The sequence below is a fragment of the Cuculus canorus genome, chromosome 6 (genome assembly GCF_017976375.1).
Source record: "Cuculus canorus isolate bCucCan1 chromosome 6, bCucCan1.pri, whole genome shotgun sequence".
Classification (NCBI taxonomy): Eukaryota; Metazoa; Chordata; class Aves; order Cuculiformes; family Cuculidae; genus Cuculus; species Cuculus canorus.
In genome coordinates, this window is record NC_071406.1 from 23,554,648 (window position 1) to 23,843,005 (window position 288,358).

Sequence of the window (288,358 nt, forward strand, 5' to 3'; positions counted from 1 at the left end):
AGCACCAGAGCTGCCCCGGGTGCAGGCAACGAAGTCCTGACTGGGTGGGAAGCGACTGCAATGCCTTTATGCTTCGCTCGAGCCCGTGACTCGAGCAGCTTTTGATAACTGGTGCTACTTACCATGGTGCCTTGGTTTAGCCCTAAACATATGGCTGAGAATGTTTATATATCCCATTCACTTTATCCTCCAAAGAACCAGTGGCTGTTTAATAATAATTGGGGTAGGAGGCCAAGTTTGAAAAGCTGTGTTGGGTTACTTCAGTAACAATGAAATGTCGTTATTTTTGGTTAACACTGAAGTGTAACCGGTGTATGGCCTGACAGACACACCTGAAATTTTTACAGCCTCTGGAAAAGAAATCTACAGTCACTTGCAGAGCTGTGTCCAAGCACTGTAACAAGAAGATAGAGATTGTTTTGCAGCATAAAGTGAGAGAAGACTTAATAGAATCAGTCACAGTTTTAGAGGTACCTCTGTTTCAATAACCAATTTGTGTCAATTTATACCCTATTTTCCTAAGTAGATGGTTGAGAACAATATTACTATTTTCCATCTTCCGGGTAAGTGTATTTCTCTTTCCATTTTAGCTGGGATAAGTTATGAAGTCGCTTCTCAAATGTGAGTTTCAGTCCATCATTGAATAATAACTTGAACGATTGCCCCTCTTTTCTTAACTGCTAGTTGGAAACACATTTGCACAGCCTATTTCTGTAAGTTTTAGTCCTAATCATTCATTGTTTCAGAGAAGTACTGGCAAAACTGGGGGTTTGACCACTATCCCTATCAATCTCAATACATATTTCAGCCAAAAAGTTATAAAAACTTTCAAATGTATCCAAGTTGTTTTCACTAACTCAGCAGACTCAAGAATGAAACTTCATGATAAAGGTCTTGATTTTGTTATGCAAAGAGCCAAGAAAAGCCATGTCTTGTTTCCAAAGCAAAATGATAATCAAAATACACAGAAAAGGCTCACAGTATGAAAAAATTGCAGTTAACAATGAAGGAAATAAGTGATTATGACTTTTGCCTCAGTAGCCAAATACTTCAGAACGAAAACAGAAGGTCACACATTCCTTGTTTATTTTACTGGATAAAACCAGAAATCCAGATGACTTCACAGGTAAATCTTAGATAAAATTAACCATTTCCACAGCAATTATCCATTATAATTTTCATGTTGGCTAATCATAGAATCATTAGGTTGGAAAAGACCTCAGAGATCATCAGCTCCAACTGTACCTGTCTACTACTAAATCACATTCCCAAGCACCTCATCTACCCACCTTTTAAACACCTCCAAGGATGGTGACTCAACCAGCTCCCTGGGCAGCCCGTTCCAGTGCTTGATAAACCTTTCTGTGAAGAAATTTTTCCTAATGTCCAACCTAGACTTCCTGTTACGCAGCTTAAGGCCATTCCCTCTTGTTTGGTCATTTATCACTTGGAAGAAGACCCCAACACCCACCTCTCTGCAACCTCCTTTTTTCCCATCAGAAACACAGGCTACTTTTAAAGTCATTCAACAATCAAGAAAGATTTCAAGTCATAGAAATTTCATTCCAATGCAAGTCTCAATGCACTTATCAATTCACAACATTTTCTTGTCGGAAAATAGTGATGATATTCTGCCTATATCTTCTGTGTATTTTTAAATTGTTAGCGTGTGGAAAGACAGGGTATCTCCTATCAGCTCACTTTCAATCTCATGGGTCATCTGTACAAGGGAATTAGCAACAGCAGCAGCAAGATTTACAAACTCATCTGCAAGGCAGGGTAAGAACTTCTCTTGATTCAGGACAAAGGTGATCTCGAGTTTCTCCTGTTATTTTTTCTGTGATTTCTGGGTTCTTTTGTTCACCACTTTGTGCATCACTGGAATTAGATGAGACTGAAATACCATTTACCTCAGGATTCTTTTGAGCCTAAGATTCCCACTTCTCTGGAGAGGTGTAGTGTCAAGCACAAAATATCTAAGAATAGCATTCAGGCAGGAAAGAAATGATGGTCACTAGTGTCAGTATTCATCTCACTGCTGTGATAACATGAGGGGCTAGAGAACCTCCATAGCATTGAAGCCAAAGTTATATCTGCTGTCAGATAGTCAGCTGTGCTAGTCACAAAAATACCTTTTTATTAGTCAAATTTGATAAAGCACTTAGTAAAAAATGCTTGTATAGATCATATACAAATCCCAGCCACCCCCATCCCGGCAGTCTGCACCTGCAAGTAATAAATAACAGAGCAGTCATGACACAGTGTCCACTTCTCAAAGCTAGGAGAGAAAAAAGGCAGTTAAAACCTGAACCGATCTCTTATTTAGCCTTGTTACACTTGCCACTCACCTGAATGCCTTATGCACAGCTGAGAAATATCAAGCTGTATTAGAAACACCCAAGCAAGGGCTTTTGGGAGACAGCCAAAGCTCAAAGGCTCTTTGGCTACCTGAGGGCACAGAAAACAAACTCTAGAAAGTTTCTGTAATGTTTCAGGAAACTGCAAGATGAGTTAAAACCATTAATTGCACAATTACAGGTGATGTTCTCTGCATCAATTTAGTTTCTCAGCCATCTTTCACAGATTCTTTTAGAAATAAGCTAAGGGTCCCAGCAGCCTGTGAATCACAAACATTGTCTAGGAGACACTATGGTTAAGAGTTTATGTGAACAAATGTAATCATCACATTTACAAAATAAATCTTTTCTGGTTTGGGTGGTTTTTTTCCTTACTTCAGAGGTCAATTTCATATCAATGTTATCTAGTACACAACACAGTATTGTATGCTATGCTCTAAGATTGTTTATAAAACAGTGTCAAATGTAGTTTTATTTCTTTTGTTTTCTCTACTTAAAGTCAAATAAATACGTCTGTACTCCGTGTTCAGCCATCACAGGACTCAAAAGTCCCCCAAATTTGTGGGTTTGACTTCAAAATAATAGAACATGCAGCATTCTGAAGAAGGAAGGAAAGGTAAGCCAATGACTTGATTTTTGCTTCTCTAAGGAGAGCTGAAACTGCTCTTTGAAAATTTCGGCCTTCGATAAATTTATAAATATGCCTGGCTGAAGCTACAAGTAGGATGCGGAACCTGCAGGACACTGAAGCCACTCCCATAGCATTTAAGCAAGGGTGTACGTGGAACCCAGAGATTTATAGTAATCCCCTGCTATTAGACACACTTTTCCTGAAAGTGTGAGTTCCCCTATTAGCTGCTCAGCAGGGGACTCCATTTACCCGAAAGCTTCCTGAAGTGGTTTGATGCATGCAAAATGTTTAAAATTGGGTGGAACCACAAGCAGTGATATCTCCAGAGCACTAACCATGACCTGTTTTTTTAATTGCTCACAAAACAAGACACGTCCAAAGTGACATCAATACAAATAACTTAAATGGAGCTTGCCTAGAGCCAGCTCTGTAAATCACACACTGTGAGCAGGATTTGGTTGTGAAGCCTCATCAGCTAGGTCAACAATTCATCAGGTGAAAAATTCCAGTATCCAGACAAGCCTTCTTGGAAAGAAGAAATTATAGCAACAAGGCTGCCTCAGACTTTGATTAGTCTTCCCAAAGCTGACAAAGAGCTCACTAGTGAAAAGCATTTTGCCAGCAATTTCAGTACTGCAGTTTCATACTCCTGTAATTCCCGGAGACAGCAAGAGTTAGGCATTTTCAAAATAAGTAATATCTTAAATCTTTTAAGGTCTTTCTCCCTTTTTCAGCATGTACTTTTGATATTATTGGCTGGAGAAATACCCACCTGATTGATTTTGAAATGTAAAATTGTGATAGACTGTGAACTATAATAGGTATGTGCATCTACAGACCGGGAATTCACCCAGGGAAGCACTGAACAAAAAAAAATCTCCTGATTTAAAAAAAGCTCCAGATACTGTTTCTTGTGGATACTCACTAAAATGTGTTCATGATTAAGAATCTTGAGAGATTCTCTGTTGTTTAGCTGGAATTAAAGATGGTAATCTGAAGTCTCAAAACCTTGTATCACAAAAATTTGTCATATTCCTGCTTATAAAAATGTTCTATTAAAATTTATTAAAATCATTATCTCTGTGATGGGGTGAATGTAAAAAGGAAGCTCTATATTTGATTCTGAAGTTATGTTCCAGTCATTAGATAATTATTTGGTTAGGTATCAAGACATTTTATTAGAAGGCTTTTGTTTATTTCTTACATAGTGTTTTCACAACATCTAGCTTCAGCTCTTCTGAAAGGCATTAAATGGAGTCTTTTTAATTTTTATGCCAGCATCTACAAAATAATCCCTGAGATTTAGTGATACCAGTCCAGGAAAGCTTACAATTAAACAATTTGCAAGTGTAGGGTAGATATGACTAGTACGGCTTGCTGCATGAGGTCTTCTTGCATTTTTAGTAGTCATAGCTGTGTTTATCTGAAGACAGAAACACTTTAGTGTCAACATCCATTTTAGATAGGTGGGCACTGCTGAAAGAATATTCATATTGTAACCACTACCCATTTTCTTGGATCTCCCAACACTAATAGAGAACTGTGGTTGGGAGGATTTTCTTCGAAGTGATGGATCAAATGGGAAACTGCTCACAAATACTGGTTATGAGTCTTTTCCATTGTGCGTATCTCTGTGCCTATGAACTATTTATAGCCACTATAAATGTAAAAAAAAATAAGTAGTTGAAATAAAAAGGAATTACAGGTACCCCTTATCTTCTGACTTACATCTGGACAGTTGCAGCATTGCACTGGCAATTAAAGTTAAATGGCAGCTTGCAGATTCATAATGCTAATGTATTCACAGCAAACAGCGAATTAGTTTGCATTTTGCTTCCATCATAGAAAAATTGATCTTTTAAAAAATTATCAATGCTTTAAAAAAATCAGGAACTAAAGTTACCAGTCTTTTTCTGGTTTGGCATTTAAAAGGCATATAGGGAAATGAAGTATAGGCATGCAACACCAGGGTTGGGTAGATCTTCTCTCCTTTTCATTTAATAAAATAAATATTTGTATGCAAACATTAGATCTCATCCTAGAGCTAATATATACAGCTAATATATAATTACTATGAGATTAGATGTGATCCTAATCTAGTAGCAATCAGGGTATAAATGAGGTGGGATTTTTTTGTGAAACTGTATAGGAATTTAACTACAGTCAAAGGTTCTGAGGCCTTATGACTGATTTCAGCGTGAGCATTGCTCTTCAAGTGAGTTTCCCCAAATTTGCTTAGTATTATGCATATATTACCGTATTAAGAAATTTGGCTAATATCCCCAAACTGTTCTCTGCTGGGAAGTCAGCGTTAACTGAATCCAGGGTTCTGCAGACTCATACATAATGTGGACATTCGAAGAGCACAGCAAGGGTAACCAGAAGTTCCTACATCGATGAAGGAGTGTCCTTTCTAACCACAAAGCCAGAAGAAAGGTTTTGGCACAAGTAGAGACAACAGTTTAATATAGTCCTAAAGAATAGTTTAGTTGGCTTTGTATAACTGTTTCCCTCTTGCTCAGATATTGGTATGCCCCCATTCCCATTACTCCTAACCATGTGGAAAACATGCTCTTCTGCCACATGTTAGATTTCATACTTGATATTATTTAAATACCACAGTGCTATGTGTTATTAATAAAAATCTAAATATTTTGGAGCTGTTTGTTAAACAATTTTCTAGCATCAAAACCTTACAAAATCACAATCCGAGACACTCAGCTGCCTTGAAGCTCTCTGCAGAGAACACTTCAAAGAGGAAGCCTTTTGTAGAGGCTTCTTAACTATATTCAACCCTATAAATGCCATGAAACAATTTTTTGTTTTAAAAGTTAGCAAGAAAAAATGTTACGCAATTGTTTTAGATTGTTGAACTATTTAAAAAGTCATGTTAAAACAGTTAAGTTCCATGATGAGGCTTGTCTTATAACTTTGACAAGCATAAGCTATAAAGCACTCCTATTATTAATTTCAGAAATAATTTTTGGTACCTATACTGAATTAAACTGTCACAGTTGATGTAATTACTAACCAAGATTATAGACCATGCTCAGAAGTTCAAATAGTGCCCATTTCAAAAGTCCCCTTGGTAGTTATAAATCCTAGAGCAACTTACAATGACTGGTCACACCAGGGCAGGGTATGAAAGCTCTTTTTGTTTAAAGATTGTCTTCTTAGTCCTAGTTCCTCAGTGGTATGAATGCAAGAGATTTTATTTGTTAATAAATTTGATACATCTCATTAATATTTTTCACATGCGTATTATGGGACATAAAAAAGGAGCATGTAGTTCTTGTCACTTGATTCCAAAATTGCGGATTTTGCCTGCATGAAATTATTTTGGAGTGAGTAACCTCACTGCAGCAAATAAAACCCGGTGGACAGTCATGTGTATAAACGCTCTTAACATTACCAAATTGCAGGCAGCTGTAGTACCACTTTCACCTTTTTATATGAAATGATGTGTGATCAAGGAGTGTCAGATCAGCCTCCAACATAGCTCTGTTGCTAAACCAAGAAGAGATACTGAAGCAGGCAGTCTAACACCGGACCTGCTCCATTCTTACAAGTGGAAACAGCATTCTTAAAAGTGGAAATACATCAATGTGTGTACACTTTTAAATACCCTGAAATGCAGAAGAAATTAATTTACATACAGAAATAGTTAAGCTACACATTAGGGAAAAAAGCTAAACCATGCAGGAAAAAAATACAGAGCGACAGAATTTGTGATGCTGGTTTCAGCACTGCTATTTTCAGGCTCATTGAAACATCTGATACCTTCACGAGCTAAACAGAAGGTTCAGTCTTATGGCAGTAGCCTTATGGAAGTCTTCTGACCAGACAACTACATACCAATGTAATTTACACTTCTATAAATCTGGAATATCCTCACTGGAATTAATTTAAACTACTCTTGTGATTTCAGATTTAAGGAAAAGGGTATAGAAATTAAGGCACATTGGTCAGCAACACTTTTTACTTTTAAAGACTTAAAAATACTCTTTGTATTTAATACAAAGAGAACTTGGTCACAAATGCATACATAGAGATGTTCACACTTGCATGCTTTCCTTGAAAGTGTAGCGTGCCAGTATTGGCTAGCTAGCTGCTAGTAATTTTGATCAAGGTAATCAACAAAGAATTAAATATAGTTAAATTTTCTCCTTGTCTGAGAAATTTTAGATAACAACATTGAAGGAATCGATGGAATCTTTTCTTATTCTTTGTTAACTGCTTTAAAAAAATGAAACAACTTACACTAAAAGAGGGTTCTAGCTGATTATAAAATTACAGAAAGCTGATTATAAATTAAATCCTCCTAAACTATTTGTACCTCCTTTCTTCCTCTTTCCCCTATTTTCTGTTGTTGTTGTCACATACATGTGTCTAAGGTTTATCTCTTAGTGTTTGATAGACTGTCACTATGTTAAAGGAGAACCTTTACAGTTTGTTCTGAACAGTTCTGGTTTCCCAAGTGTAGTACAAATTCTGGTGACAGGTATTAAGCGCCTTGTCTCCTGGTAAATGATCAGTTTGGAATCCCATCCTCACTGATACTAGCTCTTTAGGGATGGAAAAAAAAACCCCACAACATGTTTTACAAAGCTCAAATTCGCCTTATCAAACAAAACATCTGCTAGATTTGCGAGTGACTTGTGACAGCAATAGACATCAGCACTGGCCTCCCCAGCAGAAGTCACTGCAGTTAATGGAAGCTATTATGGAAGAATTCTGGCAAGATTTTTTTTTTCCAAACAGCTAAAAAACTTTAAAAGAAAAATATGTTATGTTGTTATGGTAACAGCTATTTGAAAAATGCAGTAACAAAAGGCAATTGACTATCAAACAACCAAGCTGCTAGTTTGACTATTTGGTTTTCTTTTTAAGCAGTCTATTTACAGAGATCCCCTCCCTATTCCTCATGGAGCCCCAAATGTAAGTATGCGTGCTTAGGTAAGGCACTATCTGCAAATCGTTTATGCCTGTAGAATTTCAGTCTTGGAGTTGCAAAACTCCAAATACCACAGATTTTTACACACCGTTAGAACATCCAGAGTTATACAGCCTGAGTTCTTCCCTCACATGGCAATAAAACCACATTTTGTAGCATTTGCAGCGTGCATTTTTGGCACATAGAGGTGTTCCTGAACTCCTGTTGGTTCACAGGGCATGAATGGTCTAACTGTGGGTACCACAGCTACTCCCTGGAAAAGTGCTGTATCAAATCTCTCTGGTCTGGCAATCAGAAGCTTCCCAACAGAGTTCCCAAGCAGCCTCAGGCATTAAAGCAGATTACAGCAACATACATGATGCCTGCAGTTGTATTTTGCACTTTACAATTGTTAAGAACATTTTCTCTGGACAAGTTTCTACTCACATCACCTTCAACAGCTCTTTTTGAATAGACAACATAGTCCTCACTCTCGTAAAGCTGCTGTGGAAGTTAATGCATAATGTCTTGGCTAACGACTTCACGTAGTGATGCGTCCACAGTGATAGTATGAGAGAGCCGGAGGACACAGCCACCTCTTCCCCTTAGACTTGTGCTTTCAGCCCTCATGTTTACCAAAAAAAACCAAAAACCAGCACACGTTTTTGTGGAACTTGTCACAGGCTGAACTAACCTGGGAGCTTTGCTAAGTTTCCTCCCTACTGCATAAAGGAGGATCAAGTTACCCTGTAGAAGTACTACAGAGGAATTGTGAACATCCTATTTCTTGATATGGAGATGAGATTTTAGAAACTTGAAACTTGCATTTTGTTTCACTGTTTTCAATCCATCTGAGGTGTGTGATGCTCTGTGCTTACAGAGTCCCATTTTAGTGAGAGTAGCTAACGGGGTTTATCTAACAGGATTATGAAAGGGGTGGGGCAGCGCAATAGAGATGTTGGCTGCTAGTTGCTTTGCTCTAACTGGGAATTTTGCAGTCACGTTGTTTTCTAACTAGACAAATGTTTGTTAGCATTGACACTGAAAATTAGTCCTGTTTGTTTTGCAATACAAGCCATGAGAAATATTAGGTAACAAAAATCCACAGCAGCTAATTTTGCATCACTTTGCAAAAGAGAAAGTGAGATTGTTCTCTGTAACCACCCAAATTCAGAAGAAATGTGCTATATAGCCAAATATATAGCTATATACCCAAAAATCCCTTGAGTATTTCAGACATTCTAGTCAAAGTGATTCTTTAGTGTGGGACCCACTCTCCATGTTTGTTTTACATTAGGAAAGGCTGTATATTTGGAAAAGTCAGTGGAGAGAGATTTCTCTAAGTTTTCTGAAAAAAAGATTGCACCATCACTGTAACCAGGACAGTTATGGACAGACACAAGTAATAGCTGTTTAGAAAATGTTAAAACCATTACTGTGGATAATACATATTATTTTCATAACAATGCTCTTGCCCAATTTTTGTTTCCCATTAGTGTTTTCCACTTAGATTGCTTAAGACAACTGTAGTCTCTCATTTATATTGAGGTAACAGAAAGTTAACTGCTGGATTATCCCAGGCAGAGTTTATCTGTATAGAGGTGTGGAACTGTGAAGGAATACACAAAATGTCAGACATGTCCAGTAACTACTGCTGCTGCAAATTATCACCTCTTCCAGGTCAGAAAGGCCAAAACAATTTCCAGCTCTATTTTTCTGAAATCCATTTTCATTTAATCTGTCCTTTAAAATGGCAAATTTAATGAGAACTTCAGGACTCAAATTCAAACTAAAAGTAAGAAAAAGGACCTTGATATATACATATTCAATTCAAATGTATTTCAGTAGGTAACAACTTGGCTACTATTGAAATAGTTATCAAGTAGTATTGAAATATTAGATATGTTTGCAAAAGAAAACTTGCTTTCTTTTAAAGTGACTGTATGCGTTGTTTCAGCTTCTTCTGGTAACAACACATTGATCACAATAACAAGGCTGGTAATTAAAGGGTGGTGAGACCCAGGTGGACTGTGGGTGCCTGAAGCAGCACGTTAGGAAGCACAGGCTGCAATTGTACATGCAGGTGTACGTGTGTACCTTAAAGCCTGCAGAAAGCACTTCAATTAGGTGGGGTTTGTAGACATACTGTAAGTAGGAGAAGGCCAGAACCTGTCATGAGAATGCTGGCCCAGCAATTCTCCTGGGCAAAGTGACAAATGCAGAGCTCTAGAAAAGGAAACGGACTTTAAAGCACACTGTGACCAAGTGGGCAATCTCTACAAAACTTTAGAAAGAGGCCTCCACATCTTTTATTCTTCTTTCACATCTGCTCTATGAGAAAGAACAAGTTTAAGGTAAGCAGGACACACTGCTGATTCTGTGGGTTAAGCTCTTGATGGTGTAGGCTCTATAGGAAAGAGGGAAGAACTGGATTTAGTATGTGACAGACTCAATAGAAACACTCCTCCACTTGTTGTGGGATCTCCTGTAGGAAAGGGGGAGGACAGCCCTCATTCCTATTACATCTGTGCTATGGTTTAGATGGTAAACATCGTTTCCTTTTATCAAGAAAACAAGCAGCTGATAACTGGAGAAGGAAATGAATAGTCTCAATCCAACACGGACAACTTGGAAAGTCAAGTTCTGAAGTGGCTATATATGTGCTTTGTACAAAAGCATCGTATCTCTTGATAGGACTTGACACCCATCCCTTGTTTCTTTTCTTTGTACCAGTATTGATGCACTCTGTGCTTACCTCCTCACAGAAAATGATGCGATAAAATGGTGACTTTTGACAAGCATTGCAGTGATTTCCAGAGACTAGAATGCAGAGAACAGTAGACTAGATTGTTACTGAAACACAAATCATAATTGAGATCTTAAATTAATACCACCCTCTCTCGCCCGACATCTCAAATTTGCAGCTGAACTAATACTTACAAATACTTTGGGGGGTTGTCCAAGAAACATTGTTACCGGTTACACTAGGCCTGTCAAAGCCCCATTTTAAAGAACGGCTTGGCTGGTTCATACGTGTGGGGTTTTTTCATGTGGTTTAAATTCAGAACATGTCAGAACTGTTTAACGCCAAGCCACAGATTCTTTCCGTCACTTTCCAGCTATAGAGAAGACAGTAATTTTGCAGTGCTAAGTAGCAAGGTGAAAAAGGTTAGCAAAAAGGCAAGGAAAATGCAAGAAACAGAGGCCATCCATTGACTGAACGGCAAAGCATGGTCCCATTCCTTTCAACCTGAATCTCTGTACCCCTAACAAATCATTGACAAGTGTGAAGTCACCAGCCTCTCCCAGCCCCTCACTTTGGGGCTGCCAGGAGCTGGGAGGAATATCCCACATGAAAGAGGTGAGAGGTTCCCTCGGTCTCCTGAAAGGAGACAAATACAAACAGACCCAAGGCCTACAGGGCTGCTGCTGTGGCTTTGATAGCAGCCGATGTTTTGTAATTTCTTCATCATAATATGGTCAGAATCATTATCCATAGGGAAGAAGGCATTGCGTACCGCCTTCCTCCATCACCTGGCACATCCCAGCCTGCTCTCTGCTCCATTAGCTGCCTTGGAACTTCCAGGGCTCATAGTTCTATGTCCCCGATGTCATTAAAAGGCTACAGAAAGCTACCCAAACACTTAGTTAAACACACGTGTAAGCCACTGCTTTCCTCCTCGCGTTTCAAATGCACAGCAGATTAGGGACTTGTTTAGGAAGCAGTCAGGAATCTCTTTGTTTCCTTCTTCCAGGTACAAGGTGAATTAATCCTTTTGGAAACCAGTAAATCCACTCCTCCCCTCCTCCCCCCATACGCCTGAATTCTTCCAGCCTACACCCCTTGACAATAAAGACAGATAAAGCTCGATTACCCTTCTAGATGGAGGAATCGAGACTGTTTCTTCACGTGTAAGTTTTCAAAATAAATCGCTTTTGTTGTTTAAACCGTTATGAATGGAGACACAGGGCCAGGTTGGTCGCTAGAACAGCACAATGGATGTAAGGAGGGTTTTTTTTTTTCTTTGCCACATAAATCATACACATTGTTTAAGGTACATTGATCAATCTAATGGCTTGTAATAGGCTCCTAATTGCCACTAGGAAAGTACTGCAAGCTTGCATTTGAACGTGAAATGGTTCATGATCTGAGCTCAAATTCACCTCAAGACTGAGCTCCAGTAATTATAGAACCAGAAGAGGCACAATGAACGGCTCCCCGTCCTAATCCCAGAACAGGCGGAGAGGGGGAAAGGGGAACACACGAATGGAGGGTCCAGCGTATTTTCCTCTTCCAAACCCGCAATTCATTAGCGGGTGAAATACCTGCAGGAGGATTTCTTGGTCTTTGTGGACCGAGGAGAACTTTGTCACGTCAGTCCCCCTGCCTCTTACGCTCCCCCGTCTCTCCCTCCGCAGACAGACAGCCCTCTTCATCCCAGCCAACCTTGTGAGTCACGCCTGGATAAAAAGGCGATGTGCAAAGCCGGGACGGTGTCGGCAGCGGGGACAGGGCGGCGGCGAGGGGAGGCTGCGGGGATGCTGCGGGGAGGCAGCGGCCGGCAATGCCCCCCGGGACCCGCCGGGGCTGCCGCGGGGTTGCCAAGCGAACGGTCGTGGCCGCTGCTCCCCCGCTGCACACGCAGACCTAATTACCGAGTCATCAGAGCTTCTTTAATAGACTTGTGTGAAAAGGTGGTTTTACGCTCTATAAACGTGGGTCCAAGCGTTTACTAATTAAACTCCTTCTATTTAGAAACACCTTATTTCTGAGAAAGCTTGGTGAACGCTGGCACCGGCTGGATTTCAAACCTGAGCTCGTGTCTCGCCTGTAGCACAGCGGCTCTGGAAAGCAGGAGAACCAGGGGAGAAAACCCTCGCGCCGCGTTCCTCAGACAATGTTCCTCAGACTTTCCTGCCAAGGCAGAAAACAAATCTCTGATGCTGTTGAACAGTCTTCCAATGATTGTAGTAATTAAAATCATCATAGAGTCTGCAGCCACCTTCCTTCCTTTGACACCAGCCTTTCCTTGAACTGTTAACGTGTCTTCGGCTGAGATAAACAGAGCAAGGGAGGTTTAAAATACATGGTCCCAATAAATTTAGCAGAAGAGAATTAGTCCCACAGAGACGTTTTTGACTGCACTCAGTAGACGAGAGGATTTCTGAAACTATCGTGCCGATTTTTTAAAAGCAGAGTAATACGGGTCCCTCTGTTACTCCTAAATAAGTGTCACCTTAAAGATCGAGGGAAAGATGAAAGCCCAGCCTGATGCTCCACCTCGGGGCTCTGTGTGCAGGGGCAGGAGGAGAGGGGAGTGCATTATGCAACAAACATCATATGAAAGCTCCACCAGAAATTGTTGGAGTGCCATAATTTTCACTCAATTTCCATGATCTATTTGATCCCAGTGCTCATTCCCTTTTTATTAACTATAAAAGATTTCATTCTAATCAGAAGCTGCACTTTATCTTTACCCACAAATGAAAAACTCTACAGCAGAGAGAATTCAGTGGACTCAACAGGCACCAGGGGCTGTATTTTGACACCATCTCTATCTATCCTTTCCCCTTTTGATACCTGCTCTTAGGCATAATAGTGAGGAAGCCTTTTCTTAACTGAAGTTATTAATTTATCACCAGGTCCCCCTCTGCATTGCTCTGACAATCAATGGTAGTTTCTAGATCACATAAATTAGAAGTGTAATTGGCGGGGGGGGGGGGGGGGGGGGGGGGGAATAAGGAGGAGGGTCGCAAGGAAGTCCTGTTGCTAAAAAAAAACCACAACAAAACAACAACAACAAAACCCCAACAACAACCAAAACAAAAACCACAAAACAAACCCAAACAATTAAAAATCTGGCAGGACGCAATTATTTATCTCGGCCATGAGCAGTTTGCCTCTTTCCTGCCCACGTCCCTTCTCTTTGGCAGAAAATGAGGCTGCTCCTCTTAAACTTGGAAGGGTTTGCCACTTTCCCTCTCATAACATCCATGTGTAAGACTCCGTGCCCCTCCTAGGATTCAGGGGAAATTGTACAGTAACCTTACATTTAACTGCTATTAAATCGATTTATTTGGAAAATATCTGGCAGCTCTTTCCCAGAGCTCAGTTTGAACAGAAGAGCCATTTCATCTGACGCTCTTGAATATCAACCCAGGAGCCTCCCAATCAGCTTTAATGAACGAATTGTTTCCCAGCTTTACCTCCTAAAGACGGCAACTTTGGTAGTTGCACAGATCAAAAGACACGCGTAAAGGGAAGATGGGAAACAACATTGTTCAAAGGAAGTGAACTGTTGCATTTAATTAGGCTATTCTTCTTTATTAGTATTCATATTGAGATTTTTTTTAAAAAAAAAAAAAGATTTATGTTGATTTAACCGTAATGTATTTATGATGTAAATATATTCCGAGATGAAAACGTCACGGATCAATTGTAAAGGACCCGGATACATAATTTTAAAAAATCAGTTTCAGTTTATATGAGGTTCTCACCCCACTTTCGCTTCTTAGTCAGATTTGTTTATGCAGAATCGACATTTAATAGTGCTAATTGCACTCCAGTTAAATTGCCCTGATTGCAGAAAGGGAAGCAATTTTCGTGCTCTCTGTCTGGGTTTGGAAGAAATTGTTTTATATTCACCTCTTTATAAAGAAGTGGAGATAAGGCACCGAGCCTTTGCACAAATTGCACTTATGGGCTGACTGGCAGCATTCAGGCGCTATAATAGAGCATTATTTGGCCGTTTTGAATAATGTAAAGCATTTGCTGGAAGCTATTCTCCTGAAAATTGCTTTAACTTTTAAAAGGGTGATGATTCACTCCAAACCAGGCCTTTGTTAGATTGTCATTATCCCCCCAAATGTTTTAACAGTCAGCTCAACACTTCAGCATAACACATTGATCTTTGTTTAAAAACTCGATTTTTGGAGTACGAAAAAAATCTGTCAGAAAATACTTGACCCCCTCCAGATTTTAGCAGCGGCGCCTTTTGGCCGCTACGGCGCAGCCCTGCCCCGCCTGCCCCGTCCCTGCGGGTCGGGGTGACTCTGGGGGTACGGAAGGGGCGAGGAGCTGGAGGCGAGGCAGCAGCGCCCGCGGGCTCCGCGCAGACCCCGCTCCGCAGCCGGGCGGCGGATGCCTTTACTCGCTGAGGGAGAGGCAGCGTTTCCAAACGTCACGCTCCTGGTCTGCCTTCCAGCCTGGTTTTGTTTATGACTTTCCCTCCAGGAGAGGAGAAAGACCCTCTCCCTTCGCCCCCCGGGGTTTGGCCAGGAGCGCCTCGCTGCCTCTCGACGACCACCTCGGCGGGCTCCTGGGAAGGAGCAGGTTCCCCCCGGAGGAAGGAAGGAAGGAAGGAGGGAAGGAAGGAAGGAAGGAGTCACCTGTTGGGCGATTGCTCCCGGGTGCCCCTGCCGGACTCCTCGCCTCGCCCGCGGGGGCTGTGTCGCTCCCCCCGCCACCGCCTTTCAATCGCCTCCGAGCGCTACAGCCCCCCTGGGTAAAGCCGCCGCTCGGGATCTGCTCCAGGCAGATCTTCCCGGGAAAAGGGTTTGCAACGCGCCCCCCGGACCCCTGCGCTGGCTGCCAGTCAATGTGGAAAGAATTAAGCGCAGAACAGTATTTCCTCCCGCTGCCCCGGCTCTGCCTAATGCCCGGCGACAAAAAGGCGAGCGCCCTTTGAAAATAGCCTTAGACGTTTAAATAAAAGATAATCTCCAGGGATATCCTTCCCTAGCGTGGCAGGCGTCCTACAGATTGCATAACACAATGCAGAACAAAACGCGATGCCCGTCTTATTTAAGCACGAAAAAAAAAATATATCAAAACAAGTAAAGAAAAGCGAAATGCTGTCAAATTCGCTGTTTCTCCATCTCGCTCCTTAGCGAGGCTTCTTTTGCATCTGCCAGGAGGTTTTACACCGGGTGGCTGAGACGGCACCGAGGAGAAGGAAATATTGACTCTGATGCAGAGCAAGCACCCGGCGTTGCTTGAACGCAGCCGTATTTCTGATTTGGAATTGTAGCCCGTTCCCGGCTGCTCTTGGGGAGAAAAGCAGCAGAGAGAAAAGCTCCCATTTCCAGCCACCGAGACGACCGCAACGATAAAAAGTTGCACGCCTATTGATCTTTCGCAGACATAGTACGGGCAAGTTCTAGGCAATAACTTAAGAAGCCTCCAATAATTACAAATCAAAGGGACTCTCTCGCAAGACATTGAGGAGCAGAGGTTTGGACTTACATTTCGCACATGCAGAGAGCAGGTAAAGTCTCTGTCGCTCCCCGGGCGTGTGGAGTGTGCACAGTGCAGAGGCCACAGGCGAGTGCCGGGGAGGCTCCTTCCAGCAGCGCCCTAGCACTGCCAGGAGGTAGCGAGCCTTCTGCCATTAGCAGCACCGTTTCCACGGGGGTATATGAGGCTTGAAAAACGTGCTGCAGGCTGCGAAATTGACTTTCAAAGTATTTTGCCGGGAATTACTCTGTAAAACAAAATCCTCTCTTATAAGCGACAGAACGCCATACGCCCCTCGTCCCCCTCCCCGCCCCGGTACCAAACCCTGCCTTGGAATGCCTGTCCGTCCCCTGCCTTGGGATTTTTTTTAGCGCTTTATGTAACTAAAAACCCTCCTCACTTCCCTTTGCAAAGAAAGTAAGACGTACGTCGTGCCTGGGATCGCTTCTAGCGTTTAGCAAAGCCAAACCGACAAAAATTAACGTGTTTAAGTAAACCGTCCCCGTTAGGCGCGATTTGTGCCCGGCGGGGGCGGCGGAGGAGCGCGAGCGGGCGGGCAGGGATGGCCGGCGGGGCCGCGGGAGCCCCGGCACCTCCCGGAGCGGCGCCAGGCGCGACCCCGGCGCGGTCCCGACCCCTTCCCCTCGGCGGCTCTGCTCGCCGGTGCCCCGGGAGCGGCTCGGCTCCTGCGGGCTGGAGCCGGCGGGGGCCGTCGTTAATTGCGGCGCGGCCGCCGCAGTCCCGGCCGGAGCGGGGAGTTTTCTCTCCCCGTGCCCCGGCGCCGGCACCTCCGCGCAGCCTGATTGGCTGCCGGGCCGCTCCGGCCCGCTCCCCCGCGCCCTCATTGGGCGAGCGCCGCCGCCAGCGGTACTTCAAAGCGGGCGCTGCCCGCACTTAGGCAGAGTTTAGCCCCGCCGAGCCGGAGTGTCCTCAGCGCCGCCGGGCAGCGCGGGGCGCACACCGAGCGCCGTCCCCTCCGCCCCGCCGCCCAGAGCAGGGACGTGCTATGGCTACGTCTATCCTCGGGGTAAGTCGCCACCGCGCCTTCCCGTGCGGCGTCGCTGCGCTCTTAGGGAAAACCAAACGAACAGAACTGTTGCTGCCGCGGCGTCGCGGCTGCCCCCGGCGCGAAGCGCTCTGCCCGGCGGGCGGGAGGCGCTCCCTGCGGCCTCGGGGGATTTCGCTTCCCATCGGGTCGTTCGCAGAGAGTTTTAACGCCACGACTCCCTCGGCCGGAGAGACGTTGGGCCACGGGGGCTTTTTTTTTTTCCTTTTGTTTTCTTTTATTTAGTTATTTTTCTAACTCGAAGCGTTACGCTAAACCGCCAGAGATCTCCGCCTCGCTCGGCTCCGCGCCCCGCTCCGCCGTCCCGTTTCTCCGCCGCTTCGCTCCCGCGGGGTTCGCGGCGGGAGCCCCGATTGCGCGCGTCCCTCGTCCCCGCCGGGCTCCGCTTCCGAGGTGGATCCGGAGAGCGGCGGGAGCGCGTCGTGCCGAGCGGGGGCAGGGCCGGAGCCTTCCTCCCAAACACATAAGAGTCAACTTTTTTTCTTTCGTTCCGCGCGGTTCCAGCCCCGCGGGAGCCCGGCGGGGCGGCAGGGGCGAGGCTGACGGGCCGGCTTTGTCTCTCCCGCAGGAAGAGCCGAGGTTTGGAACGACTCCCCTGGCCATGCTGGCCGCCACCTGCAACAAGATCGGCAACACCAGCCCCCTGACCACCCTGCCCGAGTCCAGCGCCTTCGCCAAAGGGGGCTTCCACCCCTGGAAACGCTCCACCTCCAGCTGCAACCTGGGCTCCAGCCTCTCGGGCTTCACGGTGGCCACGAGCAGGGGCTCCAGCGGACTGGCCAGCGGCACGGGCACGGCCAACAGCGCCTTCTGCCTGGCCTCCACCTCGCCCACCTCCTCGGCCTTCAGCAGCGACTACGGCGGCCTCTTCTCCAACTCGGCGGCGGCGGGCGTGTCCCCGCAGGAGCCGGGCGGGCAGTCGGCCTTCATCTCCAAAGTGCACAGCTCGGCGGCCGAGAGCCTCTACCCGCGCGTGGGCATGGCGCACCCCTACGAGTCCTGGTACAAGTCCGGCTTCCACTCCACGCTGTCGGCGGGCGAGGTGGCCAACGGGGCGGCCTCCTCCTGGTGGGACGTGCACACCAACCCGGGCTCCTGGCTGGAGGTGCAGAACCCGGCGGGGGGGCTGCAGAGCTCGCTGCACTCGGGCGCCCCCCAGGCCTCGCTGCACTCCCAGCTGGGCACCTACAACCCCGACTTCAGCTCCCTCACCCACTCCGCCTTCAGCTCCACCGGCCTGGGCTCCACGGCCGCCTCGCACCTGCTCTCCACCAGCCAGCACCTGCTCACCCAGGAGGGCTTCAAGCCCGTGCTGCCCTCCTACACGGACTCCAGCGCGGCGGTGGCGGCGGCCAGCGCGATGATCTCGGGCGCCGCCGCCGCGGCCGCCGGGGGCGGCTCCGCCCGCTCCGCCCGGCGCTACTCGGGCCGCGCCACCTGCGACTGCCCCAACTGCCAGGAGGCCGAGCGGCTGGGGCCGGCGGGGGCCAGCCTGCGGCGCAAGGGGCTGCACAGCTGCCACATCCCCGGCTGCGGCAAGGTCTACGGCAAGACCTCGCACCTGAAGGCGCACCTGCGCTGGCACACGGGCGAGCGGCCCTTCGTCTGCAACTGGCTCTTCTGCGGCAAGCGCTTCACCCGCTCCGACGAGCTGCAGCGGCACCTGCGGACTCACACGGGCGAGAAGCGCTTCGCCTGCCCCGTCTGCAACAAGCGCTTCATGCGCAGCGACCACCTGAGCAAACACATCAAAACGCACAACGGGGGCGGTGGGGGCAAAAAGGGCAGCGACAGCGACACGGACGCCAGCAACCTGGAGACGCCGCGCTCCGAGTCCCCCGACCTCATCCTGCACGAGGGGGTGGGCGCCGCCGCCCGGGGACCGGGCAAGGAACCTACCGCGGGGCCCGGCGACTCGTAGGGGCAGCGCCGCCCGGCCCCCGCCCCGCCTTCTGCCGCCCCCCTGTCCTCCCCGCTCGCTGTCGGAAGGAAAGCGCCCTGGGAGAGGCTCCAGGTGAGAAAGCCGACTGCAAGGCCGAGACGGTTCCTCTGTATCCCGTCCGTCTGTATAAATAGGGGTTAAAAAAAGAAAACAACAAAAAAAAGAAAACCAGATCGTGTTCGCTTATTTTTCTTGTAAATGTTGATCCGATGGGGAGGGGTGGGGATTATTTTTTTTTTAATTATTATTATTGGTGAATTCCTGAAATTCAGGGAGGTTTTGGGGGTTTGGTTCTTTTTTTATTATTATTTTAAATTTCTGATGCACTTTGTGGAAGTCAGTATATATGTAAAAGATATTTAAAATGTTGAGTTAACATTTCACTCAAACACACGTAAGTTAAGGTCTCTTAAAAGAAATTAAATGCGTTTATCTGTATGGAAAAAAAAAAATCTTGACATATTTTCATTTTGGTATTATTAAAGGACTCTGAACAACACTCTCACGGGTTTGTCCTTATTGGTGCCCCCTCCTCCCGACCGCCCGGCCCTCGCCGGGGCCGCTGTTTTAGCGGGAGCCCTCGCCCGCTTCCCATCCCTCTCCCGGTGGCTGCGGTCGAAACCCGCGGTGGTCGGGAGGGGCAGGGACCGCTCCCGGGGACCCGCGCTGGGGCTCTCCCATCGCTCTCCTCCAACCGTCTTAGTTTGGGTTTATTTGTCTAAACCAAATGGCAGCGGAGCCCGAGCCCCGCTGCCCCCGCCGGGCCGAGCACAGAGCGCCTTCGGCCGAGCGGGATCCGAAACCGAGGGGAAACCGAGGGGAAACCGAACTGTGCCGAGGAACGATTTATTTAATTTAAAAAGCCTTTAGCGCCACAAGGCTGCCTGAGTCGGGAGGTGATCCCGGGGGAATAAATCGCTAGAGTCAATACTCCGGAAAAGACATTTCATGCCTAAATGAAAATCTTGTTAAATGTTATTAATTTTGACTTAGAGCACACAGCAGCCCCCTGTGCCTTGTATTCCCTTATTAGGGATTCATGTCTTATCAAATATCTAATTAATCTCCTAGACATCATTTGTTCTGGCCAACTTTATCTCAGCTGGTCCACGGGGAAAACTCCGAATATTCTCGGTGACAAAGCTCCCTTGAAGATCCTTTTAATTGTCCAAATTAACTGCGCCAAATTTGCATGTCAAACGGTAAAGGGCAACCTGAGATAAAATGTAAACGTTTTAAAAGCCCCAAACTAAGCACTTGATTTGATAACTAGGCTTTTTAATGTTATGGAAGACAACTGCTCCTTTCCTTTTCAAAGACAGTTGATCTATGCAAATAGTGAATTGGAAATGCTTATGTCCCCATGCAGTCAAATGGTCCTTGCATGTTATTTGAATATCAGTGGCTCTGCTATTGAAAAGGTTCAAGGATGCTCTCTGACTTCTTTGTGATTACTCAGTGCAGCGTCTTATTCTGAAGAAAAAAAACTCAGGAATAATTAAAGGCTGGGCTAAGGCCTGGGAACACATTTGGGACAGGAATCTCATTTAGACAGGCTCTTTCAAAATAAGGCACAGTTAAATTGACCAGAAGGCAATTATTGAAATGAAAATTATTTTCACTCCCTTTGTCTCCTGACCACCAACCTAACAGCCACAGTATTTTTTTAAAGGCAAATTGTTAAATGAGATAATTGCGTTATTAAAAAAAAAAAAAGAAGTGGGGGGAGAGAAAAAAAAAAAAAGTTAATTTAGTCTGCCCGGTACAGATTGGAGGAATACAAATATTTTAATCCTCCGTAAAACAGGGAATGCAAATAACATCGGGAAACGGATTCTGCTGTGGGCCACCAACCGGAATAAAGACGTTGCGTTAAAGAAAATACATCTGCCGTGAATCCCAGTCTCGGCCTCCCGCCTCCCCCGGCACAAAGCGGCCGCGCAGCGCCGGCACCGCCTCTGCCCGGGGCCCCCCGGGACCCGCAGCTCGCCCCGCCGCCGGCAGCACCCTCCTTCTTCCCGGGGAGCCGCTCCCGGTTGGTTTTTTTTCTTTTCCCCCCAGGCCGAAAGCATCCCGCAAGGCGGCTCTGAGCCGCCCCGGGTGCGGGCCGGGCGCGGGGCGGGTGCGCAGGAATGCGCCCGCGCGGGGTGCGGGGCAGAAGGCAGCTTTGTTTTCGATTTATAATAAAACACATCAAAGGAAACCATCCGGGTCCAGTTTCTGCCAGGCCGGGGTTACAATTCTCAGCTCAGTGATCAAGGACCTCTTTGCATCGCCTTTGCCCCCGCGGGTCAGAAAACGTCCATCACCCGCGGGCTCCCCAGGAACGAAGCGGGAGCAGCTCCGGGCCGCGGAGCCGGTTCGTTTAACCGGCAAAATGGGAAGCATGTCCCCCTTTGAAAAATAAATGACACCATTCTTTCGTACATGTTGGCGATAATTATATGGTCTGGGGAACTTCTACACAAAGGAAAACTAAACAACCGGCGGTGGGAGAACCGTAAAATAAAGCCGATTTCACTGATCCCGCGGTTCAGTCAGTGGGAAGAGGCGAAGCCGAGCGCAGGGAGGGAGCGGGGGGTCCCCTCCGGAGAGGGGAGCAGGGGGCTCGCCCGGCCCCGAGCCCGGCTCCCTCCCGCTTCCCATCCCCGCGACTCCTAAAAGCCAGCCAGGGACGGGACCCACGGGGAAAGGCAAAAAGCCGGGAGAAAGGATGCGGTGAGCGCCGTTGGGCGGCCGAGCCCGGCGGGCGGGGAGCGCACCCCCGGCCCGCGCCCCGTGTGACACCGCAAAGGCAGCGCCGGTGGCTGTGGCCTAAGGAGAGAGCGCCCGAACGCCGTCCCCGCGCCCGGGCGGGGTCCTGGCTGCGTCCTTCCCTTCGAACAGAAACTTTATCTGCGGGAGCCGGGATCTCCTCGCAGCCGCTCTCCGGGATCCTCTCCCACCTTCCCAACGGCGGATGGAGGGAACCGAACAGCCAGCCCGCCCCTCCGGGTAATTGCTGCACGGAGTGTTTATTTTAAGTGAGAATAATTTAGCTACAAATTTCCTCCAGGAATAACACTCTTAACGCTTTTTTTTAAAAAGAAAAAAAAAGAAAGCGAACCCGCCTGGAAGCCCGAGTTGCGATCGCGCCGCGCTCGGCGGCTCCGCGGCGCCACCCAGAGGTGAGCGGGAGCGGGCGGCAGCCGCGGGGCGCCGTGGGGCTGCGGCCTCTCCTGCCGCCTCCCGCCCGGCCCGGGGCTCCCGGTTCCCAGCCTGGACTTCCCAGCCCGGGACTCCCGGTTCCCAGCCCGGGGCTCCTAGCGGGGCTCCCGCTTCCCAGCCCGAGGCTCCCGCTTCCCAGCCTGAGCTCCTAGCTGGGCTCTCGTTTCCCAGCCCGGGGCTCCCGGTTCCCAGCCTGGAGTTCCCAGCCCGGAGCTCCCGTTTCCCAGCGCGGAGCTCCCGGTTCCCAGCCTCGAGGTCCCAGCGTTGGGGCTCCCGATTCCCAGCCCGGAGCTCCCGGCGGGGCTCCCGGCCCGGGATTTCCAGTCCCCCGCGGGGCTCCCGGTTCCCATCCCGGTTCCCACCCGGGGCTCCCGGCCCGGCCCCGCCGCAGTGGGAGCGCAGCCCCGCGGCGGTGGCGGCTGCCGCGATGCGCTAATTGCTCCTCGGGTGTCGGGGCGCGCAGTCCCTGTCCGTTCCTCGGTACAAAGTAGGTTGCTAGAAAATTTGAAACTGCCTTTCAGCCTAAAGCTGCCTTACCTGAATGTCATAATTACAGTAATTATGTACATCCAAATTACATGCTAATTAAATTAGAATCAAATCGTTCTAAATCGAAATCAAATGAGGTAGCGAGAATTAATCAATGACAACATAAATAGAGAGCTTCCTTCAGGGATATTTATTGTAACGATCCAAGCAGGGACCTGATCTGGAAGTCACCTGTTTGTTTGCTTTCGGAACGGCAATAATTTGCGGTTCGGCGCTGACTCCCAGCGTTTTGCGGAGTTTCCCTCTCGCCGGCGGCCCCGGGAGGAGCCGAGCCCGCCCCGAGGAGCCCCGGGAGAGGGAGCGGGACCCGCCGCATCCCCGGCGCCGGCCGCCCCGTGCCCGCCCGCGGGAGCCTCCGAGGAGGAGGGTTAACCCCATCCCGGCGCTCTCGCCGCCATCCGTGAACCGACAGCACCTCCTACCGGGGGGCAGCGGGGCGAGGCGGCCCCGGGCAGCGTTGCGGGCGGAGCGCGGGGCCGAGGCTCCCGCACGGGGAGGGACGGGGGCAGCCACAGCGTCATCAGCCTCCGCGTTTCGTTGGTTTTCGCCATGTCCACCCGTCACTATACCCGCTTCCAGCCTTTTCCTGTGGGAAAGGCAAGAGGCGAGCAGCGCAGCTGAACTCCCTGTAAACAAACGGAGGGCAGAGCCCACCCGTCTCTTACGCAGAGCCATAAGGAACTCTTCGCGAGAGGTTTTGTTTAACTGTCTCGAAGGGGCTCTCTCGCAGTCTCCTATTCTTTCTAAACCGGAATTTACACACGTTAATGTCGATCCCGACTCCACTGAACTGTGCACACCCTTCAGCTCCCCAGGAAGAAGGCCAGGAGCAACGGAACGGGAACGCATTCCAAAAGTGAAATCCCTTAACGGCTCACTTTTTCAAACACCTTTACTTATGCTTAAAAAACCGAGCGAGGCCGCTTTCACTGTGTGTTACACTCTGTGTGATACTGAAACACATCTGAGTTTTAAGTAGAAGGGGACGAGTAATAAAAGCAAGTCCCGTTTGTCCTGCGAGTGAGAAGAGGAAGAAGGTTATTTGCCAGAATACTGAGTACGGTGACACCTTTTCACCTGTCCACTAACTAATATACTTCCTTTGCCACCCTGAAATAGCAGGAAAGTATTTCCTCCGCAATAAAACCTCGCGACGTGTTGCCCTGTGCGTTTCTGCTGATTCAGAACTCTGGAGAAGGCGACAATTTTTACAGTTTTTAAAGAATACGGTATTTTATTATGGACGTTCATAACAATATGTACAGAAAATTGCCAACAATCATTAAAAAAAGTTTGTTTAAAGAAAACAAAAGGGTGACTATTTACATGAACTTTCTACTGCAAACAATGAAATACCTGGAGCAGTTGAGGCAGTAAATATTCTTTCCATGTCTTGAGAGATTATTGAACAATAACTTGACATTGTACCGACACATACCAACAGGGGTTCAAGATGTTTAGATAGCCCTGACCAAGCTGTACACTGCAGGAGGCCGAAAAATGTTGGCTACACACTTATGTGAGCTATGTGTCCCTGTTGTTTTAACTCATGAAATTGATCTCTTACAGGGAACTTCAGGAAAAACACTTCAGCATGAAAAAAAAAACCACCCTCAACAATACAATGTTCTGATACCTGAAACAGTGATTTTATTCAGAACTATCTCAAGCATTTATCATTTTACATATCCCAGGACTCTTCCCAACTTACTCTCTGCTTCCCCTCACAGTGGCATCGAAACAGAAATTATCGTTGAAAAAAACAAGAATATCACACACTGTTCTGAAATATTTTAAAACCCCAAAATCGGATCTATGAATTACTGCATGTATACAAGAGGTATTTGACAACAAATATATTTATACAGTAAAAACACCATAACATTTATACCTAATTTACAAATATTCCAACATTATAGAAATGATTGTTTTGGCTTTGTATAGGAAATACTAGTTACAGAGGCTGGAAAATGAACAACAATACGTAACTGAGCCCTTCTTAAAGATATTAATCAAAAAAAGGAGATCATTCTAGTTTGCCCGTCTCCTACACTATCTATTTTTTTTCCTCTCTCTGCTTCTGCTTCTACTGCGTCTGCTCCTTTCTCTGTGTTCCACTTTACTGCACTTGTCCCCATAATGCTCTCTACATTTTTTCTTTTCTCTGTTCACATCTGTGCTGGGGCTTCTGGTTTCATTTTTCCTGTGTCGCTCTTCACCACGGCTTTGACTTGGACTTTCTCGCTTTTGCCTTTGCCTGGAACTGCTGTTACTTTTGCAAGGGCTTCTCCTGCTCCCCTCATCCATGCTTTGGCTTCTACTATCCCTTTCCTTTCTTTCAGTCTCTCTCTTGTTGGTTCTATGGTATCTGCTTTTGGACTTTCTTTCCCCGTCACAGGAGCTCCATTTGTTGTTCTCCACAGAACTATCTTGCTTCAAAAGTCTGTACTTCTCCCTATCTTTGTCCTTGTTACCGTGACTACTGGAGAGATCTTCATAAAGTTTTTCCTTCCTCGTCTTTGCTTTTCCTTCTGAATCGCTGCTGCTGCTGCTGCTGCTAGCCTCTGAAAACTTGTCTTTTTTTCTTTTCTTAGAATACATCTTCTTTTGTGCTGCTTTATCTCTGCTGTCAGTCTCGCTATCACTGCTGCTTACTGAGGACTCACTGGAGGATGAGGAAGAAGATCTTGTCTTATGTTTCTTGTGTTTACTTTTACTTTTTTTCTTTTGCTGCTTTTTCTTCTTTTTGTCTTTCTTTTTCTTTTTCTTCTCCAGGCGATCCAACTTCCTTTTATTTTCAAAACAAGAGCAGTGCAATCAGATTATGAAATTCTAAATTACAAAGACATTGTCTTTTAAAGTTCACTACTTCTGATGACTATTTTCCAGAAAGGCACCTTGCATTCCTCTCCTCATTCAGGAATATTATTTTTAAACTTCTTACCTGATGTTAACCATAGTAAGAATCCTCCTGTAATCCACAGCTGCTCCCTCAAAACAGGAGGAATGTGATTTTTTTAATTTAAAAAAGATAACTAAGAGATGTCAATTTGGTCTGGCAACTAGGAATAAACACATCCAGTAGTGCTTTTTTTTTTCTCTTGCCAGCCTGCTCTGAAGACTTCAGAAAATCATTTCTGCTATTGTTTGTGTATTTTTAGAAGATATTTTGAAAATGAAAAAATGCAATTAGCATTTACTTTCTATTAATGATGGAAATAGAGACTTTAAGCTGACATCTCTGAGTTCTACAGACAAATAAAACTGATCTTTTCAGTAACCTCTTCTGTTACAACTAGAAATTTACATTTTCTAGCCATAAGCACAATATTCCATCATTCCCTGCTATTTGAATGCTTTCGCCTAGTTTTCATTTTGTTTTCTGTGTTCATTCTTCTCAAAAAATTATTAACTGAATAGTGAAATTACTTTCAGGTTTTAAAGAAAAAAATCCCTTAGGACTAGTAAAATCTAAAGGACCCAAATATTTACTTAACTTCAATTTTCAAAATACAAACTATTATACTTTCATTGTGTTGGGTCAGCAGAAGTTCAAATAAAATATCATTTTAAATTACTCAAACTACATACACAGTCCTTACTTAAAAAGGAACATAACATATGCCAACCATTTGCATAGAATGATTTATTACGTATGTCAATACCATATGTACCAACCTACTCGTGTACCTGCTTAAGCCATACACCTTTCCCTCCTTCCACTCCCCGTATGCAGAACATGTTTTAACCTGAAAGGCTGTTTTAACCAGTGATAACCCATATGGGAGCTACCAGGCAGTAGTTAATATTTTTCATTTTAAACATTTTTAAGTAATTTCAAGACAATGCTTGAAATCAACAGAGAGAAAAAAAAAAAAAAAGCCATTCGACACATGAAATCAGTAGGACAGAACCAAAGAAAGAAAATCTCATTAACTTCTGCTTGGAACTACAAAACTCTAGGGAGCTCCCTCTGATGGAGCAGTAAACTATATAACCCCTGATCCGGGAGCAGCAGGGAGCTGGGCTAACCTCAGCCTTGGGGTGCAATGTCAGCTTTGGTTTAGCCGCACAGGAGAAGATAACAAACTTTGCCAAGTTACAAACCAATAAACAAGAACATAGTACTTTTATGCCTGGAAGAAGATACTGTAAATGATGGAGTGTAAAATAATATTTTAAAACAGCAACTGATGGCATCTTCAGTGAGCCAATTATTATTGTTTCAGTATCCCAGTTAAATTGGAAATGAGCCCCACTGCAAAGGCACCACAACTCGATAACTACAGCCAGACTGCAAAAAACCCAACTGGATTAAAAAACATGCTGCATAATGCCATGTGGTCAAGTGTATGTTGAACTATGCTGATTCTCTTCTGTGCTGATGGTGCTAAATTCTTCAATGGCATAGAAGAGTCACGAGGACAAACATGGGGTCAGAACTACTGGTGATCCAGGATCCTCTCTGCTAGGTACTACACTTACCTTAGAAGTTTCTGTTTTTGTTTGGTTGACAGTGATTTTAAAAATTCAACTTCTGGATCATCATCTCCTTCACTTGCAACAAATTCCTAGGAAAAAATGGTAAGACATGAAGTTCTTATATATAAAAATAATCTCTTCATTCAGCTTTCTGTATTAAAAGTGATGCCCCCAGGTACCTTATTTTTGTGCAGGCACAAATACATCTGTATTACGAAGTCAGGTTAAGGCTCTTTGGAAAGAGCAGCAAACTTGCTACAAAGCGAACCCCACCCCCTTCTGTCTCAAAGCTGAGTAGGTGTCAGAATGTGGGGGTTATACAACAGGAGTTATTAGTAACATATGAAAAAATCACTGTGAGGTAAAGAAACATTTCTGAAATAGTTAATAAAAATGAGCCAATTTTAGAGCCCACATGATTCCCCAGGATAAGTCACTCCATTGTTATCATGCTTGGATGAATAGGTGAGATGCTAGTCCTGCCCGAACTCAGAGTAATTTAAGCAAATTACTTTTCTGTCTCGGTTTAGTCATTAGGAAAATGGGTATTAACACATCTACCTCACTGTAGTGTTATTAGTCTTTAAATGTTCATAAAGTGTTCTGGCAATGCAAAATACTGTAATCATATAATCTACATACAATGCAATCAGCAAAGCATAGCTACTTTGAAGACCCTGAACTCTTCAAACTATGTGCATCTGGCACACTACAGCTCTCCACAGTGATGTTTTTAATTTTAGCCACGCTCGGGAGGGGAAAGAAGACATAAAGATTAAAAAGCTCTTCAAAAAAAGCTCCACCATACCTAACATAAACCAAACATACCAATATCACTGTGATCCATTTAACAGTGCCCATATGCTACATAGGTTTCTTTTTAAATGCAAAGGTACATCCATCTGTGGATACACGATGAATTGTTGATTTACTCAAGATTTCAAGACCAACTGAAGGCTGTCTTTACTGGTGGTTTGACTATCCTGCCATACGAACAAAGGTTACTTCATGGTGGCTCTCTCAAGGAGTGGACATGAATTTTTCACTTTACATTTTTCTTAAAGCACCTCAATTAGAAGTGCACCTTGTGCAGTGTGAGTAAAGACAATTAAACATTTGCATTCCCAGGAAGAATAGATGTAACGATAGTCAGTCAATCAAGTAAACAAATCTTCAGCTATAGCGTTCTGGGTAGTAATTATTTGTGCATACTTCCTCAAACTTCATCCGAAGGCCAGCACTGCATCAGAAGTACGTGCCAAAACCCCTAACCATCCTCTTTATGAAAAATTCAATTTCTAGTCACCCAGAGGAGGGATTTAATTTATTATATATGGTTTTAAAAGAAGTAATTTATGATTCCCCATTCTGACTAAAACAATGGTGGAAAACAGTAAGTTTTCGAACATTCTTCTGCTGGTATTCAGCTTTCCTATGGATATGCATATTTGAAAATATTAAGTAGCAATTCACAAGCAATCACATTTAGATTTATAGACATTTTCAGCTTACTGGTAAAAAGATCATTACCTGTGATGGATCATTTGCGGTCAAGTTTCTCCCCAGTACATTTTGTTTCAGTGCAAACCCACTGTTTCTCATCTCCGCTATTAGCTCCGAGGGGTGCATTGATGGCCCTGTTCACAAAAATCACAGTTTGAATGTATCATTTATAGCTCTCTACCTTTTTTGGACTCCACAGTGGGAATTCAGTTGAAGCTTTGTTAAGTAAAATCACAGCTAAATCAACTCAATAATCTTCTGCTGAGCAAATAATCAGATATGATTTTCTAAAACAGCAGTCTGGAGATTCAGAATAGAAAATAATTGCATTTTTCTTTAAGTACAAGGGGATTCTCTTATGTAACTTTGTCATGTTGAAAACAATAAATTTAGGTAAGTCCAGTAATGTATTTTTATTATAGTGAAAAAGCAGAGGAAACCTAAAGAAAGCACATGAAGGAAGCCTTTTAGGTGCCTCCTTTCCCTTAAAACAGTGGGAAAATGCACTGATGTCAGTAATATGGCATTTCTCATAATGACACAAATTTTTGAACTTAAATGTAAAATGTAACTGTTAATAGAAACTCAATATACATATGGAAAATAAATACATGAAAAAAATATCTGTGCCCTTACTCATTCTATGGCCCCCCCAGATATGCTGGGTCTGTAGGCTCTTACCTCCTCAGAGATTTCTGTTTTATCAGCTTAAAAATTACGCTAGATAGTGCATTAAAGTAGGTGTTTTGGATTAGGCACATTATCTTTCTTTGCAAACATCTAACAAGGAGTAAAATACGGGATGTATTTTGGATCATTCAGACTTTACTACATAATTTATAAACCCTGTAATTCACCCTTCTGCTTTAATCGAATACTTGTGATCATCAAACCCTTATGTACTTGTCTGATTAGGTACCTTTTCTTCACCCTAAACACACACACTTTTGTCAGGTCACTCACAGTAGATTTCCTTTACCAGTTCATTCACTGACCTTACTGTCAATGAATTTGCACAACTGTATAAAGTAAATGTAAAACAGAAGAAAAGTAAAATAGAGCACGGAGCACATGATTTCCTTCCATAAACTAACTGTAAATGATACCATTAACTAGTCTTATGAAACAGCTTTGCGGTTTTAAGAGTTTCTTACTTGTGGAGACGGACAAAATAATAAATTTTTAATACAGAGAAGTATGAAAAGTGAAGGGAGACGTTTACTATGGAAAATATATGGAGAGTAAATAGCCCTTTCTCAAAAAAAGTCAACTTCAACTTTTTCTTCGTTTTCCTAAGAATATAACACACTGCTTACAGAAACGGGCCTATGCGTAAAACAGGAAGGAAAAAGAAAACTTTGAAAATGGTTGAAGGAGTTTTTGTACTACTGACTTCCTCTTCACAAATTCCTTATTTCGCCAAGCAAAATAATTTTCTAATGAGATACCCTTTAATCCTTCCTTGAGTTTACATTCAGTTAATGAATGTACACGGGCTCCAATGTCTACATTTTCACTTCTTTCTTTTTTAGATTTTTCATTTAAAACCTTGCTCTGCTTGCCCAAATCTACTCTGGCTGGTACAGAAACCAACGCTTGACAGTAACCTAAGGACAGATTTTGGTACCAGCTGAGGTTCTGATTTGAAAAGGCCACATAAACCAGCCACACACTTCAGTCAAATACCCTGTATGAGGCAGGTGGCTGGAGACAAAGTGTAGCGTCGTCGAAGAAGATTTTGTTGTACTAAAGAAACCAAAACTTGTGACCAGATTGAAGCCTGGAATCCCCATTATTCGTAGGCAGTAGGAACCACTGCCTAAAAAAGTAACCTCACTAACTTGCCAGCTATCCCCACTTCAGTCTCTCAGCACTGTACGCATTTTGATACCTAATTATTCTCATTAGTGTGGTTGGATAAACAGAGGAATACAACTTGTCCAAATTTATAAAGGAGATTTGCAAAAGAACTAAGACAGAAGCCATAACTTCATGGTTCCATATGAGGACTATGGGCAGAATTGAGACCAGAGGCACGAAGGCACGTTGGCCTTCAAAGGCACAGTTCAAAGGCATTCTCTGTGCATAACATTGGAAAGAGCTACACAAAATAATTTCGTTTACATAAAAAGCTTGTAATGAATGCACAACACTATTGACTTTTGTATGTTTGTGCCCAATAGATGTCAATTGTGCTGTAACACAGATCAATACAGGTGAACAAGAGACCTGTCAGAGTGGCTGCTTAAGCTGGGACCAAACACAAACCCACAAATAAACTTTTGAGTTAGCTTCCACATGCTTTTTTGAGGCGATATCAGCACTAGGTTTAAAAAATAAAAACAGAAGTAAGCTTAGAAGAAAAGCAAGGTAGGCTAAAAGTTATCTTATGAATTCTGTTTCCTTATTTATTAATGAAATCAAGGAGATGTTCACAGCTTCATCTACAATTTTTTAGTTGCAGCAGGGCATCACCATCACAAGGACACTTAAATGACTGTTACTCCTTTTTTGTGGATGTATACAAGTTACATCAAATGCACCTACCGAACTTTGAAACTAAAGTCGTTTATGAAATAAATTATTTCTGGGTTTGGTCTCTCTCTAATTGTGAGAGGAAATATCAATTTCGGTTCAGCCCAGCTTGTGAGGAGATTCAAGAATCTCCGTGAAGCTTTATGTCATATGTTATTTTTACTATAATTAAAAGCTTTAGAAAACACTAGCAAATAAGATTCAGAAAAGAAACAAACACCATAAATGAAAGTAGAGTCAAAATACAGCTCTATTTCACAACTGTTCTGTGTGCAGACCTGAGCCAGGCACGACAGAAGCACACTATCAACTATGATTGACTACAAAGGACCCTCTTGCAGCATGTGACCTTGGCAGTTTAAAAAACATTTACATTTTTGAGGACAACACAAGTGAATCTGCTTGCATTTTTTTTCTGAAAAGTTGATGCCACCAAACTTCTCAGAAATTCTGCTGCCCAGTGACAGCAATGTGGTATCACTACCTTTGTTCAAGTAGCAATGCTAGACCACAGCAGGGAGAAAACATTATCTGATCTGTAAAGCCTGAATAGACTGTTTTCTGTCTGGTTAAACATCCAGGATGAGAAGTTCAATTAAGACATGACATCCAACAGTGGCTGCACAGCTTAACAGCAAAGCTCTACTGCTATCTACTTTCTACATTGCTACAAGAAGAATCAAGAACATTTTTATTCTCATAATTAAACTCCTTTGCTTGTAATCAAAGGAATCAAATGCTTGCTTTCTTTTCCAATCCATGCCTCAACAGACTGCTTTTGATTCATACTTTAGTGATTTTGATAAGCAGAGCTGATTTCCTTTTAAATATCAGTCTCCCCTGGACTCCTGGGTACAGCTATTTTATGTGACAGCAATGAGGGCTGTAACACGCTTCTTTTTGGGCTGCTTCTTCACACAGTCTTAAAAGACGTAGATGCCTAAACGCATGTGAGCAAAGAATGGTCTTCCCATTTCCACACTCTAAAATAAAGTAAGGGATTTCTCCTGGCTAATACAAATGAGGGAGACCAGAACTGCAAAAGAAACTCCAAACAGTGAACCTCACTTAACAAAGGTTTGAATAACTCAACTTCTCAGACATGTCCTTGGCTTCCTCATTCACAATTGAAAGCTTAAATCTTAGAAGTCACCAGTACACCGGCTGGTAGAGGGCCTCTTCCTGTGCTTGGTGTGAATTGATTGTGGAGTCCTTCTTGTTGGATACGTTACTATGCCCGCTATGATCAAACTTTGTTTGTCTGGTAAGCCAAAGAGGTCAATAGTTTCAGCCTGTTATTGGCTTACAACTACACTTATGTCATCACCCTTCAAGATCTTCAGTCAAAAAAGAACATGTATCTTCATCCAGTAAAGTTCCAATTAAGTTATGAACTGTTAAACAGATGGTAAGATTGAGCTGAGAGGCTCACAGTTGGCTAAAATCTTGGGAACTAATAATAGCCAAATATCGAACAGCACCCCTTAACTCTCAAAAAAATCACTCCTACATCAGGTATAGAAAAAACTCTTGTGTACTATGAAAACTGATGTCCTCGTACCTGCATTCCTTATGGACTTGTGAGACAGCCTGTGGAGCAGCTACCTGTGTGATGCCATGCAAGTGAAAACATATAGAGATGACATTACGCCACGAGCTGACAGAATGTTAGATATAGGAATCCTATAAAAATAGCTGATTGCTACGACTTCTAACAACTCATCTCACAGCATTCATCCATCAGCAAACTAAAAATAAGTTCAAAGTTACAATGTTTCATCATCTGTTTCTTATTCTTTCTGAAACAAGTCAAATACAGTACCTTGCTATTTTTGAATATGACTGTCAAGCTTATTTTCTGGAATTCACATTTTGATAGGGGAAAAAAAGAAAAAAAACCTTTAAAACTTTTCCAGATGACACTTGTTTTAAACTAACACATTTATCTGCTTTAAAATTAATTCATAGTCTCAGAAAAGCTTTTTATCATATAGTGGAATTAATTGCATGCTGATATCATACTTGTTTTTGTGCATTAAGACAACTGACAACTCATTAAATTTTCTGCAGCTACAGGTACTTAAAACTATATTAAGGGCTTGCACAAAAGAGGCTCCATAGTTAAAGACCCACTAAAGGATTTTTAAAATAATTTTTCATGGCCTTTATAATTCTCAAGAAATAGTGTAGTCAAGCAAATAGACTACAGTTTCTTCCTGCTTCTTTCTTCCCACAGAAGTTCTTGCTCCATTAATTTTCTCCGTTATCATCTGTTTAAGATACCATTTAAAGAAAAAAAATCCAGATAGCTCAGTTGACTCAAAGAGTTGGGGCACGAAATCTGGAAACTTAAACCATTTCACAAAACTTTCATGAAGTACAACCCCAGTGTAATCTTAGCTCGACAGCTGTTGGTGCATCTTTATAATATCAGTACAATTAAATAAACAGAAGAGCTGTAAAGAGAGTTTTTCTGAAGCCTACATGAGCATCAATTATAATGGATTGCAGAAGACTATCATACTAGCATCTCTACAACATATTGTCAATTTGCTTTTTATAACAAAGAGCACTCCAATTTCTTATTATGTATAACTGAGATCAATTTAACAGAATCAATTCTGCTTCTATTAAACAACCAAGGGAGGGAATATAATTCTGGATTTCAACTACTTAAATGCCTAGCTTACAGCAAGCTCTTCCATCCCGCACTACTACCCCCACTTCTGACCTAGAAACAAGTAGAACCTATAGCTGCAACTCATTTTCGATTCTGTCTCATGCTTCCCCTGAAGGTACAAATGCAGAGTGTATGTATTCCTCTGTTGTTGCCATAACGTTTCCTCTACGAGGCACAGGCACAGGACTCCTCTTAGAACAACGGCAGCTGTTAAACACAACACTTAGAAGGCTTCCATTAAAATGTCTAAAGCACTTTTTTCAAATTATCTAATATTAGAGAACAGTATTCTAAAACCTCTTTTCATAACAACTGTGATTAAATATCACTTTTTCAGCAACAGTTTCAGCGGCAGTAAGGACAGACCATAATGTTATGATTGCCAGTATCACCAAAAATAGCAGTTTTACTACTATCTACTCACGATGCATGGGCTTGACAGGATCTGCTCAATTTATTGATAAAAGCTTTCTCTGCTATCATCAGTGCAGATGAGCAAACTGAATGATTCTTTGCAATCAATTAAGTTTTAAATGGATCTTTATCGTGGAATATACATGGAAAGCAAAGCGATAAGAAGCAGTAATAGTAAAACCACTATTCCCACCTGTAGCAGGGTAACAACAGAAACCAGTTGAACTTAAGACAGGCAGCAGTTTTGTATTGTTACAAAATGAAACAGACTATTCAATATAAAAGTTACTGAAAAAGGCAGTAGATTCTTCATGTTGACATTTTAATTGCAACTTTTTAACCTTTGTTTTAAATAATGCTCATTTTGTGTATCATCAAAGCTGATTATTTAGTGTAGGCCTTCCCTAGAGTTAGGGCTTCCTGAGAATGTGTTCTGGTGTGGGGACATCTTTTAGTTTACAGATGTGATCGGTTTGATTTAAAAATGTCACCATTATCATACCATCAGATTCCTCCTGACTTGGTAATAGATAATGTAAATGGATATAAATGTAAACAAAGCCCACTGGCACATCTGCTACCAATTTGCCAGTGCGCATCACACTCAGTATTCTCTACTCCACCATGTTTAAACATTGATTTTCAAATCAAAGACAAAATACTTCCAGGGCTTATCTTTTATTACAACATGAGTTTTGTTAACAAAGTAGGCCTAAAGTATATTGTCTTCATTCTGTCTTATACACACCTTGGACAACATGAGAACAATTCTTCCAAAGCGAAACTGATTTAGCAACAGTAACACTAAAACCCTCCTCTGCTTGGGAAAAATAAAATAAAAAAAAAAAAATACTCGTGGGAGCATGCAAACAGATCGTTCACATTAAGTAGGTCTTAGAAAACCATTCTGCTGGTGGGTTTTAGTTTAGTACACAATCATATGAAGGATGAATATACTCTGTATTCAGAAGGCTGCCTTCTCTGGGCATTAGCAAAGATGTAACATGATACAAGGCTCTTTAGGTTTTGCTTTAAAAGAGAAACTAACTTGAAAAATTAGCATAGACAGTTTTGCAAATACATCCATATACTTTTCTGTGCTTTCCCATAGACATTCATATGGGTTTTGGTTTTTTAGATGCAGCTTAAATGGAAATTGAAAAAAAATGGAAAAAAGTTACAGACTGAGTCTAACCACTGTATCATCTGTGAACTTTCACTGCAGTTGTGACAGAGATAAGAGTAGACACTTACTTATTTAAAGGACAAAAAAGCTATAATCAAAATTACGTGATCGTGATATTGGTCACGAAGAACGTAGCAAATTCATGCTGCCTCCACTAATTCAGAACAGATCATTTTTTAGTGATAATTTTTCCCCCTATTTCAGAGAGGGCTGCGTTCAGACTGTATTTACACTTCAAAGCAGCTGCTACAGTTAGCATTGAGAGAAATAAAACCTCTGGCTTTTAATTAGCTCTTCTTCAGAGGGTCTGCAGCTTAACTGACCTTAACACTTTAGCACAAAATTTCAGTATGATTTTCCATGCTTTTGTCATAAGGTATTTCAGAGAAACCCGAGTTGCCTTTTTACTTTTTCTGAGCAGTAAAAACCATTTAACATTATCAAACTGCCACAGGAATCCATATTTATCGCTTAAATACTAAGCGCAGGACTTCTAATAGAAATCTGTATTTTATGCATTCACACCAAACACAGAGGTTTCTGAAATATAAATGGAGGATTATTCTAAAATGTGACAGTTCTTAAACTACGTGAAGATTTAGTTAAGGTTCCTACTGTTCACAATCAAAGGTCTCAGCTGCAGATCATAAAGGAAGGTTTCATGCACTGTATGTTTCTACTGATGGCCATTTATACAAATATTCACAGTTAACATATTCAAATACCTTTTCCTTTGTTATTATAGATTCAAGAGAACACTTAAACCAATTCCTGCATTCCTGACACAATGCAGATTTTTATCTGTCGGGAAACAAAAGATACTGTATTTGTCACTGAAAAAAATGTGGCGAGATACAGACATAACAGCCATACATTTCCTTTTTTTGCTGTCTCTATATGACTGATAACTTCAATAATTACTATGGAAAGGAATTTCACCAAAAAGCTAAAGATCAGTTGAACAAACTAAGTGACAGACTGATGGAAACCACAACCACAATTAGTTTAGGGGCACTCGGGTGATGAAAAAAGGGCACAAACTCTAGGAACTGATAACCAGTCTTTAGAAGGCTGCATTTGCATAGACATACCTAGAATTTTTTTTCTCTGTAGGCCACAAGATGCCAGATACAAACACATGTTGCTCCATTACATTTTTACTTCTATTTGCCTGAATTTTCCACAACCTGCTCATCACTTCACAGCACTTTCTCTCTTCTCGGTAATTTCAGTGGACGGATGATATACAGAGCCAATTGGCAGTAAAACATTCAAAGTAGTCCACAGCAGAGAAGGACATCCGGCATTCTCCAGGCTTGCCCTTTCACAGGGCAAGAGCATAAGAACCATTTTTAATCTTAGCATCCTACCTCTTCTAACTACACCATTCATAAAACTCTCTCCCCCCATCTGAGACACTAACCTTACTTCATAAGATAGTAACACTTCTCTTGATAAGAGAAGCAGGTTATTAGTTCCTAATACTAGCAGGTTACTAGTTCTAAAAAAAAGTATATGGTAAAAGTTGCAAGCATTTAAGCTTTCATAGCTTTTTAGTGATTCCCTCCTGCCCAACCCTCACTGAACAAGACAGATTGCTTGCAGGGAAGGAAAAAAAAAAAGAAAAAGAGGTATTTTAATTTATCTTAACTTCACCGAACTAAGAAAGCTTTAGGCAATTTTGAAGTGAAATAACAGTACTACTTCAAAACATTTTGCACAGAAAACCTATCAGTCTTTACTTAATAGAGTCAAAGGCTTTTCAGGCTTCACAAAAAAAAAAAAAAAGCACTGAAAAGCACAAAAATCAACAGACGCTGCTGGTTAATGATAAGAGTCTTGTAAAAACAGGCAAACTTTTAGATGCTAGTGACCCTTTTTTTTGCTGGTATGTATTGCATATTTTATACATGCATATATAAAAAGTGGCACACGAAGTCAGAATCATAACTGATATTTTCATCTTGTCTGAACTTTGAAAGTTAGGATTTTATCAGTAAAAAACCCTGTAAATCAGTTTAGCCCAAAGAAGCATTTTGATTGCCTAATTTAGCTTTGTAAAGGAGAAGTAAATCTTATAAGTTGGTCTCTGTAAGCCTCACAGCTGGAAAATTCTAACACTACTTTGCAGTTTCTAGTGATCAAAGTAAGTTACTTTATATCTAAAACTAAGAATATCATAATGGAAATAATGCAACACCAGGGGGTGCAGTTATCATGAAATAATTACACTCCTGGGAGATTACAGACAAGGCTGTACCCCAGGGGTGTGATTATCCCATGATAACCACATCCACTGAAATTGCCTTATTGCAAAAATAATCTCTATTCACCGGTGAGATATTATTCAATAGGCGCTTTTTTAATGGTAAGATTATTATTTTTTTTTGTATGAATTACCAGCTAGATTAGTAAAATGGTCCCAGAAGCAAAATAACCAAGCCACCGTGCCTAAGTTAAGGAACTGACTGTAATTATTTTTGTTTGCTGGAGCGCTGCAGTGTATGTCAGATCTTGAAAGACAGTAGTCTTTTCTCACAGAACACCATTCTGTGCCACAGACGCTTTCATCCTGCAGTGGTTCCACCAGAGTAAACTGAAGCCCATGACTGCTCTTTGCACACACGATATTCAACACTGAATCCAAAACAGCAACTGCCATTCAGTTTATGGGCAACGAGGAAAATTACAATCAAGTCTTCATGTAAGATTCAAAGACATCTAGTCTTCTTCTGAAATAAGAGAATCATAGCTTATGGAATTATGAGAAAGAAAAAGCCTATATCTGTGGTTATTTTATGATATGAAAAAATTGCGTGTAGGCAATCAGTTCTTCTTTTTCCTCACGGAGGAACAGAGCAAGATCTTTAGACAACGCAACTAAATCAGACATAGGATTTCCATTTTCATTCATTTTAACTCAAACATTTCTTCTGAGGTTGAAAATGCAGTCTGAGTCCAAACATGACATTTTGTTCTGCTCCAATTCTGAAGGAGGGAAAAATTAGAACAAAATACAAACTGAACTTGTATCAAGTGCTCTTGAATATCTTTTTGTGTGTTGAGATACATCATTTATATAATAACAAAGGAAATAATGACTATTAAAAGCCAAGTGTGCAGTTCTCAAATATCTAAACAATAAAGCAGGAATTTTTTTTAAAACACCTTCTAACAGCTGACCACTTTGGAAAATTTGTCAACAAAATATCAAGAAATGCTGAAAGGCAACACTTTCGCTTTTTGGTGGAACACAGTATCAAGCACTAATTCACTGTTCTGCTTAAGTGCTGTTTCTTTCCCTTTAGCATGACCTACTTAATTGGATAAAACTGCATCTGCATGACTTAAAACTTTTTTTCATTCAAATAAGCAGTCTCAATCTTACTGAAACTCACCAATTTGGGCACTAAAAAATATTTATATACACATTACCCCTGGGCTTTTATTAATTGAAGTCACCATTCAACTAAGACCTTTGAAAGCCCAGTTTTTGCAGGAAGAAACGGAAAGATGGGGAAAAGCTGTTCTTTCTGGTTTTAAGTCAGTAATTTGGTTATTCTAACACACCATTTTCTTTTAACTCTAATTTTCTGTCAAAAGCTTCCGGAGAAAGATGAAAATATGCCTCCAATTAGATAAACGCCAATCCTTAATACTGTCATAAAGATTGTTAGCAACATAGGTAGGTACCACTGTTTGCACTGGGTTTGGCTGGGATAGAGTATTTTCTTCATAATAGCTCGTATGTGGCTATGTTTTGGGTTTGTGACCAAAGCAGCGTTAACAATCCAGGGATGTTTTAGGTGGTTTTGAGCAGTGCTTGCACAGCACCAAGCCCTTTCCCACTTTTCACACTACCCTGCCAACGAGCAGGCTGACGGTGCATAAGGAGTTGGGTGGGGACACAGCTGGGACAGCAGAACCCAACTGGCCAAAGCGACATTCCACACCATATGACATTGCGCTCAGCAATAAAAGCTGATAGAAAAAGGGGAAGGAGGACGTTTAGCGTTACGGTGCTTGTCTTCCAAAGTAACTATAATTGTCATGGAGCCCTGGTTTCCTGGGGATGGCTGAACAGCTGCTGGGATGCACTGCATGAATTCCTTATTTTGCTTTGTTTGTGTGTGAGGCTTTTGGCCTTAGTTAAACTGCCATTACCTCAACCCACGCATTTTCTCATTTTCACCCCTCTGATTCTCTTCACCACCCCACTAGTGGGGAGGGAGTGAGTGCTGTGTGGGGCTGAGTTGCCAACCTGGGCTAAAAAACCTTGTTTCCCTTTCACGTTAATTAACTTTGTTCAGTAAAGTTACTGAGAGCAGTTACCCTTCTACAGCAGAGACTTTTAAAGACTTCAAAGTTATTACATGATGGAATTCAGTTGAGTCTAACCAATACATAATAAACTTCTCCTGTGGTTCCTCAATCTGTATGCATGAGATCTTTCAGTCTTTCTTTACAGCCTAACATCTGAAGTTTCTACCATTATCGTTCTCTGGACAGAAACACATTTGGGCAAAAATTAAGACAACAGCAAACACAACAGTATTGTCTATATTCTCATGTATTAAGTGTGCTTCTCTAAAGCTAAAGAATAACAAGGTTGAGAAGAATAAAGCCTGTAAAAAGCTTCCTACAAGGAAGCCAGACCATTTCTTAAAAGCTGCTTCTGCAGAAATTAGCGATGTCAATGTCCTTAGAATATCAGTTTTAGAACCACGAGGCTGAGGGTTCCCAAGCACGGATTGCTTAGAGATTCACTACCAGCCAGAATGCTTTGCAGTACACGGACTAGCGTCTTCCAGTACTGGGTTGATGCATGATACGCTCTAACGAGGGAGAGTATTTTCAAAGTTCGAAGAATCCTAGCCTAAATTTAGGAAGTGTAACTACCACACACTGCCTAGAAACAATTATCCAGTTTAGTTTGCAAGAAAAGGATGTAAAATTATCTTTTATTAGGATGAAAAGAGGAAGTGTTTCAAAGTCAGTCACTTAGAAACAACAGAGCTCTTTTCAAAGACTTGATCAAAAAAAATTCCAAAAGATTTGCTGTTTTGTTCTTTTCTAAAAGTAGTTTTGATGATTTATAACCTAAATTTGGTCCTTCTAATGCAACTAATTTCATAAACTAACTGAATTCCTGGTATATTGACTATTGTACTAAAATTTTATTCTGGTTTCACTTGGGTTCCTTATTCTGTCTGTATTTCTCAGATGTACCCTTTTGTTTATGAGACAACATTTACATAAAAATTTCCTCACATAAGCTAGGAATAAGCTTTCCAAGATGAGTTTTGACACAGGGAATTAGTTCCTCACCTTCAAAAGTATTATTTCCTCTAACAATTTAGCCCAACATTTTTCCACTCTTTTGTGAGCACTGGTTGCAAACATTCATTTATATATTTAGCTATTTAAAAAGTCAAATAAATTAAATACACATTCCAGACCTCCTGCACTGTATAAGCAACCACTCTCTATCCTTGAAATCCCTATTCACTGTTTTCTTCAAAGAGGTGTATATCTTCTTCCATGTTTTAGAAACAAACAGACAGCTTCTGAAAATTGCTCTTGGGAGTTCAGACCTTAGAAGCCAGGTGGTTTTATCAGCACCAAAAAATAAAAAAGGACAATCATGATAAAAGAAAACTCTGGACTATTTACACGTTTTTTTACCAGTTTTCCAAGCATGAGAAGACATTTACTTGTGACATGTGGAGGGGAAGGACAGGGGTGGAAAGGAATTGAAATGCTTTTGGAGGTTTTTTTAGGTCTCATCGCCGGTTCACAAAACATAGAAACACTTCACAAAAAGACAATACCATAAGAAGTCTTTGTTCCTTACAAAGCAGTATTTTCCACAGCTCTAGCTAATCTAATCAAAACCAGTGTGGCAACGGACATTTTTGTAATACTATAAAATAATCAGAAGATAATTAGGAATTTAGTCTAGAGACACAAGAACAGCTTAGGAGTGCAAGCAATTACTGATAAAGAGAAGCAGGAAGAAGCAGAACTTGAGGATGAGTTTTTTACAGTGGAAGGTTCTTAGAGGTGGGTACCGATTCAGCATAAGGGCTAGTAACAAAACATTAAGTAGAAGTAAGGAGAGGAAATCAAGAGCAATAAAGAGAAATGGTGAAGATAGATTATATTGTTGGGGGGTCTTGAAAAGGACGTGACAGAAGTTGTCTTTTCGATGTTGCAGTGACTTTTTAGGAAATGTAGACACTGTTTTACTCTTAGTGTAAGTTAATTTTACAGAGGTAACTGCAGAGCTGCAGCATGGTAACAACTGGGTGTAATTCCCAAGCAATGCAAAGATTACTTATTCCCATCCCAGACAAAACAGGATTGGTGTCAGGGTTTAGTTAAAAAAAACCCCATTTTTTAGAAACGTGATATAAGCTTTAACATGCCACGTGGATGAATTATGAGTCATATGGAGAAAATACGGAGAATGAGTGAACTCACTGACTTGCATTCTTACTTAACTCTATTGCTTCATTTAATACATGGAATTTCCAAAAGTTGTCAAAGGAGCGTAATTTAGCTTGTTATTAAATCAGATGAAGTTTTAGAAAAGTTGATGAAAGGATTGTATTCCCGAGGTTAGAAAAATCAGCCAACCTTTTATCTGATGATCTAATTAATGACATTACCGCTTCCTCTAAGCCTTGCACCTGCTATTAAATCAAGAACTTGAAATTGTTTTCAACTTTACCTACAGTGTTTCCACATATAGTTTCCGCAAAAGAAAGAAAGAGAAAGTAGCAGTATCATTACAGCTGACTATTCAAATCGAAGAAGTGTCTTACAAATTATCTATAATAATATATCTGATCTGTCACCCACCCCTACTCCCTGAAATCCTTCCTCAGCCTATAGAAGAGTCTCTGCTCAGCACAGCACTGTCTTCCAAGTTCCAGAGTTGCAAATGAGAAGGCACTGGCACAGTCTGAGGACATCCAAGTCATTTTACAGTGCTTTCCTTCACGCAAAATTCATCATACGTGCTAAATCCCTCTCCTTAGGCTCAGAATGACTGCTTGGAAAGCCACCTGAAGAATCTCTCTCTGACCAGGAAACACCCACAGCAGTCAAACATTGCCTACAACATGGATAGTTAGTTCAGTTCTGTTTGAAGCAAGCAGTTAGTCCTATATTGACACTGCAAAGTGTCTGTATTGCACTCTTACAAATAACAAAGAGTTCATTTTTGCAGTTTGTGCAAGCACATACAAATACTTTCCATTTTCCCAGCTAAGCACTTCTAAAATTTGCCCAATCATTTGAAGTCAGAAAACATTAAAGAAAAAAAAAAAAGTTCTGCAGTACAAAAAGATATCTGACGCCAAAGAGCTGCAAATTATAATGCTCCAATCACAATTTCCTCAAAGAAAGAATTAGGCAAGAAAATCATCAAATGTTATAAACTCCTAAATACAAAGGTTAAGAATGTCAACTACAGGATGGTTAATACAATGATACAACCACAAGACAGTGTCTAAAAGCAGAGGAATGCAAGAGGCACTATTTGCTTTAACTTAAGTCTTCCAGGCCACATCTCAAAGAAATGACATATGCAAGTGATCTTATTTTGAAAAGCAAGGTTGTTGGTAGACCAAGTATGTAATAAAAGTAAGAGCTACTACATAAAAAAGTAGCCTTCGGAAAGACAGAGGAAGACCAGATATTATCAAGTGTGCAATTGTAATTGTATCCCTGCAAACCTGAATACATAACATGGCACATGCTCTCAAAGCGCGGTACAGCAAGGCTGAAACCTCTCTCATGTTACCAGGTCTTTCTTTACAGTACCACGTTTTTAAGAATATAAAAAGCGTTAGAAATTTGGATCAACTTAAAGAAAACAAAGTATTGTAGGCAAAATTATATCATTTGAATGCTTACATCTCCTTCTTTGAACCTCATTTAACACTAAATGCTGTGTGACTCCAAGTAACAAAGAGTTAACAGAAGAAAAAAATTGTAGCTCAGAAAGCAACAAGAAGCCAACTGAAGGGACATCAGGCATTTGGAAATCTAGGTTTCAATTGCTTGTTCACTTATTACATCTATATATATATATATATACACTATAGATACACATATATTACATCTATAAAAAAACCCCAAACCTCTCCTTTTTCCCAAGTAGTTAACAAAGATATACTGATATAGTCCAGCTTTTCCAGGCAGCCTGAATCTGAACCGGGACAATCTTCAACAATCCATTACCATTTTTTTTTTTTGGTGACTTGAACATTGTTATCCAGATAAACAATCTCAGTGCAGCTGCTGATTTTGTCCACAGATAGAATCAAAGCAAAGGTCTTTATGGATTTTTTTAAAAAAATGCGTTTACTAATTAGAAAATTAGACCCCTGCCATTTGAAATCTTTAATCTGAAACTGTGGATCCTACATTTGGAATAAAGAAATGTTTTCCCTATTACATCAGCTCTTTGAAATACAATAAACTTAAACCTTCTAAAACTAAATTTAGTAAGTTATCACAAAATTTCTAACTTTCACCTTGAAAGACATTCACTGCCTACCTGACCCATCACTGGAGACTGAACTTGCATTAATTCCAGAAAGGCCAAATAAGGGACACTCTCGATCAGTGTTCACATGACCCCACTTGTGGCATTTAATACATCTCACATTTCGCACCTAAATGGGGGAAAAAAATATCGACACAAGGCAGTTAACAATACAGCTTAACATTTACAGAAATATCTGTGTTACGAGGCATAAGAGAAGCTTTAAACTCACTGAGAAACAGATGACAAAATTAAGAGAGTCCATGTGTATGTTCGGCAGTTAGATAATATTTGAAATATACCCAAGACATCCACAGAGCGAAATTTATGTAACTTGCCTGGATACCAAAGGGCTGATCTCTGATATTCATATCATCCTTAGCATATCTGTCACACAAATACAAAAAAAAATATTCAATTCACTATTTTTTAAGAAAAACTCATACACAAAACCACCTTTTATTGTTGGCCGTGTGTCCATTTCAGAGATATATTTGCAGAAAACCTTTGTTTTAATGCGTTTTCAAATATGGATATAAAATTTAAACAAAAACTAAGCTGAAGGAAATTGTTGCAGGTTTACAGGTTTTACCAATTAACCGCCAGGACATGACAGGATTACACATATGACCCATGTGAAAAGAAATTGGGAGGCGGGGAGGGAAAAAGCAAAAGATATGAAAGGTAAGCAAGAAGAAATATAATTATTTGGATAAAATCCAGACATCTTACTTTTCTCGAGGGGCGACTTTTTGCCATTCAAATTTGTATTCAGTCTCTCCTTCTTGCTATAAAACAGAAGACGTGGTCAGTTTTATTTTTTTTAAAGTAGATTTTAACTAAGTAGGAAGAAAATAAAGAAACTATGTAATCAAATACCTCTTTAGTTTCCTCTTTGAATGTTCAGAAATCATGGAAGGAAAAAAGAAAAAAACAACATTAGTTATACACGTAAAGTGTAACTACTGTCAAAGCTAGAGACAAAATATTTTATGATTTATACTAATACAATAGTGCACATACTCAGAAAGCATGCTTATTTAAATAGAGCGCAGTTACAAATAATCAGCCTCTAATATTTGAAGTTACAGCTCTTGTAAAACCAGAATAATCTTTAAAAACATATTGATTTGATATATAAATACAAAAAACTTTGAACTTTTTTCAAAAGTAGCAACAATACCTAAATAAAAAAACTTTTAAAAAATACATTTTTTTCAGCAAAAAATCAATAATTTAAAATTGCATTTGCTTTAAACTCAAGGGATTACTTTAAGAGCTTTTAAAGTGAAATAACTGAAAAATTTGCTCTACAAGAATGAGCCCATCCAAGCATTTCCAAGGGGTTCAGTTCAAACAAGAGAGATGCATTTTCAAGGGAATGTGTTAGAGTATGTTTTCTTAGTTCTGCATTTAATTATATCAGTCAATTAATTTTAGCGAAGTCTTAATGTATCCACCAGGTATTTAGTAACTTCTGTTGCATAAAAAAACCAAAATCCAACTATTCTCAGTTTGAAAGAAATTAAAATATTGTGGGATCAAAACAACTGCATACTATGTACTTCTGCGTATTTGCACAGGAAGACCTAAAGATCACACCTTCCAGCATTACCTCACTACAAACACAGTATTTTAAAGTAAAAGATACTACGCTTATTTCTTTGGAGGGTTTTTAGCTTTGCAGTGCTATCTGCTCATGACCAGGAAGCCAGAATACCTTTCTTTGCTCCAGGTGGGGCCTCATACATGAAATTAAGACCATTCTTCACACGCTCATCACCCATAAGCAATCTAAACGTAAAGGACAGAGTTAGGGTTGTTACACATCAAACATTCACTTCAGTGTTACTTACAAAAGAAAAGTGCAGCAAGAAATTATGATAATAACTGGCATACATTTTATTTGTTAATTTGAGTACCAGCAGGTGAACATAAAAAAACCTGAGACCAGTCAACACTTTTGTTTGCTCCACTGTGTGCCAAATCACACATTTCGGTCAAAACCGAAACATAAGTCTGTGTCCACAGAGCTATGGAGGACAGATTTCTGTGTGATCCAAATATGTTGCTGTACAAGGTTATCTGCTGTTCTGCACAAGGTAATGTATTCTGAAATTAATTACAGGACACACACAAGCCATTTAAAAAGTTATTGTGACCTCTGATTAAGACATTAATTTATGAGTCGCTGTCCTCTCCTGTGACCCTGGTCAGTGGGAGACAGCATTTCAAATAACTGATGATGAGATGTCCTTCATTGCCATGAAAACAAGAGATAGCAGGAAAAAGTACATGATCTTATGTCAGTTCTCACCTATTATCATAGGATTCCTGTTCCTTAAGATACTGTTGCATTAATTCTTCTTGTTTCTTCTTATCATAGGATATTTTCTGTTCCGCCATCCATACCTAGTTAAAATGAGTTTCTACTTTAAACAAATACAAGCCTACATAAACCTCATTAACATATAAGTGTTTAACTGGTTTAGTCTATGGAAAATATTTAACAAGGGAAAATACCCATTCTATTCATATCAATTAAATTCATCCAATAAACCTCACACAAACAGCATTTTTGATGGGCTACAACTCCAAACGTCATTTGAGAGCTGAAATGATGTGGCAAAGTTTAGTAAAACAAGGAGCCAAGTAGCTCAGAGAACACCTGCCTGTGCCACTGCCTTCCCTGTGCCCACACATCCTCGCCTGAGATTCACCTGGCCCCACATCCCAGACTCTCTTGGGAGCTCCTGGAATGGTATGGGGCTCTGGGAAAGAAAGATGTGAAAGGAGGTGAGGGCAGATGTGAAATGCTGGGATAACAAAGGCACATGTATGGGGCCAAGCAGACACTATTTGTCTGGAGAACCGGGCGTGGAAAAGCTGGAGACAGGAAAAGGCAGTAGTTACACATACCTGGGAGTGAGAAAACCTGAAATTTCAAGTATTTATTAACTTTCTCCCTACCTGCTGTCCACAGCCCTGGCACCGACACATCACTGTAAAGGCCGGCAGCTCCTCATCCCCAGCTGATACTGAAAATACTGGCAAATAAACCCTCCAAGACTCGTTTTGGAGTTTTAGAAAGCGAGTATCCTTTATCAGGCTTTGGTGACATGATGGAGCGATCTCCATTGGTCATGTGCAGCGAGACAAGGGCTTGGACAGAACAGATTTCCCATTTACATACATGCGTGTAATTTATCCCAGAAATCTTATGCATATTCTGTTGCTTTCCGAGGTCTGATACTAATGTTACGAACTTGGCGGTGGCAGCTCTCTCGCTGATTCGGAGCCGGCTGCAGCCCTGCCTGCCCTCGCCTTTGGGATCCGGGAGCACAGCCCTCAGCTCAGCTCACGCTGCGCTCGGGGCGGTGTCACCTCCGGAGAGCGAACGGCGGCGGCGGAACGCGGCCCGGGAGAAAGCCCGCGGGCACACGGACCGCCTGCCGCGCTCCCAAAGGACAGACTTACTTGGGCCGAACCGAGCTCTGCCGTAGCTTTAAGCAAACACATCCCCCTTTCTGCCACAGTAACCACTCCTGGCACCCCCGGTGCCCGCCGCCCGCTCACCTTTTTGATGTTGGACTTGGAGGCGGGGTGAAAATCCTTCTTGCACATGAAGTTGGCGAACGACTTCCCCATGGCGGCGGGCGGAGGGACTCGGGCGAAGAGACTCTGGCAAGACGACACCGGGCCCCGGGCCCCGCGCCCCGCCGGGCCTTCCGGGGCGCGGGGCGGGCCTTCCTGCAGCCGCTGCGACAGCGGCGCCGCCGACCCCGCCCTGCCCCGCGCAGCCGCCGCTGCTCACGCCCCGTTCCTGTCCCCGCCCCGCTGTCCCTGCCCCGCGCCGCGGGCCCCGCACCCTCCGCAGCCGCTCGGCCCCGCTGACCCACCCCCGCCGCCGCCGGCATGGCCCCCCGGCTGCCGCCGCCCCGTTCCTGCGACACCTTCGTGGCGCTGCCGCCCGCCGCGGCGGGGTCCCGCGTGATCTTCGGGAAGAACTCGGACCGTCCGTCGGACGAGGTGCAGGAGGTCGTGTTCTTCCCGGGCGCGGCGCACCCGCCGGGCGCCGCGCTGCAGGTGAGCCGGGGGGCGGCCCCCTTCTCCCCCTTCCCCCCCGCTCCCCGTCCCGGCGCGGCCGCGGCTGACCGGCCTCTCGCAGTGCACCTACCTGGAGGTGGAGCAGGCGGAGCGGACACACGCCGTGGTGCTGAGCCGCCCCGCCTGGCTCTGGGGCGCGGAGATGGGCGCCAACGAGCACGGCGTGTGCATCGGGAACGAAGCGGTGTGGGGCAGGGAGGAGGTCGGCGACGACGAGGCGCTCCTCGGCATGGACCTCGTGAGGTTCGGAAGGGTAAAGGGGACCGAGCTCGGGACAGTGTGTGAGGCACTGGCACAGGCTGCCCAGGGAAGCTGTGGCTGCCCCATCCCTGGAGGTGTTGGAGGCCAGGCTGGATGGGGCCTTGGGCAGCCTGGTCTGGTGGGGGGTGTCCCTGCCCATGGCAGAGGGGGTGGAACTGGATGATCTTTAGGTCTCTTCTAACGCAAACTATTCTATGATTCTAAAATGTTTCAGTTTGGGCTCTACAGGGAAATACGTGCTTTCGTTTTCAGAAGACGCCTCAGTCCCTTCTGCTGCACCAGCCGTGGTTAAAAATAAGTGTTTCTTGGCATGGGCGTCGGATCTCTGCCAGGACCCTGGGAGAGGTGTCAGGTGCTAGAATGGAATCCATCAAGGAAACCATCAGACTTTTTCTTTCTGTATAAAGCTTATGCTAAATTGAAACAAGACTCTTGTCAAGAGGATGGACGGACTTCAGGAACTGGTGCTCAGGCCCTTTTCTAGGGTCTGTGTTCATTCCGTATTCCCCCGTACTTTTACATTTCAGTCTTAGCCACACATCTCCAAGTAACTAATGGCAGCGTGTGCCTGCCTCGCTGGTGCCAATGTAACACTAGCTAACCCACCACAGGCAGTCATAGCTTGGTACTGTTTTCTCCAGTCCAATACTTGCAGGGGTTTCCTAGCAGCCCTCTCCCTGCCTTTCCGTACTTTCATTTGGTTGTTTTTCCCTGTGTCAAGGACATACAGGACCTACTTCAGACAAGCCCTTTAAACAGCTTGCTCCTTTCTCTTACCAAGATCATACAAGGTACACTGAGAAATAGCATTCCAATTCCATTTGAATACTCAGGCTGAGCAGTTGTAGGTGAAGCTTATAGTTCCAAAAATAATATCTTCCTTTTGTTTTAGGCTTGGACTCGAGAGAGCTGACACAGCTGAAAAGGCTCTTACTGTCATTGTTGACTTGCTAGAAAAATATGGACAGGGAGGAAACTGTATGGAGAGCCACATGGCATTTACATACTATAACAGTTTTCTGATAGCCGACAGAAAGGAAGCATGGGTGCTGGAGACATCAGGAAAATACTGGGCGGCAGAAAAAGTAGAAGGTATGGATGATCATCCTCCCTTTAAACATTTCAAATGCAATGGCAATTAGGAGTCCTTCACTTTGCATTTACTGTTTCGTTAAGGCATCAAACTAGCCTCCAGATACGTACATGTGCCTGTAAACAAACAGGAGTTGCTTCCTAGGGCATCAGTGTGGAGAGACTAGCAGTTTCACAGAGGAGCTGAGTCACAGGGGGCCTTGCCAGTCAGAAATGACCACTCCTGCACTTGGAAAACACAGGACAAGAAGAAGGTCAGCGTCTGAATGACAGCAGATGTATGGTCTTAAGGATGGTGGCAATTGATGACAATTTCATTTGGTCATAGGGTAACGATGACAGAGTCGGTGTGGTGGGCCCTGAAGTGCCAATTCTTCCATGGCTCCAGAAGGACAAGCTATGTCTTTGGAGGTCTAAGAGGGAGAATGTAAAGATGGGCATAATCAGGACAGATGTGAAATATGATGTTGGCAATAAAAGTAAATCAGTCAAAACTGAGTCACAGTGGAATTTGAATCAGAAAGATACGTGTAGTGGGGGAGAAAGAGCCAAAAATAAACAGCAGGACTCGTAGGAAACTCTTCAGTGCATAATTTGCTTTAGTAAGCTAATTGTAAATAAAATAACAAGAAAAAGTATTAGATGTATTAAAATTATTCTTTTCTCACCTTAAAAACAGGAGGTGTACGAAATATTTCCAACCAGCTCTCTATCACAACCAAGATTGACAGAGAACACCCAGAATTGAAGGAATACGCCAAAAGCAAGGGCTGGTGGGATGGGAAAAAGGAATTTGATTTTGCTGCCACTTATTCTTACGTAGATACTGCCAGAATGACCACATCTAGAGGCCGATACTGTGAAGGCTATAAACTTCTGAACAAACACAAAGGTATCATTTTTGATTTTTTTTTTAAGAAATGCAAAGCATTTAGTGAGCCACATTAAACCATAAATCATTAGACATCTCTCGTGGGTAATCATTCACAAGATTTGGTGAACCAGAACTTACTAGAATAATTTTTTGCCTAAAGGAAAAGCGCTGAACTTGAAGTCTTCTATCCATTTTTTGAATTTGTTAATGAGGAAAAATAAAAACAAGGGTCAAATATCAAACATGCACAGCTACAGTAACAACACTGAAAGGTCGCATTAACACTATACTGCTAAATGCTCCATCAGACCTGGCTCTGAAACATTTTGATAGGCTACATATTGTTACTGTACCTCTAAGAAAAAAAAACAACCAAACCTCAAAGGCTGTAACAGACTCCAAATGGTTTGCAGCCACAAACAGAATCTTCCGAACAACTTCAATCTGGTACAATTCATATAGGCCTAAGACAACAGCACAGTGTTCAGATACGTATCTTATATTTGTTTTTAGAGATTTGTTTTTAAATCTTTGTAGTTTCACTAGAACTGCTACTCTAACCTTGTGTAGTCTAATAAAACACACTGAGGGCAGAACAAAATAATTTTGTGTACTCTGAAGCAGGTGCTTCTAATCACTAACAGTTATTTTTCAGAACTCTGTAGAAAGAAGCTATTACTCTCTTGTAACTGCATCCATCTGGCAGGCTTTCACTGCATCTATATTCACTTGCTTATTTGAAGTAATTAATCTGAACCAAAATTACATTGCACCCCTGCATTTTTTTTATTTACTTTGCTGAGGTCTGCCAGACCAGGGTTAGCCTTTAGTTAGTGCATCAGAATGAATTGCTTTTTGCTGTCCTGCTCTAGTGATCATGTAAATCCTGCATTCATTTTGGGAACTGCAGGTTCTGAATACTGAAAGCATTTTTATAATACCACTATTTACTTGTATTATAACAACGTTGAGATTCTGTTCGTGTTTTCATTCTAAATCCCCATTTTCAGGCATTTACCTGAACCATTTTAAAAATCACACTGGGTGTTCAGGTTATCAACCTCATATGGTTTCAGTTTGTTTAGATTTATTTTAAATAGGTGCCCTATCTAAAAGCTATTTGGTTTACAGCATCAGTAAAATCACTGGTTTCTTTATCTACCCTTCCTGTCTTTTTCACTCAGTGCATGACAGGTTTTTTTCTAGGCTTGTGAAAACCATTTTTATATAAACATTATTTATATCCTAAAAAACAGGGAATGCATTTCAGGAATAAAAAAGAAGTCTTTCATGATACATGATACCTTCTTTCCTGCTAGACAAGTTGCCAACTTACGGTTGACAAACTGACTCTTGCTTCTTTTAATTTCTTTGATTCATCTAGCTTGCTAATTTCTTGAATTCTCTGACTTTCCTAGGCAATTGTGGGAATACTTAAGAGCATTTCGTTGCTGAAATGCAGTGCTGTGTGTCTGTGTACAGGCAATTTGAAACATGTAAAAAAAAAACCCCAATATATATATAGGAGACATCTGAATTAGCAGCAGAGTGATTATTTTAAAAGGATACAGCAAGGCAGTTGAAAAAAAACCACGAATCTTTATGCAGGTAGAACTTCAGTGAGGGAAATGCTAAAAGATTAAATAGTAAGTGATGTTTTTCTGCCATGAGTGTACACTCAACGGGTACACCAAATTCGAAAAGAAAACTGCAATTGCTGACTGTTAGAATATTGGATTGCCTAATGATATCATGCCAGTATTTAAGCTTCAGTGTATGCTGCATGAACAGCAATAGCATTTAAACCGCAGATGCAGAGGCCTGTGTGGAAAAGGTTTTGTTTCACCTTCCTGGGAAGAGAGATTGCTTTTCACAGAGACGTTTGGCACTGTACTTCACATAGGTAGTTGATTAAGACTTCTTTACAAATGGATGTACTGTTGTAGTTTCTGTTGGTTCTGAGTAAAGAACACGTTGTTATTCCAGTGCATTCTTCCAATTATCACTTGAAGTGTTTTAGATGATAAGATGATTAAAATAATAAATAAAAAAAAGTGACCATCTTGGCATTTCATTTTCAGTTACACACAAAATCCATGTATAGTTGTTATTTTTACATTTCCAAAGCAACTGAGTGCCATAACTGTATACAAATACTGATAACTATTATAGTGATTTATCCTAACTTCCACACAGTGCTCAGAAAGTTCAGCCTTTAATCAAAGCAACTAACTTTCACGTGAAAAGTTACTGTGTGAAAGACCATTTGCTAGCCATATGTATTTTATCTTTCTGGGACACACTGTATGTCATCATTCTCCCTCTTTTCTAAATTGTAAATGTTACAGCTCATTATCACCTACTCTTTGATGTAAATATTTTGGGGAAAACAGTAATATTTTTAAGTGTGTTGCTTAAGATATGCTGTTAGGGTGTTTGGTTTTTTCTGCCAACACAAACAAACTACAATTGGCGTGCCTATTAAAGGAAAAAGCACCCAGTGCAGACAACATGCCTTTTAGTATTATAAGTAGTATAGTATTTTGTATTGTAAGTAGCGCTGTGTGCAAATAATTGTATCTTAAATAGGATCTATCACTTCTGAAATAATGATGGAAATTCTTCGTGACAAAGAAAGTGGCATTAATATGGAGGGTGGATTTATGACAACTGGAAGCATGGTGTCTGTGTTGCCTCAGAATCCTGATCTGCCCTGTATTCACTTCTTTACTGGAACTCCAGATCCTGCGAGGTGATGTAGCAGCTAGTATTTAGGATAAAAAGCAGAAAATATCTAAATGAAAAGTGTTGCAATTTGTCTAATTATGTTCCCTTTATGCTTTGTTTTGTTTGTTTTCCCCTGAAAAAGCACAATAAAAAAGTAGGAGGAACATAATGTACATTAATGCTATCTACCAACCCACCTAGTGAAACACTGCTATGACACTGACTTAAATATCACTAAGGAGGTTTAAGAAAGAAATCTTGAAAAAAAAATTAGAAGGAATTAGAAGAATGGGGAAAAATACAGCAATCTGACTCAACAACTTTAACAAAAACGTATCAGTAAAAGATCTCTGTTCTATTTTCTCTTTCTAGGTCTGTATTCAAGCCTTTCATTTTTGTGCCCAATATTACTCAGTTATTAAAAACTAGCTCTCCTACATTTGGTCAAGATGATCCAGTTAAGAAACAACCACGTTTTCAGAGTAAGCCAGATCGAAGACATGAGCTCTATAAAAAACATGAAAGTGCTGCCGTAGTTATGGGAACTATCGAGGTACGTTGATTAAATTAGATTTCAATGCAAGCAGGTGGTTTATATAAGCTCCTTGCTCACATTTTGTTAATGTGATACCATTTAATGCCTTTTGATGGATTGTGAAGAACACTGTAGTGCACCAGAAGCCCATCATCTTGGCATCTGGCAGGCATATGTTTGAAACGCTAAAAATTGCAACTAGCACTTTGCTGTGCCCCCAGGCCTAGCCCCAGGCAAATATCTGTACCGCTCATCTTGCAAAGCAGCAGGGCCACACGCACCCCTGTGCTAGTCAGATAATGGAGAAGTGCTGGAGCAGTCACAGGCAGATATACAGGTCCTGAGAAGAGTGCTTAGAACTCTTAAGGACCCTGGTCTCAGGCACTAAGGAGAACATAGCTTTTAGCATTGCTTAGTAGGGACAGGAAAGGAAACAAGATCACAAAGACAGCTGGACCAAAGGTGAAGCAGAGAGGTAGCTGCTTACTTTTAACAGTAACTTCTCCTATTTACATATACATGTTCTAAAATATAAGACATATGCCCACTTAAGTTTTGGTAGCATACTATCTAGAGCAGCTTTAATTTTGTTTATTTTCAAGTGAGCTGCATATTAGGGAAGCTATCTAAGAAAACCTGTCGTGGTGCTAACTTCTACCAACACAACTTGTACCCTAGAAACTATGAAGAGGTTAAAACAAGGACAGTACAACAAAATTCCTTCAGCATGAACACTGCGTACTCTGTAGAGTCTTTAGTGATACACATCTGTTTCTTTTTGCAGGAGAAAGGTAAAAAAAAAAACATGCTGAAAGAGATACAGCAGTTGGAGAAGCAGAAGATAAGCGAAATGGAATCAATCCTGCAAAACGGACGTCTTGACATTAACCAAGTGGTTAACCTTTTTTCACAGTGTGTAGACGAAGAACTCAAAATATATAGCTAAAACTACTATTTAAATGTGGTAATTGTGTTTTTATGATTAGCTTTCTAATGAAGTGACTATAGGGATTACATCTTACTTTCAGTTTACCAGTTAGTATGGACAGTTTTAAAGATATTCAGGCCAAACAGCTTTTGGTTGTATGAAACAATGCTGCAAAGGCTCTTAAGAGGTAGGCAGTGGCTTTGTCTGTATGTGGCATAAAGCTGCCTGCAGAGATTGATTTTGTCAACAAATAGATGCAAGTAGAATGTAATCACGTGACTAAACTGCAGAACAACCCCATCTCTGGATGAAGAACACAAACTCAGATTTAGAGAACTCAGTTCTAGTGTACACACTTCTAGCTTTTATAGTCAAGATAATTGTAGCAGAATTTCACATTGCTTGTATTGAAATGGCCATGTTAAAGGACTTCCTAAAATGTAGAACTTATTACTTGCACTGAATAAAAAAGGAGAGTGAGATGCATGTTGATTGATATTCAACTGTTTGATAAAATCATTCTAAGATATGTTTCGTATATGAACCTTCTACTCCTTCAATGTAAAATGAGGCTAAGGGGTCAAAGTATATTATGTAACCAAATCACAGTTACAATTTTACTAGGATTTGTTGTGAAACCTGATTACATGGAATTCAAGAATGCAAGCATCCTGCAAGTTACCATGCCATTTTCACTTCCCTGTCTTATTTTTCCTACCCGGGTACTGAAAAATAAATTATTTACATACAATATGATTATTGTCAAATTAATTCTGCAACACACTCTCATAACATCATCACTGTTCTTTAATATTAGTTTCTTGGCTTGTTAACGTTTTTAAGTCTGGCAACTAGGAAGGAAAAGGTTGGGATACACAAGTACAAAACATTTAAAAAGACATTCAAATATTTTTTTTCCCCCCCAATTTTTTCATATAAAGCCTTTTAATCATGACCTGTCTTGCCAAAATCACTACACTATGGAATTGATCTAATCAAGGTTTTTGCCCTGCCAGGAACTCTTTTCTCCCTGATCCTGTTTAAAAGTAATGATCAATATGACACTGCTTTCATTATCTGTGGCAAGGGACAAACTGAGCAAACAACAAAGAAAGAATATTTTGACTTTACTACATGATCAAGCAGGATAAAAAGTATGATTTGAAGGGGAAAAAAAAGCCTACCTCGCACTACTGCAAACCTTCAGCAGAGAACATGTAGCATGAAATCGAGCATTAGAGCTGCAGTAGAAGTATGTGACCTGACAGAGCACCTCTCCAGAAAGACAGCAGATCACAGGAAGACCATTCTTTGATGATTTTTCTATAGTTAGTCCATTTCTAGAGTCATCTTAGATGCTAAAGATGGGGCTACACACATGCAGTTTTCTCCTTTTGCAAACCATTCTACCCCTCCACTGGTGAAAAAAAGTAAGCATAGGCAAACAAAGTACAGACACAATGAAGTTTGCAGAATGAGAAAGAAAATCAAGAGTTCATCAGAATTCGTTTTCCCTGACCCTACAATGAAAGTATAAGCTAATTTGGGATACTTGGTCAGATCCACAGCAAAAAACTAGTGGTCAGTAATGGTTCTTGAATTTTCCAGTTCTAGTGATCATTACTTGTACCAAGTGGCCGTAGCAAGTAAGACTGAGTAGCAGGTAAGACTGAAATTAAGCTTGAGTTGACTGTGAACCTTTTGTGCCTGTGCTGCCAACAAAGTTTCTTAGATGTTCAATAGTACAGTGGATGTTCATGAATTGGAAGGTATATTTAATAAAATTTTGCTGTATTTACCTGTTTTCCTCCTGGATGTCTATACCTGACAACTGTGTGTATCTTTATTCTACTTTGGATCACCATCTGTTTCACACTACCTCTTTGATAACGTCAAAGCATCAATAAATGCCAGGTAAAACTGGAAATACCTGGAAACCAAGGTATGAGTCAAGTTTACAGATAGCGTAGCAAAACAAGAGAAAGAGTTTTATGCTACAATGCCAATGCAGTGAAGTTACCAAGGAATGAAAGTAGTGAACATGGTGGGACAGGCTTTTAAATGAACTTCTTGGCCACTTAAACCTAGGGTGGCAATTAACCAGGTTAAGTATATCAGTCTGGTTGTCAAATAGGTAAATACAGTCTGACTGTTCCTCTAGTTTCTGTGCTGGTTTTTATTTACTGTTCTACAGGACACAAAAACAATGTGATGTGTGGAGATGAATCTAGTGATGGCCGAGAGAGTACAGGATATTTTTGTACCTTTTTTATCCTGGGATTTAGTCCTCCTAGAACACACGTAAAAATGGAGACGAGATCAGGATGAATAATAACCCTCCCTCCCACAACAATACGTTTAAAGAAAAAAACAAACAAAAACCGCCTCAAAAAAACATAAAAAAATCAGAATGTCCTCTAGAGGGCAACCTTTGCACATATTTCATCATGGAACGTATCTTGCAGCTCATTTAATTTAAAAGGTCTAGAGCTTTATGAAAGATTATTTTTAAAAAAATGTACTAAAATTGCTACCCAGAAAATCAGAAGTTTGATATCCACCCTTGTCGATTATCACAATTATTTTGAGATTATTAAGAGAAAAAAAGAACCAAAGAGTGTCACTGGAGACTCCTCTGGACTTCACTCATTCAATGGATGTTTTCATTATAACTTCCAAGTTAACTGAGATTTATCCCAAACTAGTCCACCTTCAAAACAGAGGAACTCCTTGTACCGTTGTACACATCTTTAAAGCAAAGCTATTTCTAACCAACAAAATTGAGTAGATCAACTGTTGGCATACATCAAATTGTCAACTATTGTAAAACTGGCCAGTGCTCCTTGGTGTAAGCAAATATTTATCAGATAAAAGTTATTTAACTTTCTAAAGCTATCCAAATTCTATTCGTAGCCTCCAGAAGTACACAGTGATTTAGAAATAGATTATAATATCCTGTATTTCACTCATGGTTCCTTTAGTCTATTTATTAATTATCATAGCCTCTCATTGGATTAATGGGTACGATTAACGACTATTTGGAGGACCATAAATCTGATCTAAGCTCAACTTCTTGAAGATTTGAAGTTGTTTTTTTTTTTTTTAAATTGTATTTAGTAAGTAGATGAAAATGCAAAATGTTCCTAAAGATCTGTCTACGCTCTTAAGACAAAAACTAGTATCATTGTGTGAACACCGAAAACAAGCTCTGCCTGCTCAAAGAGCATCAAGTGTGGACTTAAGAAATACCAAGTTTGAAACTCAAAAGCCACTTTAATAAATCTCTCAGAAAAACACATTTTGCATTAATCTTAACAGGCACACATAACCATCCCACACCTCACATCACATCAAAGCTCAGAACTCCAAAATCAAGTAACAGATTTATTGACACGTTACAGTACTCAGAAGCCAGGCATACTCACGGCTTCTGCTCTTAAGTCACGTACATGTAATTATTCCAAGATATTTGATGCAGCAGTCTTCAGCAGTTGCAATGGAAATAGAACATTTTTTCCTTTCTGGCCACAGCCTGATATAAATGTCAATTATTTTGTTACTGGAAAACATTAAAATATATCAGTTTGTATAGCATACACATTCAGTAGGATGTGGTTATGTTTCTGTGCACACTGCAGACGTGCAATAAGATTGACAATAAGTAAAAGGAATTATTTTTCCAGTATGAGTCTTGCATGGAGTTATAGCTACCGCAAAACAACTGTTTTTTTAACAGTGGCTTATGATGCTAAAATCACTTTTAATTCTCAATACCATGTAGATGCACGAGTAGCTGTAACAAAAATGTGTGTACTAAAAAAAAAAAAAAGGAAAAAGAAGGGAAAGACTTTTTAAAAAAAAGACAAAAAGAGTTATTTGTATACTTGAACAAATAATTTTTTTAATATTTGGGTTCCTTTCCCTCACCATATAATTTTTTTTATACAGACATAAATGCTGTTCTTGCAGATTTAAAAGGGAAGCATAATGGCTATTGGATAATCGTCTTTAACATTTTCAAAATACTACAGCAGACAGTCTCACATTCTGCCTTCAGGGCACAGGAATTGGAATGACACTGGCATAACTACTTAAAAACTGTAAGAGGATACCTGAGACTTATTAGAAGCCTGTGTCAGGCAATTAATACTAAAATTTTAGTATCTTTAGTTTACTCTAAAGCCTAACTTGGATGTTCAGTTAGGTTCTTTATATCATAGATTTAAAAGCCATTGTACTTAATTTAAAAGGTTTGATGATATGATAAAACTTTTCATCTGGATTTGCACAGGTATCCAAGACTTCCATAACATCTTTATTTGAGACTGGCACTTCTGAATTAAACTGGAAAGGCTAATCGTGGAAGGTAAAAAACCTGCTCTTGAGAAAACTGTTACTACTACCATAAGGCAAAACTTCAGAACCTATTGTTTATAGAACCATAAGATGGTTTGGGTTGGAAGCGACCTTAAAGATCATCCACTTCCAAACCCCCTGCCATGGGCAGGGACACCTCCCACCACACCAGGCTGCTCAAGGCTCCACCCAACCTGCCCTAGAACACTTCCAGAGAGAGAACATCCACAACTTCTCTGGGCAACCCTTGCCAGTGCCTCACCGCCCTCATCGTGAATAATTTCTTCCTAATGTCTAATCTAAATCTTCATTCTTCCAATTTAAAGCCATTTCCTCTCATCCTTGTAAAAAGCCTTTCCCCCCTCCCCCAGCCCAGCTTTCTTGTAAGCACCCTTCAGGTACTGGAAGACCGCTATAAGGTCTCCCCAGAGCCTTCTCTTTACCAGGCTGAACATTATACAATTTCCTAATGTGAGGAAGCACTGGGTATTTTTATATGTTTTCAAGATTTGTTAAGTTTGTACAAAACCATTATTTAAGTTTGTACAAAACAATCAATATTTCCTCAGCTTTAACCCTCCAACATAGATATCATCTTGACAACAATTCTATTTTTATAAATGGAGGGTTTTATCTTGAAGGGAGAAACAAACCACCTGATCTGAGGTGTAAACAGCTAGAAAAAGTTCCTGTGTTGGACACGAATAAGTAGTAAAAACTGAAGCATGACAGAAGAAATCCTAATCCTATGAAGTCAGGGAGAAGCCTGACTGTAAAAAGGAATCAGTATTTCATCACACTAAAATATGGCAAACGTACAGCAGCATGAAAAATACCTCTCACTCATGTTTTTTTTTTTCATTGTGGCACCAGTCACTAAAGACGCTGTTACAATGCTTCTATAATACCACAGTGACATGTATTATTTTACTATTTGTTTTTCTCAAAATTGAAAAAATGCTCTAAATTCAGAGCATCTTGGGTTTAGTTGCATTCTGGTTGGAATGCTTACTAAATATCACTTGCTACCACTTCCATCAGAATAGACACAAGTGGAACCACATCTCTTAACTTTACAAGAGAGAATAACACAAACCTACAAGAGCCCTGAGAAAGAAATACTTCCAGTTTCATTAGTGAAGGCAGAGGAGATGGATGATCACATTCACACCTGCCTGCCTGTTCTCTGCCTGCATGCTCAGGTCAAGGGTTCTCAACTGCAACTGATCTCTTGGGAATAAAGCGGTAATACAAATATTCATCCCGAAATTCAAATTCATTTGTAATATGCTGGACGACGCCTCCTTTCATCAGTCTGTCTCCATACATCACAGCTTCACCACGGTCAGAAGCAAGGCCAACTTGCATAAGCCAGTTCACCAGGTCACAGCCAAAGAAGATGCCAGTGGAGATCTTCGCACCACACCTGTATGTCAAAGGAATGATTCACCCACATGTTCTGTAAATCTGGTATCACCACTGCACGATGGGGAAAGGCAAGGAAAAATAGCAGGAAACAAGGAAAGACGTCATAATAGTTAAGACCATGTTAGAAGAGAATCTGCAAGTTTTGTGTATTAGGGACATGCCAATGTTCATTACTTTTTGCTACAGACATTTCAATGAAAAGCAAAATGTACCTACAAGGCTATTTCATCCTTGCCCAAATAAGCTGCAGTGATCACAAGTAGCAATTTCCTAAAAGCACACAATGTAATTCTATTTCTTGGATACTTACTTTCCATGCACTCATTAACATGACCATTTTGGCAACAAAATATATGATTTGAGAGTAGCATGCTAGCAGCAACTGGAACTCACTCTGCATTTTAACTCCATTTTATAATATATATATTTCACTACAGCTTTAAACAGACACGGAGTGCTTACACATATTGTAAACGAAAACCATTTAACTTGCATATATGGTTAAATATTTACCACAGAGGCAACACTAAGAATAAACAAAACCTTTACAGCAAGACTGAACTAATTTTCTTTTACATATTTATAAGACAATGCCACTAACATCTACCTAGATGCAGCCAAAACACCTTTCAGAAATTTACCTGCAGCAATTAATGTTTCTGGTTATCTAAGATCTGCTCTATGCAATTCACATGCAGAGTTTCTGAAGACGATTAACAGCAAACCCCAAACTTCTTTCTCCAATTTTTTTTAAGTTAAAAGCAGCAGTAATTCAGAGCAAGCGCTAACATCTATTAGCAGAGAAGCAAAAATTAAAATAAACAGAAATCCAGGATTACAAGGTCCCACTTGTTTAAATCAAAGAGGACAGGATCAAGTTAGATAAATATTTAAAATGAGAAGACAAATGCTTTCTTTTAACTCAGAAGGAGAAATAAGAGAAAAACTACTTCCATACACACATAATATTAAAACAGAGAAGCAACAAATGTCAGTTTTTGATGTATTCTCAGGTGATGCATGATTAAAAAAAAACACACACACAAAACCCAACCAAATGAATAGCCTAAAGCCCAAGAAACCATAATAGCAGCAGAGGCACAGAAAGCACACCTCTCTCCTATTTCAAAACAAACATTTTCTGATAACATCTTTTCAGTCTGGCACGAAAGAAGCAAGTCCTTGAGTTGCAGTAGTGCAGTAGTTCATTATTCCTAAATGCATAACTTTATCTCTTATGGAACATTACTGATTTCTTAGAAGACTGATACTGTCAAAAAACAGTTCTGGAATGTTGTTTTGGGCTATCTGACCATTAACATATCACCCCATCCTGTCAACCTAGTCCTACTTAAAATCTCACATAATGAGAAAAGTTATAATGTCCTATTAGAACAATTTATCCTGTGTCTATTTCATACAGTAAACACTTAAATAAAGGCAGAACCTTTTTCTTGTTCCCGACGCTTCAGTCTGCATTTCTCTTCTCATCCACCTACAAATACCCGAATACGTAATCCTTTATTTGAGTATCGTAATTCGAATCTGAAAGCTTTGCTGATTTCACAAATTGAGGATTAGGCCTCATGAGGAAAACGAGGAAAAGAAATTATATGAACTCACAAGGCATAAATGTCCTAAAACACAACTATAATCTCACATATTGAGTAGCCTCTGAGTACATATTGATACCAGTTGCAATAGTTTCATCTCTCGTAAAAGCTATTTATTAGTAAATATTCAGTCACATAAATACTGACACCTTCTTAATCTCAAATGAAAACAAATGAACTCTCAAGTTTGACAAAACCCGTAGACGCATGTGCTCTGTTACAGACATTACCATATACATTTCTTCAGAAAGATTTTCTCTTCTGAACTCCAGCTAAATGCAAAAACTGGGGCCTTGCCTTAATGATATACAATTTTTTTATAATTTCTATGAAATCTAGATGCGTAATGTGATAACTTGAACCAATGTTTCAATTTGAGACTAGAAACATTTCCTTGCTACTGCTAAAGTCTTAATCCCCACCTTGAGGTTTGAATAAATATACCAGGACAGGAATTGCCCACAGACAGATTAAACTGCATTTCATTATTTTTAAAATGGTGACCTTTGTAACAAGTTGTATGTGCTGGGAGGAACCTTACCTTCTGCCTTTCACAATGCTTTTGACACAGTGATCTCTATGATAACGAACGAACTGTTGACAGGTCATCCTGATTTCCTCAGGTACAGAGGAATCCGTATGCCCAGCTGCTTCTCTTCCTCCCCAGAGAAATTCAAGTCTTTTAAAAAAAAAGAAAGAAAGAAGTAAAGAAAAAGACAACAGAAAATAAATTAAAAACAGCAAATCAACCAGAGGCATTTTTAAGGAAACTGCAGATAATGGAGCAGATCTCATAGGAAGTTTATCACAACTATTTTACTGGTTTTGTGCCCAATAATTTATATACAACCTTCCTAATAAACTTGTACAGTCTTTGAACAGAGGGGCTTTGTCCTAGGCCCAGGCAGAAGAAAAGACAGAGTTGTTGGGAGCCAGCTTTAGCTGCTGTATTCACACTGCAGCCAGCTAGCTCCAAATTAAAGATGGCTTTGTACAACTGACACCTCCACAGTGAGGTACCAATGGAAGTGTTCATCCACACAAAGCACTTGCATGAGGTTACAAACACAGGACTTTAAAACAGTGATGACAGAATCTGGTTCAGCATTCACATCTAAGTTTTAAATTTATCAGCTGAAATTATTGCTGAAGATCCATCACCTCATGGATCCAATCGCGCACACCACCATTATTTGCCAAAGATTTTGTCCATGGGAATCCCGTGGGATTTTCGTCTTTCAGAGTGCCATTAGGACAGCAGTAAAACCCGTGCACAGTGAACTGCAATTAACTCTCCACAACTGTGAGAGAAAGCAAATTTGGATGACTGAACAGGAAATGGAATGCAATGGCACTGAACACTCAATACCCTTTAAAAATTATTGTCTTTAATAATTAAGTCTATAAGTGTAAGAGTAAAGATTCTATTTACCTTCGCTTGAACGGCAGAATGATTAAATGCTTATCTAAGCCAAAAATACCAAAGGAAATGAAGCCCTGCAGGAAAAAAAATAGAAAAAACAGCATTAAACAAAAACTTCAGTATCTAAAGAACAGAAATAAAATACTAAAAGCTCAACGCCAAAACACATAAGTATCCCTCTTCTCTAGATATCTAGATAGTGACATCAGTGAAGCTTTCTGTATAAATAAGGCTAAAATCCTACTCAGTTTCCATAGGCATTTGGCACTCAGTTGTCATTTTTACCTTAAAAAGTATTCATGCACATAAAGGACATGCATTATGATAAGAAAGCTATCAAAGCAAAAGAAAGATTTTGAGGAAAAAAGGCAAAACATACAGGGGGCTGGTGACTTTAGCATTGTTTGAGGACTTCAGCTCACAGTGCTTGTAACAGCATGTGCTGCAACACCAACTAACAAAGTGATTTTCAGAACAAACATTGATACATACCTGACCAAAATTAAACACAGCACAGAAGAACTGCAGTTCCACATACAGCCTTCCAGGCTCCTGGTTGAATAGCCACCACAAGCAACTGGAAAGGTTCTGTTAGGAAAAAAAAACCAACACACCAAAATCCACAAACCTAACCTGACTGTTAAAAATCAAAATCACTTTCTTACTCTTCACATGCTAACAGCTGCTTGTACAATTTTCACTATCTTTATTTGGCAAATTATTCAGATAAAAGACAAATAAAAGGGAATAAACACCTTAACTATTATTTTAATTAGGCTTAATTGTCGAGACTGGGGCAAGCTTGTTTGTTTTCAAACAAAATAACACAAAACAGCATCGTAGAGGTCCTGTCCCTTTATAGGTTTACATAAGGAACTTGCCTTAAGCATACTTAGGTATTCAACTTAACACAGCCAATATTAGCCCAGACAGATTTGCAGTATTTGTCTTTAGACCTGTTTAGCTGAGATCAGTGCTTTCTACGCATTTTCTACATAGTTAAGATTGTGTTAAGCTGAAGCACATACCACTTCAGCTATTTTAGATGCCTGACAGAAGGACAAAAAACTCCGAAGTTATTAACCTCTTTGGGTGTAGAGGCTATTTCTTTAATGTAACTGGTCTCACTTCATAGTATCTACATAATCATTTGGATACAACTAAAATGGAGGCTAACATTTGGGACACCTCTTAAATATAGAGGATGTAAAAAATACATTATAATGGAATACTAAATATAGGAAATTTGAGCGAAGAAAAATTTCCATTTCGTAATTTCACACGGCCTGAAAAGCAACAGTAGTAACCACTACACTACATAGCTGTGCCATAGTGTCCTGCTTTGTAGGGTTACATATTAGTGCCACAGTATTTTCCACGTTCAATAAAATTACTTCCCCCCTAATTGTCATCCACAAGAAGCTCAACTTTAGGCATTACATTCAAACAGACAGTTAATTTTTCTCTTTGTCACAGTTAAAAAATAAAATTATGCATTACATTTTGGTATTTCACACTTTTTACACAGGAGCAGCCACTTCACAGCTTGGATCTAGTCAGTGATGATGCTTGGCAATACCAACTTAGCTATGTTGCCTCCAAACCACCACTAAAAGGAATAAAACTGGATTTTCTCATTTCAAACAGTTTTACATTATTCTTCATTACTAAAGCACCCCAAATAAATCCAAGTTCCAAATATAAGCATGATTAGACGGAAACTATTTCTGTACAGTCTCCTGCAGAAGTAGAATTCACTTTATATTTTTATTGGTTATTGTCTCAGGAATAAGACTGTCTCTTGAGAAAAATGGGAAGAGGTGTAATAGTGACAAATTAATTAACAAATGATATAATTCCCTTTTTTTTTTTTTCCCTTTAGGGTTCTCAAGTGTGGCTTGCTCACTAAACATCATCAGTCTTAACTTGCCTTTAGTTTATGACGCAGCACTGAAAATTTACTGACATTCCTCTTCCAAGGATTCATTTAATGGACTGTTACATGAGGAACTGGAAGTTTTTCTAGATTGTCTACATAGCTTTCCTAAAAATCATTCCACCTCAATGAGTTAAGCAATACGGGGAGAAAAATTACTTACAGCCAACAGGCCAACAATAAGAAGTAAGCACAGCAGCACATGTCTGGCCAGCTGTTTGTCTCCCGTCTGTAGAAGCTGCTCTTCCTGAGCCAGCACGCAGGTTTGAGCACTGCAATGACTCACGCATTGATCAGCTGAAAAACAAACCAGACGCTTTCATCAAGTTTCTAACTTACAAACTCCACGAGCAAAACTCATTAATATAACTTGCTGGGTTAAATTACCTCGTAAGTATCTATACTGAAGTCACATACACAAAATTTAATATTGGCTCTGACAATAACCTGATCAGACATGTATCCTCAAATGAAACAGTAACTTACAAGTGCTTCTAAAATGAAGAAATTGTTTGCAGCAAAAATCTTCTTTCAAAGGTTTAGCCACAACTTAAGTTGTTGTGTGGCTAACATTTAGAAAATACTACTAGAAATCATGAAAAAATAGTGTTTTCTCAGAACAGTTTTTAAGCTTAGAATAAATGTATAGAATAAACATTCCAAACATCTAATACTATCAGCTCTAATGTTTTCACTCTGTATCTTAGCATTGTTAAGCTCTAGATCAGACAATTAACTGTACTTATTGCAGTTCTGCGACTGTATTTTTAAGACGGTGTATCAGAGCACTGTAATAATTCTATCAATCAAAAGAAGCCAAATACACAGAGAACAGATGCCTCTTTTCCAGCTAGAGATTTAAGGAATTCTGAGTATCTTCCTCTAGATGGCAGTGAAAAACTTCCTGGCAAGGGCATACCTAAGTGCTTGCACTTAAAAGACCTGTCATAGCCATAGCAGAAGGTAATTATTGAGGCCAAAGTTACACAAGTGTATCCATTACTATTTGCTTTTAGTCATTTATAGTTTAGAAGTGCTCCCTCAGTAGATTGATAAAATTTCCTCTCAATCATAAGATGTTTTCTACCTTATTTTTTAGGATAAGAAAATTAAACTGGCCTTCCTCCATCATTGGAAAATATTCTTATGATGCTTGCCTGCATTCCTTTATAGATAAAATAGTTGGCAATAGATGGAAATCTAGCCTTTTATAAAATGAGACATAACTGACTGTCTTGCAGTGTGAAATATTTAGATTTGTAGAAAGTTACGCGGCACCCAAACAAAGCCTAAGAATATAAACTTCCTTGTTAAGGATGCAAAAGAAAATATGAAAAAGGTTGCACTGCAGCCAGCTTTGATTATTGAAAGCAACATATGATGAGAATGGACCGAGCATGCACTTTTCTGTCAGGTGCTGAACAGTAACATTGATCTATTTTTTTTATTTTAGTGGCCCCTAAGGCCATCTCAGTCAATTTTCTCCATCACAGATAATACAGCAGCATGGACATTTGATCTAATCTGTAGTAAGTGCTTGCTCCTCTAGATCCAAAGTTTCGTATTCAAATCCGGTACATAATTACAAAGGCTTCAAAGGCCTTTTTAGAAGACATGAGATTTGAATATGAAAATGTAAAAAAAGTGTGTTTAAGTGGAAAACTTGCGACAAAGTAGGGTTTTGCATTCGAATTCCCAGTGTCCAAACAACGCAATGATGGAGAGGTAAAGTCTAAATGCTCAGAAGGAAGTGTTAAAGTAGCTTAGTGGTAAAAAACTAACCTAAAACAACTATTAATCTTGAGCTCTGAAAGATTATTAGTAACTATCAGGCAGAAGAGAACAAACATCTAATATATTGCCTAATACTTGAATATAATATGAAATATAGGTTATGCAGGCAGGATTGAAAGAAGAAAAGCCAAAACAGTTTATTTGTAAGAACAACACAAATAAACGTTGTGGAAGAGTTTGTAGTATTAAAACAAGGACACGTTACTGCTTTACCTGTCTCAATTGGAGGAACCTTGCTTTCAGCAGTCTTTGACACTGCTTTGCTCTCTCTAGCACAGGATAATTCACCATTTGTTTCTTGACAAGAACAGCAACCTATTAAGTGTATACAGTAACAGGATAGTTAGCTTTCTTCACTATCATCATTTATTTTCCAAGTACAAAGTATACTTTACACAGCTTTAACTATTATGCCCAAAAATAACCCAAAAGGAGAAAGCAGACTTAATTTTTCCAATCTGCTGAAAGGGCAAATGGATTATGCTACTAATATATAAAAATATTTAATGTAGCACTATTGCCATGGAAGCAACACAAGTACTTTTAGCTAGAGGGAAAACATACAGGAAGTGATCAAAAAGGCTACATAAAACCATTGAGTAGCAATGCTGTAAGCTTATAATTTATTCGCAGAGACATGCTTTAGTGGGTAAACAATCTAAGATGCCTAGTGGACTGCATTTATCACATCCTTATCAAGATACCACTACTTACATAAAAACCACAGATATGCTTTTTTTTTTCCTGTCCACATCCCAAACCCTTCTAGTGATAGACATCAAACTTTCCTTAGAAACCTAAATACTGGGGCAGTTATACCTAGATTTTTTTCTGTTCTAGTATAAGAGTGGTAGGAGTAAACAACTATCCTTCCTAGGACAGAATTAAACTTGAAACATTATTTTACTGTATTCTGAGCTATTTATTCTTTTAGAAATCTACTTTCCCTACCTCTTTCAGCTGATGGCTGTGCAACAGATCTCTGAGAAGGCTCTGCAGAAGGTTCTGAAAAAGGCTGAGGCGCAGAGGCTGAAACTCGATTCCCCTCATTCCCTTCCCCTTCAACCACCTCCACTTGGTTTCGTGGTGAATATGGGTTTAATACCTCATACCTTGACTCTTGCCTATTCCTGTTCATGCACGTAAGTGAGATACCCGACATCAATATACTGATGAACAGGATCACTGCTGTGGTAATGATCTGTTAAGAAAGCAAAGAAGATACACTTAAATACAAAATAAAGGAAAATACCTGTCTTTCTAACTTCTGCACTTCTCTAAATATACTAACAAATGTATCTAATTAAGAGAGAATTTTCTGTATTTACTGCTCTTGCACCTTGTGGCATTTAAAGAGCAACCCATACATCCAACTAATTTCCCTTGCCTGAGTAACTTAGCTCTTTTTTACACGGGTACTCCATTTCCCATGCAATCCAGAAACACCCCCTAATCATCACCATCATCATCCCCCTCAGGATCATTACTGCTCCAGTTTAAGTTCTCTTTAGATACCTATTAACTCCAAAGAGGAATGTGTTCTAGTCACTCTCTGGCACAGCTTTGATTTCCATGTTTTCTCCAATGGACAGCATCCCATTAATCAACCTGTTCTTCTAATCATCTGTTACTGATACCTACAGTCCAGCATGAGGCTATTCTAGTACTTGTGAAAGTGCCACATGAATAACCCTGAGAGACTCACAGGCTCTCTACCCAAAATAAAGACAGAGGGAAAACACAACAAATATCTAGGCTAGTACACCTTACATCCTCTGATAAGAAGAACAATTCATTGGTAAAAACTGACATTAAGGCTCGTGGACTTTTTAGTCTGTGATCGTGCGGAGACGCTTCCCATAGCTCAAGCAGTTACTGCTACATATGTAATGAAGATCCTATCTATTACAGACCAAAACCCATTAATTAGCTATTTGATGGTAATAATTTTAGATAATTATCAAGTAAGATTACAAATTAGTCACAGGAAAAGGGCTCTGCAATTCATTACCACTCCTGAGCTTTTTCTTTAGAAAGCCGACTCCCTCTTTTTTTAGTCATAGCTACCTAACCTTGAAGGTTCTTGTTCAGACAAGTTTTCCTAATGGTGCATTACCAAAAAACATTTTTTAATCTATCTATAAGCATTTTACAATGATACTATTATTATGATAGCTTGTATTTTAACTGAAAGCTACTTACATAAGAAGCAAACAGAGAACGTAATTTCTCAATAATATATTTGACACAGCAGAATTCCGAAGCGAAGAGGGCAGAACATGTTCATACCTGATATTTTCCATAGAAAAAGGCAGAGTCAATAATAATGCCATTACGTTCACCAACAATTAGTAAGATTCCTACCAGAAGCGTTGGGATTCTGAAAGAGTAGAACACAAACAAAGTAACATATCTAGCTTGTTCCCACTATTTCTACAGAGAAAGATTTTAATTAACTTACCCCCATCCAGCTATGATAATAAATCCAATAGGAATCTTAACTGTTTCTCGTTTCCTCAACAGAAATAAAGAGAAAGACAAAAAACCTAGAAAAAACACAATGCCTTGTTTAGTATTAAATAAAGAGAACTGATAAATACAGTCTAGAAACTCTATGATGTAACTTGCTCAGTAACAAAGATACTCTTCTCAGACCTTCAAATAGCCCAGAATTGTTTTTCTAGTTGTGTTCTGAGAAAGTAAAAGAGAAACACCTATTATCTTAAAAAAAAATCATATTAATAATGAAGCATTGAAGAAATTCCAGGACATTTTACATTAAACATTCACTTCTAAATGCGTAGAAAGGTTCACAAGCATATAAAAGGTCTCATAAGAACATTTAACACACAACATTTAATACACAAATAACTAATTTCTTGAGGTATCAATAGCAGTTGTTCTAGACTGAGAATCTTAAGTAACCAACAAATAAGGTCGTAATCTGTTATAACATTTCTTTAAAACCTGACCAGTCCTTTATAAAGTCAATGATAAATTTGACCAAAAAAGTTCTACATTTTTACAGGTCTAAATATGTGTGGAATTATCTTCTGGAACTGTCTGTTCTATTCACAACTTAGCAGCTCAGGAACATTCCCCACACTGAAGCAAAGCTAGTACCTAGGTAATCATGAGTTACCTGTTTCAGATAATCATGAGTTACCTGTTTCAGGTAATACAATTTACTCCACAAAACCACCACAGGAATTAAACCCTTAGACTTCAGAACTCAAGAATGGCATAAAAAGTCTTCTGAATACTCAAAGTCTCTTTGTTAATCATACATGTAAGGTTCTGCAAGCTTCTCGATGCACCTTTCAATTCTGCCTACTTCAAGTAATCTCTTCATTAATCATCTAGGCTGGCAGAACACACAGTTTTTAGAAATTACAATTGCCAGGGGAAAGAAATGTTACAGCTACTAGGGTATTTCCTACTCTTTTTTGAGACACAAAGTTTTCCAGTCTACTGAATACAGAATAATTAAACTCTTAGTCTCTTAAACTCTGCATTAATTAAAAATCATCAGCAAGATTTTGACTAGCTGAAAGGCAGCCCACCACATCGTTTCTACTTGTAATTGCTTCTGTGTTGACAGCAGGTTCTTGTCTCCCGTAACAAGCTAGCAAGGCTGCTGTATCTAGCAAAGACAAACAAGACCTACCTAGGTATAAGCTTCCAATAGCAGAACCAGTGCCTGACACTGAGCCCGGTGTTGCTAGTGCTGCAGCTCGTTGCAGCTCAGCACAAGTATGCATATTTGTAGAATTACATATGAGTGAAAGGAACAATTACTCTAAAGGATGTAATAAAATTATTTCAGTACATTGATCTTTAATTATGGTATCTAAGTTCTGCCTAGAAAAATCATACCTGTCCACAGGTAGGTGCTATAAAGTGAGCTGTAGAGGAATATAAATACCAGGATCTGCATGGTGATATCCTTCTCTTTAACAATGAAGTTCCACACCACCATTCCAATGCAAGCAATAAACTGGAAAGAAAGGCAAGATGCCATCATTTAAGCTGGGAAAACAGGATGACAAGAAAAACTCCACACAGTGTAATATAGCTACAACAAGCTTTGAAACTCCATGTCCAGATTCACTAGAATGTGATTTTGTGAATTGGATAATTCTCACAGGAGTAAAACAGGGCAGCAGTGAACTCCGTTATGTCACTGACCATGGTACCCTGTTTTCACGAGGAAGGTTTTTTTACAGCAATTGTATAGCTCAGAAAAATTGGGAGCAAGGCAAATCAGAAAAAATATACAATCTTTATATATCTTATAATAAGTAAAATGTAAAGCTTTTGTTAAGTATAAACCATTTATCTGAAATTACTTGTACGTGAAGCTGAGGTCAACAGATGTTTATTCAGCCAAGAACTATACAATTTTTCACCCAGTGATACTGCATATATGACAGTTTTAGTACTGAAGGAATCTGAAAAGATAGGCTGAAACAGTAATGCAGTACTTAAGACTTTTTTTAAGACAAAAGCTAACTTCTCTGTTACAGACAAGAAGCACCTGCAGCTCTTATACATTACTTTTTTCCAAGTGATCAGACTTCAGAGAGCTTACTACATTTTTTCTTTAAGCTGCAGAACACTTCAAAAAGCACTACTGAACAGACGTGTTATAAGCACAGACTCCTCTCACCAAATTTAAACAGCAGTCATGCAGTTGACTCCAAGGGAAGAAGGAACACGTACTTTATAGTTTTCTCTCAGTTTAAATAACAATTAAAATTAATCCAGAGCTATTTGGCTTTGCCCTTCCCTAGCCACCAGCCATGCATTCCCACACCTCTTCCTTGCATCAGCACTGGCACCTGTCTGATCCCTCAGTGATCCACTTCAGAGAGCCAGACCAATATGGGGACTAGTTTTCTACTTAGCTCCTTGAGCCAGGTCACCACAGAGTCAAACACACGCTGCTGCTGATTCTGGAACTGCTCATCATAAATTGATACAAAAGTGTGCTCAACTGTATTAGGTAGTAACTTAAAATGCTAAAAATATATTTCAGAAGCCACCCTCTGTTCTGATTGCTTACAGTCCTGTTTGAAAATCATACTACCAGTATCAACTACTATTTTCTTCAAGGATGTATTTTAAGGCACAGAAATTGTTTAGGCAAGTCACATATTAGATTCCCCTGCCCTCCACAGACAGTTACAAAGATATCACTGCAGAAACCAAACTTATAAAAATGTTAAAAGTAAGATTGAAAAACCCACAACTCACACAACAGCATTCTTCTCACTACTGACCTGAGCAACAAGTAGATTTGTTGTAATCATATGAGGAAATTGTTTGTATTTCTTACTCAGAAGAACAACACTAAGAGACCAGATCTGTAACGTACAAGAAAAAAATGAATTTTAAAATGATGATGGTGAAATATTTCCAGGAAGCTCCAAGAGCTTGCCTCTAGTACACAGAAGCCTGGTTGTTCCTCAGGACATAAATAACTTGACCACAGAGTTGTGGTCAATCTAAAACTCCCCTCCTGAATCTCCTCAAACTGATCTATGACAGCAACAGGCAGTGTTTGTTTGTGGCTTCCCTTGAGGCACAGTTTCAAGGCAAAAGGACTTCAGCAAGACCACAGCTTAAGAAAATTTTAACTCCCTCGAACATGGATATTTTAATATTTTTTAAAAAAGCGAACAAAACAAACACATTATCTGTAGTGCCTATACAGTCAAAACACAAACACGGGACTTCTGGATTATCGACCTACTTCTTAAGAACTCTGCACCTAGAATTTCAAGGAAATGAATTTGATAAAACTAAATTAAAACTTCCAAGTCAAACATTTTCATTAATATTTCATTAAATAAATATTCACTGATGTTATTGGAGTTTAAGTTTGTACAAAGCCTCCCTTACCATGATATCCAAGCACCTCACACAGCTTGATGCAATTATTCGCCAGTACTATTACTTCCCCACACTCTGTTTTAAAAAAAAACCCACCAAAACCAAAAAAACCCACCAAAACCAAACCCAACTCAACAAAACCAACAAACTCTTAAGCTCTACTTCACTTACCCATCATTTTTGCAGTGCAGCTTTTCAGCGCACCCACTGCTAAATCAAGATTTTTAACTCATCCTTCTACAACAGGATACAATGAGGAAATGCTAATTATCTTATCATGACTTGATTTGCCGTTTAAGTACGAACGCTACCCTGATATGACCGCACGCTTTTGTGTTTTGCTTCATCAACACCTACCAGAGAAATGAGGCTGACAATACTTATATCAAAGCTAACATTTTGGAGTGCAGATGCCAATGGGTTGGGGTCCATAGATGGAATTGTCAACAGCCATGCGGAAACATACATAATAGGTGCAGACACAAAAGTGCTTATCACCATGCCTGAGGTAATCTGCAAAAAGAGTCAAACAGAAACAAAACCACAGTTAATCAGATCTCAAGCTATAGTAAATAACCTGCTTTAGGAATACAACTACTGCAAAACTATACCTTTGAATTAAACATACATTTTAACCTTTGAATTTAACAAATCTCTGAGTTGTTTCTATAAAAATTATTTGGAATTTCAGCCAGAAAGTATACATTTTATACATTTTGTTACACTGAAAATTACTATGAGCTTCTGAAATAGGAGGGATAGAGAGTTCCATACTGCAATTTCTTTCAGAGCTTTTTCCTGGGTGTCAAATATACCAATGACTCTGTGGTCTAGGGGTGAAATTACAATGCGATAATTTACATTTGGATGCAAAGATCCACATCATAAATAAGAAAACATGTAGTTATGCACATACTAATATGCACCAATTCATGAGAAGAAGCCATCTATATTTACATTTAAGTGATTTCTATTTTGGCTTCTCACTGCAAATTCTAGAAAGCAGGATGACAAAGCGATTGAAGTGTGTATTGTTACTCGTACTACAGATTTGTTTTTTACAGATATTTCCTGAGCTTGTTTGGCATAAAATTCTACCTTGTAAGGTCTGCTTTTAGTGTCTTCATTTTTTATTTGAAAAAAACCCAACTAAACAAACCAAAACTAGATAACATTAAAAAGAATGGAAGTCAACACGAAGGTTTTAATGTAACTTCAAATGGAAGAAATGGAACCATTATAAAATTTATATTTTAAGCTGAAAAGATAATTGATACCCTCTCCTACAGAAAAAGTAAAATATATTTCTGTGACAAGATTTAACCGAAGGGCAACACAACAGAATCAGATAAAGCTTAAGTTCTTCTGTAAGTCTTCAGCATTAAGCTAACACTTTTCTTACTGAAGTCAGTAGCAACTTCTATTTCTTCCTACAAAAAAAAGCAGCTCAAAGATAAGGTCTTTGGGAAAAAACAATGAAACACTACAAACCCAAACAAAGAAACCAAAACCAGAAAAACAACAAACCTACAACAAAGATAAAAGTTCATTACATATAAAGTTATCCTCATTCTTCCTGCTAGAGTCACAAATAAGTTCAAACTCTTATTTATGAACATGTATAATCAAGACACTTGAGATAACAGAAAAGAGTTCATTGCTTATTTAAGAAACTGAAATATTATTTATATTTGAGATCTAGGGAGTATGAGTAAATCTAAGGAGTTTATACCACAGAAAAGAAAATTCATCAAGTTCACTTATTTATTTATTTCATCAACAGTTAAGCTCAAAGTTAGTACATGTTTGGGAGAAGCTAACTACATACAATTCCTACTTCCATATTAAATTGACTTGCAAATATTGCGACACCAGGTGCTGCTGGAAAAACTCCATAAAGAAATGCATAGTTTGATAAACTGGTGTGGTTGATTGCGCTGTCACTCTTGTCCAAGAGTTCCACCATTTCTCTACAGAGAAATGGCATTAAAAGTCTGAAAAGAGAGGAGAAAAAGTAATTATAAAATATTACCTAAGCTATAGTAATAGACTCTTCTTTATTCAGAAAATGAATCAAAAGGAAATTTAAGACTTGCCCAAATACTATTTATGAAAAGCAAAATAGTAACAACACTTTGAATGATTACCTTTATTGTTACCATGATATTTATCAGCTGCTTCAGAAGTTTGCATCACAAGTTAAAAACAAAGAATACATTAAAAAAAATGGTTAAAATGACAACAAACTCTGGGATATAAACACACTGTCTGATTGTGCAGACACGTTCTTTGTATAAACCATAGATGCAGAAGGGAGACTATAACCCTCTCCCCCTCATTTTTCAAATGTTAAAGTCAAAATGGTCAGCAGCTTTGGAACTTAGACCATCTTTCAGCAAACTGTCCGAAACATAACAAGGGCTCTAGCTTAAGTATCCCACTCTGCAAGTTTCGACCACAAAAAAAAAAAAAAAATCCCGTCTCAATGTTATTCTGTTTTCCTTTAGCAATATTAGAGATCTCACAGCACTCACTACGTAAGCCTTACACAGGTTAACTGCATCAACACATGAGTAGAGCAAAGTGGTAACATTAAAAACCATTTTTTCTCATGCTCTTTCAAAATTTGTCATTGAGCTGGTTTACAACTAGGTCTTCAAGTTTGCTAGTTACTTGCACTGATATTCAAATGCACCTTCAAGTTTTACTGTATAAATTTAACCACTAAACCATTGTAGCTCCGTAGCAAATTTAGTTCACCAATAACTGAGATATATTCAAGGGAGGATAATGATGGCATAAGTTCTAAATATAAATTATGACTTATTCATGCTTATTTATCCAGTTTAAGAGTGTAAAGCAAACATTTTTAAGCTTTTCCAATATAACAGTTCAAAAGTTTTACAGCCAAAGCAAGGAAAGCCAACTGATTTAGAGATGCATTGTGTAATCCACAGAAAATATAAATACTAACCAAATAATACTTAAAGTCACTCTTGTCCAACTATTTAACTAGTAAGTTATAATTTAAGTAATTCCACAAATACCCAGTTCATGACAGATGGCCTGTGGGCTGTCCACAAAGCATCCCTGAATTTTTTTCTCTGCAGAGAGAAACAACCTGACAACAGGTTTGAAAAAGACATTTTGCACACAAGTTAAAAATTGCATACTATCTGAATTTGGGAAGCACTCAACCAAAATACTGGAAGTGAATCATACTATCAGTATTATTATTTTGAGAGAAAAGCCATTTGACCAGCATATTCGGAGTTTAAAACATCTAGAGAACAAAACTATAAAAGCACATAAATTGAACTTACAGTTTAGCTGTGATGAGTAGGATCAGTGTAACAAACATAGACTTTGTCAGTTTTTTTGTTTGTCCCACCATAGTTAGTCCAAGGTAAAAAAGTGCAGAGCCAGAAAATGAACTGCCCAGTCCATCAAGGAAGCTTTCAAGGTATTCTGGAATTTTCTGGCCAAGAATAAAGTTAGAGGCAATTCCTATGAAGACCATGAATACAATTGGGTTCTGCAAAACTCGAAGGAGTGCTAGGCCTACTACTTTGATTTTGCTGTGTGACACGCTGCGATTATCCCTCCACTTCTGGATTTCACAGAAGATAAATCCAAGAGGGTTTAGCATCATAAGAGATATCGGAGCCACTAGGTAAATGTACTGGAGATACTCTGGGTAAGTGGTTTGATATAAAGCTTCAACTAGAGGAAGGAAACAGAAAGTGATGAATGAAATATTTCAGTACAAAAATACATTCAAATTAAAATTAAGTTTTGTTACCCAAAAACTAGAGACAAATTGTTTCATTATCCTTCAGAGATAACTGCATTTACAATCGATGCAAGATGATGTAGTAATTACCATTAGGGCACAGTCACCGAAAATTAAAGATCAAAGATTAACCACCCAACACTATTTAATGATTCTATGAATATTCAACACTTACAGGAAAGAAAAACCCAAACAAAATATAACAATCTCATACACCCTTTAAGTCATCCCAAATGCTGAAAAAAAACATGTGTTTTTTCTGAATTGCTTGTCCTTCCCAGAAATACGAGCATTGTGGAGAATCATATGCACCTTTGCAGGACACAAGGTGCTTCTCATCTTAGGGGAGTCTCACGTCTCTAACCAGTTTTCAAAGGATAAATCAGGTCTATACTTTTGTATTTCCCATGTATGTATTAAGTGGTGGATTAAATTATCAAAATTGCTGTTTATCTGGTCAACAATAAAGAGTTTATCTGTGTAAGAATGCAACGTTAATTTTCCAAACTTCTTTGGAAGGATAACATTATAAGGCAGGTAAAAGGTAAATGTGACTATTTCTAATAATTTGCAGAAATACAAAGTGACGCTTTCCATTTTAGTTTTTCCTACCCAGGTTGGAGAGAAACACATTCTTCCCCATATCTTAATATGCAGATACCATTCTATTTGTACTACAAAGAATATATATGAGGAAAAAAAGGAAATGCTATTGCATAAATACACCTACTAGACATTTCTATGAGATAACGTAGCTCTCTTAAAGTACTAAAAAATGTTTAAGGCGACTAAGCAGCCAGCTGTTGCAGGTATTTCCATTTCCCTGTATACTAAATCGGCTCTTTTTCTGAAAAAAAAATTGCCTCATGACCATGTTTTTCAAAATCCCAAAGATTTCCACCTGGAATGACAGCATCTACTAAGTGCTAAATCAGCATCTACTATAAACAGCCTTCATTTTAGATTAAACAAACTAACATTTGCAAACGGTTGATTTCCAATATGCAAGATAAAGCACTAAGGGTGCTTTTCCTCTTACAAGCCATGACTGAAGTACATTATACAAGAGCTACCTGTCCTAAAATCCTGAATAAACTGCTGAACAGAACTACAGATTGTGGGTAATAACTGCATTTAACTAGTCAGTTTTAAACACTAAATATATTCTGATAAATAAAACTACTTTAAATATGCTGCATGCTTTTTATGTAAGTCAAAATTTTCTAAAACCCCAAACTGATGTCTGAGTAAAAAATGTAATAAACCATTATTTTTTGGCAAAATGAATCTGTATATTTAATGCAATAGTCTAAGGTCCATACGTAATATAATCGACATTTGAAGTCAATGCATTTTCCTGGTTCACAGAAAGTGGAACCAATGTAGATTGCTAAGTCAGTGGGAAAAAAATAAGAAATCACTCCTAAAGAATCATGAAAACAATGAAAATAATCCACAACTTTTATCTACGATGAAAATTTGTCTTTATATTTAAATCAATGTGCCTGCCTGTTGATCATAACAAAATCCCTTGATATTAAAGCTATCTCAATTTTCCACATCCCAGCTGATCAAACTTCCATATAAATTACACACCAGTTGTTCATGCTTAATACAATTAGCACCATTAAAGTCACGATAACTGAGCCATCATGCACACACTTCTGCTACTCTTATGTTTCAACAATACAGCACCAGAGAGAAGACAAAGCAGTTTTGTCAGTGGCATCATCTCACTTAGTAATAAAACCCAAACAGACAAAGCTTTCTATCATAGTAATTCTATCTGTATTGGGAAGTCTGCTAGAAAATCTCTGTAACAACTGTTTTTCACTCCCAAGCAACAACAGTTTGTAGTGTAGAAATGTCATAACAGTGATTAGAGTGACGGCATTTAAAAATTTAATCCGTATTTTAATTTTCCTATGTGCAAATCTTTCCAACAGCAAAAAATATCGTAGTGGTTATTAAAGAAAAAAAGAAATAGGATAAAAACACAGGTTGTTATTTATCTATTTAAGCATTCAAACTACCTTTTTAAATAGTGTCATTATAATACACAGGTTTGTCGATACTAAATTTTTTTTCTTTACAAATTTCAACCAAAGCTGCCTGTAAAAATATATTTCCACTGAAAGATCAGGTTTTGCTCAAACTACCTATAATCATACACAAAAAGAAATAGGCAAGGCATTCTTTGTTGCCTAGTCCTGCAAACACTTCAGAGAAGCCACTACTATTAAAAAGTTAGCACACCTTACAGCATGGACCAAACACTGCTGAAAATCTGAGGATGGAAGAAGCCAAAGCACAGGAAAGGAAATAAACAGCTCTGAGAAATTAACAATCTTTAAGTGCCTACAGCATTACTGTTGTGTTAAGTATTCCAGTAATGCTCTTAATGAATTAAATGTTCATAGAAGAAATATGAATCATATTTTATAAATCATTAAATACTTAAAGAAAAATGCAGTCTGACAAGTAAGTCGTTCAAAGTAGAAAGAATGTTTTAACTAGCAGGATACAATGGAAATACGTTCAGACAACCTCAAAATATAAGAAAACAGAAACCACAATTGGCATTTTGAGGTGCTGAGGGGCATTGTTTAGGGAGTGTTAGGAATGGATGGACTCGATGACCCAGTGGGTCCCTTCCAACCTAGTGATTCTATGATTCTATGATTTAATCCAGTACTAAGAAACAAAAACATAATCCTCCCAAGCTTATTTGTGATGCACTTCTGATTTCTCCCAAGAGGAACAAATTTCAGGAGACGCAGCTGAGGGAAACAAGGTATTTTCATCCAGGAAAAAAGAAGTATACAAGTGCCTTTGCCTATGTTTTTATAGATATCCAGCACATTTGAAGAGAGTAAGAAAGAGTCCAGATTCCTCTGAGCATCCTGCCCTGGAACAGGGAGGATAAAACTGCCAGCTTCTCAAGTAATCTAAAATACAGAGCTACTTGTTGTTATGTATAATCTGGAACTGCATATTTAAGATTCTCTTTTGTAACTGCATTTCCAGTTTGATAATCAAATATTTTGCTTTCTGCCTTCCTAAAACAAACTTCCTTTCATTTTTTTGTTCTTAACCTCGTCTGGATGGTAAGGGTGATCTCAAGAGAATTTGAGAGGCACAGAGTACTTTCTCCTCAAGGAGCAGCAAACAAATAAAACATAGCCTGGGCATCCTCTCCAAATGCATGCCACTCAAGCTGTTTCTTGAAGATCCTGATACCTGCAGCATGCATTCCCACACCAGCCTGGGGAGACGCAGCAGTGAAAGCTACATTGGTACAAAAGAGCCTCCCCAAAGGCAGGTAAAAAGTCCTGCAATTCAGAGAGCAGTAGGTGGCAGAAGCCTGCTACAACTGCAGAACACTTCTTAAGTATCACAGTATGTAGGGCTAACAGCATATTAACATACCATTAAAAAAAAAAATCTATAAAAAGGAAAAAAATCTTCCTTAACAAAAAGAAAGAAAATAATAGTCTTGCAGATTTGGATAAAATAAAGTTTAATAACTGATAGTGCTTGGAATTCAGAATATACGCTCACAAGAACAAGTGTAGACATCTATACACATTATACTCTGAATGCTTCTTTGGATTCTGCTCGTTTGGTTTTAGCTCGGACTAGTGGTTACTTAGACATTCCAATAATGGCACCACAAACACATAAAATTCTGATTTGAGATACACAAAGGCATGTTACCACAAATCACGCAGCAATCTTGCTTTTAAAAGACAGACTTTTTCTAAGCATGTCCCAAGGCATGTTTACTGGCCACAACAGAATAAAGATTAAGGGATAAAACATGACAGGCTACGTAAATTATGTTTAAGTAGCACAAAAATCATAAGTTTCTTCTGAACAGACTTAAAGTTTGTCACACACACTCCATAACTCGTAGGCACCGACATTATGGCTAGATGTTTTCTTTGAGGTAAAGCAAGAGGTAATGCCAAATTAGTAAAAAATCCACTACAGCTATTTCAGACAGCACGGGTACAGGCTCATACTTCACAAACCAAGAAATTCTGGTATTGAGGGAAACCGGCAAGTTCCCATAGGAATTTTGGGTTCTTTTAAAAATCTGATTTATTTTAACATGACAGGATCACATAGACAACAGCAGTTGGATTGTTTTAAATTCTGTATCATTCATACTAGCTCACAGTTTTTGTGCCTTACATGGTCTGAGGCCAAGAAAACGGACTAGAGAAATGTCTTGCTTAACTCCTCAGTTCAGAAGCTAATTTCAAATGATAGAAAGATAAAAGCAAACATGTCTAGAACACTGAAAAATAGTTTTAAAGAAGAAAGCATAAGGAACTACTTACCTATTGGATATCCCAGTGCAAAGTCATTGCTTTGTGTAGCAAAAATAGGGAACAAACCTGCTTTGCTAAATCTGTTCTCAGGACTGACTACCAACAATGTTAAAACACAGACCAAGAAAAACACAGCAGCTTTGGCAATTAAAATACTGTACAGGAAGGACCAGTTCACACTAGAAAAGTTAAGTACCACCATGTTTTTGAAGAGTAGAGCTGGGAGTGCAAAACGGGATACAAAATTTCCCAGTCCTTTGGCCTGAGTTGTTGTGATAATGTTGGCTCTTCCAGCTATGTATCCACAAAGGATTATTCCAAAGCATTCTAACAGGGCTGGGAAAAGCCTGCTTATTGACATAGAAGGAGTACCATCAGTGGCATTGAGTCCAGTCTGTCCAGGCAAAGAAACAGACATATTAGCTGAAGATGAGAGATTCTTTGTATCGAAGTCTGAATAGTTATCCATTTTCTTTTATCACCTCTTCCAAAAAAAGAGCTTGAAATACTCTCATCTGTAAAAGAAGGAGAAGTATTTTTTTTATTCACTTCCAAAACTGTGCCTGCAAATACTTACGGTATCAGGCTTGCTGCCAGAAGAGTTTGCACTTACAAGTGCATTACAAATAAATAATGAGATAAATGAGTAGCTACAGAGAAACAACTCTGAAAAAGAAGAATGATGAAAAATCATTTCATACACAGATCATCTTCTCACAGGTTCACACAATTCAAGAAGACAATTGATAGAGGCTAAAAATTCCCCCCAGAAATTTGAGGAAAACACTGAACCATTAAAACTAAATGTAGATAGGGCATGCAAAAAAGCCAAAAAAATCCATTGGAAGGAAAGGAGATACAATAAGGATTATTCTTTATTATTCTAGAATCTAAACATCTTTTAGAATAAATTACAGCCCTTCAGCACTTTCCAGTCGTTTCAGAAAACAGTAAATGCTAAATTCCTTGTAGATTCCTTGCTTTCCTGGACTACCACTAGCCTAATGAACTCTCTAACAGGAAAGAACAAGAATCTACACACTCATTAGCAGCTTATAACCATTCTTACCTCATCAATCAATTCCCAAACTGCTAGTTTTCTTTTCCAAGTCCTTTTGTTTGCCCCAGGACATCTTATTTCAGGTCCTCCCTAAACCATGTCCTACTTGTTTCTTTTTCCTCCACAATAAAAATACACTTAAACTTCCCAATGCAAAAATCCTATTCTTGACCTCCCCTTACTGCCGATCACCTCCCCTTCCACAAGGTCAGCTTTATGCATGGTAAAGAGTCCTCCTCCACCTGCAACTTTAATCCAAGTTTTGCCCTTGAAATTGCTCTTACCAAAATCCTGAGAAGCCAAAACTTTCTTAAACTCTCAGAATTGATGTTCCATTCTCATCCTTTGTGAACATCATACACCTTCATCACAATGATTCTCTTCCTGAAATTTTGCCCTTCCCATATATTTTGTAATTACAGCTCCTCCTAATTCTCCTCCCATCTCTACTTGTTCCCGTAACATTTACATGGGAGGATCCCTCTAAATTTCTGTGGGTGCTGATACGGCTCCTCCCTTGTTCCTCTTTTGTTTCCCTACATCCCCTGCCTGTGTATTTCAATAAACACTTATTAAATTATAAATAGATGAACCACAGATCTCTCTAATCCAGACCTATCTTCTTTTGTAAAAACTATCATTTTAGCCTGCCTCAAAGATATTTTTTGTGAATATTCTGCTGTCAGTTCAAGACCAATGTCTCCAAAAACGTTCTCCTCCTATCCTCCCAAAAAGATGCTCCCTCAGTTACTCTGTGTCATGTATCTATTTTGCTAGAGGCAAGTAACAAAGGTTACAAAATTCCCTAATTTGAGGGAAATGCAAACTTACTGAATTCCTATTCATCTATAACTCCGTTGCAAAGAAAATCTTCATAGTCTATCAGTATCAGGGTTTTTTTGAACATCCCTCTATCATCCTCCACAGAACCAAAAAAACCCTTGCTTTCGTATTCTACAGTCTAAGTTTACGTCCTCTTCATCTACCACAGAATAACAAGAGGAGTACTGCTTAAAAGAACACGAGCACCAGGCAAGGAGATAAATTTGACCAAGAATCGTAGCTTCTCCATGCTAGCACAAAAACATTTGGCAAGGCCTTCTCTACCTTCAAGAAAGACCTAGAGATTAAAGCACCCTATCACACTTCAAGCTTGTACCTTGCTTTGTGCTACTTTGACTTCTCTTAATGTTTCAGTATCATGTGATAATGATACACTTTCTTGTTATCAAGGGATCTACCTACAACCTAGTGGCAAATGATTTAATTAATCAGGCTATTGCTTACCCATATTCCTACATACAATTCTTTAGTGAAATTTAAGTATGCATTAAATTAAGTATTTATGTACAACAGATACACCTTGTGACTCCTTATCTTCACTTATTACCAGTATCCCCTTTGAAAGGGCTAATTATAACACAGAAGGTTCAGTATGCCAGGAGACATTTGAAGTCTGCAAACCTAGTGAATAAGAGAGGACATCAAACACCAATAGTGGTCAATAGCAAGGTCTTGGCAGAAACAGATATGGGATTGGTGATTCAACTCTGAAACACGCGCAGTCCAGCAGCTAGTGCTACATAATTATTTCGACGCAACTAAATCCTCAAGTATTCTTGAAAGGAAGTCAAAATAATTCACCCCATTTACTACAGATAGGAACTAAGGCAAAGGCCATAGAAGTTTTGCCGTAAACCACTTACCATATCAGTGGTAAAGCTGAGATTCCCAGTTCCAAGCCAGTGCTTTGTACAGCACAACGGCTAGATCTGTGCAAATTAACAACTGGTTTAAAAGTCTTCCCAGCCTCTTTGTATCCTATCCTCAGGGAACAGAGAGCTTATTAACAGCCAGGTAAATAAGCAAGTACAGTAAGTCAGAACAAAGGTGAGATCTTGTATGCTTTATCACATCCTGGCATCCAGCATACACAAATTCACCTGTAGCATGAACTCTTCAACTCATGGCTTTTATTTATGCCCAAGACTTTTAGTAAGCAACCCCACAATGCAGCTTTAACTTATCTGGACTGAGCAGCTGCATCATCCAAATCTGTCCAATAGCCTTGGCTACCTCTTCTCCCAAGGAAAATGAGTCTCCAAGTACGGTTTATTTTAAAGGTTGTACTTTTCTTCTGTACAGGTGATATATTCACCTAGATGCATTTCAACTAGGAGCTCAAAGAATTACCTCCTACAGAAGGATGGAAAAATTGCCATAAATAAAGCAGACAACGAACCATTTCTCCTATTAGCAAAACTTAAGGAAGTTGTTGGAATTTGCAAAATGTCCAAAAGAGAATTGGAGACAGATTTCCAACACTGAATTCTTGACAGAAGCCAGCCACATTCCACATAAGGTGCAAGGTGAAAAACAGGTTTTTTGTGTAGTCTCACCTCAAATTCTTGAAGGTTGCAGCACTGCATAGAGGTAAGACTCCTGGCAATGCAACATGTTCAACCTACTCTCTGCTCTGTTGAGGTATTTTTTCAGCAATAAGGTAAACATGAAGCTTCTTCAACTAAATGCAACATTTCATCTATAGCAGAAGCAGTGGCTGTCCCTAAATTCGGCCATTCCTTCTCATGCCCTGTGACTTTCTATCCAAGGCTGTATCATTTACCACTGTGTTAATACTAAAGACAAAATGTATTTTACAATATTCTTACTCACAAAAGCCACAGTCTACACATAGTTATATAGAGGGAAGGACTTTTACCACTATAATGTCTCCTCCTCTTTCTCTCCTGAAAAGCGGTTTGAGCTATCCAGGCTTTTTGATTGCACAGATTAAGCCTTCACAGGTGGGTTTACCAACATAACTACACAAAATCATACTTTTAAACCAACAACTGTGCCTGAATTAATTAAACACCTCTCTTCCTTCTGTACTAAAATTATTTCATCTCATGAAATCACTACAAAATATAGACATTACCTTGCCCCCATTTTATAATTCAGGAATTAAATGAATATGCAGAAGGCTGACTTTGTAGTTTTATCAGTAAGCAGCACATGCTAAATCCTATGTCTTCTTCACTAGATCAAAACTGACATGGATATGACATCCTATAATAATCTTCTGTAAAGCGCCGCAAATATTCCTACTGCCTTCCTTTAGGCTACCTTCACCTTAAACTTCATTATAAGGGGCCTTGCAAAGTCAGTCAGGCCCAATTTTTGGTAAACCATGTGAATTTCAAAGAGAGAAATTCATCACAGTAAAGCTGCTGCTGGCACCCTTCAGAGAATCTTGAGTGTGAATCATCTCTTAAGCTCCAAAGATGTGCACATACCAAAACATTCACATTTAACACAGATTATGGCAGAGCTGTATGTATTTTCCAGAAATGCAAGCGCTCACACAGCGTGCTGCTTAACACAGTGAACCCATCTCTCAGCCCCTTCCGTTCTATAGGATACGTGCATTTACATCACAGTTGTGAGATTATGTAATGATTAATCACAGATTTAACATACAGACTTATCACACCTGGGGCTTAATTCAAACTAGCATCTCACATGACTGAAAATGTCTTCAATTCACAGTTCTTAATGAAATCAAAGACACTGATCTGACACTTGACCGAAACCTTAAATACTCTACACAGAAACTAGTCTGTTCTTACAGTAGATGTAACAAATCAGCTAGTCAAATGACGCTAAAATAAGGAAATATAACACAGTCCCAAAGGAAGGCACTCAGCTTTGCCTCCGTATGACATATGATTTGTGGTTATAACTTCAGGGACCAAGATTTGAATCCTTGAAAACTCAGTCATAGCTGCATTGTTGGGATCTGCAGGCCAATGAAGACAAAGCTTTTAAGAATAATCCTGCTTTATCTGCTGTCGACAAGTGTAACTGCTTGCAGCCAGACTGTCAGCTTGCTTTCAAAAGGAAGGACAGTGCATCCGGCACGGGAGGAAGCCTTGTATGAAGACCAACAACAGACAGAGAGTAAGGAGCAAGTGCTGTTTACAATTCCCTTGAAAGAAGCTGGAGCACTGACACTTGCCCACTGCTGTCTTAGGTTGTCAATATTTGTAAAGTGTTAAAATTCACCAGACTAGAAACTCAAATTTCCAGCGGCTATGAGTTAAGCAACATCAGGTCCTTTCTAAGTGGTGAAATAGAGAAGTCTCCTTTTCCAGCAGGGAAATCCCTCTCATGTTCTATTTTAACAAAAGCCAAAGACGATATAAGAGAACAGAAGAGATACCTCAACACATACACCTCCTCTCTGACCTCTCACTCTCAAGCTTTTAGCTGATAATTGCTCTCAGTATAATTCTGGTGACACTGGCAAGGCTGTGCATATGTTCATAAATAATATCCCACAACATGACTTCATTTCCTACCTTAATGCAATATCCCAAGGATGACACATTATTTTATTGAGGAGGCTGAAAGTGGAATCAGGGCAGGAAGAGTTACTGTTCACGGCAGCTCTAGCACCTCATCCTCAGCTCAAATAAGAACGCACCACATGCATGTTTGTGTAAAAGTCTGTAGGGTAAGTCAAAGAGGAAGCTGCTTCAGAGAATTACAATGATAAAAGTGGGAAGAAGTGATTAGTGTAGTTCCTATAGTTGCAAGTTAACCACAAGTTTTACTTTTCTCTCTACTAGGCTGAGAAAGCAGATACAGGATAATATTGTAACAGCAACTAACCCAAGAAGAGGGCCAACACTAGCCTGAAATCCCGAGGATCACAGAACGGTTTGGGTTGAAACAGACCTTAAAGATCATCAGGTTCCAACGCCCCTGCCATGGGCAGAGACACCTTCCACTAGATCAGGCTGACCCAAAGCCTCATCAAGGAGACAAGAAGTATCAGCCCTCAAGTGTCTCTCAGCCACTGTTCTTCAAGATGACGTTTCCCTTTCCGGTTTTTCCTACACTGTCATTGTAAGGGAGCAGCCAGGGTGCTGAGAAGTGTGAGCCGCGTGCCCAGCGACGCCGAGGGCTGCCCTAAGCACGCGACTGGCACAGCTCACAGCAGACACAATTAAACCTACACCAAAAATTTACAGGGCAGGCATTCAGACAAGACCAAACAGAGTTGCCGATAGCATGAAATACCAAGCCAGAAAAATACATGGAAAACATGCCTCCCCCTAATTTTCAATTAGGCTCATCTTCAGATTTGCCAACACCTATTTGAAGCAAAGGGCAGAGCGATGTCGTGACAGGATGAGGGGCAATAGGTATAAACTGGAAAGAGGCAGATTTAGGCTAGACATAAGGAAGAATTTCTTCACCATGAGAGTGGTGAGGCACAGGCTGTCCAGGGAAGCTGTGGCTGCCCCATCCCTGGAGGTGTTGGAGGCCAGGTTGGACGAGGCCTTGGGCAGCCTGGGCTGGTGGCATGTCCCTGCCCATGGCAGCGGGGCTGGAACTGGATGGGCTTTAGGGTCCCTTCTAACCCAAACCATTCTACGCTTCTGAGCACGGGCTGTTCCCCCTCACCCGCGCTCCCGGCGCGTGCAGCATCCTCCGCCCGCAGCGAGGAGCTCGCCCCCCGCCGCTCTCCCTCCCGGGGACCCCCGAAGGACAGCAAGGCATGGCCGCCACGCCAGGGCCGGTCCCGGGGCTCGGGGGGAGCCGCTTACCTGCGCCGGAGCCGCGAGGCGCGCCTGCCCGAGGCCCCGCGGGGGAGGGGCGGGAGGGCTCGGCGGGGCCGCCCCGCCCAGCGCGGGCAGCGCCAGCGGCTGTCGGGGCTCGGCCGCAAGATGGCGGAGGAGCCGCGCGCCTCCATCGCCCCCTGCGCTTATCGGCCCCGGGCAGCGCCGCGCCCCCGCGGATGCGGCTGGTGATGATACGAGAAGCGGTTACTGATAAGAAAGGCGGAATAGGTTTTATTTAAGCTAAAGTAGAGCTCGGTTTCCTCTAGAATCATAGAATCACCAGGTTGGAAAAGACCTCTTGGATCATCGAGTCCAACCATTCACATGGGAGAAGACGCCAGCTCCCTCTTCTCTACAACCTCCTTTCAGGCAGTCGTACAGAGCAATAAGGTCTCCCCTCAGCCTCCTCTTCTCCAGGCTAAACAACCCCAGGTCCCTCAGCCGCTGCTCATAACCCTTGTTCTCCAGCCCCCTCACCAGCTTCATTGCTCTTCTCTGGACACTTTCCAGAGCCTCAACATCCTTCTTGTGGTGAGGGGCCAGAACGTAGCACAGCATTTGAGGTGTGGTCTCACCAGTGCCGAGTACAGGAGCAGAATAACCTCCCTGGACCTGCTGGTCACACCGTTTCTGATACAAGCCAAGATGCCATTGGCCTTCTTGGCCACCTGAGCACACTGCTGGCTCATGTTCAGCCAATGTCAATCAACACCATCACGTTCTTCTCTGTGCAGCTTTCCAGCCACTCTTCCCCCAGTCTGTAGCACTGCATGGGGTTGTTGTGCCCCAAGTGCAGGACCTGACATTTGGCCTTGTCAAACCTCATGGTCAGCCCAATGGTCCAGCCTATTCAGATCCCTTTGAAGAGTCTCCCTACCCTCTAGCAGATTGACACTTCCTCCCAGCTTAGTATCGTCTGTGAACTTGCCGAGTATACATTCAATGCCTTCATCCAGGTCATTGATAAAGGTATTGAATGGGACTGGACCCAGCACTGAGCCCTGAGGGTCACCACTTGTAAATCTGTTCTTTGGAAGTGAGCCAGGCTGTCTCTCAGACCATGTGTTTTCTCCCAAACCATGTTTTCCCAAGACACTATTCGCTCTCCAGACATGACACTGCCTCGTGTGCAGCATGAGCTGAGCTGAGGGCTCTGCTGCCAGCGCTGCAAAGCTGGAGCCAGTGCCAAATTAGCAACAGTTTTGACTGTTGTGAAGTTCATAACGTTGCAATTAGACCTTAGAAAGTAATGGAACATGCATAGAATTTCTGGGAAAATTTGTACACATGCACGTAAGTGAGAAATATGTTTTGTCTCCAGCTCTTGTCTCACTGCACACGATCAATGGAGATCGCTTCCTCACGTCACCAAGGCCTCATAAAGGATACTCGCTTTCTAAAACTCCAAAATGAGTCTGAGAAGGTTTACTTGCTGGCATTTTTGGTATTATTAGCAGTTAGAGTGCTTCAAAACAAAACCTGAACTGAAACACCATGTTTTCCACGTGGCATCAGTTCACCAAGGCTGGTCAGTCAATGTTTTTCCCTAGTAAAAACTAAAAGCTGGTAACAGCCAAAGATTTTCTTGCTGAAAAAAGAGGATCCAGCTTTCTCATGCCTTCCCATTTTTAGTGCAATTGAGGAGGCAGCGGTCTGAGCTGCCCATTTTCTAGGAACGAAGCAAAGCACTGCTGCTGCAAAGAGAGCACATGTAAAATTCTCTCTTTTGTGCACTTTCTTCCATAGTTTATATGACATAAACCAGCAGATACATAGCAATAGGTGTCATAACTGGAGTGAGTGAACTCTGGCAGGCTTGATGCCATCGAGAGTCTGTGTGCTCGGTAGTTACTCCCTCCAAATGGGGAATTTCAAGCAAAAAAAGAATCGTTCCTCTTCTCCTTTCATGTAACATCCTGAGGAGACTGAAACAGCGGGGCAGGGAGAACTGTCTCAACCAAAGAAGATTCATGTGATTGACAGTTTAGGAAGTGCTATCTCAGAACTGTTCTAATAAATTTGCCCAAAGTCAGTTCAGTTTACAAAGTCTACCATCAAAATATTTATACGAACCTTACCAGAAACAAATCAGATACTAGTATTAAGAAAATCGATATCAGTAGTGACAACAAAATCAATACTTAAGGGAATTAAATGAGAGGCCAGGAAAGTGTTAAGAAAATCCTTTAAAGAATGCAGACAGGGATAGAAACTTGTGGGGGAAAAATGACTGTTGGAAACTTTTAGAAGGTACTATATTGTTGATATTATATGCCTACTTTCATTTTTATTTAAACGTACTGATGCTTAATGAATTAATTTTTATGTTGCTGCATTAAAAACGTGTACCCTTAATACAGCCCCCAAGTGACATGTCAATCAGTGCACCTGTGTCGCTGAACAGCAGGACATCCTGTTAGGTAACAGTCGCCTGCTCTAACATTAGGGTGAGACTTCTTTTTTGTTGCAAACACTAATATAGATGACTCTTTTGTTAATTCATTAAATGTTAAAGTTTCTCTGTTTGGCATCTGGCAAAGGCCACCTTGAAATTTGATTTGGATTAGTTTTCAGAAGTATGGTATAATGGGATCTTTAAGATTTTTTGGCTGTCTTGCAGTCTTCCCTACGGAAATGGTATTCCTTAAAGGGACATCCTCTGGGGCATAGCAAGAGAGGCCATCCAGACTCTACTAAGACATCTTGGTAAGAATTTATGCCTTCCCTTGTCTTGAATACATTTCTTCCTCTTAAAAAGATCACTAGTGACTCAGCATTTAATAAAGTATTTTGAAATATGATCATCCTTCAGTGCATTATTTTACAAGAGCATATGTTTACTGGATGGACTGCTCATTGATTGCTGTTGATATCCACCAGCTAACAGCATGATTTTTCAGGGGATGTGCAATTATGGGAAAGAGGATTCTATTTTCATTTCAGTTCTAGCATGTACACACCCCCAGATCAGGAAAGGGCACTTGACCTGGGTCTTGTGTTTTCTTTTGGGGGACGATGAGGAACGGAAATACTCAAAAGTACATAATTGTGGTACCAAAGGCACATGATGAGATTAAAAAAATAGAAAAAAAATGCAATAAAATTCAGTTTAGTATTTAGATCATTTATTTAAAGAAAATTGTCTGAATTATAGCTTCTGTCTAACAAAAAATAATGGAAAAATATATGCAAGGAAATAAATAATTAAGACAATATAGCACATTTCTTCTTGAAGACTTCAATTTTTTTAAACATATTATAAGCAGCCTTGCAAGTAGCTATCATTGACACATGGCCATTTCTGAGATGGAGAGAAGAGGACCAGTGCTCAATCCTACAACCTGTTAAGAAACATGAAATCTTTATTAAGTAGACTGTACCACCAGAACAGTGCTGTGAATAACTATATCACTGGATTTTAGGACCAGTTCTCTACTTGCTTGGGAACTGTTAGGGACACAGTTTATTAGGACGTACTTACACAGTCCATCAGCTCTTGATCACAGCTATCCTCTACCACCAGCAACTCAACTTTGGAAGTTTGTGTGTGATCTACAGTTAACACCATTACTGGTGTTGAAAATCCAAGCTTTCCAATAGGCACTAAATTAACATTAAAGTGAAAGTCGCCTCAAATTTCTTATTTTGATTCTGTTGAGCACTCCCATACTACCCATCACGTAATGATGAACTGCTTTCCACCTTGGTTTCTATTCTGTTTTCACTTGAATTGTATGTTTGCATCCATTTTGTGCTACCAAAGTAATCAAGTGAGTGTGTGGGAGAGACAGTTCCTGCTTTTTGATCTGGGCAACAGCTAAACCACTGGAAAACAGCTAGAGCAACCATTACATGAGTCGTCCTGCTAACCTGTGGCTTTCATCATACTCATTTACCTACTAGTGCACGTACACAGGCTGGCCCCACACAGGAACTGCAGGAGGCTTAATTCTCTCAATAAGAATAGAGTTTGGATAACTTAGCTTTTAAGATCTAGCAGTGACCACGTGCAAACATACTTTTCATTGGCATACAACTGCATAGATTTGCAGGGGATCACAAGGGTATCTTTGTGCTTGATATGAAAGCTACTTTCCACTGCAAGTGCTTGTTGCAAAGCCTGAAATACTGGAATTTTCTGAAGAAAATTCCTCAAGAATTTACTGAAAGCAGGTAAATTTCTCCAGTTTCTTCCTGAAAATACTAAAAGTAACTTCTTTTTCTTTTTTTTTTTTTCTAGAAAGGGTCAGAGAGCTAGCATGGAAGTTGTAGCTAAATTGTTAGGGCATGGTAATAACTAAAAGACAACGCTACCTTACCAGAGGAAGTGTCAGGTGAACTTCAAAGCAGCACTATTGATTAAAAATGTAGCACCAACATCTCTCTAAATAACCTCTCAGTAGGACATTACAAAAAAGTGACTTTTCCAAGAATAGACAGGAATAAGAATGTAGAGGATGAGCAGATAGCAAGAATGTTGGCAGATGCATCAGGATGAAATGAGTCGGGAAATCCACAGGTATGATCCCAGTGCAATTTCCAGACATCTGCGCACCTGGTTTTCAGCAGCATGAAAAAATCTAAATAACTTACCAACACAATAGTTACAACAGTGGGTGGAGAGACTGGCACTTATTAGGTAATCTCCTTGTATTCAATTACAGGAAAAATACTTACTCAATGCTCCTTGCTTATTGACAATAAGCCAAATTTTATATGGAATCTGGAATTATGCCTACAGTCAACATGGCCTTGTAACTCTCATACTGGAAGAAGCACCATTCTCATACTGCTCATTGCTTCCCAGGTAAATGGACAATATAATGCAGAAGGTAGGGACCAGTGCTCAGCTTCTGCTAAATTGTCTTAGCTGACTCCACCTGAGAACGCATGTCTAACTTTGGTTATCTTAAGACATGATTCAGGGTTCAGAAAGTTTATTGTTTTCTGATATCTGTTCTCTTGCAGTTGTGCGTAGGACATTTGGGAAGAACATGAAATGCTTATCTATATCTAGATGTGTCTGATCACTTACACTGACTCACATGGCTACCGGAAAATAAACTATAGCTTACGATATACCTATGTTCAATAAGGCAGTTAAACAACAAAGGAAACCTGAGGAAAATTAATCTGTAGACAGGCAATAGGCCCCTGGATTTCTTCTTTGGAAGGGAGTGTCACAGGAAAAGCGCTTAACAGTCCCATGAAAGAACTTCCCAAACTTGTAAGGCTTAAACACCATAGAAAATGCAGCATCTGTCTCCCTGATAGCAGTCTAACCCAGATGCTGTTACCCATAACCTTGGAACTTGTTAACAGAAATGATGAGGGACGCACTGGATATTTATATTCACTTCACTTACCTTGGAATACTTTTCTAAAACATCTTCCTTCTTGAGAAAGCTATTTATCTGCTCATCCACAATTTCACAGTAGTACCCCTCATTATCTACGTTCGTTATGAGAACTTAATTGGTACTTTTGGTATAGTACCTTTTGTAACACGATGTGTACGTTCAAGCTGTTTTGCAAAGTCCATGTTTACTGTGCTGTGCTCAGTCCTACTTGGTTCTGTGGCTAAGAAAAGGGCATCTGTTATTGGTATGTCACAGAGGTGTAGGTGCAGTTACAGTTTTCAAAATATTGTATGTGCTTAAAGAAAATACACAAGGCTAATACAGTCAGCTTGCAGAGAGTCAAACTGAGACTTCAGCAATAATTATTTATGTTCAGGTCTGATGAAATGGACTGCTCTTGTAAGTAAGAGCAGTTAACTGTCACGCTTGGTTAAATTCACCTCCCTAAAGCAAAAAAAGTAAAGGAAAAAAGTTCAAACTGGATTGCACCAAATTCAGTAAAGTTCAGCATAGTCTCATATGATTTCAGTACTATGAGATTTTTTCTGAAATTGCTTTCAAGCGAGACAAACCAATGTTGCAGAGACCTCCTAAACGTATAAAGTCCATCGCTGGTGCTCTAGGGTATCACCCTGCTACTTGGCTCAGCAAGAAGGTAAGTTTGCTGAAGCCAAACACAAGTATTCCACCATGAGTTAACACATTAAGCAGCCTGACTTTGGGGGAGTGGAGATGGGGGAGTAGCATACCAAAGTCATGCAAAGAAATCACTGTCGTAACATAGTGGTTTAAATGTTTTATCTGGAAATTGATTATTAGTCTTGTCCATTTGCCTCATATTATGATTAGAGCTGTATCTACTCTATGCAGACACTTAAAATATTTTTTAACATTTTCACATAGCCACATGACTAACAGTACATGGTGAAATTATTAAGAGCAAGACGTAAGAGCTACAGCTCTTTCTTGACCTAAGAAGCCCAACTCACTCATAGGCAGTATATTACTTACATGCTCCCAGTACTCTTAACTGCTCAAATTCACTTCTCAAGTGGCAGTGATTAAATAGGCTGTTTCTGATGTGTGATCTGCTGCACCTGTTGCTTATGCAGCAAGCAACTGATCAGTAAAGAACACAAGCAAACAAACAATCCTCCAAACAACAAGCCACAAACCCGATTTTGTCATCACAAATTAAAAGCTTTGGAAATATTTTCATACTATGACCTAAACCTCTGTAAATTCTCACTTCTTACTAAGCTTCTGTTTGTGATCACGCTATATCCCACCATTTTTCAAGCCTGTTTATTACATACACGAGCACAGTTTAAACATAATCCAACAAATTTATTGTCTCCCTTGGCAGAAATCCAGTATTTTTTTTTTTCATCTATTTCTTCTTAATTTCACCACTGCTATAGCATTCAAAACTTTTTGTTACTTTGTCACAGGACAGTATTAATATATGCCCTCTTCTTCCTGAATTGTTGTGTATGAAGCTACTGTACCTACAAGTTTTGCATACTTCTTCCTCTGCAAACATTTTTCCCTGACACCATTTTTTCCTAATACCTTTTCCTTATTAGGTTTGGCATTTCATTTAAATTCATGGCCCATATTTTAATCTTATGTGGATCGCCAAACTGATTGTGTTTTCTATTTATTTGACTCTCAACAAAAAGAAATTTCTTTCTTCTGTTACGTAATTGAGCAAATACTGGGTTTTAGACGGCAGTGTTGTCAGAGTAGCTTTCTTACTGTTACTTCCACTTGACATTTTCAATATAAACCATGTTTTCTTTTTAGTCTCACCTTCCTCTCCAGCTGCAGTTAAACTTTGTTGTTGAAGATTGTATTTGTTCGGGTCTAATACACGCTGCTTTTTGTTGAAGTGAAACAGAGCAGAGTCAGATGTGCTATTCTGTTGCATCATTTTTATGCCCATACTGGAATTTTCCTTGCCGACGTGTTTTGCCACGAGGAATGCGCTGCTGTCCCCACACTCACACAGTGTGTAGTTGTCCTAAAACGTGAACTATACCTTGCCGTGTGCTCAGAACCAAGCCCATGCAATTAAAATTACTGATAGTTAAGTACTAGGACCACAGCTTAGGAGCTGCTCATTATGCAAGCAAGGAAGCAAGCCTTCCGAGCCCGAAGCGAGTGGGAAGGGGAGGAAAAGGGGATGGATGAGTTGGCAAGCAGCTTGTTCGCTGAGCTTGCCTTTGAGCTGCATGAGCGAAGGTGGCTTTGGTCTGCCCCTGCCTCTACCAGCCCATGCTTCACCCATTTGTTCAGCAGGGAAAATAAAAGCTAGTTTATAAAGAAATACTAACAAAACAAGAGAGCTCTAGAAATATGTGTTTAAACTAAAATTTCCTGGTGATGATTGCAGGGAATGTTCTTGCTATTAATTGACTGTCTAAGATGCTCTACCATAATATATTGAGCCTCTGATTGCTTAGAATGCACGGTTAACTTAACAGGGCACAAAGCTTCTCTTGCATCAGAGACAGAGTATTTCTCAGCACAAAGATAAATTCCTAGGCTGGAGGTGCATCATACTATTCTTACCTGCTTAGTTAAACACAAACATACAAGGTTTCTCATCTTATGATGTATGCTTGGACTTGGACTTCCATTAGAAATGTTTGCAGCTAAAAAATGTATTAATAACTTCCCCCGTCATGTGGCCTGTACGCATACGAGAACGAGGAACGAAGGTCCTGGCATAGAGGGTATGTGGTGATCCTCTCAAAGGACACAGCAGGATTTTTGGTTTTAAATCAGCAATAATCTGGAGCCAACACACCACCCCATAGCTGTTAGGTGTTTGGAGGAAGGCCCAGCGGCACAGCTGAGGAGAATAAACTATGTATTTAGAGGAAATAAATGGGAGGATATCTGTATGTTTTCAAACAAAGGTTCCCTGGTTTTGTAAGTAGCCCAAGCTACCGGCCACATAGCAGAAGTGAAAGTTTCCATTTTAAATAATAAGGAAAAAACCTAAAAAACCCCAACAGAAGGATTTCAGCAGCCTGCAGCAAGGGCTGTGTTTAGGCAGCACCGGAAATACTAAAAAGCTCTGCAGTCTCTGATGAACAGTGCGATGGACATTATTTATGAGATACACTAGTTCTAGTATCAACATACATGCAACAGAGGATGGAGTTTAAGCCTTGACTCTCGCCCACAGCCTTTACCTTGCTCTCTCCACAGGTACTCTGAGTGATTCTGCTGCCTTTTGCTCTCACAACTTGGAAGTGCTTGTCCTTCAGCCACGTGGGGCCCCTGTGCCTCTGCTGCTCAACAGAGCATGTGAGGGCTCACCAGTAACTCTGTATTTACTGAAATTTCTTCTAGAATGAAGGACAGGAAAGACTTATTTTTACATGCTCACTTGAAGTCGGGTAGGATGTGAGAAAAAGAAATAGCTAAACACCCATCCTTGCGTGAACCCAAAAACATTTTCAGAAGGGAATTGGTTACGGGCTTTACTGGGTACGGTGTTCGCACAAGCTTGGCACTGACAGTTATGCACACAAGTAAATGCAAAAGGTAGCCAAAGCAGTCCCCTTTGGGAAAGGAACGTTTTGAAAAGGGAGCTGCACAGTGATAAAGCCCTATTCTGGCTGCAGGGATGCATCAGGGGTTTCTGTTTTGGTGAGAGGAAGCATGAATGGCAACAAACGTCCCCTTCGTCCTCGTCCCCTCTGCCTGCCTTTACCTCAGAGGTGCCTAGGGCAGACGTTTCAACTATATTCTGGCCAAAAATAAATAAGAATGGTCCTGTATTCAAAATGAGTAGGTAGTACTGTAGGCTAAATCCCAGTATTCTCAAAGGAATATTTTTTTATTTGAGGAAGAAAACAAGAATGATAAAAACAGAGAGGAAAATTTAGGAAAATGTAAATGTGCTCTGTTGTAGTCAAGTAGAAAGCTTGGCAATACTATACAGACAGTGTTCATGCTAGGTTTCTGTTCTAAAATTGGATGTAGCTTCTGCAGAAGCCATGCATCTTAAGCCGTATGTGTGTTAAGGTTAAAGAAGTGATTATCTGAATTGGTGGTTTTGTTCAATAAACAGATAAATGTTGGATGCAGATAGTGTTAGCAGCAGCCACCCAATTTATTCTGTGTTTTAATCAAAGATTTTTTTGTCATTCATCCTTTCCTCAGGATTATTCATGTACCTGGTCTGCTGCTGAAATGTTTAGATAGGTTAAGAGCCTGATTTCCAATGCAGGAAATAACAAAAGTGTGATGAATCCTTACCGTTTCAAATTACTGTGTCCTAATTCTGCTGAAATAAAGATCCTTAGGTATCAAAAATTTAACATTTCAGTATGTGTTTCCATCAGCTATGAAATAACAGAATAAATGATTAGCTCTCTTTTATTTTTAACAACTGAAAAATCCAGATGGATTTCTCCATCCATTACAGAAGGAATCCATTGAGCAGTCGTTCCCAGAGAGTTTTGACTATAGAAACTGAGTTTAACACAACTGAGACATTTTCTTTTCCATTCAGCTGCCACTTTAAAGCCTTTAAGGTCTGTAAAACAAAAAACAAGCAATTTTTTCTCATTTTGGGAAGTGACAGCAGAGCTGCTGCAGGTCTGATGCACAATAAGAGTGCACTTACATTGCTAGGATGCAAATTTCTGAGCTAAAGAAGCCCGTATTAGATTATTTCCTAGGCACAAGAAAGGCAATGGGAGGGAGTCATCATATGAGCATCTTCTGAGATTTATGGCACCATTAATAAATTTTTAGAGGAATGCTTTCAGGAGTTATAGAAAAGTTATTATTGAGGAAGTCAAGTACATAATCCTACAACGTGAAACAATCATTCTGCCAGAAGTGTCTTTATAAGACCCTGTTTATTAGACAGCGGTTGTCACCTGTGTTCAGAGGCTTTTACTAGCTCACATTAGTAACAGAAATTATTCATATTCCAGCGCTGCTGCAACATCTGTGGTTGGAGACAAAGTGCCAGCCTGTTTACTTTTTGCTTTACCCAGGTTTTTGATTACCAGTCGGTATTGTGTAAACACACATAGATCAGTCAGCATAGATACCCCAAGGGCAAAACAAGCAACAAGATACAGAAAAGGTCACCGAGGCCCTCATGTGCTCTGCAAAATTTTTTTGTGATGTCTTTGAACGGGGAAGTGGAACCTCTTCGGGGTTCCCTGCCACAAACAGGCACAGCTCTGTTTGCAGATATTAACACCATGGGGAGAAACATTTTGCTTATGAAAAGAAACATTTGATTTTAAAGCTGCTACGCTGCTGCACGCACCAGACCCTCACAACTTGGAAGGGCAAGCATCAACTTTTTTAAAAAGGATTAGAGAGTCCCATTCAACGTATGAAAAGGATGAGCTCTTTTAAAAGAGTAAAGCGTGATGTTTCATTAGATATAAAAGAAAATGTATAGGACCTCTGAGACTGTAACAGAAAATGAATCTTGGAATCAAGCTTATACACGTTACATATTTATGTAATTTTCAGAGAACCATGATAGCAGAAACAGCTGTTAAGAATTGCTCATTATACTTGTTAGCCAGAGAAAAACAACTCATGAAGGTTCTTGATCTATTTAGTTAGTTAACATAAATAATACATTAATTGCTGTATACGGCTTTATGGGCCAATATTTAGCCCCCAAACTGACAATTGACTAGGAGCAATTTACTCTTTTTAATGCGAAATGGAGTCAGACCAGGTGAGAGGGCAGAAGGGAGCAGCCTGTGCATACAGGGCAGTAAGGTCATTGGGAATTGTTGAAGCATGATCAAAGGAGTTAGATATTTTTGTGTGTGCTGCGTGCCACACGTGAACCTTCCTGCAACTGCATGGACCAGTCAGAATTGTTGTAGTGGAGTCTGTGGGGTTCTTTTTAAAGCAACAGCATTTTTTGAGATAAATGAAGGAAGGACTATGTTGTGGTTCTGACTAGGTCACAGCGTGCTCAGGCCAGTTTCTCCTCAAGTCAAGCAAGTAATTTAATTTATTGAAAACCAGAAACATCTATGTTTCCTTTTGAGGAACATGAGGTAGACAGTCCTACTATCTACCATTAGATTCATATCTCTGAGTCCTCATTCAAGGCTACTGCTACTGAGATCTGCAAGCAAAGGTCTCAGCCTGCTGAGCCTGATCCTTTACAGCTCACAAACTCCCAGCCTCCACCCTCTGTCATGGCTCACCTGTTTATATACCCAAGACACCAGGACCGATAGGTTTCTAGGCTACATCTGAGCCACGGGTGTCTGTGACCTTTTCGGAAAGCTGAGTTCTCTGTCCTAGTCAGACTGTAAAATGAAAGTAGCAACAACCAGTCCCCATAAGGATCCACTACCTGTGCAAGAAGAAACCTGCTGCTTAAGTCTTTGCAATATAGAAGAATTACAGTGTAGAGCTATTTAGCTCAGGGTTCTAAATGCCCTTTTTAATTTCTCAGAAGCTGTAGGTGCAGCTTGAATTTGAGCTTCATTTTGACTTATCAAAGGGCCTTTCTATGATGAACCTGATCCAAATTATCTGAAAAGCTTAACATCCAAGATCAAGGACAGGGCTCCAAAGCCAAAAAGAGGATTTCAGTTATTTGGCATTCACACTCTCTGGCAGCCTTCGAGGCAAGAGGAACAAAAATCTGTGTTTAACTAGAGTGATTTTCTATGTCATCTCCTCACGGCAAGTGCCCAATCTGCCTTGCCAGAAGCCAATGCCCAGACTTCACACAACAGCCTTCCACAAGTACAGCATCACTGACCAGAGACTTTCAAATATTCTTTATCCTAAACTAAACTCATTGTTTCTCCTTATCTGCAGATGTCTAATCTCCACTGTATGGAGGTCCAAAGTCCTCTGTGTGTTACCACTGTGCTGCTGCACAAAGGCAAGCAGGAGCGGGGGAGGAGAACTCCAGCTCCTGCCAGGCTCACTGTTACACTCCTGCTAAAGCTGATCTGTTTGTGTTAGGGAAGCAACCATGGTTGTTCTCAATGTAACAGTCTGCACCACCGATTAAATAGAAGTAAAATTTATTTGGCATAGGACAGAAAAATAAGAAAATCACATACAAAATAAATGTTAAGCAGAAAAATATTCACAAAACTAGATTAATATTTTATAAAAAGCTCAGACTTTAGGCATCTGATAAAAACACGTTGCTTTCTGCTCAGTGTGTGCTTTATGTTTTTCCTCCTTTCATAAACTTGTCTGACTTTGGAAGTCCAAATTTAGAGGTATGCATTAGTTTACACTAAAGAACATGTATTACAGACAAACTGTATTTTGTATAGCAACATACAGAAGGGTTACTCCCTTTTTTAAGACATGCAGTATCCATTTTTTTTGTCTGCCTACATACCTGCTGCCTACTCACTGAGATCGCACACGTGTACCCTGCTTCTGCTCAGTAACTCCAACACTTCCGTTTCTGCCAGTGCTCCAGGTTTACCTTTGAACTGAATGGTCCACGTGCTTCCACCTTACAGGCTGCAAGACCCCCGTTCTCTCCTAATGTCCATGAACTAGCTACACTTGATGTGTTACCAGATATCTTGGATAAGAGAGTCCCCTTATCTTCTGGTCAATACAGTTTGAAAGACTGCAGTTCATACAATATATTATACAGAGTCAATGTACCGCCATAACAGGTTGCTTGCATCTGACTGTGAGACAATGGTGTTCACACTATTGCCATGTAGTATTATGTGCACGCACATTTGATATCATGATTTCTACTCTAGTATCGACAGCAACATTCAGTCAAGTGGTTTGTATCTCCTTGAGCAATCTTCTCCTTTCCAGGGTCCTGTGGCTGAGAGGCCCTCTCTAGGTCTCTTGACATTTGACATTCTGTTTGAAATAATCCCAGTTTGATCATTCAGCTCCATTCTTTGCTTCCAAAACAAAAAGTACCTTTACTGTTTGCATACTTTTGCATGAAAAATGTTTTTTATAACATATGTGAAGCATGACAACAGTTTAGTTCCCTCACCCTATGCTCCAACAGGACCTACTTCTATAAGGGACATGTAAACAGTTGCTGCTGCAAGGAGAAACTACCCTCCAGCTTTTTAAGTGACAATTTAAGGAACCTCTTTAATAGTTGCCTTGCAGAAAAAACCCCCTGTTCTTATGATTCTTTTAGTGTTGGGAAATGTTAGCTTCTAAACAAGAACTTTATGACCTTATTTAAGCAGTTCATTTATGGAAATGCATACTTCTTGAAACACCATCTGTTTCTTTTAACGATTCCGAATGTTAATCACTGTCACCTCTTCTCCCAATGGCTGTTACAGAAAGTGATAATAGACATAATACGTGCATTTCTTCAAAAAATACTGAGCAGAAATTATCATCACATGGTACAAATGTTATTCCCGTTTTATTTACTGACTTGAATCAAACAAAACCAAACATCTATGGACATTGTCACACAACGCGAGTCTCGGTGATGACATAAAAAAGAAATTTTGAGGTGTGAAGGTTTATAATACAATGCCATTGAAACAAACCCACTAAATCTTATATGCAAGCAGTGAATCAAAATTAGTTTTCTAATAACCTGTGCAACCACACTGAAGTCTGCTGGGCTCTATGGACAACAGCTTGAGACACTGGTTTTAGGAAAAGCTTACAAAAAATTGATTGTAAGGTTAATCAGTGCCCACATACATCTCCCGTGAAGACTGATCCAACGATCTCTCTCCATATGCTAAGCTCAATCTGAAGCTGAGCACATTACAACAGCAGGACTTAGCTAAAACACCATAGTATGCTACTGTCAGCACTGTTTACATTAGGACTTGGAAGAGAAATGCCTATTAATTTTTCTAGTGAGACACAGAAAAGTTGACTAAAAAAGTCATAAGGCACCACTTATCCAACATTTTTTGCATTCTTCTTTTTTAACACTTCATAGTGAAATAAATACTTTAATACTGATCATACTGTAATTAGCTACCAATATATGAAGCAATATATTGAATGATAAAATGCTGCATTGTTCTGGAATACATCTAGGGATGTTTATAGCAAAAGATATAAATAGTAAAGTTGTTGCTAGGTGAAAAAATACATCTTTCTGCATTGTTAAGCTATTTTACATATATACCAAACATCCACTCTGAAGAGATTTCTATAGTACAAAGAAATGCTAAAACCCAAGCAGCTCAGCTTTCTTGGCTTGTTGACTGAAGCTCTTTTACATAGCACATTTTAAAGTGAGATTGAAGCTGGTTTGCCAAGTCTTTGGTAGTGGTCCAGAATTTCTGGTCAGAATACCTTGCTGAAAAGATCAAGTATGATATTCTGAATGATACAGAGAGTATCAGAACAATGTGCAGCATTTTCACTGATATACTCACCTTTGTGCTGGAAGCAGGTAAGTTACAAAAATGGTACAGTTTCTGAAGGTTTGGTTTGGTTTTTTTTTGCTGCATAGCTGTTTGTATATTAATAAGGATTTGGCAGGTCAAGGTACAGAAAATATTGTATTCGTAAATTCAAAATGTTGTTTCTTAGAAAGTTATAAGTGCTTCAGTTTAATAACATGAATACAATAATTTATCCTTTAAGTTATTATCCTAAAAATCTTATTTGGACTTCTATTCACATAATAATATCCCAAAGACACAGGCACTTTGTACAGTGCATATGTTTAAGTGACATCCATAAAATACATACACAAATTCAGTATTTTGATCCCAAGGTGCACCTGTCACATAGAGGTCTCACTAATATCCGTTTAAGAAACTCTTACAGCCACGATCCTGCAATTAGATGTAGATACATCACTGCGCCTGCGCATTTAATTGCAGGTTCAAGACCATAAACAGTAACTTAAAATAGATCATTAGATATAAAAATGTAAAAAAGACACATAATCGAATGCTGTCACAGCTAACAAGATTTCGTAAACAAACACTGAAAAGGCCAAATTACTTTGATCTGGCCCAATCCAACTCTGTCTCATCCCCTTCACTGTGACTGCCCAGGCTGTTAGGTGGAAAGAGGATCTGCCCCTCTACACCAACTGATGGAACACGAAGCCCTACACACAAACACTTCAGTGGGGTCCAGACTCTCTTTGGCTAAATTACCTTGAGTTTCAAGGACTGACCTCATTCTAGCTACAGATCATACTTAGGATCACGTCTCCCATCCTAGAGAAACATTTCCTTAACCTACATGTCCTTATACCTTTTTTTTTTTATGTTGAGCAGCGCCCTGTGAAGCACGGCTGCTGATCCAGGCTTGGTAAGGATCACAAGGAGAATGCTGAAAAAACAGAAACTGTTGAGGAGATGTAGGAGAAATTTTTCAAGGCTAACCTTCAGAATTCCAATTAACAAAGAGCTAACATTCAGCAATATTTCAAATCCAGAATTATATATAACCTTCCTCTAATTTCCAAAGACTTTTTACGTGCCTTTAGATCCATTTGTAAAATGCACTCGTGCCATGAAGTCTTTTCTCATATACAAGACTTTGCAGCTCTCTGTGGAGACTCCTTCTGCAAAGGTTGAAAGGACAGGCTCATGGTAAACTCAGAAGGCCAAATCTTCCCATTTCCCTTGAACCAGTGCAGACAGCAAATTTTGGAGCTGATGCTCCCACTTGAATGCACAAACCCCAGGCCTCCTTCATTATATCAAAGGGCTGTCACACACATTTTTTACATCAGCTGCTCTACTGCAATACAAATCTCTCCTGTGACCTAAGCCCCAGGGAGCTTTTTAAGGCAAAAGGCATCATTTAATTGTACCAAAGAAACAACTGGAAAGCAGTCCGTGGAGCATTGGTGTTAGCGATGCTTTACAGAATGAGACTACGACTACAATAATTACTGCATTTGCACCAAGACTACTTCCTGAGGACTCTTCACATATCTCAGGTAGAGGGCATTACAATAACCCAGCATATGGATAACTGGGGGTGGTCCGCATCAGAGTAGAAAAGACTTAGGTGGCTGAAAGCATAACGCTATTAAAAAAAAAAAGAAAGGAGGATTACAAAAAAAAGATATTTTTATGCTGCTGAATTCTTCACTTATACTTTTCCTTGGAAGATTCTCTGCAGGTAAAAACAAGGCCAGACACACTCCATCCTCCAAGCAGGATGTGCTATCTGTTGTTTAAAATAACATTCGCTTGGCTAAGCAGAAGTGAAAAGGTTTAGGATGAACTCTTGGTCGCCATGTAGTAGGTCTATGGCTTGCAGAAGCAGATGGGCCAAGCTAGGCAAGCACAGAAGGATCCAGGGGACTCTTGGCTACATGTTTTTCCCCAGCAACTGTTATTTAAACAGAAAATAGATTGTACTTTATCATTCAAATAATCCAGCCACTGTACCTAAAGTGAACGAAACAGCTTTGTTCCAGTCTCATTAAATTCAAAGCCAGACCTTCCATGGAGCTCTCATGGGCACAGGGCTGGACATGGTAAGCATGATGCACGTATGTTGGTATGGTCCACAAAATGCCTTTCAAGACAGCCTGTAGTATAAGCACATAAAATTTATAGCTTTGAGCAATCATAGTTCATAAACTGCTTCTATTACTTCTGTAATAGAAACTTAAGTTTGTTCCAGCTGACAAGCCAAAAGTGGAAATAAAGCAACAGACAACTTTCCAATGATGTGGACAGGAGAGCTGACTTGAGAGAAACTTGAAAACAGACGTCGCCCAAAGACGGGCCAGAACCCATTTCACCTTGGTATAGGTGGAAGTGGAGGGGCACCTCTTTCTTTTCGGCCAGAGCCACCTAAAAAAAGAAAGAAAGTTTCTTATATTACTCCTCCTAGTTTTTTTTTAAAGTGGGAGTTTGTATCCAAGCCATTAATTCAATTACTGGTGAAGATCTGCTAATTTTTGCACCTAGCCATTTTACTAAAAAATTGTTGTAGAGTTTCCAGTTAGTTCATTAAACAACATCAGAACTTCCAACATGTAAAAGAAGGTTTTCAACTAATGCTATTGCCCAAATGTCTGGAAATCATATGTATTTTAGTCCTTTGTCCCCTTCTCAAAGCAGACTGATAGTTCTTGTGAGCCTCATTATTTTATGTGAACACATATCTTCTTAGTGCTACTGCAACACAGGCAAATTTCAATGAAAGTGGCAAGCTCTAAACACAGTAACATTTCAAAGCTCTTTGTGTGTTTCCCTACATGAAGATTTTAATTGCAAACTCATGAAAGAAAACATAAAAAAAGTATCCATTACTTTGCCTTTCTTTGTGAAGTAACATGAATAGGATAAAAGCTAACAGGGCAAAGTGAAGGGTTGGAGATTAACTGGAATTTCTGCTCCAAATCAAAAACTCGTCATTTGAAAACGGGAAAAAGAGTGAAACATCTGAGTGTACAAATTATTACAGGATAACTATGAGCTACCAATGTCTCTGGTTGTGAAAGAAGTAAACTGATCCTTAGGTGTATCAGGCAAAATACCACTAACGAAGATAAAAGACATTTATGCTGCTCTGGAAGACATGGTTAAGACCTGAAATGGAACAGCATGTAACACTGATTGGAAAAGGCAAAATCAAACTAAAACGTATATAGAAGCAACCCTGATGATCAGAGAATGTAGGTTTGAAGTAGAATGTAGTATATCCTGATTTAATCAGCCCAGGAAAAAAAAAAAAGGTGAGAGGAGGATATCACTGTTGTCTTAAAAAACATTAGGGGTTTAACACTCCAAGGAGGAGGACTAAATTTAAGGATGATGCTGGCTCAAGAATAAATGAGTTGTGCATTAATTTAGATGGGAAATGAGAAGGAAGTCCTAAGGGATTTTGCTGTTCTGGCTGCCTGTAGCAGAAGAGGGCTAACTACACTGGCAGAAGTGGTTGGCTACAATACCAGAGGTGGTCTCTTAAAATATGCATTCCAATTTAAAAACTAACAAATACCCCTTTCAAACACAAGTTTAAGAAGGCTTGTGCCTGCAAACCTGCATTTAGTTTCTGTGTGGCAGGGAAGTGTGACCACACTGTTAGTCTGAGGAGTTTTGAAACCTAAGCATCCCATCTCTTCCTCACCCACAATTTTTTTAGGATGATATGCGGAAATTCCAACAGCAGAGGTGGAATGAACTTACCTCTACTTTCATTTCTTGCTAGTTTACTGGGATAACTTCTGTTCATGGGTACATATGGCTCTGGAGGTGGCAAATCAGATATAGGATGAAAAGAAAATCTGCCTTCCCATTCATCTGAAAAAAATCCCACACAATTTACTCATTAGTTTTGTGACACAGCTTCAGGAAAGCAAATTGACATTAGCGTCATGCTTAATACATTTTATATTGCAAAATGCTTACATGGCTGCATATTGAACGAGGATTCTATTGGAAGTCAGGGAAGAACATGCTTTAAGTCAGTTTGAGGCTGAAAATTCTTGCTAACTTTAATGATCACTTAGGCAATTTAACACAAAATCACAATTCAGGAAAATGGCTGTAGTTCCACTGAAATAAGAGCTACATTCCCTTCTGTAACAGATGTACTTTTTTATATACGTGCATGCACACATATATATGTTACATGTGTTATATGCATAGTGCCTTCTTCTTCCCGGCAGTATTTTGTTCCAGGATATAGAATTTTCTGATATTCATACTTTGTTGATAGACAGAGCTCAAAAGCATCATTAAAAGCACACTGACTTATAAGCGGTGTCTCTTATTTCTTAATTTTTACACAGGGAAAATAAAATTTGGGACCATTATGATAACATTTATAATGACGGAGAAACTTGTATGTAACTAGTGTGAAAACAGGAAAAATAAGGCAGTTGAAAATGTATCTCTTGAGACTATAGAGGTCCTGTTGATGTACTTACTGAGTGTACAGGACTCCAAAGAATAAGGCAAGCTGATCAGTTTCTTGATTGAAATAACAGGAAATGTTTAGGATCTCTGTTCTGTACTTGGAATTCAGAGGCCCAAAGAAGAAAGCGTGGCCTATCTTGAACTCTTTAATTTCTTCACTTGGTTGCTTCAGGACTTTGCAACCATAACTTTCTTGCAAAATTGTTATATTTTATTGCATAATTTAATGAATAGCTGAGTAAGTTTTGTCCAGCAGTTGTACATGTGGTTATTTGCTGGGATCCAGTTTTTCTATGTTTACTCCCAATGGCTGTAATTAAAAACCAGTGTGTAAGGGAGCTGCAGGTTCTGAACTCTGCAAATGACTTGTGTAGGAAAAAATTCACCTGTGACCCAACTGCTTTATCTGATGTGTGAAGAAGCTTCAGAAGCGTGACTAACAGTTTTATTTTTTACTCGCTTTTTCTAACCTTGTAAAAAGGTCAGTAATATCAGTTTTGGCCTTCTGTAATTAGCTGAAAGATTTATCTGTTGTTTTGGGGTTTTTTTTGCAAATAGGAAACAATTAAAAAGAAAAGCACGATGAGTTTTTAAAACACAGTAATCTTGGACCTCATCTTTTAAATAAACATTAGCAAAAAAAGAGATACTTGACATTTTCAGCAGCGCTCTGACACTCTCTTCCCTTATTCATTTTTCAGCTTTCAGCTTTTGAGTCATCATTTAACTTGCTCTGATTTCTAAAGAGTCTTAGTGTAGCTCGTATTTGAATTTGTACTAGAGTCAGAGCAATCCCCGTACGCCTTATTTCTGTATCGCAGCAAAGCATGGTGAATAGAGTTCTTTTTCTCATGCTACATTTCAAAGTATTATTTTGGAAACTTCATTGACAACACTGCAGTTCTGCTCTATGTATGGCACATTTACTCTGTTCTTACTTGACAGGGTTAATCAAGACCCAAATGACACTTCCATTGGTCAGAAAGACAGGGTCTGCACTAGAAATAAAGCCTCTGTCGCAAATCTTTTTGATGTATTAAGGCCAAAAGCAGTTACACAACCTCTATCAAAGACAAACAGAGAGAATGTCTTACCATCACCTGGATCCTGGAAGCCATTCCTGACAGCCGATGAAGGTGGTGGTGGTGGTGGTGGTGCTGCCAAGCCCGGCCGGTCAGGGGGAAGTGGTGGCCGTGGTCCACCTCTCTGGTTGTCCAGCCCTGCCCGGGAGGGCAGCTGGGGAGTAGCAGGCAAAGCCCTTGAAGTGCTTCCATTCCTGCTTATGGGAGGAGGTGGTGGGAGGGGACCTGGAGCAAGACAAGAGGCAAGCACACAAATGCTGTTGGCACCAGGGGTTATTGTTATGGTGATAAGTCGCTGTCTGCACCCCATGGCCCTACCGCTAACAAAACAGCAAGGGGGCTGGCTTAGGACCCTCAGCCTGGAAGGGGAATCACCATTTAGCATCCACCTCCCTGCTCTCCAGGGCTCTCTAGGGAGTTGCTGCTGATTTGAAGGGCAGAAATCAGGGGATCATGGTATATCTAAGCATAAATAAACCTCAGTACCCATATTCCCATTTCCCTCAGCTACAGAAGGCTCTGTAGAGGTGCTGGTTCTTGAAGCCACTTTTAAACCACTCTAAATTATGTTTGCCATGTTTAGCAAAATTCATCCTGGAATTCAGGGTATTGTGGACATTCCAAGCCATAGACCTTTCAAACCTTTCCATGTGCCTTTGCAAGGCAAGATAATGTGTAGAAGAAGAGCTTTGCTACCTACTGAGGCTTTTTCCATAAGGGTGGTCTCCTCTGGTTGTCACAGCCAGGGTCTGTGGTGGGACAGAAGGAACTCAGCCCAGGAATGGGCTGGCATCAGCTCGCTCATTTATAAACATATGTGCTGTGTGCCAGGTTATTCTATAGCTGGAGCGTATCTACCTCCTACTAAACTGGAAACATACCTCACACATGCACTGGCATTCCCAGTGGCTGTGTCTGAGTAACTGGCATGGTGACATGACAGGTCAAATACAAAGGCACAGCCCATGGTAACATGGGATCAGGGCTTTCTTGAGGGCAGGGGAAGGCTGCTTCTCAGACAGGAGCCAGTAAATAATGGCAAGAAAGCCGCTGCCACCAAGGAGAGGACTATCTGCGGTTAGGATACAAGGAGATGAAGCAGAGGGTGTGGAAGGCTGTGCATGTTCTAAGGTCTCGTTACCTCTGTTTGGCAGAGTTGGGCAACTAACAATTATGTTCAGTTTTATGAAATGCTTTCTTGTTCTGATGAAATCTAGCTACAGATGTGCATTTTGAAAAAGAAAGCAGCATTGAAACATACTTCAAGAAACAGGCTGTACTTTGTGGGGTTGTTTTCCTGTTTTTTTTACACATCACTACAGCTTGCCTTCAGGGAATACTTTCTAAGAATGTGAAGCATTTAGCAACTTTCAGAACAGTTTTGCCTGCTTTTTCTCTAAACCTACCAAAACCCCATCATCTATACTGAACTGCTGCATAATAAGAGTATTTACATTTAAAATTTATTTCTACAACTTCCTTCAACTTGTTAAGCTGGCAGAATGGTAGTGCAGATTTGCCGAAATCTTCTGCCTCAGAAAAACCATAAGCAGGAAAGCATCGGTGGAAGCAGAGACCATCATGGAAGAAGCTCTTGAAGTATCTGAATAACTACAGAGGCTTTCTTCAACTTTGATCCATGCTCCCAGTCAAACGTGACAAGATTTCTCTGATTTATTTACTGCAGACTGCGCTGTCACCATGCGATCCTTTGGTGTAACGGGCTGATAACCAGCTCCACAAAGCACAGTTTCATGGCCAGCATTTTGTGTGGCAGTGTAGCTGCTGCAGGTGCTGTACTATAGGGGATCCAGGCTGGGCCAAGGAGCTGGAAAACAATATGGATGGCAGTCGCCTGTAGGAGCTCTCATGACATTCATCTCTATTGTCCAAAACTGGACAGGTTTCAGATGATTTCCAATTATTATTCCAAAGGATGAAGTGAAAGGCGACTTTATGGGGCTTCCCAGGGCTTCAATGAAATGCCTCTCCCTTCCTGATGTTACAGCTACAGGCTGATTGTTCCTAAAATCTCATAAGGGAAATCATGAGATATTAAGAGAGTTAAGTTACAATGTGCAATTTTTAAAAGTTATGAACAACAGTTGTCACAAAGTATATTATGAAATAATTCAATGGAGACAACTTTATTTTTAGTCTCATTTGAAATCTGCATGCAGTCAGCAACAACGGTTAGTCATGCTGTAACAACTGCCATATATTTAACAACTATTGGATAGGGCTTTTATTAAAATAATTGGTATTTGGCCATAAGTGTTCATGTCTCCCAACACGTAGAAGGTTGGGCTCTGCAAACCTCTGTTCCCAAGGATGTCATCTTTAACTCGCCCATTGACTCAGGGAGTCAAATGCTGTCACCTATCAGAAGCTAGATCAAACACTCCATTGATTGCATCCAAGAACATGATCACAGAATCACAGAATAGTTTGGGTTGGAAGGGACCTTAAACATCATCTAGTTCCAACCCTCCTGCCTGCAACTCTTCTTAATTACAGTAATTTTAACAAAAGCTGCTGAGATGCAGCGTGACTTTCCCTAAGCCTTGTGATGCCCAGGAACCCTCATTTCCAACCGCCACATCCCTTTGTGCCCAACGGCACGGTCTGCAGCCCAGGCCAGGAGGGCAGCGAGGTTGGTGGAGAGGAGGCAGCCCCCGCTGCACCGGGCTCGCACGGCACACGGCGAAAAAGCCATCCTCCGGCTTAAGTGACCTCACCTCGCTCCTCCGGGTTTTGGAGGGCAAAGCGAGCGCACCTCGCTCCTCCTGGGCTCGGGAAATGAAGCGACCTCACCTCACCCCTCCGGGTCCTGGGGGGCGAAGTGACCTCACCTCGCTCCTCCAGGTCTTGAGGGGTGAAGCGATTTCACCTCACTCCTCCGAGTCTCGGGGGGCAGAGGGATTACACCTCGCTCCTCCAAGTCTCGGGGGGTGAAGAGCTCACACCTCACTCCTCCGGGTCTCGGGGGGCGCAGCGCCCGCGGGTCCGAAGCCTGCGGTGACCCTCGCTCAAGGCGCAGCTCTCCCCTCCCGCCCCGCTCGTACCTGCGCGGCCGGGCGGGTCCCTGACGGGCGGCGGGGGCCTCTCTCCGGGCGGGGGCGGCAGGGGGCCGGGCCGGGCGGCGCAGGAGCCCAGCGACGCGTTCCTCTGCGGCAGCCGCGGCGTCTCGTCGTTAGGGGGCGGCCCGGGGCGGCCCGGGGGCAGCGGCGGCGCGGCGGGGCCGGGCCGGGGCGCGGCGGGCACGGGCGGCTTGGCGCTCTGCGGCGGCGGCGGGGGCAGCGCCGCCTCCCGGGCGGGCGGGCGGAGCCCCAGGGGCGGCGGCGGCGGCGGCTTCTCATCGGCCGGGCGGCCCGGGGCGGGCGGCGGCGGGGGCCTCCCCGAGAAGGGGCTGGGCTGCCGGGGCTCCCCGCGCCGCGGCCGCCCGGGAACGGCGGAGGGGCTCTGGCGTGCGGGCCGGGGCGCGGCGGAGGCGCGCGGCTCCGCGGCGGCTCGGGGGCGCGCGGGCTCGGCAGGCGCGGCGGGGAGAAGGGCTTGGCGGGGCCTGCGGACAGAGAGAGGCCGTCACCGGGAGCCGGGGGGGCCTGTGGCGGCTCAGCCGGCAAGGAACAATGTTTGAGACGATCCGCTGCAAAGCAAAAGCGCGTTAGCTTCTAAACAACGCTTAACGACAGTCCAGTAAGAGGCTCTCCTCAGCCCTTTCTAGCAGCTGTTATCTAAGGATGTACTTGTCGGGAAGAAGGCAGCCAAGCCTTGCAGTGGAAGCGCTGTTCTCTGGTGCCAGCAGCTTCCGTATTAACACATCAAGTTCCCCAAATGGCCTGTGACACAGTCACGGCTTGAGGAGACCATTAAGAACACACGTGCTGAAAACTTACATTAGTCTAGAAAATAGATAAGGTTCATAACAGGTAAGGTTCATAAGGTTGACAACCCCTGTCACTCGGTCCTCCTTCAACAAATGTAAAAGCCTACATCCCTAACCTTGCAAAATCCAATGGCCACAGATCTCCTTTGTTTCAAAGGGCAGAAAGCTTTGGGCAGCTCTTTTGCTAGCCAGAAGGATACAGTGCATGCCCCAGGCAAGCCTGAAACTGTAGTGCGTGTACCAGCCAGCTGGGATGCTTCATGCCTTCCCTAAGTGGCAAATCATGCTGTTGTTTAGCTAATGCAGATGTACTTTCCATTTGGAAAGTAGATCCTTTTTCCTAGCGCACAAGGGAAAATTAATATGGAATCCTCTTATGCTCCCCTCTGGTCCTGCACGCCCACAGGTAAGGCAGGATTGAGTCTGCCTGACACTACTTTGCAATTCAACATTGCTGAGGTCTTTAGTTTTCATCAATAGCTAGGATGAGTGTAAAGATAAGTCTCACTTCTCCCTTATAAAACCTAGTATTAAGATAAAAACAAGATTCAAGCTGAAAATTATATTTCCTAAGAGCATAAGATCTTTAAGGACTTTTTCAGTCCCAGCAGGTAATACATTGCTGTGCTGCTAAGGTTTTAAGCAATGTCATTTACTTTTCCACACTGAAACTGCAAGGTCTTTCTTACCGGCATCCCGATTCGCAGCCGATCTGAGCTTTGGCATTCCTGCTTGAAAAAGGCCTCCAAGGCCAGGTGGTCCACCACCACCAAAGCTGCCACCACTGCCACCGCCAAAACCCCCACCACTGCCACCACCACCTCCTCCAAAGCCACCGCTGCCACCTCCACTAGGTCCTTTGGGTTCTGTTGGGAAAAAAATCCCCACGTTAGGCAGAGAAGAGAGACTGATTCTGCAAAGTCATCTCTATCATTAGAGCAACACATATAACTGGGGAAAAATGGATGAGCTTTCAAAATGCAAAAGTTCTTGTTCAGGTTGGATTATACAGTTACCATCACCACCACTGCTGTGCCATGGAAGAGGTTGTGTAATAAGCATAGGCTCTGTCCTTTAGTAAGCTACGTTCCTTTAGTCTGTTCTGGACCAGAAAGCAGAGAACAAGTCACTAGGGAGAAATTGGAATTGAATATGGATGGGGCCTCTGAGAATATCAAGTCTTTGTCAGCATCTCTGTAGCTGTTTCCCCTTTCTTCATACCTTTGCTCTCTTATCCTTTCCCTCCAATTTTCCATAAGCAAACTGAGGGACAGGGCAATCTCATGGGAAATATGGAAAGAAGGAAGGAAGCAAGTCTTTCCCATTGGAGGTGTCTCTGGTGATCACTTCTAGGAATGCACAGACCACTGTCACTATTGATGTTGCAACGCATCTACTTATTTAAACAAAGCCTAGTGGGGAGAGATACTACACTTCCGTTTGCTTTCCTGTGCATCCATAAATGCTGTGACAGGATCTGCTAATTTTTTCAATAGGCAGGAACTATTTTATCAGCGCCCTCACCCCCCATTTCTCTCTAATGTCTGTATTTCTGCTCTGACAACACTGAGATGCTAAAAGGAGAATGAAAGTCTTTCCACAATTACAAATAGAGGGAGGAACCCTATTCAGAGCATCACTGCAAAATGAGCAGGCCTGCAGGGTGGGATATCTGTGGAGATCAGCTCTCAGATGACGGGCTACATGGCTGAGGATCCATTGCTTAATTTCTTGGCCTCTTGATTTCCACAACTTTGGGTGGGTAAAAATTTCACTGACTTTAAAGTAATTAAAACTTGGGGATGAAAAACACTTCTAATAATCCCACCCAGAAAAAAGGAGGAAGGATGTGTTCATGGGAGAGTGTTTCACATCATCCCTCTCTTTTCTCAGGCATGTTAGCTGAGTTCAGCTCTGACTCAAACAGGGTGTGAGCCTCTGGAGAACCCTGCTACTATGTTTCACTCTTTCATCACGATTTGTTAATTCAGGTAAACAAGATAATAGGCCACATAATTTTAATATTACCGTTAACCCCTCCTTTAAGTACCTTAATACTTTACTCCAGCTCATTACAGTAACTAGGATGTGTAACTTTGCTTTCATAGATAATACTCAAGGGAGGACTGTACGTATTTTTTCTAATTATTCTTATTTGGTCACGCTCCTTTGGGCATTTCCTTCTTTCCTCATCATCTTCCAACCACAGTCTAGCCTTTGATTGCATGGCTGGACTGAGCTGTATCACATCTGCTAATCAGTCTGTTGAGGTATCTTCTCTCCCACGGCAATAAATGCAGTTCCTCCCACAGAGCAGGCCCTTGTTCCTCACTCTTCTCCTGCTTCTGTTCTGTCTTCTCAGTACTTTCGCTACACGGGCTTTTCCTGATGAGACGTTGAGTGAGACACCACAGCAGTGCAGCTGGATGAAGACCTTGTCTCCATAGCCAGGTAAGTGAAGCTGCTGCCTTGTGCCAGAGCACAGCTGGGCAGGCTGAACAACAAGGCTTGGCCAAAAAGTTAACACCTCTGAGTCACTCCAGGAGCGGCAAAATGGGATGCAGCAGAGTGACACCCAGGTGGGGCTGTGGCTCCTGGCTCTGATTTTACTTAAGTGGTACTGGGACCATTAACAAGCCTTTATTTTTATGCTGTTTATGCAAAAGTGGAGTCTGAGATTCCATTTTACTCTGTGTGCTTTCCTCAGTCCTGACAGGAAATTTGTTTGCCTGATCTACTGCAGCTCCTCAGAAGAGCTCCTAGTAGGGTTTGCATAGTTTTTGGATTTAAGCAAACAAAAAAGTGAGCTGCTTTATCAGACTAAGCAATGAAATTACCACTTGCATTTCATAAGCAGCACTTGATTTCTCAGATGACTTAATCCATTGTAAAGAGAATTTATATATGCCAACATTTAGCAATTTATTTTACCTACTTCTCTCATGGTAGTTCATCTGGTGATATATAAAATAATTTTATGCATTCAGATATGTAGAACCATTCACATTTACAGGAACTCCAACATGCAAAATCATACTTACTGTCTAAAATTGGAGCACTGCGGTCATTAGTAACAGTCTTTTTTAGCTTTTTTCCTTTGGTAATATCAGATAATAGAGCATTTCGCCCCGCTTGTTCTGACCTGCTTAGACTTGGCTTTTCAGTATTTGCCTGCAAAATAAAATAAAAAATGAGAGGGCAAAATAAACCTTAACTTCTTGCCACAAATTTTTGTTCCAATGCAGATGTTACCCTGGACCTCAATTTTTGTTTTAATGGCACTAGAGTGGGTAGCATGCCATGTTTGTCTTTATGAATGATGTTACAGTTACCTGCACTTGTTACTGACTCAAGGCCTCAAACACTGCTGATATTCTAACCCACCATATTCACTGGAAACGGAACACTTTAATGTGAATTCATATTTTTTTAACTCAGGATTTAGAGTCTCTGATTTTTTAAAGCCAAGCCACATCTCTGGCAAATTGCCATTTTGGAGACCAAACAAGAATGGACTACACACATAATTTGATTATACAAAAAGGTGAACATACTTGAAAGCTGTAGTGAGAATTCCTACCATACAAATTGTGTATAAATCAGAAGAAAGGCAGAGTTTTATTTACTATTTCAGTTTTGACAGAAATACATTAAAATGGCAACCATGGCTTCAACAATATAGACCTGTTCAAACAGACCCAATAAAGCCTTTAGATGCATGAGGTTTGTTTCAGTGATCCTCTTTCTCTTCAGTTATGTTTTGGTAACATGGTTTTTCAAGGAAGAACCAAACAAATATATGTACAGTTATGTGCACACACACACATATATACATGGTTATTTCTTCCAGGAAATGGTAGTTCCTGAAAAGCTTTCCTATTTATCAGATCAGTGTGATGGAAATTTCCTGAAAGATGGTGAGAGTTGCCATGGAGAGACCAAGCATGGAGGCTGTATCTTGCTTGTGGTGGAAAGTGAGGGAAAGACTCTTCAGCAGCACAGCTCAACCCATCAATGTAACTAGCTAAGGCTTTATTGTGAAAATATCTGAGTACTTTACAATAGCATTTTAAGAAGCCTTTTCATTCACGTGAGTGAGGTGACTGATTGTTGGAGGGCAAACAAAACATAAGCTCTATTCCAGCTTAGGCTGATTTAGGTCAGGTCCAGTGTATTCTCAGTCACCACGCTGTGCAAGCAGTGGATCCTGTACTTTGACAGCACAAGCTGGTTGAGGGACCTATGCTGGCTAAGAACTATCCTTACCAAATGTAAAAAAAAGGATCAATTTTTTCCAATTTGCATCATGTAAGTAGTAGATTAGAACAAGGGAGAAGGTGGGAGTATGTGGCTGGAGAAAGACCAGGGGAAAGCAAGACTTCAATTCCCCTGACTTAGACAAGCTGTTGAGGAGCTGTGCCTCTCTGCCGAGGATTCCTACACCAGATCAAATCACCAGTGAGGGAGGAAGAGAAGGACAGAGAGTCAATGTTGCTAGTGACATCCATATGGGCACTAAAAGGGAATGGAAATAATGGTCACTCTTGTCGGATCAATCATAAACCATAACCAAAAAATCAGAGAGCTTCCTCCAAATATTATGCATACCCATAGACACCGAGGTGTAGACAAGGATGTCACTTTCCATATGACAAACAGCAACAGAGGACAGTGGTACGTTTGCCTCCTGTAAAACTTACCAAGGCCAGTGTTGGCGGTGGAGGGGGAGCAGGAGGGGGAGGCACAGGCATGGTGAAAGGCTGAGCTCTGTCTGGTCTTGCTAAGAAACCTGCACAGCAAAACACAGAAATGCATAAAATCTGGAGATTAATAAATCTGTTATCTTTGGGATTACTATTCAGCTAAAATCTATCACTGCAGCTAACAAAATTGAGCTGTGTTTAATCCAACAATCTTGTTCCTGTGGAAGTACTTCAGCATAATCCCATAGCTATACCATCAATCCTTACTTCAGGAAGGCATCATGTCTTTAAGATCATACTGTAAAAGAGATGCTGATCTTTTAAAGCCCTGAAGTTGCTGGAAGATACACACACACACACACACACACACGCATGCACACTGTTATGGGTAGGCTCTGGGAAAAAAACACACTTCCTCCTTTCCTCTTGGTTGCTCTGAAGATACCAAGCTCCATCATCACCTCCGAATGCACCTTCCTCTTTTTCAGGAGCGGCACACACAGTCATGCCCTCTGGAGACCAGGCTCCCAATTTTCTCCACTCACACAGAACTTCGGACCTAAGGCAATCATGGGAGTGTCACACCCGAGATGTAGAACTTCACTGCAAGAAAAGTATTAAAACAACAAAAAAGGAAAAGGATTGAGGAATTTTTTTAAAGCTGCAAGGGCTTTATGTGGCATTTTGGCTCACTGGAACCATGCCTGTTGGAGGCTCTAGGTTTTTTCTGATGGTGCTATGGCATTTCAGCATGTTCTTTGCTCTTGCCCATTTACCTGAGCTAGCTATAGTAATAGCAATTTGCCACAATTTACATCATGTTTGCACAGACAGGTAAACACAGTGGGAATAAGAATAAGGGTTATTCTCCAGACAACTCAAGGCTGACCGCTGAGGTCCCCAGGGTTGTTATTCCCAATACACAGCTTTTACTTTCTGAAAGTCACTTAATTGTTTTTGATAAAACCAAGGAGAACTGTAGGTACAGTACCCTTTAGTGTTTAAATAACCATTAGGAAAATGTTCTGAATGGAACAAAATGGCATTTGCAGTGAGGGTTTGAAGTGAGTCACTACCTAAAATGTCTGTAATGGCTTGGAGATGATCCATGATATGTGAGAAAAAGAAAAGACTAGAAGTACAGATTTATCTTGTTCTGATGCCCATTCTTCAAAAGAATTAGAATACAGCTATAAACCCATTAAAAAATAGTTTCTCTACCTTCCTCAGAAGAAAGCTTTTCTGCAATAAGACTTCAATGGATTATGTCTAACATCCTTAGGGAGAAAAGAAGTTGGAAAGGAGTCAGACACATCACTCTTAGCTCTGGCTGACTATCTAGAAAAAAAAATGGAATTCAAAGTGGCGTGAGGCACTACCACTGTCTGTAGTCTTTGCAAATTTTCTCCTCTATTGCAGAAACTGTTGCTCTTTCTGGTTGCTGCGAAAAAGCAAGTCCAGCTAGAGCAGAGGGGAAGCTGGTGGGTGGATGGACTGACTGACAAAGAGGAAACACTGCGAAGCCAAGCCTACCCAGCACTGTGCAAACACACGCATTCACAAAGTCCTGCAAGTAGCCTGGCGTGCTCTCATCAGTCCTATGGTGTGTTACTGCACATCTTGTGATGTCTCCACAGAAGCACAAGTTTCACATTCAGAGCATCTGCTTTACTATGGTTATATTCCCGTCTTCTGTATTTCTAGCTTTCCGTCACTACATAAAACTCTGCACAAAGTGCTATACTTTCCCGATCTGCTTTTTCTAAATGCAATATTTGAAATCTTAAGCCTATTAAAAGCACCAAGACTAATGCTGCTTTGTTCTTCAGCTTCCTGTTTAAAAAAACAGTCAACAGGAAAATTATTTCTTACAGCAGACCACAACCATCCTGTTTCTTAACGCAGTCTTTTCACAGCTGTGGTTGTCTCTAGTGTAACTGTGCCATTAGGCTATTTCACCAAGCTTTTAACTCCTTCAACTGATTAAAAAGACAAATTCTCCTCTCTGCAGTGCTTTGATACGAGGCCAAAGCAGTCTGAATAATGTACACTGAATCTCCTCGGCACTCCATGTGCCACAGGAAAGTTTCTGGAGCAGGCAGAATAAAGTTTGGTTTGACATCAGTCTTTTAAATTAATTCCTTAAGGCAGCTCAGACCTGAATGCAGCAAGTGAGCCAGCTGGTTTATAAAGTGCTTTCGCTAAAAAGCAGTATTTTTGCAAATTATCTGTCAGTTAAGTGATTGCTTTCTGCATGCTTGTGCTGGTCAGTTCTACTTTTTTTACTTTTAACTGAGTTGCTTTAGATCAGCTTCTTAAGGAACAAGTGGGAACAAAAGGGAAGCGAGGTAGTGCTTGAGGCCTGAATTCTCTAAGGGGAAGCCACTTCCACAGCCTCTCCAAAACCCTCCCTGCATACATTATTTGCAAGTAGATAAGAAGGAGAAAGGCACTGAGTGTCCCCTCTTTCCCTACCCCATCTTCTGGAGGGATGACATCCTCTGATGAATCACCAGCTGCACACTAGCTAGTACCTGGTAATGAAGGGCTTTCTCAACAGGACAGGAATGGAAGTTAGGTACACAGCTGCAGATTACTGAGCTTAGCACTTAGCAAGTGCCGAAAGAGCCCAAAGTAGTTGCCAGGGAGGTCTGGAAAATGGCATTTTGGAAGAACAGGAGAAGTATCTGTAATAGGCCTAGCTCGGGCAGAACTGGCTTCAAGTTTAATGCAAGCATCCTACAGAGTTGTTTACTCATGATGTTCTAGAGCACACACTTCCCTTAGGAGACATCAGAAAAGGCATCATATGGCATGACTCAGAACCTTGTGTGCCCACACACAAAAGTATAACGCATACACTTACAGAGACAGTAAACCACGCCAGTTTGTCAAATTTTAGCTTAAAACACAAGTTAACACCGCGTCACTTTTACTTTTCTTGTTGTCTGAGACTGTTCCTGCTGCTGAGAGAGACTTTCAGTAAATCAAGCTAAAACTTTGCAGCAAGAAATGGCACCCTCTGTCTTCAAAGGTCTAACTCACCCTTGCTGTTTGGTTGTTAGATTTTATACAATTTATTTCTTTGTCTGACTTTTTGTAAGCAAAAAAAAATGCCGCTCTCTGGATTTTTAAATTAGATCACTATAAGCCCATAGGAATAATAATAATAATAATAATAATAATAATAATAATACTACCACCGAGGAGATGCAGCCGTGTGGGGTCTTGCTCACACAGCACAGTGCTGGGGCTGATGCTTGGGATGAGCAGCACCTCTTGGGCTGCAGAAGCAAAGCAGGTGAGTCAGCACAATGCTGAACTTGAATTCTATAGCTGCTTTGTTCATGACTAATTTGCAGGATAGCCAATTCACACAGGGCATAGAGGTATCCTAAGATGTTAAGTGTAACCCTGCAGTTAGAGGAAAGCTTTGGTTACTGTCCTGAACATGGATGCTGTTCATTATTCGCTCTTGGTTAGTGGGAAAGAGCTGGATTTAAGAAATGAACATTATGCTCAGTTGCTAACAGGTGACATGGTAAAATACCTGAATCGTAACTGATCCACCCAATAACAAATTCTGTCCACAAAATCTGTTAACAACCAAGCCGCTTGTAACACTCGGTGGTGGTTTAGGGTGTTGAAAGGATCCAATCCCAAAAGACCAAGGCTGAAGTCGCATCAGTGCTCTGAAACCCAGGACACACATCCTTACATATTTTCTAGGCAGTAGTGTAAATTATCACAGCTTTTAAGAAGCTATGCAGAAATGTTATATCTAGTGAGCATCGTTGGCACAGCAGGAAGGATTACAGTAACTAAACTGCACAAGTACACCACAGCATCAGCTTCTGAACCCCAACCACAAAGGTCTGTATTGTCAGCAAGAGAGAAGGGTTTCCACAGCTGGGAGCGGCAGCAGCTGCTCTCCTGCTGCGAGGCAGGCGCCAGCAGCGCCATGCACACCATGGCTTCCTCTGGAGGTCCGGCCCTGCTCGAGGCTGCCATCGCCACAAGCAGGCACCCCACCGCCATCCTCACACTTGCTCAGCTACAACCCTGGTGCCAAGGCAGCCTACCTGCAGATCTCCTTCTAGAGAGGTGTGTGCATACAGTCTGTATCTGCTGCCTTTTATGAAACCTCCCCCAGCTGTTAGCAAACAACAGGCTCACCTAATCCCAGGTAAATCATATCATCCCATAAGGAAGCTCTGATTTTTGCAAGCTACTAGGCACACCCTGCAGTTGCTGTTGGGAATGGTACTAAAATATTATGATATGCAACACATTGTGCTAAAAACTAATTTCATTCAAAAACCAAAGTACAGGAGATAGCATGTGATGCATTCTGCTTTGCTCCGGCAAAACAATCGGTAAAGAGCAATAAGCAAAAGTGGCACTAAAATCAACATAAATTCTGGGCATTTCAGATTTAATTTGGTGATTCAGAGATCATTTTAGGAGCATTACAAATGCTGAAAAGAAATGTGACATTTAATGTGGGATGGACAACGTGAACAACTGGACTGCAAGGGCACTGTTTGCATCTCATCAGCCATTTGAGCTGCTTTGAGGCGCCCTCTCTGAAACAGATTCAAGAGGCAGACAGACAGCTCACTGCGGTTAATCATTTCCTGCATGATGAATTTCCAGGCAGAAAAAGAGGAAGGAACAAACAACTGTAGAAATTAAATAGAAGCGACAGAACTCAAGGCAAAAAAAACCCCAAAGCTGCCCATTAAAATGCCAATTGGCCCTCAAATGGTGCAAAGGGACCTGACTTCCAAACCAATATTTATATGTTTTGGGTTTTTTTTTTTTCCAAATGCATTAATTCCTGTTAATAAAAGAAAGCAAAAATTTTAAAATCTGATTTTGAGGAAGTTGGGCTAGGTTACCAAGTACTTTAGTAAGGTAGCTCTCAAAACAAAAAGGACAACTAATAATAAATACACTACAAGGCAGTTGGAAAATAATTTAAAATCAGTTTCACGCAGACTACAGTACTTATTCATGAACAATTTCTTTAACGGAGTACAGAACTATTAACCTGTTTTGGCAAAAAAAAATGTTACCACGTTGTCTCCTGAAATTTTTTTGAGTCCCCCTCCTCCCACTCCGCTTGGTGGAGCCGAGTCATTAGTAAGTCTACATGTCCCATATTACACCACCGTGTCCTCCAGAGGCCAGAGGGGATGTCTGCATTAAGACAGTTCGGTGCAGGCACGGGGCAAGGTGAGAATGAGAGCTTTAGAGGATGCTGAAGACATCTCTCCCATGCAACATCGTGCCAGAAAATCCCATCTGAAAACCAGCAGATATTTTTCTTCTTTTCTTTTTATTCAAGTTTCTGAACATATAGAAACCTATAAATAAATACGGTTGTTTTTACCTCTAAAGAATTCAACAAGGACACTAAATCCAAACCAGTGCGGCATGAAGCTACCTGAATACTCTAAAAAGGAATTCCCCGTCAGGACGAAGAAAGAATATTTAGGAGACTCTCTGGTCTCTGTCATTAACATAGAGTAGGGCAAAACCTCCAACAGGTGCTAAAGCAACCCAATACAAGATCTACCTGAGAAACCACAGTACTGCTGTAAAACTGTCCTATATTCAGCATTCCTAACTGGGATAAACCTTCCCAAGTCCAGGTGTCCAGGAGGAGGAAAGGGAAATTTAAAAACGTCATTCTCAGTATTTTGGGGTCCTTTAACATCAGTGACTGGTCCTTTAGAGACGACTTCTGGCTGAAATGATGGGATTACAAGACTGTATGGCCTAAGAAAGGGTGTGAGAATGCAAATTGCCCTAACCTGTCCAGAGGAAGCTGTGGTAGTGAAATGAGGCGCTAACATTTCACCCTTAAAACCACTTACAGAGAACCAGACAGTGAACAGAGAGACCAACAGAGGAGAAGTTACTTTGGATGCATGAGACCCAGGGAAATTCTGGGGAGCTGTTACTGTCAGGGAGAGGAAGCCAAGTATTTGGGACTTTTCACATTTCAAAGAAACTCTCCATAGTACCTGAAATGACTGGTATGAGTATGACTTTCCATCTAGAGTAAAAAATGCCACCCTCTACGCAAAATGCCAGCGCAGAGAAAGTGGCTGGCACCAGTGACGCCAGAGAGCTCTTGCTTGGATCCTAAGTCAGAGCTTCCTTTCTCTTTCCACAAACAGGCGCTGGAGGGGTGATAGATGACAGGCTTCATTCATGAGCACATGTGTAAAGTAGATGAGGTCTTTGAGGCCTTGAAATAAGACTTAGCCCCAACTTGAAGAGGAGCTGGCAATAACAGCTCCTACCATGGGAAATTGCATCTGTACAAACCTAGTAGTGACTGACTTGGGGGATGCAACACTATCCTGCTGTGGTCAGGGGCCAGAAAGGAGAAAAGTAGAAAGCAAGAGCCTGGAGGTTTCTGGCAGGAGTGCACAGGGCAGTTTTTGTAGAAGAAACACAAGCTGAGCCAGTAACAATTGAATATTATCCTATCCTTGTGTAGGCTGCAGAAAGATGATTTTTTGTTTTCTTTTTTTTTAGTCATACCCTTTTCAATACATTGCAGAGTTTTAGTCTTTTACTTCTTAACAACACCGTAACTGAGCTAAGTGAAAGGTGCAGGTGGTCTAGTGATGAGCAGCAAGGTAAATAATTATGCTAACAAACAAAGCACAGGAAAATTAGAAAAAAGTGAGAGGATGCCATAAGGTGCTTTCACCTCTATGCATGTTATCCCCAACACCTATGTCCTGCCAGCCTGCAGCATCTACATCTTCCTCCACGGTTCACACTTACCTTCCTCATCCTCACAGTGACCCTTGCAGGCAGCACTGACAGCATCTCATATTTGACAATTCCCCAAAATCTTAAAACTCCCTAAACACTATCAATCTACTTCTTACCGCCACATTCACAAAGCAGGTTACTGTGGGGTGTCAGTGATAAGTGAACTATCAAACTATTGAGCCAGCACACGACCACAGGGCGCCAAGATCAGTAACAGCCAGATGCACTCATGGTTCATGGCAAGTTGCAACCAGCAAACCTCATCTGTCAAAGGGAATCAGGAGTTATATGGCAAAAACCTGGTGGTGCTGCATCCATGGAAAATCACAGCTACGAAATAGGCCACTATGGTGTCAGAATGTCGTTTTAATCCAAATATTTTTAAAATTTTTTTTCAGTGACATATTTTTCAAGATATGCAGAGGATCATAGGCAATGGCTAGCTTTGGAGAGCTGCCCCCTGTCACCAATAGAGTCACTATTTTGAAGAAACAGAAAAGCTTTTGGTCAGCTTAAGTGTTTGGATGTGGGTTTGAGAAAAGCTGATAATATAAGAGCAAACACGCTATAGCAGAAAGTATCTCTCTGACTCACTGAAAACTGAAATTGCTTCCATCCAATCCCTATAATTTCTTTCAGCCAGTGCTTTCAGAGGTGATACACAGAAACATTCCTTTCTGCTCAGACTCCCAGTTGGCTCACGCTCTCCACCACAGCGACCCTGCCCTGGGAGCAGGACCTCAGCTCCGTACGTGGTGCCTGGAGCAAAGCCCCTGCACCAGTCACTGCAGGAGAGAATCTTGCTGGTGTTTTAGAACAAGCACGTGTGTCATTCCGCAGCAGGAGGTTGGGGTCAAATGTATCAGAGAAATCTACACCGATCAGGCTGTATCCCAGCCCTGGGGACAGGAGGACAAAACTTGAGACACTGAAACCTCCTAAAGCTCCCTCGCTACCCTTGCCTCTCTGCCAATAACCGAAAAGCCCTTTCCCCCAACCCCTTCACAAAGAAAAGCCTTTCTGCAAACAGCTTCACCCTCTCTCCCAGGCAGAGGTAATGGATAAGAACCAAGCCGTTTGTGCCCGAGCTCTTACTTCAGGAGGTTGGGGTCAAATGTATCAGAGAAATCTACACCGATCAGGCTGTATCCCAGCCCTGGGGACAGGAGGACACAACTTGAGACACTGAAACCTCCTAAAGCTCCCTCCCTACCCTTGCCTCTCTGCCAATAACCGAAAAGCCCTTTCCCCCAACCCCTTCACAAAGAAAAGCCTTTCTGCAAACAGCTTCACCCTCTCTCCCAGGCAGAGGTAATGGATAAGAACCAAGCCGTTTGTGCCCGAGCTCTTACTTCATCTATCCAGAGCACAGCTGCCTGCAATATTCAATTACCTAGCATCTAAGACAGCCTTTAGTCAACCCAAATGACTGAAACAATGCACAAGGCTGTGTTACCCTAGGCACACTGCCCAGTGCAGCCAAGGAGGGATTCACCCAGGCTGGAGGTGACCTCAGCACGCAGCCCTAAAGAAATAGACCCTTGTTACAGTCCTCCACATAGGCACAACACACCCAGGAGAACAAGGACCTGATGTCTCTTTCCATCTTACTCCCTCATCTGTTTCTCCTTGTGAACATTTTGTGTTCACAAAATACTGCTTCTAATATGTAGCCCAAGAGATTCTCTTTGTTGGGGCTGCTTTTTCCAGTTTCTCAGTACTGCAGAAGTGATCACTCAGTGTCATGTGGCTATTCAGTAGCATGTGCTTTGCTGCACAGCTTTCTCCCCCAGACTTTAGCCATCTTAAGCTATAGGAGCTGTTGGTAGGGTGGCACAGGCTAGCTCAGAAATTAAGGGTTTCTAAGTATTGGCTCCGGCTTACTCCATCCTAAATCAGAAAAAAAAAAAAAAAGCATTGCATGAAGTTGTAAAAAGTCCTGAAGACTGGGACTCTTCTCAGCAGCTTATCCTCACAATGTGGTGCTGCTCAGCTCTCTGACCAGACCAGGTCATTGATGGCCTGAGGGTGGCAGGCAGCTGGCACAGAGAAGGTGACCCAAGGGCAGAAAAGAATGGGCTGACCCTTTGTGCCCCCAGCTTGTCACCATCAGAAAATAGCTTTTGTTCACATCAGCATCTGCACCTTTTGCCTTTCCACCTATTGCTCTGCAGCTTTTTTTTCTGCTACAGGTCTGACCAGTTGTTTCTTTTCTGTAGCATGAAAGCAATTTGGCCATTTAGATCAGTTTAACAGAAATCTGGAAGATCTTTTTTTTTTCACCTCTCAACTGTTTTATGGTGTAACAGGCCAAAAAGTATCAGAACTTAGTCTAAATGGTTTCTTTGGACACTTGAGTAGTTGCAAGTTTCAGCCAGTGTGTAAAGAAGTCATGGGAACCGAATTTGGTGAGCAAGCTCTGGTACTTCGCTGGATTTCTGCTGACCGTGGGAGCTCAAAGGCATCCCACACCGCATCCCCTCCGTGCCCAGGGCACTAAATTAATAAACATTGTGACCTGCATGACATCATTGCTGAACCTGACTTCATTTACCTCTCTCTTCTGACCAACAGGATGACACGGAGCTGCAGTCAAAAGGATTTCACTGTAATGAATGCACATAGAGAAGGATCAAAGACCTCACACACCATCAGATTATTTTACTTCTCAGTAGGTATTGGTTTAGAATTCAGTTGGCTTCAGCATTCAAATAGCTTTCTTTAGCATAAAGTGTTTTCTTCATAACTAAGTTTTACTAAACCTGCAGTAAACTGTGGCCCTACTAAAACCAGTGTCTATAAATTAATCTTAAAAGAGTGACCATCTCTAAAGGGGAAATATGAGGCACGTAAGAGTCAGACACGTTGAATGAATTTAAAACACTTTTTTCCAACCGCTGTCTCTTGTAAATACTGCAATATTCCTATAAGGATGTTGAAAAACTACAGTGCACAGAGATTAGTTCAGATTTCACATCGAAAGCCCTAACAAAAAGTTAAGTGGCCTGGGCAGTCAGCAAGGGAAAGAACAACTACACAAGCAAGAGTGCATTAGAGTTTTTACAGACCAGATGTCAACGTGAACTAGAGAATAACTTGAATACCTGTCATTAGAGGAGTAATCAATCAAAGGGTGATCTGCCTGGAGTGTGGGAAAAGCAAAAGGAAACCCAACCCCAGACCTGCATAATGTAAGGCAACCTGCTCACCAAAGACAGTTCAGAGAAAGGAATACCACTTCACAGCCAGGTTACTGTCAATAAAAGCCTCAGTTCAGTGTGGCAAGTCCAATAAATCAGTTTAGCAAGAAGCAGGCAAGGAGGTCTAGTAGATATTTCAGTTATTTTAAAAAAAAAGAAAAAGAGTTCTTTTCCATTCGAAAGTTAATTTTAGATGATTTGAGGCTGCGAAGTGCTGAGACTCCAAACCTCCACTAAAATGAGTGGAGACGGAGAGTCTGAGTTTACTCTCATAAGAGTTTATGGAAACACTCTGGCCAGTTTTCCGAGGGGGCTAGGTGAGACCCATTGTTCCTTGCGACTTTGAGAAAGCGTTTGAATTAATTGGCATGATCAGACTTAAAGACTAAGAAAAGTACATACCACTAAGTCTCTTGATGTTCTCTGCTCTGCAGGGATTTACACTGTAGCTCAGGGTTAGTCATTAAACCAGATCATTTGTGAGGCACTGAATCATATTTACACATAAGCAATGAATTTGAGGAATGTCACAGTAAGCAATCAAGGCTGCACACCACCATCTTTTGGATTCAGAAGGCTGGTGGAGCAAGGACAACAGCCACAGTCTGCACAGAGATGCCATCACTTGTGTTCAGCACTGCTGGCATCTTGCTTCATGAATTCATGAAAAGTAACCAGGTAGATATACTGTCATCTGTCTCCACGGACAATGACTTACTGGAAAACTCCCCGAAACTTTCCCCTGTGCCCCTCTCACAGACCACAAACTGACTAGAAACTCACATCAGACCTTACAAACTGACTACATACTAAATGAAGGCTCATTCTGCCTGCAACGTGTATCCTCCGTGTCTGCAAATGTTCTCTGACCTCTGACGCAAAAAGCTATGAAATAGCATTTATTCTGCCACTTAAACATTTATTTCAATAACATGGCCAGGGCAAGTTGTGTTGCTTGTAGGCTCTGCTGGGTTGTCACAAAATTATTACTTCTTTATAATTCACATGCCCAAATGATTTAATACAAGTTTGCAGACAAATCTATGGAAAATTTTGAGCTTACTGAGGTATAAATGAATAAACACAAAATATATCATTACTTTGCATACTTAAGAGTTTTTAGTCTTTACTATAACTGGTCTTTTATCATAGAGATTCCTCTGAGAATAGGTACAAAACTTGCAATTAATTTATGTAATAACTGGCTTACAAGAAATAAAAATTAAAATCACTTTCAAAGCCTGAAACCCCTGAGCTATGTTAAGCTGGGCAATTTACACTGGGTATCTGCACATGCAGGGAGCTAGATGACAAAGTGTCCATTTGCAGAAGCAATCAAAGCAACTCGCAGCATTCGTTTTGCTTGCTTGGAAGAGAGCCTCTGCCCTCTGAGGTTTGGCCTGCTGTGTCGTTCATACTGCGTCCCAGAAAGCTTTCAGATGGGCTGCTATGGTTTCAGTAATTATTTTTAAAGGTTCTTGACAATATAAAAATAAATCTGTGGAAAATATTTTAGAATCAGAATGGAAATAATAAACAGGAGGCAAAAAGTAATCTGAAACAAATAGAGGGTCTGCTTCAGCAAACAAGCCCTCCCCCCTGCAAACACCAAGGCTTCAACCACCCCTTCTTCGTGTTGGAGCCAACCTTAGCTGACCCCAGACTACTCCGAGACTCTGGCCAAAAGGTGATCGTCTTTTCAAAAAGCTCTACCAAACTTGAGAGACTGTGTCCAAAGCAATACAAAAAAAAACCCCCAAAAAACCCAAACACAAGGTCGATTAAGGATAAGAGATTTTTTTTTTTTAACCTTAAATATCCTAGCATTCATATTTTGGTTTGAAATGGATTAATTTAAAAACAACAAAGAAAGGCAACAGGGTTAATGAAAACACATTATTTCACGTGCAAATTTACACATGTATGTAATATCCTGGCAAATGATGTCTTGCTCTAATCCATGTGAAAAACAATGCTAAAATGTTATGTTCCTGTACCACCAGAATATCTGCCTGGTTGGAATCCAGCAAGAAGCTTCTTCCACAACTTACTTCAGAGAAATAGATAGAGGAAGCAATATACTATTGCTATTAAAAACTGTCCAGTAAAACAATTAAAAAAACATAATATATTTAGGTGGCTTGTACAAACCTAACAGATCTGATAACCATTATATAAAGTAGATTGAAAGTTGTGGTTATCTCTATATTGTTTGGTTCTTTGTGCCATATATAAAATCTACTAAGTCAGACCATGTTTTTCTCTGTTTTAAAGAACATAGATTTTATAACAAATCCTTATTAACTGTGTTAATTCACTGCCTTTATTACTACAGCAAGAAAAGCTTAATTTTAAGTCCAATTTTTAATGCAATTAAAAAATTATTAGCTGTTCCTAGCTGATAGGAACTGCTACAGTTTCACCCCAGGTATACAAAGCCCAGAGGAAAATATGGTCCCAGAGTACTAATGCAGATCTGTATGATGAATGATGAGGTCTACCAGCTGAAGAGGTAGGGCTGAAGCAGACTACCAGCAGGGAACACAAGGAATCATGTTTCCGCCCTGCAATACTGAACCACTGAATCCATCACATGCCTTATTCTGAGCTGGCCAAGCACATTCCCACCTTCACAACCAGTTACTGGATGAAACAAACTGCTACCAAATGGAAATTCATATAGAAACCCTACAGAGGATCTCCTGCTCTAGAATCACTTATGGGAAAGAGCAGCTCCAGAGCAAATTGGTGGTTTGTTGACTGCCCTGCAGAAGGTCACCTTTAAGCCAGCTGGAGGGACAGGTGGAGAAGAAAAGGCAGGAGGGTGCTTGAAGACATCCTTATTATTTGGCCAGTATGGAGAGCAGCTCTAGATCAGCCCTGTGAATCAAGACCATGTGAGGGAGGTGCAACTGGTAGACTGGTGTTTAGAGAGATCCTCAGGCAAGTAGCCTGCCATCCTAGTGGCAGTTGTCTGAGGGCCGGAACAGTGGAAGGAACAGACCTTAAGTCATGCTTGAATATTGCTTCATGCATAACAGGAGAGAACTTAGCTTTCAATATCTGAGTTTGCATGTGTGCAAGTCACCCACAGTGCTCATGCACTGTTCCTATCACCTACAATTTCCATTTGGTCCAATCTGGAAAAAATCCTGAGTTACACAGGGATGAATTTTTCTGTTAAGTATTTCCAATGCTGCCTTTTGGCAAGGAAAAAAATGTCAAACGTCACTTAGAAAAGGAAGGTACAGCTAATAGATGTTGAAAGTATTTCGTAAAGAAGCTGCCAAAATGCAAAGAGTAAAATCTGAAAAATACTAAATATTCTTCATATTTATACTATTATAAGGTAAGCAGAGATGAGTATTGACCAATCACAATACATATATTTTATTTCATTTACAAGAGTAGAGCTACAACAAAAACTCAACTCAAAATAACTTCTAAAGACATTTTTATGTTTGATATTTATGAAATATAGATACCCATGAAATATAGATAAAACAACATTGAAACACAAGGTTCAGATTTTACATCTGGCACTTGAAGTGAAGACTCAGTCTTGGCATTGGGATTATTATATTATTTTGTATTATATTATTATTTTAAGCTTGCACAGAGGCAGCCGAGTACACATCTGCGGAGAATGTCAATTTAAACACCTACAGTAAGGGCACACAGTAAAGCTGTCCATACTTAATCTAATGTTTTTATTGTCCAGCCGAAAGCTCTATGCTCAGAGATATTTTCTAAGGATTTCATTTATGAAATATCCCTCCCAGCTTATCTTGTCAATTATCTAATAAATGGCAAGGTAAAATTTCTGTTTTGCATGAGTCTGGTTATTTTAGACTCAAAGCAATTCTAATGCTATATTAAGGATTAAGTCCTCCTAGGACTGTAGATTCCATGTTCTACCTGGAGAGGCACTAAAATTTGTGTGTATTGGTATACAACAGGATTTAATAATGTGAATTTGGGATTTAAAAAAAAAAAAGAGGTAAGTGGGAAGCTAGTTTTACGTATAGTCAGACTTTGAGACATGAAGAGATTTATATTTCAATTAAGATTTTAGAAAATAATTTAAATATAAGAAAATCAAAATTTTACTCTTGCTTTTAGGAGTGAAAATTTCAGCAGAGTCTATATTTGCTTTAGGTATTTTAAATTTCTTTTAAGAGATAGATAGTTTTAGAACTTTCAAGTGTCTGAAATTTAAATTTTGTACTAAAGTCACCTTCAATCTCAGGAAAAAAAAGTTTTTTATAAACTAATGGCTTTAATTAGAAAAGCTTTTCAATAAAAATGTCCTGAAAAACTATAATTGTGATCTTTAACTTTGATATCCAAATAGAAATTTTCCAACTTAGGCATCAAAACCCCATTGATAGAGGCTTAGGTCTTCCTAGCTTCACCACAGGATTTACATGGCACTACTGACCCAGTACAAGGCTCTCCTACTGACTTCTGACTGCCTCGATCATCAACTTGGTGTCACTAGAACCAACACTGGGAAGACAAAGATGTGGACAAGCAAGAGGTCCTGAAAAGGGGATTAGTTTAAAGCATGGTACAAATCAAACCAGAAGCAATCAAGGACAATGAATTGAAAACGCCCTTCTGTTTTTCTCCATGTCTCCGATTACAGAAGTCTTTGCTCCAATTTATTTCTCTTTGGAAACGTTTTACAGCTGCATATGGCAAGTGCTTTGCTAGCAAGTGAAGAAGAGAAGCTGGAAAGAATGACTATTAATAACATCTGCCAAAAAAATAGGCAGGGCAAAGCCTTTCATGGCTTAGCACACGAACCAGTCAATCTTCCTCTGTGCAAGGAGGCGGCGTATCCTGTGTTTCTTCCTGAGCAGAAAGAAATACAGCACAGCTGCATTGCTTTTTGCTGCAACACAGGCTAGATCCTGTGGAAACTTGCAGTATCACCCACTTTCTACTTGAGAAGGTGGTTGAGTCCACACACATTAAAAGAGAGCATTTGCTCAAGTCATGAATTAAAAGAAAAACATTGCATTCAGCTATCTGCATTTTATTTTAACCATTTTCCATGGCCTTTGACAACCCAGAGTTTCCATGCAGCAAGTGTAAGTCAAAGGCAATGTGTTGCCTGCTCTGGCTTACCATGGGGCTCAGGGGACTGTGGTGACATCACTTATGAGGTCATATCTAGCTAACTGCACAGATCATTCAGAAATAGGTGGACATGCTAGGCAAGTGAACGCACTAGAGAGACAAATCCATATCTTGCTAGAATTCAGTGAAAGCTGCAAGACATTGTTCAAGGAGAGACAAGATCCCTCGGCCAGCTGCTCTGGGGCTGACAGTGGCTCCTTCCTGGTTCTTCCCAGATTTTTGGAAGTGATGCCCAGCTAGCATCACGCTTCCATTTAAGCTGGTGCCTCTTGAGACAGCAAGCTTCACAGTCTGCATAGGATCTCATTGGGAGCTCAAGGAGCAGCTGGTTTGGGAGGTTATTTGCTTCCAAGCAGGTCCAGCTGAGCTCCTGCTGGTATTCTGAATGCAGCTTTTTGCATAGAAAGTAGTAGTTTGGTATGTTTCATCTAAAAAAAAATGTATGTATGGCATACCAATGCCATGAAAAACCCTAGCCACAAAAACCAAAAGCAGCCACATACCATAATTCAACACTTGCATTTCCTCTTTAGAACATACATGGGCAAGTCCTCTTACTCTACAGGGCTACTCACACTCATCTTCACTAATACCAATCTACCAGAAGGTCAGAGGAGAAAACAAACAGGTCACTGAAGGCTGGAGTGCTCAGTGCAGGTACCCTAAAACAGCAGGTATTGAAGGTTGACAGCCAATTTCCTCTTTAATTTCTTTGTAATGGTTGTCAGAGTTGTTATATCCTAGCTAAAGTTAGCATCACATCTGCTGAATCCTGTAAATGCAGCTGAAACCTTGATCAAACTGGCTGAACAGCTTGGCTAGCTTGCATGAGCAAAACCAAACTGGGTTTATTTTAAGTAAGTTTGAAGACTAAGTTTAGCATATAGCAGATTTAAATACAACTCCTAATAGCTCTCAAACCCAGAATTAGAAATTAAACAAAGAGTTAAACACTTCAAATCTGCATCCGCAAGCTTCCAGATAAAAAGAAAACTTCTGAATTCAAAACCTATTGCATCTGGATCAAACCTACAGATGAAACAAATATTTGTATTTGTGTTGTCAGGTCATCAGATGTTATTACTCTCATGAAGTCTACTTTATCTCTTAAACTGCAGTCCTGATGACCGACAGTCCTCAACCAAGTGCTATTGTGAGGATCACTGTTTTATTCTGTATTTGTCAAGGCCCTTACGAGCAGGCTGGCTCATGGGGGGCTGGGTTGCAGGTGGTGCTAGTCAAGGCACCACTGTGTAGAGAAAAAAACCCTTCTTCTGCACAGAACGGGTACCAGAGCACCAGGGCTGCTGTATGAACAACGCCTGAACTCCACAGCCAAACGCTGTTTCAAGTGAACCCTAATTGCTCAAAACTAGGTATTAGGAAATAACATTCAATGCAGACCAAACTGGTTTTGCACAGACAGCATGAGTTTGAAGTTTTCCACTAGTACCAAAGTTTTGAGATTAATGATAAAAATGAGCAGTTTTCTGTCTTCCCACAACTATTCACATAGCCTGCCTTTTCAGGTCTCCTTCTTCTGGGAGCAGACCTGGTTGTTACTCTGTCAGCTGCTTGTGATAACAACTGAATACTTTCCCACAGTGTGCAGTATAATGCAGTCATTTTATCTGTTGACTTCCAAATTAGAAGAGCAAAATCTCCTTAGGAAACTCAGGAACATCGTGTCATCTTCCCTCCCTGAAAAGTGTAGTATGGGATATGCTGTATGACACACATGGAAGTGTTTATTGCCTTTAAAATATAACTATTCAGCTTTCATCAATAACCAGCAAAATTCAAAGTCACTGTTAACAAGGAGACAAATACAGAACAACAGATAGCAGGGCTGGAAGAGGGCATCTACCCTTTCCCTGACACACTATCGATTATATAATTTGTCAGGTATTTATCTCTTCTCTCCCTAACTATCCCCCGTGATGGAAATACTGCAATATCCCTCAATCATCTACTTTGTTAGCCTTGCAGCTAATGAAGCTTTCCCCAGTACCTTATCTAAACCTCCTTTGCTGTGATTTCAATTGCTATTTCTCATCATATTTACAACTGATGTGCAGAATAATTTATTCCTTTCCTCTTCATATCTACTTGAAAAACTGCTTACATGCTCTTTGATCTTCTTTTCTTCAGGCTAAGCAATCATATCTCCTCCAGTCATTCCTCAGGGACTCTACTTGGTCCGTCTCTCATCATTACTGCCGTTCCTAGGACATTCCATAATCCTGCATCATATGTGAAATAGATGAGGGTGACTCAATTCACTATCTTTATCTCAGTATTGCATCGGATGTTCTTTTGCAACATTCAATTTACTAATTTGAAATCAAATATAAATGTCAATTTTTAAAAATACTCTTTTTTTTCCTATAGGCACGTGTCCCTCCTGCAAACAGGCCATCCTTTCTAAATCACAGTGTCCAAACAGGTGTATTTGTCTACTAATTGCACATTAGTACTGTCTTTTTTTGGTCCTCTAATATGGAATAACTCTCCAAATACTAGGCTTTGCACCAATCCTCATCCTGGCAGCAGTTCATCATGCTCAGTACGAGTTGTGGAGTCAAGAATGAAGCCAGACATTTGTCTGCTCCTAGGGCTAACTCTTCCCTCTCATGTCTCCCAAGCCTGGCACCCAGATTTCTCCGAAGTGTGGTTTCCAAAGGAAATGCACTGTGAAAACTACACTGAAACATCAACCCACTGGGACCAGCAACAGAACCTTATCAAGCAGCAGCCCAGAATGGTTTTGTGCTTGTGTCTACAGAGAACCAAAATCCCAAACACCGCTGGGACCCTCCCAGCATGAGTTTCTACCCAGCCCACTAATCACAAAGAAGCCAGAGTCAGGGCTTACAGTACAGTCCATTTCAGATAGGAAATAGTATTTGACCTGTTGGACTGCACCAGCTCTAGGCCAGCATGTTGCAGCCTATCTATACCACATGCTTTCTGCTTGAGCCTCTGCTCCAATGAAAAAAAATAGTTAAGAAGTAAACTTACTGTTATTTCTTTCTTTCTGATTCACCATGTATCTCAGCAGACCTTCCCAGATTAGTCCTGTTTATTAGCACCAAACTCTGAACATTGCAGCCTTCACTGAGCAGTTTTCAAGTGTAATGTCATGCTGTAAGTCAGGACAACTACGAATTCACAGGTCAAATCATATCTCAGGTCTCCTGACCTACTTGTGAAGTCTTAAATCTCTCCACTGTTAGTCCTGTGCTACTGGAGCAAAAAAAAAATCAAAACCCGCTGAATGTGTTAAAAGCTTGTGGATTTGGCAGGAAATTTGATGTTACCTCAGGCACCTAAACCTGAAAGGTGTGCCACATCAGAGCATGTCAGTAAACTGGCATTGCCATTAATCCTGCCCTAGAGAAGAATGACTCCTATATCACTGCAAATCAAGACAAGAGATGGCTGTAAGCCTTCTGACTGTTAGAGGCCAGAGATGGCACATGTTGGGGATGTGTTTCTTTGTGCTGCTCACACAGTGACTCCTCCCGTTCCCATCCTCTCCCACTGCAAACCCTGCAGTCTTAGTACCTTGTCACCAGCAGGAGAGATGCTTGCACAGAATAGGAGACCTGGTAAATTCAGTCCAGAATACATCCGATGAAGTTAATTAGATGGCAGCATAATTTCCCAGGCTGCACATTCCTGCAAGGAATAATTAAAAAAAAAAAAAGGAACAATTAATTGCAAAAGCAAAAAATTGAGGACCACATAGCCTGGGTACCTACCTGCTACACATTTCCTTCTGCAAGTAGAGACACTGCATGAGAAACTGGCAGTGTGTAAGGAGGAGCCCTCCTCCATCTAAAGAGGAATCAGAACAGGAAAATTCACTGGCTGTGCTTTCTCTATCAGTTTCTGATGCCAAAGGGTCCAATTTGTTCTCAAACTATTCCCCTGACTTCAGCATGGCATAGTAAAAGCAAATATAAATGGTGGAATGAAAACAGAAAAGCCTAAAACCATGTGTGGATGGATGTTGTGGTAAGACTGAATGGAGTTACCCACTGCTATAGTTGATCCTCTTAAAAGAGCCACGGTCTACTGATCAGCTTTGTAGTAAGTGGGTTTCTATAATTTAGGCTAGAGAAAAATGCATGCAAAAGCTGAAACAAATCAACTAATTAAAAGTAAAACTGACTTCCTTCACTCTGTAAATGCTTTTAGCAGTTAATTACAGAAATGATTTGCAGAACTTGCATTCAGTTGTGGAGGGGGAAGGAAGAGGGAGGGAACAGCCAACAAGATGTGTCTGTGATGTGCTGCAAACGATGTCCCATCAAAAGATACCCTTGTCCACTTTGTGTATTTAATATTGAAACCACAAAATGTCTTCAACAATCCAGTCAATTTAAAGTGAGCAGTAACCATTCAGCATTTTATGGATTTACTTCTATTTGAGATCAAAGTCTCAAGTCCCTCCCTGGTATGAAACTTTTGCAAACACAATGTGGTGAAATGAAACTCGCAAAGCAATCCTGCTATAAACTCTCTGAAGCTGGCCTATTCAGTTCAGGTTCACGTTAACTGGTGCTGCACATCTTAACTCTTATTTTTTCCCTTGCAGAGAGTAGGAAAACCCTCTGCTATGGATCCAAGTGTACAGTGGACACAAAGTGAACTGAGTAATACAGCCGAGTTGCTTTCGGGGACCAAAACCAGTCAGTGATTAAAGTGGCATTCTGAAAATTTTATTCTGTTTGTTTTCAGAAAAAGGGATACTTGAAAATTGCTTTCATTTAACACTTGTAAGTTTTAGAGAGCTATAAAGTTATACTAATACTGCCCAGGGGAAAGAAACCAAAATAAATAATTTTAAAGAAAAAAATCATACTGAAAAATGATTTTTTCTTCCATTGGTGTTATGAATATGTGCAAATACATACACACAGTCTTCCTTCCTTTTGAAATTTAGTAAAAGAGGAGGATTTTTTCATGAACACAGAATTTGTCTCCATCTGGTTCCATTTTTTACTATTTTTTTTTTTTTTGGTTTCCTCCTCTCTCATTCCAATCCATATTTATTTCCTTTTGTTTAGTCTGTACTCTTTATTCCCTTTCCTCTTTTTGCAGAGTCCTTTTTTAATTTGCTAGGGAAAGAAACATTTTTTTTCCCTGGTTTTCATAACGCAAGCTGGTGGAACAGGCCCATTCAGAAATTGCCCCTCTCCTGTACCTCTCCTACTCTTTGCCTTCTCTTTTAGTCCTGGCTGCCTGTGATCACTCCTGGTAGCAGAATACAAGTGTTAGGCTTATTTATCTAGGAAAGTGTATCAGTTTATTTTTAAATTCAGTTCCAAATACCTGGCATAAACTACTGCACAGAGGCTCAAATATATTATTTACAAGTCATTATATTTATCTTAAACCAACTCCTAATCCATTTGAGATGAGCTGCTATAAGGCAGGATTAGGCTGAAATGAAAATGTCTGCAGTGGGGTTTTACTAAATTGCTTTTAAATCACATTCTTAAAAAGAGCTGAGTTTCACAGTGCTCTGGTGAAGGCTAAGAGACCTGAAACACCCTAACAGAGCAGAGAGGAAAAATTGGGGCAGAATTTTGGCTCTCTTTGCCAGTTTTACAGAAGCAGAGGAACCAGCTAAGTCCAGAGTCTGCTGCATGTAAAATTCCAAAGCTGAAAACACAAGAGCAAGCTCTGTAAGGCTGCAGAAAGCAAAAGCCCCAGAGCTCTTAACCATCCAGAAACACGGCTGTGCTACACAAATTCCTGAGACCCACGGCATCCTTCAGATGAGCTAGACTCAACATCTGCCTCCCTGGGCATGAGAAGGTGTGGACTTCCCTGCTTCTGCAGCCTGATTCTTCCTGAGCCTCTACATTCATTTTACGTAGATGTTGTTAAACTCAGATCAGGATTATACCGCTTAGGTGGTATAAGGAGGGTAAAATAGCAGCACAATTAGTCTGGGTTTTTTACAGAACCAAGAAAATGTTTTAAAAAATATTTGGGAAGAATTGTGGACAGTTTTAGGAATACTTGCCTGACACTCAAAGCTCTGATTTTAATCTCTAGTGTACCCTTGGTACAGCATCTATCATTCCAAAGAGCTGCAGTTCATGCTAGATTACAACTGCTTCCACTGTCCAAGCCCCTCTGCCTGGCAAGTTGTAACCTTGCCTAGTGAGCCAGGGAGTCTCTGTGGAGCAAGAACCTTTGCCATTGACTGAAGCTACATTATCTCCTCTTCCCCTCCACACTTTCCCAGCACCATGTGTGCCCTGTGCTGGGATTTAGTTTTAGTTCAGATTCTGTGAAGACTACAATAGCTTACATTTTATCAACTTGAAGTTTATTTTAACTTTCACTCTGACTTTGCATTCAAAAGTTTTAATTAACGTAGTGATATTTGAAAGTAATGAATGTATTTTTGTGCAGGAATACAAAATGTACATCTCGTTAAACAGCATCCCTCTGAGAGCTCACAAGTTCTCCAGCACAAAATTGGTGCAGTTTCATTCCCTGCACAGTGCATTCTCAATCCAAAACCCTTCAGCACAGCAAAGCCAGGAATTGCCAGGAACGAGAGAAAACCTTAACAAGAGGCTATACCAGTAAAATCAAACAGAATGACTATATACTTGGTACAGCCAAAACAAACAAAGTGAAATTCTCACTATAGTCAACAGCTTTAACCTGTGCTTGGCAAAGCACTTTCTGGTATTCATTAACACTGAACACTTCTATCAAAAATCAAGATCTTATACTCTTTACGTGAAACTCTTAACAGGACTGAGAAGATTTCACTCACACTTCTAACGGTGACTCAGGTCCACAGTGCTGTTGTACAGCAAGGCAGGCTTCAAACTCTCACAAACTGAACTAACTCAAAGATGAATTTCCTATTTTTGCCCCATAGCGTTCTGCTCTGAAAGCCCATGTTGCCTGCTATCTGCTCATACAAATGCCATGCAGCCCATTTCCTATGCCTCTCTGCCGAAAACATGCATGCAGAATCCCTGCAGGACTGTTAAAGAGACATTTTAAGAGGACTAACCTGTGCTCTTTGAAGCCCTTGGAGGTCACCCAGTTCTGAACTTCCCCACCAGCTTCAATCTCATTTCCTGCAGAGCTGCATGTGACACCACACTTCCTCACTGCACCTTGCTAGACTTGCTTCGTACTTTTTAAAACCAGATGAAGCAACTAAATGTCCCTTACAGAATGCTGAAGAGCTTTCTGCTCTCATGTTGAACCACTGACATTTCTACATAGCCAAAGAGCCTTCCTCTATCGCCTTCTGAATCACTCCATGATTCAATGGACCTTTTTGTACAATTTCTTTGTATTAATACAAACGCTGAATATCATTTGGTTATAGTAGGCTCAGTTATGTGTTCCTCCCCCCTTCTTTTAAAGGGGAAATAAATGCAATAGTGGAAAATGTAATTATGCTGCAGGCATAAGACATTTCAGCTCAAGGGTATTTGTCAAAATTTCACAGTGGTAATGAATGGATGTGTCAGAATAGATGCAGTTATCAGCAGTTTTCAGAAATATTTTTCATTTGAATATGTTAAACAGCTTTCACAGGAATTGGAGCCCTATGAATGCAGAAGAGTAGAATTTCTCTTCTCAGTTGCAGTAGTGAGCATTCATATATTGTCATCTAGTGATGGGTCAAACAGGCCTGGACATATGTTATAAGAGGAAGGACAGTAAAGTCCTGGGTTAGAAGAATATGTTTACAGGATTTGAGTCAATAGGGGTCCTTTAGCAGAAGTTTTCTTTAAAGACACGTGAATTTTGAAAAGGCAATCTAATCCTAAGTGGTACCAACATCAGAAATGCTGACCAAGCCTGGAGATAAAGTTTTAAGACTACTCTGTCAGAGGAGAGGCAGAACAGCGTTACAAGGGTCAGCAAGGAGATACTGCTCTGCTGGAATATTCTCCTTATGAGCTGGAACAACAACAGCCAGTGCCTGGATCAGCCCGTTAAGGACTGAGTGAAGATGAATGGGCTACATAGCCAGACAGGTTCTCTTTAAGACTGATAACAAACAGCGCTGCTGGGTTTGGATTTGGATTGATTGGATTTAGCTGCACCTGAGTGTGGGTGTGAAGAACTTGAAAGCAGAAGGAAAGCAAACGAACAGACAGTGATGCTACATATTTGGGACCCAAAGCTTTCTGCATCAACACTCATTTTTGGCTGTTCCCTTACTGCTATTCATTTCTCCAACCATACCCCTGGCCTTCTCAGGTGTGTTGGCGCAGTGGCTCCATAGCCTGCGCCATGGACTATACTAAGGAACTGATCTAGTGTTCAAAAGTTGATTAGTTTATTTTTTCATTTTCCTACTCTCATGCAGCAGGGAACAACTGCTGGCAAGGAGCTGGCTGTGCTGCTACCCAGGCTGCAACACAAACCCACAACTTGCAGCGAGAGGCTCAGAGCAAACCAATAGGATCTCCTTCTTTGCCCATTGGTTGATGGGTTCTATATAATTTCTATGTGAATTAAGACATTGCCACTAAAAATGCCATCTTTTAAATTAAACTGCCAGATGAAGACATTAATGCTGTGAGCAGCCTCCTGGTGACCACCAGTCAGGGTTTACCTCCCCATCTGCTGCCTTGGGGCTTCCTACCACCACTCACTAGCTTACTGCTATCAAGCAAGCCAAACTAACTCCAATCATTTTTATCAGCAGGTTAAAGTAACCTGACTGATCCTGCTGGAAATTGAGTGGCAATGGTTTCAAAGATCCCTCTCACCCACAGAGATGCAGGAGTGGTGACCTCTGGCAAAGAGGCAGCAACAAACAACAGGATTTCTCAGAGCAGCACGTGCCTGCTGCTGGGATCTGCCAAGTTCTGTGCTTATGCAAGGATAATCATACCTTCCTTAGAAACTGGCAAACACAGTATAAAAATTGCTGGATAAAGGGACAAGCTTGGGAGAGCAGCAGATATGTTCAGGCTGACAAGATGAGACCAGCATGAACCTTTCCAATTCAAGGAATTTCAGTATCTAAGCACTGAACAAATCACACCCATCTAATACGAGATGTATTTTAAGTGTATGTACAGACAGTGCCCCCACAAAAGGGATCTATACATGACTGAAAAGGAGTAGTCCACAAAATGGATGCTTTTTCATCACTCTCTTTGGATGCACACACGCCTACTTGCGCATGCAGATCTGAGCTTCTGCTGTTGCAGCAGGACTGCATGTACAAACACATGTCCGCAGATGCACCTGCTCTGCCTCCATTCAAAGTTTTAGGCCAAATGGCCAAGGAATTATTTACTCTGGAAGACACTTGAGAGCACTGTGAGACGCATGCAGCTTAAGCATTTTCCCCTCGGTAAGTGTGCAGAGACATGATATGCTGGACCCTGAGCTTCAGAGGCACCGAGGGGAAGTTGAAGAGTTCAGGAAGTGGCCATGTTTGCTCTCAGCACACTGCCTCTTTGTCCTCCTCCAGCTGTTCACCTAGTGTCTTTCAGACAGCCTGTATCCCTCACAAGAGATGGGTTTTTTCTCTACATTTTCAAGAAGGGGCTACATTTACAAAATTACTTTTAATGTGTCATCCACAGTGTGAGGATCTAGTCACATATATTGGACTGTGCCAGAGCTGCGCTTGAAGTCATCGGTAGGGCAAATGTAGTTTTATGTCCTACCAGATACTCCGGGTTGTTCAAGACAGGAGGAATTTTTTTGCCCAGCAGGTAACTCCTAGCAGTCTCCCAGCTACTTTTAAGCTACGCCCAAGGAAAACTGCCTCCCAGGGTGTTGATTTAGCCAGGTTCAGAGTGCAGCGGCACCTCAGTGGGGCGACAGAGAAAGCACTGCAGGCACAGCAAAGGCAGCTGTGTGACCTTGAGGGGACTCAGCATGTCTGCAGAGCCCTCACACAGCAAGGCTTGCTGAGCCACCATAGACACCAGAGGGTCTGTCAGCTTTGACCGCAGACCATTAAAGACAAAGGGAAACATCTGAAGCCTGATAAATTCTGTCCTCTGTAAACAAACTGCTTATTTCTCCATCCTTGTCACAGATGAGGAATCTGTTGACTGGCATCCTACAGAGGACCCAAACCTCAACAGGATTTTCAGCAGTAATCTTAAGTGATAAGACACCAGCTTATAACTAATACTGCCTCTCACCTTATATCTACACAAGACAAAAACATCTCTATCTTCTGAATGGAAAGTTTACCTGATGCTCTTCCTTATGTACACCTGGGTACCTAATGGACACAATGTGTTAGTAACTCTGCAAGTGGCACAAGTCGTTTTTAAGACCATAAATGACTTCAGCTCTCTCGCCACAAGATCAAACAGCATTTGATTTATAGATCAAGGACCACACCGGCAGCAATAACAAGGGGCACGGTGGCCTGACAGATAAGCTACATAGGGATGTTAGACAGAGCTGTAAAGCCATTTACACAAATAATTTGCTGTCTTGTGCTACAGGGATCAAAAAAAAGCAATCCCAGGCTCCGAGATTTTGGGATTAGATTAGAAATGTGCTCTATCCCACATCCACACATTTGCATCTACTGGAAACGATGATCCAAGCTAATGGAGCATGCTGCATGGCAGCATTCAAAACCCACACATACCATCTGCGTTATAAAAGTGGGCCCTATTTATTAATTATGTGGAAATTCACCCCCTTAGCTAATATGGCTAAAACACACACACAGAATAGTGGATATGTCTGGTACCCGACACCAGCAAATATGAGCAATTAACATCTCAGTGATTGGGCAAAACAATCTGTACTGCTCCTGACCTCAAGCAGGCACTAGAGTGCAAGAGTAAGCTGTTGTGTGGAGCTGCTAATATCCAACTACAAAATAAAAAACAAAACCACCAACCCAAATCTGTTTGCCAAACCACCAGAGCTGAGCACTAATACAGAGGTGTTACAACTTCAAAGCAGGAGCACAGTCGGCAAGAGTTTGTTGAAAGAATTACAACCAGGCATGGAAACTGGGGCTTCTCAGTAGCATATAAACCCTGCTGTTTCCATTTCCTCTTGCTCATTATCGGCACAGACGGGGGCTGAAGATTAGCAAACAGTGGGTGTTTGGGGTGAATTAGAGCATGTGTGATGTAGAGCTAGGTAGCCTGGTGGCATCCACATGACTTTGTAGAGAGATGTAAATATTTAATGGTGCCCACTACATCTCCTCAGAACAATGAAATATTAACATGTTCTCTGAGGGTGGGAGAATCCTACCACATAAACCAGACAATCTATCTTGTCCTTCATCCAGGATATTCCTCTTCTGTGGTCACATGTCTGGAAGCTGAAGAGTTTTTACGCTGCTCCAGTCCTGTCTGATACTAGTAAAAAAAAAAAAAAAAACCCTGCAAAACTAACGAACTCTGAGACAAAACCCCTTTACACAGCTATGTGTGCATCCAATGTTACGCTTTCAGCTATCACCCTTGGTTTTAAGCCACAGGTTAGCGTTAGGAGGACAACCATGTAATTCAAAGCCATTACTAAGTAAACATAATATGCTTAGAAACACCTACATATTTCTCAACTTGAGTGTAAACTGCTGAACCAATGAACTTTGCTCTCAAAGTTGCTTGTCCTCGGTGCTCCAGTAGTAGAGATATTAACAGAAGAGAAGTTCTGCACTGCATACGTTTTACTATATATATCGTAATATATATTTCTAAAATGAGAAGTCTCTTTGTGGAAGTCATTTCATATCATTATAGGTATTCCTAATAAACTTAAAAATTTCTCAGGAATGAAATAGCAAATTTTATTAAAAGGAATGATGCTGATCATTGCTTGCTATACTTTGTTTCACATAAAACCCAATTTCTTAGTTTGTAGCTTTTTTACACACTAAGTTTGAGAGGTTCACCTTGACCTGATCAAAAAATATGGGATTACTCAAAAGGTCCACCAACATAAGAAACAATGTATGCTAGCTTTCCAAACAGTATTTTCAACACTTTTTCCTCCAGTAAAAACCTCCTAGCTGTTTTTCTAGAGTGGTGTTTGTTATGCTTTGTCAATGCCATGCCTAGTCTTCAAGTACCTTTTTAAATATACTTGAAATATATATATTTTAATATATTTTACACTATATACCATTGCTATGATAGCAATATGAAAAGATATTTATTATAGCAGGATGCTTTTAGCTATTTGTGCGAGTCTTGACGTTTACAATGTTTCAAATATGAACAATTTAATGAAGATTTTTTATATACTTTGTTCTTTCAGTAGAAAAGATCATATATTTTTAAAAGAAATCTGGATAATATTTTAAATTCAAACTTCCCATCAGCATTTAGGTACATATATATACACACATACATATATGTACATGCAAACAAAGCTAAAATCATGATCTACCAACACATCCACAAAGTTTAAAATCACAAAAACAACACGCATTGACAATAGTAATTTTTTTCATCTGAGATAAGCCATATAGTTTCAAGCTGTTATTTCTGCTTAGTTTATGTCTTCTCTACATTCTAAATCTTCATTCAGGTGTAAGGACTGAAAAAATCAAGATTAGGTAGAAAACAGAAAGGGAGCTAACTACAAGCAGAATAACACAGGAGTATATACTGGCCTAATTTCACTGGAGACAAAAGAGCTGAGCACCATTTTCTAGTAGGGGCATCCTATCCAAAGCTCATGCCCTTTTACTCTTTTTGAAAGGGAAAAGAAGTCTTAGTCAGTGGGAACTTTAGTCCATTTCTTGCATTCTTCCCATGGGTGGTATATTCCACATCAGGAATATCTGGATGCCAAATATAGCTACAGATCAGAGCTTAAGCATACTTGCTGGGCAATTTTAAAATAGAAGCAGCTTCTCTGCTATATAATGGATGAGATCTTTTACTCCTTGCTTAGGTGCAAGTGCCAGCAATCCCATACTGGCTAGAACTATGCCCGAGTAAGGCAAGCAAAATCAGATCCTGCGCAAAACCAGATTATGTGGTTTTTTTCATTAATATTAATTAAAAACAATATTCTCCCAAGAATAAACAGGAGAAAGGCAGGCTCAGTATATGAATATATTATATCCACCACATACCACATTCTCATTTGATTATCTATGCAATTACTGTGAATTAGGAGAGTTTATTACTCTGAATTATGAGAGCAGTAGTTAAAAAAGTAACAGGGAATTGCAGGGTATATGAAAAGCATCCAGATAACAGCCTTGGAGACTAAAGGTCTCTCTTCCCTTAGACAGTGAAAGATTCAACTCGATTAAGAGACTTACTACATCTCACTCGTATGTAAGGAGTAGCTACATGGGACACATCCAAGTGAGACTGCTTGCATCATTATTCCCAAGGTTGGCGCTGGTCCGAACAGATCACTCAGTAGCTATCAGGGAACAGTTTCAATCCTCACTAGCAATGTGACTACTTCATAATGGCTATCAGCATGGAAGTCATTCAATATCATTAAAACCTGATTTCTTCAACTGCTAGAACTGAAGCATCTATCAAAAGACTGCACTCACAAGACATAAAGCAACACCCCTACCCAAAAAGGGTGTGGGGACACTGTGTTGCCACCACAGCTAGACAAATAAAAGGAACTGGGCTTCTGATGTCTTGGCTATGCAATTTCCCACAACACTCTTGGCAGTCGGGGTAAGCACCCAAATTGCAGGTAGAGATTGAGGGTAGTATGTAGTAGAGGCAGTAGTACGATACTCTGGCTCAGAGCAGCTTGGCACCAGGTCTCCCTTAATAGTAGGGGGTCCACACCAGAACATAACTGAACTTCTAATCATCTGTCTGTATCCCACTGCATGTATTTTGTTTCTTTCCTCTCTCGATAGCAAAAGGCCAGGTACTCAGCAGAGAACAGCATAATTAAATTTATAGCTAAGTGTACAGCTTTGGCTCTGCGGGTGTTACCTACACACAACAGAAAACTCTAGCTCTGTTTACTTTGAAGCATGGCTGTCTGAAAAGTTGCTAACAGAGCAGAAATGCCTTACAGTCCAATTTCTAGACTATTCAGTGAAGCTGCCGACTCCCCTGCGAGGCTGCACCACAGTAGTGACCTAAGAGAACAGCACAGAAGAGAGCAGCAGGGGCCTCCTAAAAACCTTCTGCTCGGCCTGAAAAATGAAAGTTGCCCCAGAGTGCAGTGAGCATGACAGCACAGGCCCCTTGGGGGAGATAAGATTAGTCACAGGTATTTTAGTAGAGCCCAATGCTTCCAGTTGGTCTGTGGGCCATGTCCCAGCAGAGCCAGCTCTTCGCAGCATGGTCCCTCACAGAGGATGAGCTGTGAGCTGATACTCCCTAGCTCTCACCGGCAATGCCTTGAAGCATCCCCACACGCTGCGGGAGTCTAAAGGTATTTCTTCACCCACTTCCCTGTCACTACATACTTCCAGCAGGGGCTCAGCTACACCAGCTGTGATACAGGCTGTTTATACCTACTTGAGGTTTCATGATGTTAATAGTTTGGATTTAAGTAAACTTTGTGACTTATTTAACTTTGGGCTTTTTGCTGCTAAATGGAAAGCTGTTTAGAAGCTGTTCTCTCAGCTTCTAAATGGCAAAGCCAGCACCTCATGTTGCCCTGAGGAATTCTGATTTTGAAGACCTTTGATTGTCCATGATGCTATTGCCATAATTATATCCTTAAGAAATATTTAAAAATCTCTTTTTATACTTGGCCTTACATAAGGCAGGATTCCTTAGTGACAGGATCTGAGACCTTTTACTGATGCACATTAGAGAAAATGACAGTTCATATGCTCTGTTGAGAAATGAAGCAAGCAAGACTTGAACAGGTCAGGGTTAAATAGAGAAGCAAAACTGCAATTTGTGACAATTCCACTAGACAAAACTGAGGTTTACTGCATCAAACACCTACAAATGCCTTCCTCCCCCCCATATAGTCACAGCACAGCATCTCCCCAAAACTTGAGAAGAAAGATGCCAAGGGCACTGGAGTTTTAAAATAGAAGAGTGGTCCTGCCTTCATGATGGTGATTTCCAAAAATAACCAGCAGTGCCCACCAGAGAACAGAGGCAGGACCTCAAGAAACCCAATGGAAAACAGATCAGAGGAAAGCCCTGGGTAAGATGTCCCCTGCCTCACTGGTCTCTGCTCCATGCTGACCTCCCACAGCAATTTTGTATCAAAGGCAGGGGTGGCCCCATGGTTGCACCCATCAAGTCTCCTTGCTAGCCCAGAGAGATTTCTTTCACTGTGTCTTTTTCTCTGTTCTCAATTCCTTGGGCATTAAGTCATGCCTAGCTAAGAAATGGCAGTGGGACACTTCCTTATCTCTATTGTAAAGGGAAGAAGGTGAAAATGCACTTTGTTACTTTCCTTTTTCTTGAAGCGTTTTTCCATTCTATTTTCATTTGCTTCTGTCCATACTTCACAGTAGATAGCACAGAGCAAAGGGCTTGGAAGCTGTGAATACTGTGGTATTATATACCACGTGGTATCATTACCGTGGTTTCTTTAATGCCCCATCAGTCCTGCTGATTAGTGAGTGGACAAGTGAACAAACATTTGTGAGAAGAATAAAAGCTCTCAGTCTAAGCAAAAAAAGAGCAGTCATATACCCCTCTTATTGTAAAGAACTAAAAACTCCATCACTCCTCGTAAGCGGAAACTTTCTTGGGGAATTTTTAAAGTAAAACAAATGAGAAGATAATGATATTTCTTTCCCTTGGAAGCACAAAATCCCTCAGTGTTCTCATTTAAGTACTGCACATGATGACATCCAACTGGGTTTTACCCTGCAATTCACTCACATTATCAGGGATGTTCTGCTAAACAACTGGACATTTTAAATGAATAAAGAGGGAACTTGTCCAGTCATCTCAATCTGTTTGTCAGTAACGGAACACTTCATTTTCTAGTTCCGTATAGCAGCTCCAGTTAATTTGTCTTCTTCCTGTCTCCAGTCAGCATACATACTTTGTTTTTTAATGACACAAATTAAAAAAAAAAAAGCTATAATAGAGCTTGGAGACACTGATCCTGTAGAGACCTGCTAGGAAGAGAATAACCAATAAATGAGGAAATAAATATTGCTCTGGTTCCGTTTAAGGAGACAAGCATAACTGTGCAGCAACTCTCCACAGTAAGATGCTTCACTTTGAAAAGCATAAGATAATCTTGTTTAGTTTTAATTTCAAATAAGAACATGAGTTTTACACCCAAGAGACACTAGTCAATTCAATTGAGATTAATATATTAAACCAAGTTGTGCCACGAAATGGATTTTGTCTGTCCCTAAGCCATCTATTCAGATCAAATGCAGAACTTGCATTTGAAATTACAGTATGAAGGTGCAAGGGAGAATTATTTCCTTGTGGTATGTTACTGCCTTGTATTAAAACAAAGTGTTGGGGCTGTCCACTGCCATTTGAGAGTTTTGGGTTCTCAGATGCCACCAGAACTATTGATTGGAAAAGTTGTATGTTTAAGGAATATCTTCTCCTTCGTTTCAAAGCAGTATTAGTCTGGTGTGGCTTGAAAATGCAACAACGATATACCAGTAGGTGTTGCCTTTGTGGCCTCAGATGAACAGATTCTCTCCAATACTCATACTTGCATACCTTCCTTAACACCATATTGCTTTCATTTGATTTTTCAGTTCATCCCATTGGAATGAAAAATAGTAATCCGCTGGGCATTGATCAAATGCGTTTCCTATCTCAGAGGTCCAAAAAATCAAAGACAATATGTATGACTATATGAAACACAATAAGTGTCTGACCAAACATTAGGTAAAGCGGGTCAGACAACGTTGGGTAAATCAGGACATGAAGAAACCAGTGACTGAAATGATGGCCACGGGAGGACTGACGAGTTGCAGTAAATTTTAGAGGACTTAGCACTGCATGGCTGATGCTGTCTCTGTTTGCAAAACAACAATCTAAATTTATTCAGAAGAATGTCAAAGTAGTATCCTTTAATTACTAGCTGAGGAACATTTCCTCAGGTAGGAGAAGATGGGGAAGTTAAACAATCCTTCCTTTCCAACCCAACCCTCAAATATTTTTTCATCATCCATGTCTTTCTATTAAAAAGCTACCTAGGTGACAGTAGTTACAAAACCGGTTATCGTTCTGTTTCGGCCACTCATAAAAAGAAAGTTCCTGATTTGTGGCACTCCTATGGCTCTGCAGTGCTACCTCAGCAGCTGGAGCCTGCACATTGCCTCCAAGTACCTACATCCTGCCTCAGGGACCAGGGTAATTTGAGGGTGGCTATAAGGTCTCAACATTTTCAGAACCTGCTGGTGAGGTGAGCTAATGAGGCACTTTCTGTTGTTCCCAGCAGAAATAGCAGAGACACCACTGATCTAGGGCAGCAGCTCTCAAACTTAACTGTTCACATTACTGATTTAAAAAAGAAAGAAAAGAGAAAGTTGGGGGGGAAAAAAATGGAAGCTCAAACTCCTCTTTCACTTCTTGAAAAAGAGGCCAGGGCACACTGAACACACAGACTGGTCTGAAGGGACACTGTATCTGCTGGGATTCAATTTGCTTTCTTAATCCCAAAGAACAAGTATTTTAAGGATCATATTTTGCACATTTGAAAACACTGCATTCACCCTTTCCCAATCTCTCTTGCCTATGGAGATCTTTAAAGCAGAAAAAGAAAAGAAGACCAAAAAAAGTAATGAAACCAAAACCAGAGTCTGGATCATAAAATTCATTACATATTCTATGACTTTATAGGCAGAACTACAGGAGATTAATGTTTATATGCCCTTAAGGTTCAGTGGGAAGAAACGCATGCTGCCGAACAAATCCTGTAGTGTGCTGAGCCAGTGTTATAAACCTGGGGGTAGAGTATTGTGCTTGCCAGCCTTGGGCTGTCTGTGCCAGCACACTCTCATGCGCTGCAGGTACTTCCCTTGCCAAGGAATCCAGAGTTCTCAGCTATACACATGTCCCACTGTAAAGACATTTTCTAATGCTTAAGACAGTTTGTTGTATTCGGACATATCAGTGAGCATGGCTAATTTGAGACACATTGACACTTGCCTTGCTTCCACTGCAGCCAGGCATAGCAGCCACACCTACCTTCCAACCAGAGCTGCCCAGACAGCTCAGCTTTACATAGGTGGCAGCCTCAGCTGTTACAGGGCATCACTCCAACACACAGCTCTCATCACAGAACAGCAACACATGTGTAATTGGACAACAGGTTGTGGCACCGATAAAATAACACATTATTCTATCTGATTTCTGTGACTTAAAGGATTTCCCAACTTTCCATGCCTGCTGATGCCCCCTCAGTATTTAGATATCCATGGCAAGTGGGTTATTCACCACAATAACAGATTGTTTTTTTAAGTGACACTTAGATCTGCTGAATGATGCAAGGCTCCACTGACTTTTAGTTATGCTTATGTAACTCCATAGTTTCACAGCTGCTAATAATTAGCAGATGACCTCCATAAGTGCTAGACACAAAAAAAAAAACCCCAACCAAGATACAGGAAAGGAGAACTCAGCCTCATCACTTCAAAAACAAGCTACCAAAACAAGAGGAATGATTTTTATTTTTTAATCTGCTGCAATTTTTTTTTTTCTCCTCTCAACAGAATTCAAACAAACACAGCATAATGAATTCAGCATAACTTATAACTGAAGATCTGAATGGTGCCTTGTTTGTAGCATTTGGATTTGAAACACAGATGCAGTTAACCCATAACTTAACTCCTTCCATGGTACTCTTTAAAATGGTGATCTCTGTTCTCAGCTTACAGACTTTAAAGAGTTTCCGTCAAGTTTTTTTTTTTTCTTTTTTTAAAACAGATTCAAACTCTGATTCAGTGCACAGCTCCCTCTGCTCTTTTTCTCTCAAAAATAAGAGATTGTTATGCAGCAAACTGGGAATAACATCATTTTCTAAAAATTTCCTTTGCAGCTCGTCTTTATTTCACCAAATTCTTTTCCAGATCTGAAGTTCTCAGTATTTCCTGAAAAAACTCAATGCAATAAACTGTTCTTTAATACTAAAAGATCCTATGGCTATGACAGAAGAAAAAAAAAAGATCTTTCAGAAGATAAGAGTAGTCTCTGTGGGCAAGTGATCTGAAAGTAGTTCAGTAGGGAAAGGAAGACGGGTTTATGTTTAAAGACAACATCTTTTAGCTGCTAAGACACTAGTCTGCCAGTTAGGAGATTTATGATCCTCTCCCAGTACTATTACTGACCTGTTGCTATGAGACTTTGGGCAAAGTCACGTCCCCACACTATGCTTCTCTCTGCACTGCAATTTTTGAAGGCTTTATTCAGACTTAAAGGCTATTTTTTGATGCCTTGAGACCACTTTTACTTCCAGATGTTATGGGGACAGACAAAAGCAGCCATGCTTATACAGTGATGCAGAAACATAGCATACGGCCAACTGGAAGGAACCACTGGATCTCATCTAGTTCAGATCAGGCTAACCTGGCTTACAACAGATTGCTTGGGCATTGCAAAGTTTTCAGACCGTCTTGGGGCCAAAGACTCCACCATGTACCTGGACAACCAGTTTCAGTGGTTAGCCACCCTTACCACCAAGGTCCTTGCTAGCAGTTTTTGTAGGAAGCAGTACAAGCTCACCTCTGGTCTTGTTAAGTTAGAGTCCAGGAAAATTCAGAGAAGCCTGCTCTGTACAGCAAGAGGATTTCAGCACCCAAGTACAGCATTCACTAAAAATATTAGAGACTGAGGAAGAGGGAATCACCCCACTTCCTTAAGTTATCACAAGAGAAGCATGCACAAGCTATTTTGGACTTGCAGAGGCTGCTAAGAGCATTTATTTTAACCTCTATTACTATTTCCATTAAAGAATATCCTGTAGTTTCTTCAGCAGGAGATATGTACTCAAGTTTAGCTCAAACAAGATGGAGGACAGGAGGGCCTTTCACATGGACCTAGTCCCAGGAAGTGGCAGGAGCCACACACACAGACTGGAGAGATTAAAAGATGAGGTGTCAAACAGCTTAAATCTCAGGAACTTTTGCTTCTGAAACATTAGCAATTTAAGGAGTTACAAAGTTATACATTTCAACCCCAAAGTGTACTTAATGTGTAATTGGAATCAAATGCAGAAGAACACTAACAAGGTTACAGCATAATTAAATGTTACAAAACAGGCTCTTGAAACAATCCTTGCACTTCCCGTTTATCTCCTTCCAGGAATATGGAAAAACTTTCTATTCTGAACTACTTTGATCTCTCAGATTTAGATGAAACTGCTCCCTCACCACTTGCATCTCCAGCCTTAGAGACTGGAGTCTTCACTGATCTTTGTGAACAGAGTTGGAAGAAGCCCAAGGACAGCTGCTGTTTCAGATCTGCATGCCTACAAGGCTGAAGAGCAGCTGCAGTATCTTTCAGTGCCCTGATAGTCAGGGTTATTTCCACTGAAAAAATAATCTTTTCATGATTCAAATATTGCTTACAACTTGGCAGTGGTGGCATAGCACTTGCCGAGAATCCCAGAGTACAAACATAGTAAACAGTTCATTGATTCCCTTCACCTTCCTCCTCTTCAGATATCTAGACATGACTACATGTAGCCGGTGCTACATGAGAGCACTACGCTGCTATCTTACTGGTAACCACGAGCATCCGAACTATTTTAAACAATATCTTCTACTAAAGCACGATTCTAGACATCTTCAGTTTTTAATAATTCCTTTTCTGGGCTATTTGTCCACTAACAGTTCAGTAGTTATTTTCACATACATCTTTGAATTAAGGAGCTAAACAACAAGTAGGTGTTAACAGCACACTCAACAGCTGCAGAATAGACAGCTGCCTTGAAGATTTGTGGCCACTTCAAGTACCCTCTATCCTCATTTTTAGTACTACCAACACCTGTTCTACCAACCCAAAACTTAAGTATCTCCCCATATAAAGTATGCTCTCCCTACTCCTACTTAAATACAGCTAGGCCCATGGATTTTGAACCAAGCTACTTGACAGTCCCTTTTTATCCAACAGGCCAAGTGTTAGAGTGCATCACATGAAGAAAAGAGGAAAGTGTCCACATTAGAGCCAAGAGAAGTCAGCAGAAAGAATGCAAAAGCATTTAATTAGATTTGAATTTTGATAACACCAGATTGTTGTGAAGAAGCCACAAATAAGATATATTTACCATGGCAAAAGAATAAACTTTAAAGAAATCCTCTGCTCTGTTGCATCACTACTTCTCATGGCTTCTGTATTTAAGAGCACTCATCCAGATAGAGATTGAACACGTTAAATTATATTCAATGTATTAAACATCACAGAACATTTCTAAAGGTTGCTGTATAAAGATATCTTGCTAAGTTGTAGAACCAAGAACCATGTATGTGCCTCCAAAGGACACCTATGAATTCCTGTCTTCCAGTCACATTTGTCAGACAACATCAACATACATTCCCTCTCCAAAAAAAGCTTGGTGTTTATACAAGCAAGGCAGAAAACTAATACCTGTTCGAACTTTATGCATTGTAGGTAATGGAGAGCAATACTGCAGTGTGTTTCCTTCACAGAGGGATTAGCACTACTTGTGCTTCTCAGTAGCTTCTCCACTGAACAGAGTCTGGAGGTCATCAGATGCAAAGGTCATACCTGTTGTCACAGGCAAGAAATTGCTCCTTCTATAGCTATACCTTTTTCTAGATGCATACTTTCAATTCTGACTCTACTGCATGACTAAAAGCTCTGAAGCCTGATGCAACTGTGATAACTGTGGGCTTCTCTTAAAAAAGAAAAAGGTCCAGTAATCTTGAGGCAATGCAGCCCCCAAAGATGCTCCTCGCTACCTGATGCCAGAGAGTAATGCAATTCTGTAGAAAGTTAAAAGTGCAATTTCAGTAGAAATACTAACACAGCAGCAGAGGTTAGGACATACCTAGAAAGCTTCAACTGTTTTAATTCTCATTTGCTGGAGTGAGTGATCCCAAAGCAGGAGGCACAGCTGAAGCAGCACAGGGCTGATAAGGGACTTTTGTACAGACAGCAGCTGCTCCTCCTCCTCTCTCTTCTTTTCCAGAGATTTTTAACTCAGATTGCAGGACATTTCAGCAATTCAGTTTACAGCACAACCTCTCAGATAACAGGGAGATGTTGTTTTCCCTGCTCTGTGCTGCAGGTCATTCAAGTAAGGAACAGTAAGAGACAAGAGAGGGTGGGAGGGACAGGAGGGGAGGTAGACATCCCTAAGATGCCAAGGGCAACGTGCAGAGTAACCACAGCCTTCAGGGTGCAGTGCCTGCTGTGAAGAGCTTACACTCCAGTCAAGGCCAACCGCAGGAACCAGTGTGCCCCTCACTTTGTTTCTCAGAAACTTGCCTTAACCAACTATGGAAAAAATCATTTCATACGTAACATGGATAACTACACATTTGACAGGCAGATGCCAAGGGCAACAACCTGCTCAGCTTGAGGTCAGAGGATCCTGAAAAGCCTGGAAGAGCGAGACAGAAAGACACACACACAACACTTGAGGAATTAAAAGCAGCACTTTATGGAGGAACAATAACAGGGACTGAAGAAATACAATCTTATATTTTTAGGATATTTGCTCTTCCCCTAGCTAAAAAGATCTTCAAACAGCATTCATGCACTTATAAAAAGCTTTTCCTCTCCATTTCTAACCTTCCTCCATCCTCCCAGTTCTCTCTCATGCTCTCTTCCTGAATCTCCCTTTCCGCTTCTGCTCTCCCCTCACGTGCTCCCATTGCACAGCGGGCAGAAGTGCTCTGGAACAGCTGTATTTCCTCCTCACATACTCCTTCCCCTCGCCCGCTCTGGCGGAGGGGAAAGTACACGCCAGCTCAGCCTGCCTTGTGCTTCACAGCACTCTGTGTGCTGCCAGAGCTGGTCCCTCCACAGCAGCACTGCCATCCCTCCTGCCTTTATCGAGGGCAGGTCTCCCAAGTGGGGCACACCATGAGTAACATGCAGAGGCCAAACAGACTCGGAAGACAACAACTTTTTCAAATGGCCTCTTTGGCCTTTGCACTGTGCTCCCCAACTGGGCTTAGAGGAGCTAATGGACAGAAGAAAGAGCAACAAAAGTAGAAAGAGAGTGAAAAAGGGCGTGAAAGAAGAGCAAAACGCATTGCCCATCCTCTGGGGGTCAAGACAACTGAGAAGAGCTGCTCAGTTCACCCTTCTTTGAGGAAGCACTTCAAGAAAAAAGGAGCAATGTAAAAGTACCTCACGTGAGTTCCTGAGCAAGCATACCTTAGTGCCACAGACAAGGGCTGTATCACTTCTGTTTTAACTAAGAGGCCCGTGCAGGGCTCGTGGTGGCAGCTGAAGAACATCTACTCCCAGAAAAAGGCCACAGTCCTGCACTGCAAATGTTTATTAGAAGATGAAGCACAGTCGTTAGAGCAGCAGAGGCAAACAGGCAGATAAGCAAAAAGCAAGACTGTTTACTTTGAAGTTCTGAAACTTTACTCCTTCAAAAGGCCCCCATGAGCCAGCTAGAAGGGCAGAGACCTGCTTCCCTTGCCTCCACCACAAAGGTTAACTACAAGCTTCACCTCGACACTGGCCGCGGGTGAAAGCACTTGAGGGAGGAGGGCTACAAAAAACACACCTGCGTGAGCGAGTGCCCATCCCCGTGCCCTCCTCGGGCGCCACACCCGCGGGCAGCAGCGCGTCCCACCGCCCCAGCGGGGCTCTCCGCCACACCGGCGGGGATTTCACAGCCCTGGCCGTCCCCGGAGGACCGGGGAGAGGCACAGCCCGAGCCGCTAAGGGGGACCGGGAGTCACGTCCAAGTGCCAACACCATCCACCACCCCGGGCACAAACCCAACCCCGGGGGAAGGGAGGGGGTAGCGGGGAGAGATGCCAGCCCCAGGGCAGGAGAAGCGCGTCCCGGCCCGAGACAGAGCAGTCTGGAAGGAAAGAGAAAGAGAAAACAGGCACCAAGCGAGGCTGGCCTCCGCCCCGGTGCCCCCAGCCCCCCTTACCGCGCTCCAGGCGGGGACGCGGCTGCCGCGGGCCCGGGACATGCTGGGCCGGGCGGGTGTTTATAGCGGCAGGAAGCGGCGCGGCGGGGCGCGGGCGGGGCCGGGCGGGGCCGGGGGGCCGTGCCTGGGGTCCCACCGCCCCGGGGGCTGCAGCGTTAAAGGCACGCGGCGGGAGCGAGCGAGAGAGAGAAGTTTCCAGGTCCTTAAGCGCGACCGACCTGAGCTGTCAATAGCCGTAGCTCTTCCAGGGGTTGGTCACCCAAACCCTCACGGGCTCGCTGCTTACAAGCTGACAGCTCTGCTTTCACAGAATCATAGAATCACCAGGTTGGAAAAGACCTGAGATCATCAAGTCCAACCATTCCTATCTGCCACTAAACCATGTCCCTGAGCACCTCATCTGCCCGTCTTTTAAACACCTCCAGAGATGGTGACTCCACCACCTCCCTGGGCAGTCTCTGCCGGCGCCCAATAACCCTTTCTATGAAAAATCTTTTCCCGATATCCAGTCTGAACCTCCCCTGGTGCAGCTTGAGGCCGTTCACCTTTGTCCTGTCCCCCGACACTGCAGTCCCTGCACCCCCGGCGGGGAGCGCTGGGTGATGCGCTGCCCTCTGCGCCCCACGGGGGAAGCTGCCAGCCCCGAAGGCTGTAGAGTGGGGTCTTCTCTCCCAAGGCTCGATTGGGTCGCAGAGCTCTCGACATACTTCATTTTCCTTACCTGCCTCCAATGGCCTTGATAGCAGCCAGCAGGGAAGAGGTAGTGGAGCTCGGGGAATGGCAAGGCAGCGGGCAGAGACACACACGGTGAAGTAGAAATATAATTAAACAGTGGGAAAGAGGTACTTGCTTTTTCCTTCTTAAGGTTTGCAGTGTGCCGAGGTGTGGGAAGGTTAATTATCCCTCTCTACATGATGCCCCAAAAAGCATTTGTGCTTCTTACCTCAATTAGCTCACGTGGAGATTGCTTTGGCAGACAAGCAGTAGGTTCTGCTTCTTTTTCCCCTCTCAGCTTGACTAAGTTTTCTATAAACAAAATTTCTCTTAATGTTTTGGGGACCAGCACTAATGTCTTGAATGGAAAAATGCCTCGAGTTTACATAATGGAGTAGCCCAGGCAGATAGGAGCAAGGTTTGAAGGGTGAGAACTGTATCCTGAGTGCCTATTTGAGCTGACACACTCATACCACGTGCTTTTGTTTCTGTAGGATTTCACATTTTGGAGGCATTTGGATGTGTTTACTCCCTGCAGGGTTTACTCCCTGCATGGACATGGTCCAGCCCAAAACCTGTGTAACACTGTTTTATAGGATATATGAATGTTACAGAAGGGTTTCCTGAAGAACTTCAATATGTTCTTGATTTGCTTGTAGAAACACATCCCGGCAAGGTCAAAGACTGAGTAATCTCTGTGCTGAGCTCGCCTGCCACAACTTACTTTCATGTTTCTACCAGGGGATGACCAGTTGTCAAAGACAGACCATCATAATGTCCTAAGAGCAATGGCATTACTGATTTGCCTTCAGTGTAGGGTTTCACACTTTGCCAGGTTTTTATCTAGGTCATTTATCTGTTTCTGTGTCTATGACATGCTTGGAGCACTACAAGATGGATACGAAAACAAGTACAATTTTTTTGTCTACTCTCTTCTGACCCATGCACACAACCTAGATCAGCCTGCAGGCAAGAATTATGGAGCTCACAAATGGAAAAACTGCAGGTACTCTGTGTTTATTGTTTTTACAGACCTGTACCTCCCTAAAGAGGGTCACAAATCCACATGAGGCTCCTAAGCATGGTATACTGCATTTGGGTCATTGGTTAGCTGAAAAGTCACATAGAGGCAAACAGCTTCGTCTTGACTAGGCACTGGAGAAATACCATGTGGTGTGTTTATTCCAGGCTCCATATGGGATAAATAACAAACACTGATACAGATCTGCTCGGCTGTTAGAAGTTGGGAAGACGTGCTGTGGTGGGAGATCCGTGCTGGGATAACAGGAAACAACGTCAGCCTTTGCCAGGAAAGAGTTCACCGCTTATGGGAAATCCACTGAGCGATCCATCATCACCTCATAATGGTAACCTACAAACTGCATTGAACTCTTGCCTGCTGGTCAATCTGGTTTGTTGCATGGTAGCAAGGGAAATTATCCTTATTGTAGATAACCCACCTACCGCCAACAGGACTCAGCAGGACTCCTGGAATGAGCATGGAGGTCGGCTGCTTTCCATGTCTTTGCCAGTGTTTAATTCTTTATCAAGCACCTAAGTTTGCTTGTTTTGGACAATCTTTTGCAAAGCAGTGTGTGATTTTCCTGCCTGTAGTTGGGGGTTGATTTCTAGAAAGGGAGAAAGTACTCCAAAGCTTTGTTAGAAGCGAATGTCTGCACAACGTTTATCTGAGGTGAGCTTGGGAGACCGTACCAACTTACAATTTTTCAGGAAGAAAAAGAGAGAGGGAATTAACACCCAGGAGCATGCCCAGGGGCATAAAGGCTGTGCTTGTGTTTGTCTAGCGTTAGTATGAAAATATATATTAGTATAAATGTATTATTATATGACAATGTGAGATTTTGCAACTGTATCCAAGTACAGCAGCCTTCTGAAGTGTCCAAAGTTACAAGTATTCATAATGTGCTAAACTATTGGTGACTTTAAAAGTGACATCTTTCATGCCACCATACCAGAAAACAAAGGGAGGTAATGTGCTTCCTTTCTCCAGCAGAAGCACAGTGTTTATACACTTTGGCGGTCTTGTGTTACACAGACTCTCTTGCCCTGCTGTCCCTACCCAACTGTGGCTTGCTTCAGCTGTGGAAAGAGGAACTGCTGAGCCAGCATGGTGATGAAACTCACACTGCTTTCACACATCTCAGGAGAGATGGCCACAGCAAGGAGGTTGGCAACAATTTGTATCATAGAGAAAAAAAAGAGGACTAAAATTGTCTTATAGTTGCCTGAAACAAAAATTTAGTTTTTTAAAAACCCTCGAACTAAAGAAAACTTCAGGACCCAAGCATGATTTGGTGGTGAATAGTCACTCCTGGCATATGTGAGCTCATGATCAAACACTTACCACTTAGCAAATGTCATTTTTCTGCTTGTTCTGTTGATCACCTCAACTATGCTTTACAAAGCTGAGATGCAGCTGGATGAATAGACATAATAAAGCCATCAGCTTTAGCTCATTTGCCTTGTGACGATGGAGACCAGCAGCTTGTTCTGATTACAGATTCATGCAGGGGCGAGATTGCTCCCTTGGAGCTGGTACAGAGTAATGGACTTTTCTAAATTCACATAAGCCCCTCAGAAAGGTCAGGTCACCTGAACAGCACAAGTGCCACAGGGGAAAGAGATTTGGGGGCGGCTGCATCTCTGAGAGCAAAATATCCATTCACAGTAGAAAGTAGCTGAAGGACAGCTAAAGGAGCGGGAAAGGGCAAGTTAATTGCCAAATTATTTAGAACTCGAAAAGAGAATCAGACTGAAGAAGTTGGAGATGTTCCAGAGAGCTATTCTATCAAGGCTATAAATAGTGTGTTATCAACAAGCTCAAGTGAGCAAAAGCAGCTTTAATAGCAAGAAGATAGCAGTTAAAAGGGGGACAATTTAACTGCCCAGAATGCCATTGCTGTCAAAGTGACACCTTCTCACCCAGATGCTCCTGGTCTGCCTTCATTTAATTGAAGTCTGCTTACTTCAGCACCTGTTTCATGTTTTGCTTATCATGAGAATTGTCAGTCAAAGCTCAGAGACAAAATTTGCTGGTTGAAGTCCATGAGGCAGAAGGGTGTGAGTTGCAAGAGTATTGTCTAGGACCAGCTCCCTGGGGATGCTGGTGCTACCGATGTAGGTAGAGAGGAGAGTTTCATGATAAAATTGCAGGGAAAGACTACAGTGCTGTAAATGAGAAATCATTAGACAATAGGTACATACACACTGACAGCAAATTTGCTTTGACAGTGACTGAGACAGCATACTTACAACCTCCAAAGCTACTATTTTAGCAGGTATACAGATGTGCTGACATATTAAAAGGACAGTAGCAGATGAGAAGAAAGAGTTTGTGTGTAGGTAAGGGTAATTTATTTCAGCAGATGGATACCGGTAACAGGGGATGTTAGTGGTATATAAGGAAAATATATCACAAACTTGAGCTAGGAAGAGAGAATAAAGAAGACTGGAGCAGTCAGAGTATCGAAAGCGAAGCAAAAAAAAAAAGGTGCAGATGAACTGTCTCCTGAAGTGTGCTTGTTAATATTTGGGGGACAATCTATTTGGGGAGTCCAGTGCCTGGATTCTGCAACCTAAGAAGGGAAGTTGTTAGCATTTTTTTTTGCCTGATGTCACATCTTTTGGGATGTGAGTCTCAAGTCTCATCAAGTCTCAAGAGTGATAGGAAGGCAGATTTGCTGTGCCAGTAAGATAGATCAGACTATCACAAATAAAAAAAAAATAAAAATCAAATAAATATCTTCAAAACTTTTTCTGAGGAAGTGGAAGGAATACGCTGCAACATGGTACCTATTTGTGTATGAGGAGAGCTGGAGCTGGAGTAGCAAGCTGGCAGGCATGCACTTGTCCACACACACAGAGGCACACAGATGGGTGGAATTTGGATGCTGAGACCCAGATCTGCCTTGAGGAAGCTGGGGAAGCTGAACAAAGATACAGTGGGTGCTCACCATGAATCTTGTTACTTCCTGTTTAATTTTAATGCTAAGATTCAACCATATGCTTCTTTAAGAGGATTATTCTGACAGTTTTAGCGCCAATCACAGTCTCCCAAATTAAGTCCCAGGCACTGATATGCTGCAGCTTAGCTCATTGTGAGCTGGAGAACTGTGTGACTCTCTCCAAGGGCTGAGGAGCTGAGAACTTACATTGAAGATAAACAGAGCTGCAGAAAGCCCTCCATGTCTCAGCAGAGATGTCGTGCAGCATATATCATTTATGGGGTTAATGATCATCCAGGGAGGCAAAGATTACCATCATCTAAACTGTTAGAGCTGAGCAAAGTGTTACAAGTGATTGATTGCCCCAGACAATCCGTTTGCTTTGCTTAGGGCTGCAGCTCACCAAAACATTGTCCAGCAGATGCTATGCAATGCAGGAAGTATTGCAAAAGTGCCTGATTTTCTCTATATAGCATTTAAAATGCCTGTCCTCTGCAGACATGACACATTCCTGTAAAGTATTAACATAATACAAATTATTTTATTAAACTCACAGCAAGTTATTTACAGCTGTTTGCAAAGTAGTCCTATTGGCGTGAACCACCAGCTGGGAAAGATGACTTGTACCAGTTGCTCCACCTCTCCTTTTTTATTTTTGAGAAAAACAGACAGCACTCCTAGTATTTCTGCTCTGTTTTACTGAAACACATATAAGCTTGTTGCTCACATTAAATATTTACCAAAACCCAGTTGTCTGTGGCCAAAAGCAGTACTACTTTGTTTTAACCACTAGAGTGAGCTGCTGACCAACATTTGAATGAAGTCTGGGTTGAATTATCTGTGTTGCTCAGAGTGGGATGTGTCCTGTTGTTTTGTCATGTGTAAGCAAAACTGAGATCCATACTTTTCCTGGGAATGGTGTTTGTAATGCTGTGTCTGACTTCAATGCTCATGATCAATTTCAGCAGGGCAGGAGACAGTTTTCAGGGAACAGAGAGAACGATGTTTAAGATGTCATACTGAGCACCTCCAAGTTTGAAGCTTTAGCCAAACTGGATAGTTTAGCCAAAATGGATAGTGGAATCCAGTTTTCCTGGAGCAGAGTAGGCTGAGCACAGAGGTTATCTTATGGATACCATCCTTTCACCTCTGCCCTAAACTTTTCACTTCGAGTGCAATTGCAGAATATCTTGTGGACAACTGAGAATCTTCAGCATTAATACATAGCAAATGTGGGTCTTCTTAATGAGTATTAGCAGGTAAAAATAAGGGGGCAGCAACTGCCATTGGGATATCTGATGGTCACAGAGCATGGTTTGGTGATTAAACAAGGCAAAAAAAAAAAATCCTCCTCTCCCTTTTCCATAGGACTTACTAGCAAAAAATACCTGTGGGACCCAGTTAGCTGAGACCAGATCCTTCCCACAGTAAGGAACATTCCCTCCTCTTCTCTGCATCAAGAATTCCCACAGGTAGTCTCACATATGACAGTCAGTTATTTCATATTTGTGCATAAAATTCAAGTGCTTAAGCATGGAGTTTGAGATATTTCTGCCGTTTACATCTAGTGTTACAAGTGGAGTCATTTGTGACTGCCAATACAAAAACCACAGAGCAGATATTGAAACCATATTGAATGCTAAAGTTGGATACAGATTTACAGCTCAGCTAAAGCTTATTACACTGCTATTGATTTCACTGGAGTTGTAGCTGTGGGTTACAAAGTCAGACAGTCTTATTAATACATTAACATTTGCAATAAATGGTAAATCGGTCAAAACCTGGTTGACAGCCTTTAGTATACCAAGTGTTTCTAACACAAGTGTTTCTTTTTGGCCATGAAATGCCACAAAGCAGCAGCTCAGAAGTGTTAAGTATGGAGCCTTCCATTTTATTATCTCTGCTCTTTCCCAGAAGGAACAGATTCCTGTCTGTGAAACTTTCGGAGGCTGGCCAGGTTTTGATGGTTAAGATGCTTTCAGATGCTGACCAGGGCAGCAAATAGTTTCCAGCTGATGTTCATCCTTGCTGATTTAATTCAATAAGGCGACCAGCAAATACAGCTAGTGTTCCTATAATACAAACTAGCATAAATATGCCAAGAAGAACATGATCAAGCACCATCGCAACAAACTTCCACTCTTCTGCAGCCTGGGAAAGAAATAAAGGAGATGGTAAAATCTCTGCAAAGGCACATTTGTTCTGGGCATTCTTATAATTGACTGTCTTGAACAAGTGAAAGACTCTTTCTTAAGTTCCAATATTATTATGCAAAAAGCAGGTCAGTACTTGAGAAAGCCTAAGCTACCCGGACACGCAAGTTTCAAGACTAAAAAACCCTGGAAATATGGTGAAAAATTTGACTTGAAGTAATGTTGAAAAGATTAATTTTTAGTCAAATGGTTGCTTTTGAAAAAGAGTTTAAAACATGGAAAGCAAAACACTTAGTTTGACCCAGCTGGCTTCTATTTATCTATTGCATTCTCTTTTCTTGGGCTACCTGAGCAATTGGCGTTAATTTAGGGCTAGTTCTTGCTTTCTGTGCTTAGTTATCCTTGAAGGTCTGGGAAAACTTTCTCAGTACCCCCCCTTAGTCCTTTTTCCAGTTATAAGATACCATGAGCCACTTGATCTGTGACCACATTTTCACTGGCTGCTTTTATGGGAATCCAGCACCGTAAGACGGAGCAGAGTGTGAGGTGCTAAGTGCAGCAGGGCCCAGGATTTCTACCCTGTGACTCTGCCTTACAGAGTGACACATACTGGCCTAAGGCACTCTCTACTCCTGCTTTTGTTGCCCCATGAGTGGGAGAGCCTGTTGTAAATTATCTAGAGGACACTACTAATCAATACTGTTTTGAGGTGGTGCATAAGTGAATGCCATAAAGTGGCAACCTTCAGAAGCCACGCCTTCAGATTATTTAGGAAACTTGTCTTCTGACCCCCCCTGGAAGTGATATCAGTGGTGCCCAGATGACACAAGCAGCTGGGCTCCACTTCCGAATGGAACACTTGCTGGTAACCTGAAGAGCCTCCTTGTAAGCCTAGGAGGAAGTGAAGCCCAGAGAGGTTCTGAAGCCATGCCAGCCCCGCTGAAGGTAACACTTTAGCTGCAGAAAGGCATAGGAGTCATGGAGAACATGAGACCACAGCCAGAGCCATTCCACATGCTCCAGGAATTTGGTCACAGGAACAAACACCGTGGTGTAAATCCTGTCCATGGGAAGGAGGCACCTCTTTTGCCGGAGCACGGGCCAAATTATTGTCTCAGAGAACTCTCACCCTATCTTCAGGCTAACCTGCAGCTCAACAGGAAGCCTATGATAATTTAGAAAGGTGAAGTACTGGGACTGAATTATCCATGCAAAAGCTGTGTGGGTTGTGATAACTGAAATAAAGGAGGGGGTTAATTGCATTGAATGTGTTAGAAGGAGGCAGAGCTAGGTTTTCCTGAGGAACACTGCCATGTGTGCCTCTACACGCATTTATCCTTCCTTTGGCTTGCAGTGTGGAAAAAATCAGTAATCAGAGTAGCTCATGACATGCTTCACTTTCAGGGATTACTCGTAGCATTCAGGAATAAACAAAAACCTTATCAAAACTGAAATTATAATTTTGAGTTACATTTAACACTTCTCATATAAAACTATTAGCCTTTTGGAACTTGGCTTGCTTCCTGGCTTTTCGAAAGTTACAGAAGCCTGCTTACTGCAGGGGGAAGACGCCCGAGTGGGAAACAGAAGGAATGTGTTTCGAAACTTGCAGTTCTTGAAACTGCTTTGCTGCTCACAGGCCCTCCATCTCTATGGCTTGACATACCACATTTAGAAAACCTTAGCACTTCCCCCTCTCCCCCGCCCTTTTCTTTTTCTGGGACCAAGATTCAATTCCCATCTGCAACAGCTATCTGTCACTCCTTGTTCACTGCACCAAGGGGAGAAGACTGTCCCCTGCTAAAGCCAAATCAGAGCTTGGAGTATTTTTGTGAGGTGGGGATATTTTGTCAAAAAAACAAGCTGCAGCAATTGGAAAGCAAGAAATGAATCATGCACAAAAAATGCCTTACATGACTGGCTTCTTGGTCTGATTTCATCGTTTCCGCAATGTATTTGATTCCCTCTATAGCATTTTTCACATCTGGATTTTTGGTAAGCGGGGAGTAGAAGTTGACAGGCACAGAATCTGGCTTCCCAGAAATTTCAGAAATATCAATATCTTCTGCAAAAATATTTTTGTCTTGTTTATCCCTGGACGGTCGTTTCATTGTAGAGAAAAACATGATGTTTGGGATTGTGTCAATAAAGATCTGAAAACAAAGAGGGAGAAGATGACAGTTGCTGGTCTGCAGGGCTGTGTTACAGATGCAGCTGTGTTCTGAACAAAGGCAAGCCTCTCCAGCCCCAAACTGCTTCCTGCGCTGGATCAGCTACAGATTCCCTCTTAGAGTATGTCACAGCCCATGTGCCTCAGTCACACTGGGGCTTTTGTCAGCCTTATGCCCTGGGGCAGATTAAGTCACTTGAAGCCCTGTCACAGATCTTCTGGAAACCATTTCCTCCTGCCATGTAGCAAACATCTCTGTATGAAGAGGGGGTACAACATCCTCGATCTAGTGTGTCAGCTAGTGTGAGCTGACAGAGCTCTACCAGTCTTATCTAATTTAGAACACATTGCTTACAAATCTGGCTTGAAGAATGGACTACAAAGGATCTCGTTTGGCTATTTACATCTGACTTTGCTATCACAACTGTTTATAATACATGCATATAAGGTTTACAATAATTTCCTTTGCAGAAACAGGGGATTACCAAAGCAATTTTAAGGATGTGCAGTGTTTTCCTTTTAAAATTTCCCTTCTGCAGAGACTGTTTGTGCTGCAGAGTGAATCTGATTTAACCTGTAGCCTTAAAACTACAACTAGAAATACACAGAACAGTCTCCTACTTATGTCATGGCGTAATATGAACCCAGGGTGGCTTAAAAAAGGCAAAAATAAGTGAACGGGTTCTCTTTGGTACTGTCTCCCTGGCAAAGAACTCGTAATGACAAACATTCAATTTTTTCTACATCTTGTAGTCACCATTTAGACTACTGTGCATGGATCTCCTTGCTTCCCAAGGACTGCAGAGCAACTGTATTTACTGGAAAAGTACAGAGAAGATCATAGCTTTTCCTGAACTGTCTTTTGCCAAGCAGGATGATGTTCACAAGTATCCCCAATGGCCTTTGTGTTCTGCGCTCACACAGGCTGTCAAACTTGGCCACTGGCTGGCAACAGTGCTTTGCAATCAGATGGAGAATTAGACCAGGAAATGTAATTTGAGTCCAGCTGGACATTTTCTTTTCCTTGTACCTTCAGCTGCTTGTGTTTTGCCTCATCTGTTCCCTACAAGACTAAACCAGTGGACAATTTTGTTAGAAAAAGAAGCCCTTTAGCAGTCTTGCTAAGTAGTAAACACAGCTAAGTAGTAAACACTGGCTCTTGTGCCCAAAGAGATTTAGCATGATGCATTTGCTTCCCCAATTCTTGTTGACTTTTATTAGAAAACCTGCTAATAAAATATGGAGTGCTCAGTGGAAACCAGGAAACATGCAAAGCCATAGAGCTCACCTTCCTGACCCAGTGCGGCATGGTGTGAGTGCTTGGGGAGCGGTGGTGGGTGTTGATGACGATGACTGTGATGATGATTGAAGCGATGACAAACACCATCGTAAACAACATATATTTTCCTATCAGAGGCACTGCACTGGAGGTGGAGGGAATCAGCTCCACAATGACCAGAAGGAACACAGTCAAAGACAGCAGGACAGAGATGCTGAGAGTCATTTTCTCACCTGCCGCCCCAAAAAAAAATCCAAAACCCAAATAATTGCTACTCCTATCATTCAGCACAGAGAGTATTTCAGCTAGGATGTGGCTGATTGTTATTCAAACAAGCTCATGTGTATGCATCTGGAGTGCTAACATCTCTCCCAACATCCAAAGCAGTAACTAAACAGGCCAAAGCTGGAGCCTAAAATAGCATCAGTTCCAGATTAAAATGAGAATCACTAAGCTGAGGTATGGGTGATGGGTACGGAAAGCTTACTGGCCAGGAGCACTTCATGGGCTGTGCATTTTGAAAGACAAAGTATATGCACCTCATTAATGCTTGCTGGGGGTTCACTTGCCTTACTCTTTGGTAGGCTCATGCTGGGCTGCGTGTGCAGAAGAAAATCACATCTGACACCAGAGGTCAGTTGCTATTTGAGATCTTCCAGTATGTAGGTTGTCAAAACTGAACCACAAAACATGATTCATGCATCTTTTTTCTATCCAGTTCAATCTATAAAGTTTTCCACTGGGGAAAAAAATACATCAAGTATTACATAGAAGGGGCTTAATGAAATTAAGCAGTATGAAAAGCTGACACAAAGTAAAAGGAATGAAGCAGAGGAAATGGTTGCAGGGGGCAAGAGCTGCTCAGGGACAAAGGAGGCCTGAAGAGACCAGGATTACTCTTTTGGTCTTACAATGTGTGTGAACAAACTCTTTGCCCTAACATGATGCAGAAGACCTCAGTCACACTGACTGTGTGCTCACGTACTGTGTGATGTACTAACACATCGACTACCTACCTATGGCAGAACATAAAACCCAACTAGATAAAACTGTGTTTTGCGGAATTTAACTGGATAGTTAATCAGTGATTTTTGTGGGAAATCACCCCAATTCATTTATGTAAATAGTTTCAGCTTTCAGTGCTTACCCTGTATTTGCAGAATGTTTAGAGCTATTGTCTTGACTTGAAATGTTCAGTTTTAGTAAGCACTGCCCTTCAAGTTCACAGGTAATTTAAAATACTCAGAATTTCAAAGAAACTTGTTAGAAGAGCAAATTCTATAGCAGTAGAATGAATAAATTTATGTACCTGAGTCTGTGGGTAGGTAAAAAACGAACCCAGTTAAAAAGGAGAAGAGCAGGCAGGGAATGATGACATTCATGATGAAGTAGAGAGGCAGACGCTGCATGAGAAAGTGGTAGGTGATATCCAGGTAGGGGGTGTCAGGGCAGCAAGCATAATAAACCCAGTGCTTCCAGCCGCGGTAGTCCTTCATCACCCACTCTCCACTCTCCATGAAGTTACTCATATCTGGGCGGTCACTCTCCTGTCAGCAAAAACCCACAAATTCTTAGTATTAGTTGCTCCGAACAAACCCAAAACTTGGCAGTTGCTCAGAAACAGGATTCCCAATAAGGCACTTCAAGAATTTTTGTGAGCAAACTACTCTTGTCCATGTTATTCTGCCTTAGAATATCATCCTCTACACAGCATTCAACTAAATATTTACAGAAACCGTCAGGGATAGCAGACTAAAGAGATTAAATATTTACAGATGGGAGACATACCTGAGAGGACAGGGAAAGAGTCCTTGGAAATGGAAAGCCGTGAACAGAGTAAAAGCACCCCTCCAAAAAAAAAAAACCAACAAACAAAAGCGGAACAGACAACACCATAAGGAGGAGTGCTGTGAAGCTGTTAGAGGATAAATGCGTAGGAGACTATTAAGGCACAGGAATTATGCGTACACAGAATTTTAGCAGCCAAACTATGAAATTTTGTGCTAGGTTTATGAAGGGGGCTTTTATATTTTACAGGTAGTGCCTGCTTGTTTTTCAGTCAAAACAAGGTTATGTTCCACCCTAAGCTTGAAATTTAGCCAAAAATATATCCAGATCTTCATTGCTTTTCACAATTACAAACTCCTTGCTTACCGGGTTAATAACAACCATTGTGCCATCATACGTCCAAGTTCCTAACTTCATACTGCAATTCTGCTGGTCAAATGGGAAGTATGTAACTATAATTTCGCAGTAACTTTTAAAAATAGCTGGTGGTGTCCAGGTGATCCGGCCTGTGTGCTCCAGAAGGACTTTGGTGTATTTAACGATGGCAAAATCACCATCTGCGCTGCAAAAGGAACAAGGACATTTACAGCAATATGGGCAGCATAATTAACATAGTCATAAAAGGATTCTTCTGGCTGTGGATCATCTGGTCCCCCAATGCCCTTGTGCCTTCTTCTGGAGAAGCTGGCTCTGAGGCATGATACCCACTGGCCCAGATGTCACAGGAAAACAACCCCACCATAGTGGTGCCGTGGGGCAGAGCTACCCCTCCCTCCCCAGGCAGCTGGCACCCCTTACTTGTTGTAAAGAACAAGGTCTGGCCGCCAGATATCATCTGAGGGGATGCGGATTTTTTTCACGCCGCCATAGTCATCTGGATTCCACTTGAGGTTGACATCTGTCCATTGCTAAAGAGGGAGTATTTCAGCCACTGAGATCCTCTTCCAGCACTTCTGGGGTTAGTTTTGGTACATCCTAGAAACATGCATTTCCCTTGCTTTGGGACATGCAGGTAAGCATAAACATATGCTGGTGGGACTCCCAGCTACTTTTTTACAATAGCTTAAATTTTGGTTTAAGAAGCTTATAAAAATATGTAGAAAAGATAAATATACTAAAATCTACTGTTTGAAATACAATGCAAATTCTTTTCTTAAGGCTCTAAGTGTCTAGCACATTCTGTTGAAATCCCATTAAGAAGAAAGGCTCTGCTAGCTGACCTACCTGTCCAAGTTGCCCCTGAAAGTATAACAGAGTAATTCATTCCTGGCTGTATCCAGTGCATTTATTTGAATTAGATGGAATACTTAACAACATTTAGAGTTACCTGTTTCAGGCGTACATTGGTTGTCACAATCTGATTTACTTCATCCTTTAAAAAAAAAAAAAGGAAAGAAAAGAAGGCAGTAGCAGCAAATGTCAGGATTAAAGGAGAAAAAAATGTTTCCTTATCAAAACGACCCTATTTGGCACTATCATGTAAGCCAGAGGTTTAACATGTGCCACACATTCATACCATACCACGCTAATAAGCTGAATGAGCTGCAGTCCAACGGTGACGACAACAGCATCCCGATGGTCCTCCACTGGGCGCACCACCTTGTTGTAGTCCCTGAACAAGTCCTCAACAAGGCGACTCTCATCTTCATAGCACAGGGCCAGCCCAGCTGCAGAACAGCAGGGGTGGCATCAGGGAGATGGGACAGGGAAAAGGCTACAGCACTGTCAGTTCGAGGTGGACGTGAAGGAAATACTGTCAACAGCAAGCAGCCAGTGGTGAGTCCCAGTCCTCTGTGTGACTCCTCATTTCAGGTGCGCATTATGTGCATTGCAAATACCATCAGAAGGGGTAACCACCTATCTGATCTGAAGGTCAGCTTAAGACTAAGGCAACAACAGCCTCCAACTGGGAAATGAACGAAAGCAAACAGCCATGATGGTGGACATTGGTCTGAGTATTAGGAATCTCCCCCAGGCTCTCCCAGCCTGCAGATGTGCTTATGTGCAATACTTGTGGACGGCTAAGTGCAGAAAATACCCATGATAAGGAATTTCTAATATTGTCTTCCCTACCTTCAGCTCTATGGACTTGCATGTAACAATAATGTTAAAGGACAGGGCCAAACAGGCATTGAGGTGAAAGCACCATCCAGACTCCTTGCATCTGGAGCCTAAAGAGAGCAAGAGCTCCTCTCCATGATGGGAGTTGCTCAGGCTGTATTCATGGTGAGAGAGAACAAAACAATTAACAAAGAAATATCATATTTCCCTTTCCTCACAGAAGGTCTCAACCTGGTTTTGGAGAGCTCTGCCCACAGACTACTCAGTGTGTCTCAGCAATGCTGCCCAAAACCCCTTGTAAGGAGAGCATTACATGTCAAAATGGCAGGTTTAGCAGTTCATGTGCATAGATTTGTACTCCTAAGGGACAAAGGGCTCAGATTCCCACCTCACATTAAAACAGATGAACCCCATCTCCAGATAGCCTGTTGCAGAACAAGCAGGCACATCATGTGCTCAGACTGTCTTTCTTCGCTGTTATAAAGAAGTAAAGCAAATAGAAGCGAGGCTTGGGAAACAGAACAGCTCATCCTCACAGCAAGCGTTTTTGGCAGATCCCATCCTTGCCTTCCCTTCTCTTAGTTTGAATCCTGGGCCATTGAAGTCAACAGGAATGTTGCTGCTGACTCCAACCCAAGCCAGGATTTCCTCTTGTTTTCTAACTGACTTTTCATCAGCTCCTTTTATATAGTTGAACAGAGATGCCTTGGATTCTGTCTTGCCCTTGTCCTATCATGACATGATATTTAAATACTTGGATGTCGTTGAGAAAAGCTGTCTGCTGCAGACAAACACTGCTTGCTTTCCTTGCCAGAAGGCTGGGCTGGAGTGGGCAGGAGTCATCTTTCACTTTTTAAGTTATGATCATAGCGTCACATCTAAGTCAAGCTGTTTGCTATGCTTTATTAACCTAATTAAAATCCTTCACCTTGCTGTCTTCTGATGTAGCTTGGTAGGAATTTAGCATACTGTTTGAATTTGGTGAAAAGTTTTTAGGATCACAAAATATTTACTCTTTTAAGGGCCAGTTTAAAAAAGAATCATCCTGATACAACGCACGTGGCTGCAAATCAATTCTGCCTCCTTGCCAATAGTACCACAAATTCATGAAACTTCTCTTAATGAATTTTTACATTTCAGGCCATGTTTACTAGATCCTTTCACATATTTTTGAAGTATATATAGCATCAGAGTGAATAGGAGCATGGCAAAAAGATGACAGAGAGAAAAGCAATTAAACACAAAAATTCCTCACTTCAAAATATCTTGTGTCTGAAATTACAAATATCAGAGCTATTATCAATGCACTCCAAAGCTCTCATTTAAATGATTTGCTGTGTGCATAAAACCTTATCAGCAGGACAAGCAGTTCCCAGAACAGACATTCACTCATATGGATATATATGCAAAGCCTGGTCCTGTACGCTCGGGCAGGAGCCAACCCCCATTCAAGGCAATGGCTGGAACACCTTTACCTGTGCAGATGAGGAGGAGTACATGATGGACCTTCATCATCCTGACTTCTCCTTGCTGCAGTCATACAAATGGAAGCACACACAAAGCACATTTAAGGTGTCTTCAGAGGAGGGCTGTGCTGCCTCCTGCCAGGGCACTGGTGAAATATAACCATCGAGGTATTGATTTACAGCACCTGTTTTTGGGAACGACAGCTGAGGGCCACTGCACCGCCTCGTTAGAAATGGGAGCACAATGTGTTTCACCAGTCAAGTATCTTCTGCAGTTTACAAAAGGTCATTGTTTTCTAATTGGTAATGTGATCAGTGAGTTAGTAAACAGATAAATATGTAAATAAATATAAAAAGGAATTACTTGTAGAGTAACTGAACATCTCAGTGAGATCTCAGAAACTTTCAAGCTGGAGATGCAAAGCTGTGCATCACCTTCTGTAACAAGTGCTACTTGCTGGATTTGAGATTTTGTTTCTCTGAGGGAAAACAGATTGCAGTCATTCATTCCTGATGCACCCCCCTGCCGCATACAGACCGTGCTGGGATGAGGCTGTTCCCTTAGCATCACAGATGGATGAAAAACCTTTGAAGAAGTGAACAAATATGTTCGAGAGAGATACATCTCCTTGAATCTACTGGGATTTTCAGAAGGTATTTGGTAGAACTCCCCCACTCCCTGAAAGCTGTTAACTAACCTAAATAACCTGAAGTAAGAGGGTAAACCCCCTCCCATAGATATCTATAGACTTACCTAATTGTGAAAGGCAAGTGGTAGGAATACAATTGGTTTCTACAGCAAGGCAGATCCAGTGGATTTCTGCAGGGCATGTTAGTGCTTGCTCATTATTGTCATAAATCACCTGGAAAACTGGTAAAAGTGAGGTGTTTGGTAAGAATGCACAGTTATTCAGGCTACTCATATATATATGTGTATATATGTATGATGACTTCCTCTAAACTCAAAAATATCACTCAGGGACAAAATCTTGAGACAAATAGTTCTGTGAAGCGCTCAGCAGCATGAGGAAAGCAAGTCCATCAGTTCCTAGGAAAGGAGATGAAGCAAACAGGAAAGACGCTGCTATAAATCCATGGTGTCCTGAGTGCTCTTTGCAGTTCTAATCTTCTGATTTCAAAAAGTAGACTTGGAAAAGGCCTATGAGAAAGTGACAACAACATCCACAGTACAAACTGGCTTCCATACATGGAACAGATAGATAGTATGAACATTCAGTCTGGAAGAGAAGCCAGAGAAAGAAAGAGTTTTTGTAGGGTCTGTAAAATCCCAAACATTCTGGAGAAGACATATTTGGATTCATTTGCTATCCTAATGCAAAAAATTAGAGGACATCAAGGGACACTTAGAGTTGGCAGGTTTAACCAAGAGACTCCTTCACACGGCACGGCTGAAGTGGAACTTGATGGCACAGGAGGGTAAGGTTGTCAGAACTTTATGCGCATTCAGAAAAACTAGTTTGAAAAATTAATTTCATGATATTAAATAATAAAAAATCTCCAAGAAAATCCGAGAAGTCTGTCACAGAAGTCACAGAGTCACAAGTCACAGGAGGCTGGGTTAGTGTTCTGGGGCAATATTGGCTAATGCTCAAGCTGTTCTTGCACTTTCCCCTAGGCACCTTTTGTTGGGAGACAGGACACTGCACTAGGTGGTTTGCTCTTACACACGGCTCCAAATGTCTTTCTCCAGAAAACATTCCCCACAAAAACCTTTCTTAGCTTTGCCTCTGGGTGACACTAGATATATTTTCTATTTCTTCTGGATACCTCTTGTGCCGCCTGCCAGCTGGTTTGGGGTTTCACGCTAGATGCCTTTACTATAAATGGACTTTTATTTTTTTTTTTAACATCACTTCCTTACCTACCACCTCCACTAACTCAGCCTTCATTCTCTGCATTTACATTTATCTCCCAGTAAAATCTCTCCATCTATATAACTCTGCCTCATCCCTGGCCTGTGCCTTGGCCAGCAGCCCCCATTGTTGCAGCTATCTTATTTCAAACAAACTGCTGGTTGCTTCCAACCTTTATCCCAGGCCGGGCAGCTGTTGTGCTCAGCAGAGATACAATTGCATGCAGGCATTGCGGGAATGCTGACAATGCCCCTCCGGATCCTCTTGGGGTCTCTCAAAGCATTTGTGCCCACCCAAGGCAAGACTGACAGGTTAACTCTGAAACAGATGGAGGAGAGAGTTACCATGCTCTTTGGTAACATGAGTTCCTGTCCTCCCACAAAAAAAAAAGTCTAGTAGCTTGGAACTGGAAGGGTGTAGAATCTGCTGGAGCCTCAGAAATTCTGCAGTCTTCACATGGGTGATTTTCTTGTGGCTGTGCTGGCCTGGGAGCAGCCCCTGACCTGGGAGCCAGCTCCACCTCTCTGACTGGGAGTCAGAGCTCCTGCTGGAAGAGGCAAGGGCGAGTATTTGCAGAAGAGCTTTGGGGAATGACAGCCTGGCAGCAAGGAATGTTCACTGGCAGAAACACAAGACTATTTCTCTCTCAAAAAAAAAAAAAAAAAAAAAAGAAAGCAACCCAAGCTCCTGTGGTTTATTATGGACAGGGAAGTGAATGATACTTCTTGTTCACTGGGGAATGTGACCAGTAGTGACTGAGGTGAAGAAGCAAAAGGAAGGCACGAGCTATAGCAAGTGCCTGAATTTGATCTGCAGCTAAGAAGATGGGGTTTGGCTTTTGTTTTGTTTTGGTTTTTTACCTTCAGAGTATTCAGAGATTTTTTAACAAATGTTCTGTTCTCAGACAGAAAATCTCTTTTCATGCCTATCTCGACTCCAAGGTTGCTGGCCTGGCTTGTGAGGTCCCCTCTAGACCTCAGATGAATCCACTTCCCACGATGATAATGGCAGAACAGGTCTCATTCATATTGATTGTAAAGAAGCAAACCCCATTCCTAGCTGAATTTAGGGCATTGCTCTTTTAATTCACGTACCAGGAACAAGTGCCGAGAGGGCTTCTTCCCTCTAAAGCATGAAGGAAGTCAGCCATGAACGAGTACTACCTCAGATAAGTCTTTTTGGCAGGGTGACACCATACAGTCAGGTTACAAGTAAGCAGAAAACCTAGTGCTTTTGACAGAGAGTGGAATAAAAGATTTGCACTTTGTCCCAGAATTGCATGCAAAAATGCAATGCTCTACTAAAAAGAGTAGATGCAGGAGGCTCCAATGACTGCAGGGCCTGCTGGGGGAAGGGAAGCAAAAGTGAAATTAATAAAAAGAATAGAAAAAAAGGTAGATATTTTGTCAGGGAAATTAAGGGTACAAAAGCTGAAAAAATAATAGCAGTGTTCATTTAGGTATATTTTAGCTTCCAAATGCAGTGTATGCACATTTTCATGCATTTTGATATGAGAAAAATGGCATTGCTGGTGACAGTAGATTATGACAGCACTGTATAAGAGAAGGCATATGGTTAGACAAGTAATTTGTGAATTACCATGTGTTTGTTACCAGATTGCCCCTAGTTATAGACGGTATGTCACGCATTTCCCGCTGGTAACCATCTCACAGGAATCTGGCAGCTCAAGACTATTGCCACCAGATGGCAACAGATGGCTGGAAAAGATGCAGTGGGCACCCGATGGGCATTTGAGCCAGAACGATGGCAAACAATTCACAGCAAGAGCAAAACAGAGGGAGTAAATATTTTCAAGAAGAAATGCATTCAAGGAGTTAACGACAATCTTGAGATGCTAACGGACTGTACTTGCCCTGTTTATTCCACTGCCCATAAAAGCATGCCAAGCATTAATATACACAGCAGTACATACTGATGGAGAGGATTTAATTCCACAAATTAAGAAATTCAAAGTTGCAGTTATCCATACTGAGACACACCTTAGCCATCCTGTAAATATATTTACCCCCATGGATGTTTGTAGCAGATCTGTTTTCAGCACATCTTCCCTTTGTTTTCTCTTACACAGACCAAAGACATAAAAATACCAAATCCTCACTCAAAACTGATGATCTGCATTTCTCTGATCTCTGCAGTTACAGAGCTTACATATCATAGCATAGACATGGTGTATGTTTTTCTAATCAGAAGGATGCTTCTGAAGAAAGGACTTCAGTCTGGAAAGAAAGAGAAGAGAGAGAAGAGGGTCAAGAGTAAAACAGAGAAATCACAATCAGAAAACGTGTAGTTAGATCAGTGACACAAGTGTTAACCTATGGCAGGTGAGGAGAAACACTGCTCCCCTTTAAACAGGCATCCTCCCTCATAGTCACACTGCTCAGACAAAAGTGACACTGGCAACAGAGACTCATTTACCCAGCTTGAGCCAGGCAGGTATGGCAGCAAGAATGGAGACCAGCAATAAATGAAAATGCAGTCAGGTGAGATGACAGGTGACCAGCCACAAAGTGCCAGAGGAACAGGTAAGATAATTGCAGCTTCACATTGCTTTTCTGTTACGGAAACTACAGGAAGCCAGTCCTGAAGCTAGATAAAGTAGTAAATTCAACTCCAGCGATCACCTCTGACAAGGTTGCTTTTAGAGCTCCTGTCCGAGTACTAGCACTTAACTCTGGGACCTATATGAGTCATGCTGGAGAGCTAAAGAAGACAGCAAAATAGGACAAGTCCATTAGATGTAAGGTTTACTCTGCCCTGCTCCTGTGTGCTGCTCTGTCAGCACAGCAGCTTGCATGAGCTGTGCTAGAGTGGTGACAGCAAAGGGACAGCTTTGCTGGTCCATCTCCTCCTGAAGACTTCCCTGCACAGCAGGATTCCTCAGATACTCTGCTTCTGTGGTCAGGAAAATCTCACTCGTTCTTGGATGTAGCTAGGTGACACCTGTGTTTATTAAAAATTCTGCCCTTTCCCAGCAGCACAAGTCACCATCTGGAAAATGCGCTCAGCCTGGTACAGGCCAGTACTGCCACCTGTTCTGAACTTTGCAACCACCAGGCATGAGTTTTCTCTCTGCACATGCAGAAAAAACTCCACAAAACACAAAAGTCTGGCAGCTCATGGTAAAACTGGGCAGAGAATGTGGCCCGGGTGTCAAAGCTGGGATCCGGAAGGGCACTGGTAGCTCTACCACATTCTGACAGTGGAGAGAGCCAAGGCAATGTTTAAACAAGTGTTGGGTAACCGAGTGCTCTCCTGGAAGCGTCTGCCCCTGGAGATGGTGTTATAACATCTGATTAAATTTTAGGTACATTTTCTGATGCTCATTCACTTCTGTAAGTGTGTAGCTGAATTAATCAGTTGAGCCTGACTTCTGGAAATGCACGCATATCATGTCATACCGCTACCCCATTTCATACAGTGGCTTTAATGAGTGGCACCACAAACAGCATTTGGCCTGAAGTATATTTCTGGATGCTCACATTTACATATTTAAATACATACATCTGTTTTTAAATGCAGATGTTTCTCCGTTGGAGTAACTGCAGGGCAGACTGCTTAAGTTTAGCTTTACACAAAAGCAAACTTCTTGTTCTGCTCTTATGAGGTCTAACACATTTTGGTCAGTATTCTATAGTTTGGAGTTGTCCTGAAAGTGTTTTAGGGGTAGCTCCACTACACAGTTGCTGGAGAGAAGAATTGGCAATGTGAGAAGAATGTTTTAATGCTTTAAAGTGCCTGCACTAGTTAGTTACCTCTCTTATCCAGTTCACATGGAGAAAAAAAGGTAAAAAGCACATTTTAGCACTTAACTGACACAGGCTCTTCTCTGACTTCTGGCCTATGAGATTATATTGACTACAAGCCTTTTGCAATGTCATCATTCACAAATATAAAAGCAACTAACTCCTGGAACATAGAACACACATGGAACATTCCCCACACAGCCCCAGCTATGGGATAAGAGCACAACCATCCAGCTGGAGGTCACCTGCACCCTGTGGAGCGCTTGTACCACTGTGAGAAGCAGGAGTGCTGAACTATCCCACTTCACACCTGTATTAAGTGCTACTTGGATAAACTTTTGCCTCCTTGAAAATGCCTATCCGACCCTGCAAGAGCCTCAGGATATCCAGCTTTGTAGTGCTGGTATTAGTTGGATAAACACACAGAAACAAGTTTAGTTTATTTTTAATTCTGTGACTAGAATTAATTCTGCGTGGCAGAGCACTCTCTCCATTCACACACAGTGCTTCCCCTCCCTAAGCCCTTGCTGATCTCAGAAAACACTTTACACAGGTCTCTGCAAAGCATCCCTCTCACCTAGAGCTGCAGTGGTTGCCTTTAAAAAGTGAACATTTACCTCACTGTGCTGTCTGAACCACAACAGTGTTTTAGAGCAGGAAACACTGTCCTCTGTGCATGCCGTCCATTAGCTCCCAGGGACGGGTTTCTGCTCTTGCACACGGATTTGTTGATGTGTGCTTTACCCAGGACTGACCTCATGCCAAAATATGCACTTTTATTGCTTATGTTGGGATCTTTGCCAGCACACACAGGATTTTGTTGGTAATTAATGGAAAAGACTGACTTCTGTGGTTCCTGGTGTGTAGCTCTCACCTGTCACACAAAGTTTATTTTGCCTCCTTGGCAGGCTGCAAGATCTTTGCCACGTTCCTCTTGTGTTGGACAACAGGGGACTTAGAAGCTTGTGTTTATAGCTGGCAAAACAGAAAAACAAAAACATAGCCTCAACCCAAGAAACACCTTTGAAGTGATAACTAAAATATTTTTAAAACCCCACTTTTGGAGTGTGTTTTGAAGTGTGTGGTGGCTCTGGGTTCCTGCAGGAGGGTTGGGGGCTTGCAGTGGTGAGGCACATCTGGGTGGGACTGAAGGCCAGAGGAAAGTCAGGAGGTGGTTCCTGTCCCTCCGATGGCCCATGCTAACTGTAGTTGGGAATGCATACAAAGCTAAATTCCAGATTTCTCTGCTCGCTGATATTCAGAATTTGATAACAGTTCAATCCACCACATTCAAAACAGCTGAGGGAATATCATAGCAGGGGGAGCAATGTAAATCTAACACAAGCAGTGCAGGAGTGAAAGCACTACAAGTAACAACCGTGTAAGAGAAACTGGCACTGAAACAAAGAGTTTCAGCTCACCGATTCTTAATGATGCCTAGTTTTCAGATCAACCTAGTTGTGCAATTCTTCCTCCTAGCAGACGATGGCCACATTTACACTGACTTGTCACACAACCCTTGAGTTTGCTTTTTGTTTTCAAGCAGACAAACTGTGTTCACACGTAGCAGCTTAGAGCATGCTGAAGTGCAGCGTGGCAAGTGGATTTGTAGGCCAGCAGCTTTTTGTGTCCAGATATAAGTGTCATTTTGCACAGTGTCCAGCCAGTCCATACTGCCTTCACTACAGAGGCAGAGAAAACTCCACATGACCATTTTACTTGGTCAGTTTTCCCAACTGCTTTAGGCAATTAATTCTGAAAACTACGTGATATCTTTCCTTTCTTCTCTTTATGTGTCCTCTGCACTTGCAGGTCACTGGTGGTGTAGTGGGATGGGTACTGGGAGGGATGTTATACTGACTACTGGCTCTCTAGAAAGGCTATGGCAGCAAGAGCCTTATTTCTCTGACTGCTTCTGCTGTAGTCCTGTGCCAGCATAATGAGGAAAAAAGGGAAAAAAAAATCAATCAACATGTCACTGTTGGTACACAGGCCGTTGGTGCCATCCAACAGAGACAGGTGGAGAGAAGACAGTGTTTGCATTCCTCAATTCTTCTTAGTATCTCTCAATAAATATAAGCAGACTAAACAGAACCAAAGATATTGAGAGGGAGGTTTGGGCCATTTAAATATTTTTATGATGTGGAGGATACAATTCCCATGCACATTGAAAACTCACCAGCAAACTACTTTCCATCCTGCTAAAAAATCAACACACCTACAAGAAATGGGCAGAGGGAAGTGGGGCGCTGCACTGGCTTCTTTCAGACAACTAAGGGAGACAGCAATGGATGGTGCCAGTGTGCCCCCACTGCTTCTGATACCTGCCTACCAGCAGCAATCTCCACTTGGGAAGCTCTCAGCCTTCACTGTTAGGTGAAGCAAAACCTTCAGTTTGTTACCTTCACCTTCTAAAGTGTATTTGCCTCTTTGTTTGTGATACTAAAAGGAGTCTTCGACTGAAGGTAAGGAAGCTTTAGGAGTGAGGTTTATCTAGGTCAAAGCTCACTGTCGAAGTTACTCATAACAGAAGGAGACTCGGATGTTGGTGCACTGGTACATTAGTTTTCTCTTCTTAATTAACACTACTAGCAAACCAACATGATGGCTTAGGAGTGAGGCTAAATCTGATTCCAGAGCTGCATATGGAAAAGGGAACGTTAGTGGAGTTTTTCCTCCCAGCAGAGCAAGAGACAGAGAATGTCAGATCCCTCTAAATGCTAGGAGAGATTTCCAACCCAAGGATGAGCACAGACCACCATAGAACAAGCTAGCCCACACTTTCCACAGCACTATCTCCAGCTCCTCCTTTGGCCTTCTCCACCACCAATATCCTCACCAGACAACGTCAAGCCACCTTTTTGCAGTAACTTCACTTTAGAGCAACCCTTCTTGATTATACTACGGAGAGAGAACATCAAAGTAAACCATAGGCAGACCATAACTCCTCCTCCAGCAATGGGACATGAAACAGCCATGGAGATTCAGCATAGCACCTTACTTGAAAATAAATGAAGGAAGGGAAAGCATTTGGTTTGCTGCAGGTGGAGTATTTTTATCAGATTGAAAATCAATGTGTCCACTGTATTGTAACGCATTTGGAAATTACGTCTTTTGTCTAAAAAGCAAGAGTATGTGTGGGCTGGGGAACTACTGGCAGAAGTTCACAGCTTTCTGTGAAGTCTGCAAGTCTCCTTGCAACTCACTTAGGGAACAGCTTATGGCACGTGCTACAACTCCCCCCACATATGTTTGATTACTGGTCTGTGCCTACTTTCAATAAAGGTGTTCAGATGGGCTTTGGACCTTGTTTTTTTTTTGTGAAGTATCTTGCGCTGCACTGTGTTGGTGTTGCAAGCACCGTGCAGCAAGTGTGTCTCAGTGTATTAAAATACAGTATCTAGTACCTGCATTTTAATAAATTACTGGAAGATGCCATGTGAGAGTTATTGCATGCTACAAGCAACATATGTCCAGTATCATGATGCTGCAGAACATCAACCAGGCTAAAAGGATAAAAAACAATTAAAGGCATCTGTCCCCTCCCCTTTTTGAGAACAGAGTAGGGCTGGAGACAAGCAGTGAGCAACAGCACCATGCTGTGCTAAGTTCTTCTGGGTTTAGTGAGCGATCTATCAGTAAGATTTAGGATACACCACCATATGAATATTAATCTACTAAATGAGTATTTTTAATAGTTTCAACAATCCTGTTTGCACTACTGACACAGTTGGTAATAAGGCATAGAAGAAAGCGGTGAAGAGAAAAAACTTAGCATTGAAACTCTGGGCTTGACAGCAGGAAACAGAAATTACAGGCAACATAGTGCTTGAAAATGAATCCTAGTTGGCTGCCAAATCTATTTTTCAAAACAATGCCTAATTGCCTCAGGAAATACATTAATCAAAGGGTCCCAGAGGCCTAAGAACCATTTGCTCCAATCCACTGAGGCAGACTAGTGATAAAGACCTGCATAATACAAGGAGATATACATGTCCTTGAGACAAAATACTAATGTGAGAAATAGGAAAAGATACCTAACAAAAAGCTCTTGAACAAATTCCTTGAGCACCTTATTGACACTATCCTTGGGAGAGATTGAATAAGAAAAAAAAAGGTACTCTGACCCAATGAAGCCAGCTATAGGAATGAGAGAAGTTCATGAATTGTGCTGTCCAAATTGATAAACAGAAGGTTGTGTCACGAAGAGTGTCTCTGTGGTGTAGCCCACATCATGTAGAGAGCAAATGAGGCCAGCATGAAGAAATAACCAGTCTGTGCAAGGGCTCTGCATAATAGCATAATCTGAAATGCCCATGATCAAAGACAGAGGAAAAACATGCCAAAGAATTGAGGAAGAGTTGGATCATTTGACGGGTACGTAAGGCTGCGTCCTCTGCGTATCGATCCAGTGTTCTCGATTCTGTTGGTGGCAGAGCTTGCAGTGCTAACCCCGTGCCGCAGAGAGGTGACCCTGGGCACATTTCCGGGGGGTGCAATAACAAAGCCCCACATCCAGCTTCTCACACCCTGCTCTCAGGCATGTGTCTGCTGCCGTTTACTCACACACTTGCTACAGCACGTGAGCAGAGCAGAAGGAACTCTTGCCTTATATGGTTTGCTCAGCAATCACTTTAAACCACAACACACAACCTAACTCTCTTTCTCTTGCATTACATAAGCTTTCTAGAGCTAATGCAGTTGCTAAGCAGTAATTTTGCATGACTAAAAAAGAAATCCATGATTGCTAGGTTCACTAAATGTTTTTTTTTCCCCTTATTGCCATATAATTATAGCTATAATAAAAACATTCATCAGCATGCAAAAATTAGGTCAGGAATAGAGCAAGCATGACATATACATACCTTTTAGAAACCTTTAGTTCTTCCTTTGCCTTTGGAGGGGGAAGGGCGGGAAAAAGTTTGGTATTGCATATAATTATAATAGGTTTCTTCCATCCTGTTGGGTGATCTGGCATAAACAGAAGTTTGCATTCTTGTTTCGGAAGGCAGCGTGCTTTGCCCATCACTGAGCTCTTCTAAAGGTTTGCCACAGGCTCCCGTGTAAGGCCACAGCACACAGCATTTTGCCTTCTCAAATAGGGATGGTGAGCATCCCTCTGGCAGGCAGGTGGAGGCAGCCCCCACCCCGGGAAGGAGCCCTGCACCCAGGCTGCGGGTGTGGGGAGCACACGTTCTGCTCTTCCGAGGGCTGCATCCGTGTGGCAGATGCAATGCGCTGTGCGTGCGCGGGGCTGCCAGGCACCATCGTGGGGCTGCCAGGATGGAGACCTGGACCAGAAGGCGCTGTGCCCAGCCTGCCTTCAGCGGGGACTTCCTTCCCACTGAATTGCAGAGGCCTGGCCGAGCTGATATGAGGGCAAATTAACCTGTGCTAAACCACTGAGCTAATTCACTACTGGGACATTTTCCTGAAATTGACACAAGATTTTTTTTCCCTTTTCATCCTAAAGCTCCTAATTATGCCCCAAGCACAATCCTAAATATTCTCCTATAGTTCTGATATTTAACTTTTACCAGACACACGTTCTTGACAGTTATTCACTATCTCTATAATTTTAATAATTACACCTTCCTTTATCCACATTGATGATTGTGGGATGGCCAATTGCCTTTTGATAAGATGCTGCCAGTGAGGTGGCTCCAGTGTCTGCTCAGCCCCACACTGTGCTGTGCACACGTACCCAGCAGCGCTGGAGACAATAAGGTCAACTCCTGAACTGCAGATAACATGCATTCATCACTGTAATCAATTTTTTTTAGAGAACAAATCAACTTAGTGATAACCTTTACTTTTCAGAGGCCTGACGTTATTTATTGTATTGTTATTTAACTAACACTAATGCTAAAAATACAAGTTTCCTCTATTTAATTAAGAATTTGAATAAATGTAACTTAAATTAATAATTATTTATATACCTGTGCAAAGTATCCTCCTAGTTAGCGAAAAGAAGTATCAAATTTACTACAAAACCAACATTTATTTCTGCACTACCTTCTTTAATGGTTGCCACTCAGGAAAGATCAGTTTCATTAGCACAGTAAGAAAAACAAAAGCAAGAGTAAAATGGAGACTTTGCCTACACACTTAATGGAAAATCACAATTAAATTAAAGAGATTAAAAAAATAGTCACTGGATAGAGATTACAGGGATTTGAAGTCAAGTAAATATTTAATTGACTGTTGGGGTCCTCCATCCGTCATTCCTGTCCCTAACACAACACACGACCTGTGTACTTGGATCCCTCTGCAGGGGAAGTTTTGTCCTTCATTGGGTAAGCAGAGTGATTATCAGACACTGTCAGCCTTAATTATTTTAATGTTGAGATTATTTGGTGCTAAACACATTCTGAAGTTTTATCATCACTTGGCACGCAGTTTCCTTCCACATCTCATCAGAATGTGAGGCTCAGGGAAAATAAACCGTGCTTATTATGGCAGGGACTCAGCTGCTCGACCTCTGAGCTCCCGTGGCTGCCAGCTGTGGCAGCGCCTCATCAGGGAGCTCTCACGGAGTGGGGTGTACAGGCATTAAGGAGAAGGGAAAAGTTACATTTCTTTAGTTGGGTTTTTGGGGGTGTATTTTTTTGAGGGGGGTAGCCAGGGGGTATTTTTATTTGCTTGTTTTTCTTTATTTTGTTTTGTCTTGTTTTTTTTGTTTGGTTTTTGTTTGTTTGGTTTTGGTTTTTTTTTTTAATTGGTCAGCAAACTGACTTCTCTCAGCAGTGGCTCCCCATTAGTTTTTTTCTTTTCCTGCAGGAACTTTCATGATCATAGTCACTCGTTAAACTCTGCTGGAAAAAAGACATCTCCAGCAGGAGACCAGTGCTCAGTAGTTGCTAACAAGCCTTGTTTGCCCTGCATACATGGGAGAGACTGACTATCCCCAGAGCGAATCTAGGCTTGCTATTCTGGATGGTTTTTCTCTGACTCTGATCTAGCTTTGCATCTATCACCGCTGCTTCCGATGGAGGGAAGCGAGGGGAGCAGCCCTTACTGTCAGCAGCACCCACCTACTGGTGCACTGGGACAGAGGAGCAGGACATTTAATGCAAGAAGAAAATGCAATCATCCTAATTATTCTTGTTTACAACATGCTTCCTTCTATACACTTCAGAAGTGGAACTTCAACCAGCTGGTTCAGATTTACTTGCACAGCAATAAGGAACAGCAGATGCCTTTTGCTCAGGTAAGACGAGTTCTCCCTTGGCTCACCAGGGCTGCCGAAGCACACAGGGTGCCACCACTACAGCCAGAGCCTCACCTTTCTCTGGCCGTGCCCTGTATTGGCTACTGACAGGTGCTTGGAGAAAAAGATGCTTTTGCCATGGCTGGCTGTGGTGGCATTAGGTGTCAGGACAAGCATGCAACAAGTAATGCAAACACTGAAGGACAACAAATGCTTCAAATATGTCCATGTAAAACCTTGCTGGCACACTTTAGAAAAAACATCCCGTCTCCTGATGACAGACCTGGTGTTGCAGCAGTGCCACCATGGGAGGGTGCCACACCAGGGAGCTGATTGCAAACACAGCACACTGCGAAGGGCCAGTCCGAGCGACTGCAACGTACCCTGAAAGGGAAGGCAGGAGTGATGGACAGTCTGAGGACTGCGATACACAGGGCCGTTAGACAAAAGAGGAATGAGGAGACAGCGGGAGGAAATGCAGTATGTTTGGGAGTTTGCTTGGAGCAAGGTAGTAATGAACATATGCGGCTGCTGGAGAGTGCAAGGCAGATGTGACTAGAGAGCATGTGGGCCACTGCGTCAGGGCTGGTGGGGGGAAAGACTGTGAGTCAGAGACATACAGTTTTCCAGCTATCAGTTCATTGGGATATATACTGATAACATGCACTAATTAACATAGGAGTTACAGCAGCAAGTCACTTTTAGTACTACCAAATACTTAAAAAAAATAAAAGAAGATAATACTTTACATTCTCTGAAAATCTCCCCCAGCTCCAGCAGCCCTCCCCAGAGCTGTGCTCCCCACATGCTTACCAGTGTGACCCCTGGCTGCACCCTTTTCTTCCTAGGATCCTTCATTCCCTATTTCAGGGGAAAACTGTTGGGAAGAGCTTCCCTTTCCCCTCTTCTCTCCTGTCTGGGCATGCAAGGAAAGGACTGGGGTACACGGAGGCACCTTGTTGCTGACAGGAAAGGAGCACAATTGGCTGCAGCTGCTAGGGGGTTCCTCCTCTCCTCTGGACATTGTGGGCTGCCTGAAAGAAGCGAAAGGGTGAAACCTCCAAACTGCTAAAGCAGCCTCACCTGGCTGCTCTCCTTTGGGGCTGGCATTAGGGAAGGTGCCCAATCAAAGCATCTTCCTATTCCTAGTATCTCATTATGTCCTCCTTGCATGTCCCAAACTCACTCATTTCCTCTTTTTCCCTTCTTTTATTGCTAGCCCTTCATGCCAGGACTTTTGCCAGTCCTTGTCTTGCCAAGGGCAGCTACACCACTTTTCTGGCACCTGCTGTTTCCCTCTCACATCTCTTCCACCCCTGTTTACTCCAGTTCCTCCACTCTGACTTGTGTCACAGGGTTCTGCTTTCCTTGACAGACATTCCCACTGTTCATCAAAAGAGTCTCCAAAGCATTCCTGGAAAGTCTGGAATTGAATCAGTATGCCGTTTGCAATTGATCTTTGATGTTAGTATTTTCTCATGCATGAAGCAATGAAGAATGAGAACCAGGTGGGTGACATGGACTGTTCGGTCACAAGTACTGCCCCTGCCTTGTCTGCTGCTCCTGGCTGCAGCAGCGCTGCCCAAAACCCTGACAGGAGAGGGAATGTTTACAGTTAGGACAATTACAGCACAGAAAATGGTAATGATATTAAACCAAACTATCTGGCATTACCATTTTTTTTTTTGTCAGAAATTGTAGTAACTGAGAAATTAACATTTACAAAACATCCCAGTGTGAAACAATGTGTGCACCCACCTAGGGACAGCTCCTCTACCGGGGGGGATGTTTCTGCCATGCTAGGAAGTGCTCCTGAAGACACACCGTTAATGGATGGAGTGTCTCCATCAGAGGGGCTGCAGCAAGGCTGATAAGAAATGTTTTTTTATAGATCGCTTGATCAGAGCAAACAAATAAATTGTTTATAGTTTTTGGTCATTTTCCCTTCACACAGTGTCATGGTGGAACACCAGCAGGCAGCACAGCTAAGAAACATTTGCAGGGCAGGGCAAAGCGCTTGCACCAGAGCTGAACACTTTTAAGTGTCAAGCAAGTGTTCAGTGATACATCTGCATTGGAAACTCAATGGTGTATCCATCTACTGTGGGCAGCTACAATTGCCTAACGGAAAACTGCAATTCCAGTTCATATCTAGATAATTATAACTATATATATATATAAAATATGAAGTGGCAGATGGCTTAACATTTTTTTTTGACTAGTCTAGAGTTCTGAAGCATTCTTCAGAGGTGTTTTGGACAACTTGGAAAAAATTTCAAATCAAAAAGGAATTTGTGGGAACTTTAGCAAAGTGTCAAGCCCTAAAGTATTTATATCAGAACGGTCTTGTCAAAACTGGTAAACTCTAACTTACTTCTTTTGAGTCAGAGGTTGTTGAGGGTTCAAGTGTCAATGGGAACAATGAAACAGAGTATTTCTGAAACGTGTTAAGTAAAAATAAACAGCTTAATGTTAGATTTCTAAAAGCAAAATTTAATAAATTAATATATGCATGCCAGATAAAAATACAAAATTACAATTGAAATAGCAATAATAATAAAGGAACACTGCTCAGCATTGCAGGTTTCACTGCAACCGCCATAAACATCATGGAGAATTACTTAAAGTAACATGTAAAGTACATATTTTTTTCCTGTTAAAAAGAAATTACTATATGATGAAAAAACCGAAAAAAATCCAAAAAGAAATCCAAGAAGATCAGCCCCCAAAGTGCAGAGAATGATATGAAATGTCAATAAACTGCCGGAGGCTCCATTTCACATAAGTCATCCTTCTTTTTAGTATCAGAAACCAATTACATAAAACATAAAAGCAAATTCACAACAGGTTTACACGGAGAAACATGCTGAATTACAATCACAAACTATCCAGAACAAAGATGCTGCACCAGTTCAGTTGTTTTCTTCATGGAATGAGTCTCACCAGAACAGGGAGAACAGGGAGCAAATCATGCAATAGCTTTAGGCTTTTTGTTTTTTATTTCAACATGATAAACACCCAGAATTAATAGTACTGGAAAGTATGTGTTAACCTTTTTCAACATCAGCTGAATGGCACTACAGAAACGACAAAGAGTTCCTTCATTTTTATCCTGAATACATTGAAAGCTCTAGCAAATATGGAATTCAGCGACAAGAGCCATTAAATTACTTAAAATATTCCTTCATCCATAGAACACTGTTGCTTCCTTTTTTATTACAAAACCCCCAAAATATTCAAAATAAAATGTCTTCATTTTTTATAAGCATCTCCACCACAAGTCTCTGATAACGGATATCATTCAACGCAGCCATCGCATCCAGTTCTGGTGCTCTCATAAGAGTTGGTCCAAAAACTATGCCCAGGTTCTCTGCACTCATCAGATTTTCCTTTTCATGGAGTGTTACTCTGCAAAAAAAAGGACAGTGTTTTTCCCATTCCTCCACTGCCACACTATGCCTGCATATGCTTGAAAACCAGGGAAAATGGATGGAAATGTTTGCCTTTCCCCAAAGCCTAGGAGAAGCTGCCATTTCCAGCAGGATGGATATGCAGGTGTCGGATGAAACACTCAGAAGCTGGTGAGTGCAAATGCTGTGTGGGTTTATGCTCAGTTAGATGTCTCTGTCCTCCTACCGTGCGCACAGATCATGTTTACTGGCAGGAGGGGTCGGCTCTTGGCAGCGAGGGAGGGGGATGAGGGTAGAATTCAGACAAATGGTAAGAATTTTGCTTTTGCTCTTTACCGTGGCACCATTTGGAGGCTGTTCCTACAGGGAGCAGACCATGTTTGTTATTATGTTAGCAGTTTTATAGTCACTAGAGAGGTACCCACCCAGGTGGGATTCTGCCCAGGTTACCCTGGTGGCATGGCTACGTGTAGTCACACTGGTCCTCTCTTGTGCATGCGACGGAAACAGGGGTGAAGAACATCACACATGAATTCCCTGCCTTCATGCGCTACAGGCTAACCATGCTAAGCCGGATGCCTGATTCCTCTTCAAGACAAATCATGCCCTGTGGAATGGACTAAAAAAAAATGAATCATCACTTTGGGGTAGCTATGGAACCACCAGGGTCCCACTGTAACCTCACGCGCACAGCAGTCTGAGCAGGTCATTAAGCCTGTGCTCCACTTCCACCCTTCCCTCTTCTAGGGTCCTTAACAGCTGTCAAACATCTGAGCCCCAACTCAGGGGAGCCTCCAGCCACCTATTTCCCACCTGCAAATGAGAAGGAGACAGTGAGGCCACATTCTGATGCTCTGCAGGAATCTGACCTGTTCGAAGCTGTGGGCTGAGGTGCTTCTGCAGGACAGGTTTTCAGGCCACCTACAGAAATGTGATTTGCCCAAGAATCATACCCACAGGAGGGGCATCCTCTGCTGCGGCTACTGCAGAAACGCATCTGCTCAGCAAATACCGGAACAGCCACTGCTGCCCAGCCAGGAGGGTCTCACGGAGGGTACTTCTTAATGTGGGCTCAGAGGCAGCTCGTGCTCCTCTGCGCAGCTCCGCTCAGCGTGGAGAACGCACGGTGCGGCACAGCACAGGGTGGGAGGAGGACAGTCTGCCAGGGGTATCCTGACACTGAGTGCACCTATCGCTGCTGCCCACTGCAACAGATGCAGCAGCCACAAACGTGCCTCAGAGCCTAAGCTTCTGCCTTGGTTTATCCTAGTGAGTTGCCTTGCTCAAGGAAATAAATATAGATTATGCAAATGTTTTAATACACTCTATGGTTTGAAGAGTCCATAAGGATTCTCAGAAACAAGTAAGAATCCAGTGACAGCAACAGGAAGAGCCTGGCAAAATTATTTTTCTTATCACCACTGTGGCATTTTGCGTTGCATGAACAAACATAATGGCATATAAAAAAAATTCAAGATTTTTCTTCCTTTTTTTTCCCCCTTCTGCCTTAATTTTTATTTTGAAACAAGTCGGACTGATGCTTCAGTGCTGCTGTGTCTTCAGTTTGTACTTATTGCAGATAAAGCTGTGTCTGCTTGCTGCTGTGAATTCAGCAGCAAGACAACAGCCTCTCGAGCATCACAGCTCTTTTTAGCAAATGTATTAAAAGCAACTTTAACAATAAGTGAATTTTGCCACCCTTCTACTTTATCATTCACCTATAAGAGAAATACAATGTGCAAAACCAACTTGCTAACTAGAACAGCAAGTCTTGAACAGGGAAGGGAAAAATTAACTTCACACTTCACAAGCAGTATGGTATTTTTTTGCTTCCGAGACTCTTATTCCTGCATCTGTTCTAAAACATCCATTAGAAATGTCATTGAAATAAATGGACAAATCAGGCAGCAAGTCTGTAGCTGAATTTTGCCTGAGGCACTCAGCAAAATTGACATATTCCTGCTAGTAGAATAACTATAAAAGGAAAATAAAAATAAAAGAGCTTAAAATGAAGTATTTTTCTAAGGAAACAATGATTCTAATATTGACAGTAAGTTCATGTCATTTGAGAAACTAAAGTGGATACCCTAACATGCCACACTGACTTTTTCCCTACTTTCCTGAAAGAAACAGTCTGTGCTGTTTTACTGGATATTCATCTGTCAGTCCCTCTTTTAACATTTTTTCAACCTACTGACCAACTTCAGTCATATATGGGTGTGAAGGAGAAACCTCAGACAGAATTTATGCTTCTATGTTTTTAAGAAGATGGCAGGTGGAACAAAAGCCTCCATGTGATGTGGAATAGATGGCAGACCACACCAGATGTGTGGCTGGTGGGACAATTAACATTCCCTAATCGGCATTAGCTCAAGCCTAGCGAGTGTTGTCTTATTTAGGGATGACCAGGTTAGCCGAGACTTCACAGAAAAAGATACTGATCTAAGTGATATTAGTTCCTTGCCCACAGAGTGACTTATTACTCCTTATAAGTCCTAGGCTTTTTTTTTTCTTTGGCCATAAATCATAGAATCCCTAGGTTGGGAAAGACCATTGAGATCATCGAGCCCAACCGTACCTGTCCACTACTAAATCATATCCCTAAGCACCTCATCTACCCATCTTAAATACTTCCAGGGATGGTGACTCAATCACCTCTCTAGGCAGCCTCTTCCAGTGCTGGATAACCATTTTGGTGAAGAAATTCTTCTGATGTCCAATCTGAACTTCTCCTGGTACAGCTTTAGGCTATTCCCTCTTGTCCTACCACTTATCATTTGGGAGAAGAGACCAACACCCACCTCACTACAACCTCCTTTCAGGTGGTTGTAGACAGTGATAAGGTCTCCTCTCATACTCCTCCACACTAAATATATATTCACCGCAACCTTAAGTGCAGTGCAAATTTGTCAGATAGATGACTTTTGTGCTTCAAAACTGTGGGTTTTTTGACATTTCCTTCTTTGGAAGGAAGTACCTTGTGAGCATTTGGGTATTCACTGTTGTGCAGACTATCATTCCTTGTCATGGTCTGTCTCCAGGATCTGGCGGGCCTTCATCGCCCAGACTTTTCTGGATGTCCTAACATGGTCTTTGCTAAGTTTAGCTTAGACTTCTTTCCAGCTAGTCCACCTACCTCTTCAGATGTGCCATGAGATACCGTAATGTTTCACAGTGTGCAGGCGGCAGCAGTTTCAGTGCCTCGTGGAGAATTTCCAGCTGTTCATCCGGATCGGTGGTTTCTGAAACACAGAAATTCAACTGTCACCCCTATGTACAGCTAGAACTCACGCGCAGAAGAACAAGAATGGTGGCCTGCAGAGGAGATAGGGTCTCACAGCTCTGCTGGATTACTGATTTCCAGAACCTATCCAAGCCTCATTTGCCTGTCTAAAAAACGTGCTCAGAGTACAGCCAAGATGTGACTGATTTTGTACAAAGAAAATTCCCCAAAGCAAACTGCAATCCCCAGAAAGATTCCCTGCATCCTACAAAAAAAAAAAAAAAAAAAAAATCCCCTGGCAATCCTTGCTGACTGCTGTGGTTCTGCACAAATCATCTGCAGGTGCAACCCTGGGACAGCAGAAGGTACTGGGAACCTTGCCATTAGCATCTTTGGCTGTCTGTACTACTTGGAACAAGCCTTCTCCAGAGGAGCAGTAAGCCCAGCATCCAGCCCCTCTTTTCCACCCATGGCTATTTCACATCTTCCCAGGTGTGGCTGGTGTGACTGCTACACTGCAGAGATACTTCAGGCAGCCAGGATGCTTGGGAGAGATATTCCAGCTGGGTTTACTGCCGTGCTTGCAGACTCACTGTATGCAAGGCCAGCGTTGAAGGTGGCCTTAGGATGAATGCTTATCAGCTTATGAAAACACTCAAAATGGATACCTTTAGAAATAAATGACATCTTGTTACTAAACCTTTTCATAAACAATCTTCTTTATGGTAATATAAACCCAACAAAATTTAAATGTCACTGTCAAGTACCAGGGATTCATGCAACACACACAAAGGTACGAAACCCATAATGTGTGGTGAAAAGGAATCATTCTTGGTGACAAAGGCAAAGAAAAATGTAACCATGACCACGCAGCACCATGTGGTCATGTTGTAATGTGCAGTGCCTATTTACTCCTGCAATCCTTCTTAAACAGGGAATGCTGCTGACAGGCTGTTCAGCCTGGAGAAGAGAAGGCTCTGAGGAGACCTTATAGCGACCTTCCAGTATCCGAAGGGGGCTACAAGAAAGCGAGGAGGGACTGTTTACAAAGGCTTGTAGTGATAGGACCAGGGGCAATGGGTATAAACTGGAGAGGGGCAGATTTAGACTAGACATCAGGAAGAATTTCTTCACTATAAGAGCGGTGAGGCACTGGCACAGGCTGCCCAGGGAAGTTGGGCGGGGGGTTGGAACTGGATGATCTGTAAGGTCCCTTCCAACCCAAACTATTCTATGATTCTATGCAGGCTATGAGCTACGGGACAGCTATTAAATCAATAGGCAAGTACTACACAAAAAGGAGAAGAAAATGTTGAGAAGGAAAAGCAGGAGGAAAAGGTGTTATACTTACTTGCAGACTCTATAAACTTTGGGTAGGCATCATACGTGATGAGTGGAATTGGCAAATCCCTGAAGTACAGTTTAAGTGCACCAGTGATAATATTGATATCTTCATACATATTCACAGAAATATCAGCTTTTTCCCCATCTGTGTAGAGAAGGCACTGACATTAAAGGCTTGGAAGTTTTAAACAGCATTCAAAAGAAAAATAATTACTTGCTTAAGCAAACATTATTAAAAAGGACACAATCACAGACTTCAGCTTTTATAAGCAAACCAGAGTTACTGGGCTGTAAGGCTGACGGTGAAAACCACAAGCATTTTATAAAGAAACCTATCCTTTCCTCATTTCAAATAATTACCAAAATGCAGGTTTTTTTCCTGGGGAAAAAAACCTGCCTGCCTGATCTAGCAGTATCTATCTTGTGGAAAAGTGTGGAAGTTTAGCTATTTCTGAACACACTGCTTTGCCAAACAACACATTTGTCAGCACTGAATGAAAAATCCAGGGAGTCTGGGAAAATAAGTAAAAGCTTATTAGTTAGAAAACTAACTTAGTCCACACCCTCCTCATTTTATAGGAAAAACAGGTGTTCACCATTTAGCTACAGCATACTATCTACTCCTGACGGCAGTGGACACAGATCCAGAACTTGGCTTCTCCAGCACATCCCCACCCTGCTAACACTGCAGAGGAGGCAAGTGTTGTCTGAATAGGTCAAGTCCTCCAGAGAAACAGTAGAGAGAGATTTTCTAGCACGGATTTTGGCTGCCTTGACTTCTACCATGATAAGGGGGACTGCAGCTGGAAAGCCTTTAATTTTCCCACTGCCTTTTCTCAGAGAGAAGAGTGTGTTCCCACTGACTTTCTTTTAGACTGTAATAACTCCAGATTTTCTTTGCACTACTGTATTCAACTTATTATTTTGGAGCTTTCATCCAGAATGATGGATTTAAGTTGCACAGCCCTCTTAAGGCATTTTACCACTTGCCCTCTATCCCTCCCCCAACCTCCTGAGTGCAGTTTTACTTGCAGACCAGGGCAGTAGTTCAGAAAGCTTTGTCCTTTCCTATGCTCATCATTACTGAAGCACAGATACTGATGGAAGGAGAAAAGTAGATTTTGGCAATAAGGGCCGAAGTGAAGCTGATATGCTTTTCTGACGGGGAGACTCCTCTTTTGCTAGCACAGCTGCCAGACTCCTTCAGCCCAGTGATGCAGTGGAGCACGGGACAAGCAGAGGCTGTGCAGAAAAAACCCGTGTATATTTAATACATCAGCACACAGGAAAGACTGTACCTCTGTCAAATGCCATTTTGACATCTTCAATAAGATCACTAAATCCTGAGACTCTGTATAGTCCTTCAGAATTAAGACCTGCAACAAACATTTCAACTGATTAAAATCAGTCTTAATTTTACAGTTTCCTTCCACCCAGTTCTTCCTTTGCCAGGTTCTTAATTTAAGGCAGAAAAAGCAGACGTTTTAAAAGCTTTATCAGGCTTTTGTTTCAAAATGAAATCTTATCTTGGCCTTTTAACCTTGACACTTGCATTAGCTACCTTACTATATGAAACTAAATCATGTTTACACAAATGATTTCAGAGCTGAAAAAACATATTAAACCAAGTAAAACATTTAAAACCTGAGATTAGCATACTTGATGTTCAGTCACTATCTCAGAACAAAACCAAATGCTTTAATTCTAGAAAAGGATACTTGGTGTGGAATAGGGGAACTATCAAGAGGAAGCATATCAATACTGTCTTTGTTTTAGCACATTCCTTTAATTTTTTTAATAGAAATATTACTGGAAAGATAGGTGCCAGTATATAACTATGAAGCAGTAATTGTCCATTAAGCAATTGCAAGCTAATCTATATAAATTATAAATGGGTATAAACCAAGAAATAAAGCAAAGTACAATATTAGCTGCGCAGGGTAATTGGGAGTCATAAAATGTCTTGCACAAATTTGTTTTGAGCAATCACACATTCAGCAGAAACCCAGATGACCCAGATCAATCTAAACGGATTATCAGTAAAGCAATGAAAGTCCATTAACTATGCCTTACCTCTAGATTCAATTTCCCTAATGCACATATCTACCACCATTGGTCTCTTAGTAAAGTGTGCTTTTACTAGCGTTGTAAGGTCACAGCTGTACACTTTCTTGACATGCTTCAGGTCTGGCTTGCAGTCATTTGGGACCATCTTGGAACATTGCTTGTGCACATTTAAACCACAATCTGAGAGAAAAATGAAAAGACAATTAAGCTGGTGTTTGGTTAAAATGGTCAGCACTGCAGCCTACGCGTGGCTCCTGCAAGATCTGATCTGATCTCACAACTACTACTCCTGTTTAGACCCTTTAACTATCAAATGTGTCAGGAAGGGACAGACCTGAAGCAAGACAGATTTCCTACCCAAGACATTTCTTCTATCCCTAAAAGATCTAACACAAACTGAAAAACTTCCCATATGTTTTTTTGATTCAGGATTTAAGGGTCGATTATGTTCCCCACCACTATTACATATGTTCCTATCACAATCTAAACCTTCTTCCCACGTTGCTGCAGGTTTCCTAACACAGTTTTAATGTACTGCTGAACTGCAGCACTGAAGACACCTCCTCAGGGAGATGAAGGCAGGGACTGGGTCTCAGAACGCTGCACTCCCTCTGCAGCATTTATTACCAGGGCAGCCTCGAGGTCTGAAACTCTTCAAGGACTCCTACGCTCTTGCCAGGTATGACAGCCCATTCCCCAGTGCGGAGGGGCGCTGAAAAGCAGATGCAGGAGTCATCAAGCTGGTTAGTGGTCTCTTCCTACTGAGTAGTTTACAAAGGACTTTGCTAAGTCGCAGCAGCTGCAATTCTGATGCCGTTTCACAGGGCATTTCTGAAACAAAGTTTTCGCATGCAGCAAACCAATTCTATTCACTTTAAAAATTACTTAGGAAAGAATTGTTGTTTTTTTTTTTAACAGAAACAATTTCACAGGCTTATTGTAAACATACTGAGAATAAGATTTAGTTTAAGTGAAACTTAACTGAAATCAGGTTACGGAAAAATGTTCTGCCCAAAACCATTCAAAAATTTAATACTCTGTTTGGGAAAAAAAAACAAACCCAAACTTGGAAAACACCACCAATTATACAGTGACAATGTGAAAAGCAATATAGTCTTTAAGCTAAGCACACACTGCAGTCAACACTATCAGGCAGCCTCCCGCACTGCCAGGGGCCCAGGGCAGCCCCCAGCTACTGTTTTCACTTGTCATTTCTCTTGCCTTGCAATGGGAACTCACAAGTGCTTATGAAGAAATAAGAACCAGCAAGAAAGGCAGTACTTTGCAGTCAGGGTATCTGCCATGGTCTGACATGCACTTGGTATACAGAGATATTCCAGTTCTGCAAGAGCTTCTCTATGCCACTGCATTGCTATGCAAAGTCCCCTGGATTTCTGCAGAATTAAGAATTAATGTAGGAACTTGAAGGATGACTTCTGTATTTTCCTCTCCTGCTGCAGTACTGTGTATCTGTCTACATAGATTTCCTTTGTATTTAATTCCTGCTGATTTTGCCAATACTTACATTTTCATTAATGTTCTATAGATTATTTGACATTTTTCTTTCCAAAACAGTAAACCCCACAATTCATCACTAAGTTTAATTTCTACTAAGTCAGCTGCAGCCTCCTGCTAAAAGGACTTTATTTACTTAACAGGCTTGTAAAGCACCCAGCTTTGTCACTTAGGATCCTCTGTAAAACATCCAGTCTCTGGTTGCAATTAAAGTTCCGCATGTCACCTTCAATCAGTCAAAGCTCACAGAACCTGAACCAGATGAAATGGTGGATTAAAGTCGTCTTTACCTATTTCTGTGCAGGAGTGACTCCCTTCCTTGTGATGAGCAGTTAATGAGCCAGATGGAGCTGTGAATGCTGAATTTCCCACCTGGATGTGACGCTGTATTGCAAACCCGTCTTGGGCAAAGCGATGCAATGCAACACCCGGTCCCCTGCAAATGAGCAGTACCATGGGTGGTACCACACGGACTCACCCTCAGTGGCTTGTTTTGACCCACAGCCCTCCCCTAGGCTTGCCAAGAAGCTGCTCATCACAGATGGCTGTCCTAGAGCCCCAGGCGGTGGAAGGCTCGCCTGCTGTGTCCCTCCTGGCCTGGAGAAGCTCAGTTCAGTCACTGGGGTTCCTTCAGTGTTTGCCCAGCTGCCTTATTCATGACAAAGATGGAACGGCAACAGCCAAAGCACTTGCCTTCCCCTGACCCTTTAGTTAAATCCCATGTTTAATCAAGTGCTCTAAGACCCTGAGTTGATGGTGCATGGTCACAGAACCTCTTCATGCACAGCACCTATCCTGCCTGCGGTTCTAGGGTGTGGAATGAAGAAAACCCAAACACACCAGGCCAGTGCAGGCACAGGGAGCTGCAGCTACACTTTAAATATCTACTACCAGTACCACGTTTTGTCTGAACTTTGAGAAATCAGGTCCCTCTATGCTTTAAGTAGAGAACCCCAAAATTACTGGAAACATCTGGAATTGTTTCTGGAAAAAAAATTACTGTGACCCAAATCCCTTATTATCACAGTGCTTCAGTTGTAACAGGGGAAGGAGAAACTGTTCTTGTGACTCCGGATCTTGTAGAAAAAGTTCAGTAAATGTTTGTGGAAATACAGAGGAAAAATTACTCATCTTTGTTGTAAGGTTTGAATATGGTGCCATTAATAAGACCAATGGCTACACTTTTAACAACAAGGAAATACTGAATAGGTGCTATAAAGCAAGTACCACCTATTCTGTTTTCAGAAAAAGAATGAAGTTGGGGACTAAAAATAATAAGTTGTCCAATAATTAGAGGCAACAACTTACACGCAGAAGGGAAGCTCATTAAGATCACACAGGAAATCTTAATTCTTGATTGTCTTTATTTTGAAACCCAAACTTTCCTACAATTGCTGAAAGAAGCATGTATTCCAACATGCATGAAAAGGTCTAGCATGTTTGTCAAAAATAATGTCTACAAGACTGGAATGGCAGCATCTTGTTCATGAGGACTCACTAGCAATTTTGTCAATGCAACTTAGCTGCTTCACACAGATAGAAATATAGCTCAGTTATGTTTCTTGGAATTCAAGGATAATTAAGACTAAAATATACAAAAAATGTGCTTCCAAGTATCGTATTCTTGACTTAAAACAATTACTGCATCTACTGAGATCATACTAATTATATTTATAAACAAGAAAGTAAACTTTCTTAAAATATCTAACTTAAGAGATGTTCTGAAAGTGAAAACGTTGCTTCTGAAAATAATTGTGTCATTGCGAATCCTATAGATTCAAATAGACTTTGGATGTGACCTCATTAATACCAGAATAATAATTGGAAATGCAAAAGTCAGTTTTCCTCCTCTATTGTTTGTTCTTCCTTTGCATTTGATTAGACTTTATGCACAAGCCCACTGCTTAAGGGCTTACAAGCACTCCTGAGAAACACTTAAAACCTAGAAATATTTCAGATACTTAATGCTTAGAAAATACATGCGCACCAAGTTCGATATTATTGGGCCTTGTGGTATCCTCCTAACAACCAAGGCTCTTCACCTCTCAAGGAAGCATAGGAAAGCACCTCTCTTTAGCAGTTCTGCATCAATATATACTTTTAGAATGTTTTAGTCAATTTGCAACAGAAAAACTATATCTTTTCTAATAAAGAAGCTGAAACTCACCAGCACCATGTTTTCGACCTGGTGAGCCTCTCTCCTGAGCTGAAAAGACTTTGTGAAAGGCAGCACAGCCATGTCTCAATCTCCATCTCCAGCTCAGCTGATAACCAGAGCCACACGTGGATGAAGGATGACCATCTGTCTTGCGACCTCCACCAAAAGTGAAAGGCACATGGGCAGAAGGTCAGTCCTCCTTTCCACTGAGCACTCAAAATGTGTCAACCTTCTACTCTATACTCAGCTTACTTGTTAGTACTAAAACACAGGAATTACGTTGCAAATTGCATATTGTTAAAAAAAATGCTCTCTGTTCCCATTGCAGATGCTTCATAAAAGCTTCAAACCCCATTACTGTAGAATCAACTGGGAAGGAACAAGAAAGCAGGGTCCTGAATCTCTGCGTGCTGCCACGTGGTGAAGCTTCAGGGCTGCTTGCCTTCTTCACACACAAGCTTCATGATGTGGTTAGGTTCATTAAAACCAAGAAGATTAATTTGATTTCAGGTTCAGGGTCTATTTACTTTTTGTTATATCAAAATAAATCCAGAATAGCTAAGTTGCCATTAGCAGCTTTACTCTGGATCTAAAGTAACCGGGAGTCTTATCCATCTGTTACAGAAGTTCATGAGAGCTTATCTGCTGGCTGGCTATACAAACTGGAGTTTATAAAATAATATATATGTATAATATATATATATTTTATATAATAGTATATATAATAACACAGGACATATTTAGAAGATGCAGTCATGAACCATTGCAGGTCAACAGGAGAAATTCTACCGACTTCAGTTCATCAGAATTTCACCTTACACAGAGCTGATTTATCAGGACTAGAATTGTTAAATCAAGCATACATTTCCTTTTTACATTGCTATCAAACTGTGGTCATGTTTCAACTATACCAAAAGTGACCAAAATAAATCTGCAGTCATAAATTCAAGAGTTTATAAGTAGTTTGGAAATTTAGAATAAAAAAAAAGGTCATTTTAGATGATGTGCTTAAAAGTCTGTAATAAGCCACCCTGACTTTAATAGCATATTGATCTAGGAGTTCAGGCGGGATATGACATTACTTCCACAAGAAGTATTACATTTAAAACCAGCTTGACAATACTTTCCTTTACCTAGAAAAAGGTTTGGTAATGTTTTAGAAACAGCTAATACCAATGTTAGTCCACTGGGCTGAAAGAACAAATAACGTGTTCATACTAATGCATGAGCAGAGCCAAAAGATATATGTACGTTAATACCGCCCCATGAGCACACATTATAAATATTTGCAGAGACTAAAATATACGTAGCTGTCACTTTTTGTTATGCTGCTGATTTGATTTTAGTCAGTTTTAGATTTCCTTTGGTTCATGATTTACTGGCTAACATGGCAGCTGATCACGCTCCACTGCAACAATACCGTATGCTACATACATCACTCTAATTATATTTTTGAATTATCCCAAAGAAAATTTATGCATTTTGTCATTCTGAGGAGCAGTTTTAAAAGCTAGAAGGTAGATTTACATTATCTGCAAAAAGTTCTGAAAGACTCTTCAGAGGTTTATGGTAAGCTTGGGAGGGTGGGAAGCGTGGAGCTGGGGCGCTTGGCACTACGTTGCCTCGGGCAGGCCCACTGCGGTACCTGCCAGATGGGGTAACGCTGCTGCCTTTGGCAAGCTGACATACAAAGACGACAGGTTCTACAAAAGCGCAAAGTATTGGCATCATTACTTTTGGCAAGGGTGAAAAGGTTAGAAAGGAATTTGCTCTCATAAATCAATCATGAGCTAGTAGTTTTCCTTTAATAATTTAATGCTCTTTTCTGCAGCAGAGGAAGCAATGCTTTCTATTCCCTAGGATGCAGGGTCTGCGAACAAGCACGTGAGTGTAGCACCCCGCTGGCCCCACGTGCTGCACTTTGTGCTTCCAAGCACAAGGCAGGAAGGGCCATAAGGGTCTGCCCTCTTTGTCCTCTGTGGCAGAGCTGCTACAGCCTGGTGGCAACACTGGAGCTGCTACACTGCCTTATAAACATACCACTTATTAATGCACAGTGCACATCTGGAAACAATCTTGGTTCAGTGCCAGGGCAAAAACTGCTTCCAAACCTATGTGCAAGATCTAAAACCTGCTATCATCCCCACTGCTATATCGTGTACTATAAGGTACGTTATTCTTTAGGAAAGACTTTCTAGAGGGCAGCTAGTTACTTGGCAACAAAATTACCCAATACTACAGGAAAAACAGGGCTTATGGATTAAAAAGCAAAAAAACCCATCTAACAAGCCAACCCCCCCTTATCCCAAATCAAAAGAACATGTCTGTCCGTGCCTCCAAAAGCTGGTTGGGAAACACAGATGAAATGCTCATTACACGTTCTTTCAGCAGAAGATGTTTGGTGACAATAGTTTGATTTTATGGAAGTTCTGAAAGATCACAGACAGTTTGTTCAAAAACATCCTTGGCTTCCTGCCACACCACCTGCCTACCTCCTCGACAGCTTCTCTGATGGGCCGCTGGCTTGCCCAATGCTTCCAGGTCTGTGTGGGCTTGGAGATAAAGACACTTTTAGGACTTACAATTTCAAGAATATATAGCTCCAGAATAGTTTTTTTCCCATGGGAACAGCTCTGAATCAAGGCTCTGCTGTTTCATCAACATTGCAAAATTTTAGAGCTCATTCCTTGCAGAAACACCACCAGATCCTGAGCTGGTGAAACAGCCTGTCAGGCTGTGGAGTGCACATCTCCTCCACCTCCCTGTGGTGGGCAGGGACTGTTCTCCAAAATGTCCCCTTCTCCAGTCTGCCCCTGACCTCTGTCGCTTTGCTTTGCTCTTGTTCCCTTTTTGGGCTGGCTGACTGCACCCTACGCCATCCGGGAAACCAGCACAATCTGGGTGCACACCTCAGAAGAGGCTTGCTTGTGTTTTTGAGATGTGGGCAGAATGGGAGCTTGTCATGACCAAGGCATGCAAAATACCTGGAGAGAGGGCAACATAATGAGGCCACCTTGCCCTCTCCTTTGCTGAGGGGATCAGCTGCTTTTCCAGGCACTGTAAGTGTCAGCACTGTGTGTCTGCACAAGTAACGCCCGAGGATGGGCAAGCTCCTTTGTGCTCTTGTGTGCTCCTCACACACCAGCAGAGCAACTCGGGGCTATCTAACACAAGGGATTAAATGGCAAGGTAAAACAAAACAGCAAAGGAAATGGGGCAGTTGTACATTTTCCAGCTGCTGGAGAAAGAAATGGGGAAATTAAACACTTATGCAAAAATTCACAAAACGATCCTGCTTCGAGACTCTACTTCAACTTTCCTGAAAATGAACTTACCGTGGTCAGGGCTGGCAGCAATATTGCTTGGGCTCACTCAGTGGCAGCTTTTGCCCACATGCTGATAGTACAGCTGCAAGTTTATTTCTTATCGGTTCTTCAGAGAGAGGCTACCTACTCCAAATGAAACAACAGATAGGCAACTGCTACACGGGCGGCAGGCTGAGACACTTCAGGATACGTGTATCACAGCAGCAGAAATGGTGCTCCACACACGGCCTCAAAGGGTGGCGCTGCCTGGTGTTAGAAGGAGCAGCCCAAAACAATATTAAAACCATCTAGTGAAATACAGTAAAAAAAAATTACTTTCCCTTTAAGATAAGCTAATTAATGCTCTTGAAACAGCCTGTTCAAAAAAAACCAAAAACCAACACAACAAAATCTTCTGATTAAATCACTTGTTCATTAAGAACAACTTCAACAGTTCTGATGGGCTAGGGAAGGGGACAGGACACACACAGCAGTTTGACAAGTCTAGTAGTCTGCTTGTCTACAAGTCTGCTCGGGTAGTACATGTCAAGGCTGTGCTCTGGTCTCTGACAACACACACTATTCTCTGTTAATGCTACCGGGTGTTATGTGCTTGTACCATTCACAAAATGAAATCCTTGGTGCTTATCTGTACATTTTCTTTGGATATTGTTATGGTTTCTCTCCTCAACACATTCTGGGCAATGGGATGAGCCCTGTGAGCACAAGGGAGCCTTACGTAAGGGGAATATAATTAAGAATACTTTTTTTTTAAGTTCATCCATTGGATTTTGAACTGGAGTAAACTCTTATGTCTTCATTAGCTTCTGCTGGACTTCAATGTTTACACAAACTGGTGGCATTATAATTTCAAACACTTCTTCAGTCACTTCTACTTAAGGCAAAAGCCTCCAGGAAAGCATGCTGGAGAAGGAGCATGCTGTCAGGAAAGGCAGATTCCTTGCATACAGATAAATCTTCATCTCACAAAAATTTTAAGGGCCTGTGGTTAGGATGCAAAAATCAGAAGCATGACCCTTTGAGGCAGAGGGGCAGATGCCTAGTGCTAGAATTCTCTCTAAGGAAGCAAATCTGTCTTTAAAGAAGTTGGTGAAATGAAAATCAAATTTGAGAGAGTAACACTCAAGGGCAAATAAATTATTCCTGTTCTGCTCGATACACCTCCAGAAGAAGTCAGACTAAGTCCATCAATTCATCTCCTACAAGATCCAAATCCTGGACATCATCCCAAGCCTTAATTTTTGAAGACAACAAAGTCTTCCCGTGTTTGGTGGTTTGCATTAATCCCGAATCCTTTATAGTCAAAATGACAGCCAAATTCTTACTGCAAACAATAAACACCCTTAAAGTGGCAAACACAGTGCCTACCTTTATGTCCTGTCTTTATAGAAGGAAAAGATGTACTCCTTTGTCTGCCACAAAACCTGAACAACGATAAGCTAGGGAGAACCCATCTTCCAGGGGTTAATCATACAAGATTGTACTTATCAAGATATTGAACACCCTCAAGGCTGTATTTTGGCAGGGAAGGACACATTCAGTCATGCCAGGCTGCAACAAAGCATGAGTCAAGGCAGCTCAAGTTGCTAAGGTATCCTTGCTGGTTGCTATGGCATGTGTACTGTCATGAACGTTTGGTTCTGGTTTACTAATTTTCCAAGGATCGGCTTCGTTTGTCTAACATAAAGTAATCTATCAGCTATTAGAAATAAGCTGCACTTTTTCCTCCAGCTCCTCTTCCTCTTTTCTAAAATGGTTGATGTTATCTTTGTTGTCCAGTCAGACTGTCCCACACTTGCATGTTTTTGTACTTCTGCAGAGTAGGGGATTTAAAATGGCAGGGAGTAACCCAGGCAGTAATCAATCTGTATTTGTTAAACTTACCACTTCTGTACAGCAGGGTCCTCTTAACTGCTTGCTATAAAAAGCAAATGCTTTAAAAAGTATAGAATTACATATGATCAGTGCAGTTTTGCTCATAGGTATTCTCAATGAAGTGATTATACAGACCACCATACAGATTCTGTGGATTTCCCTGGAGTAGCATTGAACCACATTTGAATGCAAGCGGGCTGCCTCCTGCTAAGAGCTGTAATTTTTTTTGAAGTACGAATCTACTCTGAAAAGCAAGGGCCTCACGCGGCTCCTTGTTTATTGTGCCTCATTGTTTCCACATTAAAATGGCTCAGTTCAGAAGCAAAATTATTATTTAAAAAAAACCCCAAACAACAAAGACCAAATCACTCTAAGACACAGGTAAACTCGGCCCAACTTATGACATTGAAGCCTGAGCTCTTCCACGCTAGTACGTTAACACAGGTTACACAGGTTCTCACTATCTGCGCCCCTCCAACTTTCCTCTGAAATGCCCAGATCTGTACAGCTTCTGGCACGGACAGCTTGTACAGCCTCAGCTGACAAGAACAGGTAGACACTGCCGAAGGGGAGGTACAGACAAGGCAAACGGGGGAATGCTGAGCCTGTCCTGTTGTCGGCAGCTGCCTTCTCGGCAGCCTTCCCACTGCATGGCTCGTTGCCCGCTCCTCCCCACACCCCAGCTGACTATGCTCACATCAGCAGCTTGCCTGGCTGGCCCCAAAAACCTCTGCCTCCCTCTGCCCCAACACCTTGCTGACACTTCAGCAAGCAAGAGCAGTCATATGACATGGGATTTAAAAATATAACATCATAGAAATGACTGGAAGCTACCAAGAGCGATATAAAAACTTACACAAGATAGAATGCCCTAATTATAGTTCCTAAACCTATGAAGTCATCCAACACACATATGTTCCTCTACACTGCAAGGAGGAAAAAGAAGACACGCAGTACTTACTACCATCCTCATAAGGAGAAAAGAAAACCAGACTTTGAAAGCTTTTGGAAATCCATAATTTAGAAAAATCTGTATAAAACCAGAAAATCAGCTATACTTTAGTTAAAAAAAAAAGGCAGTACAATGTCATAAGCACTTTGGTTTTAATTATAAAAGCAATATTACTTGTTCATTCCACAGTGCCATGCAGCACTGTTTGTTTTTACCAATTTGGTGGATCAAAGTTACTTAACATAAATCTGAAAAATACTTGATGTGTCTCCTAAATGCCAAAACTGAGAAATCTACTTCAGGCAAGGAAGAAAGATGGAACGCTTACTGGCTCATGTGTCATCAAAAATCAGAAAACAATTAAAAAACAAAATTAGGCTTCCTCTCTCTCTCCTAGCTCTGCATACCCCATGCAAAATCATCAGCAGTAAAAGATACTAACCATCTTGATACATAAGTGAAGGATATGGCTGCAACCCAAAATACTTGGGGGAAAATATTGAGAAAGAAAAAGCAATTTTTCCCTAATCATTTCTTAAAACAGAGCTGCAGTCCCTAATACATGCTGAACAGTGCAGAGTCTATCAATAACAACAGAATATGGCATTCAAATTATTTAAAATATTTCAATCCTATTTGGTTATAAATTATTTTAAGTTATTATTTTGCAGTTCCATGACAAAAAGCCCTCTTATTTGCTAGAGACAAGACTTCAGAAGGCTTTAGACAGAGCAGATTTTCTTAAATTAGCTTGAAAATTCAGTTTCCAGGGCAACATACGCAGGTCTTCATACATCAACATTTCTTTGCACCATTTTTATAAGTGTGGTCGCTTGCTAGAATGACATAAAATATTTTTAAATATAGTAAAGTATTTTGATCACCATGATCCTTTTTCTGCCTTTGAAAAAAAAGCCGACCATCCATCCTTTTCAGAAAAATCATATCAATAAAACTGTCAAATTGGTTTACTTCGGAGAGGTTTTATCCCAGAAATGCCTGCAGTGACATCCATGCGTGTAATACATTTCTACCAGCACCTGAATGTTTATGTAACATTTCAGTACGCATCCCTTATTCATCACTCCTTTTCTGACTTTCTTATCAGCTTGCAAGCAGGAGACTTGACTGCGGGTCTATGGCACTCTGGAAGTCTGCTGGCTTACACATAAAATTAACTGAACAGCATCAATGTGAAATCTGCTGATGACCACCTTGCACGCCGAAACCTTCATTGAGTTTCTCACAGCTACTAATACATACAAGTGGTATAAAAGAAATAAAGCTAACAATGTATCCACTTATTTTCTCCTCCACCTAAACTGGAAGAAAAAATAAACCCCTTGATGATGATTATCAATTCCCCTCTTTGTGTGCTTGAGAAGTGCTCTGCATCACTGCAGTAACATTACTGAAACGGGTACCTGAAACCATCAGCAGCTGAGCGGATACGTTTCCTTCTTCGGTTTTAACAGGGGCTGGATCAGACCCTTGCCACGTGGTGTTACGGTGGAGCAGGTAGCACATTAAATACTTACAACATTAGGACTATCTTAGGAAAAGACAACTGAATGACTGTTACCTGCACATTTTACTCCCTGAGCAATGAGGCCCCACATAAAGTTGGCACAGTATTCACACCAGTGCGGGCCCCTGAACGTGTGCACCTGGAAGACAGTAGCAGAAAGGAAAATTACAGAAAATGACCCAACTATTTCACAGACATCAATACCAATGTGTCTAAAAAAAAGCAGAATTCCTCTTCTCTGAAGGCACCACATGCAGTTGCTGGAAGCTTCCTTTTATCACCACAGGAAAGGAAGAAAGAAATGTAAGACTTAACTGCCAAGACTCTTGCAGACCTATGGAAAAACAGGAGGTCTCCATCCCAAACTGTCCAGAGCAGCTGAACTGGATAAGGCGGGGTTTGCTCCCAAACCATGTGGGGCAGAGGGAGCAACGGCAGGTCACAGCCCTTCTCTCACCTCTCGGCATTCCTTCATTTGGGAAGGATTACAGACGCAAGGTGAGACTTTCGCAGAAACAGTGCAAGAGTTCACCTCTCAATTTAAATTGTCTTCTGCTTTGCCCTCTCCTCCAGAAGGTACAGTGTGAAACGCGTAGGGGGCTACAAGATTTCATCTTAGGTGAAGGGAATTCTGCCAGGCAAAATACCAATGCTACACAGAAGTACTGCAAATAGACTTTCCAGTTTAGAATAACTCTAAAAGGAAATTAATTCTCTTCAGACTAATGCTACATATTGAAAATCCAGATCGATTTAGGAAGTGGAAAAAAGAATCCATTGAACTAGGGAAAAAAATCAAAGCTAAAGAAGAAAAAACCAACAGTGCTTTCAATTTCAGCTCACATGCTTGTTACAAATCCTGCAAACACCAGTAGCTGCTTCCGATTTTATTCTGATAAAGTTCCTGCTGTAGGAAACCACAGGATTCTTTACAGAGAAAATTGTCGCTTTTTTAGCCAGTGTAAAAGGCTTTGAGCCTCTCTTTAGAATAGACAGGCTGACAAAAAAAATCAGTAACCAATGATCATAAAAAAGATGAAATTCGCAGTGAAATGCAGTAAAAATGTTTTAGGATTAAATCACTCGGTTCTCCAGTTCCTGAGTGGCTATAAGGGCAGGCAGTACCTGATCCACGTGCACTGCCCGGTAGGATCAGTGTGGAGGAGAGAAGAGAAGGAGCTGGTGGAAATGCACATGCCTGACCTTCACAGAGTGCTCTGGTTATAAATAGCAAAACACAAAGTGACCCAACCGAGGTGGTGAGCATCCCTTTTGTCCCTGATTTAAGTAGCAGCTGGATTCCAGGTAACACTTACCTTGAACAAGTGACAACCCAGAGTGGCACCTAGCAATTCAGACCACTTTCACCTTTGGCTACAGGAAGGTCTGCAGCCCCTTGGGTATCTGCTGCCCACAAAGCAGCAGTAAGGTAGTTGCTGTGTTAGTCTATGAAGTTACTCCCGTAATTCACCAAGTAATTCATGTGCACGTCTGTACTAAGCTAGGCTTAGAATCACCTCTAGCCCTGCGCTGCTAAGCATCTCTGGAGGAAGCGTAAGGGTGTGAAGTGTCACACTCTCCCAGTGCTGGCACAGGCTGCCTCCCCCCAGCTATGCTCGCTGCCGTCTTCACCCACTCCCACACGCCTTTTGAAGGTGTGATGTGCTCCATGAGCTCCCCTCTCCCTGCAGCTCCAGCTGACTTCTACAAAGCAAATGATGGCAAGACTGTCAGCAGCTGTAATCTCCATTTTCTCTTTTCCTCTCACCACAAAGAGATTTTTCACACCTTCTTCTCCGTTACCCACCTGCACTACCCACATCTTCTTGGCTTTCTTGCTCAGCCTTGCGTTTTTTTCCAGGTCTTTGGCACTGTTCCCTTCCCAGAATAAGCGCATTCTAATATCCTCAAGCAAAACGCTATGCTTTAATGCCTGCAGGACTAACAGAACTTTTTCAGGGGACAAAAATGCTTCCTTTCAATCATCATTTCTTTTCTTCAGTCAAAGGAACTCTCCCCATATACTTATTAAACAATTCTAAAGCTAGAGCAAAATATAATCTTTTCTCAGGATCCTTTCCAGTTTTATAAGATAATTTTTTTTTAGTATTCTGATTGTAAATGAAGGGGAATTTTGTCTTGTTCCTTGAAATGCCGAAATTTTAACTTCTTTTCTTAGACAGAACAAGAATAAATTCTGACACATTAATATTTCTTGCTGAAAAAATAATACTATCCTTTCCCTCTCTGTTTGCCGATTTCAATTCATCACCAAATGTGGCATTTGCTAAAGCATTTCTAATGCTTCCCCTGGGTGTTGGGGTCCTATCCTGGCCTCTGCAGGGCCATCTCCAGCACTGATACTCACCAGACCTCAGGAGCCCAATCTCTAACTGGCTGTCGGTTTAGCAGTGAACATTTCTCCTCCTCAGCATCTTACTCCCCACCATGGTCTGCACCTTTCCACCTCCTCCTGACTCTCCCTAAGAACTTTTCTGCAGGGTCTACAATATCTCAAATTTATCACTTCAACCATTTGCCTTCCTTCACTTTATTTATTTTTTTTTTATCAGCTCAGTTTCTTTTATGTTTCTAATAACTATTATCCACCTAGGTGAAAAAAAAATAAAATAATTACCTTTCTTCTACAGCCAGTTCCCCTGACATTATCCTGGCTCTCAACTCACCCCTTGGAGAATTTTACATGACTCATCATCAACTTAAAAATGACAAGGACAAACCAGACTTTCCTCTTCCATACACACACTGCATGCATTGGACACCCTTCAAAAGATAAAGATTGACTTTGCCCTTCAGGATCATCATCTCAGCATCATTAGCACTGTTCTTTCATCCCATACATCCAGATACTGAAATGCCTTTCCATATCATCAGTTAAGAAATTAACTTCTCTGTTAGAAGACTTATCTGGACTCTGCTCAGCTTTACAGTGCCCCATTCAAATTATTCTTTCTTTTCCATTATTCTCATTACAAAGTAAAACAAATTAAAAGGTGAGGGTAGGTTTTGCTGTATTCCATAATGGTCTACCTTGCTTCGTCCTTTATCTGACATGCAATAGAGAGGTTCTCTGGCAATTTTAATGAGGAGGCTCAAAGGTCATAATGTCCTGCCATCCCTGGTGTACACAACCCCGCAGGATCAGCTCTGAAGCCTCTTTTGGGTTTTCTAAGCGGTGCTGTCTTTTTCCAGAGCTCAGTGGTGCCGGAGTGTTAATCTTCCCACTACCATGGAGCAGAACTGGACATCTAACCCTCCGCTGGTCAGAATACACACCATCTCTGGAAATGAAATCAGACACAGTAAGTAATGCCAGAAAATAAGTGAAAAATTGGTCTTCTGAGGTCAGAACAGCCTCTAATCCCGCAGAGCAGGGCCTGGCAGCATGCTAAAAGGAAACACGTTTGCATCCCTTTGCTAGTTCAAGAGCCAGCACCTGCAAACAATACTGCACTTATTACAAAATACTGCTTAATAAAGCATTCCGATTTTTATATTTAATTCCCCATTCTAAAAATCTGCCAAGTGACTTGCTTGTTTTCAAAACTAGAACATGCTTTCCAGAGAAAATGCTGAAAACACACCCAGTAGAGTCTCGGAGATCCTGACTTAAATTACAAGGAGTTTCTTTCCCCTTATAAAAAGAGCATCTGCCATATGCAGATTTTACTGTCTTATAAAATGTGAGAAAGCAGGATTGCCAACTGTGGCTTTATATCTCCCAGCCTTTTCATTCTCACTCCTACCCTAGAAGTCTTTTTCCCCTCTCCTTCCGTAAGGTTTCAATTGTAAATGATTTTTGAGGAATGTGGAAAATGGGTGAGTGGGAAAGAACAAAAAACGGGTTGTAATCTTAATTGAATATTCCCCCCATAATTTTATGAAAGAAAAAAAATCTAGAGAAAATCCTATTACTGAGCTGTCCTTCAATCTGAGGTAAGAGGAGAGCCTTCACTGGGCTTACACCTAGGTACTTCTATTATGAACTCTCCCGCAACATCAGCAAGGTGTAATAAACGTTAACTACCGCGACCTTATATAGGAGGACAGTTTTTTGCTTAGGCTTGAAAGACATTTTCTTATACGTAGGAAAAAATAACTCCCGTGATTGATAAGTGTTATAGAAATTAATTTATTTTTATCTTCAATCGAATTAAAACATTTCTTAGAAAAAGAAATGAAGTTTTAGGAAAATCAAATAAAAAGAAGATCCAGTGGCTCTGACAACAGATTATACTGTGAGCTGTGAACTTCTCAAGCAGATTTCTCATCATTATTTCTCAGGCTCTATAAAGGTCACTGTTGAAGTTAGCTACCCATGTATCTCATAACTCCACTTACTTTTTAGTCTGTTGTTTTTTTACTAGGCAGGTGTTCATCTAGCCTCGATTGCTATCTGAAAACCAAGAACGAGCCAGCAGGTAATTAGTATTAGTAATTTGGAGACTTATATCAGTTGTCAAGGCAGGGAGGAAGAGGCTGAGGAAATATCAGCAAAGTGCTATGCAAATGTGATACAAGAGAACATGATGGATCAGCAGAGCTTCAGTCAAGCCACTGCTGGAAGGAAAGCAGGGCTGGATCTGACAAACTACAGTTATGCAAAATCAACACCAAACACAGAAAACAGAAGTCTCTGTGACAGTACACAACACATGCTTTCCTTTGTTGAGAGGCTGCTGTCATGGTCTCCCTGAACGCCTCTCCATCAGGACCTTGCTCCATACAGAGCACCTCCATTATGGCTCTCCACACTGAACTGCTGGTAAGAATAATGCATTTTCGGAAAATCTGGGTATTACCATCTGTGTTGGGATGAAATTCATCAACTTGAAAAAGGACAGAAAGAAACATTGCTCATCTATGAATCCTCTTGGGCTACCAGAGTCTTACGCTCTGGGTAGAAGCCTTGCTGGTGCACGGAGATGAGGCCAAGCTGACCAGGGACTAAATAAATGGCACACCTTCAGCATTTGTACTGCATGGTGCTCCAAAGGTATAGTACTGCTGGCTATACTGTCTTTCAAACAAATTCCCAAGGATGATGGCACACTGCTGATGAGGGCTGTCAGCTCAGTGGTCCTAGCTGATCTGCAAATCTATCAACCAAATTCTGCCTGTTGGGACTTTACCAAGCTTTTAATTGGATATGGGAGACATCCTAAGTCTCAATTAAAACAATGAACTCAGCCTATATTATTAATGTCTGCCTTCCCTGTCACAGCTGATTTTATCAGGCACTGAACAGACCCATGCTGGCACCCAACAAGCATGCCCGTTTCGTCCATCCTCGGTCCAGGCAGAGATTGCCTGGATGTGAAGGTACAGAAGAGATGCCAGTGAGAAAGACAATTGATTCAACTATCAGCTTAAACAATGGTTCAATTTAATCCTTGCACACATTACAATGATTAGATAGTGCCTCTAAAACAAGGGTCTCAAGCACTTCCAACATTTTAGCACATGATATTCCTTCTGTGAGGCAAATATTGCTCCTGATGAGTAATCCAAGAAGCGTAAAAACAGCCATGACAACCCACACAGCAGAGCTGTATCTGCAAGATAATTGCTTCCATGCAAAGGTGCAGCAGAAGTGAAAGTAACCGAGACCATTGAAACATACCTTCTCTAAAACTGAAGCTGACTTTGCCTAGACCAGCTGGGGTGTTAACGCGTAGAGCCAGCCTGGGACTGCTCCAATGACTTTGACCAGCAGCTCTTGAGAGGAGAGATGCCGGCTGAACACTGCATCGCTCAGAGCATGGAGTATAAATAACATCGTTATTGCCAGTGGGTACACTGACATGAATTTGAGCAGGCAAACCTTCCTCCAGGTCCTCAACTGCTTGGAGGCAGAAGCGCTGTCACGTTTTGTTTACTTTGTGGTTTGCACTGATCACGTCAGCAGAGATGGGAACAACTGGTAATTAACGTTTGGTCAAGCTCTATGAGAGCCAAAGCAAAAAAATGAAGGTTGTTGGTTGTTTTGGCTTATGAATTCAATGAAAATAGGCATCTTTCTTTAAGAATGGAAAAGCAAATTTTCTTTAAATTGATATCTGGAAACTGGAACACTGTCCATTTAATTCCAGGTCCAATTTAGTTGATACCTGTGTTCATGCAAAAAAAAATTCTGAAACTAGAAGTCAGAATTGAATAAAATCCTTAGATTTTAAATTGTATATATATATATACACACACACACCTATCATATATGCTATATGTAATGATATAAATACAATATATGTCATGATGTAGACAGAATATAAACCCTAAGAGATTCCTAAAAGAACACTTTTGCAACAATGCTAAGGCTAATTTGGAGGAAAAGCTGTTGATGATGAGAGAGCGTGACAGGCACTACAAGATGCTTGAGGCAAACTCCCAGTTCTCCCCAGCAGAGCACTTCTAAGCTTCACCACAGACATGAGCTGGTCTGTTCGTGGGGCTGTGCACATGGAAAACTCACACGATCCACAACTGGGGACTAATAAAACCACCAGTATGGTGGGAAGGAATTACAGCTTAAATAAACTAAGGATTTAGAAAAAGGCTTTTTATTTTCTTATAAAGAGGGGGAAAGCTTGAATTCAGCTGCTCACACCGAGAAGCCAGAAAGGATTAAATAACATTGTGGTATTTGGAATCTGCTTTGGAAAAGTCCTGGCCTTTCAAAAAAAGCAAAAAGTAAAAGTAACATTAAATAAATACCTTAGGAGACTAAAATCCATCAATGCCTAAAACCTTTTCCTGGCTTGAACTGTCTTATAATACACTATGAGTTTCAGAAGCAACAACATAGGACTGATAAGATCTTCTCAGAAGTTTTGTGGAAGTTATTCTCCAGATATTTTCCAGGCTTTTGAACATTTTTTTCCCCCGCAAGTACTAGGAGTCTAAAAGAAACATCAAATTTCCTGAGGTTTTCTTATCTGTGAGAACATGCAAAGACTCTCCCCCCAGGGACTGTACTAGAGGCACCCAGCTTTCTTTCTGAATATTCATTTGAGTGCATTGACTCACTTAAAGATGTTTTGAAAATACATTCAGTGCCAGGTCTGTACCTAATAAAAAAAAGCATCCTCTTTTCAAAAGAGTTAGACCAATTTACCCCAAATCGGCATCTGCCCCAGTTTTCAGAAGATCAGAAATAGAAAGGAGTTCATGTTAGAAGTCACAGAAAAATAGCTGTGCTTAATATAGCAAGTTTGTTACAGTTTCTGGTCTTTTTGCAACAATTCTGTGCCTTCCATCTCCCTGTTCCCAGTGATCAGACACAGCTTTCCTGAGCAGTTCTTGTTAGAATAAAATGATTTGGCACAGAAGCAATTTGCTATGAGTTTTCACACTACCAAAATACCTAGCACAGATACAATTACGCCAGTAAAATCTGGGCCAGGACCAGGTTAGCTTATTTGTTTCAAAGAAGTAGTATAAATTTCACTAGCAGAATAACTTGTGTTAAAATCAGCAGTTTCTCCATTAAAGTGATGCATGAGTCTGTCTATACTGGCAAAGCCTTTCCAGCAGAGACCAGTTCTCAACTGAGCCTTCACTTTTAGTGCACATTTAAGGCTATATTCTGCCCGTAGTTAGTTGCGCAAAAGCATGTGTTTCTGCTCTGGAGCTCCTCCTTTGGTCTTTCAAATGGGTCACCCCCAAAGAGGAGACAGGACATTACTTTGGTTGAAGAGGGAGATGAGGAATCACAATAAACAAAATTCATCAGCATCTCTGCTGACTTAAGCTGGCATGGAAAAACATGTTTCCTTTCTGGAAGCAGTGCTAGCTTGAAAGGCTGTTATGTTCTCAGTGTTCACCAATTCACCAAGCAGCCTTGCAATAGTTATTTATTCCAATTAATTGACTGTGCCATCTCAGGTATTAGTAAGATAGTGACTAAGAAATTGCTTGACGCTTCCAAATACTGCACAGAAAGATAGCAAAAAATAGTCTTCTGGAGTCATATCTATTTTGTGAAAAGCGAGAGAAGAATGAGACAACATCCTAGGGAAAATGATGCAACACAGATTTCAGTGCAGTTCTGACAGGCATGGACACCTTCTTGCTTCAGTGAAGCACCACCACACTAATCTAGGCAGAAGTGTGGTTTTATGCTTTGGACTATCGCAGTTACGAAACACCTGCAGAGTGCTCCACCAGCTCAAGTCATCAGGAGCCAGAGGTGTCTGAAGGAATACATATAATCAGCCAAGGGAGCTAAGAATTCCCCAGGGCCCAGGTGTCACAAAAGCTGGAGGGGAGTGAAGACCTTTAAGGTGCTTTGCCGGGCTCATTTTAAATTTGACAAGTGATAGCAAGTTTATTACACTGACTAACAAGTTTCATTACCCAGGAGATTTCTTGCTGTAATCTCATTTTTTTTCCCTTTCCTTCTTCCTTTTAAGCTATCATCCCGTAAATCCTAGCTAATGCTCCTCTTACATAATTGCCCCCCTGGCCATTATCATTTTTCAAGCATAGCTTTACTGTTTTCTCCAATCCCACACACCAGCAGGCAACAGAGCAAGGTCAGTGCCCAAGTCCAAAGCATGGCACCAGGTGGGGAGGAGGTGCAGAAGGCATTCCATGTCAAGTAGAGGTGGACTCAGGGCAGATGGTATTATCATTAGATGTATCTGTTTTTTTCACAGGAAAAAAATTATCGGACGTAGGGGCAAAATAGAGAGATGAGGAGATGCAGACAGAGAATGTCCAAAGGACTGAGGAAGAGGAACCCTTCATGTTGAGTACCCGAATAAAACCTGCCTCAAATGAGAGAGAAGATGGGGTAACTTTAAACCCAACTCATATCCCTCTGCTTTGGCCTAAAGCCCACCTCACACATCCCAAGCCAGAGCTCCTCCCGGTCCTCTTCTCAATAACCAACCTGCAACACTCCAATCCACATGGCATTTTGCCACAGGCCCCTCTTCCCATCAAATCTGAGGTTCCTGCTGTTGCTTGAGGCTCCTCCTTCAGCTGCCTGCCCAGGAGGTGCCCAGCTGCTTCCTAGTCTTACAATTATTGAGCGGATAACGTATCAGCTAGGTAAGAAATCGTATTTTAATTAAAAAGCTACCACAGCTGCTGCATTTTGGGGATAACATACATAAACAGAACATTTATAAGAGGCAGAAAAAGGCATTCTCTTTGGTAGGCTCCAGCTGTTGAATGATTTTATGGGAATTATTAGGTATAAATTTACTCTGTCCACTTCTATAAAATGTTACAGAACTTTCCGGTATGAAAAAGCTGCTTTTGTAAGAAAGTAACAGCACTGGCTTCAGCTGTGCTCCTGTCAGCACTTCCAGACTCCACAGGCCTCTCAGAGCTTCCAGTTAGAAGATGCTATTGTTCATCTATGTTGGGTTGAAGAACAAACTTGGACTTCCATCACACACGCATCCATATACATATGTGTGTATCAGAAAATGTGAGATTTATTCCATTTAATGGATGAGAAGAAACTCAAAGAGAAGAAAAGCCTTTCTGTGAAAGAAGGTGGGGCTGAAATTTTGAGGATGGTAAAGTGACTGTCCTGATTTGGTCTGATGATTCATTTTACAAGAGATCTCATTTGGTGTGCTGGACTTCAGAAAAGCAGAGTATACAGAAAGAGAGCAAAAGAAATCAAATATGACTCACTCAAGTCATGCTCACAGTCCTAGCTCAAATCCAAATACCTTGCTCAAATACCTTCAAATCCAATTATTCAATTAGATCTAAATAAAATGCTGTGTCAAACAACACAGATCTCTTTTGGCTGATATATTTGAACTAGTAGAAAAAGAATCTCTTATATTAGATTTATAGAGGAGAAAACAGAAATATTAAGTGAAAACTTCTTATAATTTAGAAAAAGCCCGAATACGCTTTAGAAACCCTCCATTTTTAATTCCTAGCTCTCATCCTGTGGAATAGGCTCAAATCAGAACAGCATTAAAAACTCTGACAGAGCAGACATTCCTTTCTTTACTTATGAAGATTAATTTAGGAGAATTCAGCCACTCTGTATTTGCATTTGAGATGTGCTCATGAAAGACCAGACCTCCCCAGTCAGGAGAATATTATGGAGCTGGAGATCATTACCAGCCAGCGCTGCCTGCAGAGCACCCTGCCACCCCAGCTGGCCAGCCTGCTCACTTCAGGCAGGAGGCAACCCACAGCCCAGCAGATTTAAATAAGATCAAAATGCTTTCAAAAACCCAGCTGTGTCAGCACTCCTAGCAGAACTGTCTTTACATTCTTCTCTCAAACAACCCTTGGAGCAAAACATAGATTAACAGATTTATTCAGGAGACCTCTCCATGATTTAAAGAGTTAAAAGCAGCTTTCATATTCACCCTTTCCCTAGGCATCTGTGCTCCTGTGAAGACCATCACTACACTGCCTCTGTGTTACAGTGTTCATCTACCTGAGTTTCGCTGAAGGCAACAGAATTAGAGGGTCCTCACCTACCCACCCCACAGGGACAGGAGATGTAGAGGCAGAGGAAGGATTGAGGTCTCCTCTACCTCTGGCCAAGCCTCTCAGGCATTTGCTAACCCCACCTCGCTTCTGGAATGGCTACTGCTGTCTACTTCCCTTCTCCAAGACAACAGCCCTAGCTGTTGTGCATTAATGATTCTCCACTTCTTCTGCTGGGAAGTTACAGCATTCCCAGTATTAAAAGATCTCTAAGACTCCTTAATTTCTGTGACTAGCAATGTGCCTGATCAAAGAAGCAGCCGGGAAAGGGTTAGGGGTCCCTATCTGCTGCCTCGTGCCTGAATAAAGAAAAGATTAGCTGCAGAGGTACAAAGCAGCATGCGTCCTCCTTTTTGCTGGTGGAGCCTCCGGGGACAGCAGTCACTACTGGTTAGCTGAACTACAGAAATTTAATTTCTGGGTTGTTGTTTCTTGTTTTGTTTCAAAAGTCTAGCTTCAAGACTCTGGGACTGACATTTCCGTCCCACATGGGTGGCACATTTGCAGGCAGTCTAGGAGCTGTAGACATTTTAAATGATGACGTCTATATGTGAGAGAAGAAAAATTTGACAGATGCAAGGAATGCGAAAGAAGATGCAAGGAATGGAGAGAAGCATATGAGCTAATGATTGCCATTCATTTCAGATCTATAATGCAATAACTACAAAGGGCTTATGGTCCCTTCAAATGGGACAGTGGCTACATTTAGAGCTTGTGAACACCACCTGCATTCCTTCAGCAGGTAGGTTGGTTGCTTTAAGGGATATTGGGGCTTGTTTCTTCCTACTTTTTCATAGCAAAAACTACCTGTGTAAGGCAGTTCCAATTCACTGACTTCAAAAAAAAAGTAATTTCTTGAGGTATATGTTTCTGGAAACTGTATGTATAAAGGAACTACAATACAACTATTATGAAGAAACCAATCTTTGCGGAAAGTTCGTGCTGTAGTCATGACCTTGGATCAGACCATAGTTTGTTTTTGAAAAAAGACTGGAAAATGCACAGCTTCCAAACTTTCCAGAACCAGTTTCTGGAAGAAAAACAAACAAACAAACCCAAACGAATGAAAATCAGGTTATTGGATTAATATCAAAACAGATGGGTTTCAGGTTGCTAAAGGAAAGCAGCTAAGGAATACAGATGTGCGCAAAATTAAATGCGCATTATCCTACATACACTCTAGTACATGGAAATTTGCAATCTGCTGGCATCTGCAAGAAATATCTTTAAACTCTAAGGAACAGATGAAAGTTGGAAGACATTTCAGACCTCTAGGATACCTCAGGAGCCTGTGAAAAAATGCTCTGCATTTAACTGACCGCCAGCAGGATTATTTTATGCCACGTTTTACATAACGTTTCTTACATGGTTTTCAAATCCATGCTTTATTGAAAAATTAAGACACATAAACCATCCTGATCATATAAAGCTTCCAATTTTAGTGGTTATCTGAACTCAAAAGCCAGAAGGTGATATAAATAAAATCAGAAGAATAATAGGTAAATATACATATGTGCACACACATGCACATTCACACATGCAGTTGATGGAAATCAAACCCAAAAATGAGACAATTAACAGATACTTGTATCACCAGATGCCTGTATTATACTAATGATTTACCCTTCTCCTAAAATAAAAGCAGAAGCTACACAGAAGGGAGAGGGAGGGCAGCATTAAAGATAAAATCTGGGCTTCAGGGACTATATTTGAAGTTTGTACTGTCATCTACAGGAATTCAGTATAACACCAAATCACTTAGTCTTACAAATAAAGACTGCCTATTATACAATGCATTTGACTACCAGAAGGTTAGATTACTAAATGCTTACCGGTCACTTATTACACATACAGACATAAAACATGACTATGTTTTATTGACATGTATCTCTCTTCACAAAGAGCATCACTTAAAATAATTAAAACAATTAGAAGCTACATAGAAGACTAAGTAAATTTTATTAAAACACAAAGTAGTTGCTAATGCCAGCAGCTCCGGTAGCCCCACAGTGTAAGCCCTGCTGCTTTCAACACACTCACTCCATTAACACAGGAGAAAAGCCAGAAACTAAGGGAAATGCAGACCATCTGCTCCATCCAGATGCAGCAGAACGTACTTCTTACCTTGAAAGCTATTTACCAGCGACAAACTGAGATAAGATCAGTTTAATCCTCTAATCACAGACCTAAAAGATCTTTTGGCATCGTATCACCATAAATAAAACCAAACTACATTCACTCGAATGGAAAGAAAACTTTGGCCAATTTTTCTCACCGTTAGCGTTTCTCTCGTCTAAAACAATTTTAAATAAAAGAGACACCTTAGGTTCAGCAAATACTACTGAAACATACACGCACGCATGCAGTCAACAACAAAATTCTTGTTATTCTGTGTTCTAAAGATGTTCTAATCGATTTAACCGGCAAAGAGATTTAATCGAAGCATTTAAATTCCCAAATAAAGTCACAGTCTAAGGATATATTATATACCGGATTGTTTTAAAATAAACCCCATAGACCGCGTACCTTAAAAGCAAACAAGCGGCACGATTTCTTACCTTGAAGTTATGAATCTTCTCGTATTTTGGAATATGTTCATTTTCTTTCAGAGTTGCTCTTCTGACGAGCGACGTCAGCTGCGAATAAGCAAAGAGTTTCAGAGGTTGCCAGATTGTCACGGACGACTTCTGCGCCCCCAGTTTCATGCCCAAGGCTGCTATCAGTAAGTCTGGCTGGCGACCCCCCCGCTTCGAGCCGAGCCCGGCAGCCCCGTGCGCCCCGTGTCCCGACCAGCACTCTTTGGATGGCATCTTGGAGGTGACAGGAAGGAGGCACAGCCCCCCCCTCCCCGGACCGATCTGCGCTCCGGGTCACTCAGACTCGGTGGGGAAGAGCAGAAAGGACCATGTCGGAGAGCTCAGCCGCTGCGGAGGGCGCGCAGCTACCGGCGCGGGGCCGCGGGGGGCGCGCAGCCCGCCGGCTCCATCGGGCGCGGGCACGCGCTGCCCGGCTCGCAGCGGCACCGCCCCGGGGCGGCTCCCAGCGCCCCCGCCCCGCCCCGGCAGCCGCAGGTGCGCGCGGGGAGCGGCTTCCGCGGCCCCGCCCCTCCTGGGCCCCGGCGGGCGAGCGGCCGCTGCTGCTCATCATCACTCTTCTCTTACAGCTCTCAATACCTTTCAGCACAAAAAGAGGCTCATCCGACTCGCACATCAGCCTCTTCGAGTAGTGATGTGAACACAAATGCTACCGAAAGTTCATAGAATCATAGAATAGTTTGGGTTGGAAGGGACCTTGAGGATCATCTATTTCCACCCCCTCTGCCATGGGCAGGGACGTCCCACCAGACCAGGCTGCCCACGGCCTGATCTAGTTCCTTACCCTTTCCCCCAAAGACCCAGACCCTGCCTGGCTGTGGTGCCTCACGTTGGGGATTTAGGAATGTTAACAGGTGAACGACACACAGTCTTAAATCAGAGTGAAACCTTCTGTTCGGAGTGATGCGACTGACATTGAAAGGTGCACAGGACAACGTGGTCCTCACTACCCTTCACGCAAGATGAAAGAAACAGTATTTCACACCGGCATCATTCAAACGGAGTGCAGCAGAGTTGGAAGTGTAAGGGGCTCATGGAGGACCTGGGCAGCCCAGGCCACATCCACCCAGCACTGCTCACCAGGGCAGCCCAGCTCAGGCTTCAGCTCCACGATGATGGGAGGGGGCACCATGATGGCCACAACTCCTGCCCTTTTTCTTCTAGTGCTCTCCAGGCGTTTGGGAACAGGCTTTGTCAGAGACTGCACAAATGGACCTCTGGTCTGACTTTCTACGGCAGTGATTTATACTGTGGGGCTGACCACCATCCTGACACTGAGGGTGCAACAGGACCTTTCCCCGTGTACAGCTTCGCCTGTGCAGCTCGGCAGAGCACAGCCCTCCCTTCTCTCACCACAGGCTGCAGCACCACAACCGCTCTCCCTTCTGCAGCAAAGGTATTTTTATCTCTCATGACTCAGTAACAACCAAAGACAAGCACAGTTTGTCGCAGTCTTCTGGGTGGAATTGGCGTGTGTTTTGCAGCTGGATCACAGCATTACCGTTTAGCTCAATCCTGCCAATACAGCTGAGGGTAAAGCTCACTGTGAGCCCCTCTGGTCCCGTGCATGGCCACCGGTACCTTCTCTATAGGTTTTAAAAATCATCTGGGTTTCAGCAGAGGGTCAGATTGCAGAGATTAAGGATCAACATATGTGCTTCAACAACCACTAATCTGCAATGCAAGTTAATAGCTAATAATCGAAACACCGGCTACAGATTATACAGGATGAAGCTGTTGGGCATTAGGGGCTCATGCAGAAGCCTTAGGAGCATGTGGCTCAGTTCCCAGTTTCCATACAAACAGGAAGCTAGTTGGTCCATCCTACTGAGAAATAATTCTCCAACACCTTCCTCAATCTGCCTGTCTTGCTTTTGACCACTCATTTTTGCTGCAGGTAAATAAATGCCCCACTCTCACATTTTTCTGCACATCCTTCACAGCAGTAGGAGATCAAGAAAAATGAGGTCAGGCATAACCTGACCAGCTCAGCCATGTGAAGTGGCTACTTCACATATAGTAGGGACTCAGTGATGAGGAAGCAGAGAGGGTTTTCAACTTATTCTCCGCTTTCTTTCTAGCTAAAGCCACTTAATGGTTTCATTCCCAAGGGCTACATCTGATAAAAGTCCTCAGGGAACAAGGTGGACCTCAGCTTGCCCCAGAGGAGTCATCCTCTCCAGACAGCTTTGAGTGACAACAAGCTCTGGAAGCAAACTGTGGAGTTCTGGAAATGTGGGACCATTACAAGCTTCTTTGGAACTCAAAACTTTTATTTTTTAAAAGGCAAAAATAAATCACAAAACATTCATACTAGGAATCTTTGAAAATTGAGTTTGTTGGAAATAAATAACCCAGCAATTTTCAAAAGCACATTTACTATCTGAATCAACCCTTATTATTCTGTATAATCCCGCTAAGGAAGTATGATAAATCTGAATTTTTCTTTCAATTGCTGGTAGAGTGCATATTTGTTTTTTGACATACTCATTCCTTAATTGTCAGCTTCCTTTTTCCTAATTCTGAAGAACTGATTTATTTTCAATTGCACTTCAGAGTCACGTTAGTGGAAACTGATCTCTGGATCCTGGAAAATTAAATCTTAAGAATGCCAATAAAAAGGTAAGCAAAACTACCCAACAGGGAAAAGTCCTGTCTCATGGCTGTAATTATGGAAATGCATTATAATCTGGAAAGTAGTTATAGGATTATGAATTTTAATTCTAACATTACTTTGTGTTACAATAATCTAACTCAGACTGCTTATTGGTTTTACATAAATCAGATTCCCATTGTTCACTGCAAAGTATTTTCTGCTGTTTACAAATACGGGAAATCTGGGCTCACCTATACTTACAGCCGGTCACATGTGCCATAGGCATTACAGTTGTGCACAGTAGAGGAACCTCGACTGAAAGGAAGTTAAAGCCGTGAAACTAGCTAACTGAAAAATTACGAATAATATATATTTGTTATCTATTTCTTATGTATATTTCCCCAGCACAAATCAGTGCTGTGATTAAAATTCATACAGCTGCTTTCAGATAACTTCATTCTATGATGCATACACTCATTCTTCTGTCATTACCTAACTTCGTGAGTTTAGCATTGCAAGCTAGTGCACTTCTTAACACAGCACTCTTCCTTTCTTTTGAAAACCAAAACAAAGAATGAAATTTCTGTTGTACACGCCTTCCTGACCACACTATGGGTCACTGGGCAGGTCCAGATCTTTAGCTTACCAGCACGTGAGTGAATAAAGCAAGAGAAAGCAAGCCACTGTCCTCAGGTAGCCCTACTCATTGCAGAGATGAGTCACCACCCCTGAAGGCAAACAAATCTAAGTTATGGACCTGGGGGTTCGACTCAAATCCCACAGGAAGCTGTTCTCTCCCAGTGCACTCTACTGCTCCAGCTGCCCTATGCTGTCTCTATTCCCAGCCTGCAAGCCTGCAGGTCCTGCTCTACACCAGTGGCTCCTATACTCTCACTCGTCAGCAAAGTCCCTCTCTATAGCCCTTTCATTTTCCAACAGTTATCTTTAAAACTCGCTCTGTCTGGAGCCTACCTTGATGGGGACAATTACTAGATACTGTCTGCTACATATTGGATAAAAAATAGAGGTAGAAAACTGAGGAGGAAAGTAATTTTTCTTCCACTTTTCTAAGTAAAGTCTTGTTTTATTTTTGTTTTATTAAATGTTTGTGGCAGACATTTGCACAAGTAGGAAGCAATACACTGTGCTGACTGCAGGAGGAAGGAAAGTGCAGGGCTCTCTTTTTTAAATTTAGTTTAAGGACATGATTTCACAGGACTGAGACGAACCGAAAATGGAATGATTTGAAGTAATAGCCAAGCAATGTCTCAGCAGAGCATGCAACCAGAGCAACCTCTGAGTCCTGTACATCTTAGTGACTTAAACAAGCACTAAAAAAACCAAACCCAGCAACACAATAACCTTTAAACCAAGATATCTGTTTAGAGGTTCTGCATTGTACATGTAGACTAAAAGAAAAACAAATAAACAAACTTAACCTGCTATTTCAAATATTGTCATTTGTTTTAAAGCCTCAGCCATAAGAGTGGCTCAGTCTAGGTCTTACCAGGACTCTGCTTTCCTTACTTTTCCCTAGAGTAGCCCTTCAGAGTGTGCGAAAAACAGCTGTTCTCTTGAGCACTATTTGCTCTCAGAGTTGGCTGTATAATGTGTGTGTATTTTCTGCTCCTAATCTCGCAATCAGTAAGTCTTATTATGAAGGCTCCACAGAATAGATTTTAAAGTCATCCATGGCTTGCAGTAAATTCCAATTAGTCACACTCTGAAAGACATATTATGTAAGTTTAATCCAGTCACAATTCAGTCAACATTGGACAAATTGTCTTTCTAAAAAGGCAAATCAATGCATTTCCCACTTGTTGAGTAATAAACCAAAATCACTTCTGAAAAAAAACCCCAACAAAACAGCTCACAAGTCCTAAAATGCCCAGGCTAGACTTAATCAGACCTCCTGAAGCCCACGTGCACTTCCAATACAGTGTAGGGTTTAGTTACCTGACCAACTGGCTCCTCTCTCAGACACAGTATCATGTTTGCTTCAGTCTCTGGAACATACCACAGGATTTTCATTCTCATACAGTATTTTCATGTTGTTATGACTAATCACACCTTTGTTGTTTCAGACTTCATATATAATAAAATCCCTTCCCTCTAAGGAAAGTATTTTAATAATAATAATAACCATCAGTTATATTGCACACTTCTTTAAAAAAATAAGATGATGCCCTATCATACATATCTCAAAACCCAAGATATTTGGTTTGTTATGTGTTTAGCCACTGTATATTTTGTAATGCTCTGTTTCACTGTATAGCTAACTCAGCCAAATGTATATGCTCAAAAAATCCTTCCTTGCCTGAACACTTTATGAGCGTATTTTATGGTCTCAGTACATGATTTTCAAAGGCTAATCAGTCAGATCATGAAACTGAGCCTAGTTTCCTCAACACAGTTCTTGGTGGAGGCTTGTTCCATGCTAAATATAATTTTCCCAAGTTGTATCTTTCACAGAATTGTTCCCAGGGAGGAAGGGGTGTCCAAAATTTTACTTTGTTGTTTAAAATCGGTGATAAACTTTTTATTTAATTTTCTTCACTTGTAGACACGCTGATGCCAGACATAGCCTCTGCCCACAGAGAGATGGTGTGAGCAGAGGGTAGGAACGCTATTCCAAGAAAAGTTCTTCCTGAAAGCTGACGTTTCAGGAGCTGGATGTGAAGGACCATCACGCAGTCTCAACCACCAAACTAAGACTTCTCTTGCTGCCATTCCAACACAGCCACATTTACCTGGCACATGGACAGCATCAGGCTCACACAATGCTCAAAGTATACTGGGATCCTCAGGCAACACACAACCCTGCTTTGAGTCTGCAGTTACCCACAGGAGAGTTGGGCTTTAAGACATGGTTGAATGATGAAAACTTGCTGCTGAGAAACATTCTATTTTTAATAACAAAATTTTCCAAATGGACAGGCTTCTAATGAAATCAGATCTTTCCACCCCCGCCCTCCCAATGAAATACCTATTGCAAAATCTAAAGAAATGGCTATTAACATTTTTGAGCTTTTATTTCTGATATAAGTGTATGTGATTTCTGTATCAGATAATGCACATTTTTACATCTAGAATTTAAAAAGAAGTTGTTTAAAAATGTTTTATTTAAAATCTTAATTAAATAAATTCAGCTAAAGTGTTGCCTTGGTTTAAACTATGATTGTTAAATTTAAAAAATAAAACTCTAAACCAAAGTTTAAATTATGGAAAAAATGTTGCCCTGCTAGAAATTACATAGTATTCCTGCTAGAAATTACATAAAACGTGAATTCACTTGGTACTCTATTGTGCAACACAATTAACATTATTTGGGAAGGTTTTATGTTCACACTGATGTACTTACCAGAAATACGCTGAAGTAGCATGCTTATAAAAAAGCAGAGATATCTTAGGGGAAGCCAACAGAAAAGTTGTTTTTCTGTAGTCTTAGTCCTATAATCTACCAATCACTGCAGCTGATTTGAATCTAGGTCAGCTGGTTTATTTTGTTCCTAGTGGCATGATGGGTTGTAGATTTGCTCCTGGCAATTACCAATATGGGCCTTTGGAAATGACGAGTCAAAACCGCGCAAAAGGCCCTTCTCTTTCAATAACTGACAAGACAAAAACAATTAACAATTGCGGTTCTGGATAGTAGCAGAAAAGCAAGGCACTTTTCAGTGGCAAACACCACATTTCCTTTTTTTAGGGAGGGGGCTATTTTGATACGTAAACATGGACCTGGCCGTGGCAAAATAAAAAAAAAAAAATCTCACAGTATCTGCAGTAAGAAGTTCTGCTTTTGTTTTGGTTCTGGAGGATTTTGCTAACGTCAAGCAACTTAGCTTTTAGTGAGGTCAGCAAGTGGTCTGCTGCGTCCACAGAAGGAGGGGAGGTAATTCTAGGGATTTCCTTCATACTCCATAGGTACAAATACCACCAAAAGGGTGTATGTGGGCATGTGAGAATGAACACAGGCAGGGAAATGGATGTTGCAATCAATAATGCCACTAAGCTGGGTTTTGCAAGCAATCACTACAATTTAATTTATACTGACAAATAATAATACGCTTCCTCACAGGGTCGTGATCTGGGTGGGTGAGAGATGGCGTAGTCCTGCCCCACTCCCAGGGAAGGAATCTTGTCCTGGTTCAGTCCTGAGCCAGCAAAAGCCATAAGGCTCTGCCCTACAGACACCAATGCAGGATGTCTCCATGTTCCCCGGCTGCTTCTGTTAAAATAACCAACTGTTCCAGGCCTTCCCTTGAAGTCAGACTACCAGCCTGTTTGCAAGGGGCCAGATACGACTACAAAACAAAAGCAGAGCTGCTACCAAGCTCTGTGACGCTAAGTCAGGATGTGCCAATCAAACACCATGATAAAAGCTACCCAGAAAGCTAAGACATGAGCTCTTTTCACCCCTAACTCTGACTGCATTGAGGAAAGCAGTTTCTCATGACCATGAGTTCAAGCTGAGGTATCAGCCTCAGCAAGTCTCTCCTTGCTTTGCAGTAGCTTATTACCACAACCCCTTTCTTTTCTTGGGAAAACAAGCTGCCATAAAAGGAAGCCAAACCAGCCAAACTTGGGAAGTATGGAAGGGGACCAGGAGCTGGTATAGCAGAGAAGATACCACCTCCCTAACCCAGGGGGCCAGCAGCATCACTGTTCCCCAGGCAAAGCATGCAAGACTGTTCACAAGCAAGGAGAAAAGCATCACAGAACACCAGAATTTGTCTTAAGTAAACCGTTCAAATGAAGCCTGTCCTTTACAGCTTTGTTTCCAGTCCTTTCTATCCTTCATAGCATTGGGTTTGGTCCATCCTATCTTCCTCTTCTCCTGCCAGGAGCCTGCACCATGGTGGTGGCAAGCTAAACAGTGAGTTAAAGCAGCTGGCTGTGTTAGGTACTCCTCTCCCAAGGAAAGGCAGAAGCAGAGAGACCGGAAGGATTACTCAGAATCATTTAAGTGTTTATTATATATTGCTAAATCAAGGCTAGAGAGGTCTGTCTTGCAGCTATGAGACCTATGGAAAGAGGACTTGATGGAGCAAGGAGGTTTATCTAAGGGATTAACCCACACACTAGGAAGCAACATGCAGAGGCTGCTCCTCAGCAGCTTCTCCATCTCACTCCTGTTTAAGTCAGCATTTTCTATTTCAGCTAACAGCATCACATTTTTTTCCTCTCTTTGGTGCATCTCCTCGCTGCCCTGCGGGGAGCTGTGACGTTGTGACCAAGGCATGACTGACGTTTGTTGTAGCAAAGGGTCACTCCAGAAGAAGCCTTGTCTTGACGTGTCAATGCAGATTCTATTCCAAAAAGACCTTCAAAGTCATTTATAAATGACACAAGACAGTGTGCTCTATAGGAGTGATAACAGTCAAAATGTAGTGCAAATTGGCAGCTGTGTGAATGCCACTCTTTTGGAAAAGAAAGCACATCAAAATGCTTAACCACACACTTTGATGAGGAACCTTACCTGTTCCCTAGCAAGGAAACATTGATGGTGGCCAAACCTTATGAAATAAATAATTTACAACACTACCTTTAAAAATCATATTGATAAAAGCTGTTTTTACAATAAACCCATGTATCTTTTTGTAATTGAAAAAATGGGATAATGACAATCATGCAAATTACTATATTTATGAGGGTTTTGTTTCATTTATTCCCCATAGAACAGGAGCTTTGGCTATTGGTATAACAGGGGCAAACAGTATGGAAATCTCTTTTTATGTCTCATTAATATTTTTTACCTGATGTGTAATAGTCATTTCACATTAATCTTGTCTGGCAGTCTAATGCCTCTAATACTAGCCTTTTTTTGTTCTATGCAGTAATTCAATTTAGAATAATTCAATGTATGTTATAACTGAAAACTGCAGCTCATTAATTTCTAAACGCTCTTTGTATTTCAGACTACACCTGCTCCTTTGGCACATCCTCTATTTTGAATCCATCCACTTCTTTCTGAATAAGCTATGTTGCTATGATACATGTACTATCACAATTTCTTCAACATACTTTCAGTCCATGACCATACTTATTTAGGATAAATAAGATTAAGAGTGCAAAGCCTCCTAACCCATCCTTAATTATCACTTCATTCAACCCTATGAATCAAGGTGAAAACAATTTTTAACCTAAAGGAATACTAAAGCTGGGACATGCATTCTTGCAAAATTTATAATGGTGAAAAACTCACTGCAAAAAAATTATGAAATGGGATAACCCCCAGTGCCCATTAGCAGTCCTTGCATACCCTGATTACCAATTTTCTATGTGCATGTGTGTCCATGGGCATAACTGTACCACTGCTGTGAGTCAAGGCCTACATTTATTTTATACAATGCAGTTAGGCAGACTCAGAAAATGAGGTGGGCTGATCATCCTTCAAATGAGTCTCTCATGTACACTCCCACTACTCTTGCATAAATTTCTATTTCAATCAGCACTGATATGAAACCTGCAATGAATGAAAACAGAGTGGAATTGGCAACCGAATTATACTACGTTCCAAAGACAAAGTATCGGTTATTATCAAATTATTAGTTTATTGCCACCCATAAAATCCTCTAATCCCTGATCACATTCTCAGAAAAGACTCACTTTGCATTCTGTTGACCAGTGTTCCAATTTTCTCATTTCTTCTTTTCCACATATGGTTCATCTTTCCTATTTATTCTCTCTTAGTTTCCTAATTAACATTTTAAAATGCCTCTGTCGTGAAAATGTTCATGTAAGGGCAGGATGCATCTCATTTCCCTAGAGAAAGCTATAACTGTTAAAAATTCTTACTTGAATCAGGCACTGAAGAAACCACTGTCTCAAATGGTCAAATCCATCATTTTTGAAACAAATTTAAATAATGTCTTCATTTGAAAACTGAATCATTTAAAAGTATTCAAATCGAGGCTGGCAACGCAACTCCCCATCATAAACTGGGCCATGCAGATTATTTAGCTTTTAGGGGAGAAGCAGGCATTGGCACATGGACAGGTTATACAACTTCTGTTACACAGAAGGAACTTCAGGGTTTTCTGTTCTGGACTTCTCCCCTTCCCTCACCCGTCACCATAAGTCTGTGTTTTCTTGCGCATACATTAGCCCTAGGTCCCAATCAGTAACTCAATGACCTGACATTTGGGATTTCAGAGGTATATGACCTTTGGACAGAAGCTCTTCATTTCAGTATTAGGCACATTGAAGCTGAAAGTTCAGGGAGTATAGTTCCATTTCTTAAATTCATTGGCAATGACCAAAATGTTTATCCAGCACACCTGCTTTCTTCTTGTTTAGTCACTTTTTTTCATCTCATCTTACAGGGCAACTTTTTATTTGTACTGCCACCATCAACTAGCACTTTCAGGAACACTGCTAATAAGATTTCTAACACTGAGGTTGTTTGAATTTTCAACAATAAAAATAGCTCAAGGGAATTAATGCATAAGGCCCATTAAAAAACCCCTACAGAGTAAGCTCTCAGCATCACCAACTTGCTGAGCAGTGAGTCTGCCCTATGAAGTCCAGGGTGTAACAGAGGTGACTGGCAGCTTCCAAGCACCAGGCTGCAGTGCTGAGACAAATAATAACAAGGATTTGGAGGCTGTAGTGAATGAGAAGCTGTCACATAAGACACTGAGCACTTTGAATTCTCTAACAGATAACAACACATGATGCTTAGAGCACTTTTAGTGCATTTGTACTAAACACAGTTACTGTAGTCATCAGCCAGTTCACAGAAATGCCTGAATGCAAATGTAATTCACTATCATATTAACTTTGGGAAATGGTTTAAGACTGTCCCAGCAATGTAAAATCATCAGAAACCTTTAACCAATAAACTATTTGATACATGATATAAAACATAGAGCTTTCTCACCTTTACATGCAAAATGGAAATAGGGAATACAGCCTACTTTTCACAGTATTTTTCCACTCTTCTCTAAGGAAGGGGAAAAGCTGCTTGCCTCTAAGTGCTAATAATCTAATACATGAACTGGAAATCTTTAAAAAAATTACTACATCACATACGTATGACTAAGGTTTAGCAGAGGACATTAAACTTTGTGATAGTAGCTCTAATGTTCCTTAGGTAAACTGTTTCACACTGCTTTAGTTCTAAACCAAATGCAATAATAATCCCCACTGAAAAGCGATACAGTAAGCGCATTATAATATGAATGTCGCTATCAGAAACACATCATCCTGCAGTTATCTTGGAAGTTGTATGGATGCGAGGAATACCAGTACTAAGATGACGAGGATTAGAGCAACAGCCGTTCATCAACCGAGAATCAGATTTTTCAGCGTGGTGATTCTTGTCTCCCTACACATTAGGGCTGTAGAAACAGTGAATGCCAGAAGCAACACTGTTTCTAACTGCTGATACCATGCACAAAAAAAGGCTAAATATGGAAAAGTTTAATGTTCTAAAAGTTAATGATCAAAGGAAGACTTTGCAAAACTGTCAAGAGTTGCTGTCTTTGCTGGTGACGAGTATGACAGTTTTGAAGTAATAAGAGCAAGCAGTTTATTGAGCTTAGTAACAGAACTGCTCTCCTTACTTTGTTCAAATTTACAAAAGGAAAACATTCCACTAGAGACTAAAACTAAGCATGAGAAATTTTATCTGAAAATATCTTTTTTTCTTGTGAAATGTTAAAAGGAAGAAAACAAGGGCTAGAAAAAATCAGCTTCTGCAGCACTAGCTGCAGGATAAACGGGTGTTGTTTTTTTCCCCACAGTCCAATACTTCATTTAGGCACCTCTAACTACTCTTTCTGCTCCCACTTCTAAAACAAGCATTACACTCTTCATGCGTCTTAAGGGTTTGGTAACAACTTATGAATGGGCAATTATCAGCGAGGCAGATGTGCTTGTCTGTCAGGAGATTCTCTAACCAAAGCGGGACAACACACCAGACCACACAGCTCCCCGTCCTTTCCTTTGTGCAGAAGCCAAATGACATGTTTTTCTACTTGTGAGCATGCAAACAGCGACCAAGGTCAAATGTCTTCTCCTCTCCCATCTAAATAAAAAGCACCGCACCCCTCACTGAAGGGGTTAGGAGAAAAAGGAACTTATCTGAATAAATTATAGAGGTAAGCAGAGAAAACCCTCGGTAGTTGAACTCGTAGCACAGACTTATGCAGGCTATAGAGTTGCAGAGGATATAAAACACAAGACATGTTGAGTACCAATTCACAGCCAAAGTTGCCGCTTGCTGCAGCACTGGCTTTTCCTTGGGACTTCCATGTTCAACTAGTGACTAGACCTGACCCTGCCTAGTTTATGCGATTGGACACAATGGTAGCCCAAGGTGATTATCACCAGCTATACAGTGTCACATTATAAAGTCTAAGTGAGGTAAGAAACTTGTAAATAACAAAATTATCCTTTTGTAGGGCTCTTAAATCAACAGTCCAGTCTGTTTCCTGTAGAAGTGATTAGTAATAGAAAATAATTAGGAGATGCCAGATGGGAGGAGGAGTTAAAAAAAAAAACAACAAAAAACCACAAACCCCAAACTCACACAACTAAGGAAGGAGAACAACAAACGAGGGAACTGTCAGCTAGTAACCCACTGCAGTCCCTTACTGCCCAGAAAGCTGATTGCATAAGCAATAAATGACAACCACACGCCTACCTTAGAGACTGCTCTGAAAGAGATCCACCTTCTTTCTGTGGCCACTGCATGGATTATTCAGTTGGGAGAAGGCATAAAAAATCAAGGGAAACCACAGTTTAAAAAAAAATAATAATATTTCCAATGAGGCCTCCCTACCTTACATCTAAGCAGCCTTTTTGAAAATCTCAAGTGTAAGTCCTATAGTGAAGGTATGCAGCAGACTCCTACAGTGTGGTAAGACTGAAGCCACAACATCTCTCTACTGCTCACTGGGAGTTGAGCTGGACCTCTGTGTTTCTGCATCTCATCTACTAAGGTCCACCAGGATGGGAAAAATCTCTCTCCTTCTGAAAAGCACCAGAGAAAGCTATGCTCTTTGGCTCTTCAAGACCCAAGGGAGATTCCTTCCTTGTTCCCTGTGATCCTTGTGCTAACCCATCCCAGTTAAAAAGAAAGGAAACTTCTGCCAATACACAGAAGCTAAGGATATATGGTATATTTTGAAGGGCATTAAAATGTAACCAGATCCAAACCACCAAGCATTAGAAATCCTGGAAAGAACTGCTGGTGAGGGCTTCCCGCTGACTTAACCTCACAACACAGGAAAAGAATAACAGCTTATTCATTGCTAATAGTTTCACTTTATCAGCAACAACACAACCGGTATTCTTCAGATTTAATTGCACAGTAACTGTACTGCTTTACAGCCATTTTAACAGTTATGTACGCTATTCATTTCACAAAGGCTCGATCAGGCACAGGGCATACACTGAGGGTAATTACTCCTCACACTTTTGTTGTGTGACCAGACTCCCCCTATTACACTTGGCAGCTGCCTGTCTCAGTTTAATTAGACACTGGACTTCAGCTAAAGACTGTATCTTTGTTTACATATCTCACATGCCAGATAATAAAAGAGTCTCAGGTGAAAAAGCATAAAGTAACATGAAAGGTCATCTCAGCGAGCACTCAAGTGACTTTTACCCACAAGAAAAGGCTGAAGCAGGATACCGATCCTCAACTGCACTTACAGAATGGAGAAAACCTCTTTACAGGAGCTGCATCATTATAAGAGTTGCGCTGTGCATTCGAAATGCAACCTGCCCTAAGCCACTCTTCACTGTCTGAAGATCATGGAGCCTTATTTGTTTTGAACCTTGTAATACTAGAGCAGCAATATGCAATCAGGCTACCAACACAAGCATGCGACTTCCATTTCACATTAAACCCACACATTACTGTGTAAGCATTAAATCAATGTGCTCTGGAGACACAGGCACACACATAGAGGCAGGCAGGTGAGGTCCTGCAAGGCTAACTAGAATCAGCTGGGATGTCATTTGTAATCCATAGGAACTAATGGAGCACAGCTGAGCACCAGTCAGAGCTGGCACAGAGAAAGGATGAAAGAATTTGACCTGCGAAAAACAGGAGAGTTATGGGACCATGTTTAGCACTGGAGCTGAGCTATAGGTCCAGTAAGAAACCCTTAAAAAACAAATATGGCTTGCTAATTTATCCTTTATAAGCACGAGATACTAACAAGGGAAAAACTAGATGTTTTGTGACCTGGGGATTAAATTAGAAAAGTTTATGCTTCATTTGGAAGCTCTGAATCTTAAACCAAGATTAGTTTATATAATCTTTTTAGTTTATCAATTTTACTGCCATGCTGAACGTAAATAAGGGCATAGGTTAGTCCCAGTGATTATGAATAGAAAAAGCACCCTGCAGTTTGGAGAAAAGAATTTTCTTTGTGCTGATGTCTGCACACTGGACAGTACATGCAATTAGCTTGCTTTTCTCAGGTCTTAATAAACATATGGTTAAGTTGAAAATGTATATGCTTATGAAAAAGCATCATAACCATTCGCAGTCAGTTTGAACTGCATGTTCCATATATTATGACATATATGGCATTAGATCCCTACCACCATAAATGCTAGTGCACAGAAAGGGAGGATGAAGAAGACAGAGGCTGGGGCAATCTCTGCGAAGTACAATGTTGCCAAGATGCTGGGGCAGCTACCTAAAAAGTCAGCTTGTCTTTCATCCTGCTTGGTATTGACAAAATTGTCTGTGCTTTGAAGTCTCTGCTGAAAGATGGGCTAAACCCAGAAGAAAAACATAGAAGTTTTTGCCTTCCACAGAGTTATGTTTTATTTATAAACTACATTAAACTTACAGAGTGATTGTCATGGACACCCGCGCAGGGACTGCAAAGGAACATTTGTGAGAAAAGAGTTGACAATATCCTCAAGTTAACCCATGGGACTCTTCAGTGCTCAGTCTCCCGTGTCTTTAAAGGTACTTCAAGGTAAACATTTATTAATTGTACTTTTAAAAACACCATTGTCTTATTGCTACCCTTGTTATAGCTATGGCTTGTCTAGAGTTTTATACACTATAAGCCCATCCCTTCTAACAAAATTGAGTTAATTTTAGTAAATGGGAATCATAGAATGGTTTGGGTTGGAAGGGACCTTAAAGATCATCTAATTCCAACCTCCCTGCCATGGGCAGGGACACCTCCCATCAGACCAGGCTGCCCAAGGCCCCATCCAGCCTGGCCTTGAACACCTCCAGGGATGGGGCAGCCACAGCTTCCCTGGGCAGCCTGTGCCAGTGCCTCACCACCCTCACTGTAAAGAAATTCCTTCTTATGTCTAGTCTAAATCTGCCCCTCTCCAATTTAAAGCCATTCCCCCTAGTCCTATCACTACATGCCTTTGTAAAACGTCCCTCCTCAGCTTTCTTGTACACCCCCTTCAACTTCTAGCATGAAAATGTCTTCACTCTCAAAGAACACTCTCCTCCCTGATTATTAAGACCATGTCTTCTTTTTAGTTGCTACTGGTCCCAGTGTTGGCATTACTACGGACCAAAGAGTGTTCTTCCAAGCTGTCTTCCTCCATCACAGATCTTGTTAAGGGGGGTTATGGGTCTACAACAGCCTACTGTATCTTCCCTGGCTACATTTTCTGATGTCCTTTCACTGAAGATAAAATAAGCTTTGGTGAAGGAAGGTTTAAAGCAAATCTTACTAACAGATTTGACTAAGGGCAAAGTAGAAAAGCAGCAGCATCATTAATGAAAATATCAGTGTCAGTTCAAGGTTGGAAAGTGAGACGGGTCCCTCTGCAAACACCTGTAAACATGACCCTTAATTTTGTATGTGGAGACTGCTATGAATGTTTTAGAAGCGTACACAGAGATTGCAATTAACTTTGTGATCTGGATTATCTTTGCAAGCAGGCTTAGAAACATGTTTCCTACTATAATGACACAGATTTACATTTCCAGATCTCCTTGCACAGGGTTGCAGACAATCAGCCTTCATCACTATGGAGGAAAAAATGGTATCACCACTAAGGTCATTAAAAACAGAAAAACCAGTGCTTTTGTTAGGTGACCACTACCACAAACTTCTCTTGATTCTTTCTATCTGTCAGAACTGAACTGAATATAGTATAGTCTAGAAAGGGTCTTTAAGTGATTTGCAGTCATGGAAGTTTCTTGAAGAAACCGCACTTACCACCAAAGTAAGCATGAATAAATGTGATTCAGTTGCTATCCTAACATTAACCTCAGCATTTCATTCTGAAAGATGGAATAACACATAACTGATTATTTCATTTTCTCATAAGAAATATTAAATCTACAATAAATCACTCATAAAACTTGTTACATAAATATCTCAAAAGCATGTCAAAATGAAAATAAAAAATGTTTTGCAGGGCTTTCAAGAAGACTTTGATATATTTATCTAGTTATTTTTTCATTTCTGAGAGTTTCCATTTTTATAAGGTATTTAACCGAGTCTGCTTGAAGGCCGTAATTACCTTTGAGAATGGAGAATGTTAAGAGATCCATCAGTACTCAAGGCATGCAGGGAACAGTAAATTTGTGATACTGGGTATTATTTCCACTTCCACAGTAGGCCTACAGACTGAATACACACGGAAAGCCATCTTTCAAATGAATCTTAGCCCTCTCTTAACACACAGACCACGATCGCTGCACAATTGAGTTCTGAACAATTTGCAGACTGTTTTGGGAACAGCATTACTTATTTAGCACTATTCAGGGTATTCAAGCATGACAAGCACTGTCCTGTTTTCAGCCTCCAGTCCATCAGTTATCTCAGACCATTTATTGTTTCATATGTTATGAAAATTTTTATTTTACTTTTAATATATCCCTGTATAAGGTGAGCAGTCAAATTCCTTCTCATATTCAGTGAAGAACATGCTAAGCAGCAGATTATATTCTCATGCTCTTCCTATTAAAAACTGCATCTTAAATCACACCACAATATGGTTTGATGCAGGACTCAAGAATATCGTGACTGATGTCCTACAATCCTCATCTGAGGACTGCATAATATTTGTCTTTTCATCTTCTATGGTGATTAAATCCTTCCGCTTTACTAAGGCTCACTTTTAACGTATGACATATGACAAGTCACCAAACACATGCTGAATTCTTCTACTATACATTAGTTGCTGTAAAGGGTGGGGTACAAATAAAGTATTATTAGTGCATGCTGGAAGGCATCTAACAGAAATCTGTGGCATTCCCTGCTACTGCCCCACACTAAATTCAAGGCTAGGTTAAATGCTTTTTAATGCTTAATTCTCCAGTTTGAGGTGTATTCTTTAGCTGCCCCATTTCCTCCACTTGATTTTATGGCTGAAAGCGAAACTACATTCTCACCAGCTATTCCCCAGTCAGAGCCTGTGCTTCTCTCCTTACCTTCTGAGGGATTTATCTTTCAGACACCACCCACACAGGACTGGGCAGCAGTCACAGGCACAAACTTTAGATTCGTATCTGAGCAGCCTCAGAGTCTGCAAATCTGGGGACGTATTTTGGCTTAAGATGATCAATGTTAAAGACACAGACTTCTTCCTCTCTTTGTGGAGCATGCAGCGTAGAGAGAAACCATGTAGCTACAGTATAAAACTGATAAAGATGCATTGTACCCTCACCATGGGGCTAATGAGCCAATGTTATAGCACACAGGTTTTGCTGTTTGGCTCATATGACAATGTTTTTTTTTTCTTGTTGAATTATGGACAATTTTCTCTCTTAGAATTATCAGCATCTATTCAGTGATGCTCTCCTTATATTGGAAAACAGGAATCTGCAATCCTCACCACCAAAGAAAAAGAAAAAGTACTTGACCTATTTATAGATGTCCTACAAGAAAGAATCTTTATGTCACGGTTAAATGATTCATAATAAGGTAAACACTGTATTATTATTAATTGAAATTTTCAAGCAAATATCAGCAAGAAGCAGGAGCCTGCAAAAAAAAAGGGTAAAATGAACCTCTGAGTAATTTTGTAGAGGGTATGTAAACTTTTCTTATTTCATTATTATTATTTTACCAAAGAAAGCTTAGAAACTAGCAGGGAGATTGAGTCTTTTGTTTAAGTGGAGATGTAATCTCTTCTGTGTTCCTCACTGTAAGGAATTGTAAGCATGTTGTTGTCATTCAGTACTCATGCTTTCAATGCAAATTTTTTGTCAAGCAAGTATATACCTCTTTATTTCAATGTTTTTTCATAAAATTAACCGCCAGATGTGATTCAGTCACCTGCCTGTAGAGTCCTCCAGTCAGTCAGTTATGTTCACCCCACTGAACTTTAACCAGTTCTTCCAGGCTGTCAAAGTGATAGCTTTAGTGGATGCGCAAATAGTCGAGTCCTCCAGATGGCTATGTGAGACACTTGGGAAAACCCTCCGAGGCCTCCTCTCCTACCACTCCTATGTTACACATAGCCAGCACCCTGCCGTGAGACATTCAGCAAGGCTGCCATCATATCTCTCACCCTTCCTATGCTCCCCAAATCCTGTGACTTACAGAGGAGGAGAAAGGATTTGACAAGCCTCAGCTGGACACTGGGGCTTGTTCCAAATGCTGATGTTGCTATTGGGATCAGGTGTCCATCATGGGGTTGATTGCCTCAGTCCCCTTGGAGATTTGCTGGGTAAAGCAACATTTAGGACTGTGTCATCTTCCAGCAAAGGCCTTGAGATATGTAAAAGCAGCAAAGACATCACCTCTGCACCACTCCACAGTAAAAAGATCACACCATGCTTTCCCCTCACAGCCACGGGTAGTAATCCCAACTGGATAATGACTTGAAAATTAAACTGAAATCCCCGCATTTAACTGTATTGTAATGTCTGCGTGCCTCATTGTATTCACATCAACATAGTTCCAAGACAAATAAAGAGAAAAGACTCAAGAGCTGGGTTTCAGGCCAGTGAACAGCACTACTGTTGAACCATGTTACAGATGAAGCCACTTTAGTTGCTTTTACCTTCCAGACAAATGGGGTGGGAAATTGCAATTACATGACTAACCTCTCTAAAGGTTTTTCACCTCAAATTTGCATCTGTGAGAAATATTTAATAGTTCTTGAGCTATTTAACGAAAAATGTTTCACAACATTCAGCTTACCTGATGAGTCTGACATAACACCATGTAATCTACAGAACAAACATCATTCTTCAATAATAATCATTGAAATCTGTCTACTATGAAAACTTTTTCATCAGTCTAAAAAATGTTGTGACAGAGTTCTGTTGTCACTTTAAAGTAGCTAACTGCAAGAAGAGTTAATTTTACCAAAGAAACCCAAAGCAGTGACTTCCAAAACTCTTAGAGAGGATTTATTACCAGGCTTTGCATTATAATGAATTCTATGATAACATGCAAAAAAATCCTTTTGAAACAGCCTGCAGCGAGTCAGTGGCTGTCAGGAACCGTAACTGATAACTAACCCCTCTACTACTGATGTCTAACAGGCAAGAAATTGGATATTTAACATTGTAAACTAGCATCAAGATCCCCACCACTACTTCTTTTGTCAAAATAATCTGATAACAGTGAAGCTAAGTTGGGTGCTTCATCTCTCAGCAAAATCAGTGCAGAATGACAAACTCAGCTGGAGAAAGATTTGAAGGACCAAAACTACGAGCCTCCTCTCTTTACGGACTCCTTGTGGAGCTTAGTTTCACTATAATAGTCACGTATGTTAGAAATTGTCAGACCTCTCCTCCACCTCAAGAAAAACTGAAATCACAGGCATAATTCTGATTGGAAAGACAAACAGATGATCCCAACTAAGGTTACCATTTTTTCTAAGCACTATAAACATATTAGATACTCTTAACATCATTCTGAAGTTCCTGAAAGAAGGGAGCATATCAGACTATTATACATGCATTAACACCTACACATACATAAAAATACACTCTAAAACGACTTTCATATGTCAGCTTTTCAATAAACAAAGCATTTAGTTTAACGTGACAGATTTACATTAAGTTTTCTTTTTAAGTTTAGTCTTTGTCACACAAATGAAGTTTCAGGCAGCTGCTTTGTCTGCCTGATACATTCCTAACCTACTTTAATATTTCTATTTTCTCCAGTTCCAAGATATCTTTGTTGTTCAATTTTCTTTTATAATCCAGGATGCAGTTAGTTCTCAGCTGATACTGCAACTCTCTGAAGAGAGCAATCCTTCTTCATAAGTCTGGCTGAGGCCAAAAATAGCTCTGTCAGCTTCTGACAAGCTGAACATAGCCAAGTGAAATGTTTTAACATTTTATCATCTTAATGAACAGGCTTATTTATAATGTGGACAACTTTACTGTCATTGTATGCAGACTGCTGAACAGATTATGAAATGCATTTGTTTGGGGAATGCTCAATATATTCAGAATTATAAATTTTTACCAAAGTTGACTAAGACACTGTAAACAACTTTAGAGATGAAATATTCTTAGACCGTTTGAAATAAAGGAGTATCTTAATAGTAACAACACTAACTGAAAATATCAAAAGAAAGGTGCATCACAATGATAACTAACTAACCTCAAAATCATCAAAATTTGTGATATGCAAATATTACAATTAAGAAAACCCCATAACCAGTTTAAATATTACCATTAAGGCAATACTGGAAACAAATATGTAGACTAAATATCTGCAGATACCTTTCACACTTTATAGTAGAGAAGGAGGGTTAAAAGTACAAAATAAAAAGTCTAACAGAAAAAAAGAGTGTGGGTTAACAATTGCTTACCCTCTTTTCTGCTACCTCATCCTCTCCTGTAGACTCTTTGCCATCATGTTCATCTCTCAGGGTTGGCATACGTTTTTTGTGTGCTGGCTCTCTGTTTAAAGTTGTATATCCTATGTGTTCATAAATTGGATTTATTGTCATCTTGGCAATGTATTCAGCTGCCTTCGTTTCAATATAAAGAGTAATCAATCCATCTGTCACCAGGTCATGGATGGACTCAAAACGTTTCTCCCCAACAAAGTGCTTTCCATCGTAGTAGAGTCTGAAGTTTCTGGTTTGACTTCCAAATCTGCCTCAATGAAATGGGAAAGTTTTTTTTTTAAAGAACAGTAAGCAGAATAAAGAAGAGTAAGCAAGCCTTTGCAAACAATAAAAAACACTTTATGACTTAAAGCTGTGACTATGCTCACAGTGACTTGTCCGGACAAGAATGAAAAACTCAACTACTATGTAGCACAGATAGGAAGAAGAGATCAACAATAACTGTAGACAGACAGCCAAAACAGTGACTGTCCCAGAAGGAGCTGTTTCTTCTCATATTCTTTTACCTCCTCCCTGCCATTATCCCGCGGAAAAACTGAAAATTACTTCACACTCTTTGTGGCTTTTTTTTTAGTACTTTACTACTGCATTGCTGTAGTCAATTTGCTTGGCTCTGATACGAAGAGTTCTCATAATAGAGTCCTCTATTATAGTTGATCAATACAGAGTTTTGATGCCGTCTTGGACCCCTGTGCCCCTGCCTGCTTGCAGGAAGAGGCCATTCAGGGTTCAGCTGAGATTCAGTGCCAACACTTACACTGATGCAGAACCGCTGCCAGAACTGGAGCAGCACAGGACAAAATGGCACAAGGGCAAGCATTCTTTATTCCTGGCCAAAGGCCAAGGACTAACTCTTCAAGCCTTGTACAAAAGTCCTCTGTGTTAAGTCCCGAGCTTCAAGCAAATCTTTGTAATATACAGGATGTATAACGCGTAAGCCATCTGATGCTAGCAATTCTGCAGTTGCAGTGGAATAGGATTTTGATACAGCCTCTTAGCAACCCTAAGAGTGCCCATTTTACCTGAATATTAGCATATTTTCAAAACCCATACTTTGAATCTGCAACAATTTTCCGCCTGAAAGCAATCTAATCGTGTGAAAACACACCAATGTGTGCCCTTGGCAACAACCAATGCATCTCCTGCAGAGAAGATGGAGGCAAGAAGCTGCTTTCACAGCTCACTCCAGTGTTATTCTTTGGTTTGACAGCAGCAAGGGTGGTTTCTCAGGGTATTGGGCTTCCTTGTGAGGTCAGATCTGCCAAATAAATATTAAAAACTAAATTTGAAAAGATATTGCTTTCATTTTACAATCAAATGCTTTTTAGGAGAAGTTAAGGAATAAAGTAAACACTGGTGCTTTCCTGAAGTGGCTCCTTTTCTATGAGGCCTTGCCAAACAGGGGAAAGCCTAATTTTAGACCCTGCCTGAGGTGAAATATAGCACTCGTCTTGCAAATACGGGCAAAACCACTTGTTCTGTGATGATTTTTTTTCCTCATGTTCTGAATCAAAATGCCAAACTTTTCCATCCTTTCATCTCCCACTACAAATAATCTATTTTTACACAATAGTCAAATGTAAGGGGGTCCTCAGGAATCTGTGTCCTGCTCAGTAAGGAAAGAGGATACGATGTGTAGGAGCTACTCGGGCATTTTTCTGGAATTAAAATGGCACTTCTGCACACATTTTTATGCCATACACACTAAAAGTTCACTGGATCAAACAGACAAGCAAGAAATTACAAAAAGACACAAGGAAATACATTTTTTACTGAACATTAATTTCATTACAAGATGCAATTCTGAGTGAATACATGTTATTCAGAAAGTAGAAAGATAATGTCCTAAGTTACAGCAGAACAGGTAGGAACATGTTCAGGCTCATTTTTCAAAGCATCTTTCTACGAAGTGTACTGTGTGGCAAATGGGCTTTGACCATGAGGCTCATTCCTTGCATACCCTCTACTGTCAGAGAAGTCAACTTGAGCCAAAAGTGCTCAGCACTTCACAGTGCCAAACTGAGCAACCTTCACTGTCTTCTGCTCAAGACAGTGGGAATAATGCACATGAAGCACATACAAGCGGTATGATGTTAAAATTTGACAGAACCAAAAACATTTGAAGGTGAAGAATAATGGGCCTTAAGTGACAATATGCACTAGATTTACTTTTTTAAGAGATGTAGCAGGTGAACTGCTGCTCTAATCAGTAACATATGCTCTGATAGTACTTATAGCAGAGTTTTAAACAAGCTGAAGGTCACTTACTGCTCTTAGCCTTCTAGAAGAGAAAGTATTACACTAATCTTATCAAGATAAGGCACAGAAAAGCTTCTCAGGGCCTAATACTAAGCACACGTGGTGTCTTGATTTTAATAACATCCTTCATAGTCTAGAATAAAGTTCAAAAGAACAAGATGGCCAAATGTAGAGTATGAACAAAAGTTCTTAAAGGATTCATCCTCCTCCCATCAGGGTCAGTGGCTGCATGTCTCTACCCCAGATATGTTGTACTGAGGAGCCCCTATGCTGCACTTCCATTCAGACTGCTGCACATCAAGCGTGTCTTTGAGAGATACTATAAGGAATAGGATTTGCAAAAGTACATAATCTTTATCCCACTACACCCAATCCACATTTTATCACACGAGTATCTCATAGATTATGTTCCACAGTTTTAATTCTTTAACATTTCTCTCCTAAATCTCACACACAGGCTGAAACTTCCTCCTGTCTAGGGAAATGCACCTTAATTTCTTTAGGCATGTGTGATCTTCTAAAGTTACATTCAACTTTCTCAGTTTAAATATATTAGGATAAATGAGCAATTACCACTTAAAGAAAGGTATTTAGACAAACAAATTACTCGACATCACCGTCATAACCACCTGGAAAAGGTGCTTTGCATATCACCTGCAAGAGGTGAATATTGAATGCTTTACCTTTATTTGATTTGTCATGTGTTCCACATCAAACTTTTTTCTCTATATTCATTTCTTATTGGATACATTACATTATGGGAAAATGTATTGCTTTTCCAAATAGAATCCTATTAGCAATTAGAAGGAAACAAAAAGCCACAAACCCCCAAAAATCAATGAAACATCTATCTCTTACAAAGACTGTATCATCAATAATGTGTCTCAGAATTCTGTTTCATTTCTCTCAAACTCATTTAAATTTCTTTCTGACCACACAAAGATACTGTTTTGATCAAATTATAAAGAAAATGCAAACATACATGTCCAATTGCAAACGATCAATTAAAATTTAATCTTTAGTTCCTTCAGTCTTACTTAAAACAACAGTTTTAATTTTTCCCTTAGCAAAAATATTTCCTTATATTTACTGTCTGTAACATTACTGCAGCCTGGTTAATTCTACGTCACCGTGGCAACTAAGCAGAGCCAGGATTTGATATTTCAACTTCCTGATGGTCTCTTCCTACAGGCAAGTACTAGTACCAGCTGCTTTTTGTTTAAGAAATAGAAAGCAGGACACAGATAATGTATGTTCTCTTCTGGTTTAAACAAGGGAACATTAGATGTTTTTCCAAGAAAAAGAAATAGACCTCTGACATGTCAAACAGTCTCATTGTGTCCATTGTGCATTTGTTTGCAAGCAGCAGAACTACAGATAAAAGACTTCTTTTATTCCAAGTTGTCCGAAAAGCAATCACTCTGTCTCGTCCCTTTGGTTGCCAGTGGGACAGACTGGATAACAACATGGGAAAATGGATTAAATGGTAGAGAAAATGTGGCTTGAATAAAGGACTGAGGAGTTGAATTAGGTATCGTAGCCTGAGAGAGACAGACTCAGCCACCTACTCTGTATGCAGCAGATGAAACAAAAGGAAGAAGGACTGAGAGCCCATCCACACTTTCTTACCATCTAAAAAGATGGATTTTACAGTCCACATAGAGAATTGTACAGTAGCTATTCACCTCTTTCACACACTATTTTATGATGAGAAGAGTATCTAGACAAAGGCATTATTTAAAATGTGTAGCTGCAATCAAAACACAAAGTTAATGCCCCTCGGGTCTACTTGTGTCCTCATTAGTTTAATGCATCTTCATATACTCAGCTGGAAAATCTTAAATTCTTGACATGCACCTGAAGGTCACTTGGACTTAATCTTCCCCTGGAGAAGTGTCTTAAAGTGCTTTTTGGTCAGAAGGTATAAGTCTTACTTAAAACCAGGTGCCAGAATTTCAGATCAAACTTCTAAAAACTCTCAATGAACAGTTAAGATTAGAGTCTTGACAGTCCATAAAAAGCCACAGATATATAAGCAATCTTGCAGTCAGGAATGTCTCCTAATCATGCTGTGCTCATGTGAAAGAAAAATTATTCCACAGATCCTCTTTGGGCCCATTTCTAAGAAACACAAGTCTTGCATGCAGCCAAAACCTCTTCTACATATTTATACCTGAAGGTCTCCAACTCCTGAGAGCAGCTAATTCAGTTTTGGATTTTTTTATTATTTATTGGCAACATTTCTGAGGATAGGCAGGGAATTGTGGAACTTGCCATCTTCTCAGAATACCTGCCAGAAAATTAGCACCATCTCTAAAATCTTAGCAGCAGTTTACAAGAACACAACAAATGAAATGAAATACATTAGGCATTGGAAGTAAAGGTGCATATAAATGGAGCTAAAATAATACTCATTGCCTGATGTGGCTGAAAAAGGCAGAAGAGCACAGTCATTATAGACTTTCCTGTGCTATTTGGAAGGGCAGCATTGGCTGCCTGGCTGCCTGTTGCTTGAGGAATGTTAATTAGGTACGAAGGTATCTCTAAAACCTTATCAGACACATGTACTACCTGAATTGATGGTTTAGCTTAGCATGGAAGAAGTGTGGCATCCTTCAGAAGAGGAAACAAATCTGAGAGCTGGAACTGAAACACGCCTTCCCCACACCAATGCAGACAGTCTCCAACTCACTCTGTCTAATCGGGATGGATTCAGAGCTGGTCCTCTATCAGTGGCAACAGCCTCTCGGCAGTCTCTCTCAGTTGAGACTGAAAACTGCTTACCTGCATCACTGCCCAGATTTCCTCATCCGAGAGGGAAACAATACTGCACACACAGTACGCTGCAAACAGCAGGCACAGAGGACCAGAGCAATGGCACTTTCCTGTGGATCGTGGGTGCTGCCAGGGACAACACGAATGAGAGACACAACTGCTCTAAGGCACTGGCAGTGTGTAACAGCTGCTAAAAACAATGAAGACTGAAAGTGTTATCAGCCCTCGGTAGCTATAACGGTGCGTTTCACAAATAAACCTAACAAAATAATAAGAGAAGTCTTCTTTTGTCTTAATGGCTTATTTTACTTTTAAAAGCTTATAAGGGCTGATTTTCACCATTTCAAGCTCTGAAAAAATATCAGCTGATCAAGGCCCATGTATGCTATTAACATGCAATAAGATCACTTAACACTTAAGATCACTCTTAATATTCTTGATCAGTGGTAGATCATTTGAAAATAATCTGTTTCTAAAAAGAAGTTTTTGTACACATGTATTGCATCTTCTTCATACTGTGCTTGTGTGCTCTATTCTATTTAAACTTGACATAAGTCCCTGGAACTGATTTGACGACCGAACTGGAATCAATGCCAATGTTTTGGGCAATGTTTTACTGCTTTTTCTACCATATGAAACCTTTGTGCTTCCTGGGAAAGAGTCGCTGTGGTTAGTAATTACGACACATTTGAAGTCTACATATACACGGGAAAGTAAAATATCTTCTCTTTAAATGAAAGCAGTATTTGGAAACCTATGTCACCATACCTGGAATAAACACCTTCTTCAAATATTATTTGCAAGAATGTTAGTAGCTTTCGCAGTTTCAAATTAAGCAAATAGTTACATTTCTACACCAAAAATTTTGAAGAAATGTTCTCCAAGAGTTAATTTTACAGTGAGAGCTCTTGTGTTACTTTAAAGCAGAACTGTCTTTTAATTCTTGTAAACTATCAACCCTCACCAGTGTGTGCTCAGCAAACTGTAAAATGTGTGTGCAAATTTTACTCTGCCTAGGTGTAATATTTTCATTTTAGGTCATGTATGACAATGTTTTTCTGGTAAATTTAGAAGTAGAACAACATCAGATCTGTAATGGAAATTCCACTGCAGTCACGCGTACTATAGAGAGAGAACTGCCTTAGCATAATGCTCAAACATGTTCAATTCTTTTCACTTACAGCAGCTTTTCCTACAAGGGTTTAAGTTACCCATGACTGTCACATTTCTTTTTTACTTTTACAGGTTTTCTCACACTAAAAGCAACTTGCTCTTGGTTTATCTTACTAAGACAATATGCATATTTTAATTCAGTATATCAAGAAAACCTGACTGGAAGACATCAAGTGAAAACCCAAAGATAATGTCATAAAATAGCTTTACAAGTGCAAAAAGGGTTTTTGGAGAGCAGCATGGGAAAACATTGTTTTTGTCATTGTTCCTGTGTGGTTTTGTTTTTTTAATGTACACTCCACAGATTGTTTTTCGAGGTTTCAAAGTTTATATTTAAAAAAAAAAAAGTTAGACTGAAAATAACTACAGTAATATTTCTGTTCCAGAAATTTTGTCAAATCTGATTTGCCTTAAACCACTGTTAATATCAACCTTACAATGCAGATTTACTTAACTTAAAGCTATTACACAATTTGCTACTTATTGAATTGTTTTCTGTATATATTCTCTCTCTAATCTTCTAGTAATCATCTACCATCTTTTCACTAACAAGGTCTTCATCCTGCTCTCTAAAATGTTTTTTCCTCAAAGCTGTGTTCCTTAACAACCAACAGGCATAACCATGCAAAATGAAACGGTTCCTGCATATGCAATATGCAGTGTTACAACTTCTGGGGTTACTAACAGCTCATCAATAAAGAACGATAGATTTTTATTATTACGTTCAGTTTTTCTAGAATACAATTTCTTCCTTCATGCAAGTGCAGCAGTAGGTGGGGTAGATGTCAATTTATTACTGAAACTTTTAGAGTTCATTTACTCATCTCAAGTTATAAAAAAACAAAAAAGCTTTATTCTCTTCCTAGCACCTATCAAATCAGGAGGAACTATACTTAGCTGTGCTACAAGTATAAAAGAGGGAGAAGGAAGAGAACTGGGCAAGATAACATTTATTCCTGTCAGTTGTTTTAGTGTTTGAATAATTCATAAATGTTTTGATGTAAACAATCATGATATTAAACAGCAGTATAAGGCTATTGTGTGTTATTTTGAAAACATACTTATAGAGTACGCACAGTATTTTACTTTTTTGCTTCTTGATGTAAGTACAGGAAGAGTTATTTCTCCAAACAAAAATTAATAAATACATACTTCAAATGCATACAAAAGAAGAGGCCAACCAAAAGGACTAACATGAAGATATATTTCTAACAAGGATTATCTAAAAGCAATGAAGCAAAAAGGCATTCTAGTAGAACCTGCAGAAGACAGGAAGAAGACAAGACATCTATCCTTTTGACAGCGGAGGGAACAGAGAAGAAAAGAGCACAATGTATGCTGTGTACATGTATACACAGTTTATTTATCAACTGATTGCATTATAATAATATATTTTTTTTTTGTAATAATATATTATTTTTACTACCAATAGTGCCTAGAAGCTTCAAACCAGGCAGACTATACACCATAAAAATAGCACAGTACAACACAGATTCCTGCTCAGGAGCTGTGACCAAGGGTAGTCTGAACGATGAGGTACCACTTTCAGTTTGTCTGGGCCATTTTTAAGACATCCTAGACTTTTGTACTGAACAGGCATGGGAGACAATATGGGAAAGAAATCCTCTCTAATGGAGAAACAAGGCATGGAAAACTTAAAAGCCTCAAGCCAAGTCATATGTGAAGCCAAGAAGTGAGTCCAGATTTTCTGAGCTCTACCACAGCATCTCATCACAAGCCCAGTGCTTCAAATGTGCACCAGATTACAGCAGATCTTTGTGACACAGCAGGAGCTATAGACAGAGGTGAAGGACATGGCATAAAATGAACATAAGCTATATGCACCGAGCACAGACAGCTCTTGGACAAGTTACCAAGAAGTTCACACCACCGCCAAAGCAGAGACTATGCCTCTGAGAAGTGTTGAACTTAGATGTGCAGGAGAAAGACTGCAGCGAACTGAATTGCCAAAGATAAATTAGACACTCTAGCCAAAAGAAAACAGAGCTGACAACAACAACAGATGGAAAGAGGAGGGAAGGAGAACAGGAACACAGCAAGAAGACGTGAACCATAAGGAATAAAGCATTCTAGTCTGTGGGAGGGCCTAGGTAGCCAGTTAATTACTCATTAAGGTTAGTAGCTATTTATTATTATTCTAAATACTTAAGTGAAGTCATCTCAGCAGTACCCAGATGCACTTACATAAGGCAGATGAAAGGCAGGACAACTATGCTGTTTACTCATAGCTGAACCTTCCATGTTATTGACAAAGTAACAGAGTATACCATTTAGTATGAAATTTTATATAGGAAAATAAACTTCTTTTACATGGGAGATCACTTAAATAGAGGTCCAATTGTTTTCCTTTAGAGCAGAAATGAGGGCTCCAAAATCATCAACACACTTTCCCCTGGGACTAGCACTAGCTCATGTGATGCACCCAGGCAACACAATGACAGCAGAATTTCAGCTTTCATACAAGAAATATTTGGCTCTTCACAAAAGGGAAAAAAAAAAAAAGCCCAGTATATTTCTGGTATACCTGTTGTATTGGCCTATTAAATCAGCTTTAAGAATGAACTGTTTGTTTTACCTAAAATAAACCGCAGATACCCGAGTGGCCAATTTTTGAAATTCGCCTGAATTCTGCACCTATGGAAGTGTGACAGGCTAAGCCTGGGGGAGAAGGAACAGCCCCTCCCTGAGATCTTCTGCTGGCCACAGAGGAAGGAGCACTCTTTTCCCATCTCATGCAGAAAAAAGAAAACTGATCAAAATGGGTCAGGCTAAAACATATTTATCCCACAGGTATGTTTGATCACATTTTGGACCAATTCTATTTAACCCAGCTAAGCTTTAAAGGTGGTGTGTTTCCCTGGCTTCTGAGCTGGTGACCAAGGAATATTGTGTAAATATTTTAGAAAGATTTCTAGGAACTCAACTTAGTTATTGCTACTGCCAATCAGTGCCTGGTATAGAGCTGCACAGACAGAAAGATACGAAACAATCAGTCTTTAAAAATGTTCTTTATCATTTCTTCCTGCCAACTAACATGATGCCACAACACTGTTGCCAAGGCAAAAGTGAAGAGATGCAGTCAGCTACTGTTTTGCTGGGCTCCCTTTGATTACTTACAGGTCAGCTGTGGATTCAAGATGAAGCACGACCAAGTTTTGCTACAGTTATAATAAAATAAACCATAATTCAGCTGTTAACACATAGGATCTTATTTCTAATAACTCCACTTTCCCCAATTCCTCTCCCATCTCCCAGCGTGTACAACTAGATTTTCCATCAGAATGCAGATGCAAAGATTTAACCTCTGAAATCAAGAAGCCTTTTGCAGATGTTGAGCTTTACATGTGTAAGTAATCCCAGGGCAATCAATGTGTGTTCTGGAAGAGCACTACACATGTCCCAAAAGACCCCACTGAAAATGAACAGTCTTTGGCTACAAAAGCAATTGTCCTCTGAAATTAAAAAGGTTCATTTGCAGTTATACTCCAATAGCCTGCCAATTATGTCTCCTTTTAAAATATCAGTGCCTAGTTTCTTAACACAGTTTTATAATCTAGGGAGAGAATGCATATGTATCAATTACTTGCATAATGCATGCAGCTGATTGACTAAACTAAGGATTACTAATTTTTGACATTTATTTTGCCCCAGGTATTTTCTCCGGGTGCCACATAATCTTGAATGTGCCCTAACTCCCAAACATAAAGAAAACATGACTCATGATCACAGCTAACATTATTACCTTTTTTTTTTTTTTTAAATCATGCTGCAGAACCTTATTTTGATTCATTTTCAGTACCACAACAATAGAATTTGCAGGAAGGGAAACCATGGTAACCAACTAAACGTGCTACAGCAGATATCTGCTCAAAAGAACATGCAGTACCATCACACTTCAACGCCTACCACTAGTACAATCTCTACCCATTTCCTCTTTAGCCTCATCCTAATTATTAAACAAGCTCTCAGCCACAAAAGGCTGCACTGCGAATCATGTCTTATTGTTACTGTCATTTGCTGTAGGTCGTAGCATTAAGCACTGTACTACTCTCTAGCCAAATTTAAAAGCAGATCTAATAGCTCCAGGAGCTAATTAGGAATTTTCAGTTCTTTTGATTCATTTGGAACATCTAATTACCATTACCATGTATTTTATCTATTTTTATTTTCACAGAGACTTGCTGATATATATGGACACACATATACACCTACAATAATTTTTCTTGTTACCGATTTTTTAAAAAAAAATTTCAGTGGCACTCTCTGATCAATTAATTGGTAAACATTGGTGAATTCTGCTGTGCTCTTTTTTTTTAATAAAAAAAAGCTACAAGAAACCACATCCATGATTAAGTACAGACATTAAATATAGTAGGGTGCTGATTTGCTGCTCTCATTTGTGTTTATGCTTCATTCTCTTTTATCTAGTGTCTGAAATTATACAATTTCACAGGCCTCCTCAGGCTCTGAACATCACTTTTATTTGAAGGACAGCTCTGAATATGTAACGAAACTGACACATTTAAGCTAACATTTAAATCATCATTTTTTTCCCCTAGAAACATACTTCTACATCTGTTAAAAACTCTGAGAAAAATGTCTTCTGAAAACAAAATCTCTTTTTTTTCAAAGTTAGATTGAAGATGTAGTCTATCTTAAAAAAAAGTCATAATGCAAATTAATTGCGCGGTAATGGACAAAAGCAGACAAAAATAGCCCATGAGAAGGTGATCAGAATTCACCTGCTTATGTATGTGAAAAGCAGTTCTTGCAGTAACTCACCAATAACCTTAATAACTGAAAAGGCTTTTTGGGTAAGAATCACTTTTTCTACCATAATAAGAAGAAATATTCAAAATCTTCACTTTGAACTCAGTTAACTGTTCTGTACTATTGCACTATGAATATCTGACTGCCTTGGTTAAAACCGCAAAGGTTATTATTTGTCCTGTCCTATATTTGGTCATTTAATCGGTGTTAGGCTATGTCTGTAGCTATTGCAGCAAAGGAACAAGATCTTTAGATTTACTAAAGCTAATTCTGCAAAAGCATCAGAACCTAATGCTCCACAGTGGTCATAAATTCCTTTAGAAAGGTTCAGAGAACAAAGAAAGAAAACACCATGGCTCTTTTCATCCTGAACAGTATATGCAGTCTTGGTCCCCTCATCTCCAAAAGATCACACAGAGTTAAGAGAAAGGCATGGAGATGATAAGTCGTATGGAACAGCTTCACCACAAAACCTGAATGTACAGCTTAGGACTTACCTACCTGTAAAGAGAACACGGAGAGGGACACAAGTGGAATGGAAAAGGTAATGAAGATAATTGTTCACTGTTTCTCATAATACAAAAACGAGGGAGCATCGAATAAAACTGTGAGATGGACTCTTCAGGAAAAGGCATGCTGCTTCACATAAAACCAATGAAAGCACAGAACTCATGCTTCAGCTACAAACAGCAAAGTCTATGAGGGTTCAAAAATGTGCTCAGAAAGCCACTAGACAAAAAAAAAATCTCTCCATCTAAAGCCTGAAAAATAGCAAAGATAACAATTCTGATAACAGCCCCTGAACTGCAAATGTTCAGAGGCTGGGAGAGCACATCAGAGAACTACCACTACATGTTCATCTTGTTCTTACACTTTTCTTTCAATGTCTGCTATTAATAGCTACCAAAGAGTGGACACTGGACTGGACTATGAACTGGACTTTTGATATGATCCAATGCGTTCATAGTCAAAGCTAATGCAATAACGGAGATAAGTAACTGGGGAGAAATTCTTTGCAATCAGCTACCCAGATTTCTTCCCACATTTGCCTATTTCATGACAACTTAAGACATCCCTTAGAATAAATTGGAAAGAAGGGAGATGCAGAAGAGCCAGGTTAGAACAGTCCATAGAAGAACCTTCGTGCATCAGCTGCATTTGCATTCTGTGCATTTTGGCTGTAGCTGAAGGCTGTAGCTTAGTGTGATTGGCCAATCTGTTCCAGAATTCATGAAAAAAAGTTTTTATAACTGTGAGTTCTGTCTGCCTACAAAGGAGTTATGATTTGTGGTGTTAACAGTTTATTATTTATCTTCTAGCAAGATTAAGTTGTTTAACAAATGGAAATCTTCAGTGAAGAGCAAAGACAATCTGAGTATCACTGGAAGATAGCCACCATAAGTACAGTATAGAAAGGAATAAGCAATGAGGACAGAGACAAAACAAGAGAGAATGTGGTTGTTTTCCCCCTATAATATAACCCTCTGTGAGGTGACCTTTTTTAATAATTCCAGAAGAAGATAAATACTTACTCTACAAAGCTGAGCTAGTTTCATTAATCTCTATCAGATTTGCAGCATAGAGAATGATGAATTCACAAATATAATGTTTGGGCAGTCACAGTAAGGACTCTGACTCCTATCTTTATCTCTCACTTGCTTAGCAGCCAAAAGTGATTTTTAGTGTTTTTTTCTAACTTGAAATTTAACGATGTTAGAAACTTTACCAACACAGCATATACCTGATGTTGAAGCTGATTAAATAAACTGTAATATAAAACAAATAAATCAAACAACAAACACTAGGATATCTTTCTTTTTGAATTCCAAGGATGCAGAGGATGCAGTGCCTTCACTTAACTTAGTAAAACCAAACCAAAATATTAGACAAAACAAAACTACAGGTTGCCCAAGGAAGTTACAGATGCCCCATCCCTGGAGGTGTTCAAGGCCAGGCTGGATGGAGCCTTTGGCAGCCTGACCTGCTAGGATGGATGTCCCTGCCCATGGCAGGGGGGGTTGGAACTAGATGATCTTTAAGGTCCCTTCCAACCCAAACTATTCTATGATTCTATGATTCTATGATTCTATGATTCTATGATTGTATTATTCTACAACTGGATCTAAATTCTAACAAACTTCACCGATGGTGAAGTATGAAGATACCATCGAGATTTTAGACATCAGCCACAATAGCTGGTAGAATCAAATGTACCATTCAAATTGTTCCATGATGTACTCAAGGAGCGGTCTCAGTCTCAACGGCAGCTGATCCTACAAGACATTTAGGTCTCAATGAACTGTGATCTTACGATGCAATCACACTCCATAGGTAGTTTCCAATTGGTCCTTATCACAATTGACAGACTTATCAAAGACAGAGAAGTCCGGCAACAAACATACGCAGTGAGACACAGATTGAGTAGATACACAGAATACAGAGGGATCCAAGTATTTACATCAAGAGACAGTGGATATCCAATCCGCTTGCCACAATTTTGCAGAGTGAGGAAAGAGATATGCAAACATTGTTAGCTGACAGGTATTTGGACAAAACCACCTCCTGGTTGTTGGCCATCCGACAGAGGGACTAGAGAGAATTCATTGCTCTTCTGCAACAGCTCGCTAGCTTGTCATCAACCCACACAATAGACTAACTCATAAGATGTCTTTCATTTCTTGACTGCCCACTTTACCAATACCTACATTGGGTCATATCTGTAACATAGGAGGAGAAGAGCAAAACAAAAGCACTACCAACAAAACCACACTTGCCAAAATCCTGGTGGTGCAAACAATAAGGAATGGTTGCACTTCAAAAAGGGTTCGGGAAGGTTAAAGTGGTTAAATACCAGATCTATAACTACGGTAAAAAAGTACCGGTTCATTAAATGCTTGATTCTTTAAAAAAATTCAAACAATTGCAAGGAAGTTTAAGCACTACGGTCGACAACACAGTACAATCTCTTGAATATTTTATAAATTTAAAAATGAAATATTAATTACCAACCTTAATGCCAAAGTGTAGGTTCCAGGTTGCCGTTGGCTTTCACGAATGAGATAGCTCCCCTCTGCAACACTTAATAATTGGTCAGTTTCCTCCCTTGAGATCATCCCATGGAATCTAAGGAACAAAGACTTTTTGAAACACACACTTTTTCACTTCTAAATCCCTTTTCCTCTTCTTTTAAGAAACACAACCATGGTAATTAAAAAAAAAAACAAACACAAAAATGTCTGATTTGCATGAATCTACAGCTTAAATTAACATTCCTTTCTGCCTGCTTTTGAAGTCACCTTAAATAGTTTAGAAAGGCTTCTATGAAACAGTATCTACGAAACAAGTATATTGCTTTTTAAGTCTGAATTTATCAATTTAATATATAGAAATAAACCCATCTTCTCCTGCTGGCTTCTCATGTTTTGTGCCAGTAGCATGTAATCCAAAGTTTTGCAGCAGGGATATTATGACAATTTGCTAAAATCTTAGGGATTGCATATAATCTCAGTAATTAGTGGTGTAACAAACTAGCAATACTACACATCTTTTCTGAAGATAAGCATAAATAAGATCTGCTTTGTTTCCCTACACGAAATCTAACCATCTTTACTTCAGTGGTCTGAAACAGAAGACACATATCTACTGTACGCTTATCTCGCATTTGTGATCCAAATCTTTTTTTTTTCCCTGAACACAAACATCTTTAGCAAAAGCCACATGAAACTGGAGTCAGAAAGAAACAACGCTCTAGAAGTAGAGAAACATGTTTTTCTCACACTTAAGGTAGCACCCAGTGATATCCATATCCATATCCATATCCATATCCATATCCATATCCATATCCATATCCATATCCATCAGAAAATGCAGCTGTAATTTTAGGCAGACAAAAGTGGTGACAGTAATAATTTGATGGCGAGCAAGACACACTGCTGTAAAACACTCAGAAGAAACAAAGGGCCCACAGCAGATGCTTGCAACCGTTATTGTAACTTTTATCAACCACCGTGTCTGGATAAACTACTTCCAGAGATGTATGTTACTTACTCTCTTCCATAATATTTGGGTCTGTTCTCTACCTAGAAGAAACAACAGAAATTGTAATGTTTCATAACAAGTAAACCCATACAGTAAGCATACTGTCTGTAACACAGTACTAAAAATAGAAAGGGATATAATGTGAAAATACAGACAAAAATAATCTACTACTCCAGGATTTTCCTTGTGGGTGAAATATAGGGAAACCAAACATAGACCTTTGGGAAACACGTTGCACTTCTGAATGGCTTAAAATGGACTGAGAAAGAATGAGCTGCTTGGATCAAATCATCCTTGGAGCTCTGCTAATACAAACTGATGGCATTAAGTATTGCTTGTACAAACTGTCAGAAAGGGGAAACAAAAGATTCGTTTAATGGGTGTAAGTGTAATATATTGTTAAGTGCACTGTAACAGTGAAATTTCTATAAAACTCAAATTTTCTAGTTATCTTCCATCATGGAGCTGTTGGTGCCACTGCTGTGAGAGATTAAGCCGCTATCATATTCCCTCAGAGTGAAGGCAAAGTGCTAGATTAAAAGATCATTAGTAAGTGCCCTAGCCTTGCACTTCTTGACTTCATTAAACTATAGGATCTGTAGTATCATCTAAAAGACCTCAACCACAGGTACGCATGCGTTATGTCGTGTAACACAAGCGCGTCCCTGCTCTAGAGACCACACAGTGTAAAGGTACACAACATGAAAGCGCGTCAGAACACAATTTCCCTGCTAAGCAATTCAAATAAAGTAACATATCTGCAATTGTACAGGAAGTTTATAGACACATGAGGAACTTCAGATCTCCCAGAAGTCAGCTCAGTAATCTAACCACCAGATTACCTCTCCTTGCTAAATTTAAAGGAGGAAACTCTTGGGGGAGTAAAATTCAACAGTTACACAAGCTAAACTACAGGAGCATAAAATGAGCCAGCTACAATAAAACACAAAATACAGTAAACTGCCACTTCAGTTTCTTTTTTCCCTCTTTTCAGAAAAAAGCCTATTAAAATCATCACTTCTCTCCAGTTACCTCAGTGGAGTATAAATAAAGGTTCCAGATGTTCAAAACAACAAGACAACAACAATACATCCTGGTATACAGTCTAATAAAAACTCTTCCACATTCCCCGAAAATAAGAAGTTATTCTGACGGTTCACCACTTTTGAAAAAACATTCCATCACTGGAAAGATTTATAATGTTCTAAACGATTACCTTTTCCTACATAATAGTGAATAGTTGACAGATGTGATAACTGGGGGCCTGAAGAGACTGGATTGTTGCAAAAAAGAAAAGAAGTCTTAAATAATTTTTGTTAAATGTAGGCTATTTCTTCAAGAGGAAGAGAGCAACATGAATAGAGAAAAAGTGAAAACATTTTATTGCTGTTGAAGAAATTGGCAACAATTCCCAATTAAAAGCATCAAAACAAGACACAAGTCTGAGGCAATTGTTAAAAAAAGAATCCTATTGTCTGTCTATTGATATTTTATATTTATCTCAGCGAATACAGTGAATTTATATGACAGAACTGGAAAATTTATACAGGCAAAAGTATTCCATTTCAGAAATGGATTAGTAATGTGACAAGGCATCTTCAGAGTACTTGCAAATCCTAAGACAAATTATAATTTTATAGTCTGTGTGCAAACCTTTGAAAATGTGAACTGGCAGATGACTGGAGCAAAGCATCCGAGAAAAGCTCCGCCGGACATCCAGACAATTGTAGCTGGGTTTGCATTTCACCTTGGCAGAAGATGATTTAAAGAGGAAAATAACCACTTCTGTTAACACTGATTCTCTACTGATCAGTTTTATCAACTCATAAAAACTTCAGTATAAATGCTGTAACGCTGTTTGCCTGTGTAAGACTCGGTGCAACTGGACCCTGTTGACAGGTTTTTTGCTTGGATTTTGGTATTTTGTTTGGGCTTTTTTTTTTCATTAATTTAAAAAATTATGATAATATTAGGTGGTTTTGGCATCTGGAATGAATGAAAACATTTAGACTCCAAGGGAACTCCATCAGAAATCAGCAGGGGCTGAGTTCAGTCAGAATTAGCTGAGCTACATACACACTTATTAGTGCAGTTCACGTGAAATTTGTGAAACATAGATTCCCTGTAAGCCAAATTTACCATCTAAAACAGCAAGCACTGTTCTCCAGCTTTCTTTAATGCTTCCTCCAAGTACCTTTACATCAACTTTACTCATAGCAACCTCAGCACAAAAGGCAGTGTATAATTTTGTTCTTATGTCAGGTATTCTTGGTTGCACCAGAACCAGAAGTGATATGAGTATTTCTCGGTCTTTTGTGTCTGTCTGGGCTTAAATTTCCTGCCAGATTTTATTTCTACAAATTACCGTTGCAGGCATCCACATATTCTCCAGTTGCGTGAGAGCACTGAAAGCCAAAACAGTTCAGTTCAGAAGTTTCATAAGCCTAACTTTCACACCGAGTCCACCTTGAGTGAAGGACACAAACCCAAAAGATCCATCTGGACCAGAATTAAAACCCATTCAAGAAAGGAAATACATTTTTTTCATAAAATCAAAGCAGTAGCAGGAAACCAGTCATTTTAACTAAAGCTGTTAGCTGAAAATAGTGTCATTATCCTCAGCAGTTTCTTTCTGATTTGGCAGTGGTTTTGGACTAAAGTATAGTTAAGCGTGAGTAAAGGCAGCCTTAGCTACTTTTCTCTGCATCCAGCAAAGATCAGCTGAATGTCAAGTCTTTTGACTTCTCAGGACTTTTTATTTATGTGAAAAATTTCCTGTTGTGGTTTGTTTAGCTCATGCTTGGCACAGTTTTTCAAACAAAAGAAGAAATAAATTGCGAGATATTTGTTCTCAGTGTGCTCATTTGTATAGCACTGGTGCAAAGGCCACAAGAAAGATTCAGGTATCACTATGATACCTTCAAGAAGCACAAAAGTCAGTGGGATATCCATCATTGCCTCATTTCCAGTTTTCTCAAACTGGGGAGTGACACCGATGAAACCAAGTTACAAAGAGATAAATGGAACAGATTTGGCAAGTACCTTACAGTACCCATTCCTTCAGAAAAGAGCTCAGTTACCGTGAAAGTTAAGAGTCACTCTGGCTGAATATCACACAGGAAAAGCCATCTTTGAGAACAGCTCTAACAAGGACGTGGATTATATATGCCCAGTGTACACTATGTTTCTTGCCTACCCACAGAGGCCATTTTCACAAGACTACATAAAGACGTGGTTTAACAGGCTTGTTAACTACTAGCACTGAATCAGGATGAAGTCTTGTAATAGGATGGAAAAGGCCTACAATTTTAATTATCTCCGTAATTTGTCTGCTTGGTATTTTTTCATACACAGTTATTCAAAATGCATTGTGAAGTGCCTTCAAAAAGCAGTGAAGGATGCCCTAAATATGCCTACACGTGCATACGCTTATATAAAAGATAAATACAAATTCCAGGGAGGTAATACAATATTAATTGGACAAACAACATTACAATTTGGATGCAAGCCTCATGAAGAAGTCAAACATCCTTAAAATATTATGGAATCATCAACTTTACAAATGAATATCATATAGTGTTAAAAGCCTTGGCTGTGCTGTACCTTCACAATAAAGAATCTCAAATGAATGCAATGTTCTTTTTACCTCAGTGTAACTCCACTGATCTGCACTGCTCTGATAGGAAACTGGCGTAACACAGCAGAAACTCAAATTCTCTGTACTTGAGAAGCATTTCATGTTAAGTAGGTCATTCTGTTGAATATAACTCTCACTTGTAAAACACATGCCTTTGCACCTTAAGTAAAAGGAAGTTTTTTTTATGGTGTGATTTCCAATTATTCTTCAACAAGTACTTTTTTCCCCAATCACTGCTGTTGCTTATGTCAACAAGTGGAATACAATAAGGCAAGAGGAACAATCTATGTGCTAATACCTTATCAAATCACATGTTCCCTCCCACTGACCTCTTTGATGTTCTCTGGACCAAAATTTTCTTCCTAATAGTTATGAATTTGTTTATACAGCTGAATAATTCAACCACTTAGGAAAAGATTCTGCTCCCAACTGACTTGCACATGGCTGCTAATAGAAACCCAGCTGAGAAAGAGCAGATTGCAAAGCTCAACACTAGTGGGACAGGCTGAGGCCAGAGAGAAAGGTTAAACACGTTACTGCTTGCTGAATAATTTTTTCAGTGTCTATAATGAAAACCACTTATCTGCATTATAATGAATTAATGCAAGAGTAGGAAAATGCACACTAATAATATATCCTTTCAATTTTACCTTTACTAGGAAATAACAAGCTTCAAAGAGCTTTTTCTGGTAAATGGATTTTTTAATCAGAAAATGTGTATTTAATATGTTCTGTTGTGCAGTTAAATACCTGCAACTGACTGATCCTTTCATAGCTTTATTTTATTTTCAACCCTCACTAGTTTCTAAAAACTGCAGATTTTATTTCTCAGTTCCTAGAACACTGTTCATGCTGCAGACACAAGTTTAGTCTGCAGTTCAGGATCTGGGATGAAACTATTTTAAAATACAGAATGTCTCTCTCCTTTTATTTTTGTTCCCTCTGGCATAGGACAAGTTTTACACTTGAAGCTTCTCATATATTAAAATCCTGTTTTGAAATATATTAATAGAAATATGATATTATAGACACTAATGTGTTGCTTTTCTTTCTTCAGTGATGACAGGACTTAGCAGAGTGCTTTGATTGCTTGTGGTATTTTTGCCAACCTCCCGTTGACTCTAACAGACTACTTGTTCATAGAATAAGACCACGAGGACCTCTCTAGGTAGGGATGCAGTGTGTTCAGATACTCTCCAAAGAGCTTGGATGATTAGTCCATGAAATTTTCCTACCTAAATGGGTCTAACATTTCAGTTTTCCATCCATGCAATAGCTAATAAAATTTTATCATTTACAATATTAAAATTAAGTGATAATAAGGAAGAGAAAATTATAGTGGTCAGTGTGATTCCTATTTGAATGAGCTTTACACAGATGCTTTTATATTTGGCTTGTGAGAGTAGGTCTCTTGTTTGATTCTAAAAAGAAGACAACCTAGATCTGATCAACAGCTGAAGGATTTCTAGCACTCCAGAGGCAGGAGACATTTTTCATTTTCAGATACTGTATACACATTTATTTCTCTGTTCATTCGATTGGGTAGGCTAATAGCATTCTAAGAAATACTATGAAAGAGAACTTAGTATAAAATTTGCTTGTGACTTCTTATCCCTTACGGCAAAAACACCCCAAAGCGCTTCTCCGCAGTCCGACTAGCATGGGATATAACGCCAAAAGATCTTATTGACCCTTTGATCAGTTTACAGTTTCTCCCTGACTACAGGATACTTACGCATTGTGCAGTTCACATGCAAAGCCACTACAATCATCATGTTATCTTCAGCAAGATTTCCTTAACTGTGCTGTTCCTTTCCCCCTCCTTACTCTTCTGCTAGGGAGGTGGGTGGGTGTTTGGCTGTTGTTGTTTTTCAAAGAAACTAAAATGTACATGGAAAAACTAAGGTTCTAATTCTGTAAGAATGAAAGCATTCACATCTGAGGCTCTCAAAGCATCTCATTGAAGAAACTGGAAACTGAAGAATTGCCGCTCATCATGAGAGCTAGGCAACGTTCAAAGCATACACTATAAGGATCTGTCATTAAATGAGTAAACCATAGCAGGGCTCTGAGATAAAACTCAGCAAATAAGACTGCAGTGACTCTCAGCACCTCAACAAACATTGTCAGGAGGCTACCAAAAATCCCTCATACATTGTTTTATCATAGGCATATGTACATATACCTGTAAATGTACTAGTGCTTCTTCCATCAGTGAAACACATCTGAGAGGAAGCAAAAAGCAACTATTCAACAGCACTTAACAATAATAAACACAATCCATTGGAGGCAGGGAGTGAAATACTCCATCCTGTACAGGACAGCATTTTCTGTACACTCTCTGTACAATCACAAACTTGAATTACGGAACTCAGCTCTGACAAGGCTTCAGATATTTTGTATATTAATGTAATGAAAAACCCTGCCATAGGGAACACAAAATAGAAAGAACCTTCCTAAAAATGTTGCAACAGGAATAAAAAAAGTTGAAAATTTCCAATTTTTTCACATCTCCAATCTTTTTCTTTATAGAGCTCTCCTTCAAATCTCCATTCCACCTTATTTGATGTATATAGAATATTTGCACAACCACCTTAATGAGAATACTCCTACTTTGGCCTTCATTAACAGCAGAAATACCTGTTCAAACAAGACTTTTTGCTACCATGCTTCGTGTAAAATTCATATATTGTTCTCTCCTATAGCTATGTCTTACTTAAGTACCATTAACTATAGCTAATTTTTTTAAAAAAAATCAAATCTATCAAATGAACAAAAGAAAATAAGAGTGCTTCCACTAAATGCAATTTCACTTCTGTTAAACCCTCAATTTTTTAACTTAAAATTGACAGATTACTTCACAGAATCACAACTGGGCATTTGAAAAGACAACAGCAAATTGCCTGTTTAATTCTGTAAAATAATCCTCTTTGTGATCTACAGTGTAAGCTATTCATGTTTCTGACAGCGTTATGTCCCTCTGTATCTAATACTACATTGAAGTGACTAACATATTTCAAAGATTAATTTCCTTTCTCTTGGCACATGATAAAAATGCTTAAGCTTTATTGCAGCAATATAATAACTTTCTGTGGTCATTCAGCAAGAGCTGTCTTTTGTAATACTGCGTAACAAGTCAAGTCTAACATTTCAGCACTTTTGATATTGAAATTAATGTTTCCCATGTTCCTAACTGAAACTGCAGGAGAGACACAGTTATGAATAAAATCTTGCTGGCACGGATGTTTGGTGTCAGTTAAACCCTCCAGCGCCACGGCTCTTGAGAGGTGCTGCTCTGCTGGACGGCAGCTCAGGGCACACTACCAGTTTTGGGTCTGCCTTTAAAACTCACCCCAAGAGCAGGTGCTTCTGTATCACGGTGTGTCAGCAGGACCTTGTTGTTAGTGTTTGGATCCTTAAAAGCTGGGGCTCTGTACAGCATAGCTACTAGTATTAACGAGTCTTAAATACTACAACTCAAATAATAGTATGAGGGGAGGTTTCAGCCTTCCCTCTGTCAATTTACTAGACACAACCAGCAGTGATGCGTGTGCAGGTGTGTAGTTTCCCTGCACAGCTCTGCTCTTGCTTCTGTGAATTTCTGACACAAAAAGGAAGAGCAAATTAATGTTTCCACTTATCTAAGAATTAAAAACCAGTAAAAGATTCTCAGGTACACATATCATATTCAAAATGTTTTTTAATTCAATTTTCCAACTAAATGGATTGCCAGGTACCAGTGTCCCCAAGGGTACTTTACTCTGATCAGTGTACCAAGTCTCTCAAGGAACCATTGTTTGGGTTGGACCATTTAGTACAAACTTGGAATTACTGGACTCTATGAAATGGAACCTTTATAATACCCACCTCACATGTGCAGGTTATCCTTCTAGGATGGGGAGCTTCCTGTTGCAACTGATACACTGAGAGAAGGCAGAAGTTAAATTCTGATTAATATAGAATCATTGTACAAATTAGGCATTTTAACATTAAATTTGCTGTTTAAACAAAAAGAAAACTTTCTGCAAAATTTATTGTGGGGATACATACATCAAGGTCTCAAAATTACTTACAAGTAGTCAGAAAAAGGAATGTTGCTAGACAAATTGCAATTATTGATCATCTTTACAATTAATCCATTGAGTACTAGGGAGTCTCTGGGTTAAGATCAGTCAAGTTTCCATAAAGCAGATCAGAAAACGAATCATGATAAATACAAACCAATTTTTGCTATACATCAAATCAGGCTGCTGTCAGACTTTCTTCAGTAAGCAGATGGAGCTGAGCTATTGAGTCATCTGAAATACGTCAAGACTTTACAAGAACCATTCAGAACTTCACAGAGTCAAACCCTCTGTTTTTGCCACTACTGAGTGACGACCTTTCTGAAAAAAGAGAAAAATGGCCTCTGCATTTGCAGATCTAAAGACAGTAGGAGTTTAGTAGCAGGGGAAAACAGTTAGGGCCCGAATTAGGACACACAATTACTAGTATCTTCACTCTCCCTCGCCTCCCTTTCTTTTTTTTAAATAAGTCCCATCAAGCCAGAATAAATCTTAGGAGCCACTTGTAAATTTAATGATGCTGATGGGTGGACTTATATAATACCAAAGGAGTGACTGTCACCTTCTATCCCCAAAAGAGTTTAGGTTGTCAAGTCACCTAGAAAAATGAGGCTGTCAACATTAAGTACTTGAATAGTACTCTAGAACTGATAAAATGGACATTTGGAATTGTAATCTTTTAAAATTAAATTATCTTTCGATCATTAGTACTAACAACAGGGTCTAATAGCATGGGCTGTCACCTTGTTCAGGTAATAAGACCATACAGTGATTTACCCATCAAGACTTGGCTTTGTTACACTTCTCATTTGATCACAAATCCTTTCCACTGACAGATGCGGTATTTATGTGCTAAGTTACATGAGAATGAAGGAGATGGCAAGATGTCTGATGATAAGGTAATCATAAGACAAACATAAGAAAAAAACGCTTCCTTTGTTCCAAACGAAAAAAATAATTTTTTTCCCCGATGTTACTAAAAATCAATCCTTCCTGTTCTGTACTGGTATTGCAAAAATGATTTCTGAAAGTCATGAATCCCAGCACACTAGTATATAAACCAGCAATTTTAATTTCAGGAATAGCATTGCCATTTATTTCCCAGCACACAGATTTCCTAGCTTCCATTGTAAAAGTAATATTTGATGGCACTAGTCTTGTCTATGTCTAATTCTGAGAACTGTACAGTCAGGTTCAAAGGAAAAATAAAAAAGAAGAAAAATCATAAAATGATTATCGTTTTCTCCAAATTCCACAGAAGAGCACTAGAGAGTCACAATCGGCATGTTACGCAGAAATTCCCTGAAAAATGAGATTTGTTTCCCACCTTACTTCAAGCCAGGCTGAAAATATTTTCTTGAAGGAAATTCTTCTCCAAAGGTAGTATCATTCTCCTCTTCCATTCAGAAGTATAACAAGTAGACTAGTTAAGTTACAAACCAGGATGCCTATTCCTCCTCCTTTAATTGAGGTATGCAATTCAACACCAGTTTCCTTGCTCTAATTATTGCCAGCAAAGTCAAACAAGACATTCCTCTTCATCCATCATGAGACAGAAAAATAATCAAAATCCATGTGCTTAGTTCTGAACCACTGGAAGGGTTCACAGACCTGTGATTCAGTGTTCACGCTTACAAACAGGAGCAAAATATACAGATCTCAGTAGCAAGTGTAAAAATGTATTGTAATCATAACTAATGACGTTTTAATACCATGGAGCTAAGTGTCTCAGTTTTATCTTTTAGCCCTCTGCTGCAAGGAAAAAAGCTTGTTCAAATCATTCTGTGTGCAAATTCTGACCATTAAGTGGCTGACTTGGCAAATGACAAGCTACTGGCATAATAAATGATGATTCAACAGGCACAGACACACTTTGCCACCAGATTCACAAAGAGCTCAAGGTCTCGGCAGTCTCAGTTACATGACAGCAATCGCATATGTTGGCAATTATAAAAAAACATTCAAAGTCATCTATTCAAAGAAAACACTGAAGGTGGACAAATTAAAAGTCTTCAGCCTTTTTTTTTTAGACATTGCCTTTCTATTTTCTTCAATTAACATAAATGCATTTTAGGAGACCCTGACATTCCTAGACTGTTAAGGCATAGGCAGTTTTGCCAACTCCTGTAATTTTTACTACCCATTTTACAATATCTGACTATTTACTTACAGCCTAAGCTCTTTGAAATTTCTTGAGACATGTTCTCATTTACAGAAATCTTCTAACGCTCATATTGCATAGAACATCTTGACTATGTAACTCATGATCACTTTAACAACTCAAAAATTGGAAACAAAACCCAAACAAGAAGACTGATTTATGAGTTTTAAGGCTTAACCGTGATTTTTGAATGCATCAGGTTGGCAATGGCAGGAACAGAACACAAACAACTCGCCTCTGTCAGCCATTAAAAGAAGGCTGGTCTAGGTGACAGAAAAGCTGTTTTCCTAATGCTCTTTTAATTCCAGTATGTATACTTTAGCAGACAAAAGTACTTTAATCTGCTCTCTTACACTTACTCTCTAACCATGATTTTCACCAAGCCAAAATCTCTGATTGAAAAGATTGTTTCACTGCAGGATGGAAACCTTCTTGAAATATGTACATTTTCTCAGGCGCTAAATCTCCCCTGTCTCTACAGAGCAACGTTTTCATCATGTGAAATGTCGCTTGAGTAAATTAGCCAGCCTGAAGACACCAAGCCTTGGGAATATATACAAAAGCTGCAAATATAAGCCTGATTTTCCTAAACTGTTAAGTGTGATAAACATACAAAAATTCTGCTTTCAAAATCTGCTTATAAGACTCTTCTTTCTTGCTGTGGTTCCTCAAGTCTCAAAATGTCTCACATCTTTGCTTTTCTATCTAAAAAGAACTAGAATTTAGAGGTGAGACACTATTGAGAAGCTACAACGCTTTGCTGCAGTGCCATGTGTCCCATGTTTCTCTCCAATCTCCTTGAGCCTCCATCAGCACTTCCAAACAACACCTTATACCTTTAGATCTTTTAAATGCAAAAAAAAATCCATGCAAGTTTGGTCTTGGTTTTTGTTGTTGTCTTCTGGTTTTGTTTTTTTTTTTTTAATTAAAACTGGCAAGCTATGGAATTTCCAAGGCAGTGGCATTCTGATCTCAGGGGAATGTGCCTGGACTACCACCCTGCATGCCGGACTAAAGCAGCCTGCAAGGCCAGCTTCCTCACTGCTAGGGCACATACAGTCAAGAGCTGCAGAAACCAGGTCCTTCTAGTCAGGGCTTCAAAAAAAACTCCTTATGCTTTGTCACATAAGGGCAAACAAATGCTCTCGTTTTACTACATCAGCAAATTCTGCGGAAAAACTATTTATTTTGCATGTTTCTAACCAGCTCAAATCTCCGCTCTAGTGATGCAAGCACAGGAGCCCCAGAAGTTTGCAAGCAATACTGTAAGAGATGAGCTGACTTTATGCAAGCCCCAGTCTAGGCAGCCAAACCAGTACAACCCAGTTGTGCATGGGAGCGAGACCACTTATGTTAGGTAAAGTGCGGAGAACCTACCTTTCCAAATAACCCACGTTCACTTGTCCTTGAGAATAAACAGCTGCACCTATCTCTAAACACAAATGAATCCTTCTACTTTTGATGCTTCTTAAACTCATATTCTAATGACAAGAAAAATTAATCTTTTAAAGTATCCAACTGAAAGTTTTTCTGATCTGATCTGAAAAAAAACCAAACAAATCAAACCAAACCAAAAACCAGGTGAGATACTTACAGTAAGATTTCCAAACAGGTGGTCTGTATTCATCAGTATCTGAAAGAAAAATGACAAATCTTAATGATGTGTTGGAAACATTTTAAACAGAGAAATAATTGTGCAGATGCATTTGCAGATTTAATTAGATAAATACTGTACCAAGATTCTAAATTTTCTTTTTTTTTACTATCACAGTACAGAACAACCTGTTAGAAGTTACCCCTATTTATTGAGACTGAAAATATGAAAGGTGTTTTCTTTAGCCAGATAGAATAAAAGCTATAGAAGCATATTTACAAAATGGCAAACATGCAGATCAGAAGCCAAATACTTTGGAGGGAAGATGTATGCATATTATTTTAGTGTTTATGTATCTGTAAGTTCCCTTCTAAATTACACTAGAAAGATTTTTTTTTTTTAATCTCAATTTATACACCGATAAATCAGTTTTCATCCAATTTATTTCTGCCATTAGCTTTTTCGTCTTCTGGATAGCAATTAACAACAGCTAAAACAAAACCAAAGCACGTAAGCGTTATGAAATATTTTGAAAAAAAGGAGGCTTTTTTCATGGTGAGCACAAGCTCTACTTAGAAGCGGACAGTATATATAAAAAGTACTAGCATATTTCTAATCCCAAACTTAAATTCTCAAATAGTTTTTTAAAAAAAACCAACAAAACCCAAACAAATCGCAGTGTATTCTAAGCTCTGCCTCCCTTATGACCTGCTGACAACTGATCTGACATCCTGAGCTCAGGGCTCTGTTGCAAACTTTGTCTCTGATTCACTGTTTTACCACTGATCAGCTTCAGTTCTGATCCTACAAGGTAGGAAGGCTTTCTGCGAGATGCTGTACTTGTCCACCTCAGAGCTGGTGAGAGTTACTCCATACAGCACAGCACAGGGTCATGAGCTGAGACAACCACACAGCCAGTCCTGCTGTTCCTGCCGCAGCTTTCATTTCTGAGCTCTCTTTACAATCGTCTGCTCACTGGAACCACCTGCTGCATCCAACAATAACCCGAACGTCTTGGTTTTATTATGAGGCTATATAAAGATCGAGCAATCTGGGAACCTGTTGCTTGAATTCTGGCCTGAGTGGCATCTCCACTCCAGAGTCCTTAAGGCCTCCAAAACTGAGGCCAAAGCTGGGAAAGGATTTTGTTCTGCCTCCTCTTGAGATAAGCAATCTGCCTTCCTCATATACTTGTTTTAGTCCATCTCTGCCACCTACAGTCATGTCAAAACATATCTAAATTACAGCTTAGTGGACTATTTTCCAGTTTAATGGGTACAGGCTTGCTCAGACCCACCCAACACCCTCTCCACCCTGCTGAGCTAACATTTTGCTCAATTTTTTACCCTGTATTTTAGCACTCTGCACGAAGAGGGTGCAATCGTAGAATGATTTGGATTGGAAGGAACCTTAAAGATCATCTAGTTCCAAACCCCTTTGCCATGGGGCAGGGGCACCTTCCACTGGATCGGGTTGCTCAAAGCCTCACGCAACCTGGCCTTGAATACCTCCATGGCTGGAACATCCACAACTTCCTGGACAACCTGTTCCAGTGCCTCACCACTCTCATAGTAAATAAATTCTTCCTAATGTCTAATCTAAATCTCCACTCTTCTAGCTTAAAACCACTACCCCTCATCGCATTACTGCACTTTCTAATAAAGAGCTCCTCCCCAGCTTTCCTGTAGGTGCCTTTAAGCACTGGAAGGCTGCTCTGAGGTCTCCCCAGAGCCATCTCTTCTCTAGGTTAAACAAGACCGACTCTCTCCGCTTGTCCTCATATAGGTGTGCTCCATCCTCTGATCATCTTCATGGTCCTCCTCTGGACTCGTTCTAACAGATCCATGCCCTTCCTGTGCTGAGGGCTCCAAAATCCACAGTCCTCACACACGACCTCAGTGGTAGTGGCTTTTATAAATACAATTCATTATGACTTTATTATTAAAGCAGCACTTGGTCAAACACCCATCTTCCAGAATATGATGGGGTTTGATCTTTGCAAGGTCCTGCAAATGAGCGACCACGTCATGGGGATCGGCCAGAGCACCTTGAAACCACAGAGAGCCCTTCAGCAGCCCACACTATACTATGGCAGTGAAAGAAAAGCAGCAGCAACAGAGGCAGCCATGGTTATTCATTCCTACTTCAATACTTTTAATTAAGGCAGTGCCAGTGGATTCATTCCAGAAGCACTGTAACGTGATCCCTTAGCACTGCAATGTCACATGGAAAAAGGGCAAAAGGTGTAAGTAAAAATAATGGGTTTAGTCCCAGAAGACAACTCCTCCCCCACTAGCTGAATTTTCATTTGCTGTAGCCTGTTTTCTGGCAATATATGCACCAGCTGAATTTACAAATAAATAATTTTAGTAAAGGACAACACACTGTATTTGTAAAATATGAACTGACTGTTATGAAAATACAAATATCTTGGCAGCCTAATCTATACTTGCTCGCACTCAAGCCATATAATTGTTATGACTAAGGGCAGCAGGATTATAAAACTGGGAAGCAAAAATATTTGTGCCAAACAAAAAACCCCAAACCTTGTTAAAGGCAGGCAAGAACAGCAGTAACTTTCATACAACAAACATTTAACATTCAGAAATTGGAAGGAATGATTTATGTTGTGCAGCTGTGCACAAGGATTTTGTTAGAAACATCTATTGGTGAGCTTTACTGCCTTTACATGTCTGAGAATACCCTCTGGCCGTCCCATATGAGGCAATGAAAAAACAAAAGGTCATTTCTATCGTGATCTTAAAAAAAAAAGTTATCTGATATAAAATACTGTAGCACCAACTACAGCACACTAGCAAGAGTGAAGTAGACAGCCTGTAGTGTTTGTTTCTGTGCAAGAATGTTTCTATTACTAAAACAACCCTACTACACAAAGATGAAATACAATAAGCATAAATATCAGACCCAGCTGTTAAATACTCATTTTTAAGGATTAATCGATGTGGTCCCATTTAACACATCATCAGTATTTTGAAATGCATTATTAGGAAAAGGCCTTGATAGTTCAGGCTTCCACATACAGCATCTCCAATTAAGCACCCAGCGTACCCAAAAAGCACTTTAAGGCATGATAAAAAAAACACTGAAAATGCTGAACCCAGAATACATTTTCTCACTAACGCTGCACCACTTTCTAATTAATGCAATAAACTCTGTGCTGTCAATTCTCAGATTTTTCTATAGCTCCCATCAGCACAGTATCTCAGCTCTGCTAAATGTTTCCTTGATAAAATAAAATCGTTTTCTACAAGCTGTGCATCATGTTTTATTGTAACTGTATTTTCTGCCTTAAGTGAGATGCAATTCAGCTTAAAGCTGCTCCGCTCCAAAGGTCTAAAGCGGTAGAGAAAACATAAATGCATGAACTGATCCTACCAGCACTGGTGAGGCTTCTGCCACTATGACTCACTCTCAGCAGCAAGTACATTTTCGATCAGGCACACAGTCTATGCACACAGGCTGTAATTTCAAACAGACAGATTTTGGTGCTGAATAGTCTTCCTAAGCTTTAAAAGTGAAAAATGTTTGATCATTTCCCATTATCTCAAGCAATGACAGATTTTTTTAATTCTCCAGAATTTTGTTCTTATTACAAGGGTATAAAAGCATATTTTTACATAATATAGTGGGACAACTTCAAATTCTCTACCCTGAATCCATACTGATATCTAATAATTTTCCAGCCTGGAATACATCAGAAAAGAAACATCTGCCTGCCCCAAATCTGTACTTTCAAGGTCCTAAATAGACCTGTGATGGTATAAATATATACCTAAGTGTAAAGAAAAGAGTAAGAGTACCTTAAATTGATGCATTACTTGAAATCTGACTGAGACCCAAAGCTATAAACAAGGTTAAGGAGTGGGGGCAATAATGCTGCAGGACACATGAAAATACATTTATAGTTCTTTACCCTATGGAATTAGTTTTTGCTCTTGAACTCATAGCAAAATCAAACCCATCTTTGAAGCAAGCATCTTATCACAAACCTGTAACAGCTGGCACCTCTAGTTCAGGAATGGACCTACATTTTTTACGCACCCTATGTGACAAGTTATGTCTCTCCCCTTTCTCTGTCCAATGAGGAAGGACAGGAGTGGTCCCTAACTATTCCTTAAACAATTCTCAGCACTTTCTAGCCATTATCTTCTTTCCCCCCAAACACACTCTTCCTCTCTTTTCCAGAACTTCACTTTCCCTTGCCTTAGCAACCTTCATCTGCACACAAGACCTCACCTCTCATGCTTAAGCAACACTTTAGTTTGTTCCCCATTGCTATTCTACTAGGACTTACCTACCTATCGTCTCAGCATCTCATCCTCAAACCTTCTCATCTCTACTCAAGTCTTCCTTGAAATCTATCTAAACACAGAAAACAAAGGCAGAAAAGCCCAGAACAGCCCAAGAAGAAGCTTCTGGCAATAGCCCAGACAGAAATGTCACAGTGGGGCAGGAGCGTTGCTTTCTGGGCCCAGCATGCTCTCCTTTAAGCACACAAATAAAAGAAGAAACAGGGAACTATGCATTTTGGGCATGAACTATCTGCAACTGAGAAGTGAAAAGCACAGAGTGATTATCACAAATACACACTTGCAAAAGAAGAAGCTTCTACCAACAGAAAATCACACAGCCATTTATGAGAAGTTCATATGCAGACACAAATGCTAGGAGAGCACCTCAGAAGTTTCCATAAACACAAATGTGACTAATTGTGACATTAAAATGTAGCATTTCCCTTTGCTATTTTCCTTCTTTCTTACCCATTTCCATTTCATCCCTTCTATAAATCTGGACAACTGCAGTACTTTCAGTGTGCATTTAAATGGCAAACATGAAAACTGTTACTATTGCATCAAACTGTTTAGACTGCTTGTCTCTGTGTATTCCTTTTATAGAAAGAATAAAAATGTTTTTCTCTGCTTGAAATGGTTCCTTCTTTCTCCCCACTGAAGATCAGGCAGCTCTACGGCAGAGCAGCAGCAGCTTAACTATGCATGGTAACCCCATAAAGCAACTGAGGACTTACCATGAGGTTTCCTGTAGAGAATTCAGTTTTATTTTTCTTTTACTCTGCGTCATTCCCTGCAGCATAGTGATCTGTAGCGTCATGCTGGAAATTAGCTGAATGCTGTCTAGAAGGAAATAATCAGCTACCTACAGACACAGCAGCTCTTGCTACGAACTTTGATTTAATTAGCAATATCCCTGTTGAACACAGGTGAGGCCGCAGGTGTTGAACTTCGTGGAAGAGGCCAGTTCTTACCCATGTGGACAAAACACAACATGAGCAGGAGAAAAAAAAAAAAAAAAAAGATTGGTTTTCTGAACCAATCTATGATCAAGGAATGCTGTAAGTCATAAATATGAAAAGATGCAAAAAAGTATAAAACATTCTTCTGTAAGCTATGTAAGCTATGGCCCAGTCACTAACCAATAAGTCTTAACATGTGTTTTAAGATGCTAATCTTGCTTTGTTTGGCAGCAGCATGTGTCAAAAAGTAAGTCCTGGAGAGATGCACAACCAGCAGATGTGGCCATTTGCTGACCCATACAACAGGCTCCTCTTTGTGCCCAGAAACCAACCTAGAAAATTCCTCCTCAGTCTCAAAATCTTGCTTGTTAGCACCTTCTCTATGCCCAAAGGATGCACAAAACCCCACTCGATTCACGGAAATAAAGCCAATGTTTTACTGCTGGTGAGATTCTCAAGCCACAAAACCAGCGCAGTTGAACAGAAAAAGTAATTTCATCTCATTTTTCAGAGTATGAGTGCCAACAGCATTTCAGAAACGAAGTTCAAGCCATCATTAAACATTTTATGCAGCAGCCAAGCAGGCCCTAGCTGTTAGGGCTTTTATGCGCTCCAACCAAAATAAAATTCAAACAGCATTAAGGTAATTAAAGGATGAATACAGCCACCGCCCTAGGCAACGGTAGTAAAACAGATGGGCTACAAATACTGTGGTTTCAGGGTAAAAAGGAGAAGCTGACTGCTGGCCGTGACAGCACCCAGCAGCGCTGGAAGCATTTTGCAGAAGTCCTGTTGCAGCAGGTGGCAGAAGGAGACGGTGACCGCAGGCGGCTCCTGGTGAGGGGGCAGCAGGGTGGAAGGCGCAGAGAACAGCCAAAATATCCCTGTCTATTGCGTAAGTCCTGAAGAAGGAAGGACACACACTAAAGGTCCTTTGTTCCTCCTAGACGAGACCTTGGGATTTTCCTCTCTGCTATCAGCAGCCAGCAAGATAAACGATGGTCTATAGTGAGCTAGTGGACAGAGGCAGAGTCGTGATGCAAAGAGCAAGCCTGTCACACCGAGACCTGCAGAAACTAACCCATCCCTGCCCTGGCAAGCAGAGTACAACACACACTGCTGCCAAAGGCTGCACAGAAGTTCATTTCAGCTGATGCTTGCCAAACAAGAGAGAAAGCCATGGACAACCCTTCTTGCCTTGCATGGAATGTTTTCTTGGAAACAAACGGTTCTTCAGCATTCGAGTACTCCACATGAATATAAAAAGGGAAATGATCCTCTGGCTCAGTCTTGTCCTGTCTTCACCTCTCCATAGCAGAGGTGTAACAAATAATTTTACCAACCAAAATACCTTGCGTAGACTTACACCACGCTTTTTAAAAGATCTCGGGCAACTATATTCCCTTTTCCTTAAATAAAAACTATTATATTGTTAATTTACAAAAAAAAATTTAAGTGTTTAAAAGTGACTGAATAAAATGATGTTAATCCAAAAGTAACGTTGTTCTATTAGTCCCTAAACGCAATGACAAGAACCTGATGGCACACATGGCTTAGGCCCTCTGGAAAACACGCGGGGTTTTACAACTAGGGCACCACAGCATTTCCTCTGCTTATGGGAAGATCCTCGCAGGGCTGAGAACACCCCAGGCAGTCAGCACCACATTTTCTCTTAATTCCTGAATATAAAATATGCTATATGACACACGGCAACGAATGCTAATTCTAGACTGTTACTGAGTCTTTGATGCTACTTCAATGTTATCCTTGGCAAATGATTTCCTTTGAACCAAGGGAGGGAAAAAACCCACAAAAACAATGAACAAACAACTTTGAAAACTTCTAGACACGTCAAGGCTCTTCCGTAGGCAGGCAGACACCGTTACGTGCTGAAAGGAACTCCAGTGCAAAAGCTCCTAAATAATCCACCATCTTTTTTTTCTCCACCTTCCCATACCCGTAAGAAGCCCCCACTTTTAACATCTAGCCAGATGGGACAGCTCTGCACACATCCCAGCTGCATGTGAAGAGCCAACCCTCCCAGAGGAGGGTCCCTCGCTCCAAGCCGGCTGTGCTGCTGATACAACCCACGCTAGTGGGGAGACGGAGTGGGGTAGCTGGTAGGTGTTAAACTAAAACCCAGTCTGATCACAGAGACAAATGGCCTGTAGGCCCAAACAGGAGCTATTGCCAGCTGGTGCGGTTCGCCTCCTGCCAGGGGATGGCAACTTGCAGGCAGAGGTTACAGGTGGCCTGCTTAACTGCACCCAGCTGTTTCCCCAGAGAAGCTGGCACACCAGAAAGTCACTCTACCACTAAAGCCACCCATCCACAGGGACACGCCCAAGCCCATGGGCCCATGGGCAGAGAGGAGAGCCACCAGCCACAACTCCCCTTACACAAAGTTTTACTCATTTGGCCTGACCTTTGACGCAGGTAGCTGCCTATTCCTCAATGCTCACAAAATCTCAACGCACACGGTCAGCCTTGGATTTTAAAAATGAAATTGTGTTCAAGTTATTTAAGCAAGAAAACAGCTGAATGTATTTTCTTCACATTTTCGAAAGGCATTCCTATCTGGGAGAAGAACCAGAGTACAATACAGTCTAAGAGAAAGACACAGACCAGTGAGAATGGGCACTTCCAACGAAAGCATCCCTTTGGCTGCAGCATGGCACTGCATCACACACACTGTGCCCTAGGAATTTTTTTAATGCAACAGAATGTATTTTTCTCTGCTCTTTCATCCTTATATGATTTTTGCTTATACCACTCCAAACAAGTACAATTAGATTTCTAATTATTACTGTAGTAAAAATGATCAAGAGAAAGCTAGTGCAAACGATGCCTCAGAATGCTACAAGGGCTACTGCCATTTCCCTAATGCAACCAAGCAGGAGTCAAGAAAACACTTGTAGCAAACATGAAGGGGCTTAAAGACGGGCATGCTCTGAAGAATCCCATCAATCTGAGGGTGGGGAGGAGGAGGGCCGGGGAAGAAAAGACGACACTACCATCCTGTTTTTTCCTGGTTTCTATAAACATCTGATCTGGCAACAATAAATTTTGGGGAAATGCTTATAATGGTGCGGAATGAGAGACCCACCAAAAATAGCTTGAGTTCAACACCTTTTATTAGCAGATCTACTATTATTGCCTCTTTATGAATGATGGGGAAATTTTGATGAGTAATATTTTGCCTATCACAGGCACTGCTACTGTTAAATGAATGCATCTTCTAAGTGATTAGAGTAGGTTGCAAATAAATTGTTTCTAGATTTTCATTTAGCCAAAGCAAAGGAAGCAAGTACTAATTTTTTTTTCCCTCTTTGCCAGATAAGTAGTGGCATCTGACTACACGAATGATGACAAATAAAAAATTTTAAAATCTTTTATAACAAAAAAAGTTAATTTTTAATTTGAAGCTGAAATTTTCACATGTGCAATGATAACAAGCAAAATGCAGTTGTCGTCTGTCTTTTGCCTGTAGTTTAATGGAGGGGTGGGAAATACCTCTCCCGTGAAAGCACAGTTAACTCACTGTTAAAGTTTCAAAACCTCTAAAATTATTTCTTTATGTTGTTGCAAGTATAAAAATTTAGACCTTAAAGAGGTAAAAAGACGACAAGTGCCACCTTGTGGGCATTTAACAAAGACAGCTTTTAATGGTGCTTTCCATTTCCAGCAGGTTATCTTGCCTCCAGAAAACAGGCTGTGGCTGATTTTCAGCATTTCTGGGAACCCTATCTTTGCTTCCCAACAAAAGACAGACCCAATGGGAACCGCTACCTGGCTACCATGGCTCTGTGGGTTTGCTGTAGATACAACAACAGCTGTCTGTAACTCTGATTTATCTTGCTACAGGAGTTATGACAGCTCTACAGACTCATAGGTATCCTGAGATGTCTGGTTTACAGACTAAACAACTTTGAATTGAAAATGTTGTTGAAATCAAATATGCCTCTTCAATTTATCTATTTCAAAGAAAACCAGCTTCCTTTCCCTTCCTTTCCCTTCCTTTCCCTTCCTTTCCCTTCCCTTCCCTTCCCTTCCCTTCCCTTCCCTTCCCTTCCCTTCCCTTCCCTTCCCTTCCCTTCCCTTCCCTTCCCTTCCCTTCCCTTCCCTTCCCTTCCCTTCCCTTCCCTTCCCTTCCCTTCCCTTCCCTTCCCTTCCCTTCCCTTCCCTTCCCTTCCCTTCCTTTCCCTTCCCTTCCCTTCAACTCATTGTGGCAGAACTGACTATGGCTGGCTGCAGCCCCAAAGTTCTGGACCAATGACTTAAGCAGTGTCTCATCCTCCCTAGGGGTTATTTGAAAGATCTTTTGCAAACTAATTTTGCAAGTTCAAAATCGACAGAAATATGACTTCATTGGATGAACTGCACCTTTTAGATTTGCCAGCTAATTTGTCCAATTATCTTCTATATCGGTGCAGTGAAATCTTGGAGCAATTCAGAGTAACAGCACATAGGACAAGCTTGAACACCGTAATCAAACTTCCCTGGTTTAAATCGAGACTGATTTTCATTGGAGATGCTGTTTAGATCACGGTCAGCAAAGTTTGCTTGGAAGCCAGGAGAAATACCTGTCAAGGCTATTGCTGTTATACTGCTCTTATTCCAACAGCTGCAAGGGATAACGTAGAAGAAAACATTTACCGTTTGACATTTCCTTGCCTAGTTTCCACAAATCCTTCATTATCTCCTATTTTAAAAGTCTGCCTGCACAGAGACCGAGCTCATTTCCCATTACTTGTTTTACTTCGTCCAAACATTAATACCAACAACGGCACATCAGATTTACCATAACTTCAAGCCAGTGGCAACTGTTAAAGCCACAGACTCAAGCATTTCCAAAAACAGATTTCTGTTTTTGTTTCTCTAACACATCCAACAGGTAATATTGATTGGAGCTTGATTACACAAATATTCTGAGTGGTCAATATGAAGTGTGGTGTGGTATAAAAAGTGTCTTCTAGCTGTCAATTAATAATCTGCCCTGAGAAAGAAGGCTGTCCAGTCAAGGTTGAACAGAAAAGACCCTAAATAAAGGATGAGCTTTTGGGCACTTGTGAAATACAACCCCTCCATCCATTGCATAATGCCCTAATTTGCTGAATGGGGAGGCATGTTTTATCACTTCGAACTTTTTTGCACATATAGCACTGAAATAATGAACTTACATTCACTTTCATGTTCTAAAATCCTTTTTCAAATAGAGGGTTGTGGTTTTACCAAAATCTGAACCACTACAAAAGAGCATAACACAGACCCTGCTTCCCTAGTCATTGGTAAAAATCTATGGAGAACTTGTTCTCCGTTGCATTTTAGACCAAGAGAGCTGCTACGCATTCATTAGCCTCCTGGGGGATAAAAACAAAGCAAAACAAAACAAAGCCACCCATTAGCAGCCCAGGCAAAATCAGAATCACACGGAGAAAATTAAGAGCAGATCTGATTTTTGACTGCCGTTATAACTGGCTTCAAGACGGACTCAAATGTTCCAAGGCACGTCTCTCTAACTGTGTCAGATGGTCTAATAGATGCTGTTGCCTCTCCTTTCCCAAACTCAACCCATTTAAATTCTTAGACCATCACAGTTATAACAAACCTATTATGATTCTTATTACAAACAGATTTTTCATTTTCTAAAATAGTCGTCAATAACACACACCATTGCTCATGCAAAAATATGGCTGGTATTTACGTCCTTATTTCCAGAACAGATGCAATACATCAACGCTCATTGCTGGGAGGAGGAGGACAGACTACCAAGTAAAGTACCTTTGCCTGGAACCACGATCATTTTTTATAGTGCCATGAAGGAAACTCCTAAAAAACATTACTGGCAGGGTCAGAAAAAGGGGAATGGACACAATGTGCCTTTTCTTGAATTGGAATTAAGTTTTCACTCCAAAAGGCATTCTCCAGTTGCTGTGAGCTTTCCCCCAATCTGAAAGCTGCAAATGTCATTCCTTCCCTTCCTGTTTTCATACAAAACCTCCAGGAGGCCTCCAGTGGCACAAAGTAGGATGCTCCAGGTAGAAAAGCCGAACACTTCATATTCCTTTTCTGCAACGCTGTGGCTCACTATTGTAACTGCGGTCAAAGACCTACGGCAAAAAGTACTAACACACCAGCCTCTCCCTGTTTATAGCGTTAAATCCACCTTTTTCATAACTCTTCCTCCTTGGCACTGCTGCACTAGGCAGGAACCAGAGAAAGAAGACAGATTAGGTGCGAGTTCCAGTTTGTGCAGAAGCTGTGCTCCAGGTCCACTCCTGCGCCACCGAACTCATTGTGAGGCCGTAACAGCAGCCAAATGATAGTCTCTAAGGTGGTTTAGCAGGTGTGGAAGCACTGAGAGGTTGTCTGCATGGGCCCTCCATTCGTCCTCAGTACCATCTGCATTTGGGAAGGTGAAGGCAGAGCTCTCTGCCGGCAGGGGAGCTGGGAACAGGCTGCTGGAAGGAGAGCTCAACACAAAGGTTTCTCACCACTCAGCAGGAACTGGAGAGCAGCCGGAAAGCTCAGTATAATCAATGCTTGGAGATAACCTCCAAGTCCTTTTCTGAGTAACTCCATATGGTTTTTTTCCCCCTCCACGACATTATTTTAGATGGTTTTCTTGTCTCAGTTTTGAAGTTCTTTTTCCTTTTTCCCACTAATTAAAAAAAAAACAAATTGGTCCACAAATAATGGAAATTTGGGTTACTACCTCTCACTTTATCATGGCACAGTGTTAAACATGAAGCTTTCAAAAATTCTTAGCTGCATTTCTGGGATATTGATGCATCCATACTGGAACTGAGATCCCATGAGAATGTCCACAAGGGAAAAGCAGACTTTGTCCTACAGAACAAGACATCTAAACAGAAAATAAGAACAGTTGCTGGCAAGAAAAGCAGAGACCCATGCGGATGAGACCACCCTACAGATCAAAGATCAGCATCTCTATTCCCAAGTCTTGTTGACCCAGACAGCACTGCCTTTCTGGGTAGCAGCTCTTTTGGTACCTTTAGTTTCACTCTGACTTTATAAAAAGAACTCTATTCTGGCAATGGGCAGCACAGGAAAAGACATGAGTAGAGAGACACACAGAGACCTGCAGGATGTAACAGATTGAAAGTCCAGTTTATAGTTTAAAATGGTCCTACCCTGCCTTCGTGGCTAGATGGGAACTGCCAGGAGGCAGAAAGCAGTTGTCAGAGATTGTGATAAACAGGTTTTCCAAACAGAAACAAGGGCAAATGCTAATATAGCTCTAAGACACAGCAAGCCCTGCCTACGTCTTCCATGGCTGCTCTTACACAGCAATGGGAGAAGGAAGATGCCTTTCAAAAAAAGGCAGAATTTTTACCTTTAAGAGTCACATCTAACAGCAGGGCTACCCCATCAACAAAGCATTTCTTTGGTCTGAAACAGCTGGAGGTGGATCAAGGTGGTATCTTCCTATATATCAGTTTCAATAAAAGCTAGGGAATAAGAGATGCTCCACTGAGTTACCAGTAAGCTTGCTGCTCTGCCACCAAGGAGGGGGAGGTAAGGGAGCTGGCGGGCGTCTGTGACCACAGCCTACTTAGAAACCATGAGGAAGTGGACAGATGTGCAGTGCAGCCAGGAGCTCCTCAAGAACTACAATGAAGCAGCAGCACAGCTACAGAAGGAACTCAACTGTTAAAGTGACAAGTCTCCTCCCCTACTGTTGTTTTTTTTGGGTAGGTAACTTTCCTTTACACACTTGCAAATATTTACCTTGTTACACTACTAATGTTATTTCTCAAAAAAAAAAAAAAGTAGCCAATGCAATTCCTTTACCATGTAAGTTCTGGCATTTAAACAACCTGCAACACAAAAGTTTCTGAATGTTTTCACAGGGGGAAGAATCACTATTTTATTTTGAAATATTCCTCTGCCTCTGTTAAACCAGTGAAGATTTTTTTGAACACTTTCAAGTCCCATTCATAAATATACTCTTCAAAAAACCTGAAAAGGAAGTCAGTAAAATTAACTGCTGTGTCAAAACCATGCTTCCTCTATTGGAAGGATATATCCATGTGTGCATGTTTAGCCACTAAGACAGAGGCGAGGAAGAGCTACATCCTGTTTGGGGGCTTTTTGTGGATTGGGCTTTTGTTTTGTTTGTTGGTTTTTTGTTGGTGATTTTTTATTTGGTTGTTTTTTTAAATGAAAAATGACCCAAGATTGCTGTGAAGCACTGTGTCCAGATTCATATGGAAACCATAAAGTGCAGATGAAAAAGTATGGAAGATTTGCCCTACCAAAAAATTATCAGTAACTTTTATAGTCTCCTCTGAATTGTATACGTATCAGACACTAATTCAGCATTGCAGACTGACTTAATAGAATGATAGAACAGTTTGCGTTTGAAGGAACCTTAAAGATCATGTAGTTCCAGGCCCTCTGCCATGACTTGTACCCTGCCAATGTGACAGCAGCAAGGAACAGTTAGGTACTGCACTGAAACAGTCTGGTTTTCTGAACTGTACTATTACTCCTTTTTTTCACAGTTCACCATTTACTCTGCACAAGAAACAATTCCATACCTTCTCCTCCATTCAAGCAGCAGTACTCAAAGCCTTTGCTACATGGTGCTCCATTGTACAGAACAGGAGTGCAGCAGAGAGGGAACCACCACCTCCAATCAGCACCAGGAGCACCCAATGTATTCGACAGAGCCAGGTCCTGCCACCTGTACCAAAGATGGATGTGACAGTGGGCTTCCTCACAGAGATGACCAAGACCAAAAGCACAGTCACCTGCTCCCTGTGAGCAGCAAGGTGTAGCTTGCGGTCTTAGACAGTGGTCCACAGTCTTGGTCATGTGAAAAGTCAGACCACGTTATCACACCCCACCAGCATTAAACAAAATCCTAACCAGAAGTTCTAACCAGCCCTGACGGTCACAGCCCAGGTCTCTCCATGATACTCATTGCAGAAATGCAAGCAAAAGACAACAATATACTGGGGGAACAATGAATCAAAACTTATCAGGGAAATCGGACTCTCACAGGAACAAACAGGATTTTACAAGCACATTTTCCAGAAAACACAAAATAATTTCAGAAATGTTACCTTTTTCATTCAGACAGAGGATGAACAAATATTCTAAGTGCTGGAAATGTCAGATGTCAATTGGCACTCTCGCATTCACAGAGGCTGTTGCAGACACAGTGAGTGCTCCTGGCTTTCCACCGGGTGTGATCAACCCTCCTCCCCCTGACTGAAACTGGGACACTGACCCACCACTCCAATGACAGCTAAACCCTTGGGAATGGTGTGGAGAACTGCAGGAAGTCTCCCCAGCATCTTCCTGGGTATGGCCAACGAGAGCTTGAGGCCCAGATGCCATGAATTACAAAGTCCTGGCAGAACTGTTAAACACTATAGAAAACCAAATATTTCAGTGACTTTAAATGACACTTTTCACTATTTCAAGACAGACTCAAAAAAACATTAATGAAGATGTGCAAGGCAAACACAAACCAACCCACTGAAACGACAACCGAGCCAGTTTATTATATTACAAGGAAGCAGGAAGCATCTCACATTCCATTAATAACTATAAACCTGCACTTGGGCCAGTCTTGTCTGCTTTGCTTTGTTTCCTCTGAAGACACGTTTCTGCAGAACGGTGTGATCTCTGTCCACAAGGTGGAGCAGCTAAATAGCCTGAGATGCAGATGCTAAGCCCCAAGTTCTGAAAAAGGAGAAAGAATTGTCTAACAACAGGCAGCTGACTGTTGAGACTCCACTAAGCAGTTACCTACGCCTGCACCCTTGGAGGATCCCGATTAATGTCCTTTTATTTGACAAAAGTAACACAGTTTTGCAAAAGGCTTGTATCAGGTTCACGCTTTGGGTTTGCTGATTAAAGTAGTATTTAAGACATACCTACGATACAGACATTACATGGAAATATATTCCTTTCTTGACATAAGACACGGTTTCTATCACACAGAAATTTCTTCACACATCTAAAAAAAATGTTTAGGAGCTCTTGGAGAGAATCAGTAAGAAAACAAAGTCCCCAAGTCCAGCAAGGCAGAAAGGATCAGCTGAGTCCAAAACAAACAGAAGAAAACACAGGCTTAGACCTGAAACATCAGTCTTCGGCTATCTGACATGAAGCATGCATCAGCAAAGCCTGGGAACTCTTCCTGGATCCTCAGATCCTGAGTGTATTTCACTTCAGCACTGTCAGATGAGATTCTGTGCTACGCAGACTGCCTCCGCTTCCTAGCAGGTCACTTGATGCCAAGGAGGAAAGGGATACGTTTGTTCAATGGTGTGCTTGAGCTGATGATATCACAAGAGAACCTCTTTGGATAAAATTCCAAAACCTCATCTTAATTCATTACTTGTGCACACGACTGGACAAGCCCTTCCCAGCTTCAGCAACAATCCTCAAATCTCTGATTTTTTAAGATTCTTAAACAATATTCACACTTCAGAGAAATCACAATTTTATAGCAGCCACTGCATAAAGCACACTTTTATTCTAAGTGCTGAGAAGCCATGACTGAAATTTTTTCATCCTCATTTGTAAGTGCATCACTTCTCTGATATTTGATCAATTGATACCAATTTACTAGTTAATAGACCCAATTTCTATGCATGCTTCCCTCTTGATTTTTTTCTTGAAATTGCATTGCCAGCAAAACCTTTTCAAGGTTGCTCTCCTTATTTGCTTCATTAGGTTCTATAAATTAGGTAAGGTTAGCACAGCATCTAGGAGAAAATAATCTTGTGGTTCTCAGCACTTGGACACTTTTCCTCCCAGATGCAGAAGCAGGAGTCGGAAGACTGAGGCTATCTCCAACACAGCTTCCGTTCTTAGCAAACTGCCTTAACTTTTGTATCTTGTAAAAATAAATAAATAAATAAATCCAACATTGTACTAATGTCCCTAGATTGTTTTGTCGAATTATTTAAATCTCCTTTAAAATTAGCCTGTGTCAGTCAATATTGAATGAAGCCAAAGTTTTTTAAGCAAGGGCTGAAAATTTCAAGAGTATCTACTGTAATAGGGTTAAAAAGACCACTTTGAATTCACTGCTTTACTGGTGAAAAAGATCTAGCATAGGCAGTGCAATGTGGGGTACATATGCTCTTTGAAAAGATGGGCAGTGAAGTCCTTTATGCATTTTTTTTTTGTCCCAGAAGCATCAGTGATGGGTACCATTCTTATAGGACTCCACATTTATGTTCCCTGTGGCAACAAAAGCCCTACTATAAATACTCCGGTTCCATGAACATACTTCCATTACCTACTTCAATTAAGGAACAGATTCAAAGAACACTTTTCTGACAAACCAATCCTTTAGCTAAGAGGCTGGGCCAGTAAACTTTTACCATCACAGATAGCCACAAGTTTTAAGCATAGTTGAGGGTCACATATAAAAATACAGAGGAAAACAACTGAAATTGTAGGTCATCTTCTTACTTCCTGCTCTTAGAAGACTCTGCACATATGACAAGAAATAAGCAGATTAATTTTTAGTGTTTCCAATCCTGCAGAGAACCCACAGGCATTACCTCTTATGAGCCATTTTTCAGAGGAACATTTATTTTCCATGTACTTTTCTAACCAAACTAAAAGCTAACCAAACACTCTAAAATTTATAAGCCTTCCCTAAGTAAGAAAAACATGTATTTAGAGAACAATTAATTGATTTCTCTCTAAAACTGTCACATTAGGAAACGTGTTTGTTCCAACATAAGCATACCCTACCTTTCAAAGCAGCTGCAAGACAGTCAGTACAATTTGCATGCAGAACAGCAATCACAGATGCACAGAACTTAAAACAGTCATTTGTTAATTAGTATTTCAAGTATGGAAGAACTTATTTCAAAAGGTTTGCTTCACACACATAGTAGTAAATAGATTCATAGAAAATTACTTCTGTGCGATATGACACCACAGCTCACAGCTGTGGAAAGGAATTCCGTTAAGTGGGCAAATTAATATTTGTGGGCTCTTTGAACAATGTATAGACACCTGAAATGGAGGTATAATTGCTTTCTTTGTCCCTACCCTTCCTGCCTGTAGCACTGTACGTCTTGTTTCTTTTCATCTGATTTTTTCCCTATAAATTTCTCTAAAACTGCCCTTGTTCATCATCTCCTTAAATAACCATATCTGTCATGCTGACTACAGCTCTGTCGCTAATCCCATTCATCTGCAGCCACTCAGAGTGCAAGCACTTCAAAGATTAAAAAAGAATTGCTTTCCTCCTTAGTCGCTAACCACCAGTATTCAGGAGGGTGACTTTTCATCCATTGGCAGGCTCTGAGCGAGAAGGCAAGAGCATGAATAACTAATGACAAATATGTCCATGAAGATTTCTCCTGGCCGCTTTGAAATGTCTTCTTTTGTTCACACAAGAGAGCTGATGAGCAAACAAATGAACAGAAAGGGCATTCATAAAACATAAGGACAACTCACAAGCATTAAAACATAACAAAAATATTTTTCTTTCAGAAGTACAATGATGACTTTCTTTAAACACTTCTCAGGACATCCAGAGACAAAAGCAAGTGGCCTTAGCAATAGATTAATTTAACACTTCCCTCCTTTTTCCCCTCATTGTTTGTTATCTTTTCTATACTTAAGCCATCCAAGCGGAATGACAGCACACACCTCAGCCACATCACTGCAGATCTCACAGCTTAGGGTATTAACAGCCGTAGGAAGTCCAGCCATAGAAACATAACTGATTGCTCTTCCTGTCTCTCTGAAGCTGCCACCCCGACAGGGATTCAGCAGTGCAAAACCGGTAGGTATCCTTTAGCTGCTCCCCTGCTAAACATAGCAAGTGGCTTCAGCCCAGCTCCATGAAGGCTGGGCAGGAAGCCACTGCACTTTGTGCTGTAGTTAGGGAGAAAAAGAAAAAAAAAAAAAAAAAAAAAAAAGACTACATCTGGAACCACCACAGCCTTTTGCAAGGGAATGTGAATCCGCTGTTGGATGAAAAATGGCATTAGAATTGGACATCCACTCAAGTTTCAGACATTTATCCACACCAGGTGTGAAATTCTGCACTGTTTTGTGGACAAAGATATTTTTAAAATCCCTGCCAACTCTTGGTAGGCGATTCACAAATATGAATATCAAATTCATTGCATCTATTATTTGCAACAAACAAACAGATCAGATAGCATTTGTTTCTTCCTTTCTCAGACATATTGACTGCCTTCCAGTCTTCTACTAATGCGTTTCTAGTAAAGGACCTTCTTTCCTCTGTTAGATCAAACAAAAAGGCTATGTCACATGTGGGTGACCACCTGGGGTCACAACAGGCCATTCCTGCCACCATAACTATGAACCCTTTTGGGATGACACCCTTGTTTGATGTAGCCAAACTGACTGACATGTAGCAGAGGCATGTTTTCAGCCAACAACTTCTGTGCTCTCCCATCTCTGACTGCTTCCAACAGGGGTAGCTTTCTCTCCACCTCTGTGGAGCAGTTGACCTCCTCTCTCTCATAATCCACACCATGCACTGCCTCATCAGCTTTACCACTGTGCTGTGGAAACATGGGCAACTCCCTACCACATCCCATACAGCCAACAGTCAGCACAGCATGCCTTGGAAGGTCATGAATGGGGGGGAATACGACAAGATGAAGAAAAGAATTTTAAAAATAACTAATATTCTAATAAGACCGAGAAAGTGAAGAATCTTGACATTTTCTTCCTATATGCTTTAATGTTGCATCATAATCTGGACAATAAGCTGTAGATGAAAAGGAAGAATCAATCAGAAGACCCATATTGCCAAACGGTAAGAGTCTTTTTCTGTAGCATAAAACTGTTGCTGATACACCAAAAGCTCTTTTCTTCAATCAACTTTCTGGAAAGTCTCCAGATGCCACCCCAGAAGTGAAAAGGGCAGTTAGTGCTCTAGGAGCTATGTGGTGCTGCTCTGAGGATAGCAGCAATGGGCAACCTACAACAGTACAGGAAACCCCCAGCCACTCGGCCAAGTAGAAAATATAAGACATGCCTGACCTTTCAATTGTCTGATAACCGTGTGTCCATTTTAATCCAGAGTCCATGACAGTGACACCCTGCTCTCATGTTCTCTCCCCTTTTACTACAGTCTTTGGCCTATGCACCGAAATAGCTATAAAGCAGGACCAACAGCATGGAGAAAGCGTGTTACAACATTTCCTATCGCTTCCTACCCATCTCCTCCCTCTTGCTGTGCTCACACACATACACACATTAATTGAAAAGGACCTGGCAAACTCAGTGGATTATCCTCAAAATAAAGGCTGAAGGCTGCTGAAGTTGAAAGCAAGCATGGTTTTGGTTTGTCTTTGTTACAGGCTAAGAGACTAAGTGTGGCAAGCTACTTCAGTTCAGAGGACACACAGCAACACGCGAAGCTGTGGTAACTCAGCTGTAAGTTAATCACAACCTCATCTGCAAACATACTGCACATTTTCTGCATTCACTCAACTCACACTCACACTCTGGCATTCGTAGCTTTTGACATAGCCTGAAGCATTTGCATTTATGAAAGGCATCATATTCATTCATTAAACACCCATTAGTCTTATTAGTTGCATCATTTTATTGTGTTTTCTTAAAAGGGTGAAACCTTGAGCTTTTACCTGTGGCATGACATTATTTAAAAGCTACACACAGCAGGGCATCCCACTCGATCTTCCCTTTGCTCATTAGTTTTCACGTGTATCAATGTCATTTACTCCAACAACTCTAACAACTAATTCAATTTACTTTGCAAGGCAAATTTATATTAGTAATGTCATTAAGCAGATAAAATACACATGAATTAAAAACAACAAAACAACAACAACAAAGCCACTCCAGGTCACATAAGTTTATAAAGAGGTTCCTGACTTAGGAACGCCACTTTATTTAAAAGCTGAAGTTGAATTTTCTTAATTTTGCAGCGAAAGATGGTAATGACACATTAACTACTCATCATGGGATAGGTGTGTATTTTCAGTAGCCTAAAAATTTGATTACGGGTTAGAGGCATCTACTATGCTCACCTTGAGCACCTGTGTAACAACCATCACCTTTTCTTAACAAGCTGCAGTTGCAATGATGCAATGCAGTGCAGCCCAGGGGGCTGTTTCACAAAGAGCCAATCTGCCATTGGAGCGCTGCCCGTGCTCACCCCCAAGCCGAAGGGCTCAAAGCCCACCCTGCGACTGACCCTGTGACAGCACCCGCTGCACCGGCACCGGCTCCCCGAGAGTCCATGGGAACAACACCAGGCCTGAAATGATGGAGATGGTTTTCCTCCACTGTGAGCTATGATTTGTATCCTGAAAAACTCAGGCAGGAAATATAAATTCAAATGACGGCACGTGGCTAAATCTAATACCACAAAGATTTCATCTACAGAGAGGTGTTTTGCAACATGTGCAAAACTTGGTTTTAGACAGAGCTTAATATGCCACAATAACATAACAAGTGTTAAACCTTAAGAAAACGCGTGAGAATGTTTTTATTTCTGAAATAAATTTACCAGCCCAAGAACCATGAGACTAATCACAGAATCATAGAGTCATAGAATAGTTTTGAGTCGGAAGTGGCCTTAAAGATCACCCAGTTCCAACCCCCCTGCCCTGGGCAGGGACACCTCCCTCCAGCCCAGGCTGCCCAGGGCCCATCCAGCCTGGCCTTGAACACCTCCAGGGATGGGGCAGCCACAGCTTCCCTGGGCAGCCTGTGCCAGTGCCTCACTACCCTCATGGTGAAGAAATTCCTCCTTTCGTCTAGTCTAAATCTGCCCCTCTCCAGTTTCTACCCACTGCCCTTAATGAAACCAAACAATTTATTTACACGGGAAGTAATATTCACAGACTAAACACTACAAAGAGACTTCATATTATCACTTAAACCTGATCACTAGAAACCACTTCTGGTGCACAAGCTTCTTAGAAGACAGAGTATCCCGATTATCCTGTTAACACTGTGCTGATGTTAGTCACTGGCTGTAACTCTCCCCACGGTTTTCCTTCGCTTAAAAGGTGCATCGGTCTCTTTCTTAATTATTACTGTGCTAATTTCTGCTTTGCAGAAGCCAATTTCTGTAGCTAATTTCTGCTTTGCGTTGTTGCATTTACCCAACGCTGCTCGCAGCGCTTTGTAGCTCTTTTTTCCCTCCCCGCTGTCAAATTAAGCTCAAAAAAGGCTCGATAACCTTCCTTCGGGGAACCCCCCCCGTCCGAGAGTTGAACTCCAGGTTTCCCACGCCGGTTCCCACGCCCGTTCGGGGCTGCGCCGCCAGCACCGAGCCCGCACTCGAACCCCCGGGACCGCGACTCCCCTCGGCCGGAGCAGCCCAGGGGAGCGCGTCCCACCGCCCGCGCCCTCCCCGCGGACAATGGGGCGGCCGCCACTCACCGAACAAGGTCAGAGCCATCGCGGCGGCGGGGGGCGGCGGGGCGCGCCCGCAACGACGCGGGGCGGGGACGCGGGGGGACACTCGGGGGCGCCCCCTCTCCTCCTCTCCCCGCCCCCCGAAGCCATCTTTGCCGCCCGCCCCGCCTCCCGCCGTTCCCGTGGCAACGCGGCACAAAGAGCATCCCGGCTCCTGCATCCCCGCGCCGAGCATCGCCCGCGCGGCCGAGGCGGCGCCGCTCGGGGCCTCCCCGGGGCGTGTGCGGAGCATTCGGCCCCGGCGCCACCGACGCGGGATGCTGGCTCGGAAGGAAGGGGCAAATCGGTGTAAGGGAGGGAACGGTGAGCTTAAGCGATAATAAGGGTGATAAGCATCGACTCTCGGCCAGCTCGCAGGTAGAAAAGACTGTGAGTGTAACAGGAGTTCAGCTTTTTACTGGCTGAAACGGGAACAAATCAAGTATTGAACGGACAGTCCCGCAGCAGGAACAAAGGACAGACCTGAGCTCACCGAGGGGCACAATGAGGAAGGGGATGAGAGAAAGATCATCAGAGGCTTCGGAAGACACAAAGAAACTGTGATGTGCATCTAAGAGTGTGTGATAAACTAAATAAGTTCCCGGAAAAACAATGGACATATAACGTGTTTCCGGGAATCTATACGGATGTATATGTTTAACCAGTATTTCCTGGAATCTGTACGAATATCTATGTTTAACCAGTATAAAAGTCATGTAACCAGTCTCAATAGTTGGATGCTTTAGGTGGGTTACCCCGTGTGTGCCCCAGCACCGTTTATTAAAG

The 288,358-nt window shown here is 41.1% G+C and overlaps 7 protein-coding genes and 1 long non-coding RNA gene across 12 annotated transcripts; 3 read left to right on the forward strand and 5 right to left on the reverse strand.

Annotated features, from left to right (window-relative positions):
• Nucleotides 1-17,081: 17,081 nt before the first annotated feature.
• Nucleotides 17,082-19,265, forward strand: SP9 (Sp9 transcription factor). The gene is made up of 2 exons (XM_054070156.1): nucleotides 17,082-17,184; nucleotides 17,792-19,265. Exons 1-2 carry the CDS (start codon nucleotides 17,164-17,166, stop codon nucleotides 19,142-19,144), a joined length of 1,374 nt encoding a protein of 457 aa, XP_053926131.1. The 5' UTR covers nucleotides 17,082-17,163; the 3' UTR covers nucleotides 19,145-19,265.
• A 4,875-nt stretch (nucleotides 19,266-24,140) lies between these two features.
• Nucleotides 24,141-48,058, reverse strand: CIR1 (corepressor interacting with RBPJ, CIR1). The gene is made up of 10 exons (XM_009555603.2): nucleotides 47,855-48,058; nucleotides 46,596-46,690; nucleotides 45,999-46,072; nucleotides 45,158-45,171; nucleotides 45,011-45,066; nucleotides 44,617-44,665; nucleotides 44,291-44,408; nucleotides 28,934-29,040; nucleotides 27,407-27,492; nucleotides 24,141-25,709 (listed from the first exon to the last, which is right to left on the reverse strand). Exons 1-10 carry the CDS (start codon nucleotides 47,924-47,926, stop codon nucleotides 24,974-24,976), a joined length of 1,407 nt encoding a protein of 468 aa, XP_009553898.2. The 5' UTR covers nucleotides 47,927-48,058; the 3' UTR covers nucleotides 24,141-24,973.
• Nucleotides 48,059-48,062: 4 nt separating this feature from the next.
• On the forward strand, nucleotides 48,063-55,553 carry SCRN3 (secernin 3). The gene is made up of 7 exons (XM_054070264.1): nucleotides 48,063-48,364; nucleotides 48,447-48,628; nucleotides 49,539-49,738; nucleotides 50,418-50,630; nucleotides 53,202-53,364; nucleotides 53,712-53,892; nucleotides 54,659-55,553. Exons 1-7 carry the CDS (start codon nucleotides 48,194-48,196, stop codon nucleotides 54,818-54,820), a joined length of 1,272 nt encoding a protein of 423 aa, XP_053926239.1. The 5' UTR covers nucleotides 48,063-48,193; the 3' UTR covers nucleotides 54,821-55,553.
• A 2,485-nt stretch (nucleotides 55,554-58,038) lies between these two features.
• GPR155 (G protein-coupled receptor 155) lies at nucleotides 58,039-88,153 on the reverse strand. Of its 4 annotated transcripts, none has more exons than XM_054070260.1 (17): nucleotides 88,056-88,153; nucleotides 86,802-86,949; nucleotides 81,387-81,892; nucleotides 76,571-76,970; nucleotides 75,076-75,241; nucleotides 73,605-73,760; nucleotides 72,635-72,718; nucleotides 71,229-71,349; nucleotides 69,814-69,898; nucleotides 69,642-69,732; nucleotides 68,304-68,553; nucleotides 67,566-67,667; nucleotides 65,722-65,855; nucleotides 64,115-64,210; nucleotides 63,632-63,696; nucleotides 62,741-62,878; nucleotides 58,039-60,584 (listed from the first exon to the last, which is right to left on the reverse strand). In XM_054070260.1, the coding sequence occupies exons 3-17, from the start codon at nucleotides 81,844-81,846 to the stop codon at nucleotides 60,362-60,364; spliced, it is 2,571 nt and encodes an 856-aa protein (XP_053926235.1). In that variant the 5' UTR covers nucleotides 81,847-81,892; nucleotides 86,802-86,949; nucleotides 88,056-88,153; the 3' UTR covers nucleotides 58,039-60,361. The 4 variants fall into 4 exon arrangements, with proteins under 4 accessions (XP_053926235.1, XP_053926237.1, XP_053926236.1 ...); XM_054070263.1 differs by having other exon boundaries at nucleotides 60,442-60,637; XM_054070262.1 differs by lacking the exon at nucleotides 86,802-86,949 and having other exon boundaries at nucleotides 88,056-88,147.
• Nucleotides 88,154-100,465: 12,312 nt separating this feature from the next.
• On the reverse strand, nucleotides 100,466-139,281 carry WIPF1 (WAS/WASL interacting protein family member 1). Its single transcript, XM_054069905.1, is given in 11 exon segments — nucleotides 100,466-105,213; nucleotides 106,555-106,668; nucleotides 108,381-108,593; nucleotides 111,434-111,799; nucleotides 111,802-111,930; nucleotides 112,944-113,120; nucleotides 115,296-115,425; nucleotides 116,955-117,043; nucleotides 134,226-134,343; nucleotides 135,668-135,781; nucleotides 139,155-139,281. Coding segments are annotated over 8 exon segments (1,236 nt in total). The 5' UTR covers nucleotides 117,006-117,043; nucleotides 134,226-134,343; nucleotides 135,668-135,781; nucleotides 139,155-139,281; the 3' UTR covers nucleotides 100,466-105,157.
• Nucleotides 111,969-119,523, forward strand: LOC128852501 (uncharacterized). Its single transcript, XR_008450373.1, has 3 exons — nucleotides 111,969-112,064; nucleotides 114,148-114,705; nucleotides 117,446-119,523. It is a non-coding gene; the product is annotated as an uncharacterized LOC128852501 (long non-coding RNA).
• A 21,733-nt stretch (nucleotides 139,282-161,014) lies between the features above and the next one.
• CHRNA1 (cholinergic receptor nicotinic alpha 1 subunit) lies at nucleotides 161,015-171,821 on the reverse strand. 2 transcript variants are annotated; one of them, XM_054069927.1, is made up of 9 exons: nucleotides 171,694-171,821; nucleotides 169,679-169,824; nucleotides 169,485-169,529; nucleotides 168,956-169,065; nucleotides 168,524-168,719; nucleotides 167,679-167,916; nucleotides 166,379-166,602; nucleotides 164,834-165,073; nucleotides 161,015-162,918 (listed from the first exon to the last, which is right to left on the reverse strand). In XM_054069927.1, exons 1-9 carry the CDS (start codon nucleotides 171,731-171,733, stop codon nucleotides 162,787-162,789), a joined length of 1,371 nt encoding a protein of 456 aa, XP_053925902.1. In that variant the 5' UTR covers nucleotides 171,734-171,821; the 3' UTR covers nucleotides 161,015-162,786. The 2 variants fall into 2 exon arrangements, with proteins under 2 accessions (XP_053925902.1, XP_053925903.1); XM_054069928.1 differs by lacking the exon at nucleotides 169,679-169,824 and having other exon boundaries at nucleotides 171,694-171,790.
• A 15,188-nt stretch (nucleotides 171,822-187,009) lies between these two features.
• CHN1 (chimerin 1) lies at nucleotides 187,010-287,840 on the reverse strand. Its single transcript, XM_054069760.1, has 13 exons — nucleotides 287,558-287,840; nucleotides 265,879-265,917; nucleotides 261,927-261,982; nucleotides 254,432-254,463; nucleotides 253,394-253,507; nucleotides 239,345-239,633; nucleotides 218,980-219,057; nucleotides 205,985-206,069; nucleotides 194,583-194,756; nucleotides 193,808-193,885; nucleotides 192,517-192,654; nucleotides 191,079-191,184; nucleotides 187,010-187,940 (listed from the first exon to the last, which is right to left on the reverse strand). The coding sequence occupies exons 1-13, from the start codon at nucleotides 287,823-287,825 to the stop codon at nucleotides 187,769-187,771; spliced, it is 1,629 nt and encodes a 542-aa protein (XP_053925735.1). The 5' UTR covers nucleotides 287,826-287,840; the 3' UTR covers nucleotides 187,010-187,768.
• Nucleotides 287,841-288,358: the final 518 nt, after the last annotated feature.

What these genes read in the sequence shown, in the direction of transcription:
- CHRNA1 (XM_054069927.1), bottom strand. Translation starts at nt 171,733, where the DNA reads ATGATGAAGGTCCATCATGTACTCCTCCTCATCTGCACAG. An exon ending in ACTCCTCCTCATCTGCACAG is followed by an intron (nt 169,825 to 171,693) that starts GTAAAGGTGTTC and finishes GCTGTTCTGCAG; the next exon opens with CTGGGCTGGCCCTGTGCTAT. An exon ending in CAGACCAAGAAGCCAGTCAT is followed by an intron (nt 162,919 to 164,833) that starts GTAAGGCATTTT and finishes TTTCTTTCCCAG; the next exon opens with GCTGCAGAAGAGTGGAAGTT.
- SCRN3 (XM_054070264.1), top strand. Translation starts at nt 48,194, where the DNA reads ATGGCCCCCCGGCTGCCGCCGCCCCGTTCCTGCGACACCTTCGTGGCG. An exon ending in CTCGGCATGGACCTCGTGAG is followed by an intron (nt 48,629 to 49,538) that starts GTTCGGAAGGGT and finishes CTTTTGTTTTAG; the next exon opens with GCTTGGACTCGAGAGAGCTG. An exon ending in GGAACTCCAGATCCTGCGAG is followed by an intron (nt 53,365 to 53,711) that starts GTGATGTAGCAG and finishes TTCTCTTTCTAG; the next exon opens with GTCTGTATTCAAGCCTTTCA.
- CIR1 (XM_009555603.2), bottom strand. Translation starts at nt 47,926, where the DNA reads ATGGGGAAGTCGTTCGCCAACTTCATGTGCAAGAAGGATTTTCACCCC. An exon ending in CCAAGTCCAACATCAAAAAG is followed by an intron (nt 46,691 to 47,854) that starts GTGAGCGGGCGG and finishes CATTTTAACTAG; the next exon opens with GTATGGATGGCGGAACAGAA. An exon ending in CAGGAATCCTATGATAATAG is followed by an intron (nt 46,073 to 46,595) that starts GTGAGAACTGAC and finishes CTTTACGTTTAG; the next exon opens with ATTGCTTATGGGTGATGAGC.
- GPR155 (XM_054070260.1), bottom strand. Translation starts at nt 81,846, where the DNA reads ATGGATAACTATTCAGACTTCGATACAAAGAATCTCTCATCTTCAGCT. An exon ending in CAAATCTACTTGTTGCTCAG is followed by an intron (nt 71,350 to 72,634) that starts GTCAGTAGTGAG and finishes CTTTCTTTCCAG; the next exon opens with TTTATTGCTTGCATTGGAAT. An exon ending in TTATTGTTGGCCTGTTGGCT is followed by an intron (nt 64,211 to 65,721) that starts GTAAGTAATTTT and finishes TTTTCCTAACAG; the next exon opens with AACCTTTCCAGTTGCTTGTG.
- SP9 (XM_054070156.1), top strand. Translation starts at nt 17,164, where the DNA reads ATGGCTACGTCTATCCTCGGG. An exon ending in TGGCTACGTCTATCCTCGGG is followed by an intron (nt 17,185 to 17,791) that starts GTAAGTCGCCAC and finishes TCTCTCCCGCAG; the next exon opens with GAAGAGCCGAGGTTTGGAAC.
- CHN1 (XM_054069760.1), bottom strand. Translation starts at nt 287,825, where the DNA reads ATGCTCCGCACACGCCCCGGGGAGGCCCCGAGCGGCGCCGCCTCGGCC. An exon ending in GATGGCTCTGACCTTGTTCG is followed by an intron (nt 265,918 to 287,557) that starts GTGAGTGGCGGC and finishes TTTTTCTTTCAG; the next exon opens with ATACTGATGAATACAGACCA. An exon ending in ACCTGTTTGGAAATCTTACT is followed by an intron (nt 261,983 to 265,878) that starts GTAAGTATCTCA and finishes GCCTTCTCTCAG; the next exon opens with TGTATCAGTTGCAACAGGAA.